We start from the raw sequence: 207,898 nt of genomic DNA, 5'->3' as shown, positions 1-207,898 counted from the left end.
AATTACTGGCATAGAGTGAATAACTTGTGAGTGATTTCATTTCCAAATGAAATCTTTCTACCCCGGTCTTCAGCCATAAAATAATATGCTGTGGCCATTTCCCAACATCCATGTTATGCTGCAGCTACTTTTTCATGTACCCTCCTTTGTACAAAGCACATTGAAATGAGAAGTGATGGGAAGGTCAGATTTGTTTTGGAAAAGTCCAAAAGCTCTTTTTGCAGCACAGTTATTAGGAGGACTGTGAGAAGGCCCAGTGGCAATGATATGTAGATAAACATCTGCATTCCTTACATACCACAATCATTTTTGCTTCAAGTAGAACTTCACGCTTCCAATGCTAAGCAGATTGTGTATGTGTCAATTGAACACCCAAATTCTCTCTCCCCATTTGGTGTTAGGTATCCATTTGATAATTTGCTTTTGCATTCTGAAGAGCCATGACTGACTCAGTGATCCTTTCTTTAGATTTGTCAAAGTTCTCTTGCACGCTGAGCAAATGCTTATTTCCCTTAAATACTGTATTAGCTGGCTCTTTAGTTAAAAAATATTCCACTACCTTAGAGCTGCACTGCAAAGATCCCCAACTATTTTATGCACTGTCTGCTTAAAAAATAAATAAAGATTGAATAACATTCCTGAGCTCAGGATCCTCTTGCACTATACAAATGTAAGTATTTAATTTGGCTCTCCCTGTTTATGTTAGTTTGTTTTAGTTGCTCTGTGTCTTACTCAACACAAGAATGCAGCATAATTGGACTTATTCAGTACTGTGTGTCTTTGGCTGCTTTTTGCTTCTCAGAAGAAGAAAAAAAAAAAGGTTTGTCTAAAAGTGTTTTTTGTTCTTTAGTTGTGAAACTAAAAACTAGACAAACAACCAAAAGAAATTTCATACCGAGAGCCTGCAAATAAAGGCATAGAGTTAAAAAATGAACTGATTGTAGTATTGGTGAAAGGAAGCAGATTTCCAGCCTGTAGAGACTGAAGTCTGCTGCTCACCCCTGCAGAAACATGTTGGAGATTAGAACTGTGCAGTACTCCCTGCAGAACTCTCTTGCCAGCTTAAGTTTGTTTGTGACAGGTACAGAAGAGGAAGAAACCACACAACAGACAGGGATGGGGGTGACCTTCCCTAGGAAAGTTTATCCTAGCCTTCAAGAACTGGGAGATATCAGAAACCTGCTTCAGCTCCCACTGAAAGAAACAGGACTCGTGTTAGCTGTAGGAGCCCAAGCAGATAACAGGAGAGGCTCAGGTGGTTGTCTCAGCACCACAGCAGCAGGACTGACAATAACAGTCTTCATGGCTCCTGCACTGAGACTGGCCACACTGGGTCTCAGTAGATTTAAATTCCAGTGGGTTTGTTGCAAAAGGCTAGCAGAAAAGCAGCCTTCCAGTACCCAAAGGGGGCCTACAAGAAAGCTGGGGAGGGACTTCTTATAAGGGCATGTAGCAATAGGGCAAGGGGTAATGGCTTTAAAACTGGAAGAGGGTAGATTTAGGTTAGACATTAGGAAGAAATTCTTCACTATGTGAGTGGTGAGACACAGGAACAGGTTGCTCAGCAAAGTTGTGGTGCCCCATCCCTGGAAGTGTTCAAGGCCAGGTTGGATGGTGCTTAGAGCAACCTGGTCTAGTGGGAAGTGTCCCTATCCATGGTGAGGGGGCGGAACTAGATGATATTTAAGATCTCTTCCAACTCAAACCAGTCTGTGATACTATGATTCTATGAAATGAAAGCCGGAGCTAAACCCTGACTTATTTTACACTCATGTCCAGTACAGCTTCATATGCTCAGTCACTAGGAACATCATCCTTAGACACCAGAGCCTGGCACATAGTCTGAATAGTGGCTCTCTCTGGTTGTAAAGGTTTATCTACATGGAATTTCTTGCAGAGTTAGAACCTAGTGATTTAGGCAGACTGTCCTCAGCATTTGGGAATTTGTGAATATACACAAAAGCAGGTATTTCAACTGTGTAGCTCAAGCAAACCAACTGTCAAAGCTTCAACACCTACTGAACTGACTTTCCATTCATTCCATCATTTCATTAAATACAGATTAATTCCTTAATTTAGTTTGGTTGTTTGGGTTTTTTGTGGTTTTTTTGGTTTTTTTTTTTAAGAGTTCAAATTACAGGACTGTATTTTTATTCACAGACATTACTGGCAAAACACAAGAGATCAGCAGGATCATATTTGTTGCTGGTGTAAGCCTTTCACCCCATTGGTTTTAGCAGCACTATGCTATTTTGCACTTCTCTAGAAGTTTGCCTTGTGTTTTTAACTTAATTTAAAATTGTTAAATACTTCTTTTTTTTTAATCTGAGTGAAAGAAATTTGCATCAGCATCAATATCTACTCCACCTAAGTAATGACATGAATTCAGTATCTACTGTGCCCATATAATGACAGTCCTTGCATCACAGAGGATCTCATGTGTCAGCTCTTCTCTGACAGATTTCTCCTTTTTGCAGGTTCAGGGGAGGATGAAAGCAACCAGGTAGGATGAGGGACCATCTGTGACTCTGCAGGAAAAAAATGCAACTTGAACATCAGACTCAGAGGAAATAGGGAATCCTGTAGGCCATCAAGCAGCAGAGGAATTTAAATAAATAACCCTGGCCTTGCAGATCTTGAAGGGCATCAACAGACTTTAAGAGCTGCATGGACAGCATCTGGGACAATATGGAAGAAACTTTGTGACTCCTGTTGCTTCTGGTATCTTCCCTTAGATTCACATTAGTTTACAAGTACATAGTTTCCCTAAAAAAACATTGAGGATTCTCCTTTGAAACATGGTTTGTCTGGCAAGACAAACTGCATAAGCAGTCACTCCCATCCAGATCCACATTGAACACACCGACAGCTTTTCTGTGCAAAGTGCACGGTCAGGGTTGGGGCTGGAATGTGCAGTCAAGCCCTTCAGAAACACAGGGACTGTGCCTGAGAGTCAGCCTAGCTGAGGAAAGCTTAGGGCAGCCCTGTAGATGCTTTTGTCTATTTCTATTAAATGTGTTAAATTAATAACTAAATGAATATCCACAAGAGGCTGAATGCTCAGTACTGAGAGCAACTACAGTAAAATATTCAGAAGTAGTTCACAATTTGGAGATGTTCTTAGGTTTCAGATGCCTGATAAAGATGACCCATCCAGAATCCCCAAATCAGCCACCACATTTTAAAAGTGATTTTCTTATGCTGCCTTCTATGGAGCAAAGAGCTGTAGCTATAAAAAGCTCAATAATTTTACTAAGACTGCAGGAAATTTGGATCTTTATGTTTTATAATTGTTTATACTTGAAAATTGGCTTGTACAAATATTTGAAATGAAAATTCATTGTAAGTATTGTTCTAGTGCATGGTTATGAGCACTGTGAACAAAACTTATTCTCTAGTCAGTTTTTAAATGCATGTACAGCACGCAAAATAAGGAATTAGCAAAATAAGGAGTAGCCAAAGAGGAACAACATAAAGGAGAGGCAGACCCTTCGGAGACAAAATGCAAAGCAACACCTCTAAGCAAGAAATAAATAATTGATCATAGGTTTTACACTTTACTGTTCTCTGTTTCAGAGGCAAATACATAAATATTTTGCAGATGCCATCTGCAAAAATCATAGTGGGGAAGCAGCAAAATAATTGCACACTATTTTCATACAGTAAATAAATTGGGAAACTAGTCCTAATATCTCATAACTTCTTTACTGATATTAGCTGTTGCAAGAAGAAAAACTACCATGGCAGCTGTCTCTTAAACATTTATGACAAGCCAAAAAGAAACCGAGGAAATGTAGATACATGAATGTTAACATCATGGAGCCAGCAATGAAAGTCGAAATAGCTTTTTTAATTAATATTTGATCATACAAGTGAGAAACCACTGATACCCTTGAGAAGTACCACGTTTAAACGCAGAGCAACTTAGATGCTTACAGACCTTAAGATGTCATACTCTCGTTGTTTATACACTGCTGCCCTCTAGCAACTGAAAACCACTGCACAAGATTAACGAAGGTTTTTTTCTCAGAACACAGGTTGGCTTTCCCTTTCAAAAAGCATTTGTTGTTTGCCACATCTGTGCTTTAAATTGCATTTTAAAGCTCTTCCTGGGTTAAATTTTCTACACTAGTTGTGTTTCTCTTGGCAAAAGAGTAACAGAAAAATTGGCTATTTACTTGCAATGGTGAAAGTTAAATATATTTGGAGACAGCTACTGCTTTGTAAAGATATATGAACCTGACTAATCTCTGCTCCATTAGACCACTTGATTCCCTGATATGTTAGCAGGGAACTTGGCTCCAGCTCTTTGCTTACTCAGTGCAAATTGCACTATAAGAAAAACAGTTTGATGCCAGTGAACTCAAGCAGTGGCTTTACACGCTTCCAAAGACCTACGTCGTATTTTGTCATTTTTCCTAGCACTACATGCACAGGGCACATCCTAGTTTAAAGATGGAACTATAAAACCCAAGGATACTAGACCACACTCACTGGGTCCAACACAACCTAACCCATTCTGCCTCTTCCACACGCCCCTCCATAATCTGTGATCACTCTGTGCTGCTAACTCCATCCACCTGGGAATTAAGATGCCGATAAAATACATATTCATTGAAATTAAAGATTAAATCAATAGTTTTTAAGGGCAGTTATACAACAAATCATTATCATTTTGGTTCTTCTTTGGCCTGTTAAAGCACATTAAAATTCCTAAGTCCTGTGTTGATAGCCAGGCCTGGGCTAGCAAGGAATTGAAGCACATGCTCAACTCTAAGGTACCCTGAACAGTACCACTGAGGCCAGTATGAGCTAAAGACAGACTTAACAGACTTTTTGAATGCCTCCCCTAAACAGAAGTTAAGAGTCTGATCTCTAATTGAGTTGAAAACCACTGAAAAAGGGCTTAATTTACAAAGTCTTGTTCCGATTAAAACAAACCCAAACTGGCTCCAGACCTAAACTAGAGAGAAACAGAATTAAATACTTGGCTTAAATGGCTTCCATGATTACAAAAAACAAAGCCATCTCAGGGAAAGCACCAGAACTGCTGACAAAACGAAGGTGAGCTGGCAGCCACTGGGCTAAGGGAAGCTCATCCAGTACCTGTAAGACCAAACTGTTCTTTGAAATGATGCATAAGTGGAAAGTCAGAGCAAAGGAAAGGTCAAGCATCAATAGAAACATACTTGAAAAGGCAAAAAAAAATAATTGTATTTTACAGAGTATGGTCCCTAAGGACCTAGCAAAACATCACTGCTGTCATATGAGTTCAGTTGAGCTGAGGAAGCACTGAGGGGAAGACATCAGGAAGATGCAATTGACTCCTGCCATTACCCCAGCCTGAATTGGACTGACACAGGCTATAGCATCCATAGGCTGGGTGACTCAAGATGGCCATACTGACCTACATGTCCTTCTTACCCTCTTTCTTTTCAACATCTTTTGTAGACAACCCAAGCAGAGGGGGTATGACTACCAGGAATAGCACATTTGCACCAGAAAATCTCAGCTGTGTATTTGAGGAGGCTTTTGTATTGCCTAAATAGGACAGCAAACTTGACCACTAAATATCAAACATTAAATAAACACGAAGGATACAGGCATGGTAATGTATCTGCCTTAGGGACACCAACATCTGCCGAGAACTTATTTCCCCATAAATCTAAACCTTGGGAGGGGTTTACAAGAGACACTACTGAAAAGTATGGTGCAGTAATGGAAAAATGTGTTATATGGAACAAATCAGTAGATTAAAATCTCCACCTCTCTTTATCCAAACTAATATTTTATTCCTTTAAACCTAACACAGGAATCTTGTACCACAGTCTTTGAGGCTGATTATGTGGAACTGCTTTGAAATATTACTTTTGGATTTCTCCTTTTAACTAACCAATGGGACATTCTTAAAATACCATCAAGTTACCTCCCTTGCTTAATATATTGTAACAACACTTTCTGAAATGTTCAGCTTCTTGTCCCCACCCAATTTGCTGAAAGGTCAGAATTGGATCCACTAGGGATTCATACTAGATAACTTTTCAGTGTGTTATAACCAATAATTATCAAATGGCACAGTTGAACTTGGGTGGGATTCTACAGGCTTCCGGCAAAATTCCTACTATAGTCATGAGAATTTTTCTGGAGAAGAGACCAAGGGACTGAACTATTGAAGGAAAAGAATAATTTTATGAAGCCCCGCTGGCCAGTTTACACATCAGATAACCTACTAAGCTACTTGGACAGGAATGGAAGAACTATCTTACCCACTCAGACCTCTGATATAAATACTGCAAAAACTTGTCTCAGGAAATCAAAAGTTTGTATATGTAGGTGGAGAGGAGAAAGCCCTAGTACTGCAGACACCTCAGAATAGTACTGAAGTACCTCAGATATGAAAATTACACTTAATCAAAATAATGGTTAAATGCAGTCCTATTATAGTTCTAAATATGGTCATACTGCAATGAAAACTTATCTTCAGGGACATGCTTCAGTGCTTTCCTGATTCAAGATCTTAATGAACACAGTATTTCCTACAGACAACACTATCTAAACTGAGAAACACAAAACTTCAGAGTTCATGTAGCCACAGAAGATGTTTGACATCTTCACTCAAAGGAAAAACACCATGAGCTGATAAAAATACCACTGACATGGAGAAATCAGATGCATAGCATAGCAAAGAGTTGTGAGGGACAGAAAAGGTAGCAACAAGCCTCTGAGGTGAAGAGAAATTTTGGAATGATTGTACACGCCATGAAACCCTACTGTCGCTGCTTTTTATTGCTCTTCATACCTTTTTGTTTGCATTTTTTGGGGTTTGGGGGTTTTTAGCTGTTTTTGGACACTACCAAATTTCCCAACTTTCAAAATGTACCACAAGTCAGCTACTGATCAAAAAAAAAAGCACATGCTTGGGCTCCAGTCTGCATCCTGACACATTCTTTCAGTGCAGCTTTTGACAAGTCTCTTAACTTCACTCTGTTTCTTCTTTTTTATGAAATTGCTACCTCACCTCAAACGACTACTGCAATACTATTTTGCTATGTATACTTTCCCAGGATATTTGGATATGCTGACTGCAGGCTGCAGGAATATAAAAAGTATGTTTAAAAAAGAGGAACCTCTAAGCCATCTTAGAACAGAATCACTGCACTGGAGACAGATAATGAGGATAAGAAAAGGAAAAAGCAATGCAGCAACTACAACAGGGAATTTTCCCCATAGTGGAATGGGGACAGAATGCCACTGATGGGCTTCAGGCTGACTTAATGGAACGTTTCCTGATTTGGACACTTCAGAGTAAAACCAAGTTCAATAGAAAAGCCCTAAATCTTTCACAGAAGTCTATGCATTTAGATACTGGGCTAACCACAACTAGGAGATAGAAACTATCTTTCCTTTTCATCACTGTGAAGCTCATCTAAAGAAAGGATATACCAATTATCTAACAACTTCTACACTGATCTGAACTGTGTAGGAAGAATTATTTTAATTTACAGCTGTACAATGGAGCAGAATTAAGACCATTTTGTTCTCTATTTTCACTTAACGTTCAGAATAAAACTTTTTATTTAGTATCCAGGAGTCAGTTGCTTTGGAGTATTCTGCTTTATACTATTGTATATATAAAACAGAACAAATATAGTAAGCCCAAATTGAATGCTTCATAGCACGGGGATAATTGTGGGTTCAGTGGTTGTTAATATCCATTTCTTATTATATTCTCTGACGTTGCTAAGGAAAACCTGCAATGCTCAGGCCAAGCAGATGCAGAATGTATCAAATTAGTACCTCAGGGCAAGGAACACAATGAGACTTTTCATTATAAACTCAGGGAAGCAAACTGTATCCTTGACATACTCTACTCCCAGACATTGCTGAGGCAATTGATTTCTTTAAGTCTCATGTGAGGATCACCAGAGAAAATCTCTGGAACTAGTCATTAATCAAACAAAGGGTTAGAATTTTTGAAATGGTGCCAAAAGCAGTTGTGGAAACTTGCAGTGACAACTGATGAGAAACTTAGTGTCCAGAGGGAGGGCAGGTTTGTGGCTTTCCTCTGGTTCCATTTTTTTTAATTTTTTTTTTTGGTAACAGAGTTCTCATTTACTACACTAGTCTGGTGACTCAGTTGCACTGGTAGAAATAGGACTTTGTTACTCCAAGTCAACACCTACAGGCAACAACTCTCAAATATTACTGGATGCTGAAATCCAAATCCAGGCTCAGTCAGTCCTGGTGGGATAGCACAAGTCTTGGTACTTCTCCCTTTCTTTCCGGGGAAATCAAAGATGAAAAAAAGCACTTAGCTTATAGTGAATGCTCAGGCAAAACTCAAGTCATATGATATGAAAGAAATTACTGAATTGGAGAAAAGAAGTACAAGAGTATTCAAGCATTTAGCTCTCAAAAGCGTGTTAGATAATTTAGAAGTATCATGACATAAAGCATCATGCTTACTGGAAGATGTACTTTCTCCATACATCTATTTGATAGGCACCATAAGCATCAGTGTTTCACTGCAAGAATGATGACTGTATGCTAACGTCTTTGTTTCCATGCCAAAGCACCCATCTGTTCTCTGCTCAGAATTCTGTCATGCTCTTTTCTTTTTACTTTTACCCTGTATTTAAGTTTTAAAATACAAAAATATGCATTATCTCATATATATAATTTATGATCTAGACTCTCGGTACTAATGAAATTCAACAAAGACAGAATGGAACAAAGAGAATGGTTCAGAATACGAAGTTTCCAGTTGTTCAAGATAAAGCACTACTTTGTTATGTTGCATTAGCGGCCTCTTCATAACAAGGAGAGACAAAAAAAGGGTTTGAACCTTTTTGTGAGGAAAAATACCTCATTTTTTAATGCACAGTTCATCTGCTAACACACAGACCCTAACCTCTAATGATAGTCTTATGCTGATGTATCACTAGCAGTGTACCACACACAATGAATTACCCACTAGCTGTCATTATTACTGGCTTTAGATTTTATTAATTTACTAACCTTAAAAAGGTGCTTACAAAGTGTTTTGCATTGTCACTTGCTGCTTCAAAGACAGGAACAGAGGTCTGCCTTAGGAGTATTTAGGAGATCAGTAATCAGACTTCTTGAGCTCACAATGAGTTTTATGAGATAAGATTACCATTACTAGACATGTACAAGTGCTTACTGCCTTTTTTGTCTGAGAGTGAATGCTACAACATGACTCATAATTATTTAGGCCATAATTATAATATACTGCATTTTCTTTTGGTCAGCAGAAGTACTTCAGAAAGTGCCTGCTGGGATATAACTACAAATAAAAAAACTCCTAGCTCCTATAACAACACTTATGATCAGAACAGTTAAATCTATAGATAGACCAAAAGACCTGATAATGGGCCTTTTTCTCCAAAACACTTACAAAAGGGAGGGTCAGAGCCAGACATTCTCAGCTGCCCTTGTACATGTGCAACTTAAAACACCTATTTACTTTCACAGGACAAATGCTTAACTCCTTAGCCCCACAGAATTTCACGGTGTAAAACTACAGCAGCTAGTATATATTAAATATATTCACATGCACACAGCATCTTCAAGATAAAACGCTCAGATACTCCTAAAGAAGCATGGATTCATCCCATAAAGCAGACAGTCCTATCAGAATGATTAAATGATCACACACCACTGTAGCTGAAGCCCATTAAAGTTTTTGTTCTTCCTATGATGCCATTATTGTTTGGCACATCTTGAAAAAATATTAAAACAAAAGAACATTCCGAAGTAAGGGCAATATTCAGCTCTTTTCTCAGATGCACAATTGCTTTCCAAAGCATCAGTTTCTCATAATCCAGTCCCAGGTGGCTGAAGTATAACCCAGTTATAGTACAGAAGCTTTCTCCTTTTCAGTTTCAGTACAAAGAAAACTGGGGACTAGCTCCTAGTCCATGCTCTGGCAGCTTTAATACTGTCCTAAATAGGTTACTGAGGATTACTTTTGGCACTACTTGGGAAACATAGCTGGTGTCAAGCCAATGTACCCAGCTTTGTGCCAACTGCTTCTTGTTCCCTTCTAAATCAGGGAAGTTGCATTAAAAAAGTGCCAGGGAGCAAGCTGAGGACTGAGGCTAAAGTGTGCTCTGCCCTAGTGATCTGTGTAAGCACAAGGAATCCATAGGGGACATTTACAGACCAGAACAACCTGGAGTAGTCCTTAAGCTACTGTAATTTCTTCTGGGCAGTATAGAAATAGCTGTGCCTCCTGCAAGGCTGTGCCAAATACTGTGGCAATTCTTGATGTTTTGTTCCTAAGTCAGTGTTTGCAGAAAACTTCCTGAACTGTTATGTTATCCTTCCTTTTGTCCTCAAAACTTTAACTGAAATCCCTGTCACTCTGTCGGACCACAAGCAGCTTAAAAGGGGTATTTAACATACATCTTACACAAAACTAAGCTTTCCCAAAGAAAACTTCTTTATTTTTTCTAAAGAAATCTCCTAAAAAGCTGCACAGTTTTTTAGAACTCTGCAGCTTCCAAGACCTCTGCAAAACACCAGCTTTCCTCATTGCTTTGCAAATTTCAAAGCAGGAACCAGGACACTGCTATAAAATACTGTCACAGCATCACAGATATTACAGTCGAAAAAACTTTTTTTGGTGACATTTCCTCTCCCATCTGCTATTGCAGAATTTTCTTCCATAATGAACTGTTAAGGGTTAACTGGCATTGGGTGGAGGAGGGGGAAATCAGAGGTCAGCTCTTGTTCTGGTACCAGTGAACTCAGAAGTTACTCCTTAAGCATGTGGTTTGATCCCAGGTTCTTCCTGCCAGCAATTTCTCACTTTAATCATACACCCACAGCAACCCAGATCTTTAAATTCAGCAATTCTTTCTCAGGTTTCAGCAAGTCATTGGCAGCCTGAGCTATTTTTGGGATATTTTCTCTACTGCAGATGCAGCTCAGGAAAACGCAGGGAGCATGCTAAAGACCTGCAGCTATTTGCCTTGTACAATTTGCTCATTTCTCTTTATTTCTCTGTTTTCCTGCACTGATCACTTAAAGGACAATCTCTCTTGCAAACAAAATCCCCGGAGCTTGATTAGAGGGACTGAAGGCTCCCAGACACGGATTGCCTGCCAGCCACAGCACGGTAAGGACATGGACACTTTTGGCTAGCCTTGCATTGCAGCTTTTTAAGCTTTGCTGAACGTTTATTTGTGTCCATCGCTTCCAAATCAACACTGCTGGCATGGCAGGCAGTCTCCAGCTCCTGGTCTCCATTTTCGTTCCCTAAAATCCTCAGCACTTGTAAGTAACACATTTATACTCACCGTCTCTTTGTGTGTTCTAGAATCAATGACTGACACTAATTTTGATCACTTCCAGGGGCTGGATTTTGTTCCTTACATTTTAGCATCTTTTGGAGATCTGTGATTTGTAACCCTGATTGAAACTGTGGATATTTCTAATGCCTGATCTTCCCTATTTTAGGTATATTGCTAGTCTTATTATTTAGCTCAGCAAATTATTCAGCCCGGAGAATGGTTTTATGTACAGTAGATGGAAACATTATAAAAAAGACCTGCTAATGCTGATTTACAGTTACATATATAGATTTCTTGTCTTGTGCACCAGCTCTGCTATAATACCTTTAAGCTGCCACATACCAGTGCGCTAACACTACAAAGACATATACAGCATAAAACCAATGCAGCAGACTGAGCTGTACTAAAAATGAATAGGTTTTATCATGCAGTTCTTTTTATATATGCTCACAGAAATGCATCAAGTGAGCTCTGCAAGAATGGTGAGATTTCAATTTTATAGGACATACTATTTTATTGAAATATTTGTCAAAATAGTTTAACATCCTCAGGGACATTTTACTTATACATACCACTGCAGGAAGATGAACACAATACATGTCTAATGAATGTACAAACTGAAATTTGGGAATCTCTGGTGACAGAAACTGGAAAAGGGATTCTTTTGGTCCTTTCCTGAACTTCAGGCTTTTTAGAAAAACTGGAATTGCTTTATGCTTTATCCTTTCATGTTCAGTAATACGATGACTGCAAATGGAGAATTCCCCTGAGGGCTTAATGTACATCATCCAAATATCTGGCTGCAACTCAGCATTGTCCTAATAAGAAAGGTTTCAGAAAGCCTGACTTTACACTAGAGGTAAGGAGGCCTTCAGATAGAATTAGCAATCAAAAGCTACCTGTGTCTGCTGCCATAACAGACAAGAGCATACTGTACCATTGTAGCCCCACAGGCAAAATGCTTAGACATTAGTCTGCAGCAGAAAGTTAGCAGAGCCTTTGAAACAGTATTTTAGGATCTTATCCAAACCTCATCTTTCACCTTTTTAGTATGGGAGATTTTTTTGTTCCTTTTCTAGCTTGTAAATGTTTCTTTAGTGATTTATAAAACTGACTGGAGGGATGGGGTAAATGCTGTATGCGTACATTAAGTGGACTGAAGGTCTTTAAGGCTTAATTTTCAGTATGGGAAAAGTTCTCGTGCTGATATGCAAAGAATTTTTTTTAAAGTCCAAAAAGCCATCCAGGGTATAATGACTTACAACTCAGAACACTACAAACAAAAAGTGAAAATTTATCAAGAGATTTAGGATCAATTTTTGAAAGTGGTATTTTGCTTCTGAAAGCTTCTCATCAATTTTGAGACAATTTGTATGACACTGTCTTTGTTGCTTCTGAACATGACACTGATCTCAGAGCCTGCCTCTTTCCTCCCACTGGTGAATCTCTGCCTCAGTTTCACTGAAGTCACTGATACTAAATTAGCTTAATGAGAAATATGAATCAAGCCCTTAGTCCTAAATTCCATTTTGTATTCAATCCCAAATGTTAGCACTTAGCTTGCTGAAATTCTCAATACATTTCCCAGAGACTGCAGGAAGAAAGAAATTATTATAGCTGGATGTGTTTTGCTAACAGTTAGCAAAGCTTTTGATTTTTTACTGTTAATAGAGGAACTGATACGTCATTAGACAAGTTACAAGACATGCATGTAAATCTAGATCCCTTATTTTTCTGTCTCTCAGGAAAAAGCCACCCTTAGCACCAACATAAGTAAGTTGAAGGAAATTCTACTGACAAGACAGGTCTTTGTAGAATTAAGTGTTTTGGGATTTTAGTGAAATAAAACTCAGTACAGTGATACACCTGTACAGATAAGCATTCAAGTGGTGTTTCTTTGGGCTTATTTTAGAAAATGTCATACTAAATTGTGCCATTGCTAAAAAGAATTATTAGAAAGACAATCTGAACAATGAAAAAGCAGATGCCATCTAGGATATAATAACTTTTTATTTTTAAACAAACTGTTGCATAAAGGAGCTCTCTGGAAGTTGAAAAGCCCCTATTTGTTAGAGAAGGAATAGAGACCACAGGGATTAGCAGCTCTCCAGGATACACTCATGCTATGTTAATACACTTACTTTGGCTTGCCACAGGCTCTTGCACAGCTTTTTTACAAAAAATCTGCAAGCTAGGACCAAGAATAGCACCCAGCTCTGCTATGTACAGAAGTCACTGCGGTTCCCAGTGTGTGATAGGGATCATACTTCTAGTATGCAGGCCCTGAAAACATCCACGTGGCTCCTCATAGATGTCCCTGCTCTAGAGGGGCCAGTGGAGCAGACGAGATAGTCAAAGACAGACATCACCTTCTGATCACCCACTGCTGCTGCTGTTCACATTCTGCCCGTAGCACCCATTCACTCCACAGCCCCTTCTACAGGTAACAGCATGTACCATCATTCTGTTCTGCTGCCTGGGGCCTGTCTCAAACCCTTAGCAGAGGAGCACTAGATGAACACTTCCCTTGCACTCTCTCCCGGGCTTTGTGAAAAAAATGAAAATGTAGGGGAAGAAAGCAATAGCTCTCCATGCTGGTCTTCCTGGTTTTCTTTTTTTTTCTTTTTCTTTTTTTTTTTCTTTTCTTTTTTTTTCTTTTAATATATATATTAAATCAGCCACACACAAGCTAGAAAAGATTAACTGACTCTATAAATGTACTAATTTATAATTCAGCAGCAGCTATAATGCCAGACACTCCATAACTCATACTTGATGGTCCTTGCCTAGAGACAAGTATATATATAAAGGGCTAATGGATATCAATAAGGGCAATGACTAAAGTGGAACCTATGATGACTTACAGTAGAACTTGTTCTAGAGGCAGAACATGAGACTAAACCACAATTGTTCCACTTGAACAATCCCAGAGGTGAGTCCCTCCAATTTTAATGACATTCTCAGACACACACTAAAGTTACAATAAGTAAGTTATTGTGCATGAGCACAGCCCTGGTAATTGGCTTGTTATACTCTCTTCACCTGACTTTTTTAAAAATTTATTTACTCTTTTGAATTTTAGTTTAAAAATCAGTTTAAAAAAAGGCTCAGTTGGTCCTGCACAAGTCTGTAAATGGCTAGACTAAAAGCACCTATAGCCTCAATAGCTCCATTGACCTGTAGTAACTTGCTACACTGCAAAAACCTGATGGCTGAGCCCTTCATTAAAATTGAAGGAAGTTTTATTTTTCCTGGCTGTCACTTTGTACCAGACTAATTCTATTAAATTCAGCTAAGGGATTGGGTTGAAAGAGGAATTGTCAAGAAAAACTGAATAGTACAAGAATTCTTTATGGACTGGGTCTGAATTTTAACAGGCACTAGCTTGGCTATACCAAGGAGCTCAGCTTTGTCTTCTCAGTAGCTGCTGACCCCTGACAGGGCCAGCAGTTTCCAGCCTTCTCCCAGGTGGCAGCAGAAGCATGAAGATGCTCTGCAGCCCATTTCTTCCTGAACCTCCCATCTCCATTTCTTCCCACATCATCCCACAGCAGGAGCAGGCTTTGGCTTGCTTCTGGGTCTCACCTCAAACTCAGCCTCTGCCTCTGGTAACAGTTAGAGATGCACAGGGAGGTACTAAGGGCTACCTGGGAAGGATGAGGGAGGGACTACAGGGCCTGGACACCAGGGTGGGAGTGACACAGGAATGGAGGTGTAACAGGACATCCTGGGAGGAGTGTGGGAAGACACGGGCAGACAAAGTTCAGCTGCTTCTACCCAACATTTCCCAATGTGATTCAGATGACAAAAAGAAAAATCCACTACTAAAGGTAAAGACACTAGAGACAGTACAGCACTAATGTCACCCTATAAGTACGGGTGAGTCCCTATATAGAATATGATATAGTTCTTGTCACAATAGAGAAAGATCAATACAGATCATAACAAGGAGCCAGGAATATGAGTGCTATTTGTAAAGATATAATCATAAGTCAGTTTCTATGTAGATTCTACAACTGCCAAGGTCTTTTCACAGGCTGCAGTGTCAAGAATGAGAGGGCTGTAAGAAGTCTTCAATATAGAAACATATCAGTTGCAATTAACCTTCAGAAATGTATGACTGTTCTTTTCAAATTAACTTTGAAAGATATCCTTGCAAATTTTATTATTTAAATTCCATCCCTAAAACTGGAATCCGTCACTGCAAATTCCATAATATTCAAGTATTTAAGTTACCTTGAGATTGTAAGGCAGTGCTCTCACAGCAGCAACAAGGAATATAATATATCAAAGAGTTAGGTTTAAAGGGGACGTGTCTGAGGGTACACAAAACAGTGGCTACAAGAAACAGTTCAAGTGCAGTCACTGGGTAATTTCACCACAACTGCACTGAAAAGAAATAAATGTATTGGATGTAAAGACTAGTTTTCTGGCATTTAAGTTATCTACTTTGTTGCCCAGAAATAAGTAAAATTCTTGAAACAGGTAAGATGTGTACTTCAAAATGCTACCTATGTAAAGAGTGACTTACTTGAGTCACTCAATAATTTTCCTTAAAACTAGTTGAGAAAACAAACCATTGTCATGAATGTTTCATTAATGTCAGTGATTATGCTTTGTAGTCTGCAAGATAGATAGATACGATCCCTGATATAAATTCTTGGCTTTCTAGACATTGGCTCCAGTTAAATACAGCTCCAATAGACTCCTTCAGCTTCCCCATCAAATCTGGCAAACTTTCTTTAGTCAGGTCTGGTGAGTATTTATCTAATCTTGCTGATTCTTCACCAGCTTTGGTTTCATTACTTATTATGATCAAGCCAGCAATCATCAGAAGGAAAACCACTAGCAAAGGCATCTAAAAATTATATTCATTCTTGAACGTCCAAGCCCAAGTCACTAAGGCAAATCACTGACAGATAGTACCCACATACAGCAGTCACTAACTTATCTAAAGCTACAGAAAGTATTCAAATTCAAAGAATATATCAATGCAGCAGTGATCTACTAAATGTAAATACTATTTTTAATGAGGATAACAAACAGGCAAAATTTGGCTTTTATTAACACTATCTCATTTATGCTGTGACTGTGTCTTTCCTGATGCCAGACAGTGTTAAGCTGTCAGTCCTCAAAATCTGAAGGTATAAAAGGGTTGAAACAAGTAATTTTCCTGTTTGAAAAGGAAAAACAAAGAGGCTTATCTGAGAAAGAGGAAAGAGATTACTAAGTACAAGAAGGCCTTCAGATAAGATACTAATCTAGTCCTATTTATGTCTAATAATTTAACCATTCTAGAGTTAGATGGAGACAAATGGTATTTCAGCCTTGCAGAGCATGCTGACATCACAGGGCCCCAGATTTAGTTATTTCATGTAGTTTGTCTGTGCTGGTGTTATTAATAGGCACAATTAAATGGGAACTTCACCCTGGCTCAGCTTTGACTCACTGAATGGCCTGGGGCATCACATAACCTCTGTCTCCAGTTCTCTATCTGCATAATGCATCTGTCTGTCTAGTGACTTTACAGAGTCATGGGGCAAATAAGTGAGCCACTTTACAGATAGATTACAAGAGACTGGCTTCCCTTATAAGCCCTGTAAACTTCTATAATACATTACCTGAATCTTAACATAAACTTGCCTTTTTCATGAAGGCAACCGAAGTGTTTAAACACAACTATTGAAAACTTACAAATTAAGCCTTCTAGGATTAGCACCTTGAAGTAAAAGAACAGAACCATAGCCACATAACAAAGCTTGTAGTCTCACAGCCCAAATTACCTTTATTTGGTGGTGTTTTTAAAAAGCTCTCCATTGTTCAGGGGAAAGGGAAGAAAGACGGAAGCTTAATTTCTCACCTTGCAAAGAAAGAATGGATAACATGGTTAGTAAAATCTGCACTGCCAAGTATGGTCAGGGCATACCAGATGGAAGAATCTGTCAACCAATCTCCATTATTACACTGGCAGGGAAAAGAGCCATATTATTTTGGAATCTGTACTGGATCTGAGAGCAGGACAGTCATATTCTTTTGACTGCACCAGAGGACATAAATCCTCGGTGCAGCTGATGAGACAATTCGCCCAAAAGGAATCAAGTTAGTTACATGCTTAGTTTTGTTTTTTTCCTATTGTCCATTGAAACTATTCAAATTTTCTAGTCTTCTGTTGATGATAACTTCTCTGGTCCAAGTCTGACCCTTCTGTCTTACCCAGAGAAAGACCCCCTCCTGTCAAGGAAGCCCCTCAGGGGATTTTTAAGACATTGACAAACAATACTCAAATCTTAATTTCTTTATAATGGGAGCCTCAGTAGATGCAAAAATAAATTATAAATTCATCTGACCCCAGTTAAAAATGCAAAGATGGACAAAGCAAGCACATAAATTATGAAATAGTTGAGTAGTTCAACTCTGATTATTGCATCAGTGAATGCCAGGAATAATCTCATGCTGCAGCTTTACAGAGTCCAGACCTCAGGCTAAGTTCAGATGCCTCATGAGATACAAGTGGGAGAACTGTTCAAGGTGGCATTTGTTGGATACTCAGTCATCCATGGTTTTCTTGTTTTTCCTTATGACTTGATTTACTCTTTGCTTGGATTAGGGTCTAGATTAAAAAATTAACAGACAGTAATGTAAAGGAATATTTCTAATCCTGGGATACATGAAAAATGTGTTGAACACTGTTGCCTTAACTGAGCAGTGAATTGCTCCCCAAAGGTAGGCTTTCTCAGCTACCCTAACCAGGAGCACACATCTCCAGATAGCACAGTTCCCAGAGAATAGTAAATGCTATGCCATTTCTACTTATATCACTAGAGAACAGTGAGAAAAGACATTGTGGTGCCCAAATAGGGCTGCATGTAAGTACAAATGAATGCATAACACATGCCTGGTGTGGAAAGTGCCTTGTCCATTCCACAAGAACAGAGCTCACATCTAACTCACAGCTTGTGTCCTCACAGAACGTGGCAACAAGACAAAAAAAAAAACAACCTCTAAAATGGATCTAGTCACAAATAATGACATAATTATTATGACATTACTACAAATTCATGATATATCTAGTCTGACAATGCTATTTTAGGACAATAGTTCAAAAGAGGATGCAAAAAACCCAAGGTCTAATTCCTTCCTAATGTAAACTGGCAGTATTCCTGTTGATTTCAATGGGAGATTTACTTGTTCAGCCCAGTTCTAATTTGGGGTCAGCTTCTTTCTAGCATTCAGGATTGAGTTGCACCAGCCTAAAGACTCTTAAACGCAAAGCAAGCATCTGCAGGGAGCTGGGAGAAAGGCATATTTTCGTGTAAGTATCTACGACAGAACATTTAGATTTACTGTTACTGGAGTAACCTACCCATTTAAAGAAAAAAGTTCTAAAAAAAATAAAATTAAACAGCTTCAGAGGTGGAGCAGCAAGAACCAGTCTAAAATGTCTGTGTGACTCTTTTATGTCCAGATAACCAGAAAGCAAGACCCAATAGTCACTCAGTGGCTGAGCACAATAAAGCTAATGTACAATTTGATAGCAATGGCTCTGAATGTCAGAGAGAAACAAAGTACAAATCTTAGCAAAAAGAGAATGAAAGAAAATGGGAAACTAGGGTACCTACAGCCCCCCACCATGATCCTGACTAGTGGACAGGTTTACCACAGAGGAAATCTGTGGTCATGTTAAGCTGAGGAAAGGAGTCCCTGCAGTAGAGAATAATGAGGAAGAAAGAACAGGCAGAGCTTTAGATACATGTAATCTGCCTGGCTTGTGTAAGCAACAATAATAAATTCAAACATTCCATCAGAATGAAATGTTTCTACTTCTTTTGCTTTGCAGGAAATGAGATTTTGTTTTCATTGTGGTGCAACCAAACGAGTTTCAAAACAGCCAGATTTCCTGAGGAAGGGAAATTTGGAGTTGTGCTGTGCAAAATACTTCAGTCATGTTAGCATGTGAATTGCAGTAAAACACAAAAACATACACCACCCTTCTGCTGCCCAAACTGTAACAGCAGTGAGGCTGCAGGATCAGTAGCAGCCCACAGCCAAACCAAAAGTTTCACAAGAGGAAGTTCTTGATCCTGAAGAAAACACTTCACTACAGGCTGGGCTCTCTTTACATTTGCTGTGATAATAAAGGCATATATTTAGATATCTTACTGATGGATTTTGCACCAGAATAGCTCTATAAAGGGAAAAATTAAAAGAGAACTGAGGCAGCCAAGTGGTCCATTATGTCTTCTCAGAAGAGAAAAAGATGAATCATTTATGATTTGTTCAATAAGCAAAACTACTGGTTTTAGAACTTAGCTATAAATATATATTTTTTAATGTGGTTATTGATTTACTATTTAATGATGGTTGGTTAAAAAATGAGGTTGCCCAAGATCTGTGTCCATTACCATTAAAGGGTAAGTGCCTAGGACTTGTGGATAGGTGCTGTTTATTGACTTTGATATATTGCATAAATACTGTGGCCATACCTCCATGACTCAGTCAGGTTGCTCAAAACTCTCTACAAATGTCAAGTAAAATCCCTGAATAACTGTTTCATATACTAAAACATAAAAAATAATGCAAGATTTATAAAAGCCCAGGACTTCGACAGTAGTTTCTGAACTGCTGAGTTGCTTTTAGTAATGATCTCCTAAATTTCCATCCCCTGTTGCTTCGCACCAAAAAGAAAAGAAATCGACTGGGACTCCATGGCCTCGATGGCACTGCAAGTTTCTGCCACTAGAGTGTGTCAAGGTATTTTGTGAGGACTAAACCTCTTCACAGTCCGTAACGTTGAGTTCAAACTACTACCACAGCATCGGACGAAGACAAGCAGCTTCAATGTAGCATTTTTCTGATTTCCTTCTCGACTGCTAGAACTTGTCTTAAAGGTTATTCTACTTAGAAAGGGTCTCACCCCACTACTCTGCTCGTGCTGGGAATCAGGATTTTCACATGAATACTGAACAACACAGGCATCCAGAACTAGTCCAGCCTATTTTAAGATCCATTATACTGTTACCTATGATTTCAGTTCAATGTCAATGAAATATCCTTTCCAGGCTAAGACTCTTACTTTGATGCAATATAATAACCCTGTTATTTTGTATTGAAAAGTCAGAGCATCCAGTCAATGTCTGTAAATCTGTCCCTCCCTGCTTCCGTCTGCTGGATGTGTGCAGCTGAATGGTTGCAGTAAAATTTGGGAAAAAACCCACATACCTATGCAGAAACTGAAAATCTGCTGCTGTCCTTAGAATGGAGATGCTCTGCTCTATTTAAAATATCAATTTGAAGAGAAACTATAAAAAACTCTGTTTAATAGTAAAAAAAAATCAGAACAGTTAAAATTAGAAATGCGTAGGCATGAGGCATTGCCAGTATCAAACAGAATATGTTGAAATGTACACATTTGGAAATGCTGAAAATCAGGTTCTGCCTCCATACTTTAGTGAATCAAGGCTTGGCCCCCTTCTCCATCTGTAAAACTGCACTGACAGTGCTCCCTTCCTCTCTCCTTTTGCTCATTTTTTTCTCTTCAGATTGCAAACTCTTGTTAGCTGTTTTGATTACAGGGGCTAGCTCTTAGAAATACCTTTTTACTGTCCATACTAGACCAACCTTATTAACTATTATTTTAATTAAAATATTAAAAATAAATTATTATTATTAATAATAATAATAATAATAATAATAATAATAATAATAATAATAATAATAATAAAAACCCACCCAGCACTCAACTACCATATGAGAGAGAGGAATCCTGCACACAAATCTGTAGTTACCTACATGCTCAGGTGGTGTTCTGAATGGAGCCAGGTAGCACTGGGTTTCATAATCTACTTTACTTCCCCTAGAAAAGCTCTGCTATGCCTTTCTTGGAAATTTTACCAGCTTCCTAAGCTTCCAAAGGTCCAGTGTTGTAGTGACAATGATGACACATGCCAGCCACATAGGGTCAATGCAAATAATGGGAGAAGAACCCCAGATCTGAAGATTCAGCCTTTGTGCTGTCCAGGTCAGCCTGAGAAAAAGAGTCTAACTGGGCACCTGGAGTTCTCATCTCCTGCTCTGTAACTTCACATGAAAATTTTAAATGTCATGTTTATTTGAAATGAACATGAAAGAGAATAATAGGAACCTGAAGTGTAAGTGAAAGATCTGTGTCCAATAAGGTCTCTTTTACTCAGTGTTTACTGAGGTAATGATACATTAGGTAACTTAACAATCATGTCAGAACTAAGAGATCCTTCTTTTCTCGTGAAATCACTGATCCTTGCACACTATGTTTTCATCCCAAAGAACTGGCATACAGAACAGGCAGAGTGACAAGGTTTAACACTGGTATTGCATGAGGGAGGAACAATTAACCTTACACACTAACAGAGGTGTAAGCAAATGCCTTTTCACAAGTCACCTGAAAATTAGCAGGACAGTGTCTCATGAAGGTTTCATAAATAGCGCTAAGTGATATCTTCTCCAGCTCAATAAAGAAACCAAAAAGTCAGAAAGAAGCAAGCAGAAATTTCAGTTAATATAGAGTTCCGACAGAATATTTTTCTTACAAAATAAAAAACTAGTAATTTTAATTTGAGGTAAACCTGAAATATTACATATATATTTTTTAAAAGTCTCATGTGCTTTTTCTAAAAAAAAAAAAAATACCTTTTTAAAATTTAGACTAATTTTTAACTAGAAAGTGGTATTTCAGTTTCAAAAGAGGAAAAAATTCATTTTACTTATGTTAAAATATTTCCTTTAAAAATAGATGAAATGTTTTCATATTTTTCCTATTATTTCACTTGCAAGTATTTGTCTAGTTAAACCTAGTCACAAAAATGGCCCCAGTCCTTTCAAACCTCTGTTATTCTAGAAATTGAAAAATAATTCAAAATTCTTGTCCTGCTCTATTATAAATTCAAGCAACATTTTGGCCATCCAATCTTAAAGACTGAAATATTCAAGACCATTTTAAAGTACCCTTGTGTTTCCTGCCACTGTGTCCCTATTGATATTGCTTGTGTCCCTGTGCAGCAGCAGCACTGCCTCTGCTGTGACAGAGTCCCTCATTAAACATTTGCTAGAATTAGAGTGTGAAGGCTAGAAAATGAACTTGCTGCTTTTATAAAGAGGGAAGAACACCCAGGAGAAGGTATTTAAATTATGTCCTGAGGCAGAATGAAGTTGATTTATGTCAGGGATTATTTTTATCTCTCCAGTCAACTAGAAGTTATGCAGGAAACTCCGCATAGGCACAGACATGCAAGCACTGTTTTGTCACAGACTTCGGCAGTGTTGGAAAAGAAAGGAAATTGAACAGCAGGCGGAGCTCTGCCCTTCTGCAGCCCTTCATGCAGGTCCCCCGGGAACGCTTTCCCAGGCCAAGCAGCCAGGAGCGGGCTCTCTGCTCAGGTAGGCACCAGGTCTACCCAGCTGCCGGCCCAGGCAGCACACCCCAGACTTTGCAGTCTGCCAGGGGAAGGATACTGCTGGGTTTCGCTCCTGCATCTACCACTCCACACGTGTCCCACCACAATGATGATGGAAAAATGGGATGATTACAGCAGAATCCCATGCCCCGTTCTTCACCAACATTCTGCCACTAAACATCTCTGATCTGTGCTGAGATCAGGAGAGTTGAACCATGAACACCTGGGATCTTCCTCCCTCCTTTTTGGGCTGGCTCTGATATAGGAAAGAATATATTCTTCCAACCCTGAGACCTCAATCTGAAGTACACAACATTTCCTTTGATTTAAAAAATCCTTGGACAAAACCCTAACCAATTATCTCTGAAGACTAACAACAGGAAAACAAAACCAAAGCCCCATAACTGTGAAATTACCTCTGGAAAAGGAATGGCTATTTCCTCAATATTTTTTTTCTTTGGAAAAAGGCAGTGTACTTACTGAGATTTTAAAACGTAGAGGCATGTGTTAGGTTCCTTGAAAGCACATGATCTAAAACATTAAACCTCTACATTTAATTTTCAAGGGTAGAGGAGCAAAGTCAGTTAAAAGCTGCTAAAATAATAAGAAGAGAACAAATGTTTCCAAGCAGCCAACTACAATAAAGAAATTACTTGGATTTTAAAAAGCTCTTGCAGGCTTTGACATACAGAACACTGCACCACATCTCCAGTGCTTGCATGCAAGAACAAATTCCTTATAAACTAATACAAAGCTACACTTTCCTGTACTGCTGGAGAACAAGGAGTGATGTGCAAGCACATGAACAAGAACATTTAAATCCATTTGTATGTTGATAAACATAATTATGTATATAGCTTAATTTTAATATTCTAGTGAATATAGCTCCTAAAGTACAGAGAGTGAGGAAATAAGTAGATTCCTTAGTTTGTCTGTTGGCTGTGAGCAACATCCTGTGCATTCCCTAGAACTTTGAAAAGACAAGACTGAAAATCGAAGGAATTACATGCAGAGGCCATCAAGTAGTTGAACTTCATGATGAGGAATATTTTATCTTATTTTAAATTTTCTATGTAAAAATACCACCAATTTGGAGAGACCCCTCATCCTTTGAAATGTACAATTGAAAATCAGTGAACTATGTCATAAAGATAATTATCAAAATAGTAGCTAAAAGGAATAGTTCTTAGAGCAACTCACTTCAGTTTCTTTGAAATTTCAGACAGCACATCTTCACAAGAGGTAAAAGGGATTTTACATTATTTAATACACATGTAGAGATGCAGTGGATATGTATGTTTTCCTAATGAACCTATCTCTCTGAGTTCTTAGTGTTTTGAATCAGAGCAGCAAAAATCACTGGGACTTAAGATGGTGTCATGCAAAAATAATAAAAAAAATTCTGTGCGTGTTTTCTGCTAAATACGTAGCATATACATACTACACTCACAAAATTTACTCCTTTCTTGGCATGAATTTTTATGGCAACATTACTTGGAAGCAGAATAGAAAGATTATAAACATATACTACAGATCTAACACGTACAAACAGTGTTCTGCCAACTAAAATAAAAAAAATGTATTTGCTTATCTTTTTTCCCGTTTTAACAGGAATTTCATGTCATTCCTATGAGATAATGACATCTAATAACAGCAGATGAAATTTGAACAGCAGTTTGCAAGAAAGATAACTATTTTTTAATCTCCATTTTACATAAACAAAGTTGGTAATAGCAAACCTTGTCGTGAATAAATTATTAGCAATTAGCCTTAATTTGGGTAGTGTATACTATTGGAGCATTTCAGTGGAAGATAAATGCAATTTGAGAGAGGTTTGTTCTCAAGCAGTAAAATAACAGGCTGAGGTCACTTTAAACAAATGTTTGAAATGCAGTGTATTATTAGGATTTCAATCACTGCCAATTGCCTTTACTTACTATAATTACTGTTTCATAAGATTTAGAACAAACATGTTTTGCTATCTGCTGCAAGACAACATATCGTGAATTGACGTGATTCAGATTGAGACTTGTCTTATTGTAAGCACATTCTGAAGCCAAGAATTTAATCCTAATTAATATAAATTATTCAAATCTCCTCACAACTGTACCTGTTTACTTTAAAAATAAAGTAAAACTTGCACGAATTTTGCCCTTCCTTCTCAGAGATGGCTGTTCCTCTGATTCTCTTAGTCAACACCTGCCCATTCCAAGTATTAATTCCTTTCTACCACTTGTCCTTTCCTAGCTTTCCAAAAGGAATCTTAGTGACCACAGTTGTCTGATTTTGTCAAAAGTATCTAATATACAGCTTTCTACAGGCTTGGTGGAGTGGATTCCCTTTCTCCACAGAAGGGTGATGCAACAGGCTTGTTTTAATTAGCAAATTAAAAGCAAACATTGGAATAAGTTACTTGCAATCTAACGTATTGGTAAGGATCAGAAAATTACCTGATAAGGTTTTTCTTTATAATTTTTTGCACATTGATGTTGGTGATGACCAGCAGTGGCCTTGCTGAGGGACCATATAGCTGGGACAGTGATGGCCAGAGATGATGTGACATTGACTGTAGTGATTTACCCAACATTTGAAAGGCAGACTGCCTTTTGATGCCCTAGCCTCTGAGTGGTTATAGTAAGATAATGCCATCAGATTTTCATAAATAAAAGGTACACACATTTTCCATTCTTACCAGCTGGAGAGCTATCACAGCATTTCTCTTCTTGTGCACTCATTTATAATAACAACTACCTCAAATACTGACAATCACAAATACATTGTAATGTTAAACACTATATGAACAAGCAACTATCTTTCCAACAGATGTTGAATGTCTTAAAATAGAAGCTTCAAAAGTTTTATAAGAAATGCATGCATAATCAGCTTTGCAAAAGAAACCCCAAACAAACCTGCAAACTTTTAATTTCTTTCAGGAGAAAAAGTGGTGTATGTAGTGATAGTTAACATGAACGGCTTCTTGAACAACAGTTCATACCACCCACTTCATACATCACAGATAGGACAGGTTTCCTGCATTGTCCTCATGGGGCCCATAAGAATTGAAACTCTGCATTAAGGCAATAATTGTAATCAAAGCACAAAGTTCAGCCAGCAATCCACAGGACTCAGGAAGGAGTTAGTTTCCCTGATGCACAGTTAGTTGTTATCTATTGGATTCCAGTTTGGGCATTTTTCACCTCGCCCTGGAGCATCAGTTCAGCCCTAGTTGTCTGACACACACCCAAAACTCTGTCCACCCAGATCAAGTCAGAGCTCAATCAGATAGTGCCAACAGGCTTTTAAAAGTAAAAGCAGGGTAATTCAGCAGTGTTTAAATCATATTCTTCTTCCGGCACCTATGCAACTTCTAAAGGTTATCAGGTGATTCTTGTTCCAAAGCAGAAAGAAATAATTTTATCTTCATGTAACAGTTCCTCAAACAATTCCACAAACTTTGTAAACTACAAGCAGCCTTTCTGATATTTTGATTTCTTTTTCCCTAGTAGTGACAACTATATAAGTAGGAGTAGAAAAGCATACTATTATGTTACAGAATTCTGTTTCAGTCAATATATTTCTAGACTTTATAGCCCTTTTCATGACTGTACAGCATGGCCCTCACCCTCCACAATCATGAAAGACCCTTCCCTCTCTTACTTCCTCCCTACTCTGCATTTTTATTTTTACAGCCCTTTTTCTCTAGCACATAGCCTAGGTCAGCTGTGGAGTTCACCTCATGATGGACTGCAGCTTCACCTCTGAGTGAACTACAAATATGATCACATTTGATACAGCATCTTTTCCTCCTGATATCAGCAGGACAATACAGTCAATGGCAACGTAGCTGTGTTAGAGACTGGACCGCTGCTAAGGAGAAGGGAACTTAGGAAAATACGATAGTGAATTTAAAATCTATATGCACACAAGTTCTTCTACATATCTCCTGACCTCTCTACTGGGAGGAGGAATACAGAAGTCACATATGGCATTATTTCTCTATTTCTTGGACAACAAAGAAGGGCTAGCCATCAGGTCAGAATTCATACAGAAAACCCCAGCCTTCTTTACTCCACCTTCACAATGGCTATCCAGATCACTTGTAAGATCAGGGGAGACAAGAACTCTGCATTTCTTTAGGTGCTGACAGCACTTAAAAAAAAAATCTTTATTTGATCTCCTTTTCTTTTCTTTATGTCCTTGGTGCAAGTAATTCAAAGAACAGGCTTTTCCTTGTCCCCCTTCTCCTCCTCTGCAAGTCCTCTGTGTCATTCTCTGAACTTTGTTCTTGGCATCTCTGACTTCCCTCTCTGCCTGGCAGACAAGGCAACCTTTGGGACCCTTGTGCTCTTAATGTCATCACAGGGCAGAGGTTACAAGTCACAGAAGTCTCCTGCCAGGCTGTGAGTGGTATGCCAATGTGACAGCTTGGCAAGTATTTGAGAATGTCACTTCCCGCAAAATAACTGTCCTGAATGGTATTTGTCAGATACAAAGCCACCTATCAACAAAAAGCCCCACAAAATTCATTTCTAATATATATTTCAAATGAGATGCCACTGGCACTTAAAACATGAGTGCATGTCAGTAGCCATATGTGCTGTAATCCTCCTCTTAGTAGTTATACCCAGCATAATCCTTTCATGCACCATGTATCTAATCTCTATTCTCTGCTTTGGAATCAAGGTTAAGCTAACAAATTCAGAAGTCATTCAAATGCATTAAAAAGAATATGAATCTTCACTACTTTGGCTACCAAGCAGCAAAAGAATGTGGCAAATGACCACATCATCAGTCTGCCAGTCAGTTTCAGCTACATGCTGTGCTACCACTTCATTTTCAAAGCCCTCCAGACGAACTTTAGCCAGGTTATTTAATGCAGAATTGTATCTTTTGGAGGAATATGTTATTTTTAAATGCTTAATAATTATTAATTCATTCACCATTCTTTTCATAAGCAGGAGATCTTAATGAACTCATCTGTTATTCATGTGAATGTCAAATGTGTTCCCACAGGAGTTTTATTCTAATTCACTATTAGTTAGTGGACTCATAAAATAAAATGCTATTCATTTTTCACTTTGAGCATGTAACGCTTGGTAATTGTTCATCAAAGGGCAAATGTAATATTTTTCTTTTATAACTTTCAGTTCTGATTTTACCAGGTAAAGAACTAGATTTAAAGTAAGGGTATCTGTAGAAACCATTAGAAGTAGATTTGAGAATCTGTGTCTTTCATTTAAAATGCAATGAATGAGATTATCATGAGCTAATATTTAAAAATGTGGATACACATAAATTCTTGAACTGCATGTATTTAAAATAACAAGACAAACTGTACCCCAATACATAATGCCTAATGAGAGTTCAATGGAAGACAGGTTTTCAGGAGTCATGAGGTGATCACAACAGTCCTCATGCAGCTGTTCTATCGCAAAAGAAAATGTAGAAGTGAGATACTTACAGGTCACTGCAGGATTTGATTGTGATGGCAGCGGACAGTGGGAGTTTGACCTGTGAAAACAAACACAAACTAAGCAAGAGAAAAACAAGAATTGAGACTTTGATTTATTTATTTTTTCCCCCCAGAGAGTGACATACATGAGTTTCTAAATTAAATAATTTTCAAATTTCTTCTAAATCTCTAATCTAAACTGAATGTTAGCTGTAAGGGCTTACCCCATGGAATGAGAGCCCAGAAAAATTTCAGCAACAGCTCTTTCGATATGACATGCTGTGCTAGGCTTCTCCTCAGGTATGTCACAGTGACTCTTTCCGTCTTGAAATGCTCTTTAGAAATGAATGCTAACCAAAATGAGTTAATTATTATTATAAAGAAGCATTTTAAAGGGAGATGGTAACAAATCCAGAATCTCATTTGTAATTGGAACCTCTAGATTAATATCTTTCTAGTTTTACATTAAAATACACAAGCATAGCAGTTATTTTTTTTTCCATTGAAGTAACAGAAGGATATGGTTTTAGTGTTAAGGATTATCTCAATTACTTTTTTCTGCATGGAAATGGTCATTTCCTCATATCAAATATTTGTACAGTGTTTAAAAGAAAGTCTGTCACCCCTGTGAAATCTCTGGCAGTCAGTGGGTTATTAGACTACTCACTATGAAGAAACCATTGAAAAAACAAGCAAGCAAACCAAAGCTCAGATGCAAGTCTTGATGATCACAGATATTTATAGATGTTAAAGATTGTAACTTCACATTTTATAACAGTTAGCAGAAAAACATAATAAGCAACAGTGCTCCCTGGAAGCTATGACTTTTTTCATAGTTGAAGCAACGTGATTTACTTTACTCTTTTAAAAAACTTTTTAGTTTGTTTAAATAATGATCATGTTAAAAACAAAAGGTCTGTTTTTAATTGCTATAATGTCAGACAGGAGGGACTGAGTTATATAGATGTGAAAATTAAAATATCAGCAATAGTGAATGAAAGGAGGAGTGCACATGAGGGCAGACACTTAGTAAGCCAAGAATTAGATGAAACTTCATTGAAGCTTGCATGTTTATCAGCTGCTTTTTATTCAAAATGAATGTAATGTATTTATTTAATATATTAAACAACTGTGACAAAAATTATCACCACCACCAGGCAGCCTAAAGGCTCTTCCCTAGAGTGAGAATAAAAATGTGGGAAATAAGATGAATTGTTTAATGGAATTTGTGTATGCATGGATGTGAATCTATATAAATACCAGTTTCCTTGAAAGCAGAGGATAGCTCAGGAGATGCAGGAACAGGCAAATAATTTGGGAACTTACAAGTGTAAAACGGGGAACTTATAAGTGTAAAAGGCCTGATTTTGAACTCGTCATTCTGTAACAGTGAAATTCTATTGACTTCCTTTCAGTAATTTGATTTATGCATGTCTGAAAGGAGAACTGACTTTTGCAATAGAAAGTACACTACAGCATATTAAACCAGAGAACAGGAGTTCTACAGAAAGGAAGCAATAAAACTAATCAATAACTAGTCATGAGTAAGTGCGGCACCACACGTTACTGGTTCCCACAGATTCAATTTTATTCAAATTTTGCAGGACTTAGGCTTCTAAAGCCTTAAGGATGTAGAAAGACTTAGGATGTGGGGCTCATGAGGTGTTTCGCTTTTGCTACCACACCCAAAAGAAAAAAAAACAGAAGAATCTGCAGGACTGAATATGTGAAAACAGATGCAGGTGAGGGTAAGAGGTGATTCCCAAGTGCTGTGAGGATCAGATTTACTGGGGCTGCACTCACAAATTGCAATGCTGAAAGTAACAACTGCAACAAGGAAGGTTTTGCTGAAGCTTTGCTTGCTTTTTTGACACAAAGGGTAACATCTGCTATTAATTAATATTATATTTCTATCTCTAGGCTCTTTTAAAACAATTACAATTAGCCCTTTTAGCAGTTACAGGTTGATAGCACTGGAGCACCAGCACCTTTATGGCAAAACACTAGCATTTGTCAGTTTTTTCTTTGTGCAAGTGAGAAACGTAAGTGCACCAAAGTGACATAAATGGTGATTTTATAAAATTAGCCACAGAAAGGAGGATTGGCAGGACATTCAGGGTGGTATGTTCAGATCAGAAGCACTGAAGGAGATAAGGTTTAGTAATTAAGGCATTGAGTATAAAGAAAGCTAATACTTCTATGGAAAAAAAGGGGGAAAATACATTCAGTAAGTAGTAATATATTACAGTATTGGAGAAAAAAGACTGACAGGCATGTTTTACAAGCTGCAATAGTCTAGTGCAGCTAATGAACACTATTTCAAGACAACAGCCAAAATACTTCATGAGGCATGACTAAAACCATAAAATGTAACGTGATTAGATATTCCCACCTGGAATAGTAGAAGTGGTTCTTGACCATTTTAAGATTAACAAGTTATTTTATAAAAGTGACGATGGTAAAGGGCAAGCAGAAGGATTCACTGACTTTCTGCTGCTCACAAAGATTTAAGAAAAAAGTTATTCATTCTTTGGAGAAAAGAACAGTATCTCCCATTTCTCTGAAAGGAACAGAGGGATGACAGCTTCCATGCCACCTGATCAGTGTAAAACACCAGAGCAAGGGAGCATAAACCTAAGCTAAGAACTGGCCATTACGAAGAATGAAGGTGGAATTCTTCACACCAAAAGCTAGATAACATGTGCAAAAAGATATCAAAAGCAGCAGCTGGTAAAAATGAAATAATTTCACAAGGAAAATAACATCAGTAAAAGGAAAGCTCAACGCAGTCAAAAAGCAGATCAAAATTTGTGCCCATTATCTTCCTTACATGGCAGCATTTCTGCCATCCTAATCCATTAACATTCCTAACACCCCCCTCTAACATGAAAGTTTCACTTTGGTGTTTTTTAGATGAGATAAAAAAATCAAGTGCTGACCACTTGGGATGGTTGAAGATGTTGTGCAATTCATAGAGACAAACCAGCATGTAATAGTAGTGTCTTGATCAGATTTAAGTCTCAGCAATTGCATTCTATCCTCCTAATTTACTCATTCATTTGAAAATTAATGATTACATTTTTTCCTAATACACCTCAGCTGTCGTGCCCCATTATGCTGTTGCCAAGTTTCATTAGGGGTGTCTGTAGGACTGCACTGGATAAACAGACACCTATACACTGTTCTACATTTACTAACTTAAAACATTTAAAACTAGCACTTTAAACTCTTCAGAAAGGAGCAATGCTATTAATAACTTTGGTTTCTTTACAGTAGTGAAAACATTTTGTGAAGGAGACCAACTATAAACAGCCATGTCAAAAATATGTCCTAAGGCTTATTATTAATGTATCAGCTAGCATAAATCACTGTAGCTCCACTGACCTCAATGAAACCATGGTGAATTTATACTGAGAATATAGCTACGTAAGCTACATCTTCTTTAATCTCTGTACAATGGAAAAATCCATTCAAAAAGGGTAGGACATTGCATTAACATAACATTTGAGGAACATTCCAACTGACAGAATTAAGTTAAAAGAATTATGTGAAAAAGCTACTACTAGTCTCACCTTTCATTTATTACATATGCTTTGATCTTTAGGCTTTTAATTAAATAACTTTTCTGACTCCATTGACTCATTCTGTGTTTTTATCTCCAGTTAGAAAACTGTCCAGTCCTAGATATTTAGTTTGACAAGATTTCTGAATACATGGTGGGTTGTTTTGTTTTGTTTGTTTGTTTGTTTTGGGGGGTTAATTTGAGGGGGACTTTTAAAATTTGTTTTTGGGTGTTCTGTTGGGGTTTTTTTAACAAACCCATGCCTAGTTTTGCAGTGCAAGCTCCATGCACAGATGGTTTAACAGGACCAAACCCTAAATTTGTGTAAGAGTGAAAAATGTCTGTAAAACAATGTTAATTTTAAAATAACACAGACGAATTTACAGTACAGTGAAATGATAAGAAAGCTCAAAATATGAAACAAGGCCAGGATTCCAGCAGCGCAACACATGAGGACCTTTTGTCTGCTGGCTGGTATCACATCCTGAGATGAATTTTTGTACAAGATTTTTTAGAAGAGACTTCAATAGGGGGTTGATACATGGAACAATAGCAGGATATGGCCTCTAACTGGTAGGAACAATTACTGTTCTCAGACATGTGCAAGCTAACTTTCATAAATGTTATTGGATTGTGTGCACACTTTATGGCCTAGATTCAGAGCTGCATCTAATTTCTCCTGGGGACAGCTGAGACAGGGAGAGTACTAAAGAACAGTAACTATTCTGTCTAAGCAGAATATACTGAGGAAAACTCACATGAGCCCCAAGGGTGTGATAAACTGGTTTGGGAATAATCTGAGAAAGTAAGATAGGCAAACCCACTTTCTTCCCTACTACACTCAGAATGCTTTGTAAGGCTGCAGGGCAAGGGAAGGGTTGTCGAGACTGTCTCCACAACGGGTGGAAACTCCTCAGACCAAAAAATTCTCAGCATGTAAATCTTCCAGTTTTATGGCACAGGCCATCCAAAAAAGATCAGTATGATGAGAAGATACAAAGATAAAGTTTAACCTTTGAATTGTAGGAGATGCAAGTACAGACTTTTCTCTAGAATAGAGGTGCTAGCTGTTTGTACTAATTTTTGGAGTTTTTTACAGAATTAACTGTGGTATAATGTTTCCTTTAGCTCTAACAAAGTAGAAGATTATGTATTTTGAGAAGAGGTTCCCTTTCTTTTAGTCCCTAGCCCTGACTTTTCTACAGTCTCAAGAATAAACTACTTTGAAAGGCTGTTTATCCACCTCTTATCTTTCCTGCCTTTCCTCATCTAGCTTTCTTCACCTGTTATTTAAAATTCAAACACTTCTGATTTCTGACAGTTTCCCCATCAATACATGCAATGCCACTTTAGGTTTCATCTTCTCATTTTTCACTAGTACTGCTGAAGCTGCCCAAGGCTCTTAATTCTTTATTTTCTATACCCACTCCAAGAGGCCAACACAGATTTTTGTGCAGCCTTCTGATAAACCAGACTGGAGAACAGATTTGGCTAAAAAAATAATCAAGGGAAAATAGTTATTGTTTTTCAACTTGATCTTCTGTTTCACATCTGCACAAACAGCTGCATGAACACAACAGAACGGGTGGGACAGGAAAGAGAACAATTAGCTGAGGTAGAGCTGCCTAAACCAACATTACTACTACTGCAGAAATGCACATGGAACCACAGCCTAAACATGCTATTTTAAGAACCCTTTTAAATCCCTCACCTGTCACAGTGCCTATTAAAAGAATTGATACTAATAAGGCAAGGATTATATCACTCCTGCTTACTGATGCAGTCCAATTTTGGCTGCTTGTTTCCTTGCTCTGGTTGTTCTTGTCTTTTAGTTAGATTGTAAGATACTGGGAACATACATAGATAAACTTTTGGCCTACTTGAGAATAATCTGACTTCCACTACAGTCAGTGCAAATTCTACCTCACATTCAAAAGGAAATGGATCATATCTCTTGGGATACATTTCCCCAGATACGAGCCATTAAGAGTTTTTTGTTTAATAAGGGCAATCATTCAGAGCAGCTTTAGATCTCTGAGAAATATATTTCTGCAAACAGTTCTACTTTTCTTATAATTTCTCTAATACCTCTTTTCAAGAATCATGGGTTGTGATTTTTAATTAAACAATTAATTTCAAGCTCTCACTTGCAACAAGTGGCAATTCCAAAATCGCTGGGGCTTTCGAACAGGAGGTGAAGAATAGTGCTAAACACCTGCAGTCAGAAAAGAGAGCTACATCACACCTAAGTTAAACTGATCTAATTGCACCACCATTCTGACTCTGCTCGTACTGCTTAAAGAGTTTCTTGTTTATACTGAGCTCACTCAGTACATCTCACTGCATATGAGCATAGACATCAACCAACAGGAGAAAATCTGCTAAAGTTAGAAAAATAGAGAAGCACATGAAGGAACTGAACACATTCAGAGTTCCTTGTCATAAGAAATGTAGAAGTCCATAAGATTTAAGTGAAGCAAAGGGCCAATGAAACAGATGTTGCAGTTAACTGAAGCATCTTATCCAAAAAATAAACTATTCTTCAAATATAAATTGAAATTTTCCATTGAGCTATGAAAAATATTTTGCCAACCTGCAGTTCTCTCCACTTCAAGATACAGACAAATATATTTGATAACACAATTGTGTCTTCCTGATTCCACTAAATAGTAATCTCCACAGTGGTGTTTGTGTATTTGCTGTTGTCTTTGCAACAGAGAGATTTTTGATACGTTATATTGCACTGAGGTAAAACAGGAGCACAACTGTAGGCAAAGACAGGAAAGAACATCTGCAAAAGTGTAAAACAGGTGTTTTAATGAATAAGTAATACTTCCTCCAGGGACCACTGAAATACCATATTAAATCAAAAAGTGATCCCCGTGCACTATCAGCAGTCTTGATACTGCATAAAGATACCAGTCCTAGCTCTGAGACTTACATGGAGCCTTACAAATCTGTCCCAGTGGAGTGAACAATTTGTGTTAGTGTCTGTATCGTAAGCTTTTGCAATTACTTGATATTTTTATAAATGTTTATGTTAAATAATGTGGAGTGGTAAAAAAAAAAAAAAATTAAAAAAATCAGAAAAAGGCAGAATTCAATACCTGGAGAAACTATTTTCCCAAAAGCAACAGAAGGTGTCACTACTAACTGACTTTAAACAAATGAATCCCATAAGTGGAGAACACTGCCTTTGTTTTGAAAGAAACTTGAAAGTTGTTTCCAAGACGGGAACTGGATTCCCTTCTCAAGTATTCTCCAGCTCCAAACATAAACATTACATTTAAAAATGGGCTTTACACTGCCTAATTCTTCTCCTTTTTGATTGCAATTATTCCCTGCAGCCGTTTCACCTCAGGCTATGATTCACAGTCAAAGCAAGAAAAGTTTAGGGCAGTATTTGGACAGAAACCCTCAAAGGGCTTTTTAACCCATTAATATTAGAGCTCAGGATTTTATCTTCAAATCCATTTTAATTTAGGATCCAGACAAAATTAAGACCACGAGGATGATGGAGAAACCATTTCCAGCAAGAAATGTAAAACTGAGTCTCTAAGCAGTTTGTGATTGTGAAATCTCTATCTACAGACTGCATTTTAGGCTGGATAATGACTGTCTGCCTAAACTTGCAGTATTATTTTAACTCTCTGGCAGTCCTCGCTCCCTTGTCTTCCTTGATATTGTAGTGTTGCTGTTCTATGTTAAGCAGCTGTTACATCCCATGCCAGAGATGGCTGCACAATACTGATGGGTGAGGTATTATTTTCTAAATATACCTACACACAGCTTTTGAAGTACTTCATGGCTGTTCGGAAGTCTCTCCATAAATTCATAGGTACTAGGCTAGTATAAAACAAATCTCCCCACCCAGTGTCTTGGTAAGTTGCATTTTAGGTGTCAGGAGCACTGCAGGAAACTCACATTCTTTTCCCTCTGAACTTCCCCTCCCTAGAGGTCTCGCCATGAGGAAGCCTGGCCGTGGTCTCACGGGGTCAGGGCCACTTGCCCTGTGGCTGAGGGCCTGCACTCTGAGCCGCTACTTACTGACAAGCCGAAGCTGCAATTAAAAAAATAATAAATAAAATTGTATATATGAAGCCCGTGGCTTTTAGCCATCACGACTGCACGTCTAATGGGTGCAACAGAGCAGTTTCTGCAGGCTCCCAGCCTGACTACAACACAGCCCCTCGCTTCTTTTTTTTTTACCCCCTCCCTCCCTTCTTTTTCCAAGATAAAGGCATCTCAGGTCACTTGAATTATTTAGCAGGGCGTTTTTAACCATCTCAAGGGCTTTGCTTCTGCCGTGCGGCTTCCGCGGAGCTCGGGTTTGCGGGTTTACTTTTATTTAATTTTATTATTTTTTTTTTTAGCACGCGAGGTGGAGTTGCTCCACTTCCCTGGCAGAAGGAGGAGAAAACGCACGGTGGGAGGGCGGGTGTGGGAAGGCGAGAGGGGTGGCTCGGTGCTGGAGGGGAGGGGAAAGGCCGCCAGGCCCCGCCGCGGCCGCCACACCTGCGGGCCGCGCTGCCCCTCAGCCCCGGCAGCCGAGGCCACTCACCGGGTCGCTCTAACGCAGCTCTCTCTGTCTCTCCCCCCCCTCCATCTTCCTTTCCCTTCTGCTCCTCATTCATTCTTCCCCCTTTCCCGCCGCCTCCCTCCCGCCCCCTCCCCGTTGCAGGCGGAGCGGGCCCGGCAGGAGGCGGAGCGGGCTGCCGCACGTCCCCCGGCCGGTCGGCCGGCCCCCCCGCCATGGGTCGGAAGCGCTGCGTGGGGGGAGACGGCTCCAAGATGGCGGCGGGTTGCTGCGGGGTGAAGAAGCAGAAACTCTCCAGTTCCCCTCCCTCGGGCTCGGCCGGCCCGGGAGGCGGCGGCAGCGGCTCCCACTGCGGCGGGGCGGCGGCGGCGGGGGGCGAGCCGGGGGCGCTGCCCCCGCCAGGGGGCCCCCGCCTCAACGGCCTCGGGGGGCTGGCGGGGGGCGCCGCCGGCTGCGCCCTCTCCCCGCCGCTGCCGCCCAGCTGCGGCGGGGGCCCCGCCGGCCTCTCCCCGCCGGCCGCCTCCCTGCTCTCCTCTCCCGGCGCCGGCTCCGGCGGGCCCGGCTGCAGGAAGATGGTGGTATCGGCCGAGATGTGCTGCTTCTGCTTCGATGTGCTCTACTGTCACCTGTACGGCTACCAGCCCCCGCGGAGCCCCCGCTTCACCAACGATCCCTAGTGAGTATCGCCGCCGCGCCCCGGCCCGAGCCCGCCCTCGTGGGCGCCTCGTGCGCGCCCGTCCCGCCTGGCTGCCCCGGCCGGGCTCCCGCCGGCACCCGCCTCCTCGCCCGGCACCTTCCCCGCCGCCGCCGCTGCCCGGCCCCTGTCCTCGCCTGGCCCCGTGCGGCCCGCCCGTCTCGGGGCCCGGCCCGCGGGCGCCCCCGCCCCGTGGCCGTGCGGGCGCCGGCCGGGGCTCCCCGGCGTTGCCTGGGGGCCGCGCTGCCCTCCCGCGCCGGGCTCGCCTCAGGGAGCTCCCCGCTCCGCTCTGCCCGGCGGTCGCCGGCTCCTGGCTCCCCGGCGGCCTGCCCCCAGTGGCCGGTCGCACTCTTAACCCCTGCCGGGCCCGTTCTGGCCCGGTCGTGGCCAGGACTCACAGCGGCATCTCCCCGCAGTTCCCAGACGCCCCGACAGCACCCAGCTCCGCGCCCCCCGCCTTTGTGCGAGCGCGTCGTGCCGGGCTCCGCGCCCCCATCGCCGGCTCCACGGGGTCCGGTTTCGCGGTGCGGTCCCGCTGGTCCGTGCCCTCTCCCCGCTCCTAGTTTGTGTTGAGCAGCGCCTTAGTAGACTGCTCTGCGCTCATTTCACCAGTGGTCCTTACTGGGACCCCTTCACTGGGCAGCCTCTCTCCGTCCATGTATTCTGCATGAGTACGGGCGTCTGCTTCACCAGTGTTGGATGGTGAGTACCCCACGTGAGAGACCTGTTGTGTGAATCCTGGATTTGTGAGCACTGGTGTATCAGTACGTTCCCTGTCCCAGGCACTCGTAAAGCTGCTTTGGTCTCAAACTGTGCAGAGTCATTGCTTTGTAACGACCCCTGGGGATCACCAATCTTAGATGTCCTGAGTCCCTGAGTAATCCACCACATCAAATTTGCAGAGTTTTGGACAGATCACATAAACACCTGTTACTCCTGTCTGCCTCCCAGGCCTCCTCACAAGCGTCCACCAAGGGCCTGCTTCGTTCCCATTCCTGGCTGCTCTTGTTCAGTATTTGTCCTGAACCCCAATGCCCTCCTGCCTTTGGAGGTGACCCACCAGGATGGGGTTGCCTGGCATGTCAGCACCTGCAGCCTGTGCTCGGGAACCAGTCGTGCTGTTGCTGTTGGGAGTTCAGACGCTTCAGGGAGTAACTTCTCTCTGACGGGAAGTTGCTTCCTCTCAGCTGGGATGAGTTACTGAGTCACTGCATGCTCCAAGTCTGAATGCAAAGTTAACATAAGGGGTTGCTGAAGTTAAATTTCCGCTGTTTTACTTTGCTTTTAAATGGGATGGAGCTCATGTGGTGAGTTTCCAAGCTTCAGCTGAGACTTGAGTGCCTTGGTCCACCAGAGTGCATGTCGCTTGTTTCCTCTTAGGTATTAGCATGACTGTTGAATCTGTGAGAACCCATACTGTATCAGTACTTAATGAACACAAATTTATTTTATGTTGTCCTAGATCCTTGTGCACCCTCACCAATGCAAATTATGATCATGCAGTCTGTGTTTCATTAATGAGATATAGTGTATGCTTCTCTGTTTAAAATAATGTAATGTATTAATGATCTTATTTGGAGTCCTTGCTGTTCTAACACCCAGGATCTATACATCTCTTGCATACTTTCAGCTGCTGTCATGACAACCCAGCTCTGTGGATTCCTACTTAACCTGCCACCCCAGCAAGTCTTCCCTATATGCTCTTCATAACTCCTATGTGATTACATCAGAGTACCAATAATGAAAGGAGGGCAGGGAGACTCCACTGTGAGTTTCTTTACCCAGGTCTTTTGTAACTCCATGTCTGTCTTTTTGTAGATACCAACTGTTTAGGAGCTGCTGCTCTGAGTAGCCATTTTGCTTTGCATTGTCCTGTATCTGTTCTCCATCCCAGACCTCTACAGGTTACAGCATCAGCTTTGTGCTGTTTCACTCTTCCATTGCTTTAAGAGAGTTGAATGCTGTTTGTGTCTCTCTGTAACAATATTACCTTGTTGTTGTTATGTTTTTAATTGCATTGCAGAATGTTTTGTTGATCAGATTAGTGCTACTGTCTCTGTTTTGTTAGTGGAGGAAACTGAGGCAGGGGTGAAGATCTTGCCGCTGAAAGGTTTTACAGTAAGCACTTTGATTCCTCTTAGTTTCTTACTTTAACAAGAACACAACAGCAAATTAAATAAAATTATTTGTATTGTTCTAAAATTCATGTGTGCTTAAGCATTCTGCAGATTTAGTTGCTAGACTGGTGAAAAGTTGCTGTGTCAATGGACTTCTGAAAGTGGCACTGCCATTACAATTAGTGACACCATTTCTGCTTATTTCCACGCTTGTGCCAGCATGCATGATTGTACAGATTGAGAAATGATCTAATAATAATTTTTGTTGTTGTTCTAGTTAGTTTTCAGAGATTGGTTCTCTCTGGATCATTGCATGGCTTCACAAACACTCGTGCTTGCACAAGTGTGAGGTGGGAATAAGCAGACAGATGGCAGAACTGCTGCTTTCAGCAGCCTTGTGAGCTGATTATGTTTGTTGGGGAAGTAACTTTGAAAAAGTTGTTTGGTATTAAATGTAACATTCTAGGTCAGTGGATAATTGCTCCTGCTAAGTGTTTAGAGGCAGCATGACTTCCAGCGTGTGAAAGATTTGCAGGCAGTCTCATCGATAACTGAGTAGCTCACAAAGATATGTTGTCTTTGAAGTTGAGCTTCCTCCTGCACAGCAAAAAAAACTGAATGAGAATTGGCATTTTTCAGTGAATGTATATTGCAGTTTCTGCCTGGGATCTTTTTGGAGGTTTTGTCTGTAGACTAAAACATCTGCTCTAAGAGTAGGAGTCTAAAATAAGAGTTTGTATGTGAATTCTAGAATATATATATATATTTAATTACATTAATTACAAAGTCGATGAAAGACCTGCAAGCAGGTATCCTCAAACAAGCATGACTCATACTCCTTGCAGGTCTTTGAACAAAGAGCAGGTGGCTGAATCACTTGGACAAGGGATTCAGCTGCATTGTCTTTTGAGCAAAACCTGCTTGTGACATCTTGTGATTTTTTGTAACTTTGATGCCAAGATGAGGACCAGGCAGGGCTCAAAGGGAAGGGAATTTGGAGCAGTTAGTAGGAGTGAGACAAAATGCCTGTTGTGAAAAGGTGCAGGTTTTGGACTCTAGCACAGCTTGTACATGGATGAATTGGTTGGCATGTTCATATCTCTGATTGTAGTTTCTGAAGCATAGGATATGGGGTGTCAGTCGAGGCTATTGCTAGCAAGCTGTTGGGTTCAAGAGAGTGACTCATGGAGTCAAAAGAAGATAGCTGGAAGATACTGAATCTCTCCAACTGTGTCTTGGTGAGAATAGGCTCAGCAAGTCCTTCCAGCCACAGGCTTACTCTTCTCTTTTAGGCTTCCATTGATCTGCCAGCATTTTATTCTATGACTGTCTCAACTGGAGAGCTTCTATCTTTACTTTGAGTTGCTCTCCAAGCCACTTTTTATGCAGTGTGTTCTGCAGAGCATGCCCTTTCCCCTTGCTTCTGCCATTGTGATGGCTGTCAAACGATAGGTGCTGAAGTAATTTAAAAATTTTCCTGGAGGTGTGGGAGCTAGTACAAAGTTTGAAAGTTGCTGTGACAGACAAAAATTGTCACTTACACAAAGGGTCATTCAGACACTTCTTCAAACTCAGCTTGATTAATAAATTTACAGCAATTGATTAAAAGCAGATTTTTTTAGAAGTGACAATTAGAAATACATTGTAAAGGGATGCAGGAAGAGTTGTAAAAACATTTTACCCCACATTTTAGGGAGAAGGAAAACTGAGTAGCCTTTTTTCTGTTTCTTACATTTCTGACTGAAAACTTGAATACTTTTATTTCCTTTCTCATTTGGTGTGCAACACACTCTGTGCCTCCATGATTCATAGAAACAATACCGTGTCCTGCCTTAGAATCATAGAATCATTAATGTTGAAAAAGACCTCAAAGATCATCAAGTCCAACTGTCAGCCCAACACCGCTATGCCCGCTAAACTATGTCCCAAAGTGCCACATCTGTATGTTTTTTGAAGACCTTCAGCGATGGTGACTCCATCACTTCCTTGGCAGCTCTTTCCAATGCTTGAATACTTCTCAGTAAAGAAATTTTTCCTAATACCTGCTCTAAACCTCCCCTGGTGCAACTTAAGGCCATTTCCTCTCATCCTATCACTGGTTACTTGGGAGAAGGGACCAACACTCCTCTCACTACAAACTCCTTTTAGGTAGTTGTAGAGAACTTTGAAAGCAGAAAAGGGCCACCCACTTTTGTGAAAGGGCTTAAGGTTCACACTATTCTTATATTTCTTCTAGTAGGGAGGTGTGTGAGCTGAAGTGCAAGCATGTCCAAGAAGGTTGTGACAGGATGGGAAGGGGAGTTCAGTTGAAGTTCTGCTGTGAGGAATGAGAAGGACTTTTTCTTAGAGATTCTTACATCTCAGCTCACTGTAAAGATTTCCTTTGGCACACAAAAAATCACCTTTCTGAGTTTTGATCCTGCAAGTTGTCTGCCTCAGGGTCTTCAACTTGCCTGCTTAATTTTAATGTTGAAGTCCGTGTGCGAAAGACATTGCATGGCAGTCCAGCAGGTTAACTCATTTGTCAGTTGTTTGCTTCTTATAGTCCCTTCCTGAGAGTCACTTGCTAGCAAACAGGATTATTTTAGTGGTGACCACCCATAGTCGACACAATTTGTAAGGGGAATTGTTTGCTCTGCCTCTGTCATCTGGTGCATAGTAACAAAGAATAAAATTTTGCAGCTGGAGTGGCTAATGCTGCCCATGCCCTTCTTCCTGTCTGACTGAGTAGCTCTTGGGAAAAGTTGTTTACCATGAGTGCCTTGGATCAAATGCTTATATGATGGCTTGCTCACATCCTTCTCCTCTGGCAGTGGGGGGATGTGTCTGAGGCATTAATCGGTGTGTGTAGCTCATCTCCATACCTGTGGTAGATCTGGTGCCTTAGGGCAACATCAGACCTGCCATGCCTGCTCCAGCCCTGTGCACACCTGGAGGCTCCAGCTCTCAGAAGGATTGCTGGCAACTGTGTTCTTTGCTACAGGAGTTTATCTGCATAGTTTGACCATCTCCTGTGATTGAAGACCTCTGGATTAAAATATTTTCTAGGCAATATCCAGTCTTGACCTAAAGACTTAGCTTGGAAATCCATCAGTTCCTTTCTTTGATGACTTGTAGTATTTTGCAGCAACTGTTCCATTTGGCTACAGGACAGAGATACAGATAAGCTGTGGTGTTGATGTGCCTGACCTTTGTATTATATTGTGTTTTCAGGTAGAAGATCTGCTGGAAGAGCAGGGGTAGCAATACTACAGTACCTTGATTCTTCTTTAGTGAGGTTTGGATACATTTGAATTCAACACTGTTGAAAAATGTGCAGCTAGCTAATCTTGTGCCCATTAGTTTTCACACTCTCAAAGAAAGTTGTGATTCTGCTCTGTGAGTGTAAATTACTCTGTAGTAAAGAAGTGATTCTAGGGTTTGTTACTGGCCGTCCAGTTTTTGGCCTGATACTGTGCTGGCACTAGTGGAAGTGATTGCTATTAATTTAGATTGAAATAATTTAAAATCTTTCTCTATAGTTCCAAACCAGATCTTTTTTCTGAAATGTTAAATTCCTAGATGATACTTTCTTTTAAGCCATTGAAGAAAGATTAGGCATGCCTGTAGATGTGTACATATGCTTACATATACATGTAAATAAAAATGTTATGGCTTGCAAGTTCATAGGATTACATGTTCTTTTCAAATTCTTCTATCTTGGCTGCAGCCCGCATTCCTGTTTTAGTCTCTCCAACTTAGTGTAATGTTTGAAGTCGGAGCCTTATGCTTGGCTCCTGGGTTGTCTTGGTATATATTTCTTTACAAGCATTTTTGTGAAACTTTGCCTAGAAACTTGCCAAAGTATGGATTTCATGTTGTCTTAAAAAAATGAAGTACTTCCTCCTCAACCCCTACTCAGAGTTGAGCTGTACCTATTGACATTGCTATTCTTGATGTCCAATTTGAAATTCTGTAGTTTTTTTGCAGGACTTAAGTTGTATTTGTATTGCAGGGCAGACTTGTGTGGCAGACTGTGGAATGATTAGTATTTATTGTCACACTCGGTAACATTACACAACAGCTATAATGATTGCTTGGTCATGGCTAAAGATCCACACCAGTCACAAAACAAAAAACACAGCAATGAACAATGCAGACAGGGAAGTGTTCTCTTGTGTCTGTATCTCAGACTTCATTCTGGTTTTCATGTGTAGGTTGTGGTTTTGTATAAGCTTCAGTATTTTCTTACTTAACGGTCTTTACAGTTGAATATTAAATGTTGGAATATGAAGTGGTAGTTCTTTCAGAGTGGCCTTCTGCAGTGTAGATGTTTTTAAAATACAGTGCAGTAGAAAATGTGTACTTTGGCTGGCATTGGCATTGCTCAGCAGGGAATTCCCAGCATATTTGAAAGCAGGATTGGTGAATGCCTCTTGGTAGAGCAGAGGATGGAAAGGGATAAAGCTGCATAGCTTCAGAAAGAAGTTACTTTTTCCATTAGGTTCATCTTCTGATACAACTGGTGAAGGGAGAAGATACTGCTATAATAAAATCTAAATTAGGTTAACTATCATTTGAGGGTTTTTTCCTTCATAAGCTCATTTTAGTGAGCTGTTAAGTCCAGATTAGGTAGTGTCTATTAGTATAGGAGATCACATCATAGACAGTCTTAGGGATGGACCCTGGTTTTGTTTCTTCAGCTAAAAGCAATCACCACGAAGTTAAAATAAACACTGATTCACTGCAATGCTAGTTTTACAGAAGTTAATTGTTACTTATACCCCTGGTAGGGTAAGGAGGAGTCAGCAATCACCTCTTCTGTGCTGTCAGTCCGGTCATTCTTTTTCATTTCCTCCTTTGTTTTAGTTACATTCATATCTTCTGCTGTGGTTTTGTTTACTCTTATCTTGTTCTGAATATAATGTCCTGATAAAGATTTCTGCAGATTTTGCAAATTCAAATTTTGACCTTGTTCTTGACATAATATATTCCTATTTAACGTGTCTGTGGGAAAAATTTATTTTGGGTCTATATTTTATTTACTTCATGGTACATCTGACTCTAATATTCTTTGCCATAAATTGTTGAGAACTTAATGATTTAAGACTGTAATTATTTTATTTGGAGTTACTAAAAGAGTGCAAATCTTGCCTCTTCAGTTTTGAGTTAAACATGTTGTTTCTAATGGCACCTTTATAACTGTAATGTTATCTAGCATTGAATGCTAAAACGAGAAATCTAACATTGGTGGATTTTTGTCGTATCTGTTAAGAAACAAGTAGATATCATCTAAGTGTATGGACAGTTGTCAAGCCCTAAACAACCTTTTAGCTGCTTATCTCCAGATAGAGTAGTTGCTGTTGTTGACAACTCAGGAAGACCAAGGTAGCTCAGTTCCCTTAGTTTACAGATCAAGGGTGTGACCAGTCAATTAATGAATATTTATTTAGTCCATAGTTTTTGCTTCTCTCAAGACTCATGCCATAATGGACAAACCCAGTATTGCAGGCTGTCTCTTTTTACATTAAGTATTTGTTTACAGTTAATCACAGGCTTTCCATAGCATCAAATTATTGTCTTCAGAAGTAGAAGTGCTAGTATGCAAACACAGAAGTTGTTTGAGCCATATATTGGTGGTTTCTGTGGTAAGAGTCTCTGTGGAAGGCAGGAAAGATGCAAATTATTTAAAAATAATAGTAGACTTGTCAGAGTTTGGCCAATACAGAAACTGTTGCTAGGCTGGAGGCCAAAACAAGTCCAGTCAGGCCCTGACCCTCATTAGTAAAGCATTATGAAAATGCTTGACCTTTTTTATGGTGTTTATGCTCCTGCAGAGTGGGGTATTATATTGGTATTTAGTTTAGCACTGCTAAGTTTGCATTTAAATAACAAGATGGGGCAGCTCTACTGCAGTTAATTCAGAAATTCTCAGAAACGTGTCCTTAGTAACAAGGAATGTTAGGGAGTACAGTAGCTGTAAAATGAAATGTACCTGGTAGTATCGTCCTAGTGCTGCATTCAGATAGCACACACTTAATAATTTGAACTTGGATTGATACATTATCAAGATTTCCATACTGTTTGTTAGCAATGACTGACCCAAACCTGTGTTGTCTGTCAACAGCCCTAAGTATCTTTCCTGGGCTACTTGTATGACCTTTTAAAAAATGCTTCATCTTCCTTACTGGGATCTTGACAAAAGGGCTTCATTTATTAAGTGGGATACTGCTCCATTGGCCATAAACATTTATTCTGTGAGGTATTTGTTGAATTTGTCACAACTCTTCACTCTTGCTGTCCCCCTTCCAGACTGCACATACATTTCTGTACCTTATGAGGTATGCCTTAAATTTTTGTGATCAACTGGGCTTTAACAGGTTCTTGGAAGGCAGTGCTTGTTCCAAGTACATGGATATTGCTTTGCCACACTGAGTAGTTGCAGCCAAGGTTATTAAAGTGCTAATTTCAAGAGAATGACATCTTATGGAATGCAGAACAGCTCTGCTGAGTTGTAGCAAGGTCACTGGGACAGCAGCCATATAGAAATGTGTATGTCTTCCCAGAGCACTCACACCTTTCTGTGTTACAGGGAGTGAGTTCTCACAATCCTTAATGCTGTCGAAAATCTCATTTTATGCTCTTCTTCCCATTAGCTTGAACTCTTGGCATTTTTGTCAAGATGTTGCATAAGGCTGTGGTGTTTGTAATATATGACCCACACACGTACTCCTGTAATTTATCCTTTGCTCCTCTGCCAGGAAAGATGTCTCCTCTCCAGGCCTCGCTGGCACATGATGGGTTCCAGCATGTGTGACACTGCCTGCTTTGCTGGATGGTACTTGGAGTCCATGTTTGAAACAGAAGAGAAAGGAGGGAAGGATCCTTGTCGTAATCCTCTTCTAATGAGCCTCAGAATTACTTCTGCTTCATACTTTTCAGAGAGTTAAATAATTTCCCTTGTTTTCCATGTGGCATTTTGCACAGATATAAGAATTGTGTGGGTGAAACTCTATAATAGAGTTCATTAGTTTTAGGTGTATTAGGAAAGGCAGAAAAAAGTCTGTGATCCTTCACTGACGGGCAGCAGTTCGGGCCAACTAAGTAAATCTGGACTCTTCCAATCCCTTTTCCAGGTGACTGTAAGAATATAAGGATTGGGTGCCACACCATTTTCTTTACGCAGTAAGTGACCACAAGGATAAGTTCAGCTGCTAGTGACAGACAAATTGCAAGGCAGATCTTTCCTGAATAATATCTAAATGCTAAAATAAGTGATTTTTTGGGACAATCGTGTGCTAGGTAGAGGTCTCTTGTAAGCTTTATAAGGATAAAAATATTCTCATCCTCAGTATTTTGACTGCCACAATAAGCAGGCAATGAATGCCAGTCAGAAAAGTGTTGCGTGAGCCTTCTTTAAGTAGTTGTTCTTCAGAGAGAATATTGGATGCTGAGGAAGTGGTTGAAGAACCCACAGAAAAGGTCTAGCTGTTGTGAGGAGAGAAGCCTTCTTCAAAGACTGCTATAGTGCCTGGAGGGGGGTGAGTAATTGCAAATTATGTTTCCCTTATGCATGAGGGCAACAAAGCTACAGCAAGGCACTGGCCCAGTGAAATACTGGAAGCCAAGTGATAGAAGGCAAGTTCTTTCAGTTCAGTGCTGTGCAAAGTTATCCAAACTCTGAAGAACCAAATGGAAATGTAATATTAACACTAATCCCTGTTAATGTGCTGATAGAGTGTGAAAGTCTAGTGATTAGACTTTTCCTTAAGAGATAGCAGCGTAATTCTGGCTCTGGTAGAGAAGAGGCAGGTGGTGAAAATCTCATGTAGGATACTCGCCACCATAATATCTGAATTCCTGTAAAATGACAGGCTGAGAGAGTTGGGGCTGTTCAGCCTAGAGACGAGAAGGCTCCAGGAAGACCTTATAGTGGCCTTCCAGTACTTGAAAGGGGCCTACAGGAAAGCTGGGGAGGGGCTTTTCATCAGAGAAGATAGTGATAGGGCAAGGGGTAATGGTTTTAAACTGAAAGAGGGGAGATTTAGGTTAGATATTAGGAAGAAATTCTTCACTAAAAGGGTGGTGAGGAACTGGAATGGGTTGTCCAGGGAGTTTGTTGATGCCCCATCCCTGGAGGTTTTTAAGGCCAGGTTGGATGAGGTTTTGTGCAACCTGATCTAGTGATAGGGTTCCCTGCTCATGGCAGGGAGGTTGAACTGGATGATCTTTGAGGTCCCAACCTTAATGATTCTATGATTCTATGAAAATCCTGGGAATGAAGTTGAAAGAAGATAAAGATTGGTGCTGTTCATATGGAAGAAATGCTGGATAAAACCATTAAAAATAGAGGGTTACAAAGTAGGAGAAATATAATACGAATTACCTTTCTCTTATTACACAGAAAAAGCTTCAAATAAGACAAGTACATGTACATTTACTATTAAGGTCTATTTACACCTCAAGAATGGATTATTGCTGTTTGCTGTGCTTGACTATATTTTAACATAGAAATAAAAGCCACTGCAAAAAGTAGCTCCCAGTTGTGCTTTTTGGGAGAATATGAAATCTGTGCTTCAGGTTATTTGCTGCCAGATGATTTTTCCCTTTTTTTTTTTCTTTTTTTTTTTTCATTTTAGAGGACTTACAGGTGTTAAGTTCTTTTTACATATGTAGTGTGAATGGATTGGAATAGCCTGCTTAAAGACTCTGCCTTGCTACTATGTTAAAAGTTAATATTCTAGATATCGAACAGTAGTCATCTCAAATGTATGGATCACAGACATGCATCCACAATTTAGGAAACATAAGCATAATTTGTTATCATTTAATGTAAAATACTTAATGGAAATAGCTGTGGAGGAGGAAACTAGAGAAGTCCAGAGTTTTGGAGACACCAGAAATTTCTTGGAAGAGGCCATTGCAGAGAGATCAGTAACCATCAGATGGTTCCACAGATAAGGTCTTGATTTTTTTGTTCTTAAGTGATTAGATTAATCTAAAAATAAAGATATAATCTTACATTAAAACATTCACTGGCCATGGGACCTCTGAGTATTTCTAGGGTTTTGCAGGCTCTGTCCAACTTCTTTGTGTGCAAGTTATTAAAGGAGGCAAGTATGACTTGAAGGATAAATCACTGCATTGAGGTTTGGGAAACTTGTGTTTTGCTCTTGACAGTGTCATTTTGGTAAACAAACCTGGATGAGACTCAATCTCTCTATCTTGTGTTCTTACCGAAAAAAATAAGGCACCTCCTCAACGTGCTTTTCTTTGTTAAGTTAGTAGAGAGAGGGACTTCAGAAATCAGCTATTGTTGCGATTGTTCTTTCCCGTGACTGGATTACCCTGAAAGGCATGCCAGGAAGCTCTCCAGACTCTGCTCAGGGTATTTTTGCCTAAATTGGCAATTTGGAGGCATACAGGCATATACTTTTGTTTTTTAATCCTGTTATCTAGTATATCTGAAGTAAATCATGGTTGTATTCATGTTAGCTTGAATCCTTCAAAGGCTGTTGCCATTTCTCAAGTCTTAGAACTTTCAATGAAATTTTTTTTAGGATAGTTTTCTCCATGTGGATGCTCTTAGTCACAGCATCCTCTTGTCTTTTTAGGCTGCTGTTCTACTGTTCAGTGAATCCATTCTCTGAGAATAGCTTAGACAGTTTTAAGTCTGCTAGTTGAAGACAAGACCTTCCGAAAATCATAATACCTAATTGTTTCTGCTGTAGATACCCTAATTGTCCTAGTGACATGAACATAATTTTTATGGACGTTTTAGGACTGAGAGGAGGGTATAGCTACCCATTTATTGTCCTGTAGAGCCAATAAACTCTGGTTCTGTAGTGATACAAGACTCTTTGATTTACTCAATGTTGAAAAATGGAGATGAGCAGAATGAGAAGGTAGGGTGGCAAGCAGTGACTCTGTAATGATATTTCCCTAGATATTTTTCTAGGTTTCAGCCAGAAGTGATGTCTTTTATCATTAATCCTCCCTGGCACCCCACCCACCTCACTCTCACAGCAATGGGTAGATTATAATGAAATTTTAATGAAACAAAGTTGATGAAGATCAGAACACTATACAGCAATGATTGAAATACTTTAGGAAAGGGATGAAATGCCAGTATTTTATAGGTCAGCCTCATGTACTTCAGGAGTTATTAAAAAATGCTTCTGTAAGTTAGGAGTTTGTTTCTCTCCTTAGTGGTTTCCAGTTTGTAGCAGCTGACTGTCAGTCTTTTAGCCTTCATTATGCTATAGATATGCAAAAAATGCAAGAGGCTATTTTAAAGATAAATTACCAGTAAAAACAGGAAGGTATTAAACATATTTGTACAAGAGAGTGGCTGAGAACTTATTTGTAAAACTTCATGGTTCTGCTCCTCTTAGGAGAAAGATGTTTTATGTCTGCAGAGAGGGGCAGCTACAGTGCCTGGAAGAAGCGTGAGATCAGCTTGCAGAGGAAGGTGAGAAGAGCTAGGATGCTTCAGAGGATCAGAACAAAAGCTGAGAGGTATAAATTTTTATATGGGGGCAGTATGCATATATGTGTATATGTACTGGTGTATGTAAATGTGTGTGTGTGTGTATGTGTATATAGGAAGAGAAAGACAAAAGGACACAAATTAACTGTTTAAATGCCAGTACTGCCATAAGAACAGAAGGATATAAAATGACTGAATAAGTTTTAGAGTGTAAGGTTTCTACTTAATGGAGCAGTTTGGTTTTATAGTAACCTTTAAAAGGATTAGTGGGGGCAAGCAATTCAAATAGTTTAGTTAGATCTTAATCACTTTATGATGAGAAATACATGATGCATTGCCTTTGGTAGTGATTGATCTGCTAGTTTAAAAGGTCCATCATTCTCCCTGAGTTTATCCAAGTGGATTTGGGCTTTTGGCATCAGTGTGGGTTTGTTTTTTTTCTTCTCCTGGTCCCTGCTATGGAAGGCAAACGTTGGTCAATAGCGGCTCTGTGGAGGTAATGAATTTAGAGAATGTTATGTGTATGAATAATTTTTCACTGAATTGGAACTGGAGCATTAACTCAGTCGTTGTTTCTGTTGAACAGGGAATAGGGATATTGCTTTTCTGAACACAGTATTTTAGCTGTTAATAGGAAAGGTTGCCAAAGCAAAACCCAAGGAAATGACAATTCAAATGGCAAATGAAGTATTTGTTAAGCGGTAGCTTTTTTGAATTAGTGGTACGGGAGACTTTACGACTTGGCTTCAGCCAACAAACAAAATGGATTTTGATTTGCACAGCAAGGAAATGGAGTGGTTTAGGAGGATACATTCTGTGAAAGGGAGGAGAAGGGAGCTGAAATGGCAATCTCACCTTGAGGTTTCTGGGGAAGTTGCAGCTCCCATATTTGCTTTGAGATGTGAGAATACTTCAAATTGCTAAGTTTTGAAATTGTGGTATGCAACTTTTTAAGCAAGGCTGGATTTTCATGGGTCTTTTGTTTGTTTAAAACAACCCCCAAAAACCAAAAACTAAACCAAACCAGCAAAGTGAGAGAATCAAAGATGATTATTACTCCCACAGCTGACAGCATGTTCATTGTTTATTGAGTGAGGTTTCCCCCCTCAGCTAAAGGATGGCCACTGCTACCTGTGTTTTGGGCTTGGATACAGTTGAGGAATTTGCAACCTCTAAGGAGATAAAGCTGGAAACAATGGTCAGAGGAAGAGTTTGGACTCACACCATGAGGTAAACTGCTGAGTTGGAACATGCCACCTCCTGTTCTTGTGCGTGGTCTGGGACAGCTGGGTGCTGTTGACTGAGTGGATGCTGTATCGGTGGCTGTACCTGAGCAAAGTCAAGTATATAAATCCATGCTTTAGTTTTCAGTAGAACTTGCCAATCACAGTGTAGACCCACCTGTCACAGGTTACCAAAAGTAAGATAGACACCATTGTCCAGCTGTTAGGTCTTGTGAATAAGAATTGCAGCCTGGAGTCTGGTCAACGAGTGAGATGATAGTTGAATTCTGCCTTGGAAATGGTGAAAATAGGAGGCTTGGCACCTTGAAGCATTGCATTGAGAAATACAAAAAGGAACAACTTAGAGGTCACTGTTGTTTTTCAAGGAATTGATCACTTTTTTCATAGTCCTTTAAAAACCATCTACCATTTTAAGTGTTTTGATTTTAAAAATAAATAAGCAGTAAGATAGTAGAATCTTTAGTTTTCTGGAAGAAACATACATCTTCAGTGGTTTGGCCTTTAGAAACTTAATTGACTAACCAATGTACAGTTTTTAATAACAACAAAATAATATTGCCCTGTAGGTCAGTGATTTAGTCCATGGCTGTTTTATTTTTTCAGTTAATTCCCAGAATAATTATTGAATAACAGTTGTGTGCCATCTGCTCATCAATAGTGAATTGCTAGGAGCTTTTTGGTAGTATACCAAATAACTATCTTTAGCAAAACTAGCAATTTTATACTAAATATTTTTGTGACAATTTTAGCATACAGTATTTTCAGAGAACTCTGGTACTTCTTTTGAAAGGCTTTATATATTTTGCTGGTGCACAATATAGTTGTAATTTCATGTTAGAGAGTTTCAGAAATGTTGCATAATTTTCAGTTAATTTGAAAATGTAGTTAGCTTTTTGCTTTCATAAGGTGGTATCTGGTGAGGAAAACAAAACCAAAACATGAATACACAGGTCTTAACGTGTCAGAATGAAAATGCACTGTGGTTATTTTCCAGTGTTTCTAGGCTGATGAGATGGATTTTGAAATTCAGTTTTGACATTTGAAGGGATCTTGCTGAAGGGGTTCTGAACTGTTCTGTACATAGTTATGAGAGACTGTTCGTATCTCCTGTGGTGTTTGAGGGAACACTTATTTTAGAAAGAAATGTTTAAGCTTTGTTGTGGAAACATTGTAGTCTTTTTGCTAGAGGTTAATTCTAGGTCTTCCAGAATTTTGCTTTCCTTTAGTATTGCAAAAGTTGAAGAACTGTCATATGCGGTGTATTTGTATCCTGCAAGCCAGTCCAATGACATTACAGCACTGGACTGTAGCTTCACAATCTGACTTCACGCACATACCAGATCTATTGTAGGCATAATTAATGGTGTGAACTGTAGTCTGGTGGTTTGGAGAACTAATGGGAGTTAAATACTACTTTTGGGTGTGACTGCATGTCCATGGTAAACAAAACATCCTCATGTAGGTGCCTCACACACTCCCTTGTACAACTTGCATAGATCAGTCTATGCTTGCTGTGCTGTTTCTTCTTGATAAGTCAGCAGCAGATACTCTGCTGTTTTTTGTTAGGCTTTTTTTTTTTTTTTTTTTTTTTTCTGAGTTGTAAGACTTTTTTTGCTGAGTCTTGAGCATGCTGAATGCCAGAGCTGGCTTAAGGGATTGGGTCTTCCCATGCAGTCTGGGAAGAGATGGCACCCTTGCAAACAGTCCTTATTAATTTTAGGCTGCTAAGAACTGCAGCATAAGTTGTTTTAACCTGGATTTCTTTTCTGCTCTGAGAATGGAACTGGTCTCATTGTTGAGACCAGTAGCCTGCTGTTGTCTCCAGCAGTGCTAAAGGTATAAGTGGAGAGAAATACTTGAGTTTCAGCCTGATTTTTTTTTTTTTTTTTTTGGTGCCTGTGAGTCCATCCAGAAGGTGTGGAAGAAAAAGCAATCACATACAACAAACTACATTTTGTGTATCTGCTGTTGGCAGTGTTGCCAGTTGTTTGCCCTACATCCAATTCCTCAGTCACAAAAACAAAGCTTCCAGGCTGGAATATAAGGCTAAACAAGGTTATGGAATTTTTTTTCTCCTGCTGAGTTCATCTGTGTGCATCGTGGTGCTTATAAGCACAGAGTTGCAAACATTGCAGTGTACAGCAAACCTTTGCATCATAGTTTTAAGATGGTGAAGTTTTCTGGGAGCCTTCAGTATGTAGCAGGGGAACATCTTGACCCCCTTTTGAGTGGCTGTAGATTACACTTAAAAGTTTTTGTGAAATAAACCTGATTGATCCATTCCATAAGACTTATCCAATGTTCAGCCCGTACATTCAGTGGATCCAACAGCTCTGTCTCCAAATGCAGAGGGCTATGTAAGCTGGCACCAGCCAGGGGGAAGAGTTGTGGTCTTGGTAGGTATTACTTTTACAGAAGCTGTGCACACTCTTTCCAGTGGACTGTGGTTGTCTCTGCACAGTGATCTGATCTGCTATTACTCTGCAGGGATGGAAGTGACATTTGCTTTTCTGTAGTGCCAGTCCCTCTAGGGTCTTTGTGTGCACTGGAATTGTACTGACAACCTGTTGCCTGGCGTTAGTTTCAGGTCTGGAACTGTCCTGGAGATGCCTGGTTTGGCTGAACTGTGTCTAACTTGTCTGCTCAGCCCAATGGCTCCTCTGTACTTAATTCAAATTGACCTGGTCCCTCTCAACTATATACTATACAGTTAGGTGTGAAAGTCTCCCCAGTTGCTTCACCAGTAAAGACAGGGAGCAGTTGGTGCTGCATTTGTGCCATCATCCTTGTATCCCTTTTTCAACTTCGTCTGCAAGAGATCCCACTGTTTTTTCTAATTGGTTTCCTGCTTTTGCCACAGTTGAGTAACTTTGCAAGGTGTTGCCCAAATATTTTCAGTTCTTTACCATTTACTTTTGACCTACCATGTGTTTTATTATCTCTTCTGTTCTCAATAGGCAATCTTTCTGTTTTTAAAAGCTCTGACACCCTCCTCAACTTCCTTGTTCAGTTATGCAGGGTGTAGGTTTGTGTTGCTGGGGCTGAGGTGTTCTTTTGATGGCTTTTGATTTCTCACCCTGGTAAATGTTTTACTTGGTCTCTTTAATACAGAATTTTGCCTGCTTTTGCCTTGTGGTTTGTTGATCAGGGTTTTTTTGTGAGGGTGGTGGTTTTGTTTCAATAGTCCCCAAGCTGTTGTAGCGTTACTGCTGTTTGGATTGCTCCTTTCAGGACTGTGTGTTTGGATTGGTTTGTTTGCTTGCTTGGGGTTTTTTTGAGGGGGAATGGGTTGGGTGGATTACTAATTACGATTTTTTTTTCACTGTTCCCTCTCTTGAAATTCATTGTCCACATGTCAAATATTTTTATTGTGTGCTGAATTCAACTACAATGTTGAAATATTAATTGCATTGCAGGCACAGTTACAGAGTAGGTTTCCTAATCATATCCTTTTTCTAGGTCCTGTGTACCACTGAAAACCAAACATAAATTTTCATGGATGTCCTAGCACTAATTTCAAAGGAAGCAGTCATTGCTTGGGGAAAAAAAAATAAAAAATCTCAATATTAAATTCTGATGAGGCACAGGGTCTTCTTTATATCAGGAGATTTCTGTTAATACCTTTTCTAAATTTGCAACTTTATCATCTTCCTGAACTGGTAGTACAGTTGATGATACAACTTTATTACTTGATTATGGGACTTCTAGCATCAGAAGTTTGGTTTCTCTTCTTCTATAATCCTTTATGCCATTAAATGTTTATATGCCTTTCACATACAGTACCATTCTCTGCCTGCCTGTTGTTTGTCATTCCTGTTGGAGTTGCTGAGTAACCTGGTAACCTCTCAGGGTTATATGGCATTGATTTGTCCTCCTTCCACCAAGTCTTGGAGATGCCTATTACTTCAGGAGTGTCAGGAGAGGCCAAGCTTTTGGGCTTTCCATGTGTTACTTCTGACGCTTCTAGCAGTCCTGTAGTTCCAAGACTCTTAGAAGCATACCAGTCCAATTGACTCTGGCATGACTGATGTGCATGCCTAACAAGTTCTTCCTGTTCCCATCATGCCTAGATCCTTTCCCTCTGATTCACTGACTTCCTAGCTCTTCCTCCCTCTCAGACCCTGCATGTGGAACTGGCAACATTTTAGAAAATAAAGCCATGAAAATACTGAATGTAAGTCTTCTGCTCAATGACCTGAGCTTACTCTCCTGAGCGTCTATCCTGTGTTTCCATGCTACTAGCATGGCTCCTGTGGAGTACTGTTTTCTTTGCTGAATCACCAAGTAGTCAATGTAGATGCCCTGTGAGGTTGCCACCTTTGCATCTGATGGGCCATGTGCCAGCCAATTGTCAGATGTCACAAATACAGCTAGCTGTGTGTCTAGTAAAGGCATCTGATCCCCCTGCTTGCTTCCTCCTAGCCTGTAAGTCTGTCTGCTACAAGGAGGATCCCTAGTTCAACAGGACACAGTAAAATCAACTGGAGGGTAGATTGTTTCTTAGGGATTAGCTCTGACCTAACACATGAATGCTTGGGATGACAAAAGACATGAAGAACAGAAAACAAGGTGACATGAGAGCACCTTTTTCAGTGGCATTGCTGTTTATAAATTATGAAACTGTAGTGAGGCTCATATGAGGGAGTGTTTTGTGGTTTGTGTTTTTTTAACCTTTTAGATTTGTTCCTTTGTAATGAAAGCATAACCCAAAACTTGCCAGTCTTCAAATATAAAAAGTGCATTTTTTAAAATTGAAATTACTGTGTCATAGACAGCATCTCTGTGTCTATCTGAACTTGTGTTTGATAAGAGATAGTGAGAGAACTGATGTCCCAGTTGAGGATCCGCTTAGCCTAGGAATGGCCAGTGCTAGATACTGCTGGAAGAATATAAGAACAGGAGAATCCTGTAAAGATACTGTACCTCCAGCAATTTCCTGTTCTAGAGCTGGTGTCTTTGTGTTTATTTGCTGTCTAATTGTATGGCTAGTGACAGCATGCAGTAACCAGTGAACTTGCTCATAAATGATGCTTTGTCTGTTACCTTGATGTCTGACAGTAACTAAGGCATGTCTGCTGCATACTAAAAACTGGGCCCTCAATTAGATATCCTGGCTCTGTGTTACTGCATCACTCTGTCACTAACTGCAGTTTATTCCTCTTCCAAAGGGACAAGTGACTGGTCATCTGGCCTGTTGCTAACCCACTTCTCCATTGCCTAAATGCCAAGTGCTTTTGTTGTTCAAGATCAGCATGGTTATGGTTAGATTATGAGCAGTTTTGTTCTTTCTTGTGCTTTGCCTAATCTGCTAAAGCAGCAACGTGTCTGAAAGCTCCTCTGCTTTTTCTAGCAATAAAACTCACTATCTTTCTTTTAATATCTTACTGCTATTCCTTATTGTTTAGGCTATACTGCTTGCTTTTCTGGTGGGGTGCATGTGTAAGCAGTCATCATCCTTGCCCTTTTTCACCCCCACTTTTGCTTCCTCCTCTCTTTTTTCAGCTGACATCCCTGCATGTGCTCCTGCACAGTGTATGAGAGCAGAGAAACAAGCTTAGTCTAAGTTAAACTGGCAAAAAGAAGAGAGATCTATTTTTAAACATATCAGTTCGCCAATCCCACACGTTTGTTCCAGACAAGAAAGGAGGCTATATATCTGGGGGTGGTAAGGTGGGGTGAGGCTGTTTTCATTTAAGCTCTAAACTTCACTGTTACTCAACCATCTATGCAGTCATTTGTGATTTGAAAGGTAGAAGGACACTGAAAGATCATCTAGTTAATCTCAAAGTGTGATATCTGTATTTTATACCTATGCTGACTGACAGATGGCTGTCTTAAAAACATCCAGTCTCCATAGCAGACAGTACTTTCAAACCAGTGAGAACTCCTGGATTTTGAATCATCTTTGTCAGTCTTAAAAGCATTGTCTTACAGTGTCTTTTTTATGACAAAATTATTACTGCTATGAAAAGTTCTGTATAGTTCCAGTTTTTTTCTTAGGTTTAGGTTTCTTTAACTATTTCTTGTTCCTTTGAACTAACTTCCACTTAAGCAGAAAAGTCTTGTGTGTTAATTTCTTAGAGGCTTGGCAAATTATCAGTTACTGGCATAAATTTTTTGTTCAGCTGTTTGTGTTGTGCCCCTAGGTGTTTATGTCTCAGTGTGCATTGTTGCATTTGGCAACTAACAGAGCATTTAAAGGTCCAAATGGATGCCTTATGTATGTCTAGTCTCGTATGTATGAAGAGTGTGAATTTAATTAACAAAGTTCTTTTCCAGAACAAACTGCATACGTTCTGGTTACTTCTACTAATTTTTTGAATATTGTGAAATAATATGTCTCACAGTTAGCTGAAATACATTAAAATATATGTTATGATTTGTCTGTAGCAGGAGAACAATACCAGTTCTAGCTTTAATAAATTTTTGTGTGACCTTTCAATACCTACAACTCCTCGATTTTACTGATGCTTTGACTAACTGCTTCAAGTAATATTTCAGCAGAACAAATTTATGAAAACCCAGCATCTCTGCTGCTGATGGTCACTGGCAGTTTGGGTAAAACTGTCAAGTAATCAGGAGGAAAAATTCGGTATCTTTGTTGGCAATGAGAACAAACTTTTTTTTAAGATAGTATGTGTAGACTCTAAATTGGGAGTTTTGTGTTAAGCTGCTGTCTGAAATCTATGCAAAACTGTATTTGCTGGCTCTAGCTTTATGGTTAATATGCAGCAACTACTTGTGAGCATGGAGTTGCTTTCTCTCTTATAAAAAGAATGGAAATATTGCTGTGGCACTTAAGCTCCAGAATTTTAGTGCCTAGGAAAAGCATTTTCTCTAACAACTTTGAAAAATTATTATATGCCTGAACCACATGCTAGTGACAGAGGGAGAGAGATTATATTAGCATTTCAAAACTAATGTTTTCTGCATTCTTGCTAGTGACTTCGAAGGAAAGAAAGAATCTAGGAGCTGGAGCTATTCTTATCCTACCTCTTTAGCAGTGGTCTACAGAGTAGAAGTTCATTGGACCTTACACAACTTTTTAAAAGATTTTGAATGTGATGTTCGTAAAACATTTGGTTTTGGATATATTTTACTTCATGAAATTTTAGGAAAGGGTTCTGCTGAATCTTTGCAAAGCATTAATTGCAAAAAAATTACTATTACAAGAAAAATGCTTTTGCTGGAAATATCTGTCTCAATTCCAATTTATAAGTAGAATGATCATAAACTATACATGAGCTCTTTGGTGGTACTCAAATTGTTTCGACTTTGACTTGAAAAGCTTCCATTTATATTTTTTTAGGGTGACTGTTGCATCTTTTAAAATATTTTTATATGACATTAGTATCTCTAATTCAGGACTACTTGCTTGTGCTGAAGAGCAGACTGCAGTGTTGCTGGGGAGGATAAGTGTTGCCAGTCCATCTAAGTGCTTTTTAATTTGAACACTTTGTAATTTGTTAAAATGTCTGTTAAAGTTGACTATACTTGAACATGGGGTGCAGGGGTTTTGAGCTCATTTTTAGATGTAGGAGCAGCATATAGTTTTAAGTTGCTCACTCACTTCGAAAATTGGGTGGGGAGATGAATTTGGCAGGGACCTATGTAGTTCAAAACACTTATCATGTTGCCAAAGTTACTTGATGCAAACTGCTTATTGGATCAAGTGTAGTATTGTCCTGGTTTGTCTTTCTGTTGCTACAAAAGGCAACATGGAGTGTCTTCTGCAATATGAGAAAGGTGGGAATAGCCAGGGAGAAAAGACCAGCTTTGCTTTTATAGTTTTTGTGAATAGTTCTTGTTAACAAACCAATAGTTTCAGTGTATAATCTGAAGTTAGTCTGAGTTGATTAAAATAAGTATAATGTATGATTAATAGTAAAGGTACCGGGAAACAAAATTACACTTCTGAAAAATATTTAAATATGCCCCATGGAAAGTCATAATCAGGTGAGTGCAGACTCTGAAGTAATAATGTTAATAAGTTGTAATGACACTGAATTGATTTATTAACTTCATAAAGTCTGGTTTTTCTGCTCTGGTTCATAATTGTGCAATTGAGGAAAAAACACTTGCTTAAGTAGGTCAGAGCATAAATGTGAACAGTTTTAAAATGTAAATATAATATTGTCATATAATTGCATTAAATACTACAAACAAGTAACCTAGAATACATAGCCACTTGTTCTTGGCTGCTTTTGACATTAGAGCAAAAGTTTATCTGAAGGTACAGTCCTTACTCTGGATGTGTTTTAATAAGCATGTGCACTGTCTTGAAAGATTAAGCACCAGTTTGATAAGAGGAGTTAAGTCATTGTGCATTCCAATATTCAAAATCCACTTTCTCTGCTTTTTACTGAGTTTTTGGGAACATGCTGAGTGCTCCAGATGTTTTAATCAAAATGAGGGGTTGCATTCCAATATTCAAAATCCACTTTCTCTACTTTTTACTGAGTTTTTGGGAACATGCTGAGTGCTCCAGATGTTTTAATCAAAATGAGGGGTCCAGAATTTATGAAAGCAAATAGTGAACCATTTAGGGAGAAAGGCCTCAAACCTCATTGTGATTTGCAGTAACTTGAGTATTCCTTTATTTTCTCTCTTTCCCTTTCAAGAGCTGGTCAAAAAGGGAGATAGGTTAAGTATGAAAAAGATGGGAGGGAGGGCAGAAATTGAGTAGAAGATGGGAGGGTGAAGGGAAATGAAGGATAAAAATATATGAAATACAGAGATGCGCACAGTGGGCAGAAGAATGAATTCTGAACGGTAATGAGTTCAGAGTCTGATGAAGGCAGGAATACACTTGAGCTGTTGGCTCCAAAATAAACACTTGTTTTTTAAAATTTGTGTATAGCAATGGTGCTTTGCATTGAGGATTCCTGAGTGCCCTACTTCCAGTAAGGGGCTGCGTAGAGATGGGTTTTTGTGGCTTCTATATCCTTGCTGTTCTGAGGCTGGGCTGCTGAAAAGGCTGGAAGGAATCCCATGGGTTGGAGAAGTCCCTGGCTTGGTGAGAGATGGGAGCTGGCAAGTCCAAACTCACTCCTGCCTTTCACACCTTTATCTTTTTTGTTGAATAAAGTGTGATTATTGGTTACTTATTCCCATTCTGTAATACCTTGTAACATCTCACATTGTGTGAAGCTGGCAGTGCTGATCAGAGGGGTGTTACGTGGTTATGGGTTTGTTATGAAAGTGTGCAGTTGGGCAGTTCCTGATGTAGTGCTTAATAAGAGCCAGAATCACCTATGTGAAGTTCAGAGCCATCCTATCTGCTTTCACATGTATGGCCTTGTTCTGCTCAGATAAGAATGTTCGCCTGCAGTAGCTGAGGAATGTCTGTCTTCAAGCTGCATTGCTCTCTCTAGACCTGTGTTGAGAGACTTGTAGGCTCCTCTAATGGAAAGAATATGTACGGAACAATAAGCTTTTTTTAAAAAGCAAAGCTGTTTATTCATTGTCCTTTGATTTTATTTTTTTTTTCAGTGTTTAAATAGAGATACTTGGTTGGTTGGTTTTGAGGAGCATGTTTCTATGTATACCTTGCTGGTCAGGACTTGGATAGGATTAGCAGAAGTTTACAAGATAAAGCCTAAACCGACTAGTCAGAGGTAAATATGGAAGAGCAGAGGATCATGGTGTGCATGATCACAGAAAGTACTGTGATAATACCCTGGTGAGGAGCCTTGGTGTCACAATTGCTGTGTTTTAAAGAGGACATAACCCCTTGTCCCATCTGGTAGTTCCTTTTTATGTCATTAGCTTTTGTTATTTAACCCTAGCAGACTCCTTCTACTCTGCATTCAGAGGAAGATAAAAAACTTTTCTCTTTCTCCACTGTTCCTTCACTTCCACAGTCTTCTGGAGGAGCTATGAATTTTCCATTCTACTACTTCTTGCTTTTTTTTTTTTCCCCCTCATATCTAGTCTCAAATCATGTCTTCCCCTCCCTCATTTGTGTGGGTAACAACTTCGTGCCACTGTTTTTCATCATTGCAAAGATGAAATGACTAATGGTTTCCCTACTGCCTGCATGATTCTGACAAGAAATAGTAAACATTAAGGCTGAGTTAACACTGCTGTTGCTAAGATGGGCGGCCAAGGTGCTGGAATAACCTTGTGATATTGCATTGGCTAATACTTGGATCATACTTGGAAAGTTGTCTTCACAGCTGTATGGGCTGATTTTTCTAAGTTCTGATTTTTGGTGCTTGTGGTAGGATTTGTTTTGTTTTAATTAAAAAAGAATTCTTAATTTAAAAACAGAGCCATGCCTATACCCTTTCTGGCCTAACTGCATAGGATTTGTGTTGGATCCTAACTTAAACTTGATCTTAAAGTCTTGGAAATACAAATGGTTTCAGTGGCTAAAATATAACTTTGGGATTGATGTTCTGAAGATAATAAACTCTAGATGACTTAATGATTTAGCAGCTATCCAGATATATAAACCTGATATCTGCTAAATGAAATATAAAACTGCTTTATGATCTTGGGTTTGTGGTAGACAAGAAGTGCAGTTGGAACATTAATGAAGCATTGTAATTTAAAGCAGTATGAGCTGATTAACCAGTATATCCTCTTGGTGAGTGTGTGCATACTCAGCCGTGTCTATGCGGATGCCAGGGCAGATCAGTCCCCCATACAAACTCAATCAATTAATGCCTAGTTGAGGTGGTTGTTACAGGGATTTGGGGAAGAAACATGGAATTTTAGAGGAAAATTCAGCTGTCTCACCCTAAAATAAGATATATAGACTTAAAGATTCATGAGTAACCCTGAGCAGTGGATCAAGTCATTAGTGACCTGTATGGAAGGTGCCACCCTGAGGGATTTCCAGGTGCCCTGTGCCACTGCAGGTGAACTGCTCTGACACTGCCACCCCCACTGCCCTGCAGAGTGCCTCTGCAGAGTGGAGGGTCTTATAGTTTTGAAGGTTGTTTCTTGAAAGTGCAGTTGTGTTGTGCTGCAAGTCCTTATGTTGAGTTTGAGACACACTTGGGGGCTGGCAACATTAAACTTAGTGTAGAGGTGGGTTAAACCAATTTTGTCCTGAGCCATGGTTCTCTGCTTGTGTGGAACCTAACTTTTACTGTTGATTTTGTTTCTCTGAGGCACTGTAAATACCCAGATCTTTTTTTAGCTATGCTAAATAAGCCTACATAACCAACTTGTGTGATTTCTGAGTAGTCCTTGATTTTGTTACATGTAAATATTTATTTTAGCAAAGTGAGCAGCAAACTTAGGAACATATGTCATAGAAACAGTTTGTTTCATGAAGTTGATGGATTGTCTTGTGAGAGTTGGAGGAAGAAGGTGGAAATTAACAACTTCATAAATACAGAAGATTGTCTGATTGAGCATCCAGTCTGGACAAACGTAAAAGTCACCATCATCCCTTCATAAATTATTAGTTTTACCTTTTCATTTCTGGAATGCTGCCCACATTTCCTCAGCTTGTCTAATACAGTATACAAGAGCAGCAGCACTGGTCTTGCAGCTGAATGGGCAGCCACATCACTTGGCCATATTTGTGAATTTATGTCCATTCTTAACATTTATTTTAATATATTGAATACAATCTTACAATCTTCATTAAGGTGTTGTAGGTTCACTTTAGGAAAGGTAAAGTACCTGTAAATAGTCCTCTTATTTTTAACCCCGATTATGCTGTTATTTAAACTAGATTTTCTTAAAATAGTAGCTGCTTTCTGACCTTCTGTAAGATTAGCTGCTTAGCTAAGCAGAACTTGCTAACAAATTCACACCTAGCAGATCAGGTTTTGATTGTGAGGGTGATCTCTCTAGGGCAGGTAATGATTTCAGGAAAACCACCAAATATTCTAAGTCTGTTACATGGATAAAGAAAGCAATCTCTAAATGTTTCTTTATGAAATACAGTAATTGAAAGAGTTGGTCATTTGATCATTTAGTCCTGAGGATGACTGAAATAATATGCTGTGCCCTCAGAAGTACTGAATAACTTTTTTTCAGTAAGTATATTGTATTTTAAATTTTACAAAAATTGCAGGTCTTGTTGCCAGCTTCTGAAGCCAGTAGATTGTGGTGATTTTCTTCAGATCATCATGTACTGGCAATAATGAACCTTCTTCACTGACTAGAAGCATTGAAGGAATAATGCAATAAAGACTGTTTTTAAGAATCTAAAATATTTCCCACAAGGAAGAATAATGTTGTCACAGAATAAATTGCCTCCTGATCAGGGAAATCTATGTTTTTTCAGACGTGCTCCAGTGTTTATGAATTTTGCTAGTAAGTTGGGGGGGGGGGGGGGGTGTGTGTAATTGGACACAGGCAGGGCAATGGATTTCAGTCACTTACTCTTTTTCCAATTGTGTAAAAGTAGTCAAGCAAGTAGTACTTTTTTAAACTCGTGTCAAAATCTGTGTTAAGGGCCACTGTAGTGGAAAAACTAGCTTTTTGTTTGCGTCTAGGCTGAAGGAGAAACTGAAGTTGGTAAGGTGAGTTCTAGAAAAAAAATACTCTTCCTCCACAATGCTCTTCATATTGGCTTTCAGAATAGGAAAAATATCCATGAACTTCTTCAAGTTTTCACTTTAGAGGCTGCTTAGAACTTGTAAATAAGTTGCTGAAGAAACTGGCTTCTGTTCTTGATAGAAAGTGCTTATGCACTCAAGCAGAAGTTGAATAGCACCTCGCTGAAGCTACTCAGTCTTACGTTCTTTGAAGCAATAAATAATGGTTTCCTATCTTCAGAATATGTTTAATGTTATATATCTTTCTCTACTCACTTCTGTAATATTGCTATATGGGAGGAAGCAAAGAAGTGTAAGATGAATGTGGTTTTTTTCTCAGATCTTTTTTTCCCAATCTTGGAGGCTTGTAATGACAGTTCCTTCTCCCACAATTTAACAGATAGTTTTGTGTGTGAATTTTCCTTTTGTTCTCTTGCATTGCAACATACAAAATCAGAAAATGAGTCTACAGTAAATATCAGGAGGCTGCCATTTGGTCTCTTGTTAAAGGATGCAATAAAATACATTTGCAATATTGCTGACACTGGTGTGGGGTTGGAGGCCTTTGAGCCACTGTTGATGGCAGCTGTATGTCCTCCCAGGCAGTCAGTCCCTGTGTTCATGTTTCTTACCATTAAATTTTTTTTAAACTTAACATTTTACAGTTTGGGTGTCGTAGCATCTTTTGTTGCCAGAGGTTCCCCATAGTCTCTGAGTTAAGTAGCTGGCCAACAATTTCCTTGTCTTTATTTTTATTCTCATAAATCATAGTTGCTTTTTGTTCATACTCATATGTCATGTTACAAATTATTTGTCTTCATTCTGACTCTTTTTCTTGTGCTTTGTTGTTTTTCTGTCTGTCTTTTCAATAACCTGATTCGTTTCCAACTTGCCCAAGCAGATCTATTACTGTGATCGTTGGTCTTTTTTGCACTTGTGCCCATTTCTTTTGAGGAAATTTGATTTCCTGTGAGGGGCTACTGACTTTTTTTTTTTTTCTTTTCTTGCTTCTCTTGTCTTCTAGAAAATCTTATTGTCTACATTTATCAAACTCTATCTTTATGAATTTGAGGTGGGGTAGGGTGTAGCCATTCTCCTTTATTCCCTTTTGGAGGTTCATGAACTCTTGTCTTGACTTTCTTTGTGTTTTACCAGATTTTTTTCTGGAATATATCTGGTAAGTGGAAATGTCTTGGCACCACGTTGTGTGCTTGTATGACTTTTGCAGAAAGGCACTCACCAGACTTCGTTGTTGTTGACCAGCTCCATGATATCATCCATCAAGTTGTCCCCTTTAATCACAAGCAAGATACTTTCAACATCTCTGCCTCCCTCCTGTGCCTCGGAGCATGTGTACAGATGCCTTTGATAAAGCTGTCACTGTCCACACTCCCACCTCCTTCATTACTAAGCTGTATTCTCTGATACTGACTAATGTGAATTAGCTCACTGAATTGTGACATCTGGAAATGCCCCAGCCTGGTGCGTAACAGAGTTCAGAGCGCATGGGTTAGCAGGGAGGCTGCTTTCTGTCTGTCTGAGTAAGACTGGCATTTCTTGTTCTAATGATAAATTTGATCTTCTCATTCTCTAGATGTCTCTAGTTTGAAACAGTATCATGTGAGGGCTTAGCATTATTTGAAGGTGTTGCACGATCCCAAATAAGAGTAAGCTTTAGGTTAAAATATTTACATGTTAAAATTTCTAGAATTTAGGAACCAAGCTTGTTCACTTGTGTAAAACAAAAAAAAACCAACACATTGCCATTGCAACTCTGCTTATTTAGAGTGCTTTCTAGGTGTGTTGTAGCTTGGAAATCCTCAGAGCTGAAGTGGAAGTACTCTGGGCTTACAAAGGGGTGAATGTGCTGACGTTTCAGTGTCTGATCCTACAGGTCTGGGTGTCAAAGAACATTAGGGCTGTAGAGACTTTCCTTCCTTCTCTGGTTATAAAAGATGGTAGGTTAAATAACTGTAATTTAAATGTCTGTCTAAATATCATTTTACCTCTCAGTTCATCAAGTTTAATCCTTTTATTTCAAAGTCCTACAAGTTTTTTTCTTACTTGGAAGTCTTCAAGTGAAACCAAAAAACTTCTCACTCATCTTCTATATAAGTAGAGAAATATTCTTGATCAGTTACCCTTCCTTTCTCCTATTCTTCCCACTTTCCTCCCCTTTTTGTCCTCCCTATCCATAAGAAGGATGAGAAATTGTCCATGCAATTTTCTGGTGGTACCAGAAAATGGCTGATGTATTCAGACTTCTTGCCTTCTTTCCCACACCCCAACTTAAAGAATCCAGTTAATTTTTTATTAAATATACTGGTAAATAAAAGGCAGCTTATATCCAGTGCTACTTTATATTAAAAGAGAATATTTTTATCAGTGCTTTCTATGTGGTGTCACTGCAAGTTCTTGACATGCTGGCTGGTTACTAAAATAGCTTGCATACATTTGCTTTCAGTCTAAACATTTTTGGTAACATATTGCAGGCAGGTGAATAATTGGTTTACATGATTTTGATTTTAAGATATTAAGAAGAAATATGCATAGGGCGCTGATAAGCATGGTGCGTAAGATACTTTTTTTCCCCAATGTTTATATAGGTTTATACCTTATAACCTTCATGTGAAGTGCTCTAGTTCTCCAGAAGTTTTAACAGATTAATACTCAAGTGCAGGTCTGTCCTAGTTTCTTCATTAATGAAAATGGTGTAATAGTAGCTGAAGTGACACATGGGGCAGAACTCTGATCGGGTGACCCATGCTCCTGTGCTTCAGCCACACATTTTCTGGCAAGCCTTTGAGGTCAGTGTTTAGGGTATTGGATACATGCATATATTTAAGTCTTCTGTAAAAAAAAAACAACCATGTATATATGCCTCTTTTGATGACAGCAGTTGTATATAAGGAAGCAACATTAGTTTAAACTCCTGTGTTGCAACTCCCTTTTCATTCAATTTTGCAACTAAAACTAGACAAAAACACTATATATGATCAGCTGGTTTTCATGGAATAGTGCCTGACAACCTCTGTAGCAAATAACTGAAACCATTGCTGGCTACTTAGATTACAGCTGAGCAAGACTTTTCAAGAAATATTAAATTAGACAATGGCTGGATGGAAAGTTTATAGTCCTCAGGTCACTTCTGAATTTGCTGTGGCACCTGTAAATAGTTTTAGATAGAAATGTTTTTTCAGTGTCTGGCTCACAAATTTATAAAGAAAAAAAATCACAAAATACAGACCCTTATGAAAGAAGAATGATTAAGATATTTACAGATAATTCTGAGGCCCTGGATTTGGTCCCTTCTGATTGTGTACAGTTTGAAGCATCTTCTACCAACTTTCAGCCACTGAGTATTTGGGGTGATCTGCATCACCCCTGTTGTTAACACTGTCAGCAGGTTATGTCAGAGGTTTCTGGCAATGTGATGAGAAGCTGGATAACCCATCAGACAAGTAAATTTCCAAGTCTTTTGGTTCAAGAGGGCTCACTCACAAGCTTGGAGGTGTTTTGCTTTTAGTAAGATGCTTTACCCTAAACTGAGTAAGAGAGCTACTTGAAGCTGATTGTTAGAGCTCTCCTGGGGAAGCAAAAGCATCTGGTTTCATAATTTATTTTTTTTTAAACAAACAGAAGACAACACCACCTCCCTCAGCTTTCCTACTAGATCGAGAGAGAGCAACAGTCAGAAGGGTGAGTGTACTCCACTGCAGTGTCCTCTCCACTCTTGTGGGATATGTGGGTTCAAACTTCTGTAAGCAAAAAAAGGACTCGGATCCTCAGCATGTAATGCGGGTCCTTGCTGTTCGTCACTGGGTAAAAGAGACTCTTGGCATCACATCTGCCTCCTCTTCTGCTTTTCACCAAAGATTTTATCTCTTATTGTTCTCTTCTGTATCCTTTGAAGTGCTTGGAGGTGCAAATTTTCATTGTAGGTCTTAACAATGTGTGCCCCAAAAAAGCACCTTTTTATTCTAAGAAGAACAGTTAACAGATTAATATATAGATTTCTTTTCAAATTGAAAATGTACATATTTACTTAGCTGTTCTTGACATGGATATCTGTGGAGTTTCACACTTCACTGCAAATCTGAGATCTGGGGCTATGTTAGATGGTGTGCTTATTTGTTGGATATTACTGGCTATAAAACAGAAGAAAAGCATTCTGCAGACTTGAAGAAAATAGGTGAACAGCTGCAATCAAGGATGACAATAAAAAGCAAAAGAATGTTACTAGAATGAAACAAATTCTTTTCTCTGCATAGCCTCTCTAGGTTTTGTGAGCAGGTTTTCTGTTATCTGTTTAGTGCAAGACTAGAAATGCTCTGTGAAGTTTTGAATGGCAGACATGGACTTCACGCTAGGCTGCGAGACTTAATTCTAAAATGTAGCAGTCATTGTTTCTTGTTCAGAGATGGAAGCATTAATGCAGGTGCGAGACCCTCTTCTGTAATTCTGCCTGCAGTTCTGGGCACTGATGTTCAAGAACATGCATTTAAACTGGAAAAGGGGGTAAGAGCTATGATGGTCAGAATGGAAAGATCCCTTTTGAGAGGAAGCTGAATGAACACAACCCATTTAGCTTAGTAAAGTGGAGTCTGAAGAGGCATACAATTTATAAATACTTCGGGGAATAATAACCCGGAAGGGAAGCGAACTGTTGTAACTAAAGGACAATGTTGGCACAAGAATAACTAGGTAAAAGCTGACTGGGAAAACATTTTGACAGGAAATCAGAATATTTCCAGAGGTTCTGTACTCCACTGGGGGTTTGAGGCAACCTTTTAATTTTTCATTTTGGGGGTTCTGCCCTCATTATTTTTAGTAATTTTTAAGATGGAGACTGTGGATCATTTATGAGCAGAATTATGTAATAAAATTATTCCTTATGATAGCAAGAGCCCTGAAGGTCCCTGTAAGCCTTATTTCTGAAATCTTAAGAGTTAGAATTCTCTTGGGTCATTGACTGCTCTGAACCTTTGGTCCATAGTGTACTCTGAAGACACGTGTGATGATAATTAAGAAAAGTAATTCTGTTGGGTAAGGCTTATATCTTCTTTGTAGACATGCTGATACCTTTAGTGGCTCAGGGAGGCAAGTGTATGGGAATACAGAAGTTGAGAGGTTGGAAAAACACTTTAGTCAGATTTTGTGATGTATAGCATGTATAGCAGCCAGTGATGGTTCATCTACCCTATGGACAGAGGTTTAAATTTAGTCTAATTAGTATGTTTACACTACTACTGCAACTCATACAAAAATGTATGTATATAACCTTTTTCTGTTGATACTCATTAATAAGGACCATCAATGTTTTGCAAATGTTTTAGTAATCTATTTGACATTTAGTGATGGTCTCTAGACATTTTCTTCTCTTTTTAAAGTACCAGTAATGATGCTTCCTAGAAGGAATTCTGTTCTTATAAGAAAGTAAATGCATTTATGTTTGTCTGAATTTTTAGCTCTCCACTAAGTGTATCACAGCTGATAAATCTCATAAATCAAAGATAAAGAGAATAATCTTAAAGTCCAGTTTGAATCTTTTTCATGCTTATTTCTGTGCAAGGGGAGGCAGTGTCTTCAGTACCATTGCAATCTAATGGTTTTGTTGGTACCATTTAGGGTTGCCTTTCTTGAAAATGTGACTTGTTGATCTCAGTGGAGTAACAACCTGTGTAACAATCTGCCTTCTACTAAATATTAGGTAACAGTCCCTTCTGGCTTTATGCTCTGCAGTTTTTATCAAACTTAAAAAAAAAAAAAGGTTGGAGGGGGGCAAAAAGAAATAAAAGGAAATCCAAATCCAAAAGAATTATGTGACTTAAGCTTCCTCTTCTGTTCATCATCGTTGAAAGAAGGGAAAATGTCCAGTTTAATCAGGGAGGAAGTTCCTCTAAAAGCAAGCAGTAACAGCAGGTTTTGGAATGTTCTGAGAGGACTGGTTGCTGCAGAGACTGAGGGGCACATCGCTTTCTGCCTTCTCCTCATGAATACCTTGTGACACAGCAGACAAAGTGGATGAGATGGAAGGAGAAAAGGAATATGGGCTATTCCTTGAGAGTCCAAACCCACACACATACCTACATATATACCCCCAGTACAGTTACATCTATCCCTGTTACACTGTGCAGGGATTCATGGGGTTGTGCAGTGACTGATCTGCTCATATAATAAAGCTCTTGACCTTAGTATATTTTAAGAATCTCAGCATAGCTAGATGGGAAGGTTTTGTTTCACAACATGCAGAGAATGGCCTATGAGTTTCCACAAAAATTAACACCAGATTTACTTCAGGATTTAAGGGGGAAGTGCTCTGCAGCTGGGGGGGGGTAGGGGGAATGGTGCTTGTTCTGCAGAAATATGAACCTGTTGGTGATCAAGGATACTCTGTGTCAAGTTGTTTAACTGAAATGACTTTTTAATTTATTGATTTAAAGCCTAACAGAAAGGGAAAGCACACTTGTTTATTTAATCCACTTTGATTCGTCTCCTTTCTGGAAAAAGACTAAACTTTATCCACTTTTCTTCTCTACACATCCCATTTCATCTCACAATTAGAAATCTTCATTACAGCTGGGAGGACTGGGTATCCAGGAGCCACGATGTGGGCTCCCTTCAGAAATTCAAGTTTATGTAGTTTTCTGCGGCTTGTGTGTTGGTGCAACACACTAAAAGTGCCAAGAAAATTTTGTTCCCAAAAAGTAATTTGGCTTGTCTCTTGCTTGTTAACTTATAGAATGGTACAAAGTTGTTTGACAGAAGTAGTATTTCTTTGTATCTGTCACACTCATATAATTGAGACATGTTCAACTTAATAGAGATGTTGCTCCATTCTTACTAGTGAGTTTGTGTTCAGGTGGAGGGTTGGTTAGTGTGATGGGTATTTTTCCCTTCTGTCAGGGGTTCCTTATGTACAGATGTCCAAGGCAAAGCTTTTCCTGTTCTTAGACTGAGCATTATCTTATCTGTTACCAAGCAGTTTCATTCTGTCCATTAACTATTCCAGTAATCTTATTTTCTCTTAAATCCCATGAGCAATGTTTCTAGAACAGTAAAAAAAAATTGCAAAGGACATTTATAAATATTATGGCCTGCTCAGATCCAGTTATTTTAAAGATTTGCACCCTCCCCTTGCCCAAAATGGAAGGGCACCAACTGTCAATATTGCTTCTGTGATCAAGTCTTTTTTTCTTCCCTACAACAGCCCACTGTTTGTAACGTGGAAGATTGGTCGAGATAAACGATTGCGTGGATGCATAGGTACTTTTTCCGCCATGAACCTGCATTCAGGACTCAGGGAGTACACACTTACTAGGTAAGATTTTGTTTTCTGTAGCCTTGACTTACATATTTAAATAGTCTGCTGAGGAGATGATAGGTGTGCTTTGTCTTGGTTTGGGTTTTTTGGCTGTGTCACTGTACTGATCAAGGAAAAATTGTATCTCCTTTTGATGATAAGTGTATTGCCTGGTCATTTGACTGCTAGTGTCATGAGGCTATGGTTTCAGTTAAAAACTGTAACATGAGCCTTTTTTCTGAAAAAAACTACTCTCCAGTAGCTTACTGTAACTAACTATTATAGTATTTTTTCCAGTGTTCAGACAAATTTTAACCTTAATAGTTAAAGTCAGGGCAGAAGACCAGAAAGTCAGATTTGGGGATTATCCTATTCACACTTCTAAAACAGCAGGTATTCTCACCTCTTCTCCATCAGGTGCTTCCAATCAGCTGCAGTTAATTTAATGCTACAAATTTCCATTACATGTTACTCTTCAGATACATCCCAGCCCCTGAGTGGGAAGCTTCTGGATGAGGGAGGTAAGTGATGATAATCCTTCACTCCCTGGCAGCATAATCCTTCATTTTTTGATCTACACCTAAATTCATTCACCTTAATATTGTTCCATTTCCTTTGCATAGAGTGAAAACTAATAAGTGTATCACTAGAGCTAGTAGCAAGCTTTCTACTTGTTTTTTCTAAGAGTTTTTTTAAGTTTATTTTCTAAAGAATCAATGGAATTTTATTCCATTCAGTTACAATAGAGTGTTTATAGTGCTTTAAAATAGAAACTACATACTGGCATGTGTAGACCTCTAAAATTGTCATCACTTAAAGTAATTGATGCCTCTAGATCACTTTAGATTTGAGGCTTTCCTCTGCTGCAGGATCCTCCTCTTTGCTGTTAAAAAGCCTTGTCAGTCCCAGTATTGATTAATACTTAAATGGGACGTGTTCTTTCTTACACATCTCACTAGTTGGTTGCAAGCTGAAGTTCATTTCATGCTTTTCTTTGCTCAGCTTGAAGAAATCAACTGCTTATCTCCTGGAGTCCTTACAGACTTCTGAAAGACCCAGTTACCTTTATTGTGTTCGTTTTATTTATTATGTGGTTTGTAATGTTTCTGATTGTGTCTTTTAAAAGCTTTCTCTGTTGAAGGTTAAGAGCCTTAAATTCTTAACCACTGGTGAGCCAGACTGAAGGAAAAATTACTTGCCCCCTGTACTGGAAACCATTTAATTTACAGTGCCTGATTGAGAACTGTGAGCTTGTACAGAAAGTTACCCTTTAAGACTAGGAAGAAGATGATAGCCTTAAAAGTAGTCTTCGTTACTTATAGATTTTTCTATTCTCACAAATCAAATAGCGCTGTACTCTTGCATACCTTTAAAAATGCTTGTAAGATTCCTGTCTCTGCATTCTAACTCTGAAAGCTAACGTCAAAATACATGAAAAGTTATGCAAATTAAAGGAAATAGAAATATTTTCAGTTCAGTATTTAAATGATGGCCATATGCTGTGGAAATTTATACTAGACTATTCAGTATATAAATTGTTCAGTAATTTTCAATATGAGAGAAATGAAAATATATACCAACCTGTTTTTCAGAAATATTTGTGAGATCATCAGTTGTTTAAAAAAATTCTATTTAGTGGCATATTGGATTTTGTTACCTTTTATGGGGAACCTTTTTCATGTCTTTAGTACAAAAAATCTTTTCTGTAGTTTAAGAAAACCCAAAAACTTCAGATATGAACACTGAAATACAAAGTTCATATCTGAATGTATTGAAAAGTTGCTCCTTTATATCAATCATTATTTTAAAAAAGAAAGAAAGGTTTACCTGTGAGCAGTTTCCTTCACGGTGTTAGTCTTTTCAACTACAGAGCTTCCAGTGGAGAGCATCTGAAGAATAAAAGAAGCACCTTTGAAATGCCTCTGAACTTCCAGAGTTTGAAGCTCCGCAGGCCTCCCTAGGAGGGATCAGAAACTAGGACATTGTAGCTTGATCCCGCAGTATGTGGGCAATAGGCTTCTGCAGAACACATGACAATTCCTGAAAGAGAAAAAAAGCAACAACTTCTTCAGGGAAGGCAGAAATTAATCAGCTAAATAGGTAGAATGAGAATGGGCTCTCCAGAAAATGCAACTTGACCAAAATTTTCAGTTGAGGATACAGGCAGGTATTTCCCTGACTTTATTTGACACTGAGAGGCACTTTTCTTCAGTTATTCTGAAGATCCAGTGTGGATAAACAGAACCAAGTTGTTTGTCTAGTTCATTCTTTTTCAGCACCTTCTGTGGAATTGTGACCCAACTTTCAGTGAGTAAAATGCTACAGAAGAACAGTTGTTCTTAAATGCCCTGGTGTTTAGTCATCAAAATATCCTCAGTTTTCTTCATGCATGATTTTATTACAAATACGCTGAGTAGTCCTTAGGATCATGATTAATCACATTTTCCATAATTCTAGTACTGATTTGTAATTGTTTATTGTATACAATATATAGTGTATACACCTCTATCTGCATGCAGTCGTGTAGATTCTGCAAAATAGCATAATGATACTTCATCTAGGAATCTGAAGCAAACTGTTTCTTTCTTGGGACTCCCATACCCCCCTACGTGAAAAACACCTTCTTGGGGTCTGTAAACAAAAATGGTGATGGTGTGTGACCAAGTGAGTTTCTCTTCCCCTTTTGAGCTCTGTAGGTTGTTATGCTGGTATTGCCAGTATATTTTAAACAGGAAATGTATGTAGACTGAATCATCATTAATTGGATGCATCTGTCTAAGTTGTGAGGAGGGATGAGAATACCCATAGTTAAAGATGCTAGTACTGTATTCTTAACAAAATCTTCATGTTAGAATTCAATTTTATCTGCAGTTACACTGGTGAAACACAGGGGGGAAAGGAGGTCTATTTTTAAAACCTTCTGCAGAACTTTATGAGAAGACAGATTCAGATTTAATGATTGTTAGATGATTTTACTAGGAGGTTAGTTGGATAAAAATCTATCCCTGTCCAAAACGTTGTACAGTATTGAATATTGCATATTAAGAATGCAAGAAGTTTATCAGGGGAAAAATAATCCTTTAGACCGAATGTGCTAATTTAATATCCCACCTGAATGCATAAAAATAAACCAATTCAGATTATGAAAAATACCTTGTGTTTTACAGCTCCTTCAAGAAAAAACACTGAACTTGGAAGCAGGTTCCCACAGAATTTCATAACAGGTTGATAAATTACTTTTTCATGTATTCTGTTTCAGCAGTAAGACTTAGATTTTGGCACTGAAGTTTTAAAGTCCTGCTCTCTTAATGAAATAGTACAATTTATTAATTTTAGGTTAGTTTTTCTATCCATTTAATGTAATTTCAAGTCATGTTTTATGCCTAGTGAATATAACAAGTATAGGTGTGTAAATTAAGTTTTAACTCTGCATTGGTTTATCCTATCAAGACTAGAATATGTATATGGGGAGGGAAGTAGTAGAGAAGAAGCAGATAAAGGGAGACATTGTATGATAAAGCCTTCTGCATAGAAGAAAACAGTGAAGAAAAACTGGAGGAATCCAAGCCTTAACTGGATTAGTATGTGGCTTAAAACTAGATTTAAATGCTCAAATAATATGTAACGAACCCTCCTTAACTAGCATAGGCCTGCCTCTCCTGACTAGATGATGTAATCAGTCTTTTTGTTGTGTGTTCTGCTCACCACTCCACCTGAGAGAAGTATGACTGCTGTCAGACGTGCAGCCTAGATGTGGTTGATGAAGAAATGAAAAAAGCTAAAGTGGGAAGCTGGGGTTGGAAAGCAGAAGATTTAAGGAAATTAAACCTGCAACACAACTTTCTCTGAACTGAATTGGGGTGTAGATTCCACATGAGGATTTGGCTACCAATGGCATCAACTACTGCTCTATATTTGTCAGCAATTTCAAGAGTCTTAGTCTTTGCTGCCATATCCCCTGCCTGCTCCCTGTGAAAAACACTGACCCTTTCTTTCCTCTTGTTCTTCACGGTAAAGTTGTGTCAAACTGCAAGAGTGCAGTATGGCAAACTTATTTAAGGGGTAAAATTGAAAAATAGTGAATGGTGGATCACATTAATATTGATGTTGGCCTTATTTGTTGAAGACTAGACGCAAATTTTTGCGCAGATGGGACAGCTTCCCTCTTGTGTTTAGGTGTAAAGTTACTACTCTGTTTAATTCCTGTTTCTTTTCACTAACCACAGACTCGTTCAGGCTTCCCTGTAATCAGCCCCTACAAGTCAGTGCTAACTTCCCAAAGCCTTTACTACCAGGCAGTGCTGTGATGGGTGCAGCCAGCTGTTGCTGCTGACGCAGGGCAAAGCATACTCATGTCTCTGACTGCAGTTTCTGAGCTGCAGAGTTGGGGGATAATATATGTTTTTGAAATTTCAGTTGTGACCTTTGCTGTTCACAGAAGCCGTATTCTGAATTAATTCCTGCAAATAGCATTTCATGTAATATTTCAGAGCACATTGTTGCTTCTTTGTTGCCCACTGGTAGTACTTTGCAGGCTGCCTTATTTTGTGGCTTTGATTTATAGTAGGCCACTGCTGAAAGTCAGCTTTTTCTATTCTATTTCTACTCTGTATCTGGTGGCTAGCAATGAAAAATGGCTGATAATTGTGAGATGAAGCTTACACTATCACTTGCAGAATGAAGCTCTGTAGGGAGCAATGTACACTCTCGAAAGTCTGAACTCACTTATTCTTGTATGTTTAACATAGTCTTTAAAGCCAGGAAGTATCATGTTGCTTCCTTTTCATTGGTGTGTTTCTGTGAAAAGCAGGCTTGATATTGGTATTTCCAGCATCTGCTGGTTGCCTCTGAGTCCTCAAGGGGAGAATAGTTGCTGAGGGAGATCTGTGGTAACATGGTTCTGTGTCTGATTGGGTGGATGGACAACCAGTGTGTCCCACTGAACATGTGAGAAGCCAGTGGCAATAGCCATCTGGAATGTGTAAGTCCTAACTCCCACTTATCCCTCATGACCCTAGTTAGTTGGTAAGTTTTTAGTGGGGGTTCAACTTAAAAAAACACAGAATCACAGACTCTTAGGCATTGGAAGGGACGTCGAAAGATCCTCTAGTCCAACCTCCCTGCCAGAGCAGGATCATTCTAGAGCACATCACACAGGAACGTGTCCAGGTGGGTTTTGAATGTCTCCAGCGAAGGAGACTCCACAACCTCTCTGGGCAGCCTGTTCCAGTGCTCTGTCACTCTCACAGGAAAGAAGTTTTTACACGGAACCTCCTACGTTCCAGTTTGTACCCATTGCCCCTAGTCCTATCACTAGACATCACTAAATCCTCTAAGCTTTAATAATAAAAGTGCCATACATGCTGTCAAAGCCTTTGGAACCAGTTAGACTGCAGGCCGCTGAGGCTCCTGAGGCAGTCACAGTGTGTCTCTCACTTATTCCATCATATACCTTTGCTGAGTGACAAGGTTCATTAATTTTTTTAATGATGACTAATTACCTTTAACAAAATTGAGACAAAATTATTTTTACATATACATAATTTGTACAGGTTTCTATGTTTTGGCTGCCATGTTACCTATATAGACATTAGACTTTACTGAAACTTGGAGCTGTTCATATTTCTAAATGTCATCTAGGCTGAAGAAAGCTTGTTGCCGAACAATTGTAGACATTAATTTTACAAATAAAACCTTTTTAATTTGGGTAAATCCTTAGATCTGTCACAGTGGAATATGTTTAGTTTTAAAATGGATTGTGATGTAAACTCACAGTACCAGAAACTCCAAATGAAGTATACAAATTTGAATTTATTGAGTGAGGCTTAGTTACTCTTTGTGAGTCGATTCAGTAAGTAGGTCTGTAGTTATTTGTTCACTCAGTGCCAGTTCATTATTCCAGGGAACTGTTGCTTAACAGAACTGTCTACTGCTTTTTCTCAAAGGGCAAAGCTAGATACAATGCTGGCTTTAGAAGCAGAAAACCCTCAAACTTTTGCTTTAATGATGGATTAAATGGTGCTGCTTCTTTCATTATGGAATGAAAATAATGTTGTTTAGGAGGGAGAAGGAGCATGCCCTAGTGACTATATGTTTCTTGCATATTACATGTGTTGGGGATGTAGTGATTCTGCCTTGATTTTTTTTTTTCTTAAGTAAAAAAAAAAAAAAGGTGCTGTAATTGTTGGTCTATTTTTCCTAAGAAAAACCTTGCTAGACCCTTGGACCTAACGGTAGATAATAGTCTGTTTCCTTAGCAACACTTCCTGAAAGAAAGCAATGGAAAACACTGCAAATGGAAGGACAGTCTTTAGATTATTATCTTTATGAAAGGAGGAACCCATAACGATGCCCTATCAAAGCTTTTTAAATAGATCCAGGGTTATCAGCTATTGATAACCATTTTACTGTTTTGCTGGGAAAACTGAATTCTAGAATATGAATTCTTTGGCACAGGGGAATGCATTACTGCATTTTTTGGAATAAACTTGCTCTGTGAATTGCCTGTTATAAAAACAAATCAAAGGTGTAGGAAAAAATGGTACTTTATAATTCAAAATGGTAACAAAATGGCTATATCTTTATAATGTGACTCAATGAAGCTTGAAGGGGTGTTGCTAAGACTGTCATGAATCCAAGGTCTTGGGGAAACTGTCCAGAATTAAAATACATATTTCGTCATGTTTTTTTCAAAGCATGCATTAAAAATTGGGAATTTCAAAAATACACTTATCATAAAATGCATGCTTTGAAAAAAACATAATCAAGCAAAATAACTTGCATTAGTTGATGTAATTTGTGGTATTCTGATAAATCAGATATTCCTGAAATTTGACTGAATGTGAATGAGTAACTGGGGACACCCAGCAGTTACTCAGAGTTTCCAGATGGGTTTCCAGGAGGAGCTGTGTCATGTGACTCTGGTCTTTCCCACGATGCTTTTGCATTTAATGTTCTTCCCACACAGTCTCCTTCTATTAAGCTAAGAAAACGGTGCACACCCTGTGAGTTCAAAGACAGAGTTCTAGTTGAGTTGAAACACTAGTTTGGTTGAAAGTCAGATTTGTATTTGTCTTTGAATATTACTTGACATCAGTATTTGGGAGGGAGGGTGGAGTCAGGGAAACTGGCCGCTCTGGTTTTCCTATGAAGGCTCTACTTTGCCATAACTCGTATTTTTCCATTACTAGTATGGATAGTTGTTGGTGCTCCATGGTTTTTGGTCAACTTTTTCATCTTTTTGTTTTATACTCTTAAAGGGAAAGTCTTTGAAACATTTCTTAAAAATCTTTGAGAAAAGAATTTGCTTTCAGTTGAGATTTTTGGTGGCTTTTTGTTTTCTTAAGTACTACAAAGACACACTGGGTTATGGGCCAGTGCTGAAGAGTACAGGACAGGACTGTGTGTTCAGGCAGCAGAGAGAGGCGTAGATGATGTGTCTCAGAGCTCTGGTGTATTAAAGGTTTTGTGTATGTGGAAACTCTTAGCTAGGACAGAGTAGAAGAAGTTGGCATAGAAGTTACCTGCTTCTGGACAAGCTTCTCTCTCTGGCTGTTCTCAGCCTAGCAGTAGATGTTTATTTTTAATATAGAGGAAGGGACATTTCCCACAACTTCTTTGCTAAGGAGTGGGGGGAGGGTGGTGGTGGAGGAAACTCCCCACTGCACATACTGGCCAGTGCTTAGATGTGCTAATTATAGGAAAGATGTTAACGTAGTTTCTCCCTCACTTCCTAAGATGCTGGAAATTGAGGTGAGGCAGTGGTGTGTATTAGATACCTCCTCCAGTAGAAGTGAACTTAAAGGCTTTCTTTGGCTCAAGGAGCTAATTTTTTGTGAAATCTACTGTTTTAATGTAAGTTATCAGGGTTTAAGTGAGGTCAAAGGAAAAAGAATTTTATCTATGCTTATAAGCTGTTAAAATCTTTTAACTCTGCAGTTTTGTGTGGGAGGTACTGTGGGAAAGGAGTCTCAGTTAAAGTTTTCAGTCTGTCAGCACCTCCTCCATTTAGGTGTTTCCTGATGCTTCTTTTCAAGACTGTAAAAAGAAGAAACAGCACAAACTGGGTGTGCATATCAGGCTCCAAAGCCCTCCTTTATCTCTGTTCACTTTAACACAAAGATGTTGAGGGTGTTGCAGCTGAAATTACCATTTCCATAGACCAGATTCATGAGAATTAAAATGCCCTTGTAAACTGTAACAGAATTTTCTGGTATTTTTAAATAGTATCAACAGACGGTTGTTTCTAAAATCATGCCTGTTGACACTAGGAAGAGAGAAGTTGTCCTTTACAGAGATGTATGGTTCAGATGGTAGAAAAGCTCTTGGAAGAAGAAATAGCATATCCACCTCTGGTGGGACATCAGCCATATAGAATGCTGAAGAATGTCTGAAGAAATCTAAGCATAGAGACACTCCAGATTCTGAGGTAGTCCAAAAGTCTTACAGGCCCCAGCACTCTGAACTATTTCAGCTGTGAGCATGTGATATTGGGAGAGGATGGGGGAAAGTTGACCAGTCTTGAACGTCATCATTTACAAATGACTGAAGTTTTACTATTCATTTTATGCATTGTAGAGGGAATATATATTTACTTGAAAAAAAGAACTGTTTTGGTTTGGTTTTTTTCTGACATGACTTAAAAATGCAATGTTACGGACAAAAGCACTTCAGGTTTGTCTCTTCCCTTTGAATTGTTGATGCTTTTTTCAAATTCTGCCATTTTCAGCTGTACTCCCTACAAGTATATTTTGGTGATAGCTTTTGAAACAGAAATTGAACATTCATTGGTTTCATAGCTATGTAAATGACAAGGCATTGATACAGTCTACAAAACATCTAGTGCTGTGAAAATACATAAATAAACAGTTCCTTAAACTATTTGATGCAGATCCAAAAAATATTTCTTATCTCACGATTCCTAATTTTATGTGAATTTTCAAAACTTTTTAATTAAAAAGTCTTCTAGATGTAGTAGTAATTAACACACAAATAATAGCTTTTTGACCAGAGTGGAGAATAGCTTTCTTTTGGCTATCAGTACCAATTATAGTAGGAGTGATAACACTCAATTCTTAAAGCAAGTCTTAAATATCATGTGCAGGCTACTAAGACTGTCTACTCACATCCTTAAATTTAGGCTTTCTGTTCCAATGCAATGGTATAATCTTTTTTTCTTAGTGCATATTGTTTGTAATAAAGGCTCAATAGTCAGGCAAGCAGTCTCTCAGGCCGGAGAAGTATATCAAGAACTCCCACAAGAACTTGGGAAACTTGTGCAGATGTTAAAAGAGTGTTGTGTTGGGGCTGAGCACAGCTGTTGGGAACATCCCTATCTGCCAGAAGCTGTGGCCTCAGCTTCATTGCAAAGGGCCCTTGTGATAATGGCAATTACTAATAGTTGTGTATGTCAATATATGAAATCGGGTATATCAAATTCCTGTCAGCAAGGAAATGTGACTTCGTTGATGTGAATCATTTTACATCTTTACTTAATTTTTCAGTGAATAGATTTGACAGGGGCAAATAAGAAAAGCTTTTCATTTTCTGAACAGTACAACTTCTTGGTACTTCAGGTTCAAGTAGTTTTAATGACTTAGAGTTCTGTAATACCACAAACTGAAATAGGTCCCAAGCTACCTGTAACATGCAAGGAATTCACCACTTCAGATACCAGCCTGATTGCAAGTAATGTTTTCAGTGTTTTATTCATTATAAAAAGTCTGGTTAGAAATAGATTCACACTGGTACCTTCAAACAATATTTCTTACTTAAGATGAACTAATAACTTTTTCTCTATGTGAGAAGTTGCTAATGCAAATTATTTAGAACAAAAATTTATTTAATATGTAATAAAAAACTTTAAGTACTTATTTTTCTTCACATATTGGCTTATATCCCATTCAACTGAAGGGTCATTGTAAAGCTAAAGCATAATCTGGCCCAACTGTATAAAGGTTTGAAAGAGAAAAAAAAAGTTCTGTGTGCATATGTATATTTTTAACAGCTTCGGTTCTTATGAAAGACAATTAAAAGAGCTGCTTCTGTTATCTCTAGGCCAGTTACTTCTAGGTGTTATTGTTCAAGCCCCACAGATACCATATTGGTTTTGCCTTGAAGAAAAAGGGAAAGGGGAAATGTGATTTTAAAATAACTGAAAGGTCATTGCAACCTCAGCCCTCTCCCAGGGCATCACTGCTATTCATCAGAAATATTTTTACATGTTCTGTCAAGAAAATTATGCTGGCTTTGTTTCTGTTGCCAGAAGCTTCTACACAATTTGCAAGCTGGTTAGATGGCCCTTTCTCCTCTGTGCTGAGGATGCATTCTGCAGTTTGCTCACTTAGCTACAGAGATGCTTTTTTTCCTTTGACCTAGACTGTTAATCCCTCATTGCAAAGAGCAGCAGCTGGGCTTTGTCTGTGGAGGTCCCTGCACCGCTTGCAGCCTCATTCCACAGAGCAACCCTGCTTTGTGTGTTCTGCTTTTTCAGTTACTGAAAGGGTGACTTTCTGTTTTCTTGCTTAGAAGACCCTCTTCAGCTTTTCAGAAGTCTACAATACATGATTTTTATTTATTTAATCTGCTGTCCTGCCCTTCCCCCCCTACAAAAACAACTACAAAAAAGTAGTTTTCCAAAAGCTGTTACATACAGTTTCACAAAACTGTGTTGGACTAAAATGTTTGTGATATTCTGGAAGTAAAACATTTCTGAGTTGCTTTTTACAAAAGTGATGAAACCTACTTCCACTTAAATATTAAACACTGTAGATAGATGTGTTGAATTGTAGCTCTAATGGATAGAATTATTAATAAACCTGTGGGGTTTATGTGTGTGTCCATGTTGTATTCTTATTTAATATTGAATAATCAGGCTTCAGTTGCTCTTGATGCAATTCGCTCAGTTAAACCTATGTAGCCATGTAGGATGTTAGTGGTAGTTGAAAGCTAAGTTAACACAAGAACAGAACAGAAAGTCATTTGGTGGTGTAGGCTTTACTGCAGTGAAAAAAAAAAAAACACAAACAAACTACTACTACCTTCAAAGGGAAGAGAATTTTGCCTATAGTTTCTCTAAGAAGACTATGTAAAATATTTAATTTGTAAGCATAAATTTACATTTCACTTAATCTCATAATCAAATGGTCGTGTTTATATTTTCATGTTTTGTAACAATCTTTATTCTGCAGCTGAGCAGAATTTTCAAATATATGTAATGCTGTCGAGTTAAATGCATTCCTTGAATACTTAAGTTATTGTTTTTGAGGCTATAGACCTCAAAAGCCTAACCTGAACCTTTTGCCTCTTCTTCATAACTTCCTTTTCATTCCACTTCAGCTATTTTTATTTGCTACTCAAAACCTGTTTTATAGCAGAAAACATATAAAGAGAGACAGCTGGCAGACGTGGAACTGAATGTACTGTTTAGCTGAGCTTACAAAGGTTCTGTTGCTTGGGCATCTTGGCCTTATATACAGAGATTTGTGAATGCCCCATCCAGTCACTTCTGTAAGCTGAGAAAGTTGCAGGTGGCACTGAATGTGCTCCTCCAAGCAGACAATTGTGATGGAAAACCAGGAGGAGTGAAGGGATGAAATGGTAACCTGTTCTCAGGAGAGACAGAAGTGGCAGAGTTGCCAAAAGAGGAATAAGAAGGTGGCTTACAGACAACTTGCTGCTGTGGGTAGGAAGATCAAGGACAGGCAGGAAGCAAAGCTTCCAGCTGTATATTACGTATCTAAAACCTACTCTATTTTTAATTGGTGGTTTGTAGAGGTGTTGAACAATCATGGCTCTAATCTGTTAATGAGATTAGCATATGAAGTAAAAACCTACACATGCACAAAATTAATAGGAAAAAAATTGTTGAGAACCATTGTCTGTTGCCTTAAATAAGTTTTGTCCTGGTGCAGCATTTCTCACACCTGCATTCTAGGATGGCTTAAAGATAGCAGAGGTGTCTAGAAACCAGAATTACTTCTTTTGTGCCTACAAATTCTCATTAAATAAGGAGTGGCTATTCCTTTCCCTGAGGTATGGTTACATACAATGTGCCACAAGGGATTAATCTTGTGCCTTCCTTTTTCACTCTATTTGTAAAAACACTGAGAATTAGTAAGAAGCTGTAAGCTCAGCTACCAGCCTTCACACTGACAGCACTCGGCTTTGTGCCTCTTTGTAGATACACTCACAGTGTAAAAGATTGCACTTAGATAAAACCAGCTGGTTTAACAGTCCAGCTCGAGTTGTGATACTGATGAAACACACATCTTAGGAGACAAGCCAGGATATTATTCAGTGCTCTGTACTAGGAGTGATCATATTCCAGTCTTACAGACTGTGGACTCTGAGTTATTCTCAATTTACGTACATGTTGAAGAATTTCAAGACTGGATTCTGTCACTTTTCATTTATCTGACTATAATATTCATCAATACATTCATATTTCAGTATATTTTTTAGTCTTAGTCTTTCTATGAAACATCTAATGCAACACCTCAAGGGAATATGATCTCTTTAATTCTGAACTCAGTTACTCATTGTTTCAAAGTCCTAACCATAAAACATAGTTTCTAATTTTGTGAAAAACAGTGTCAAAACCAAGCTTAATTGTAAAATTCCATCCCCTGCATTTACTGTCTTGTTTTTAAAGTGAATCATATGGACAACCAATAAAAATTAAACTACTTTTTTTTCTTATGTAAATATACAGTTTATGGTATTTCTGGTGGAAAAAATTAATACTGAGAAAATTAAGTACTCTTTTGTTCCAGACTTCAGTACTATAATAAAAATAAATGCTTTTTATAAGCTGCAGGAAATTGAAAGTATATTAATGTATCATTGCATTGCTGAGACATGTAGGAAAATATTTTTCCATACGTGCTTAGATGAAGCTTTCTGAAGCTGATAAAGAATTAAAAATATTTCATGTTAACTTTTTTTTTTAATTATGACTTAAATGCATCTTTAGAGGGTGGTGATATTTTGTGAATTGTTTAAATGAAGGTTGATTTCAGCAACAACATGACTTGATTTTTCTCTTCAGTGTCTGTTTCGGGATAAAGGGGTGATCTCAGGTCAATATTGAGAGGCTTGCTGGAGATGGAAAGAATTCTAGAGACTTCTTTTCATGCTCCTAGGGATTTGAGTGGTTAGCATTGCTCAAGCTGTACAGTTCTAAATGTAATTGAACGGTTCGTTTTTGTTAATTATCTAAACTTTGCCATCTGCTGGAGAGCTTTTTAGTGAAATTATAATTTAGTCCAGTTGGAGCTCAATTAGTTTTCTGACTAGTCTGTTATCATGTGTTCACCCAACAAAAACCTACGCTTCTAACCCTGGTCACTTCTGTTACTCAATTTTTAAATAAGCATCTGGAATGAGTGTGACAAGTTTACCGTGTTATGATGAGAGATTGTTTAAAGTGCTGTTGATTTGCTTTTTGTGTATCAAATGAGGACATTTCCATGGTAATTGGCACCTTGCAGCTTCCTAAATGTTTGCATGAGTATGACACAAAAACTGTCACGCCTTTTTGAATGCCTTTGTCCTCATTTATCCCAGCATGATGATAGACGCTTGGAGGCCTGAGAGACAATACAGGAAAAGTCAGAAAAGAAGCTGCCACCTACGAAGAAACTACTGCATACAGCTGCTTTACCTTATGTTCCCCTGTAGTCAGAAAATACTGTTCAAGGTCCATGCTGAGCAATTCAGAGTACAGAGAACTGTTTCGCATGGATATTCCGAACTGACTGCGTTCAGTTCTAGATGTATGGAGTCTGGCACGTGGCACTTGAAACTTTTTGATACACCCGCGTAATTGCCGCTCTGTGCTGTAATTTGCTGCCTCTCACTGACCTCTTATGTGAAGGCATTGGATTCAGCATACCGTTATGAAGGCATACCTCTGAATTGTTATTGAAGCTCTGCTACATCTTAAGATTAATACAAGATTATTTTTTTTTTCATTGTAATCGGGTATATCTTACAGTAATGTAAGATATGTAAAATGGTCCCCCCACACCCTGCAGGGTTAAAATAGTATGAGAAAAATCCAGTGTCTTCACCTTGTTTGCTCTTTCTTCACATTCCAGGAGAAAAGTAAGTTGTTTAGAACCACCAGAGCAATACAGTTGTCAGATTTCTGGCTTCAGGAAGCAGTAAGGAAGTTGAAGCCATAGAACTTTGACTCTTATTAATGTAATCAGGACACTACAATATTGCTTTGTGGATTTTTTTTTTTAAGTTTTCTTTTAGGTAAATGTTTTAAATAGAACACTGTAAACTTTTGTTACCTCTTTCCATTTCTGGGTCTAGTCTTAAAAGATATTACTTAATTTTTTAATCAGAGTATTATACTAATGTCTTCTACAGCATTGCTATGCCATCTGCAAGAAGTCTGAATATCCAATCCTACATAGTTGTTTAAAAAAAAAAAGCTGAATGACTCTTGGTAAATTCAAACCGACCAGATGTTTTTGCTGCCTCAGTGTATTGCATCCTGTAACTATTCTAGTCTTGCTGATATTAACTAATTAAGAATTTCCACATTTATTAGAGAGTTAAGTCATTTTGGAGGACATCCAGACAGTTTATTTTAGGCACCTGTAAAACTTAGGCCAACTAAAATAGAGACCTTAATTGTCTTACCTAGTCAATTAATGGAGGTTGTCTTTCTGATGAACCTTTCTAAAAAATTTCTATACATGCTCTGAATTGCCTTTTAGAGAAATGTTGTTCTTTTCAAAGCTGAAATAACTGTCTAAAATAGAGTATTAGAATATTCCTTCTTCCTATTAAAATACATATCTGAATCTAGACAGAGATCAGGAGAAAATCTTTCTGGTATACTTCAGTTAAAAAATAATTGACTGGGGAGCCACAATGCCAGACCAGTATTTTATTTCTCTCATCTGACACACTCTTGCTGTTACCTGCTGCACCATGCTAACAGGCTCAGAACTTCACAGAAATATTTCTATGCCAAATGTCAGCAAGTGTGTATTTCTTTTTTTGCCCTGTGACTGCCACTTAGCAACATAATGTGCAGGAAGTATAAATGTTATTCTTTCCCTTTCTGTCTCCCTAATGTAAGGGAGGGTTCAGGAAAAACACGTCATTCACAGTTGTTTTGTTTCCTGGAAATTTTTCCAGTCTGACAAAAAAACCAAACAAACCCAAAACCAGTATAAATAATTTTTTTTTCCTTGCATTCAAGTGATTTGATGATGCATGTAAATCACTCCTTGAAATATCCATTTAAGTAGACAAAACTCTGCTGGTCATAAATAGAAGTTGTTAGAAGGCTGTCACGTGGGTTGTGTTAGGCTGTCTGATCTCTTACGCTGAAAGCTTGGAGGATTCTATTCATAATGATTTCAGTTTCTGAAGAGGAGCACACTCTGCCCTGCCTTTCTGGCTCAAAAATTAATTGCAGATCGTGACTTGGAAGCTGCTAGGTTTTTTCTTGTCTGTGCCAAACTGAGCTGTGATAGCTGATTCTCATTAGGAAAATACTGGTGATCTGCTTAAGTGTGTGCCTTAATTTCTCCCCATTGAAGTTACTGAATGAAAACGTAAAAATCTTAATTAACTCCACTGATCAGTAACCCATCAGTAACCTAGCAGTAGGAAAATAAAAAATTATTGCCATATTTTTTTCTGAAACCCTGGCACCAAGTACTACCATCTCTTTGCTATTATCTAAAATCCAGTGACTTTGCCACTCAATTCCATGATGTTTAGAATTAATTGAAGAACAGTATCTAGGCCCTTTAGGCTCAGTTTATTGACAAAGGGCCATTTCTTTGTTAAATGCATTTTTAAGGTAATTCTGCTAAGCACATTTTCCTCAGTGAATCTCAGGGTTATACCTAATCTGAGGTTTTCAGAGCTGATAGAATTTAAGTTCTTTGCCTACCATCTAAAAGTAGTGCCCATGTGCTATTTATCAGAAGAGGTTTATCAGAAAAGGATAATAGTTTGTAAAATGAGATCTTTAGCCTATTTGTCATAGCTCTATTGATGATATTTGAATTGTATGATGTCAAAAAATTGTGGTTTGGTTTAGCTGTGTTCAATTTCAGAAACTGGTTAAGAGAAACTTAACTGTAGCAGAGTAAACTGAAAAAGTAATGGGAGAATTTTTTTTAATTGGATGAATTTTATTAAATTTATCAATTCTATTTCAATTAATACTCTGGGAACTGTTTCTGCATGGTGAGCAGATCGTGAAAGAGAGGCAGTCAGGAAGATTTTTAGGAGTCAGGGATCTTAGATTCTATTCTGGCTTCTGTCACTGACTCAGTGTGCAAGCCTCCAAAATTGCGTGAGCCACATCATGTCTCTGCCTCATTTACACTTCCTACAAAAGTGAGTGTTAATTTAATCATGCCCAGTGTTTGACCATTTCCTTTGCATCACCTTTCCCTATGTCATGTTTAAGCCCCCAAAGTAATTTCTAGTAAGGTACAAAATTGTATCCAATTTTGCCTAAACTCTCTATCAAGTTTAGGTCTGTAGATGAGACTGTCACCAAAAAAAGAGTTTTAAATGAAAAATTTCACTGTTAATAGTTGTCATTTAATAGCAAACAATAAAATATTAAGAATTGAATTAATGTAATACCTTCATTCATCTACACCTAAATCCTTTTTTACTATTTTTTATGCTTATATGCTACCAAACTTTATTAAAGGATCCTTTAAACACAATTACAAAGATTTTTCAGGCACTTTTAAACTAGTAAGGTAGCTCCGTTCCTATTTCTTATTTTCCCAATTTGTGTCCTACTGTTTGTTACCCATCTGCTGCCTAACGTTTAAAAGCCATAGATTCTTAAAGACTGAGTCTGACTTACTCCTTTTAAAGCATTTTGATAGCCTGCAAAAATCACAGATGGACAACACAATGGTGTATTGCATTTTGGTTCACCTGCTCATTATTATTTCAGATTATTCCAAGAGCTTATAGCCAAATAAACTTAATTTGAGGAGAAGCTGAGATTTGTATAGCATGACTCAGCTGAAGAAAGACGGAGAGCTGAGTAACACTTGGTTTTGTGTTTTTCTTGTCTGACAATTACTTGATCTTAGTAGGACACCCAAGATTGCATAAATAAAGTATATTTTACTAGAAAGACTATGCATGTGCTTCCATGCATTTTGTGTCTAAAAATAGTTCTCTTGGAACAGGATTCAATTTTGACTTTGCCTGGTTCACTTTTACCATGGAGCAAAAGTCCAATGTGGAAAAACTAACATACTTTTCTTGGGCAGCTAGAATTCCCCTTGCTTGGCACTGCTGCTTTTCACCTCTTCACTACCGTGTACTTCCATTTGGTCAGGGTCAATATATATAAATTAGTTTTAGGCATTAAGGAATAAAGAACAGATTGTTCAGAAAATGCTTTTAAAATCAGGGTTTTTTTTTTCTCTAAAAGTAGTTTTGAAGTCTGCCTAATTTTTCTAACTTGCTTTACTCTCCACTTACCCTTTCTTAATTCTAAATTTGACAGAAAAAATATGGACTTAATATTTTTTTAAACCTGGTATCTAATATGCCAGATTTAGTTCTGTAAAAATCCTTTTGACTTTCTAATGGAAGAATTAACAGAATAATATGGCATTGAATAGGATTGGAAAATAACATTCTAGTACTTCAGAAATAATCCTTCAATCAAATTAACAGAACAAAGTCTCCTGTACTAATCAGGAATGCCAGCACACAATTGTACAGTGACTTTTCATTCTGCCCAGCTCAGACCAGTAAAAAGATTTTGAGGAACACAAGCATATTTTACATTGCCTGTATTTTATGCTTTCTTTGAACTGGTCTCCCAAGAGGCACAGTAACATAGCAGGTGAGGCAAAAGTCTGAACGTACATATGGTCATCTTTGTAGAGTATATGAAGTGTATGATAAGTGGCAAACTGCTGCCTCTAGAAACTGATACTCTTTCTTCCCGGAATGGGAACAGCAACAGTAAAAGCTCATCCAAGCTTTTTTATCCTTGGTAAGTGGTGAACCGTACTGATGTTTCTGACGGTGATGCTAGTGTTGTAACCATTGAGAGCTCAGGACATGCACAATGGGGACAGCTGCCCATGAGGACTCTCCTGGATGCCACCCACTTGCTCTGTTGATACCATCAGTACAGTCAGTGGATGGGGATTTATTCACTACCCACAGAGATAATGTTTAGGCTTATGGATAATGGCTGAATTCTGTGTGCTTTTCAGCAGTGTATGCAAATAGACTGGTTATATGATGGAGGTACAAGATACCTCAGGGAAATGAGAAATAATAAGCAAGTAAGCATATAAGCAAGCTTGTAGTAGAAATGGATTTAAACAGTACTGGAGTTTCTGAACATAATTTTTTTGTGAAAGCTTTTAAGTGCAGAGATACAGCATCTGGCTCAAAATACCTAAACTATAAACAGCTGGATTCCTGGAGAGTATTCCAGGAAATACCAGTGCACGTATACAGTGTTCTTATATTGGTTATTACTTAATATTGTTGGTTATTATTTAATACTAAGCTAGATGGTCTTCTGGTTTGAGCTGTCCCTGTGTTCAGAGTATGCTCCCTTTTCATATATACATATATTCCCCCCTGCCATGTGGAGGGATATGAAGACTGAGTTAGCTGTTTGTGTTTTCCTATGTTGCTGTTACACTGTGGCTGTATGCATGAATTTGTGATGTTGCACTGAAACACCAGGCAAGGGAAGCTGGTAACTTTACCTGCTTCCCAGTAGCTACAAAACTAGCTTTGCAAATCCCATCAACAAAATCTCGGAGAATATAATGTTTTGATACAACTTCAGTGAAAGCCACTATCACAGGTGTAATGCTTTAAATCTCCTTAGTGTTCCCAGGTCTTCACAAGTCTATGTAGACCTGTCTGTACTACATAAATATCAAAAGATTTATCCTGGCTTGTAACTTACTGTCCCTGTATCTTCTCTTACATCTATGGCAACTTTACCTGGGATTGCCTATAATTACTCCTAAATAATGCATAGAATAGGTCCGCTGATAATTATATAATGAAATTGTCTTCATAATGAAAATCTAAATTTCTGACCTATTTCGTAAGGTAAAAATACCCAAGCTTGGAGAAAGGCTTCTAGTCTAAATTTCAATGCTATATTCTTTTTGTGCAATTGTAGCATATCTGGGAAAAAAGCCTACCTTCCCCCTGCCCCAGAAAAAGGTTTCCATTTTAACTATTCGGTGTATGGTACGAATTTGTGATGGGAAGCTGTTTCTGGTTATACATGATGATTTCTTTTAAATAAACTTTGTATTTTTTTTGCTTATGCATCCATATTGGGTCTGCTGCAATAAAGTTGCACTATTCTCTATATAAAATGATGGTATCTGGTGCAGAGACTTGAGACATATTCTAACCACCACAGCCATGGCAGTAATTTAATCAACTAATGGCAACCACTGGCTAAATGCCAAATAAAACAAGCAAGAATGATCTAATCGTTAGATGAAACAATGAGACAGGTGAAGAACTTGGTAGTACTTTAGTAAGTAAGTCTCTTAATCTTAAATTGTCTGTACTTGTCAAAAAGCTCAGTTAGCAGATCACTGGCTTTGTTGGGGATAAGCATGTTTGTATTTGTGTGATATTTCAAACCTTAAGAAAATTAAAAATTATGAGATACTGTGCTCACTTTAACCTCCCCTCTTCCAGATTAACTGGTTCTTATCCTAATTTATGCAAGTAGTTTTTTACAAATGTTCTTACTCCTGGTACTGCTTACTGTTAACTGCTTTGTTTTTCAAAGTGTGCTGGAATGTGCACAGATCAGCTCCTCTCTGCATTGAATTTTCCCCCATTAGGAGTATGTTTGTCTATAGACCGGTATGTTAGCCTGAGGATTAGTTTAGCTGTTTGCAAGCTCCCCTGTACTAATCATTACCTCTGCTTTGCAGAACATCTTCAAGTCCTGTAGGTTTACAGGTCTGTAGAGCTCTTGGATATTTTTACCTATTTATATTGACTTTTGCCTGTAAGCATGAATATTGTTATTATTATTTTTTTTTAAGAATATTCTCTTTCAGATTTTTTTCACTGAATAGTTAAGTTCTACAGTTTGATTACTCTATGACATGTTTGATTATTGCAGGCTATACAATCTCCCCCTCTACTTTATGCTGCATAGTTTAATCCTTTTTGAAAGGATTAACTAAACTGCAGGTAGAAGAGTTGCTGCTTTTGTAACTTTTTCAAAAAACTTTCTGCTACTTCATTAATACGATTGTCACAGTAGCAAAATCAGCTCAGGAATGACCCTGAGAGCACCACCTGACTGGCCAGCCAAGAACTGAAACAAATATCTGAGGAAAAAGTTGGTAATGTTGGTCAGTGTGTTACACTGGCAACTGGATTATCCAACTGGTCATCATTTCATCAGGATTTTTTTTGTCCTTTACACTTTTCAGTTGATTCATTAGATTTTGAACTTTAAAACAAACAAACAAACAAAAAAAATCCTTTGAAATTCTGTTTTGTCTTCAACAGTGCCCTTAAAGATAGTCGTTTCCCCCCAATGACGAGGGATGAGCTGCCACGGCTTTTCTGCTCAGTGTCTCTACTCACTAACTTTGAAGATGTATGTGACTACATGGACTGGGAGGTAAGGATGTCAGATATATTTTTAGAAACTTATTTTAATACCATGAATATCTATAGCAGAAGTCACACCATTTCAATTATCTGCAGAGGTTTTTTTGTGTAGTTGTCGCTGGTTTGCACTGTTTTGCATTGTTTTGTGCACAGTTTCAGACAATCCTTTTGGTAGAACTGTCATCTCCTTAAAAGTCTGAGCCATGAAAATGTAAAGTCATATTCTTGCCCACTTAGGCAATCGAAGTAAACAAGAACCGCAAAAACAAAAAAGCAATCGCAAAACAAGCTGCCTAATTTAGTCCATGAGAGTGGACATGTTATAATGCCAGAGAGAGCACAAAAATTACAGTATTTCCCTTTAATAATGACTTAGCTCTACTAAACATTTAAGATTTCGTAAGAGAAAAAGAGGCTTTTTACTGTATTTGCACATAACTAATGTATATTGAATAGAAATTTCTTTTTTTGTTAAAATGGTAAGAGGCCCTACTCTATCAGCATGGTGGTATCCAGCAGTAACCTCAGCATTCTTAATTTTACAGTAGCTGAAAAATCTAACAAAAATGCATTTTCTGTTCAACTCATAATGACAAGGGCTTTTTACCTTCTGATATGTAATTCTCAATAAGATGAATGTAAGTTCCCTTTGAGTTTATCAACATTTTCACCATAAACAGAATTATTAAGACCAAAAAGTAAATTTGAGATGAAGCTGTGTGTGCATTCTCAACGAGAAGCTTTTTTTCAGAGTAGTTTGTCTTGAGCCCTAAGAGTACTTCAAACAAAGTGTTCAAGTAATCAAAACTGTAGTGACTTTAAATACTAATGCAAGCTAGAAGTCAAAATTCAAACTGGTAGAATTTCTCTGCTTCACTAGGTCGACTTCTGGTAGTAATCATAATGATGTTTTCAATTTAATTTCATTTATTATAATTTATTAAAAATCAGACTATTAATACACTCAGAAAATGTCTCTTCAATTGAAATGCATAATGAAACAGCATTTAGCTCTTTCCATGTGGTAGTCTATAAATATTAGATGCTGTTTTATTCTCTTAATAACAAACTTCTAAGATGATGAAAATATGCATCATTATAGAGAAGCTGAAACCAAAGCCTGAGTTAAAAAATCCATTCTCCCTTGGAAAGACTGGTTTTAACTTTGTGCCTTGGGAGATTCCTGATTCGTAACTTCAATACTAGTGTGAAACAAAGGAGACTTTTACTTTCTGTGTCCTTTCTAGATCTTATTGCAGAATAGTTGAGACTTCAACAATGGTGTAAAGAAGCTTAATGCAGTTCTTGGTCAGTTCTGAGTGATTTTATGGATTCTCATGATTCTTCCTATTGAAAAGCCCTGACTTGGGAGGGAAGAATGGAGGGGTCAGAAATGTAATAGTCATGTATTATCCATTTGTGTAGTTGTTTTCTCCCCTGTTTAATTTAAGGTTCTTTAATGATAGTTTTTTAAAATCTCTAGCAAATTCCTAGGATTTCTAAGAAGTGGTCACAAAGTGGGTTCCATTATTTGTTTTGGGTTTTGTTTGTTGTTTTTTTTTCTTTTTTCGTAAAAGCTAAATGTGCTTCTCAAGTGATTGTGTCTTATGTAGTTGTAGATGATCCACAAGCTTTCCATGCAAAAGGGGCAGGGATGTGTGTATAAATATGAGAAAGACAGAATTTGTAATTGTTGTACCTTAAAAGAACGACTTATCACTGTTTGTGACTGTCAATAAGCTGATGTCATCCATGTTGCTTTTAAGGTAGCTGCAATTTTGCAATATGAATGGGAAAAAGACATTTCAGCATGTCTAGAGTATGATGATGTCAAGAGAGATTCTGCATTTTTCATATAATGCTAATTTTCAGGTCATCCTGAAAAACAGCCTGGTTAGGAGACCTTTCTTCTGTAGTTGTGCTGCTCATGGTCTCATGGGAGCCAGTTCAGCAGTTTGCTGACAGAGGTCACAATATGCTAAACATGCCCATTCGGACAACTTGCAGTGCTCTGGTGGCTTAGAGACAAGATCATTTGACGATACAGCTAAGGAATACCTCCTGTCTCCTGAAGCAGAGTGATAAATCTGCTTTCCTCTGATTTATGAGTTATATTCCCATATTATATATTTATATATTGCAGTTGTAAAAAGCAATGCAAGATCCTTTTGCAGCAGAAAATTCAATCAAGTGAACAGGAGATACTAGTGAATAGACCGCTCTTACCTTCCATATGATTTTTGAAATTGCTGCCATTTTCACCTTTTATAAAAGTAACTTGGAGAAAAGTACAAGCCTTTAAAGGACCACATCAGCACCATGGTTCAGGAGGAGGCTTCCTAAACTATAATTTAACATTCTTCCCTTACATGTGACTCTTATCTGAATTGCAGTGCACTTCAATAGTGGAACAGATAGAGGGCTTTGAAACAAACAACTGGGCATGTATGAACTGTATTATTTCTGCTGGACAGAACCCATGAAATGTTGCTGAGGTCCAGCTGCTGCTGGGGTTAAGTTTCACAGCCTTTCCATCTCACAGAAAGGGACAACATGAGAAAATCATAAGATATGGGGGTTTTTTTTATAGTACTGCTCCTTTATTAAACATCAGCTATCAAAGGACTACTTGGGAGAGAAGTCATAAAGACCAATCATTTAAAAACACATTTGATGTGTTTCCCTGCATAAAACTGGCTTTATCCGTATTTCTATTCTCCTTAAGCTCATCTTTTTGATCTGTCCTTCTACCAAGTCTTCCTGCACAAATTTGAATTTCTGCCTCTGGATGCCTTAATTTTGTTGTGGATTCTTGAAGTAGATATACTTGCATCTCATGTTGCACTGGGCACCGTGTATAGTTAGCAGCACCCCGAAAGAAGCAATGTAGAAGAGTTTTAATAGGTTGCTGTGAGGTATTGTGGCTTTTAGGTCCTTTAGAAAGAACTTCTCTTTGGCTTGTGAAGCTCCCACGTCTGCAATTTGGGCAAATAAGCCTACACTTGGGAGGCACTGAAGAGTGGATTCAGATCCCAGAAATGGCATATGTGTGATCATATTGTAGGTCTTGCAGTTTCAGCCTTGTTGCTAGGGGCTCTGCCTCTTGTACAGGGTATGGCTGCAAGGTGTGCTACAATAGCAAAAGTTTTAATGTAACTCCTGTGTCCTTTTTTTTTTTCTTTCTTTTTTCCTTTTTTTTTTTTTCTTCTAGAAATACAGAGGAAAAAAAGCCAAGTGTTGCTACTTCTCTTTTTATTTCATGTTACAGCAAATGAACTAATTTTAAATTTGTTTTTTCATTAATTTCATTAACAATCTGTGGGGATTTTTGCTAGAAGGTAAAAGCCAGTCTTGCTAATTCAGACTCTCTTCCCCCCTTCTTTTCATTAAAACATCGACTGTATGTAATTATAATAAGCAACTTACTGGAAAACAGTATTGTAATTTCCAACAGGGTAATAAATAACTAGAATTGACCTGCAGCTCTTCCTTAAAATACCTTGAAAGCGTTCTTTGCCCTGAAGTTGTTGTTTTTCAGTGAAGAAACATCTGGAGAATTGTACATGCTTGCTGTGTTGATACAAAAGTCTTTAGCCTGTGTGCACTGGTTTAAATATTAGCTCAAATAGTTCTGGACAATAATGTTGACTGAAAGGTGGCTTTTCATTGTTGACAAAGTTAGTACTTAGGAGGTGTGGAAATTCTTCCCTTCCCGCAAGTGCACTGGCACCCATGACCTCTTACAGCTTATATTCCTTAGAATAGTGTCTTGATCTCAGTATTTTATTCTCTTTGGATGATATTAAGTGATTCCATGTATATAAATTAATGATTCATTAAAAAAAGAATGCTTGTCATGAAGCAGAGAGCATATCTCGCTAAGTAGTCTTCAGCCTCCATTAAAACAGAAGGAATATTTGTTCAAGATCTTTATCAATGATCTGGATGAGGGAGGGGACTGAGCGCACCGTCAATAAGTTTGCAGATGACACCAAATTGGGTGGGTGTGTGGCTCTGCTTGAGGGTAGGAAGAGCTTGGCAAAACAATAAATGTAGTCTGTGCCTGTTCTTCCCCATCCTGAGATGTATGTAAAGAAATAATTAAAAAATAATGTGTAGAAATTAATATGAATGTGTATAAACACATAGTAAAGTCTTGAAATTTTGTCAGTCACTTCAGAAGTAAAAGAAAAATTGTATTTTAATGCAATTAGTTTTAGTGAAAGGTTGGTATTTTTTAATTATTATTGTCACTGGACCTGGTTCTAGGTAGCCTCTGGCCACTTAGCCAAAAAGTTTAGATCCCCAAGTATTGGATACATAGTATACAGTATACACAGCATAACCTGGAGGAGATTGGTTTGTTGCCTTTCGAAGTTGCTCCTCTAGCTTTCCCAACAGCAACAGTCTCAAAAAGATTCCTCTGCATTTGGGAGGCTGATAGGGCAATGGTGTGGTCTTTTTTCCAGCTCAGAGAGTACCTGTCCATAGTAAAGGGTAATAGGTGAGACAGAACTTAAATTCCATCTGCAGAAGATTGGTTTGTTTTCCTGAATTGCACAGATTATGTTCTTCAAAAACTTGCCTGTAGGCTATCAGTATTTTTCACCTGAGAAGCATGTCATAGGCTTTGCATTGAGTTCTATGCTGAGCCTGGTAGACAAGCCAGGTACAGTCCAGTTAGTGCCTTCGAAACATGTAGCTACCCATTACCTCCCATCTTACAAAGGATTATTTTGGAAAATTTCCCAGAAGTTTTCATCAATGCAGGAACATTGGTCTCCTGTGGAAGTAAAAATAAATTCCTAACTATGCCTGTGCCAATCTTAGCATGGAACATTCTTATTTTGCTGCATGTAGCTTCCATTTGTTTAACTCAGGCCTGGTTTAGATCAACTGGAGCTAAACAATGAGAAGCCGTTTGCACTGGACTAAGAGGACTGCTGAGCTACGCAGTTGGAATTCATGCTTCACAGAATGGTATGAAATTTTCCCAACCAGAGGAATTGTGGGTGCAATTGTGTTGCCTTATTCATTTTGCTCTACATCTTTTTCTTCTACAGACATAAGCCTAAAAGTCCATTAAGATGGTTAATGTAAACATCCAGTGCAATGCAATTAACCTACTGCTTGAATGTTGCATCATACTTAATACATCACTTGTGCTTCTGGTTGGTTTCTCATGAATACTACAGGACCACTATTACGCAAAACAGTTGTGTAGAATTTAGAATCTAATATTCTGCAGGATTTGAAGGTGTGCAAAACCTGAAAATATTTCATCTTAGTGCTTAGACAACTGAATACAGACAGTAAGCTTTTGCAGCTGGTAATTTGCTAACTGTTCTTGGAATAAACTTGGTAGGCTCATTTCAGCTTCTAACACTGTCTTGTTTTACTTACAGGTCCTTTGGGTTCATAATTACATCATCTCATTATACAGATTTTATCATTCTAGTGATTATATATCCATGTTATGAAAGTTAGGTTTAGAAGTGTTTGGTAATGAAGTATCACATTAAAATTTGCAGTGAACTAAATTTGTTAATCTCCAAGTAATTTTTCCAATTTAAGAAAGATTAGGTTTATGGGGGAAAATTGTTGAGACCATGGCCAGCCAGAAGACTCTTCCTCCCATTTCCCCATGATTATATCATATATAAGAATTTTAAAATAACATCTTAATATAAACAGATGTGTTAATTGAACTACTGCTAGGGCTTTTTAAATATTACTTAATTACTTTTTGACTGTCGTACAGTTACAGTAAAATAGGCTATCACTGGAAAAACTGTTACAGCATTTTTCAGTTAATTTTGTGTCCAAAAAGAAGTGCCATACCAAACAGCATGATATCCTTTTAAACATAAACTACTCATGCCCACATGCAATGTTAGGAACTTCAGATTTAAATGGAATTAACATTTTAGTTATGTGGGCATGAAAAAAAAAAGTCCATGTACTAATGCTTTGTGTTTATGCATAGAACTCAAAAGCAACTGCAAATTTGCTGGCAATGGGATATCTATTATGGCATGACTGATCTGAGTGCAGGTACTCCCAACACAATTATTGTACCTTGAAAACAGAGATGCTTAAACAATGCCTTGCAAAGGTGCCTAGCCTAATGTATTAGGATTTTAAACTTTTTTTTTTTTTTCCTGGCAGTTCAGCTTTATTTACATCTAACTCCTTAGTATTAGTAATTTTGGTTTCCATACTGGCATTTTGTCATATTAGAGTACTTAGTAGCATAGAAATAGGAGTTTGAAGCTGAATGCTTTGGACTATCTCCTTTTTCAGGTCATACATTTGCAGAAATTTTGAAGGCTCCAGGCACAAGTTTGTCATGTGACAAATATTTAATTGTTGTTACTTTGAGCAAAATTAATGTGCTTAATTGAAGCATCAATAGATTTGCTAGCTGCTTGGTTGCCTTCAGATTGTATTTGGTGACCAGGTGATTTCAGCAGCAGAAACACTGCAGATAGAAGGCTTAGAGACAGAAGGACTTTTGCATCTCAACTGTCTTTCCTTCAGACCAGAAATGAAGCTCTGAGGTGGGGAGCTGAGGACCATATGTGTGCTGCTATTGACCTTACAAGGCTGTAAGGTGAACACCTTTCGAAAAGATTACATTTGCTTCAGTACCAACTTTGAAACTCCTTGAAAAATGGTATTCACCACTGAAATGTTCACATTTCGGGTTTTATCATGTTAGAAATTTCTTCTGTCTTTTTTGCTTTTAATGTGCTAAAAAAGCTGCCCATTTCTTGCAGGTGGGTGTACATGGTATTAGAATAGAATTCATCAATGAAAAAGGATCAAAACGCACCGCCACCTACTTACCGGAGGTTGCAAAGGAGCAAGGTCATTGTTGCACTTTATTTCATATGATCTGGTGAAGAATTTAAACATGCATATAAAGCTAAAATGCAGTATTTGACCTTGCACTGATGTCAGATGATGGAGCAATATTTCATTGTAAGAAGACTCTTATATAAAATGCCAATTATACGCCTGTTTCAGTTCCCTTACAGGGATGCAGTAAACCATAGCTGTTTTTTAAACAAGTAATAAATGCTGTGTAGCTGGCAGGAAATACAGTATGGGGGGGTGGTACAGTGCTGTCAACCAACTTCACAGCTGTTGAAAGTTGCCAGTTTTCAGCATGCTGTGATATTAGAGACATGCAAAAACTCTGTTAAATGATGGGATGTCTGGTCATTACCTTAACAGCTGATTTATCCCTGAATCTGCATTGAGCAAGTTTGATTTTTTTTTTTTCAGTTAGGTACTTTCTGCTAGTACTTAATTCCTTTTATGAACACTGGCTGCCTGGCTGTTTGGATGGATGGAAGAAAATTACTTCCCATGTGAAAGTCCAAAATAATGTAACATTGTGACCAACGTAATTCCATCTTCTGGAAATAACATGTCTAGCAGCTACTTAAAATATTAGGCTTTTCAAAATGGATAAATAGGAGTTTTGAATAGCATGAAGATTTTACTGAGAACAATAATGAATCTGTATTTTTAATCCATCACTTGTTTTTATTACCCAGCCACCTATAGTATTGCGTAGTAGTTCTGAAATTAGAAATATCACTGTAAAGTTAAGTGATACTTATTCTCTACACATGTTCAACTAGTAATTCTTTTATTTTTTCATACGATCTTAGCCACTTACAATGTATAAAGTGATTGTGATATGTGATCATACTTAAACGCTTCAGGAAAATTTAGTTTTGTATCTTTCCCCCAATTTAGGACACCTGGATATAGTGGGTCCACTTTCAAAATATTTCAAGTATGGGATAAAAATGTTGTTTATGTAGCAAACTTTATGTGTAAAGAAATCATACGCATTTTATTTCCTTCAACTATTCTTAAGTAGGGAAGAATGATCTGTGTTCTGTAGAAAGCTTCAGCAGTGCACTGCCACTGTCAGTAACATAAATGTACTGTATTTTTGCAACATCTATTCTTTTTGCTATATATCTCACTAATCTTTACTATTGTGAAATTCAACAGGATGGGACCACATTCAAACCATAGATTCGTTATTGAGGAAAGGAGGCTACAAAGCTCCAATTACTAATGAATTCAGGAAAACAATAAAGCTAACCAGGTACGCATCATGGGATACTACAGTAAGTCCTTGCTTTCTAATGCTGTGATGTGTTCAGTCCTGGTAAGTGCTTATTTCAGATGTTAATAGTAAGGTTTCCTGTATATATTGTTAATTATTTCTTTCTTTGCACAGTAACAGTATAGATTTCTGAGAATATCTGTGCCTGGCATAGGGATTAGTAGCACTAAGCAAGAAAGAAAAGGCTGTTGTTAAATATCAGGCTACATATATACTGGAGACCTGCATATTCCTTTTCATAATTCTGCAAAATCTTTGTAGTGTATTGGTTCTTACTTTTTACAGCTTTTTCATTGGCTGTAAGAGATGTTCAGGAACTGTTGATAACAAGGACCTTTGCCTTGTCAGATGGTGTTGAGCAAATGCTGCACTATGGGTCTGCCCCTCAGTACTAGTGATTTGTTGGGTTCTCAGAGACAGCGCTGGGTTGATTTTCTCTCCTGTGGAGTAGAGGTGTCCCTTATCTTAATGGGTGTTAGGTATGCAAATCAGCTACTTGATTTGAGAGTCAGTGTAGTCATTAAAATATGGCAGGGTATTCTCAGGAGTGAAGACATGAATTTAATGTTTGTTTTCGTACTCTGTCGCTCTTGCACACTAGTGTATTTTGATTTTGCTAATTTAATAAAATGTGTTCTTGAGGGCTTCTTGGCTGGTGGGGCCTACAGTATTATAGAATTAGCAGCAGATACTCTGCCCATAATATTGCAGTTATATGGTGGACGAGTAAATGTCTGTAAGAATGCCTCTAAAATTAAGTCTTTTTTAAGCTTTCTGTATAAAATGACTGCTAAACTTTAGTTATCTATTCCATGCTTGGAGTGACAAGTTTTTTTAAATTTTACATCATAAGGAAGGTATTAATTGACTGTTCATCCTCTTCAGAGAGACCATACTACTAATACAAATAACAAAGTTAGAATCCTTTGTCCGAAACTGTTACCCTTCCTATCTTTTATACATGTTTAGGGACTCATAGGGTCACAAGGTAAGTTCTAAAAATGCTGTATATATTACTTTAGTTTCTGTGTCCTGATTTCTTTGGAAATTCCTTCCTTCTTAGTGCATCTAGGTGTAAGCCTGACTTAACTTCCCTGTTTGTAGTTAAAACCCAATGCTTCCACATTTGTCATCTTCATCTATGAATTTTGTTATTACTTAGTAGTAACAGCAAATACATTTAGACAATAAAATTTCTTAGAAAAAATAATATTTTAGAATTAGAGGAGTTGTTCAGTGATCTAGTAGATGAAGAACAAAGACATTGTGCCTCAATGACTGTTCAGAATTTCAGATTCTTGTAGGAACCTCATTTCTGTGGAGTAGCTGTGGTGTAGGAAAACATGCAGTTCTGAAGGTTAATTTAGGGAGGAAGGATTTACAGAATCCAGCTAAATTTCCAAATGCAGAACCCCAATCTGCATTTAATGTATTTAGCTAAACACCTTGTTTTCTTGTGTTCAGAAAGAATATCTGTAGATAGCTGGGGCACTAGTAACAGTGCTATAATTCTTAAATGACCAACCTCAGTAGGAATATATTTTTCCAAGAAACAAAAACTCCGTATAGCACACATTTTCTTCCAGTGACATGATTTTGTTTGAAACAATGGCTTGTGAGCACAGAACAAAACAGAACAAAAACCCACCCCACCAAAAACTCTTGTATTTAGTGTACCTGAGTCCACAACATCTAAACTACTACTGGCCTGTTAAGTGGAATACACAAGGCATAATTTTTAATGTTCAGAATAAATTAATTTTTTTTGGCTATTTTACTTGCTTAAAATCTCAGCTTCTCCTGAGTTTCAGAAACAGTAATATTAAAATAGTAACTATTTCCCAGCATCAGACAACCTTTTTTAGAGCCTCAATTTAATAATTTCTTGTCATACAGTAAAAGATCTATTGGAAGAGTGGAATAAGTGCTTTTTAAAATCTCTGAATTAAAGTAAGTGCCCTGTGTGTGAATAAAGCTTTAAGCTGATCCAAACTAGTCTATTGCTAACTATCTTCACTTCAAGTTAATACCCAGTAGTTCTGGCCATGTTTTGAAGGAGAGAACTAAAAAATAGTGGAGCTGAAATAAGTGTTCCAACTGCAGGGGTCTAGAATGTGTAAGGACAGTAACTGTATTTTCTCTTCCCTCTGTTTAAACAAGCAGATGCAATTCTAGTCAGGCTGCCTTTGGCTGCTTTGACCCACTTACAACCACCTTCAGCAACTGCCAAGCTTATGGTTTAGTTTCACAGTGGCAGGGGATTTCATTCACAGACCAGCTTACATGCCATTCACATCAATTCCAGAAGCGCTGCAGCTAATCTCTCCAGAAGGACCAGCAGCCATTTGTTAAATTGCTACATCATTAACAAATACTGTTGTGTCAAGTACGCATGGGCACTTTTGATGCTCCAAAACACATCCACTGAAGCAAAAAACTGCAAGTGGAAGGTGTTCTGCTCTTGTTCCTCTGGCACTCTCAATGTTTTTGGAAATGACCTGGACACAGGCGTCAAATATACTTTTGAGTTTGCTGATGATATTAAGCCAGGAGGAGCTGTGGACTCCCCTGAGGGTGTAGAGGTCATACAGAGAAATCTGGATAGACTAGAAAGCTGGGCAGTCACCGACCATATGAAATTTAACAAGAGTAAGTGCAGGACCTGGGACAAGTAATCTGTATAAACTGGGGGATGAGTGGCTGAAGAGCAGCCCTGCAGAAAGAGGCCTGGGGGTTTGGGTTGATGGCAAGTTGAATATGAGTCAGCAGTGCGTGCTGGCAGCCAAAACGGCCAACCATGTCCTGGGGTACATCAAGTACAGCGTGGGTATCTCGTCGGGGGAAGTGACTGTCCCACTTAACACTGCTGATGTAGCCTCACCTTGAGTCCTGTGTGCAGTTTTGGGTGCCTCAATATAAGGACATCAGACTATTAGTGTGCTCAGAGGAAGGCAACCATGATGGTGAAGGGCCTTTGGGCAGAACTTAAAGAGGAGTGGCTGAAGTCACTTAGCTTGTTCAACTCTAATTTAATGTAGCTGGGATTATTTTAAAAGCAGAATTTGGCAAACAGTTCATACTGACTGTTTTAAAATGGCCCAAAAATATGAGGTGCTTTTTTACAGTTTTTCTCCTAGGTTTTATGTAGAGAGTTCACTGAAAATACGGGACTTTCTCAATACATCATCATGAGTTTCTGTTGCCTCTACTTAAAGCAATCATTTTGTTAGCTTAAAATATTTTTCATAAGCATTTAAATTGTGATTTGTCATGTGATTAAAGAATGATCCTGACAACCACGGTGGTTCCCTCCCTGCCATTATGCAACTGAAATTAGTCTTATTCCTAACATCAGCAGTACAGAGCTGTTATCTTTAAGTATACCACTAGTGCAGAATTTTTAGTGCTACTTACAGCTTCCTGGTAACAGTTCTTGAATTTCCTTCTTTATTCTTTTCCTAGGTACCGTAGTGAGAAGATGACAATGAGCTACACAGAGTACCTTGCCCATCGTCAGCATCATCACTTCCAAAATGGTATTGGGCACCCCCTTCCACCATACAACCATTATTCCTGACACTGAGCCGCATGACCAGTCACTGGACCTCTCTGCAGACCTCTTCCCAGGAGACCCTGCCCCTTCTTGGTCTAGCTATCTCTATTACTGTACCATTTTATGATGATAGTTTCCGTTGCCATGTCGAGGCTTCTAAGTTGGTTAAGCTCATCATGGCAACGGGAGGGAAAACTGCATTGCTACAAAGATCCCATACTTTTTTTTATTATTGAGTCACTGCAGATTTTTTTGCAGCATATATAGCCCTTGGGCTTTTTATGAAATTTTAAATTTCTACTTCATTAACATTGAATTATATCAATCAAGGCTTTCTGTAACTGTGGATGGAAGGAAGAGTTTAGGGATTACAGTTAGGGATGCTTTGCATAGCAAAAAGGCATTAATGGCTTTTGCATTAGTAGGTGTGACAGGGAACGAAACATATCCAATTCAGGTATTATACTAGACAATTTATTGCATTTTCATAATGTTCTTAATAACGTTTGTACAATATCTCACCCCCACAGCACAGCTTTCATGTAGCTATATACATGATCTTCAGATCCAGCACACAGAGCCAAAATATCAAGGCTGATACACAAAATGCTTTTTTGGATGAAGAGAAGCAGTTACATGTACAATAAGAGGTGATGTTAACATGGCAGCATTTTCAGAATCAAGTGGTCTAATTGATAGGGTGTGACATAATCCGGTAGGCTACCAGGTACCCTTGTCTCCCATCCTGTGCTGGGAATTGAGGCCAATCCACCCCAGTCATAATAATGCATTTGGAATGAGACAATGCCTTTCTGATTATCTCAAATTAAGAGTGACATTTGTTTTTGAAACAGGTTGGTGAGTAGCAGATGTCATATTAGGAAGAAAATGGATTTAGATTTTAGTGCCTTTGACTATGACATAACTATATACTTATATATAAAACTCATAGAAAAAATATAGCAAATATGCCAGACATTCTAGCAAACGATACTGAGTCTGCTCTAGTGTCAGGTTTTTGGGGATTTTTTTTTAAGTGAGTTGTTGGGGTTTTTTTTAATAGCAAACCTATTTTGGAAAATAAAAATCCCTGTTTTGTTCTTCTGCTTTTGAACTTGTTGAATTTTATCAAGTCATGAATATTTAGATAAAGTTAACTATTGTCTAAAAAAGACAAAAGATTGTTGAGCACAGGACAAGTATGCCATAATTTTACATGTTTTCATCTATTACAGGAATAGTACTTGAGAGCTCTAAGCACTGTGTAATAATTCTGACACCCCTCCACACAGTAGAAGAAAGAAAACTGATTGGAACTCTTTCCTGCTGTAAAAATAGGATTTAGCAGAAGGTATGCGTGGTGTGTTTGCACGCCTAGGACATGGTAGGAGCTAGCTCCTTCCTTGTGTGCTTGCAGAACTCCCACGAATACTTGTTGTAGTTCAGTGCATATTCTGGGGACAACACATGCCATCAATTATAGAAAAGACCTTCCTAATATGAATGAACCACAGTAAGCAGAAATTCCAGTTATTTTGAATAATGAATGTCTGTAAATGTATATATAAAATATATATAAAAAATTCAAATAGATAAAATCAGTTAAAAAAAGATGAGACTAATTATAAAAATGTTTCAATAACGTTTCAAAAACAGATGCGGATAAATTATGCTCATCCCTTATGTGAGGTTAGCTTTGCCACGTAATTTCTATGGAGGTTCTTGTAGAAGGTCTTTGGTATTCCTTCATCCACAGCATTTGATGTCCAAATATTAACATTTTCAGTTGTGATGCCTTAATTTATAAGCAGAGGGCCTGAAATTTCAGGAGCCAAGAGATGCCAGCCAGAAGCTGCAAAATGGAATAGATGTTTATACAGAGGCTATTTTGGATGATACTGTTGTCTTGTTTCTACTTGGGGAACACTTTTAAACAGATTTGTCTTCAAGTGGAAATTGTGAACAAGTGGCTACCTGATAAGAATTTGTGTTGTTTCTTTTCTTGCCCTTATAGGGAAACTGAGCACAAACTGAATCATTCTGCTGCAAAAAAAAAAAAAAAAGTCATTCAACCCCATCTTTATCTGTCATCTCGTTACAGCATGCTCATGCTTCTGGATGAGCTCATTGTTAGAAGTTTTTTAAAAAGATCTATTATATATAAAAATATATATGTATTGAAAGGTGCTAATCAACCTCAAGCAGGTCACGTGACTGGTCATGCGGATCTAAAATCATATCAGATTTTTAAAAAAATCTTCGATATATGCAGATGTTATACAGAATTTCTTACCAGTGTAATAATGATATACTGATGAATAAACAATCCTGCAGGTTTTTAAGGACAAGGTCAGCAATACTTCCCACCATGGCTTGGGGGGGAAAAGGATAGTTTTGTCTCCTTTTTGTATACAGCATAATGCACAATGCATTTTTGTCTATCTCTCAGTAGCTGTTGCTTAAAAATATAGTTAAAAGGGTGTTATACAAACTGTAAAGGTGTGCTTTTGAAATGAGTTAATGCCAGACCCTTCTGGACCAGAGTTTTGTATCACTAATTAAAAAACTGTTACAGAGTCTGTGGTCAATCAGATTGTATGATTATTTTTTTTTTAAGATTGGAATAATCAGTCTATCGACAGTGTTTCTAGGGCACCTACCTCCTCAGCATGCAAGTGCTGAAAATGCTACAGATTGTTTCTGTGTAATTGTGGGTTTACTTGTACAAAATGTGCAGTTCACTGTGACATGCACTGGGACAGAATAGGTCTGTTTGCTTAAAGCTGATCAACAACTGCTTTCACAAATGTCGTTCCCTCAAAGTTATGTTTAGTGCCCTTTTAGATATATTGTGGGGTTTAGAACTTTTTCTTATTTTTTAAAATTTGGGGGACTTTATTAGAAGTTAAGGTACAACCAAGTAGCATATTTCATTGTTTTTTAAGTTGGAATGCTAATTTTTTTATAAGCACTACTCAGTTTGCCTTATTCCATTAAAGGGATTGTTGGGGTTTTTCTACATTATTTTGCTTAGATTCTAAAAACCCTGTTCAGTGAACTGAGTCAGACAGCAAAACCATAGACTTGATATGAAACTATTACTTAGTCATGCTTCTAGTGGCCTTCCTTCTGCTGCGACTGCTGTAGCACTGACTTTTCACTATCTCAACCCCAATGCTGACCATAGCAGGGGGAGGGCACACCTGAGTTCTGACCTCAGATACACTATGAAATCAAGGCAGCCAAATGCATTTGCACACCCTGGTGTTTGTATATGGACCTCTTTACTTGTCTTCAAATGTGCGGGTTTTTAAAATTGTTGTCTGGAGTAGGTTACATCTCTTATGTGTGTTAGAACAAACCAAAGAAGCCTCCAGCCATGCCCAAATGCTGCTCCTAAAGCCTGCCTTCCAGTCCTTACAAAATCCCTGCAGGATTAAATGTGTTAACTTTTTTATTTTTGTACAGTTTCTAACTGATTTTTGCTAGTGATGTTAATTGAATTAAGTTTATTTGGGGAGTCTGAATACCTCCTCCATTTAAATAAACTGGTGACTTTCCTTTATGTTTAAAAAATAAAAAGGTAAAAAAAAAAAGAAAAAAAAAAAGGGGGGGGAAACCCAAAGTGTGCCTCTCAGATTTAAGGGTTTCTGGTTACATTTATTCTTAAGACCAGCAATGATTCTTTATATACAAAGATATGTTTTTCCTTGTTTTTTATTACTATTAAAGAAAAAATAAAAACCTCTTTCTTTGCTCTGGACCCAGTAATTGCGCTGGTACATAAACGCACTGAGAAAACAAACTTTTGTTTGAAACTTTTGTAACAACTTATGACTGTTTTTGTATATCAAAGTTGATTCTTTTCAATATATTTGGATCTAGTTTCTAAGTTATTTTAGTGTTTTATATGTTACAAAAAATTAAATTTTTCACCAGCATCTTGAGTTATCTTTAATGCAGTGGTGACACACAATGGGCTTACAGCTACCTGGAGTAGCTTACAAGGCCTCTGTCTTTTCCTTCCTTCCTTAGTAACTTGACTGATTACAATAATATCACAGATTACCTGAACCCCCTTCCTTTATAACTAGATCCTCCTTCCTTCCACATTTAATTGCTATTAGTGTGAAGAAACTGTTGAAATGGGCATTTTAATATAAATACGGCTTTAATAAGAGAAAAATGAGGAAAAAGAAAAAAAATATAGAAGGTTATCTGTGGGTCTGTGAGATATGGCTGTGGAAAGATATTGTAGTAGTTTTAACACTATTGTTATTACCTTTTAAATCATTTACCCAATAAAATAAGGAAAAAGAATTGCCATTGCTTTTTATGTTTCTCTGCTTGATTGTGTGGCTTAGTAATTTTTTTTTAATTTCAGCATTTCCACTTAGTCTTAACGTTAAAGGCTAATAAGGTGTTAGAAATATTTCCTGTGATTACTGCTGTCTTTCCATTTTGCCTGCTGTAGGAACATTGTAAACAGGTGCACGCAGTTGTCAGTCTAATTCAGAAGTGATTCACTAAGCACTCCAAGTTAAATCAGCATTTATATCAGTTAGATCAATATTTATATCACTCTACTTATCAGTATTTGTATCAGTTAACATGTCAGTTGTGTAGTTTTTATGTCTAACTTTAAACATGTAATTTCATCCCAGCTTGGGCTCCTTACTCTCTGACAGGGGTAAGTGGTTTCAAACTTCTAAAAAAACCACAACTTTGTTGCAGAACCAGTTATACTGGTTCAACCAATACATTACTTACATTACTTATAGCAACGTTATTCAACAACTTAATCTGGCGAAATGTCTGTCAAAGTATGCCCTGAAGTGTCACCTAAAATAATTGTAATGCACTTTCTTCATATTAATCCTACAGTAGTAAGTGTGATTTTAAAGACTATCTAGGCTTGCTTTGCTAGGAGGGATTTATCTCTTGCATGTCATATCTAGCAAATGTCTAAACTATCAGGAAAAAAAAAAAATAGTGTAGAGTTTACAGTGACTTACAGAGTTTCTGCAACAAAGCCACAATCCAGCTCCTAACAAAAGAAAGTACCCAGACAAGTAAAGTGACTTTGAGAACTTTGTTCCCTGAGCCAAACTCTTGGTGCACAGAGAAGCATTTTCTACTGACAAAGCAAGAAATTTCTAATATATCCCTGGAATTCCCAGATTATTTTACAAGTGAGGTTTATTTGCCTTTGCATCTACAAACAGGAGATCTAGTAATACTGAATTAGTCAAAGTCTCTGAAAACAAACCAATACAATCCATGTAACCTTTAGATGTTGAAGATTGATGCAGCCATTACTCCACTTGCTTTGAAGTTTTGATTTAGAAGAATTAAAACAAACAAACAACAACAAACACCTCCCTCCTTAAAAAAAACCAAAATGAACAAAAAACCAACTAAACATGCCTCTGAAGGGAAAACCTGCTTGAGTAAATAGCTGATTTTAGCATCTCTCAGATTTGGTATCAATAGCCTGAATTGGGTAAAACCTACCCAAAACTCACAGTCCATTGAGAGTGACTAGCTAAAACTTCATACCGAAAGTTTCCCACTAGATGTTTCAGAGGTGAAAACTTGCTTATTCTTACATGTCTCTTGATATTAAACAATTAGATACGCAGAGAATTATCCATGCCTGAAAAAAGGAAATTGCTTGCTTAGTTCATCTCAGGTTTCCATAAGACACTTCCTACTAGATTCCTATTTCAGCTGTTGTATCAGTCTTAATACTGTTCAAGAAAAATTAACCTGGAGAATTGGTTCAATTTCCTAACTGCATGAAAACTTCAAACATCAATAATGCATATATAATAATACAGGTGGACATATCCAGTATGTTCCTTTTCCAGAAATAGCACTTGCCAGGAATGTTACACAATTCAATGCCTGCTTGTCTGAGATGTACTGGGCCACAACATTATTGCAGTCTTATTTAAGTTTATTTTTAATTACAGCTAGAAACATTTCTGAAGTGCATTAAAACTACCATGAGATCATCCATGCACCTTAATTACAGTTTTTGGGCTGAAAACTGTACGTATTCTACAATCTTCTACTAAAGTGATACAGAACAGGAAATAAAAGACTCCACTAAAGTTGCAAGAAGCATAGAGAAACTTCCTAATACTGTAACACTGTTTCCTGAGGTCCTTACCTGAAAGACAGGGAATATTTAGTGATTAAAGGATTTATGTCCTACAGTGAAGTCTGCCAGTAACCTCAGGTTTGGCCTGTGTTGATTGATAGGTAACAGGGTCAGGTCCTACTTAAATGCTTAAACTTCAAGAAATCCCAGTAATCATTGTTCTTGCTAACAGAAACTGCTACATGCAAGATAGACTACAGCACAGCCTGCCTGAGACAACAGAATCCATGTTCTTATCTCATTTGATGATTAGCTATCTAATATTAGTCCCTCTGTGACTGTTAATATTACAAATTGAAGTGGAAAGTGAATTTTGGTTCTCTTATATAGCTCTATAGGTCTTAAGCAAGACAGACTCGGTGCCTGGCACACTTAGAATAACAAAACCAAACAGAATCCATTAAAATGCATTTATTTGTTTTAATTCAAAGGTTTAACAACTATTTGCCCAGTGATCTAGACTTAGGGCACAACAATGAAAAAATCATGAGACCAAAATACAAAAACAAGTACACAAATTACCCCTTATTTGTAAATATTACTTCGTAACCAAGTTTTAGCACATTAAAAAGTTTACAAAATTTTTAACACACTTAGAAATTATTCAGAACTAACAGCATATGTGGCAGTTGAACCTCTCTACATCCATCCTTACCCTTTCCATACCATTCTGCACCTGGATAAAACCATGCTTGAACTAGAGTGTTGGGAAACTGCAACTGCAGGTTTCCAAAGACTGCTTTGTGCTCAGACCAGTGCCTGAGCAGCTCCAACTCCCTGGCACAGTTTGGTTGGTGAGTGAGGTGGATATGCTCACTGTTCTGCCTGCTGCCTCCTCTGCACCATTGAGATGACAACTCAGTAAAAGCAGAAATAATTTTTTTAAAAGTACAAAATTGACCCTGAAAAAAATAAAATCATATAAAAAAACAGCTTGCCTTTGAATAAGTTCCACAAAAAGCTGCAAGACAGATTTACAGCAATACCACTTTGAGTACAAGATCACAAAAATCAACACATTGGTTATGAGTCTTGTCATTGTAAAAATGAAAACATCAAAGTTAACCTGTCTGCCTGTAGAAAGCTTTCACCTCCTAACAGAAGGGCTGACAGACGCCATCTTCCTGGTTTTTAGCCTCTTCAGAACTTTGTAACTATTAGGACCAATTTAATTCCTAAGAATCTGCCTCTAGTAAAAAACTGCAACAGTAAGAAGAGCAACACATCTCTGTATTCCATTAGCTACAGACACATAAAAAACAAATGCCTGTGGTTTAGATGCAAGATTAGGGATATAAAAGTAAAGTACAGTAATTTAGTGGTTGCAAACAGCCGTTTCCAAAAGGAAAATACAATGGGGCTTTACAAGATTATATAAAATATACAGAAATATCAAAACCCTGATTGTGGCCAGAAAAAGATGGATAAATCTACAATGAGGTACTCTAGAATCTTAAGGTATGCAAATGGACTGACTTTTCATGTCTCCCAACTTTTCATTTTAATCAATTTATATAATCATCATCAAGAGCTGGTAGTTTATACCCTTTGAAAGAAACAAGATGTAAATTCTTCTTTGATGCTTAAATAGGAGGAAGTGAAACAGATACAGCTCAAACACTGCATACAGTGTCGGAATCTTTGAAAAATAGCACTGCATGTGTCCTGGACAGCTAAAGCCTTGGCACAATAATCTCAATATTCACAGGCAGAATTGCCAGATGTTTCGGTGGGTGCAGAAATTTTACTACCTCCCTTTTCTGTTTTGGAGGGCTACATACTCTAAGGCTGCATAAACAAACCAATCAGCAAACAAGTTTATTGTAGTTAATAATGCTTCATTTAAGTGCACATTTGGAGGCAAGTTTAGACAGTTGTTCACTAGCAGTAAGAATAATAAATTCCATCACTCCTTGTTTCTTTTGTTTGAAGAGCCTACTGTGCTAAAAATCAGGACAGTAGAGGACTCTGTTCAGTCACCTTAATACTTACCAACTTCACTCTATGAAGTCTAGGCATTGGCACGGCACAGGACTTCTTTTGTCTGCATTGCTAGTGGACAGCAAATCAATCCACTTCGGGGTGGGATTTTAGAGTCAACTTAAGCTGCTGCTGAAAGGAATTCCCAGTCTGGCTATATGGTTCACCTACTGCTCTGCCCCATAGCTATTGCCAATGTTTTCATAACTGTGACAAAAAATTTCATAATATTTTACTAGGGAGGACTAGGACTACCTTTCAACTGTACACTGCACTGCTGCAATGTAAAGTCTAATCACCAGGTACGGTGATCATAACGGCTTCAAGTTATCCTGACGTTAGACTGTGTGCATAGTACCACAGGAGAGAATGCCAGTTAGCTTTCAACAGCAGCTGTATAGTTTTGCTCTTTAATTTCCAGCATAAATAAGCATAAAAGCAACCAGAGAAATCATCCATATAGCATAACAGCCTACAAAATAAACAATTCAAAGAAAACAAAAATCAGCCTCTGCCAGGGAAGAGAATAAATAACAACCCCTATGGAGATTAAGTATTCTGCTTTCCCTTTCAAACCAATATCCTGCACATTGAGCAAGATGTGTCTGATGCATATTCCAAACAGATATTTGACACATCTGAGAAAAAAAGAATATTAAGTTCCATAACATTAGCCTCATAAGTTTGTTCTCTTTCTGCTGTTTTTGACCTCTTCTTCACCTTCTGTGAAGCTTGCAACTCAGCTATTCTGATACAGTTTCTTCTAGTGCCACACCATAAAACAAAATATACTAAGTTTACAAAATCTTCAAAAAGTGGTGGAGAGAGGGAGGAAGTATTTTAACTTTTGGGCCCCTCACTATAGGAAAGACATTGAGGTGGTGGCAAAGGTCCAAAGAGTAACAAAGCTGATGAAGGGTCTGGAGCACAAGTCCTGTGAGGAGTAGCTGAGGGAACTGGGTTTGTTTAACCTGGAGAAAAGGAGGCTGAGGGGAGACCTTCTTGCTCTCTACAACTACCTGAAAGGACGCTGGAGCTAGGGGGGGATTGGTCTCTTCTCCCAAGTTACAAGTGATAGAACAAGAAGAAACAGCCTCAAATTATGCCAGGGGAGGTTTAGATTGGATATTACAAAAAATTTCTTCCCCAAAAGTGTTCTTAGGCACTGGAACAAACTGCCTAGGGCAGTGGTTGAGTCACCATCCCTGGAGGTTTTTAAAAGACATGTAGATGTGGCACTTAAGGACATGGTTTAGTGGTGGCCTTGGCAGTGTTAGGTTTACAGTTGGACTCGATCTTAAGGGTTTTTTCCAACCTAAATTACTCTATTCTAACTCAGCCAGCTTCGCTAATATTATACAAGCAAAGAAGCAACAGGTTACCATCAGAAAGGTTCCAGTGCCTTTTCTCCTGCCTGACTCCAGTTGCACCATTCAACTTTTACAGCAGCTCCAATACTTGTAAAATCCTTACTGAGTTTAGTGGTTAGTTTACCTCTCTACTTTCTTGCTGTATTACCAGTTAGCCATTTTAGCAACATAAATTGGTATAGAAGAGTTTGACAAACTCCAGAACCTGCACTGGTAAAGCCTGGGAGGGAAATACAAGTGTTCCACTGGCTTTGACAAGCAGTTCTGTCAGAATACTCCATGTTGTGACATTATACCTGAAAATTCTAGTGGGACTCAAAACAACAGGACCAGCATAACAGAGAAAAGCAGCATGGGGCTGGGGAAAGGCAGGAGCAATCACTGACAGTGGATCTGCTATCAAAATCAATGGTGCAAGAATCATTCCAACCAAATTACCCCAGGCGGTTTCCTTGTGTTAGCTATATTTAACACTGCCATTCCTGCCACTGAATTTTAGGTCAGTCAGAAAGGCTCACAAATTTTGCATTCCAAGCGAACAGCTTGCACTGAGCAAGACACCTGAGCTTATTTAAAAGCTTCTGCAGTCTTAATTGACCAGAGGCAGTAAATGGTGGCAAACAGCAGCTGGTTTATACTTGTATGGAATGCCCTGAAGCTTATGACTATGGATAGGAAATGTTGTAATTAAAAAAAAAAAAAAAGGCAACTATTACTTTTACATAACTCAGAATTTTTTCCAGTAGCTACAATATTCTAAAGAAAAATAAAGCAACAGGATACATACTTTAAAAAAAACCACAAAAAAACCAACCAACAACTAAGTTTAGCAAGTAATAATACTAAATAACATCTGCATTAGCTAAATTAATACCATTGTAATACCAAACATTTATTCTAAATAGGATCTAAATCCAACATAAGGCATTTTGCCAAATTCTTAAGTAAATAAATAAACCATGATACACTTGACAGTAACTATGGGGAGGGAAGAATCACTGTGTATTTCATTCAGCTATTCATAGTAGATTAAGTATATTAACATCCAGTACTGTGCCTCTTAGCATCTCCCAGCAACATCCTGTATTTCATCATGAAATACTGAATCTGCCAAACTAAACAGCAAGAACTTCTACCACTTCAGCAGGTAATTAAGTGTTCTTCCACAGATGGGTTCGGTTTAAGCAAAATATGCTCAGCTTTAGTAAGGCAGCAGTGAGACTACTCCATGAAATTCATTATGTACTTGGACATTGCAGAATCAACAACTGACAGTTTACTCTGTATGCCAGTCATTCTTATTATCAGGTGTTCAGCTTTCTTGAGTTGAATTCTGATAAAAACACAAGCAGCCTTACAGTCTGTATAACTAAGACTAGCTACATGCTTGGTGGATAGTTTATGTATATGCCACAAGTACAGTATATTTATTATGTATATATATACACACACAGAGCAAGCCATGGAAGAATGCCAGAAACCAGTTTGTAATTTAGAATGTGAGACAACATATTTCTGATTGAGGTGTATTTTTCTTTTATCGTACGGAGTAAAATATTTGAAGTAGCCATTTGTTCTCTCTCCAATTAAAAGTTAAAAAAAAAAAAATTCTTTAAAAAAGAAGTCTACCATTTCTCAATCTTACTTTTCCTTCTTGAGGTATAAACAACTGTACCTTAACTTCAGGATGTATCTTCAGGTGATCCAGCTGGAAGAGGTATGATGGTTTGGGTTTATCTTACAAGTCACAGCTTTGACGACGCAATGTATCTTATAAATTGCAATAAACTTTTGTACAAAAAATTCTTGCAGCCCTGAAACACGGCAGTCTCCACAACAGACTCACAATTAACTACCTGGAGGAACACACTCAAGATTTCCAGTCCTTCTGCCCAACAGTTTCTCCTCTAGCCTTGGAAAATTTGAACAGGTACAAACAGTTTACTACTTATCATTCTGCCTATCTAATATATCCTGTTCTCCAAAAGACATGTTGACAGGAAGATTTAGCTACACTAGTAAACTGGAACATATTCTTTTCAGTAGAGGCCTGCACTGATTTGATGTTTTTTATCATTTAAAATCCATATACAGAATATATTAGAGCTGTAGAGAGAGAACACAGTTTCATTTTGTTTCTTCACTAATCGCTCTACTGAGTGAGAATCAGTGTAGAACACAGAAGAGGAATGTTTCAAAACCTATTAAGTAAAAAAAGAAAACTGATGTTTACATTGGATGTTGTATCTCCACTCCCTCTCCAGTCTAAGCTAAGTGAAAAAAAACATTTTGTTCAAAGTCAGGTCAGAACAGTGGATGAAAAATTTTATCATAGCTTACACTGATATGGGCTTTAGAAATTATTTCAACGGGGTGTTTTTCCACTCACTCCAATAAAAGCATCTCCAAAAAGCATCAAGATCTAATGGGACTTATGCAGGTAGATACTAATCCACAGCAGAAACTAAGTAGTCAATTTAAAAAAAAACAACCAAACCAAACCAACCAACCAAACAAAAAAAACAAACAAAAAAACACCACCAAAACATTTATGAATTGTTGTTCCCCAATATTTTCAACCAGCTTAAAGAAAATACAGTAGAGCCTCACTGTTTTGCATTTACATCTGGGAAATTACGTGTATGTCTTTTCACTAGGACCATTTTGCAACATTCAAGGGCTAAGAGTTAAGCCAGGACAATGCAATTCAAGATGTGTTCTGTTCCTGTCAGTGGTGTGTAGTAATTCAGCTTTATTTCCTAGCCTGTGATATAAATGTACTTACATTTAATGGAAAATAAGTCAAAATGAGGTAGCACTGCCACTCTGCTGAAACCTGGACAGATCCTGGCCTAATTTTAAATGGTGGCTTAGCAAGATCCTACTGTAATCTACATGAAATGTATAAAACACAAGCCTTTTCCAGAATAAGGCCACTAATTTTGCCATTGGCAATAGGCAGTGAGAAACAGCAGTTAAAAAAACAAAAAACAAAAATAAAACCCTCGCTTGATTAGAGAGGTGTTTCTGAGGCAATAAACTGTGGGGAGAAGTATAAACGCCCTGTTCTTTCATCCCTTCTCTTTGTTTTCCAGTATGAGTATCTCTGCTTCCTGTATGTACTAGTCCCTGGGGAGAAATTTCAGTCTATTTTCTTAGCTGGGAGCCTAAGCAAATCCACACTACATTTAAAGATGGGGACAGCACTGTAAAACAGTAGGATTACAAGCTTCCCATGAGCCATGGTCATGACAGTCTGATGTCCAGATGCCCAGATTCGATACCAACGCCCATAAAAAGGATCTGAGACGGCTGGACACAACATGTTGTTCAAATTCACCTCCGTAACCTGAGAAAGTGACAACAAATTTAGAAATTAACAACATTTTTGTGTTGCACCGATTCAGACACCTAAAATGGTAATTTTGAAATTACCTTAATAATAAAAAATGTTTAGGTGACAATCCTTTGTTCAACAAAGTAGGGCAGCTTTCAGAAAGAAAGCAGATCCAAATCCAGTTGTGCATTTAATAGATGGATTTATGCAGGTACATAACCAATTTATGAAATACTTTACCGATACTGGCAAGATACAAGATACAAATGTCCATTAGAACATGCGATTACAAATTTGCATGCAAGTAGACTTATCCAATATGTATCTGGACACTTTGAAACATTGGTCAGTGTTTTTACTTCGAATGTACTTGCAAACTATCCATTTATTAATTTGTAATTACTTACCAGTCCCAGAATCTGCAAGATGCTAAAATGATACACAAACATAAACCCCGTGGATAAAAGAGCCCACCAGAAATTGCAGAGTGGTTCTGGAGTGTAGATACCTTTAAAAGAAAGGAATACATTAATATCCAGCTGAATTGCTGTGTCCATCAAACACGCAAGAATAATCCTCCCTCTTCTCTGTGGATGTTAGTGCAGCTGGCTTTAGCTGATAACCTACTCAATACCATGATGTAATTAATATTTATTTCTTACATGGAGCATGCTGATCAGTTTCTTCCCTCCTTCTGGTCCAGCAGTAAAACAAACAATATGTTACCTTATTAAGCTTCCCTATTTTTCACCAACACCAGTGATTTTAACTTCATTCTTCCTTCTACCACAGAAGTACTAAGTGATTTTACAATACAGCAATGGTATACAATGAATCTTCAAAAATCAAGATATTTCTATACAAAACACCAGTTTCTTACGGGGGCTATGACTTCAGTATGCACAAAATTATCCTAGGTAGTAGCAGTTTCTGTACAGCACTCTGTTAGGACATACCCTAGTTGCCTTTTCCTCATTTTATGGTTGTTTAACAACTATTAAAAAGCAGCTTGCACCAATAATGCCTAGGAACCGAAAAGCTGGATGAAGCAGTTAATTCATTAATGACAGACTGTGCTTTTAAATGAATATGTGGAGATGGTTTCAGATATACACTAAAACAGTTTTATAATCAGTAGATATCACAGTAAAATATTTTTTTCCCTTCAAATGAAGCAGCAGATATCACATTATTCCTGAGTTCACCTTTCTCTCTCCTCCTGAAACTAGGTTTTGTCAATTTATTGACAAGAAACCATGTCACCTGATCTAAAATGTACCAAGTAAATCAGATGCAATAGAAGTACCCCTTGATACAAGACTATTTTTGGAATTAAATATTCAGACATCATACAGTTAGAACAAGAACAGTTTACAGAGTTGTCAAGATTCTTACTAATGGACATGAAAATTCCATTGTAACATAGGGGGAAATACTATTTCCCTTATGATTTTAATAACTTAGCCTAAAAATGCAAAATTGTAAGATGCACAATGTCATACTGCTCAGTTGTAGAGCTTCAGATTATTATAAAAATTCACTGGCATTTTTTATCTTCCTTTATCTGCCGTCTGATCCATTATATATTATTAAATATTGCAATGCATATTCAGTACTCAAATGACAGCTTACAGTACAGAGTGCTACATTCACATTAGCCTTTGCTAGCTAGCAGATTCAGAAATGATCAGGAAGATTCAACAGACTGCAGCATATATTATACAAGGCTACTGGGAACTCCAATAACTATATATGTATAGCTAGCTATGACAGAACTCACCAGACTGGTATGGGTATGCCTATGTATGGTATTGTATGTAGATAAAAGCAAATAACAACTGGTACTTGCTTTATCACACCACCATATAATGATGCATCCTGTCTTGGGTTTAAAATCCCTACAGGACTGTGTTCTCAAACTCTGTTGCCCTTTTTCTCCGTAGTTTTCTTCCATAGTTTGTACCCATCATGCCAGTTCAGACTGATTCTGTAGTAAATATGTGAAATCTAATTTAAATATTTTATGTATGTTACAAATTCAACAGTAGCAACCCCTTATTGCCTAAAACTGTACATCTATTCATTGTCCTCTCAAAATAACATAGCTTCTCTATTGCTAGTCAGCAGAGAGTAAGGACCTGATTGTATGCTTGAATGACCATAGCACATATGCACCCCATATATCACTCACTGACTTTAATGAGCAACTGTATTAGCATAATTACCCAAGATACAACTAACTGCACATCATGTTTTAGTAAACAAGCTGTGACTTGGTGCAACCATGCTAAGTATGAGCAGAGAAGCTACTTTGAAAGCATAAGGCAGCTTATAAGATTTCTTATCCGGTAGGTAAGGTCAAGGTCAGAAGAAGTGTCTGAACTATAAGCAAAATCCAAAGGTAAAGTTATTAATGTGGAGTTCACTTAAGTGGAGTGCTCTGGAGTTAAAGGAAAAAAATTCACAGCAGTCTAAGTCTTCAAACTTACTTAGCAAGCATGATTTAAGCTAGTATCCTATTTAGAAAATGGTTCAGGAGACTTTACTTAAATAGCAGTAATATTCATTAAACTCCACTACCTGAAAACATCAGATACGTGATACTACCCTGAATATGTTTTTTCATTACAGAGGGCAAGAGAAGCAACTGGCCTTGATGTCAAAGTTTAGGAGACCATGGCTCTATTTTTGGCGGCACCAACTTCAAGTGAACTGGTCAAACTATACAGAAACTCTTTGTGCTCCCTTGTCAGCTGCAGAGTAAAGAAAACATTGTTTGACTTGCAAAAATTTTTTTCTTGTCTTTCCAGTTTTAGGTGTACATTTATCCTAGATGCAAAACACCAAATAAAACTTAAACAAGGTATCTAGAACAGCTCCCAGGAGCTGGCAGAGTACCAAATCTGGTTTCACATGAACTTGCCTGGTTGGCAGTTGCCTGTGTTATTTCAGAAGTATTTTACAAAGCCTAAGAACAGATGGTAGTATAAAGAAGTAAACACTCAGAAAAACTGGAATCCAGAGACCCTGATATTTGTGGGACTTACAGTGTAGGTAGTATACAAATACTAAAATAGACAAGTGAATCTAGCTATGAAACAAGATTGGAGAGGGAAAGCAGTCATTAAAAGAGTAAGGAAATTGAACAAGATGACAAAACACATCAGTGGCATAATTTGGCTCTGAACCCAAGCCTCTGATGTCCAGCTCAATCTAGTCAGGAATCACGTTTCAAAAGCCACCCACTTAGGAGTGCTGTTAAGGCTCCTCCAGCAAAGAATTTCACACTGCTACATCCTCTCTCTGTTGCAAAACTTAAAAAAAAATACATTTGCAATGCTCACCATCTACAGATTTTTCCTCTTGCTATATAATAAAAAAATATCACCTTATTAGACTTTGCAATCCTGAAAATAACAATGTGATTTTCAGCAGTATCATTATTTAGACATCAATAGACAAAAAGGAAACAATGACCTCCACATGAAAACATTTCAGTGAGCTCTGGATTCCCAAGTGTGCTTTGGGAAACTATTTTTAAATTCATACATGGGATATTTTCTATACATTTCTCATTAGATAAATAGTCACTATAGATTTTATTACTCAACAGATGACTGTTTAGTGGAGAAGTGTGGTCTATTTTCTGTAGTCCCCAGTCTATTAACAGAAACATACAAACAGGAAAATCGAGACCCAGCTGAGTAGATGTTTGAATGGCCTGTGCTGGCTCTGGCAAAAGCTACCTGCTGATTACATAGGACATCAATTTCAAAAGGAAGCAGTGAGTTTCGTTCTCTATTCACAAAAGATCGTAAGCAATTCTTTTAAGTTAAACACCTTCAAAAATTTAATCCAAATGCCAGTCTGGCACAAATCTCATTCTCAAAAATGCACACACCCCAGCCAGTTGAGATCGTTCCAAATCAGGGTCATCCAAGTAGTCTGTATTTTTGCTCTTGTGTTGAATCATAGAATCAGAGAATCATAGAATGTCTGAGGTTGGAAGGGACCTCTAAAGGTCATCTAGTCCAACCCCCCTACAATAAGCAGGGACATCTCACACTAGAACAGATTGCTCAGAGCCCCATCAAGCCTGACCTTGAATGTCTCCAGGGATGGAGCCTCCACCACCTCTCTACGCAACCTGTTCCAGTGATCCACGACCCTCAAATTAAGTAACTTTTTCCTAATGTCCAACCTAAATCCACCCTTCTCAAGCTTAAAACCATTACGCCTTGTCCTATCATTACGTGCCCTAGTGAACAGGTCTTCTCCAGTCTTTTTACAGGCCCTTGGGAAGGTCACTATAAGGTCCCCCCGGAGTCTTCTCTTCTTCATGCTGAACAACCCCAACTCCCTCAGCCTGTCTTCATAAGAGGGGTGCTCCAGCCCTCTAACCCTTTTCAATGCCCTCCCCTGGACTCGCTTCAACAGGTCCATGTCTTTCTTGCATTGGGGTACATACCCTTCTAAATTTCTCCATTTCCTAGAGAAAGAGAAGTCTGCAACACACCTTGGGCCCACTCAGTGAATGTCTCATCAACTTTCATACTTAGTTTGAAGTGTTTTGTAACAGGCCACCATAGTTTCAGAGAACCAGTAACTGCACAGTGTATAAAGCTCAGAGGGTCACGTAACAAAAACACATCCCCTACTCTTCCTCTCCATTTCTCCTAAATCAAACAAGATTATCCTGAAACAGGCTACATGACAGCCTGCAGAATGAGCCTGCAGCCGGAGCAATAGCACACACCTCCAGCTGCCGAACAGTACCACAGCCACCCTGCTGCTCCAGGTGTTGTAGTACAGGCACAACTGGACAGTGAACCAGGTGTTTATGTCTAATTCTTGGGATTCCGGAGGCAGAGGAAAGCTAAAAGAGCAACATGGAAGCTGCCATCAGGAGAGTAGGAGAATAATATACAAGAATTGACAGCTCACCAAGAAATAAAGAGTTCCAGTGAAAGAGCTGTACCACACATTACTGAGTATTTCAACGAGGAGAGAGATAATTACCTAACTATATTCAAATACATAGAGATTTTGTTCCTGTATTTCCACTGCTTTATAACTGTATTTAAAAGCTATGGAAAGATATACAGCTAAGTGTCACAAGTGGGGAAGTGGCTGAGAAAGGGTACAACAGCTAGAAATGTCTTTAAATATGGTAATCTCTCACTCTTGGCAGCAAGTTGTAACAGCCAATGGAAAGCGTGAGTTTAGATCACCAATAGCTTTAATTGCACTTTCCTAGTTTACAGCCACAGGAAAAATGATCCTTTCATCTGTTCTTGATATCTGTGTTCTACATCTTGCATATCAGCCCAGCTCCTCATTAGGTAAGAAACACTGCACTGCCCTTAAGAAACCTGGCTGTACAGAGCTGTTATGACCATCTTCTGAAGTGCAACAGAGGCATTCTCCATGAGAGAGGAAAAAAGAATAAAAGAAAATCATCAACTACTAGATTTTCTGACAATGCCACAGAACTTCATCTCTTCTGATGCCACTTTTGAAGACACTTAAATAAAAAAGGGGCTTTATGACTTGAGTCAGAGGGACAGTTTCTTTATTGCTTATAAAGATATAACACTTGCCTTCTAAGCTGAAAATTCTGACTCTACTCCAGCAAACAACTTGCCTACTTAATTATTTAGGGTCTGTAAATCTGTCCACTTGTGTACAGCTGTACAACAGTTAATCAGCTCTTAACATACACTGGGCTGGACCACAAGACTGTCCAGAATTTGCAAAGCCATTACTGTAAATTTTGGCTCCTGAAGATCACCCCCCGCAAAAAAACAACACCCAAACCAAAGAAAAACCAACCAACAAACCAACCCCACAAAACAAAAACAAAACAAAACAACCAAAAAACCCAAACCAAAACAACCAAATCCATTAATTCTCTCCACAATGTGGACAACCTGCATTTGAACTGTGAATTCTGAGCATTTGCATAGCCACTTGACTGAGTGGATGCTGGAGACTATCTCCCCCTGCAGGCTAAAGGGTCAGAACCACACAACCAGACAGTGACACTGATTAAGCATACATGATATCCTAGAACTTCAGGTACAGCTGTTCCTACATCAGATTGCTCCTTAAGGTGACAAAATCCAAAAAAACCTTCAACACCAACATCCTTTTCTACTTTATTAAGTTATTAAGTCAACTAAATAATGCTGCAGATCGCAAAACACAAGAAAGATTATCTCCTCAACTACAGGACTGCAAGGGAGGTACCATAAACTAACCCTTATTTCAAACGTTGTGTAATTATATCATTTGCTTACAGCACTCAGGAAGTAAGAGTTCCACTGTGATTAAATTTCAATATGATTTGAAGCCCCAAAATAAGATGCACACCCTAATCTTGTCAAATCCATCAAAAAATATAACTAGCTTAAGGACAAAGACAGTCAAGAACTGGGAGTCTTTAAGGCTGATACAGTGCAAACTAGATGTTTTCCCATTGTGTTAAGAGCACACAATTAAAAACCCCTAAGTTTTCCTGAACACCATTTAGGATCTCTAATACCTTGATCTTAGAAGGTCATATTAATGCACTGTTGAAATAGTTGTGGCAGTTTGAGACATTACACTGCCTCAGCTGCCACTTCCCTAAGCCTTCTACCAGCAGTCTGTATCCCAGTAGCGTAATTATCTGAGCATATGCATATGCTTCAAAAGAACAGCTTAGTTGTAATGAAAGTGGTTTGAGTTTTTCAATTGAGATGTTGGTTCCATGGTTTAAATCTGAACTGCTGTGGTTCCCATCTTCTTCCTTTCATCTTGACAATGCATTTGTTGAACTTTTTGCCAACTCTAGCACTCAGATGATGCAACAATCCAGAAGCTGTGAGAGCATTTACACTTTTTTTGACAGGGAAGCAAGGGTCTCACCTCTTAAGAACAAGACAAAACTGACTTACAGCTCTGGTTCAGCCTATCCAGATATTTCAGGAATGCTGTGTCCTGCCCATATGTATACTGTAATTTTTGTCAGGGTTCACAGGTGATAAAAGGTGAGATTCATTCAGCAATAAAGTTGCCAACTGCAGATATACTCAATGTAAGAACTGTCTTGAGTCAGGAATCTTCTACACTGGCGTGTTATATCTGCTTTCCACCTATTTTGCATGAGCGCCTTCTATTGCAGTCAAAATAGATCTGAGCTATAGTGCAGAAGCATTTATTTTGTCCGGCCTGACACACACGTGTATGTATACATACACATGTGCACTTGGATAGAAAGTATGTTAAGAGGAAGTACAGAAATTTATATTCACTCAGCACAAAAGGGAGGGAGAGGGAAGAAGGGAGAAATAGGCCTTAATCCCCAAGAGGAAATACATCCTTGAGCTTCAGTGAGTTCACTGCACAACACTGAAGGCTGAGCTCCAAATGCCTCTCTCATCAATTTGATCCTAACCATGGTAAAGCCACCACATTCACATTATGGGGGACATGAAAGTGATGCTGCCAGTGCAACATGACCTGTCTTCACCACTGTAATGAACAGCAGGGAGAGAGAGAAAATAGCCCTTGCTTACTGTCACCCAGTTTCCTTTCAAAAAGGAAACAGGTAATTTAATGTGTGTGCATGACTGGTATGATACTTGATTAGCCTAACAACAAACTTGGACATCCAGTTCTGTACAGAGTAAGCCTCAAATCAACTCTGCTTCAGGTGTTCTGCTCAACCTTCCTTTGAGAAATGTTAATATTATGATTGAGATTCTATTAAGGCCATCAATAATATTGGTAGATTCCCAATAAAACTGAAGTTATGTATTTTTCCATATACAATTAATTCCTTTTCATTTTTCCAATTTCATTACTTCAGTTACTTCTCCCAACCTGAATCTATAGATTCACTGATGGAAATTTATATTTAAAATATAGAAAGAAAGCTGCATGCTGATCAACAGTGACAAAACCCACAATTTTCACAAGATATACTTAAGATTAAGAGTGTGATCAACTCAGAGTACTCAAAGTACTTTAAACCAAGGTGCTAGTGAAATTACAAAATATTAACAAATGTTTTCAGGCTGAGTAATTTTCCGATCAAGAATCAGACATTAGGTCTCCTGTGGCACTGGCCATAACTACTACAAAAGTCCATGAGTGTTTTGATAATGAGGTATTAGTCAGACAGGTGATAAGGAGCCAACCACAGTTATTAGTCACACAGCCTAGGGCAATCAATCTATACATTTAGCCAATTCTGTTCTTTTAGAATTTCACTGCTATCATGTCAACATTAGATGGCAGCAAATACCTGTAAATTAATTAAGGGCAAAAATTTAGAAAACTGCACTAAAATGCACAACTACACAACACAGAGCCTTTCAAACCACAGATATAGTCCTGTCAGCCCCGGAAAACAAGTGCTGAAGAACCCAGACAACCTTGACGTTAAAACATCACAAGAGCTTGCCTACAGTATACTATGTGGCTGTTAAGACTTTCTCTCCCCTTTCTTTCTGCAACGATTAGGAGTTTGTGTAACTTCTACAACTATACTGCACTCTAGCATTATTTGCCAGAATTTTAAGATATCAAAGATGTATTAAAATTAAGTGTAGCCACATGTTTCTCTGATAAGAGAAAGAAACCAAATTATTTTTTTATTTGGATCATTTTTACTTAGTTTCACTGAGCAGTGAAAAACAAAAAGGTTATGAACCTACAGTGAAGTGTGAAGGCTAGTAAATGACTGCTGGTATAAAACACAAAAGATTCACCAGAATGAAGTGGCCAACCTACCTGCTTGTCTGCTCAGAATAAATGCTTGTTTTGAGCATTTGCTAAATTGTATCCCATTGCTCGACATCACGTTCTCAGTGTTTTAATTAAAGGCTACTGAACATCTGGAACATAAATTACGATCTTTCATTCCCTGTATGAAACAATATAGCTATGCCAGGAAATGCAGCTGGAGGCATGTCAACACTAGAGGGGGGCAGAGCATCACACCAGATTTATACATACTGCATTCCTTTCTAAGGACAATTAGAAAAATCACTGGCCAGTGGAAATTTTGAGATTCCCAAACTTACTGAACTATTATGGTATAAGTGAATGCAACACAGTAATATTAGAAGAGATAACAAGCAAGCTAGTTCACTTCACTACTATGTATCACTACATTTCATTTAAGCTTCAGAATTTTAGGAATTTATCTAACTAGTCAACTAATATTTATGAGGGGTTATAGTATTTTTTTCAGCTCATTTTAAGTTGCAGTACTTCTCAAGAGACATCCAAGAAGGCAAAAGTCTTAAAAGTTGATCTAACCAACAACTTAGAATGTTGCAAGATGGCAGAGATGCTACTCAAGAAGACAAGCACGCATTACATCAATGCATTTGTGATATCCCTTTCGGCAAAAGACCATTTTTTTACTCCCATTTCAGTGCCTCACAAGTCTTATTAGTAAGCACAGGTCTTTCATTGCATGGGACCAATACAATACATATAAATTGCCAACCTACCTCCTTTCCGCAGCAGATAGATGGGCACAATGTAAAGCATCACATGCTGAATATAATATATTTCCATTTCAAATGGAAGCTGTGGAATAAGAAAAATATTTGTAAATGTTTTTTCACCACTAACAACTGAGTTACAAGGAATCATTCTCCTTATCACCCATGACAATCCTTTTAGTGCAGTGTTTTTATCACCTATGTATATTAACAGAGAGATTACATTAATGGTCAGTGTTTTGAAAGTGCAGCTAATTAGACCCATTCCATTCCCCTTGCCATAAATACAGTGCAGCACTTCAAGCAGACAATTCTGAGTAAGAAGCACAACAAAGAACATAAGATTGCTCTTTTCCCTTTCTTAGCATAAATTACCAATAACAATGCAAAATCCTAAAGTAACCAAACCAGAAATAATAAACAGACTATATGAGAGCAGTCTATTTAGAAAGAAAAGAGAATCACTACCTTGTGAGTGACAAAATTCTATAAATGAGGTCTTTAATATATGTAAGTATATAAATAAATATATAAGCATAATTACTGGAGGCCTGTGCAAAAAACAAAAATACTTGATTTATAGCAATCTGCATGCATGCGTGAAACTGCTAAGCTCCACCAAATATAAAATTAAAATAACCAATATGTTATTGGTTTTAAAGAGAAGCTGCAGAAGGATATATGTAAACAAGTTACCAGTCAGCAGTAAGTCAGGTACTGGAGAAAAAGCTGTACCTCTCCCACTTGGAACAGGCACACTTCAGAAACAATAGCTTCCGATATGAACAACACAATGTGAGGCACTCACTCCTGCCAAGGAGCATTCTCTATTTAGTATCTGTGGTTTCAAAAGGGCTTCTACACTTGCCGAGTTGTGAGGGTCAGTTACACAAACACTATGCTCAGGACACTTCTGAGAACAGAGTAACAGTTGTTTTTCTGCAGTAGTGTTGACAGTACTTTCTTTTGTGTAAAACAAAACATCTTTTTTTCACTATAAAAGATTGCTTGTTCTGAAGCCTGGCTAATTGTGCACGTGCATTTCCTCATCTAGAGCTGCAAAAGCTGAATTTCTGCACAAGCAAGCACTCAAGTTGTACAGCCAGGCTACAATAAACAGAAAAAGAAGAAACTCTTAAGTTGTACTGAGCAACTGACACACCTTGCTCTAAAGGTCTTGTCTATAACTTGTTTTATCAATAAAAGACCCACACACAGACAGCAGGTAAGTTTGATAAGCAAAGAGAAACCTAATCGAAGATAAAATAGAAAGGATAATCCATCAAAGACTTAAAGAACCCCTTAGTGAAAACAAATAAGAGCTTCAGCAAGTGGTAAAATTTGAGAAAAAAGAATACCAAAATTATACTTGCAGAACAAAGTAAGTCAAAATATCGATTTGGTCGCTCAAATAATATTTGACCATAGGCACCCATAAAGGCCACATGTATTTAAACCCAGACTCCAAAACGGATGCCCTTCACAGGCTTCAAGAGACTTGTCCTTTCCTGTCAGATGCCACTGTGGAAACTCTGCCACCATTCTGAAGAGCAGTATTTCCCTAGTAGCAAAACAATGATGTTCATGGTACATTTCTTCAACCACATCTGTCCCCAGAAAGCATAAAGATTCACAATAACTGGATATTTGATACCAAGATAGACTCATCTGAACTCTATATATTAATTGTCAATTTATTGACTAGCTGGGATTGCTTTTTTTTTGTTAAACTCCTCCCTCTCTTACCAGCTGCCAGCATCACTCTTCCTGCATTTAAACTTCTTTCCCGTGCTCAGAATCTTAAAACAACTAATGATACAAGTCAAAACCACAAACTAGCTATTTCTTCTACTCACTTATATTCTAGGCTCCCTTAACAGTGTAAATGAATACAGAAGACAGGCCACTCCGTTACTCAAGACAATAAGGAAGTTGTTCTCCTTTAAAGATTCTTATTTGTGACAAAACAAATCTGTTTCACTGATTCATAGGTTATTAACACTGGTATAATATCATATATGTTTCAAAACACACTAATACTGACATACACAATTCCTCTAACATTCAGGATCAAAACATACTAACAAACTACTCTGGAATTAAATATTCTGACTATTCACTTCTTATATTTTGTAATGAAGTTTCTGATAGAAAATAAATGGTGTTTTGCTCCTCCAGGAAGAGTTTGGCTCAAAGCAGCTACATGTGCTTTTATCCCTGATATCAGCCTGGTATGCTGCAGATTCGAAATGCCACATTCCCTGGACGCATGCTACAGGCCTTTGGGAAAGTACCAAAATAGTGAGCAGCTTGACATGAGCTGCCAGCATGTGCTGGAGCCCAGAGGGCCAACGGCATCCTGGGCTGCATCAAAAGAAGTGTGGCCAGCAGGGCCAGGGAGGTGATTCTGCCCCCCTACTCTTCACTAGTGAGACCCCTCCTGGAATGCTGCATACAGCTCTGGAGCCCTCAGCACAGGAAGGACATGGAGCTGTTGGAGCAGGTCCACAGAAGGGCCACGAAGATGATTAGAGGGCTTGAACACCTTTGCTATGAAGACAGGCTGAGAGAGTTGGGGCTGTTCAGCCTGGAGAAAAGAAGGCTCCAGAGAGACCTTATAGTGACCTTCCAATACCTAATCTGAGCCTATAGAAAAGATGGGGAGAGACTTTTCACCAGAAAGTGTAGTGATAGGACATGGCATAATGGTTTTATTAACTGAAAGAGGGCAGATGTACCTTAGGACATTTAATTAGGAAGAAATTATTAACCGTGAGAATAGTAAAGCACTAGAATAGGTTGCCCAGGGAGGTTGTGGATGCCCCCACCCTGCAGGTGTTCAAGGCCAGGTTGGATGAGGCCTTGCGCAGCCTGCTCTAGTGTGAGGTGTGCCTGCTCATAGCGGGGAGGTTGGAACCTGGTGATGTTTAAGGTCGCTTCCAAACATAACCATTCTACGATTCTGTTATTTTAATTTCAGAAACAGTATTTTTCCAGTGCCTCTACAGATAGTAGAACTGCTTATCACCACCAGCAGAAGGTACATTCACATTTCCAAATAGAAATGTAATTGTAGACTTCACTTACGTATCCATGCCATTTTAATGCACACAGCATAGATAACTGGCAAAAGATGAAGAAACCTTGGCTTTAGCATCTACCAGCAACTGAAGCACAATCTCTCAACAGCCCCAAACGTGCAACTGTTCCATTATTTTCTCCTTGTGCCAGACCGATTAAGCCAGTTTAGATATGACAATGTACTACCATGACCTATTCCATTTTGCTGTGTAGGCCCAAGCATTTCAGGCAAACTATTTAGTACAGTGAATTATTACTATAACAGTCAACAGAAATGCAGTAGGCAATGAGCAGAGGCACCACACAGAGTGCACTGTTAAGTACTGCTCAGAGTATGATTCTGCTCCTAAAACAAATTTAGAATGCATACCTCTCGAGCCAAATAGTCCTAATAATAGAACATAGCAGCTTCTGGAAACATTAAAAGTGCACCATCTCAGCTGTGCAAGCAGAGACAGCAAGTCCAACACCTCTGGGACATGCCCTGTTTTTTACTTTATCTACATCAACATTTTCAAGACATCAGCTTGCAAAACAAACAACTAACCAATAAAAAAAACCAAAACACCACTTCAAAACCAGTGACGAGTTTCCTTTAAAATTTGACTAATGCAATATGAAAGTTCAAACAAAAATAATTACTCCCCAAATACATGGAGTCTTTGAAGCAGTTAAATCAACGTACTCGCATAGCTAGGTTATCAGGACCTACAATGCATTCCATATAATACACATACAGAGTAAGAAGAAATCTTTCTACTTTTGTATATCTTCTAACATCTTAACATCCAGGCTCCCACTTGGGAACCTGACAATCTTATTCCTTTAGCATCTTCTTCTCTACTTAAAGGTCATAAAAGATTAGCCTGTGTTCCATGTGAATTATTAATGCTGACCAAGAATTATTTGCATCATAAGAAATTACAAGAGAAAATTAAAATATCCTTTATTTCTGAAAGGATAATAGGAACTCACAAATATTAACTGGTAAGAAATCATTTGTTACTCAAGACTGGTTCATTGTTGGCACCTCAACATCATGCCCAAGCAGGAAAATAATTTCTTGGACAGAATATACTGACCTCATCCTGCATTTTTTGGAACACTATCCCAGTACCCATTACAGTCCAACATGATTTTTAATGAATATATTGTCACTGAATGGTTAAAACAACAGAAGGTAGAAACTTTCTACTGTAGTTTCAATTAATATTGCAACTCTCCACTTCCACTGGCAATGGCCAAATATGTAAGAATGGTTTCAAAATAACTGAGGTTCTTAAAAAATTATAACAAGAAAATGGAAAATGTCTGTTTATGCTAAGTCTCAAACTTTCTTTTTCAGGATAATTTAGCATCGAATCATATACACAAGAAAAATTCCTACAATGTATTAAGCAACATTAATTGGTAGCAAAAATATGTGCAACAAATGGACTGCGCCATGAAATGTTGTAAGAAGTGTTCTGAAAATCACTTTGAACACACGTTAGAACCAAAATCCTGTTACCTGCCTACTAGTTCCTAAACAAACATCCATCAGCAAGTGAAGTAATGATTGTCTTTTATTCTGTCTCCTGCCTCTTGCCCCTTTCAGATTATTGATATATACAAATAAAACCGTATATTTAATATTTTCTCCTACATCTCACTGCCTTCATCTCTGTAATGATACACAATTTGCTAGCTTGCACATACGTGCCTACTGCTGAACTTGGTAAATTAGCAGGCTTCTCCAAAGAGACACTGCAGCTCAATAGTAGCCACATGCTGCCTGGAAGGTAACTACTAGGCAATCTACATGAGAGAGAGGTTTAAGATGTCAGCTGAAGACAATGAAAACCACCTCCAAGGCAAAATCCAGCTACATAAACTCATAGGGATAAAATACATTTCATACTATGAAAGGTAACAGTAAGGCATCTTGCTGTTGACAGCAGTATACCCCTTTGGTACAATCTCTCAAAGTGATGGGAGGCAATACTCTCCTGCTTTCCACTTCCCACTGACCTCAGAGCTCTCCACCCCAGACAACATCTCCCTCTTCACTTCTGAGTTAATGGTTGGGTTACGTGGCCAGTTTTTCATGTTTTTTGTGCCACGTGCAGTATATTACAACTGTTTACAGACAGTAAGTGTAAAAAAAGCATGTACACACTAAAATACATGTCTTAAAAAAACATAAAACCGAAATTAAGAAGCTGACGCATAAAGACACAACAACTCTTGACCAAATCAAAGGTTTTCACTTAGATACTACAAACCAGGGCAGACAGCATGGACAATATTATTATGCTTCCCTGGACTTCCTACCAAGTTTGAAGAGATATTTATTGCTTTCAGGACAATGTCAGTGAAAACAACTTCAATGACAGTTACAGTCCAGAATGTCTACCATTAGTGAATCTGGGTCAAAGCAGCAGTGCTATAAAACATCACCCACATTATCCTGTGCCACAAGAAACACTGAAAAAAAAAAGAGACTAGCAAGCAGCTGTTAGACAAAAAATATCCTAAATTGTACATATTCCAAAAATATTTGCTCTTGGACATTAACTCTAATTAAGGAGATAATTTTATAAGTAGTCTGTATTTTTCCTGTTTAATCACCACTGCCCTAACATAAATGAGATCTATGATAATGTCAGAGAAAATACAAGCTAATGATTTATCAAGTATTTTATCTTTAAAAGGTTACCAATAAAAACATTTTTTTAATGCTAGTTTTTTATTTATTTAAAAAACTAGTTAGTTTGAAATACAAAGTAAAGAGTTCTTCTTATGAGGAAACAACACTTGTTTTATTCATTTGATATCCCTTCAGCAGTATCATATTTGCACATAATTACAAACTGCACATAAGCTGTTATAATATAGAAAAGAATAGATGTAGTTCCAGATTAGGAAGGGCAACAAAAGCCTTGAAAGATCTCTAGTGTTCATATGCTACTAAATCCACTGAAATCTGAAAAATATTATTCAACTTCCTGTGCATCTGTGTGTTATGCTTTATAGAAGGTTATTTTTAACATGCAAAAGCCTATGGATGCATGATCCTCTCTTTAGTAACTAAACTGTGCCTCAGTGCAAATTTTTATACACTTAGAGGAGAAAAAAACCCCAAAACATTTACAAGCTGGCAATAGAATTGTCAGTTTTCAGGTTTCCTAGCTACCAGTGTGACCAATCAACATAGCATATCACTCATTAAGTTCAATACAGATGCAGAATTTTACACATAAATTTCATTGAGACAGTCAAGATTTCCAAAAGGACAATCACTAGCAAGACTTGTTATGGAGTCTGAAGTCCACAGCAATTGTGTTAATAATATCCTTAATTCATGTGCTGTATGGGTATAGATATGAGTACTTTATCTAGACACCATAAACATATTTAAGTTATTTAATTTAAGCTATTTCATTAATTTAAGTTATCTCTACCTTAAAACAGATTTTTAAATAACTGGAACAACAGACTTTTGCAGGTAAGTCACCTGACAAAAAATTAACAAGCACATGGCCACCTTTTAGAAATAAATAAAAAAGGAGGAGGAAATGTACAGTACACTTACCAGGCGTGTATTTACTACAGGAAACAGCAATGCCAAGAGGGCCCCATTCAGCATATGCATCTGCAACCTTAGAAAAGAAACGTGATGTTATTTTTCACAAATGGAAATAAAATGCAATGCTTTCACACACTTTATGTAGTATCACTTCAATAAAAGACAGCAAGAGATTTAAGAAAATTCTTTTGGCTTGAATTTGAATACACCCATTGTAAAATGCAATAACCAGATACCGTTAAATGCAATAATGCGGACAAAAACCTCTTTTTAAAAACACAAAGAATTTCCTAAAAGTAGGACTGCTTTCTACAATGAGCTTTGAATTCCTAAAAAGCCTGGACTGCCTGTTGGTGTTTATTCTGTTCATGATGCAAGCTGCTAAAAGTAGTTGGAATTCTGTTGTTCATTTGTCTTGCAGAGCTTAAAATAGTGTATTTGATAAAGAATTTTACTCCTGTCTATAAATATACAGCTTCAAAGAAAAATTTCAGGAATTTGGAAGAATTCCCTTCAATAAAAGAAGAATTACATTTTTCAAAATGCAACAGCAAGCCCTAAGCAAAGAATAAGGTAGGAAAGTAGTATTATAATACTGTATTTTATATAGCTTTCAGCCATCTTTTTCTGAACCACTCTTGCATCACAAGAACTAAAAAATAGTACCAGTATTGTTTCTGTCTAGTTTACATAAAACACAAAAAAAGAGTAAGCTCTCCGCGCCCAATGCCTGTCACAAACTATTAGGAATTTAAAAGTAATTTAAGGGGGTGAGGCATTACAATTTCAAAACAGTTTTTCAAATGTAATTTATATGCTGTCAGGGTGTTAGAAAACAGAAAGGCTCATTCTGAAAAACAACAAATATTGTTGGCTCCTCTCTGCATCCAGCCTTTTGAACATGCATGGTAAATACAGGATTTCCTGGACACACTTTTCAAACTCCCCGAGACAGGGATGCTAACAGGCTGCATTCAGCCTACTCCCTGCCAAATAAGGAACATCAGGAAAAAGCTGCAGGCAGACAGTAGCAGTTAAAAAATAATTAATGAGGCTTGTTCTCAGCATCACTCTTCCAGCCACTGCCTAGATTATGGCAAATGAGAGCTGCATTAACTGTGCCGGTGGCAACCATAGCCATTTCTGACGACCACCCGCCTGGGAAGCCCTGTGACCCTCCCTACAAAATAGACTCATAGAAACATTAAGGTTGGAAAAGACCTTCAAGACCATATGACTAGTTACACCCCTTAGCTGCTTACTGGACTCAACTGCACTGGTCCAAGAGATCACCCTGCATATTAGAAACTCTTGTGGTTCCTAAGATAGTAACAATATGCAGTATTTTAGAACAGACTGCATACTCTGAGAAATGCCCAACTCAGCAAGAATTTGCTCTCACTATTTAAGATATGGCCAAAATTTTAAAATTAGACCCTACTACATGTGTGGCCTGCAATGAAGCCCAGTTACTAATTCAAAAGGCACCAGGCCATGACATAAATTACACAAACCCATACGTTAACCTGTAGAAAAATGCCTGCATTCTGTTACTGAGCTAATTCATGCTGCTAAGCGAGATCAAAACCACCAGTACAAAAGAACCAAACGAATGCGGCTCAACACCCATGATTTAAGCCCCTGACCCTTTTCAAGGTGTCATTTTTCAATCCAACCAAGATGCCTTTCCAACTGGATATATACCTTAATATTTTATCACTAAGCTCTGATTAACTTCTAAAATACAGTATGCAAGTAGACAGAAATATATTAAGGAACAGACATTACCTGAAGAGAATCATTGCAACCCGACACGGAGGACAGGCAAGAAGAAAAATCTGAAATGTTAGAAACAAATTTAAGTTAATGATATAATCTCTTTTGGACTCAAATTTCTTTATCTTTCTTTCCCAGTTCTGTATGTCAGAAATAGTTTCTAACCAGAACTATTTTACGTCAGGTGTAGAAAAGACTAAAAATCTTGAACAAATTAAAAGGTCTCACAGTACCTACATACAAAAGGATTTAAGCAGCATGAGCAGCATCTAGGATTAGCTTCTGCCAGTGCCTGAGAAACAAGTAAAACTGTAGCCTGTTTGATACTGTCATTATAAAAGGTCACTCATAAAGCAGATTACTGTATTAACTATTATTTTACCAGAGTGACTCTCTCAGCCTTCAGTCAAGATCCTTGCTGTGCTAAAAACCAACCACTGACAATGGCAATACCTTCACTTTAGAAGTGCAGGACCCAGCTCTAAAAGCTCTTGATGGCCATGCAAGAAGGCCATCACTAAAAGACTCTTAATACTTCCCAAAATAAGGCTAACCCAGTATCTGCTCTATGCATAAGCTCAGCGGTCATATTTATTAGGTGTGGCAATGAATGTATCTAAAGTATTTTTAAAGTACTGTTAAAATTTCATCAATTATTAGCTAGCTGTTTCACATAATCAAAAGTAACTAAAAACAACTGGAGCAACATCTGTGTTTTTCTTTACAGGCCATACATACTCCTACCATAAATAGAATCCAATTTAAATTTTTATATACTAAAGTATTGTTGATTTGCAACAATGCCCCATCTAAATTTGGAGGATAATCATAATATTTTGCTACTGCTGTCCAAAATCTCTCACAGCAACTTAAAATACTTTGTGTCAGCAAGTGCTAATCTAGATACAAAGAAATTACTACATAAGTGTTCAGTGATAAAAATCCTAGTTTTTTATATTGCCCACAACTGCAAAGAAGATACCTTGGCCTAATATCTGGTAAATATTAGAGAAAAAAAATGGATTGTGCTTTTGACTGCTCTTTTTAAAATAAACTCACAATAGATTATTCCACTGCCAACCTACAAAACAAATCATCACTAAATCAAGTGAGAACATTTGCAAAGTATGTCTGCTTTGTGGACAAGTCATATTAGACAATTCTCAAACATGTTTCTTTAAAGTGCTGCAGGGATGAGAAGAAGCCTCTGATGTATATTCAAATCAATTACTACCAGATTGTGTACTTGCTGCAGCAACAGTAGAACTGTTGAAGCCTGGATCGTACTACTAAGCCATTCTGTATAAGGCCTTGATGTTGTTACCATACGAATAAATGTACAAATTCCAAATATTTTATTTCCACTTCAAATTCTTAACACACAGCCATTTATTTCTCTGATCCACCTACTTGTATGTTTAATTCAAGTCCGTCTCAGTAAGTTTAGAACATGAAAACACACACAAATAGCTTTTCTTAAGTCATACAGAACACTACTAAAGGCACAGCAAGAAAGAGGCAGCAATTAAATTTAACCAAATGTACCCCAAGACATTTTCTTAGTGAATACTGTTAAAAACCAGAGTTTCTCTGAAGTGATGTATTTAAAAAGCAAGTAATCTCAATTCATCAGGGCAGGTGAGACAATAACAGATGCATGATGACAACCCACTAATTCATGCTTCTTTATGCTAAGAAAAACAGTGTATGCCAAAAAAATCCTTCTGAGAGGTCTATGTATCATGTGGCTAACACTTCATGCTTCACTGTTACATCATATTCTTGCAATAAACTTTGTTTACTAATGAAAGTTCCTTGAATTGTGGACTACATTTTACCTTCTTTGGAGACCATAAATACCTTCTACAGGTGTCTCATAACTTTTCCCCCATGCTACTTCCATACATTAGAAAAACTGTTTAAACTTTCCATATTGTACATTAGCAAAAGGAGGTATGATAGTTAGAGTCTCACTAGTTCATCCAGAGTTTTAAATTCAGATTATTTTATTATTTCTTGAAATTCAGAAATCTGACAGAATTTATATGTTACTTTTGAGGCATATCTTCCAATATAGAACGTTTTTCTTTTTCTTAAACAGATTGACATTTTATCTTTATATTGCACAAAATAACCAACCCAGAAATATGTCTAAATCACACCAGTACTTTCTTTTTCTGACACTGCAGAGTGCTCCAACTACCACACAGTAGAGCAAAAACTACAATACACATCTACACTGTCTGAATCTCACCATTGAGGATAAAAAAATCACTAGTATTTTTAAAGGATAGCATTGTTACAAAGACTGAGGTACACATACCAATCTAAAATACTTCACTACCATGGAGATTGGCAGAGAACAAGATTCACAGCTTCTTCTGTCAACTCTACTGCAAGAAACAGCTTCAGGAACAGATGAGGCAAAACTAAATATTTAATATTTGTACCATGCAAGTCCTTCTGTTATGAGGGATCTTTCAGAAAATAAGCCTGACTTCCATTTTGTGTAACAGCAGAGAAATAATAACTAGAATGTTTATGTTAAAATTTTAGAATAATGGAAGAGATCTTAAGATGTTTCAGCTTAAGCACTTTAACAGCAAGCACTTTCTCTCTAAATATGTATATACTTTCTGTGGTAAATAAACTTCAGCTTCTTAAAAGGGATGTTTTACAAGACACCTTGTATCTAATTTCCAGAGAGCTACACCACAGAGTAGATTCAAAGGTTATAAAAAGTGTCATCATTCAGCTCAGAGTAATTAGCAGCCTTAAAATATCTAGTTCACAGACATTCACAGTACACAAGCTCACAAGCTCTAACACAAGTGTCCATATACTTATCCCAGAATCACATTACATTTCACTGTCATACTGGAAATAAAATCCCTTGCCTTGCAGGAGGAAACAGCTATAAACCAAACAATGTCATATTAAATTAGCGGCATGGCTGTGAAGAGTTCTCAGCTTCTATTTTCCTGCTGGAACTCCCAGGGTTTTACGCACTCAGGCTAGCACAAATGTTTGCCTGCCTTCACACACCGTGAGCTCTAGAGTAAACAGTGCAGAACACATTTTAAAGTCCAGTGAAGCAGGCTTCTCCTTGTTCCAGGCAGAAAAGCTGAACTTCTATTTGGAAGGAATACTAAAAAATTACTTCAACGTTCCTCTTTATTCTGTCAGATCTGTTCCCTGTTACATTTTCACATTACAAATTAAAAAAAAAAAGGACTAAAGAATTAAATGGAAATCTAAACCATACAAGAGTAACTATTTCAGGAGGAAAAACTAAGTTATAAAGTATACACTGTCTGATAGATTGAATTCTAGGCACAGTTCTGATAATTCTCTTCCCCTTTAAACTCTCTCTCCCCCAAAAAAAAAGATTTAGAAAAAGGTTACAGAAGTCACTAAGAATGATCATAAAGTGCAGAACTTGGATTGATTTAACACATTAAACTCTTCAAACTGTAAAAGACTACAGGTTAGTAAGAGTGACAGAAAGAGAGGGTAAAAATCATGAAAGGCCTTGAGGAAATGTATAGATAACAAGTCCTAGTTGGGGACATTATTGTGACTCAAGACGTCTGAGTCACCTTTGCCAGCACAGGACCAGAAGACTCTAGAGTTGTTCTCAGGCAATAAATTGCAAAGAAACTCAGAACACCAGTCAATGTTCAAACTGAAGTTCATTTCAACCTTGAGGACCCAGATGAAAGCAAAAGTCAGAAGTTCTGTCAATATACTCCATGATTGCTCTTCATGACCATAAATACCATTGCCCACTCCCATGAGAAATACTTCTGTCATGAATAATTGCATGGCCAGCACTCCTCTGCGTAAGCCCAAATACAAAGGTCACACCACAACATGTGATGGATCAGCAGGGCTGTTATAATTTGGAGACTGTAGTTTACAGGATTGCACTGCTTAACTATTCCTTCAGTGAGAAAAGATCTTAAAGAGAATGAACTCATGGTTGCTCTGAACTAACACAGGACTGTGCTGCAAATCACTCTCTTTTACATTTACTTCTTCCAACCAAGCAACAATAAGAAGAGAAAGCGACAAATTATATTTACAGGTCTGGGACAGACTGAAAGGCAGAAGGAAAGGGAGGGTATTTTTCCCACCTGTAGTAATGAGTTTTTTAAAATTTTCTAAGAAATGAGTGCAACCCTGTCAATTCAGTATGTGATGGAGTTCCTGAGAAATACCTTTCAAGTTCAGTAAACTTTAGAGATCATTATTTTCTTAAATCTGATTGTGTTACTCATTTGTGTCAACGCAGGAGGTAGAAGAGACTGTATGTAAAAGGACTATTTGGAAGACAGTCAGAAGGCAACACGGCATTAGTTTATTCAGAAAATGTCTTTGGTAGACAGCAAGAGGTAGGTACACACAGTGTTACACTGGCTATCCTCAAATCTCTGTTAAGTTCCCTCACTCTTCAATCACTAAATGAAAGTAGAGCCAAACAAGCAAAATGTGACAATTAAAAAGTAGCTTGGTAGTTGGGAAAAAAACCAGATTATTTCTCATAAATTCAGTTTTAGAATCAGAATTTACAAAAAACATTACTCCTTGACATTTTAATAATGTCTCTAATTAAAAGCCAAACTATACGCATGAAAAAAGGCTAAATATCAGCTGAAAAAGGCTAAATATCTGCCAAAATCAGCTGACATTTTGAAGCGAGTTAGGTTTTTGATTGATTATATCTGTTTTCCTAGTGCCAAAATATGACAGAATAGGTACCCAAATTTTCAGAAGAGTGGAGAAAAAACCCAGTTCTGAAACAAACACTCCAAAATCCACAAAAGAAAGCAACGTCATAAAAAAGAGATATTCACTTTAATCTGACTTGTCTTTAATACAATCAAATTACCTAATCTCTATACACTGTATTAATCCAAATAATATTCTCACTTCTTGCATTTCAAGCATGACGTGCTGCAATTATCACAATAATCTGGAGATGTCAGAGGTTTCCATTATTCGATCGTTTTAAGTTCATATGGAAAGGATTTTATTCAAATAACCTCTTTAAGAGTTTGCACATCTAGACCAGCACTGGATATATGCATCAATATGAAGAGGTGGAAAAAAAGAGCACAGACCATCAAACATATCTGGTTTCCTATTTTCTGTTTAACTGTATTGCTAGATTGAAAACTGTAAAAAAGGAAAATGTTTTTGGTGGTGTTGTATAATTATGGGGTTTTTAACCCAGCAGTGCCTTACAGTACAATTGTTATGGATTACTTTTTTGAAGGCGGGGTGGAGAAGTCTGTTGATGCAAAGCATTCTAAACCTCAAACAAAAATTAGACCTAAGAGCTCCCTACAGAAGTATTTTACTGATGCCATTTTTCAGTGAGCACACTGAGAGAGAGAGTGGAGTCAAAATTTGTCAAGAAAGGTTTTTCTTATACCAGTCTTAGTCCTGCTGAGACAGAAACAAGCATAACACAAAGATCAGCATGTTTGATCAGAAACAAACCAAAAAGACAAAAGAAGGCAATTCAAAAGGTAGAAAGAGAAGAAAAGAACAAGTCTAACAATTCCAGATTAAACTTAACACAGGCAGCACTTATAGCATCAATGGGAACACTTACAGATGCATGAGAAGAGATGTTTCTGGCAGGACACAGCTAAGCACACAACAAATAAAACCCTGCATCTCACATATTCTGCACAGATTTCTTTTACCTTTCAAAACAGCAGCTTGCCTATCCCTGAGCTGCCTGTTCGATTTAGTATCTCATTGCAGCAGACTGGAAACAAATCTTTCTTTCCAAACATTCCAGTCATGATCACTTAACCATATCATAAATGGATTGTTCTAATATACTATTTCAAAATTAAAACTTCAAGAGCTTAGATTTTAATTTCTATTTTAAATACTCAGAACAATGTGAAAATATAATGGAAACTGGATTCACCCAAAGTTGGAAGGAGCTTAAAAAAAAAAAAGAACAAAAAAAAAGGAGAAAAAAGAAAAAAAATAAAAAAGAAGAAAAGAAGAAAAAGAAGAGTTGAATATACGTAAAATTTTCGCTTAAAAATCACAGCTGCTTTAGCTCAGCTGTCAGACAGGTTCAGAGGTTAATTAACATGTCCTGTGGAACTGTTAATCTAGAATATGCATAATTCGAAGCAATATTGCTGGCAGAGTACTAAGTAGTACTACAGGAAACGGAACATAAGCTGCCAGGCCCTCCTTCTAACCTTCCAGTCTCCCTGATCTACCTGGGGGTTAAAGAAGTGTAGCAAGTTGAACCATTTCTATCCTGTACAATCTAATGTCTTGTAAATAATCTAGAGTGTCCAAATGAATATGTGTGTCCCCTTTCACAGGCTTAGTTTGTTTACTGAACAAATCTGTACTCACCTGCTTCCCTTTTATGGTCTAAGGTGAAAGATTTCTAGATTTCTCTTGTTTTAGGATTAATTATTAACACAAGAGTCAGGTCCTTCTATGTGTGCAGTAGCATTAGTTATCACATCTTAGGAATTAGTATTTCAGAAAAAAGTGTTACTGAGGTTATTTTTCTTCCTTTTTCTCTAATCACTATCTGCACCAGCCCTTCACTAGTAGCAGGTTACTTCCTTCCCCATTCCAAGCTTACTGCTTTAGCAAACCCTGATGATCAAAAACTTACCTGGGGGTAAAAGAACAAAAAAGGCTGAATAAAATAGAATGCAGAAGTCCTATTTTCAAAGAAAATTTACACTGAATTCAGATTAGCTCGCATTTCTATCTGTCAGTCGCACTGTGGGAGTTGGCATGAGTTCATAATAGGACCCTCATGTGCATATGCATACCATTCATTTTTATTACTTTTTTCCCCCAAGCTTTAAGTTTCATATCAGTTTCCTACAGAAGCAAAACCATCGCAGAGGAGTCCTGGTCTACTCTGCCTGAAGTAACCAATACCTTTTTCTTGTCAAGTTCACAATTCTTCAACTTACAGGATTTTACAAAAGAAATTTGTAATCTTTAAAATCCACAGGACAATAAATACCAAACAGCTTATTATTATAATTTTTGTCAAAGAAACAAAAACATTAACACTATCCACAAAAAACCTAAGGCATAAAACTTCATAATCCGGATAATTTAAGCTGACAATTCAATAAATACCTAAGTATTAAAATATAAATAATTTACTTCACTTGACACTAATTACTTTGCAATCTGAATAAACGTAAAGCCTTACTAGATCTATCTACAGCCCTGAGGAAGTGACGTGGGAAACATGAGTCCCATTACACTCCCCACAGGTTTCAAGTTCATCGTACAGGACTTGTTCTCAGTGAACATCAATGCTTCAAATTGCTACAGTTCACCTGGCTGATCATCATCTGTGACCAGGAGTGTAAACATTTACAGCAGAACAAGGGAGACAACACAGAAGGGTCTTTTAGAACAAATCATTAAATGAAAGTTATGTCAGCTCCTGGAATGTGTAAGGTGCTCAATTTGGTTACTGCTATTTGATTTAGTCCACTACTCCACAAATTCCTAAAGGCTTCAGGTAAGCTATTCCTGAAACATCAGTTTAAGCTGCTAGTAAAGAACCTACATGGAATTCTGTGTAAAACTGCTAAATAGGTTAAAAAATCCATTATAAAAATATATTACAGCCAACACTGATAGATTACAATGCTGGAAAGTACACTGAAACAACAGATCCATTCTCAAAAAAAATAAAACACAAAAACAAAACCAACACAACACCCACTAAAGAGAAAAGAAAAACAAAACTAAAAAAGAGCTGTCTCCCCATAACATGTTCCTCAAATTATTTATGTTACATTTTGATGTATATTTGCTTTAAATCTATTATGATCTCATCAAAACCAACCAATAGCTAATTACCTATTTATTTCTCTAATAGCCTTTAGATAAATACTCCTTAGTGTACATACTTAAGAGAAAGTTAACCTTTTTCATCTAGAACTTACAATCCTGCAACTCTTACTCCTTTTTAGAAAATAAGATTCCTTGTCAGTTCTCCACTTTTTATATTCTTTACTCCTAAGAACATACAGAATAAAGGAAAGAATTACCAAAGTATGCATTCTATCCTGAAGCACAGTAGGTATTTCCAAATTCTAGCAACTTCAAAACACAGGTTTAGCTTAGACCTTTAAACTCCAACTCCTCATCTAGAACATTCATTGGTAGCAGGACATATTACTGTGATCCCTATCACCTTAACTGAAGCATGCACATGCTCAGCTTGAGAAAAAGCAGGCACTGGCCAACCCTCCTCTAAATTTAAGGGGCGGAACACTAATCTCTTCAAGGAAAACTGTGGTTCACACCCTTAAGACACATTTGCTTTTCTTTTTTTTATACTAAATTAAAAATTGCTGTTATTTCTGAATAAGAATCCTTGCATTGCCTCACACTAATATTTCTCAATTTCTCATCTAGATGTGTTTATTTTTAGTAAATTCAAGCAGTTATGAAATGACAGCGTTAAAATTGTCCCAGAAAAGCTTTTTGTCAATTCAATAAATAATTATGACATTAATTATAGTATCAGTTAAAGCCTCTAAACTTAAATTGACAGTGTTTTTTAAACACAACAAAATAATTGCTTAAAAATGAATTATAATAATTAAGAAAAAAATTGCTGGGTTTTGGAACCAAAGGCAGCTTAAACTATGTAAGACAGTCATGGTTTTTTTGAAAGGCAAACTAATAGCTCTGGAGCATCCCAGGCCCAGTGTAAAGAACTGATGACCTCTCAAGAGCTTTCACTTTGTATTTACGCCCCTTGAGCTGCTATCATCTTCCTAGCCATAAAACGCACTCTTCTGCAAGAAATAAGGCTTGGTACCAAGAAATACTGGTGCTTTCAGTGCTTTAATGGCCCTTTTGACATTATGACGAATTTCCTCCTTAGCACTCAGTTTTAAGAGGAAGTATCACAAGTTATTTTGCAGTTGAAAAAAGAAAGACTTGTATTATGCAGATCTAAAAATCAAGCGGCATACTTGATAATCAAATATGTTTCTGAGCTGTGATTACACACATCTTCCATTTAAGTGATTAATTTTATGTCCACCAGATAGCATTTAGGAGTACCGAAAGGACTGTTGACCTTCCCACAACAGTCTCACACACCTTCTAAATGTACCAATTTGGGAATAAATCGTACTATATTCCAAATATATAGCCTTGCTTTTCTCAAATATTTTTGTACAATCCTTAACGTATCAAATTCTATTAAATTGCAGTTTTATCATATCTCCTAAATCTGAGTCTTCTGAAGTGCTTTAAAAATCACAAGATATGCAGGAAGTAAGGTTTTGGAATGTAGGAGATAGACACAAAAATTATGTAGATAAGAGAAAGATGCACACAGAAGCGTAAATTTAAATACTTACATTTTTTAAAATGTATATATATTTATAGGAAATTTTGCCTTCACTGCTGTACATGTTGCCCAACAAAATACATTAAACAGTGAACAAGATTATTGAAAAACATCTTAGGTTTAGAATACTGCTACCTGTTAAAAACAGAATAACTCATTAAACTTCTACTTTACTTATGTAACCCAATATCATTATCTTCTGTCATTCCTATAAAATTTTACTGAATTTCTGTAATCAAAGGTTCTTCATACTCACTCCTAAATGACGAAGATGAATGTCCCTTTAACTCAAGGTTTGGAAGAGACAGAATATAGAAAACCATACACAATTTAACTGGAATTTAACTGAAAAGTTTAAAAATGTATACTTTAAAGAGTATGGAAGAGAAAAACAAATTGGTTTCAATACAATTGCTTTTGACATTGCAAGGCATGATTTTTTCCTTTCACATCACTAAAGCAATGCTGCAAGTATTTTCATGCTCTTACACAGGGAGACAACATTTACACATTAGCTTCTCAACAACCATGCTCTGGATACTGTTCAAAGTCTCCTTCACAAAACTTTTAAAGAAATCAGGAGTAGTGTTGTAATTGGCTACTGAGTGAATCCTCCCTCTTACACTGCTGAATCAGAAACTTTAGATGATTTCCTTTACATTTACAATACCATCAATGTGGGTGCTAAAATACTTAAAAGGATTAATGTCTTGAAAATATAATGCTTGGTCCCCTAAATTGAATGTTGAATTTTTTTCCTGCTGTGCAAGCAAGAATAGGTTTGCAACACTCTCATAGACTTCATGTTCCCCTTTTAGGATACCGTTTACACCACACTTAGAGCAGTATTATTGGTCCAATCATATCCTCAGTCCTAAAAAGATGTGGTTTGTTTTGTTGGTTTTTTTTTAATAGAAGTTTTCAAGTAATTTTCAATAAGCTCACTCTTTATGTGAAGAAAGAGCTTAGCATTAATTTCTTCATAGATTTCCCCCTCCACTGCACCACACACTAAGTTAATATTGTACTGCACATAAAAACACCCCTATCCCCACTGGATATTTGTCAAAGAAACTACAAACGTTTCCACTGTACCTTTGGTTTAAAATATACTTTTTTTTTTTTTTTTTAATTAAAATTGAAATACTTATCTCTCAATGACGCTGCACTTTCATCACTGGGGAAGAAAGAATATTGCCCTTCTTCCTCCAGAAGTTATGCAAGAAGCCAAAACCAAGTCTGGCTGAAAATGAGTAGCACTGGTTCTAGATTATTCAACTCCATGGCAGGATGGCAACAAATTCTCTGAATCTCATCAACCACAAAAACTGTTTAGGCAGTTAAATAGCTCATTTGATCGACACTTCATCCCTGCAATGATACATCTAAACTAGTTCTTCCCACTCATTAAAAATATTTTATTTTAACATGGGTTGGCATGACAGGCAGAAATTAGACACCTCATCAAAACAGACTCATTTGTAGAACTCAGTATCCTTTATATTACCCAGCTTTGTCTGCCCAAGTGCACCATGGATGTAATTCCCCTTTTATTTTGCGATTTCATTTCAGTCTTAGGTCATTTAAAAGCAGGACTTTTGCTTTTATGCAAAGAAAATCTGCAGGATAATTTCCAGTTCCAAATATTTTTTGGCTCAGAGCCCAGAGCCTTTATTGTTCTGAGGTGAAACAGTCTCAGCTGAAGAAAAAGAAAACAGAAATTGAGTAGAAGAAACCTTTACCAACAGCTACTGTTGGCTTCCCTTTGAAGCGATCTTGATTGTTGTAGCATGTTTCATCTCTTCACCTCCTACTTTGTGCATCCTAATGTTCAGGCACAACACTAGTACTATGTACAAACTACTGTAAGAACAGAAGTGATGGATATATTATATTTTCATATAATTCATCTTGCTGACCTCTTGGCCTCAGAAAATTAAGGGCAGAAAAACAACGCTTGAAAGATTTAACAACTAAATAAGACTTTGCTGATGGAGGTAATGAACTATCTTTGTATCTAACCTGTTTTCTATGCTGAAATCTTTTGGTTTTGCAGCTATTTTCATTTTCTACATTAAGCCCAGGCCTATTTCTAATACCTCTTTGAGGATTAAGAGGCATGAATTCTGAATTTTGCTGACATATTCATCTTCTCAATTTCACAAGTTCTGGAACACCATTTCTAATGAGTTGTTAGCATAAGATTATTTAAAAAAAAAAAAAAAAATGCTTCACAACTGGTCTGAAAGAGATTAAGAACTGCCCATGCCTGACAACAGAATTTGAATCCCTGTCTTCCTGGAGAAGAGCATTAATGAATGAGATAAACAATACCAGCTCCTTCGTTTATGTATAAACACTTACTTTTGCTGAATACTTACTATAACATCATATTATGATACCATATCAAGACAAGTACATTTTCAAATCATAATGGTAACCTATCCTCACCTTCTTCTCAGACAATAATAGGAAAATATTCCAGTAAACATTAAGTATTGCCAAGAAATGGTGTGTGGCTATATTATTTTATTTTAATTATTTATTTTTCTAATTCTTTCATACCTTCCTCTTTCCCCTTCATTACCAATACTGACTAATTGATTGCACATCAATTGTTACAACTTCACAGGAAGTAAGTGTCCTCTGGTATAAAATACTGAGCTAACATTGCATCACTGCTCAGAAATTTACATAACCTCCTAATTAAGTTGAGGAACTGTAAGTTAATTGCTGTAAAGTTCTTGAATATTGCTGCGAGCGCTTGCTTTCCCCCCTCTTGAAATAATACCCACTTCTCTCAAACCTCTGGTACAACCAGAAAAGATGTCTCCAATCCTGTTCAGAAACACTCTCCAGGAGTGAAACTAACAATAGGCTCAATCTGATACAGCCCAGATGACTCTGTATCGTGCAAAGGGAGATTAACAGATTTTCATCTGTTACTGATCTCAGACAGATGTCATCACAGCAACTTTCATCAAAGCCTTCTCAACATTCTTCTATTAATTTTTGAGGTCGTATTTTGCAACTTATCCAGTGTTGAGGGCATAATATTAACAAAATTAAACAAAATAATAATAATTGTTGACATCTCACACACTACCAACGCCAGTGAAAGTGATAGGGAAGTAAACACACAGGACTATTGACAAACGTAGCTTGTAAGCTTTAGATATCACAGTTCTGTAACTGGTAATTAATGTTTTCATTATTTTGGAAGCTACATAAATTATATGTTATCATGCACTAACAACCAAGCCATAAGTCATTAAAGAACACAGTTTATCCATAGGTATTACACCAGATCAGCTTGTCCAACCCATGTACAAGACATGGATAACACTTGCTTCCTTACTCTTCAGCTCCTAAAACTACAAAGGTAAACCAACGTTGTCTGCACAAAACAAAGAGCAATTTGTTCTTCAACACCTTCACAAAATACATTCACACCCCTAAAAGTCACTTGCTTGGAAAAGCTGCATGTAAATTACATAGCTGCTTCAGCAATAATCTTGTTTTTCAATAAATTTTGTGCAAATTTTACCACTGCTGTCAGGAGAAACCACATTTCCTATTCCTGAAATAAGGATAAGGTGAAAGCAAGTGGTGAGACTGCCTTCATTTTTTGCACTTTCAACCAGAGATTTGGACATTACTCAAAACTACAATTTCACCTATTTGAATCGGTTTTTTCACACAACTCAATTCAGTTGATAAAAACGTTCATAACAATTCTTGGCATTTGTACTTTTGCAACACACTTTTGGTCCACAAACCGACTATGGGAAAAATACTGCTTTACAAGCATAAAACTAAAGCAAACTTCCTTACCTGCATCATAGTGACCACGTGACAGGGATTCAGGAGGTAAATAACAGTTCTGGTGGCAAACTTGAATCCCAATTCTAGCCCAAAGATGAGACAAAGTAGCACCAGCAGCAGGTTTTTGCCCAAGCTCTCCTGCTTAGTCTGGGGCTGCTGCAGCAGATGGCCCTCCGGCTCCCTGAAATGCAGCTGCCTGAGCTTCCACAGGGACAGAAGGATCTCTACGATGCCCACGCTGAGGAAGACCAAACTCTCCAGAAGGCGCTGCTGCCCAGAGAGAAAGGCCGCACATTCCGGCCCTCCGTTGCCAGCAAAGCTGGGGTCCACACCCCCATACATCCAGTCCAGGAGGTTATGGAGACTGTAACGAGACATGGTGGGACGGTGCCTTTTAGCCTCCCCGCCACTGTCCAGGAACAGGTAGAAGCAAGACGGAATCAAGGCCAAAATGCTGTCGGACTGACGAAACATGAAACGCCAGGACGGCCCCTCTGTAGTCCCCTTCCTTCCTAAGCTTCAGAAGCAAGCAGCCCAGCTGGGGGCGAGGCTCATTTTTGGCTTTTCCTTTGGATGCCAGGACGAGACCCTCAAGCAGCAGCCTACGAGAAGGGAGGAGCCACAGATGAATGGAGCCTGTGAGCAGTGGCGAAAGCACCTTGCCTCAGGACCCCTCCCGTTCCTCGCCTGGCACTGTCCATCCGCTCCCGCCGACACTTCTCTCCCCGCTTCCTAACCGTGGCGCGGCTGCCCCTCTCCGCCGAGCAGCGCCGCGACCTGCCCCCGCTCCGCCGCCGCCTCTCCCCCATCCCGCCGCCCCGCCCGCAGCCGGCCCTTCCCGCTCCGCCTGCGCCCCTCACAGCCCAACGGCCGCGCCTCGCGCCCCAACGGCCGCGCCTCGCGCCCCAACGGCGGCGGCTCGCGCGCCCTCTCCTTCCCGCCGCCCGGCGATGGCCCCGGTACCTCCGTCGGCGGGGGCGGCGGCCGCTCCGTTAGAGAGCGCGGCGCGGCCGGGCGGCGGCAGGCCCAGCGCCCCGAGCCATGGGGCCGGCCTCGGCCAGGGAGGGGAAGGAGGAAGCGGCGCTCCCTTCAGCGGAGGCGCGGGCACAGCCAACAGGACGGCCCCGAACGGGCGGACCGCTCCCCGCTGCCGCCGCGCCCCGCGGCTCTCCCGGACCCTTCCCAGTGCCGTAGCATCACCCCACCGACGTGCCTGCCTCACATCGAAAAATGGACGAGCCCCCCGGATTGGCTGCGGCCGCTCGCCCGCCCGCTCCTCCCTCCGCCCCGGCTGCTCCCGCCTCCCGTCGCTGCCTCCGTTCCCCGCCGCCTCCTTTCGCCGCCGCGGCTGCCGCTCGCTCGGCGGGCTGCGCTCGCCTCTCCCCCGCGCTCCTCGGCTTCCCCCCTGCCCGGAGCCTCTGCCTTCGCTCGGCTGCTCCCCTTCCTCCTACCCCTGGCAGCCGCCCGCCGTTCGTCCCGGCCTGCTTTCCCGGCCCCCCTCCGTGCCACCAGCAGAGAGGAAGTAAAGAGGCAGAAACAGCTCAGTGGCCGTGCTGTTTGCCGGCCTGATCCAGCAAGCGGCCTGCCCTCGATCAGCCAGCTCCGGACGTGCCCTGGCAGCAGGCATGAGGCAGCCTCCACATGGCACTGGCCTGCGCCTCCACGGCCAGACCCGAGAGGAGCTTCAATGCAGCCCAGGCCGCACAGCGGGCCGGAGCCTGCAGCGAGCGCTCCCCTCTCTCACAGCTGTCCCCCTGTGCCAGACATGCAGAGCAGACGCCCTTTCTGTGCTGGTGTGAGTCACTTGCAGAGCTCCAAAACTGAGCCCCTGCAGAGGAGGCCAGGCCTGGCTCCCAGAGGCAACTGGTGCATGGCTTTGTGACGAAGTTCTACTGCAAGTATGTGATGGTTTCTATCAGAAAGACAAAGGCAGGTAGAGACCTAGGTAGATCTAGGCAGTGGGTTAACACGATGTTGTCATACTACACGCTTTATTTCACATACCCTGCCAATAGCACATCACCCTCCCTGAGGATTATGGGGCTACCCTTCTCTGCAAGACAGCACTACCAGCCAAACTGGCAAGCCTGCTTAGTTGAAAATAAAAGCTCAGTTCCACAAATAAGTTTGAAAAGCCTAGGGAGATATCTCTACTGGCTGAGTCAAAGTGATTTCTATATAGACAGAGAGGCAGCAACACCTGGTCTGTAAAGCTGGACAGAGTATGCACATACTATTCAGCTGTGAAATAAATTACTCCTTTTTAGGGAAAGAAGGAGGACCCACCAACTAGGCTTTTCCAAGATCTTCAAGGGCTTCTTTCCACAGTTAGATCCATAAAGCCATACCACTGAGATAAGTTCTAATCTGACTGAAGGAAAAAAACCCAACATTTCTCCCCAGGACTATGTTGATACCTTAGGTTGGAGAACTAACCATTGGACATATGGAGGAGCATCTTGTCTAGAAAATCAAATCTATCAATCATGGGTGGCACCTGGATTGACTCAAGCAATATTACAGATCACTGCCTTAAATAATTCAGAGTAATTCTGTGTACTGTATGGGCCAGATATAATGAAAGTTGCAATTACATGTTTTATAGGTATGAGCACACCCCTGTCATTAATACATAATTATTTAAACTTGCCCAACTTTAAGGTGAACCTAGGCAACAGTCAACATCCCAATACAGGGAAAGTCTCAACACCAGCAACATGGTCAAACCAGCATGCTATGTGATTCCAGCTTCTTAAAGTAACTCCCACTTGTATATACATGGTTAATGCTACTGCACCAGCCGTAAATCTGAAGAACAGTGATTTAATCCATAATACAACAACAAAGGTTTCCTGTTACTCTGCTGATATCTCTCTTCCAAAAGGATGGTTTCTATTTTGTAGACTCCACACCTATAATTATATACCTAAAAATGCAGCCAGAGGTCTGTGCATACTTGTAAGAATCAAAGTTACCCTACTAAAAAGAAAACTCTCAACCATGACACAAAAAGAAGTAGGAGGAACCTGTCTCAGGCCCTCAGCAAATCGTGACTCCAATGCAAACCTGCTGAGCAAAGCAGAAGCAGTAGCATTAAGCACACCCTTACTGGAAGCCCCTGCACTAGTGCTAGGTGCCAACCTCCAACTGACAGAGTGGCCTGTGAGCTAGAAAAAATTCTGGATGCCACCTCCACTTTGATTCCTTTACTGCAACATGTGAACAAGGAAGCAATCTTAGAAAACACGGCAGCTGTAGGTTACTTGTTGCTGAGGGCCAACCACGGTGTGAAGATTTTGAAGGACATTGCTGTTTCAGTCTCACAGATAACAACAAACCAATAGAAGCTCAGCTGAAAAACTTAGAGTACAAAATCTAAGACACGAACTTAAAGGAATGGTGGAACTGGTTGTCACATTTATTTGCTCCTATTACTGAAACAATTAATCAGTTTGGCATTAACAATATTGGGAGTTTTCCTTGTTTTAGGGATCACATTCTGCTGTTTTGCTTGAGTATACTCAACGTGTCTTGCCCAGATTGGTGGGTAAAAATACTGTTCTGCTCCCATCTAAAGTGTGCACAAAACATTCCCATTCAGAAATAGGTTTCTTTTCCAGTTTTTGAATATAACTTATAAAAGATCATGTTCAGAATAACTATTGATGGTTCATTCTCAAGTTTTAGCAAAAAAAAAAATCAGCACTGTCCCTCCTAGGGCACAAGAAGATGCCTCCCAGCAAATCAGTGAAGTCATGTCTTCTTGCAGGCTGACAGCAGCAAGTGAAATAATGAAGATCTATATTCTATTGTCATCAATCCCTAGAATAAATATCCTCCCTCCCCAAAAGAAAAAAAGAAAAAAAAAGCTTATAGATATTATACATTTTCCCATTGAATTATCTACAGTTCACATTGTGAAAATGACATTTGCAACCAGAAGTGCCTACAGGACAACCACCTGGAAAAATTCAATCCCACAAGCCCCTCAATACCCGGTGGCTGGTTTTGTAGCTATTTTGTTATTTTTTTGGGTTTTTTTCTTGCTACAAATCTATGTCTATGGAGATTCTTCCATCAGTTATTCTGACTTCGTTCTGTTTAGTCAGTTGCTCACATGTATTTTTTATTAATTTAAAGGAACACTTGTGGTAGTGTAATTGCTAATTTCCTCTCAAGGAATTTTCTTCAGAGAAAGATGAAAGGCTGTTGCATATATCCTATCTCTCCCTGTCAGCTAATTTAGCTAGAACATATTCTAGACAATACAAAAAAAAATAGTAAATGTCAACTTGAAACATTCAAAACTGAAGCTTAAAAAGCTTATCACATGTTCATGTTTTTTAATGTGATGGACTGGCAAGAATTATACAAAGCACCAACAGAAACTTGTTAGATGACAACTTTGTGAACCAGGTTTTCATTATATCCCACTTCTGTCATGTTTGCAATATGTCACTTCTCTTTTCCATTACATAAAAGCTGCAATATTAATAGACACCAAAACAGCTGGATGTAAAACAGGGAAGTATAAATAAATAATTGGTGTGTGAGGTTTGGCTTGGGAGAAAGAATATCACAGTTAACAGTTGATCTGCATAATAATTGATCCATGTTGAAGTGAAAAGGTCAAACAATATTGTCAGTAACTGTGATACAGGTTGAGGAGGCATCTGAGAAATGGTAATACATTTCCGTGTAGATTCTTATGATAAATAAGTAAGGGCATTCTCTGAAGTTGTTTGGAGCTTGGGGAAAATATATCTGTTTAAGTGTGAAACAAAAGGATTTGCTGTAAAACATATAAAATGTGTTCTTGAGAAAATTAAAGTTTGCATCCCGATGTTATTTATGTGTTCTTCTTAACCTTGCAGTATCTTGAGAACTAACAGAAAGATTACTGCTCTTTTCACACATCAGTAACTAAACATTTTATGCCTTGAAGTCTTGAAGTGCTCAATGACATTCACTCCCTTTTGTTTTTGTGTCCTCTATTTTTTAGCCCTTTTTCAGTTTTCAAAGCATTTGGTTTATTTCATGCCCATGCTAGCACCGTAATATTGCTAGGCATAATAAAAGGCATTTCACGAAGAACCACCCAAACTCTTGGAAGCTCTGCCTTAACAGCACTTTTCTCACTGTTGTCTTCAAGTAAAAACATTCCATTAATATGAAAAATATGCACACTTAAAGATACTTATATCTACAACAATTCAATAAATTTCCTTACAACACTTGGCTGGTCTTTCAGTGAACCGGATTCAGATGTAAGGTGATCTCTGAAATATCTCTAGGTAGACTACAAGATACTTTTCATGCTGTTGTCTCAGACAAATAAGTGAAGTCAAGGAATTAATTTTAGTTAAGACTGAATTCAGTCTTAAAAACTGAAATCTCCCTTCTGATTATGAGACACTGTCACTACTTATGAATCTCAGCCTGAGAGATTTGAACACTCGTGGCTTCCCTAAACTTCTGTGTAGAATTTGCCTTTATTACTAATATCACAATGATGTTTGGTATTCCAGATCAGGGAACTGCTACATTTAACATAATGTAAAACAAAGGTAATTCCAGTCTCAGAAACAAAACAAAAGGGAGGAAGGAGAACCATTGCATAATTAACCTGTGGTTAATTAAGTTGTACACAATTTGTACTATTCCATTCGATCACATTTGTGATCAGGTCTATTATGTCATGTTGTTGTATTATAACTGTGTATTTTTATGTCTGATGATATTTAGGGAAGGATACTTAAATACCTGAACTTTTATAATGATGTGTCAGGCAATGGACATTTTTTGCAAAGATCTCTGAGGCATATGTGGGTTCTTTTAGATCCTCCTATCATTTGTTGGCATACACAGATCTCAGTTACACATTTTAACATTTCTGTTGAATATAATCCATGAAAACAGAGGATGTAAAATACCAAAAGGCTGCTCTTGTACCCTTGCATTGGATTTGTGTGGGAAGGTAGCAGGGGGGCTGCAGGGTTGTCTTCTGTGAGAAGATACCAGAAGCTTCTCCCATGTCTGACAGAGGCAGTGCCAGCCTGCTCAAAGACTGACCCACTGCTGGCCAAGGCTGAGCCCATCATCAATGGTGGTAGCACCTCTGGGATAATGTATTTAAGAAGAGGCAAACAATCTGCCATGGAACAGGAGCAAAGAGAGAGCATTGAGAATATGTGAGAGGAGCAACTCTGCAAACACCAAAGCTAGTGAAGAAGGAGGGGAAGAGGTGCCCCAGGGACCTAAGCAGAGATTCCTCTGCAGCTTGTGGTGAAGACCATGGTAAAGCATGTCCTTAGAGTCTGTTTAAATAAGTTATTGGGGAAAAAAGGGTATACTCACATTTTCTGTGCAAGTTTATGCATTTCATAAAGTGTAGCAGTCTCAGGACAGAGGTCACATTTAAGTTCTTTATTACTGAAAGTTTTTTTAACCATGTTGTCAAAAAGACATTATGGAATCATGAGCCCTCTAGTGGTTATTCTACCTCTTAAATTCTCATGATCATGATCTATTAACTAATAATCTATAACTAGTAATAACTTCTGGGAAGACTTTTTTCACAATCTCAACCTTGACACAGTATTTTCCTGCCCATCAGGGGCCCAGGGCAATAGTGGTCAGTACAGGTATTTTACCCAACAGATCATGTTGGACTCAATAACAGATTTTTCTCATTAGAAACTCTGACTAATGGTGAAGAAAGGTACCTAGATTATGTCCTTAAAGTCTTCTTTACGAGAAACAGAGAAAAAGGGATAAGCAGAAAATGTTTTGGTGCATAGCTCTAAGGAGTGGGCAGACCTCTAAAAACACATAATTGAAAATTTAATTCACTAAAGACAGAGAGAAGTAACAGAAATATTTATATCCCAGCCTGAAACATTTCAAGTTATTCAAGTTTTTCAGATCCATTTGCTGATGTTGGTAAAGTCCAAAGAGCACGAATGTCAGCTAGATAAGCAAAGAAAACTCTAGAACTTCAGTCACACAAGCAGAACGAGGCACAGCTTTCTCATAAAATGATTCTTTAAAACCTTCACTGTAATACTAGTCCATGCCCTCTCCTATTTGTGTAATTCCATGAGGCATCTGTGAACTATGTACATGAAACAAGGTATATTTAAAATACACTTCGTATCTCTATAATTGGTATCTTCACCTGATAAGGTATTTTCACTGGTATCTTGTTAACAAAGAATAACCCCTGCTATTACTTGAGAGGGAGGTGGTTTTAATGCGGAAGAAAGTGCAGCATAATCAGTACCTGTCTAATTTGTATTATCAAAATAATTCCTTGTATTCTGAGAACTATGGAATCTGCCCTGACGGAGGTGAACAAATTATTTGAGTAGTGCAAGATCAAGTTCAAAGCATTCTACTGATACAGAGTAAATTCTAACAACAATGCAACATTCTACCAAAGCACTGATTTCTGTGTTGAAATTCTAATGTCTTCCCAATTTCTTCAATATTTTTTTAGTTGGACTGGACCTAGCTGACAGGTCTGCTCCAGCTCCCATGAAAATATGAAGTAAAAAGTGCATCATGACTTAAATCAGTCACTTGAAACATGTAGCCATGTTTGAGCTTGTGAACTTAGTTGGAAGAAGATTCTGAAAACAGACTCAGGGTTAGGCAGTTCTATATGCATATTATCTCAGGAGGTAAGTGGGGAAAAGGTTTAGGAAGGGAGTATATGCCCTATATTTAATGGTACTGCATATGTAAATGCATACGTACATTTAGTATAGAGCTTATAATGTTACTTGACATTAGTGTTCTAAATTTTCTCATCATGTGACCTCTTGCAGAGTTGTTTATTTTCCTGTAAAAGAGGTCTATACAAGCCTGGAGAAGAAGTCATCTGGAAATAGGAAACCCTATTTGTGAGACCATCTAGGACAAGAGCATTTTGCAAGACAGAGTACTTGAAAAGGCATCTAGGCAGAGCTACCATCTTAGCCCTGAGATATAAAACAAATACCAACATTTGGACTACTTAGTTTATGCATGCAGAAAATACAGTTTGGAACTCTGGAAGAAAAGAACTGAAGAGGAATTGAGATATGATATTCAGCAGTAGTGTTGAGTATGAAAAAGCCTTTTTTGCTATGAAATGTTGTGAGCAACACTGATCACTCAAAGGATCTCATTAAACTTGTCTTGGGTAGAGGGGCGAGTTCTGAAAAGGGCTTCAAGTCTTCCAGTGATGTTAGGGGAGAAACCCCCAGTCAGTGGGGCCTTGTGAATAACAAGATACCTTCTGCAGACATGTATGATTATAAACACACTGATTACTTTTTTTTTCTGTTCAAAAGGTCTTGCAAATGTTTCCCAAGTACCTACTTCATAGTTTTAGTTAGCATTCATCAGTATTTTAGTTATCTCAACATCTTTTCCCCTAAAGTTTTCATAATAGTTGTAGAGGACATAGGGGCCTTAGTGATCAAATAGAGAGAATTGTTCAATCTATGTAATTAATTCAATGTACATCTCAACAGATTAATCTTTACTAGTCTGCTTTATTTTCAACAATTTCTGTTTGCCTCCACCTCAAGACAGTATTTAATAAATTGCACCTATCTAGAATAACTCACATAAGGAATTCAAAGAGCTTTTAAAGTGACACAAGTTAGTATTCCTCTTATTCATTATGTATCTTTGTAGTTCAGTAACAGATGGGTGAGAAAGTTCTGAAAGACAAACATTTCTGTTTCATAGTGGGCTACTTACCTATTAACAGACGTAAGACAGGTGGGAAACCTTATACAGCTGATGGGAAAATTTCTTACCTGAGGCAACTTCCCTGCTCTGTGAATAAAGAAAACCCACAAATCTTCTGCTTTTCTTTAAAAAACAGGTGGGAAAACCCTTCAGTCAAGCAGATAAGTTCAGTTTGGTATGATTAACACTTAGCCAAAGGTTGCTGTTATCTGTAGGGTTAAAGATAGTTCTTATGCACTCATCCACATACTTTCTAGACCAGTTTAAATGTCACCAGCAGTTGGTATTTGGAGACTATTTATTTTGTAGAGGTTGAAGTATTTTGGATTGTAAACAGGCAGATAGTACACACGCATACTGATGTCACAGAGCAGATGTGTACAGCCTTCTCAGCCAGGGCACCTACCTGTTTGATTTTGTATGAAAACACTGTAAGTGCCCTGTAAATACACCTATGCTTCAAGACGTGGTTTTTTCCACTTCTGGAAGTGTCTAACTCCTCCCCTCTAGAGGTTTTTTTCAAAGATTAGGCTAGATTTTTCAAAATTGGGCTAGACATCTGCATTCTGCTTTTTTTTTTTTTTTTTTTTTTTCAAAATTGCTTGCATTTTTAATTGAGAATAAAAAGTAAAATTGCACAGCAGGCGGCAGCACCAGTCCTGCTTGATTGTAACCTGGTTTGCACCTCTGAGAAAAAAAGTCAGGTTTCCATGTTACTGCTATTAAAGCAATGTCCTTTCCTTTCTTTAAGGGGTGATTTTTAGCAAAGGCATGGCCACTGGTCGCTGCCACACTACAAAGTCAGAGTGGTTTTGGGGAAGATAAAAAGAAAATCAGTAAAGGATGCAAGCAGCACAACTCACTAGCAATCTGGGATAAAGCTTGCAGCATAGATATGAGTTGTGTCAATAGAATGCCAAAGTAAACAGTAAAGCTAACTCTTGATAATCCCACTTGAGTACTGCTATAGTCACCTAGATTCATCTGCCTATTAGCAGAAGCAAGAGGTTTCCCCAGTATAATTATGGATGGTGAATGGTCTGAATAATCTGAAATATTTTGGCTCAACTGTAAGGAGCAGAGTCCAATAGTCTAAACCTTGTAGAACTGAGAATTTTAAAATTCTCAATTAGATTCCAAAATGTAATTCCCAGCTGCTTCTTCTCTCTCCTCTCTTCTCTGATCCTTAAAATGGGTGGATGTTAGGGAAAGGGTGAGGGGAGGGTTCATACGGAATATCTTGAACCAGAATTCTCAGAAAGTCCACTCATCAGCTGCAGCATTTGCACCCATTCTGTCTCCAGCAGGCCTAAAAAACATTATGTTGCCATTGAATATTATACATTCTTTGTCAATTTCCTCATCTAGCCTACTGGAAAAAAGCAGCAATCCTTCTGGGAAGATGTTGGTCATTAGATATAAACTTGACAGCATTTATTTATTATTATTTTGGGTAGATGGCAGCATTTTAATCTTGCTCTGCTAAAACTGTTTATTTGCCTGAATCACGCATTTCAGTATTTGACTAAAGTATCACCTAATACCCAGGGGAATGTCTTAGAGCTACAGACTTATGAGATTATTAGGCTTAATTGGTATTATTATTGTAGACCTCCTCTGGTATTGAATATGGCTTGCTTATTTTAAACTTTTTAATCCAGAATTAAGAGGAATTGCTGTTAAATTACACCACAGCAATTAAGTCTTGGGTGGCTGGTTTAAAACTGTTAAAGCCTCCTGTTCTTCACAAATCCTCTACCATTTTTCCTTACAACACTTCCTATAGCACACAGGCCAGACTTGTGCCCAGCATAGCACCAGAGAAGTCAGTGGGGTCATCCTGGAGATTAATGCTTCTATTCTGGCATTCATCGAGAAACAAACAAACAAACAAACATACATCTTAAGGTGTTTTAACACTTCTATAACATTTAAAATCAACTGTTTTCACACCAGTTGCACAAAAAGCATTGCAAAGCTTGTGGGATGTCTGGGGGTTAGTCTGCTCCCTCCTCCCAGCCAGGTCTGCTTTGGTGAACATGACACAAAACATGTTCCCTGTGATGGGACTGCAAGTCTGCAGTTAAGTTCACTGGAAGCAGGTGGCAGGCCAGAGTAATAAAGAAACAGAAATAGTCAAAGTAAATTATTTTATATGGATGTGTGTTCATATCTAACACAAACTTTGATAGCAGAAATCAAAAAGGGGAAAGAGTGAAATTATGTTCTGTCATGCGCTTTGTAAGTCTCCAAATAGAATTATAGAATTTACCTTTTAGTATGAGAAATCTGAACTTAGGAATGAACTTAATACACCAGCCCAAGACAGATGTAGCTGGTATTTTGGGAGTTCAGAGCTTACCACAACACATCTAAATCCAGTGTGAAAATGTCTTCTAAATATATCTGCTTTGTTTTAAGCAACCCTTTAAATTCTGATAACTAGCATGTAGTCCTCCTTTACATACTCTGCACTTGGGATTTTCAGAACAACCTCTGCAGGCAGAACTAACTGATACGTACACTGTGAAGGTGTTGCCACCATTGTCCTAAACTAAGACTTAAGCTACTCTTGAATTTTCTTCTGAAGGGTGTTCCTGTATATATTGATCAATAATGCTTAAAGAAGAAATAGCCATAGTGCTGTTTATAGCCTCAATGATCAAGAGATAAGCAAGGCAAAGTTTTTGAAGTTTCTATTGCTAGGTCCAGTGATATAGATGAAAGAAGTCACAAGAACAATATTTAAAAACTTGGTAAGAGATGGAATTGGCTCAGGCTGCTTGTCTAGTGAGTATAATGTGCCTTTTGTTACCCTGCCTATTTTTGCTCTACCTTCTAATTTTCTTTTATTTGAAGATGCTTCTATTGTATATTAATGATGAAGTTAATTTATCTAGGCAACATGGGCTAAAGCTGAAACTCCCCCAGCATCATCTTTCTTACCTATCATTGTCCAGTAAGAAAATAGGTCTGTAAGTGATACTACTCATCTGAACAAAAAGAAGCCATTGCTGTGGTGTTTGTCAGCTGTGTGCAATACTGATACCTGAGCTGGCCTTTGGAGACAGGTATTGTTACAGATAATGTGACGGTGTCTACTTTCAGGCAGAGAACACCTCAGAATGCAGCCAATCTCCACCCCCAACTCCAGTGTCTGCAGATATTCAGAACTAAGTTTCATTCACAAGCATTTACTTCTTCTATAACTACTACAACATTAATGACTATTTCTGAAAAAAAAAAAATAAAAAAAATTTGCATGTATAGTGTCACATAAATAAATAATTGCCTCCAGGAACCAACTTCTGACATAACTTCTGAGAGAATGAAAGAAGGTTTGCTAACTTTACCACAGTGTTAAAGATCAGTGTTCATCTGGACGTTTCATTAAAAGTGCTTTTACCATCCAGATCTGAGTGCTGAGTCAAGGCCTTGATCTCATGGAAAGAACTTCTTAAGGTAAGAATTAAAATATCTTTTTGACACTGTGTTAAAGTGTACTTCTCATCTTTCTATGCAATTTCTGTTTTTTAATGGATAGGCATTTTTTGTACCAAAAATGTATATGAATGGAAACAGATCAAGTTAGACCCAAAGATGTTTACAGTTAAGTTACTACACAAAGGAAATGTTGACTTGTTGACTGAAAAAATGCTACTAAGAATGTAGGAACTTGTTACTCTGGCATCTGTGTCCACATAAGCAAGAGGCTGCATAGGCATATGTGGAAGGGAGAGAGAAAAGTGGATGTGGGAAATGTTTTGTGGGTAACTCCCAAAGAGTGAAAAAGGTCACCAAGAATAAAAAAACAGGCACAATTAGTATACTGTTCAGTGTAATATGTGAAATTGCTGAGGTCTGTACCTCTACTGCAAACTGTCCATAAATACAATTTTAGAAGGCTTTTATCCTGGAATTTGTGTTCCTTTTTTCAATGGTCCACAGTCCTATGGAGACAGTTCTATTGGACTGATGGGAAACAATGCAGTGACCAATCAGCCTCTGAAGAAGGAGGCTGTGGTAGAAAAAAAAGACACAATTTAAAGTTTTGCTGCAAAGGCCAAATGAAAACAATATAATTGGAATCCCTGCAAAATCCTGATATTTTGACAAGCTGGGAAAATTAGATTCTTATAGGTGCTCCACCTTGTAAGTCATGGTGTGAGGTATGGAAGCTGCAAGACTGTTTTGTAAGGACTCCCTGACAAGGTGAGGAACAAGCTGGAGCAGGACTGCTGGAGCATGTCAGGGCAGACTGGCAGCTTGCTGTAATTTAGACAGGATGAGTAGAATATTTGAAGACTAGCTAGACCTATATTGAAGACCTAGCTGCTTTAAAGCATATACAATACTTCTGTCCTGGGGCTGGAGTTTTGTGTTGTGACTTCATAATGACTCCATAATTTTACCTTCTGGGCACAATGACCTCTGAAAGAAAAGGAAGTGTATCTGATGGAAGCAAGATCAGGTTGTACTGATTCTTACAGGGATATATAGTCATAGAAGCAGATGTTCCAAGAACCATTTATAGTTTGTTTAAAAAAATCACACAAGAGTGTTCACAATAACAGGTAGATTCTTAAAGACTTGCACAAGTAGATGGCAAATTTATCATCAAATAATTTTCAGAAACTACTCTTAGATGTGATATTACATTATTAAGTATAGAAAAGAGCTTACAGTCTGTCAGTGTCGAGGACTATGAGTTGATCCATTTTTTGCTTTAAGAAATGAAACATCAATAAACAAAGATGCAATTTAATCTTTGTGTAATAGTTTAATTGTTACATAGGAAGCCAGTGATTCTAAAATAAGTATTCTTTCCTTCACTAAAACATGTTTTGGATGTAAGATTATGTCTGTCCTTCACGTCTTTCATGTCCTTCAAAATTTACAGGAATGACTACAAACAGATAAGCAGTAAGTTGAGTCATTCTAATCTTACCAACGTTACTCCTCACATTACAAATTTGGAGGAATACGTGCACATGCAACTGCTCCCTGTGAGAGCAATCTGTATGGAAGTACAACAGAGGGTATTGTTTGCACTTCCCTGTTACATATTCCTTGGAAACATACTTGAAGTGGCAGCCAGCCCACTGACACACATGATCAGGATGTGTGCTATTTTTCTAAGTGAGTATCATATTTTTATAAAAACTGAGTTCAGATGACAAATCGGAACAAAGCTAAGGTGAACAGGTAATTATTTTTGCTACCTAGGTTCTAAATTAAAAATAATTGTGGGAAAAAAGTATTTATTAGGTTGGCCTTGCTGTTTCTGTCAAGACAAACTTCTGCCATGGCAAATAGAGAAAAACTATTGAGGTCAGGGTCCTCACTGAATTTTAGTCTTTGCTCTAATGAATTCCCTAGATGGGTCCATACTAAATTAGGGCACTGTAGTGTTTAAAATGTCATGCTTCTTTTAAAGGAAATTGTAAGGCTCAAAAGATCCTGATGAGAAGTGTGTGGAATAGACTAAAACAAGACAATTATTTACCCGTATTTCTAGCTATAATCCATCCTAATCTAACTGGCTCTTCACAGTAAGCCTGTCCTGTTGTACGATTGCCAACTGTAGCAGTGCACTTCAGACTGAATTTTATGAAAAACATTTCATTTTTATAGAATTTTCTTTTTTTTTTTTTTTTTTTTTAGCGTCTCTAGGCAACACTAGAACATAGATCAGTATGTGAGAACTTTTCAGTCTTCCTTGTAATGACTGTTTAAAGTTCCCTCTAATGTCCAGAAAGTTCATTTTTATGAACTTTGTTTTATGTGGTGACCTAATGATTGTACAGATGCATATGACATGTAACTTTTTGCACCAACAAAATTAGTGTCAAATCTTCCCCTACATTTATTGTACAGATCAGAAACATCTCTGTCAATGCTGCTTTCCTTCTTAAAATGTACACTCCATGTCCATATAGTGTCCTGCTTAGGATCTACTACTCTACAGGTCTGCTCCTGATGGGGCTTTTCAGTTTTGTCATAAACTGTACAGTAGGACAACATAGAAACTGCATTATGCATTGACTTTATGTAGTGTGCAAACCTACCCAGATAAATGGTACTGGCTAGGAAGTGCTGTTTTGACCCAAGATTGTTAAATAACCAGGTGCCCACTTGGATGAAAGAATCAAAATCCAAGCACAAAAAGGTGAAGGCATGTGCTCTCATGGCCATGGTATCTTGATGCCTACTGGGCTGTGCATATTGATATGCAGCACAGCCCCCTACGTCTGATGAATTAATCGAGTATATCACGGTCTCTGAAATGCTGCAGATGTTCAGGTGCTGTGGGGCATAATAAGAATCTGGGTAATGCAATAAGTTGTTTCTCTTACTGCCTAGGCAGGCAGAAAGTTTCTGTTGGGCTTTACCTCTGGAAAAGAAAGTAGCTCTGAATTCAGCATGAGTGTGAGCAGGTAATGAATGGGATGTTTTATGGAGTACAAATGTTAAGTCTGCAAGCAGGGACGTGTTTCTGTTTCATGCATGGATTATGGCTTAAAACAAAAATTATGTAATGCAGGTCTATGTTCAATGTTTGCAAGTTGCTGTCATGTTCCACATAGTGACTCAGAATGAGAAGCCCTATCTATGTAGATCAGGGTAGCAAAGTTGATGAAAAGTTTTTAGTCCAGAAAACCTGCCAAATTTTGTCTCTTTCCCCCCTGCTCCTTCCCCAAGGGGCCCAGTACATTGGCTGTAGACACTAAGTGTAATAAATAATTTTTTTTTATTATTCTTTAGGTAAAATATAGAATCTAGTTATTTTATGGCAAATGTTATAAACAGATTTGCAGATAATATTCCAACCTGTTTTCATGTGTAAGAGTAAGAGCAGAATGGAACTGGCTTGAACAAAAGCATCAAAGAACAAAACAATTCATACATTTGGAAGTAGGCCCCTTCTCTTAAAGCACTGCCCTTTATCCAATAGGCCATCCCTCAATTCCCTCCTACCTGAAATTCCTCCTTGAAATGTAATTCTTTGAAGAGATCAAGAATGCTTTGTGTCACCAAATGTGTATGACTGGCTGCTATGCTGGGTTTGTTGTGTTTTCTTTTAAAACCCAAAAGTCAATTAAAAAAGATCTAGAGTGAACAAAAATATGGTGCTCCTGATGAGCAGAGTTAAAGTGGAGGTTTAAGTACATACTTCAGTGTTGTTGTTTTCTTATTATGTGCTCTAAGTTTATTCAAAAGTAGCAGAAATACAATTTTAAAACAAAACAAAAAACAACCAACCAAAAACCCCCCACACATTAAAACTTTACCAGCCTGAGACAAAACAGAAGCAACTTTTTTTTGAGAGGGCTTGCTACAAAAGAACAAAGCTTGTATACAAAATTAGTTTTCTGTTGTTTTGATTCTAACTGTACATCCTGTGAAGAAACGGGATTATAAAGAAAAAACTGATTAGACCAGTCACTGCTCCTAACACAAGTAAACCGCCCACAAGGTTCCAAATATTGATTTACTACTTAGATTAAAAGTGTTAACGTTATGCAATCCGTTTGCTGGAATGAGGTGAGAAGCTAGTGACTATTTCCAAGCTGAATCATAGGGGAAAAACAGAGACCTTCTAGACTGGCTTTGATCTCTCCTCAACATACTTTTCTCTTGTTTCTTCTAGACCTCTGTGATAAGAATGAAAATTTGAGTTGGTGCAGAACAGTTGCACTGTCTGGGAAGTTCTGTCACACTCCAAAGAGTTCACAGCTGGGTTTTTTTAATGGAAAGAGACAAAGCAGTTGCAACACAAGAGAAAATGAGAAACCTTTGTTAGATTTGGCTTTAAGGATATGTGACATTTTGCTATGTAAAGGCAGTTTTAATTTTTGTTTGTGGATCTCGACAAGGTTTGTAAAGGCATTTCTGGTTTCTGGTAGTGAATGTAAGCTTCCTGACAATAGTCTTGCTTTTATTAGCTACTTGTTCTGAAGCCTTTGGAAGTATTCCACTTATCCTCAAGGTATTGCTAGTTGACCATAGCTTTATTTGTAGAGAGCAAATAAATCTGTTTCTGCTTTGCTTTCAAAAAAGAATGTTTGAAAGTTTTCACAGAACTAGTTTAAACATAACTATTTCTTATGAAAAATAAAAGAGCACCTGCTATAGCAGTAAATTCAGCTAGGCATTTGCATACATGTAGCTACAGGAAAGGTTTCCCATAGAGCTGTTTCTAAAGCCTCCACAGTACAAGGTATATTTGACTCTTCACTTGGATACCCTCTTTGTAATAAGTTTAATTTTAGGATTCATAATTTTAAGTAAAACCCAAGAGGTTATATTTTTTTCCTTATATTGTAATTAACCAAAATTTGTTTCCAACTTTGCTGAAATCCTTACTTTGACTAGGATGCTCATCCTTCTGAAACAAACAAAGCATTTTGTTGAGCACCCCCAACAATGTCACTGACCCTGGATGTAATTGAGTGGGGACAGGAACAGACAAGCCCCACAGGCACCAGGATTTCCCCATCAAGCTTCTTAGTATGACATGCAAGCCCAGCCTGTCCAGAGCCAGGAAGAGGTTGATGAGGAGGTTTCCAATAGGGAAGGCATAAAGGAAGAGGTGAGGGAAGATTTGTGCTCAGCAGGAGTACACAACCTGGAGTACTTGAAATCCATGTGAGAGCAAGAACATGCTATCAAAGATGGAAGGTCCAGCTTAAATTTGAGGTACTATGAAACCACACCTGGAGAACACTAGACTTGTCAGCCTAGAAGAGAGATGAATGAGATGGTAGTGCAAGGAATCTGTGATACAAACCTAAAAAACCAGGAGTGGCATGGAGACAGTGAAGACAGAATGGTTACTCGCGGTTAATTAACATGAAAGTCAAGGGACATGAAATGGAAATACTAGACAGAAGGCTCAAAACACATACAATCACACTAAATGCACACTCAATTAAAACCTTAAGACTGTATGAAGTATAAAATAGTTGGAAAAAATTTAAATATTTTCTTACCTATTTACTGTTTATGAAGAAGATTTATAATATAGGCTAATATGTCAGTATTTTAGTTGGAAAAAAAATGTAGCAAGTCTGTTTGCCTAACCTTTCCTAAGTACAGGGAGGTTTAGATTAAAAAAAAATATTTAGTCTGCATAAAACAGATGTGCCTTTGGGCATCTTGCACAATCCAGGCCCTCTCATTACTGATGGTTTGACATTGAGCAAAACAATGGGGTTTGAAATAAATTAGAACAAAACTAGAGTAATAACGGACTGCCCTAAAATTCATATAGCCCAAACAAAGCAAAAATCACAGTGATTCCATTGGAAGTGATGTGCTTTTTGCTTCTCTAAGAATATAAAATATTAAATATAACATCCACACCGCATATTGAGTTGTTCCCAGAAAAATGTAGCCTCCTGAAAGGTGTTACTTTTTATAGGAACAAACTGTTGTTACTGATTATAACTGTGACTTGTTTTTTAATTTTGCTTTTTTTACACTCCGTCCCACTCCATATGGGGTGGGGGAGGATTGTGCTGGACCTCTGCTGGGCATAGATAGAGGGTGAAATGTTCCCTGGGCACGTTGTTAAGAAGTGGCTATGTGTCTTTTTAGTTGTTTTGTTCTAGTTCTCTTCTGAAAAAGCCTCAGACTCAAAAACATGTAAAACCATCTGGCAAAGTCTTGCATCAATCATAGGGGTTATTTGTGGCCTCTGGCTTTTTGAACCGCACTCTGAGTGATCCCAGTTGCGCTCGTCAGTGCTTCTGATGAAACCCCTTTCTTGTGTTCTGAGTAAAGACCACAGGGGCCTCTGACTCAGCTGGGTGGTCTCCAGATGGTCAGGAGGCAAAACTGGGTAACAAACCTCCCTACTGCCTAGCGGCATCACTGCTTTCAGTTGGAGCCTGCTGACCAGAGCAGGGACGGCCTGAAGCTGAGGCTTTAAGCGCTTTTTTGCGGGTCTGACTGTCCCACAGCTCTTCTCAGCCTCCCCGGAACACGAACTAAACAAACAGGATGGCCGTACGGCACAGCCGGGGAGCAGAGCCCTGCCTACACCACGTCTGCAGCCCGCTTGCCCGTGCCATCCCCCTCCTCCGCCAGGCTGCCGCGGGGACAGGGGACATCTCCGGCTGGGTGAGCTGGGCCGAGCACCTCGGCCGAGCCCCGGCACGGGGGAGGACCCGTCCCCGCTGCCCGCCCGGGTCTCGCCGGGGACCCTGCTCCCCCCGCTCCCCGCCCGCCCCCGCACCGCGTCACGGAGGCGGGAGAAGGCTCGGCGGCGGGGCCGGCACCGCGGGGGCTCGCTCCTCCCCGCCGCCCCCCCGCTCTCTCAGCCATTTTATCAGCCGTTAACGCGGCGGGCCCCGCTCTCCGCCGGTCGCGCCGGGACGAGGCGGCCGGGCGAGGTGAGTGCGGGCTCTGCGCGGAATAACGCCCGGGGTAGGGCGCCGGGAGGGGAGCGGAGGGGCGGGCACATCCCTTCGTTGCCCCTCGGCGGCATCTGGGAGCCGGTGAGGAGCAGGAGGGTCGCCCGGCGGAGCGAGCGGGGCTGGCGCTGCCCTCCGGAGCGTCCGTCAGCTCCGGGATGGTGACCACTGCCGGGTCAGCTTAGGGGAGGAGCGGGGCTTAGGTGAGGCCAGGTTCCCTCCAGCCTCCCGGGAGCCTGCGCTCGGGTTGGACGCCCCGGGGCAGGAGGGGCAGCGCGGTAGGCCTTGGGCAGCAGCCGGCACCGGCCTGCCGGGAGCAGGTGGCGGGCGCTGGAAAGGCTGCCGCGAAGGGCAGCGCGGGGGGCCCGGGCTGGCTCCGGGGGAGAAACCCGGTCAGGAGCGCCCCTTCTCCGCAGCCCGCTCCCCACCGCCGGAGCATCCGTCCCTCCCCGATGGCTGCTCTCGGGGCGCTGCCGCCTCCTCCCGCTCTTCCCCCTCCTTTTCGCAGCCCAGCGGGGCTGAGGCCGAGCGCGGTCGCCCCGGCCAGCAGCAGGAGCCCCGCTCGCTGGGAGCCCTCCTGCCCCCCTCGCTGCTGGCGGAGGCGGCTCCCGCCCCAGCAGCATCCCTGGCTGCTCCCCGGAGCTTTCCCGGGAGCCCCGCGGCTCGGTGGGCCCTGCCCGGCACATCCACGGCGCTACCTCCTCCCTCCGAGCCCCGCCGCCCCCTCCTGCGAGATGCAGGAAAGGAGGCTGGGCTCAGGATATGGTCTGATGCTGATGTAGCACACGCAGAAGCGCAGGGAAGTGTGATTCACTGCTCAAGGCGACGCGCGGGGCATGCTTTTCTATTTCACGTCACAACAGCACCTGTTAAAGCGACGCACAAACGGGTTGAACGTTTGTGTTGCCTTGTTTCCCCTGAGATAAGTTTTGCAGTATGGTGTGCTGAAATACCTTCGCAAGCTCTGTGGGTTTTGGAAGCCCCTTTACAAAGCAACTGTGTGTGCCCTGACCCCCAGGAGGACCCGGGGACACCTCATGGGCCAAGGACGGCGGGCTGGGCAGACCTGCACTTGCTTTTATGCATTAATTATAGCAACCCTTCAACTATTTTGCACTATAACCCCTTTTTTTCTTAACATTTCACATTTGATTATTTTTTTTTTTTTTCAATGAGGATGCTCAATATATAGAGATAGAGGTTAAAGAGAAATCTGGCATAAATTAAGGATTGTTTCATCTAAAGTAAATTGACAGCTGAAGTCCCTGCTGGTTGTGCATTATGATTGCCAGGTTAAGGATAATAGCTGCCCCTAACTTGTTTGCTCTTTTCATTTTGGACTGTTGTAGCATGAAAATGGCAATATGACATGCTTTGTCATTTGCTATTATAGACAAACTTGCTTTTATAGCCTTGCTGATCTGAACTGCAAAAATTAGCAAATAAAGCTACAAATAGCAATTAGAAACATACAGTCTTTCATCCTGTAAGTGCTGTGTTTTGAATCTTTCAGATCTGTCATCTCAGACTAAATGCAGTGATTAAATACATATTTTTTTTCATAAGATATTAAAATCTTACATTTTAAAGGAATACATCTCCAGCCAGTCTTTTCTCCCAAATGAGGCAAAATTAGCAATGTTCCACAGTATCAGAAAGATTGTTTGGTTTCATTTTTTTTTTCATACTCTTCATGCATGGATACAAAGTTTGCATTTTAACACAGTTGTACAGAATCTTTAAATATTTCCACATAAAACTTATTTTACAAAATAATATTTACTGCATTTTAACTTCCTTCTTATTTCTTTGTGTTTGCCAGTCCTACTTAATTTGTGGTCTTATAAACTACAGAATTGTAGTTTAACTTGAAACAGGCAACACAACCTTCCCACTCAAGAGTCCCAATGTGGTAAGGTTTTCATGATATGTTAATTACTCAGATATTTGTATCTCATGCAAACTTTACTCTCATATTATTTTTTTAACACTATCTGTCACATAAACAGTGCAAGCAAGAGGCAGGGTTGCCCATTGTTTGCTGAGTAACATTTATCAGCAGCTACAAATTTTCAGCCTAATAAATTACCAGTGTTCATTGGATGCCGCCACCTCCTTACATGCAGCCCTTTTATAAAACTAGAGAAACCACTTTTGAATAAACCACTAAGGCAAGGCATTGAATACAAATATATTCCAAGTGATGTTAAGATGTGTATCTAGTAAAATAGATGCAGCCTATTGCACTTTTAAAAATGAACCAAGTAAACATGCAAAATCTACTGAAGTTAATGATTAATAGAGTGAGGTAGTTAACATGACAAATGAATGAGTGCTTGTTTATAAGAAAACTGTTCTTAATTAGGAATTACTTAAGCTAAAAAATAACTGGAGTTAATAATTAAGGGAAATCTTCATTGTATACGCAACTAAGCACGTGGTCACTGTGCTTTGGGGTATTTATTTTCTCAAGAGAGAAGGAATTTTCATGGAAGGAGGGAAGCAGTTTCCTGAGAAACAAAATTTACAGGTTTGTTGCATTTGTTTGTGTATTGGATTGTTTAAATAGTGCAACGTCTTCCACCGTCTTCCATTTGGTGGTAGGCACATCTGAAAAGCTGGTCACACTGTTTAATCTTTCCGCATTCTATGGCAGCCAGTGTGACTACTTTGGTCTTCATCTTCGTTTCAAAGTTACCTCCTTTTCTCTCTGTTACTGGGATTACTTCCTGTCACCTTTCCCTCTGGAAGGTGCTCAGTGGAATAGGCTAGCCATACAGAAGAGCTCAAGGGAAAGCTTAAGAGATTATTTCTCCTCTGCTAGTAGAACTGTGCTTTACAGTGGATAGGAATTATTAATACTTGGCTACTGCTTTTCTTTTGTTTCCTAGTTTTTTTGGTTGGAGGTGGGGGAGGGAAATTGGGATTGCCCATAAGCTGTTGACACTCTCAGTAACTCCATGCTTCCTCAAAATCCTGAAATGGGTAAACAGGCACATAAAAATGAAAGCTGAACACAGCACTAGTTATTTTGCTGCGCACTCAGAGAAACTTGTATTGCACTGAAAGTAAAGCACAGGCTGGGGGTGGCGTGACAGGTTTCTGTAATGATCTGTGGTGGACATGAAGCCTGCCTGTGCCAAGGCCTGTCCTCACAGACTGTTTGTGGTCAGTGGTGGATGGAGAGAGCCCAGCCTTAATCCTGGGTGTGAGAGAACTGTGAGAAGTCTTGTTTTATATGCATGTAAACTAGAAGACGCTGTACAGAATCAGACTAGTGCTTGCGAAGAGGGAGGCTTCTGGCCAGTTGCCAGAGTTGCTTGGGAGATGTGGTTTCAGTTTTCTTTTCTGCAGTAGGTTCCTAGCATGATCTGTGTTGAGCCAGTTGGCCGAGAACCACAAAAACAACTGGACAGAACTGAAATAAACTACAGCAGATCTACTTTCCCTGCTCCTCTTCTTAGGACTGTCAGTTCCTACTGAAGTGTACTTGTAATCAAGGTACAGCTTTAATCGTGTGCCAGATGTGCATAACATGATTTACCTGACCAAGTGCATGATACAGAGGTTAGGAATGTGTGGTGGGAGTGGAAATTCCTTCTGCTGTTGTTGTTGCTCTAGATAGGAAGCCTTTTACCATCCAGGCTGCTGGGCTACTTTTGACCTATGCTGCCATAGCTCATGGCAGCTTTTGAGTCAGGACTGAACTTAGTGCTGGCTTCAACTTCATATTCTGCAGAGGTTAGATACAAGGACTGGGTGTGGGTGAGGCATGTTGGAGAGTTATTTTACATTTTGAGGTGATCCCCAATATAGCAGAAAACACAGAAGGCATATTGAACCTTTCAATATTTCAGTACGGAAATAAGTAGCACAGGCAGTCTTTGGAAATGGAACAAGTTCTTGGGAGCAGAACAAGTAAGGAAAGGTGGTAGTGGGCATGGGGCTGGGAGGGACAGGAAATGTTTTCCTTTAGGCAACATGTTGCCAGAATGTCAATTTGTATAATGGATGATTTTTAAAGTTCATATATGTGACTTGATTATGATGGAGGGTCAGGTTGGAGCTAGTACTACTGCATCAAAAAGTCAGCATGCATTTTATTTGCTTTGCTTTTGGGTTAATAGCTGTGTAATATGAAGGATGGGAGGAACTGTTTCCCTCTTTCTTTGCTTCAGATAGAGCTAAGCATTTGGACTTCCCACTGAAATCTAAGTGTACTTTTCACCTCAGTAAAGTGTTTTGTTAAGGAATCCTGGGTATTGAGAAAGTTTGTTGTTTGTTTTTTTTTTTCCCCCCTGTATTTAAATTTTTCATGTGTTTTGTAGTACAGTTAATGCCAAATTGGTGGGTATTGTGCAGCTGAGAGTTCACTGGGCTTCAAAGTGAGACACCTTTATCTCCAAGGTAGAGATAAAGTGATCCACCAATTATCACAGATTTAAGAGTCACGGAATTAAAGTGATCTGAGGTGGATCCTTGGTTATCACTTTAAATCCATGACTCTTAAATCTGTTAAACTTGAATACCACTGTTCTTCGGTGAGGACAAAACTAATGACCTAGGATTTCCTTCAATGAATATCGATGTGACCATTGATGACATGGGTATGTTACTGATTCATCATTTGAGCATCTTTTTCTAAAAGCATACTTGTAACTTGCCTATTAGGCAATAGATTTATATTTATTTTCTAATTCTTACTAGCAATTCTTTGGTCGGTCAATAGCAGCTGTTAAGTGTCATGAACCAGAACAGAACACCTGTGTGCACATCTGTTTTACTTTAAACTGTGTGATGATGCTGCAGCTCATCTCATGATTTTTGTTCATCACGTTTTTCAGTGTGCAGAGAAAAAGCCTCTTTCTCCATACACTGATAATTTGGAATGTTTTATAGCACAGGAATAATGGCAGTTAGAATATTAATGTATATATCAATTTAAAAATACCTGAAAGGCTATGAAATTAGAAGCAAGTTGACATGACAAGGGCAGACTTAAAATAGTACATTACATCACAGTACTTCTACTCTTAAAATTTGTACTAATTAGAGAGACTTTTAAATTATTATTTTAACAACTCTGAAGTGATGTTCTGTTTTAGCTCTCCTTACTATAGAAAATAAGTTTGTAAGTAGTACCACACAGTTACAGAAATGCTTGTGTTCAGAAAATTTCTTTGAAAAATCATTTAAATTTATACTAAATGTATAAATTAAAAATATGTGTTAATGACAAATTTAGCCTGCCCCATTGTGCTTTTGTTCTAGTATAACCACAGACAACAGGTACAAAATTTTTCTTAACATCTAGCTAAGGGTTATGTTTTGCAAAATTACTTGTTAAATCTGTACAGCAGACCTGGTTTTGTTGGGTTTTTTTTTAAGCTATTTTATGATACTGTGCAACCCATTTTAAAGTGAAAATAGTATCAGTGTACTCTGATCCTTGTTCTACTTAGCTAGGTGCTTTACCTGTGTAGTGTTTTACATTTAAATAATGCTTAAACGTGACTGCCATTATAGAAGACACAGCAGTAGATACAAGTAACATGAAAGGATGGCTACTGGGTTTTTTCTAAGCCACTGCTCTGCATGTTGCAAGACACAAGGCGTGCATTCTGAACCCTATCTTAACTGAGGTTTTCCTCTGTGCAGTTACTCAGTTTCAACTTCAGTTATTGCAGTCCTATGTCCAATTTATAAAACTCCTCGCTTGTGTTGACTGTGTATCTTTAGAAAAGTAACTTGAGTAGCAACAGCCCCAGTAGCTAAGATTGTTAATGAACATCGTTCTTCCATGGCAGTCCACAAGCACACTGTGCCCAAGGCTGGACTCTGAGCAGTAGTGCCCGTTTGTGCGCCAGCGACATCTGGGCTAGCGTGGCTGGGGTGAGCGGGACTGAGCCCTCCAAAATACCTCCAGTACCACACTGGAATGAGTGTTTGACCCGTAAACAACACAACTTGGAACAAATGTCAAGTGTGGAAGACCTGCTGCTTACTTCTTAACGTATTTCCTCCTGTTTCCCAAATAGTTGTATTTTTAGCCATGCCTCTGCCCACTAGACCCTTTGTAATTCTGTTACATCCCTTAGATGCCATCTACTCTGCGCCATTGGTCAGAAATGGAGAGTAGCCCATACAATAAATGAATAACTGTCCTCTTAGGTAAGTGACCCCTAAGCCCTTTAAGAGCCTTGTTTGCACAAATCCTTCTTATAGGAGTAGAAAAATACTAGCATAGACAGGAACGTAATGAATTAGTATATGTGCCACAAAGAGAAATTCTGTTCAGTGACAGTAGTTGTTATAAGTGTGTTTGCTTTGCATTTCCCAATTCAGTCTCTTGGAAAATAAATATAAAACAAATAAATGGTTTCTGCCAAGCACATGCATGCCCTAAGGCTCTTCTTTCATGGCTGCCAGAAAATCTTTGTAAGGTATCACAGTAAGAAAAGACTTAACACCTGTGTTTAGTTTTCTTTAACAGTCTGCTAGTGCAAGTGAATTTTTCTTATTGCCCCTCAGCTGCACAGATGTTTTCACTAAGAGAAACACTGCCACACTGATCTATCCAACAGCTTTTCCTGCGATTATATACCAACTTGCCTATTTCTTGCTGTGGAGGTCAGAGGCCCGCAGCTATGTAGAGCCTTCTGGCTGGTGGGTGTTGACCCTATGCCTTGTCCATTGCAATTCTCAAGTCTGCACGTATTTATGGCAGGTGGCACATACAGCTGAGTGAGTCTTTTCACATTTAACTGAGTGCTGCCATCAGTGTCCTGTTGAGTTTGTGGAGTGAAGGTTGCAAGAAGCCTGCATTGTGATAATTGCTGATAAGAGGGTGCAAATATCCTGCTGAAAAAAAATGGCCAATTGCTGTAACTGGTCAGATTCTGAAACGCTTCATATTGCCTAAGAAATCTGTTGGGTATGTTGTTTTTTTCTCTCTAGCAGTTACACTGGCAATCATTTTTGAAAATATCTCATTATGTTCAGTTTGCCTAAAGTATATGATAAGTAGAACACACAGTGAGTAATTTCCAACAAATGTTTTGTTTTGGAAGCTAGAGGAGCTGAGCAGCCTATGAAATGTCACTACTTCAAATATGCTAGTTAAGTTTGAGTAGCTGGAAACTGCCTATCACTGTACACTGAATGTAGCAAAACCCCCAAACTTTATGAATTAGTATATTCATTTCATAGCTTAAAGTGTCCACTCAGTAGTCAGCTGCTGTTTCCTGTATCATACAGCCACTTTGTATTAGCAAGATCATGAACTCCTGACCTTCAATAAATAACAAATTATACAAGTTAAAGTATTTTGGAATATATACAAGTAATCTGTAATAAGACACTTAAGTGTTTGGAAATGTGCTTTATGTTTTGGGTGTTTTTTTGCTTTCAATAAGGATAAAAGTAGGTTAATTATCATGGCATAGCTTCTGGTTGCTTTTATTTTTCAATACTGCACTTCCATGAACACAGTAAGCTTGCAGAAGCTGCAGCCAGTACTCACTGGCTCCTGGCAGAAGAGAAGGGAGAGAGTGGGACAGCAAAAAATGGTTGGAGGGTATTTCTTTCAGCAGTAGCTCCATTTTATGCTTGTAGCTCTGTTTCATGTTTCTTCAAAGTGGCTACACAGCTGCATTATAAAGGTGCAAGTAATGCAGGTCAGCTGGGCTAAACTGAGTTTCCTGCTTCCTCCCTCGCACTGGCACTTGTGTGACTGAACAGGGAGCTATGCCAGACAACTGGCTCGACTTAAAAGTTGTGTGTAATTGGCTGCCGGCAAAATTTGCAGCCCAAGGGAACAGTCAAAGGGGGATCACCACAGTCCAGATCTGGATTGAGTTGGCTGCCATAATCCTAAACTTGAAGACTCTAACAGAGAACCAGCAGGCTCATTACACTGTTTTCGCTTCTTTGTTAGAGTCTCTGTTGCACTAAGGTCACCTTTTTTTGCCATTTCAATAAAGTAATTTGCTCAAGTTGTGTTGTATCTTAAAATTTGCTTTAAGTTCTAACCTTTCTAAGCTCTTTTCTGTTCTTAGTATGGCACTCCTTGGCTTTGTTTTGGGTTTTTTTTGCACAATGCAAACATACATATGGGAAAAAACCGCAACACTGTATAGGTGAGGTGTCATTTTGCAAGAATCTTTTCCATAGCTTTGAACGTTAGATAGAGGAGTTGAGATCTACAGCTAGTGGTAATGACAAGTAACAGCAAAGTGTTATAGCAACAGAAAGGAAAAATGAAAAAGAAACAAGAGATCTTGGTTTGTGGTGCCTGTGGTCTTTTTGCACCAGATGCAAAGCGAGTAGGAAGCGAGGATGGAGTAGTTTCTGTCTCTGCATAGTAGCCCATTAGTTTGTCATTTTGCCCGTTACTTCCTGTAATTCATACTCTGTATTTACATAGTATAGTTTAATACTTAATTTAAGATAACCTTGATTTTGTGCCTTTGTTAGATAGATGTCCTTAATTTTCATATGCAAAGGGATTCGCTGTTATTTCATCAGGATGCAAACTGTTTTGCATTTTGATGAGCTCCTCTGTTCAGTCAACTTGGTCAAAGTGCATTCATTATGAAATGTATTACCACAGGGAAGAGGAACAACTGGAAGGTGAAATTAAGCTTCCCGTTCTTCAATAAAAAGCAGGGTGAGGAAGTGGAAGTTGGCACAGGGATCAGAGCAAGGCTATGTCTTAGAAAACCATGGAGAGCATCCTGCTTGTATGAATATCCTACTTCTTGCCATTCTGGGATTGTCAGTACTCAGTTGGGTTTGTTCATGGATTATACATTATTCTTGTTGTTCAAGTTCCTATGAGAGAAGCTGTATCTTTCAGTATTTCACTGAAGCTTGGTCTTTCACGCATGTTTTTCTTGCATGCCTTTAAATACCAATACCTATGAAGTGTACATTACAGATCCATAAAGTTTGACTGAAAAAACCAGCATGCTAAAGAGTCCAGCCAGTGTAGTCTAATGTAACTGAAGAAAAATTTGTTCTAGCCATTAGCTAAGTTCAGGTTATTTGAATGCTCAAAGATGGTTTGATGAATGGTAATCACCAAACAGTCAGAAATGAGCATTAGACACTTTGCAGATGTCATGGAAAATTATCAGATGGTGATCAGCCTTATAGTCTCCCCTCTGCCCCAGTTCCCAATGTAAGAGAGATGAGAGAGATGAGCAGTGGCAGTCAGCAGAGGCAGGAGGAGGAGCAGGGCTTTGGGGAAACCTTCTCTGTGTTACCTGAATATGAAGGCTGCTTTCACTGTGGATGGATCATAACTTCTGGAATATATGCATGAAACTAAGATACAAACATAGCTTGTGTGTATGCTAATCACACAGAATCACAGAATGGTAGGGGTTGGAAGGGACCTCTGGAGATCATCAAGACCAACCCCCCCCCCCGACAGAGCAGGACCGCCACAGAATCTAGGGCAGGTCACACAGAAACACATCTAGATAGGTCTTGAAAGACTCCAGACAAGGAGACTCCACAACCTCTCAGGGCAGCCTGTTCCAGTGCTCCATCACCCTTACAGTAAAGAAGTTTTTCCTCACATTGAGGGGGAACTTCCTGTGTTCTGGTTTGCATCCATTGACCCTTGTCCTATCACAGGGCATGACTGAAAAGAGATTGGCCCTTCCTTCTTGACACCCACCCTTCAGATATTTATAAACATTAATAAGATCCCCTTCTCAGTCTTATCTAGACTAAACAGCCCCAGATCTCTCAGCCTTTTCTTATCAGACAGGTGTTCCAGTACCTCGCAGGCCATAGTTGGACTCTGTCAAGTAAATCCATGTCTTTCTTGAACTGGGGAGCCCAGAACTGAACACAATACTCCAGTTGGGGTCTCACTAAGGCAGAGTAGAGGGGGAAAGAGAACCTCCCTCATCCTGCTGGCCACACAATGCACCCCAGGATACCACTGGCCTTCCTGGCCACAAGGGCACATTGGTGTCCCATGAGTAACCTGTTGTCCACCAGGACTCTGAGGTCCTTCTTCATATAGCTGCCTTCTAGCAGGTCAGCTCCTAGCTTGTACTGGTGCATGTTGTTGCTCCTTCACCAGGTGTGGGACTCTACACTTATTCTTGTTGAACCTCATTAGCTTTGAATACTGGGCTGCTGAAGCTTTGCTGCTGAAGCTTTTAAAAGCAGACTAATGTCATAATGCTGGTTTTAATCAAGAGTAGATTTTAAAACTTTCTGTCAGGCTCAGTGTTTTCCAGCATGTTGGATTGGTCAAACTTCTGAAGACACTTGGAGCACAGAATTTAGCACTCGAGGATGATAAAGTAGGTGGACACCTGGTGGTGTCCCCTGACCTAAAGTAACGTACAAGTACCAGGTGGTATTTTGCAGTTGTACAAACAGTATTGGTAGCAAACAGCTCACAAAGCTCATATTACTAAACGAGGAAAACAGTCTGGTTAGATATGTTTATAACCTAAGAGATGCCAAGATTTTTCACTTTTTAATTTTATTCTTTTTTAGATTTTTTCATGAATATTGACCTACTTACCTAGAAACGTTTGAATTGAAGTTGCATTATAGGTAAGGAGTGACTTGGTTGTTTGTATGCTACTGAGCAGTAAGACTGACAAAAACTAGGGATTGGGCTCTTCATAATCCTTACTTTGTCCTACCAAATACTGACAGAGTTGGAGCAGGGTCTGTGTATTTTTATGTTGAAAGTGCAGACATTTTCTGACAATGTTACTTTTTTTAGTATTGTTGCATTTGTTAAACTAAATGATATCTTCTTTTTACTACTAACCATAAACTGCTGTTTGATACACATTATCATACTAAGGATTTTTCTGCGCCTTTAAAAAAAAAGTTCCTAAAAATAAGTTGGAAGAATGGCCAACAGCGTCAGTTTCCTCTCCAAGCTTCCTTCAAATTTTGTTAAGTCAAAGACCACTTTACTGTCTGTTTAGTGCTGTACAGTTTCTTCTGCAATTCCTACTGTGACTTCTGCTTTACTCATATTAAAGGTGATGTAGTTACCTAATCAAGTTGTGCCATCAAGCCACCTGAATTTTAGCTGTGGGGTTTGCTACAGATAGCCATGTACATTTTTTTTTATGTCCTCTGAGCTGGTAAGCCTCAAACAAATGCCTTTCAGGAAGCTCCATGTCTGTTCTCATATGTTTTGCTGAGGGGTTGGACATATTAGCCCAGAAACCATCATGTGATAATATGGTTATGCACCTCTGTGGTAAGAGCCTTCTTGCTCTGTGCTGGTCTCTGCGTCCAGCTCAGCTCTGAGCACATGATACTGTGACCCAATCCTGTAAGTATGTCCTCTGCTGATTTTGCAGCTCTGTTTTGCACAAGCTACTTGGCTATTTAGGTTAAGAACATCAAAAGCTGCCTGCCTCTGAAATTGAACCACTTAAACAGGCACGTTGGGGTCTGTAAAATAAGAAGTGTGATAAATGTGCATGCATGTGTAATAGCAGTAAAGTTCAAAACTTAGCTGTTTAAAGCTGTCTCAGAGGTATTTTTTTCCCCATTTTTTTAAACTTCATTTCTCCAAGAATTGTGCTAGTTTCTACCTTGTTATCCTGTCTTAGTATGAATATTTATGTTGGAGCAACTTTTGCATTGTTTTCCTGTTTTGATGGTGCTACACTGCTCAGAATATTGAACAGAATAGTTTTTAAAGCTATTAAATTTAACTTGAATCTGCACATTGCCTTGTAGGAGAAAAGGTACTGAAATTTGTTTGGTCATCTCCCTTCCTCTTTGAAGTGCAGATAAAATCAAAGAGCTATTATGACACAGTAAGTCAGTAAGATTACCTTCCTTCGTAGAAAATGCTATCACCAGTGTTGCCTCCCTTCCTGATGGGTAAAATCCCCAGCTTCTCTCACCTTAATTGGTATATGCTGCATTGAGTTGTTTATCTGTGTACAAGTCATCCCCAGTCTATACCTCCAGGTTTTCCTTAGAAAAATTAATACTTGAGTTGCCAAATACTGTTATTAAAAGAAGTGTACCCTAAAGATATCTCTTGTCTCTCACAAAGTACATGAAGCTAGCAGAAAGCAAGTCCAGTCACAAAAAGTTTAGAGTAAAGCGAGCAAAAAGTTGCAATATGAAGTCCTGTCTTAGGTAAATCTTTACTTATCTGAGAATGCCAGATGTTGATCTAGAGATGACAGGTATCTAGAGATGAATCTATGTATGTCTGGCTAGAAAGTGATGGGTTAGCTTTACCATGAACCAAGCAACACTGCTAAAATTTTGCATTAAGACAACAATAACATTCATGTCCTTAAACATACAAAAGACATAACTTTTTTTCACTGGAGAACACCGTGTTTCTGCAAAAGATTAAAATATGCTTGCTTCCAGTGCTCTCAAACCATTTTCCTCTGTGGCTTAACTAGTTACACAATTTAAATGAAAAATAAGAGATGACTCATGCTTCAAATCTCAGAGGCCACCATCTCAAGTGACCGTGGGTGGGAACAGTTTTCTTAAACTTGTATTTTTTAATTGCACACTCTGCCTGTCAGAACATCTGCAAGGAAATAATTTCTTCAAATTGCAAATAAGAAAGCCTAATCCTTTTTGCTTAGTCACATAAAAGGGAGGAATTTGCATTTGGGTGTGAGCTTCTAAAAGAAAAGGGAAAGTGTATTTCCCAAGTTTGGAGCTCCTCTTGTTGACTGTCCCCACAGAACATTGAAAAAACCCCTTAGAACTTTAGAGAAATCTTGCCCCAGCCCGCAGCACAGTTTTAGGTAGGGAAAAGGCTGCTAATGCAGTACAGTACACAAGGAAGAACATTTGCTTCTCTTCCCACCTCCTCCCCCCACCTTTTTTTTTTTTTTTAAGTATATAATTAATTTCACTACCTAAATTATGACCAGCGTCTGAGAAGAAAGCAACCTAATGCTGCCACTGATGACAGATGCTGGAGTTGTTGAAAAGCAATAAAGGTAAATATAAAATTGGTGGCAGAATTCCTTGTCAAAATGGAAGCTGAAGAGAGACAGGTTTTGTGAAGTAATACAGAATTAAATTTAGAACGTTAGTCTGTTAATTTCACAACAGTTGCTGTTGGCAAGATATTTAAAAAGACATATATAATCTGCCAGGATAACTACAGGAGAAGCTGTTATAGTCTCTTATTGTGCCTGGATTTCAATGGAATCCAGAAGGTTAATATTCCTGGACTCTCTCCATAGAGCATTAAAAGGGATTATGATGATCTCTGTCATTACATTGCATGTTTGGCTTCCAGACTCAACTTGTGTTCATGCTCTTTAACATTTTACTCCGAGTTGCTCCTTTCACGAGAAGGTTATTACAGAGCAACACGGCTGGATTTCAGGAAGCTTATAAATAAAGGAAGTAGCTAGTAGTGACTGACTCTCCTCTGGTCATGTTACTAAGCTGTGATCAGACAAATCTATTAGTTAAGTCCTATCTAAAAAGAATTACTCTTTCTCAACTTTCGTTCTTATGTAGTAATAGCTTCATGTTGTTATTCTATTTTATATTGGGAAATGCCATGTTAGTTTTAAGTATTTCTAATACGTCACCACAAGAGTATGTACAATTCCTCCTAGGTCATGCTGTACAGATGTTTGGTAACATACTGGATTTGAGGCCAGGAAATAAGTGTTAATATTTAATCTATGCAGCTGGGGTAATGTAATTCGTGAATTATTTTGCCTTGTTGAGTAAAATGTCATTAACATTTATTGAAATCTAATACCAAGACTTGATCAGAGTCTGAACTTGAGTGCATGTTACTCCAGGAGTCGGTGAAGCATAACCATGATACATCAATTATTTACTTTTATTGTGCCCTGAAAAGGCAGGGAAAGCTGAGTTCTTAACTTCTCTGTTAAGAGAATACCTTCTGTTAAAAAACAACCTCAGCTTTGAGTAAATTCCTGCTTTATGTCTGGTCTATTCCTGCATCCATTCCTTGCTGGGTAAGATGAAATGATGGCCTAGTTTACAAAGTCACCTGGTCCCTTTCAATGCAAAGTAAAACTGCTTGACTTAAACTACCACAGAACATTAGACCAGTTTTCAGATGCCTGAATTCCACATAGAAAAAATTGAGGGAATATCTTCAAATTCAGTGTGGTCTCACTTGTGCTTTTGCATTGTTTTGCTTCTCCCTTTTCTAGATAAAACTGCCTTTTTTTGGCCTATAATCAGTATCCTTGATCACATCTTATGTTAGAATTGCCCAAAAATGAAAATGTTACACAGAATGTTTATAAAAATGAGGTTTGAATGCTTCCTTCTCATCACATATTATGCTAGAGAATGCACAAACAGTCCATGATACAGACCTATGCAGAACAGTAATACATTTTGTTTTGTTTTTAAATTTTTTGTTTTGTTGTTTTCATTTAACCTGCTTCATTTGGAATGCTTAAAAATAAAACAAAGATAAAAGAGGGGAAAACATGTCCAGTCTCTACTTTCAAACTGATACCATGTAAGTGAATGTAAAGATCTTCTGTTGTAATATCCTCCAAAACAATAGGTGCAATAACAGGCTTTGAAATTTATCTGAAGTTACCTGATATAAGAGAATAGCTTGAAAAGCATGAACTTACCAAGACTGTACTGAAAGGAGGCATGATTTTTATAGGGGGAAGCAAGCCACAAAACTTATTTTCTGTAATATATGAAGCTGACTCTAGTATAAATTGTGTATGTTTTAGGGTACTATTTGATTTGGGGTATCCAATTTATCAGGGACAGTGTTTGCAGGCAAGAAAAACGTTTTGGAAGATGAGGCAAACAGGGCTTTATAATTGTAGGTCTTACAGGAATTTGATCTTCTAGACTGTATAATTCAGCCGTCTTAGGAGAGGCCACTACTTTTGTATTTTTGCAAAGCAGTTTACTACTGAGAAAGAAGCAGAAAATGGAAAGATGATGGTAGCTTAAGTCTCACTGGTTGGATCATCAGAGCCATGCGAGTCACAACCTTTCCATTGCAAAATGATTGCATAGCTAAACACAGAACTTGTCAGTCTGTCCATTTTGTATTATATGAGGGAAGAAGGAGATTATCAATTCTTATTTGACTGTTTACATAGCTTTTTCTGGAGAAGTTTCATGGCCACCTGTCATCTAAAATTTGTCCTTGATCATGCTGCTTGTCTTTTCATATGCTTGTTTGAAAAAGTGGAAACAGTATGATTGCCTATGTTTGCTGTTGAAGCACCAAAGTGTAATATTTGCTATAATCCCCAATGAGATTGGGGTATATGTTGAGGGGATCAGGCCTGAATTAAATATTTCTTTGTAAGTACAGATTATGCATTTTCTTTTTTAATTTTTGTGCCCATTAGTCCAAGTCTATTTTGTAGATGCTGAGGGAGTTTTAGGTAATATCAGGATTTTTCATTTGCAGACTTTCTCCTATTCCACCCTCTTCTGAAATACTGTCTGTCCAAGCCACCAGTCCTTACCATGTTCATTGACTAAAATGACAGTGAAACTTAAGGATGCCTCTCACTAAACTTCCCTTACCACAAACATGTGTTGAAACAGCAGAGTTAGTATGAGTTACAGTGACTGCTCTCATTCATAATGTTGCAGCCTAAATTGGACTGACTTGAAAACTAGTCTGTCCCAGGCTTCTGATCCAATCACATCAAAACCAGTTCAGGTGGATATGTGCTTGTGAGAGAGGAAGCATTGGAGTGAATGAGCCTCAAGTATTTACAGTGCAGATTCTGGGTAGAATTTAACAAGGCAAAAGTAAAAGAGGTGGGTCTAGAGAAGTACTTTCCCAGTTCAGTGTATTCTCAATGGACGATTTTCAGTTGTGGAATCTTGCTTTGGCCTTTTATCTCTTCTGCCTTTGGGGCACACAAACAACTCTTACCCTTTCACCAAATATTTGCCCTTCCATTACAAGATTAGGGGAGAGAGTTTCACACCAGTCTGTTAGATAATTGAGAAATACTGGGTAAGCATGGCTGGTCTGGTTTCCATTATAATAGTTGTTGCAGCAACAGATGTCTGATACTTGATGCTTACAAATTGCCTTTCTTTTTTGTTGTTCTGAATGACAAAGTGCTTACCGGTTCTGAGGTAGTAAAACAGAGTAGGGAATATAAAGGACAACAAAATTTTTCCTGAAACAAAATAGAAATCTTGTGTTTGTTTAGTAGCTAGGTCATATTAACTACTTTTTAAGCAGTAGAAACAAGAGTTCCTTGTACTACTTGTGTTTTTGCTAAGCCAAATAGAACGTACATGCTTAAGCAGGGACCCTCAACTCTTATCAGGATCTACTATAATGGACTTCCCCTCTCCCTGTTTTTTGGGACATAGGTACTGGTATTTATGCTGCAGAGACTCAGTTCACAGGCTTTGAGCTACTATTGCACTGAGAGAGCACAGAAGTACTTCTGAAACCTGCTGGTGTTTGATTAGATTGCCTCCGGATTTTTCATTGCCCCTTGACGTAGAGAATTGTGTAAGAGGAAAATATGTAGAAATCTTCCTGTGAGAAGGGAACAAATGGGACCTTGTGTACTTTCTTTTCTACCATGAAAAACTTGCATTAATAATGGCAGAATTTGTTTTCATAAGAACACTTAGGATTATGTAAAAACCTGCATAATTTTCCTTAGTTTTTCTTCTTTTGATCTTTCTAATGCCTGAAAAGTTGTAACGAGCTACAAGTCTTCTAACTCCCTATTGCTATTTAATCACAGCCATCTCATCTGTAGAAGTGCTCTCCAATTCTTGTGTGCAATGTGTATAAACCTGGAAAATAAAAATTTGTAGAGGGTCTGGTAGTATGTACTCATTTGTTTTTTGTGTTTAAGCTTGTTGTATCTTCCTGGCAATGTGATATTTTTGTCTTTTTGTAATTTCTTTTTTAAATTCTAGCCTCTTTCAGGTCTAGTACTGGGAAAAAAAATCTAGGAAAGCTAGATATTTATTACATTTCCTTCTAAAATCTGACTCCCAACTAATAACCCATATACTTGCTCAGGTCAACTCACTTTTTTTTTTTTTTCCTACTGTGTAAAACCACCTCTCCCCTTACAAATTATGAATGGTTACTGTGCTTTCCAGACTCTTTAGATTTGCCTGGATGCTAGAGAAATTCCAGAAATAGGTCTTACTTATTTATAGTGGATAGTTTGGGAAGATTTCAGGACTTCCTGGAAGGAGTCAACCTCGAGTACTTATGCTAAAGCCAGAATTGTGTCTCCATTTGAGGTTGGCAAGAGCTCGACTGCAAGGAAACCAGGACTTCCTCAAGAGTTGTTTTTAAACTAAACTTCTGGCTTTGCAGATTCCAGGTTTTCTTCACAAACTAGAATATAGAATACTACCCTTCTCCTGTCTAGTATAATATTTTGTACTAGAAGATTTTTCTAAAACAATGAAAAAAAAGCATTTTAAAAGTTGCAGTTGATGTTTGAAGTAGATTGAAAAAGACATTATTTTCTTCTAATCATGCTATTACAGAGTAAATTGGATCCCTGGCAAGGCTTTTAATACAACAGGAAGGACAACAGACACTGTTACTCATATACTTTCATTATTAAACCTTGACAGTGTTTTGGACTTGGGCTAATTAAAGACTTTCCTAGCAAAGATAATAATTGCTGTCTTATTAAATTTAGGATACATTTTCTAGCCATGGGTACTTCTGTATGTTTTGAGTTACACTTAGAAATTCTAGTTATGCTGGGCAAGTTTCTGGGTAAGAGTCTGTTCTACTTGAATAGTTAAATGGAGAGAAGTTTAGGGTATTTCCATCTCTGTGAATAGTTGTTTCTAGAAGTAGAAAGCCTCTCTCTGTTCCACACACACTCTGGCTCTTAAGTAGTCTCATAAGCTTTTGTGACGATTGAAATATATTTTTCTATATAAAAAAAAAAAATAGTTGTCACTTGTTTCTTATAGATTTTTAGTTAAATGAATGAAAAGTTTCAGAGAGTGGAATGTCTCTTCTGTGCTCTGATTTCAGACTTTGTTGTGTGGCCCTGGCTGCAGGTCAAGAATATAATGTTTAATATGGTCTGTATCTGCAACTTTAATTGGGGATATCGAGATCAGATTATAGTCAAAGAATATCTCTTCCACCTGTGGCAGTCTGTAAAATACAGTGTCAGCACTTGTGTAAGTGTTCACATCAGTTGTTTTCTGTAATAAGCTTGGACTCTAGAAGTTTTGTAAACACCCATCATGTAATAGAGTAAACCTCATGGGTGACATTTCTAATACAAACACTAACATATCATTGTAGATGATTACTGAACTCTAGTGAGTTACCATTTAAAAATTGCTGAGGAAAATCCATGGGAGATACTGAAGACACCGCTATCTAGGAGAGAAACTACATCTGTTTTGGTTTGGTTCTTTTCTTAGCCTGTAGTCATGCCAGACATGCACCAATTGCTGTTGCTGGGAAGGTGCATTTCCTATATCAAGCACTGGAAGCTCTGCCTTTTCCAAAATAGATAGATAAGTATCTAGTGTAGACTTGTTACATTGCACAATTAAGATAAATAATGAACTTTGCAAGTAAATATAAAATATTACATACTCTAAATATTCGAGTATTGCATCACTGCATTATTTTGATAGAGTGAAATTTGTCATAAGTGTTGCATTTTCTTTTATTTGTGAGGAAAGAGGAAGTTTACTGAGAATGTAACAGTTACACTTGATGAACAGGTAAGCTGGCTTGCCTTGAAGGTATCCTTCATAGTGCATTGATGTCAGTATTGCACCTCATCCTTTCTTTTAAAACCTAATTAAACTTAAATTAGAAATTAAAGGTATGAGGTGTAATCTGAATAGCTAAGTTTGGCTTCTAACCAAATGGTTAAGGAGATGCTTTCCCAAGTTCAGTATGTCAGTCTGTTATGCATTATCTTTTAAATACTATAAATATTTATTCATACAAATATTTATTTGGCATGAGTTTGGGATGGTCCTATTATGGATCAAAATCTCCTACAGCCACATGCAAGTGCCTGTAACACTTAAAAGCATTATTGCACCTCTTATTCTTTTTTCATATTACAAGAAAAAAAATGTTTAGGATAATTTAATAAGGGATGTTTAGCACAATTTTGGTCTGTAAAAACTGGTACCTTGATTGAAATCTTAGGTTTATGGGGAAGGCTAATAAAATGTGACTGTCAAACAGCAGTTAAAAGTTTTCAGTGTATAACACCAAGTGGTCCAAGAGAACAATTATGCAGGAGACTTTTGGAAACAGAGTCTGGCTAATTACACATAGGCATCTTTTTCCCCCCTCTGGTCATAGGACCAATGAAACATCACTGCCTGCCTAATCATGCTTTTGTTCTGTAAACTTTCCTTTTACCTCAGTACCCAAACTCTATTCCATGTTCCTGACTATTTTGGGCAATGTATGCTACAGATACTTCTGAGGTAAATGTTTTTGTTGATACTCACCCATCAAGAATGATACTTCTGCCCTGAAACAGAAGAACAGACCCCAGGGAATCTGAAAGTCTTTCTTGCCTTTTTAAAAAAAATTAATTTAATTTCACTTCTGTTCATACCTTATTCAGAACATGTTTAAACAGGGAAGGTTCCCATAAAAATCAAACTAATTTTGGGTAGCTTCATCTTTATATGTACACTAGTTTGCAGACAATCTTTTCCAATATAATTGCTCTCCTCTTGTACAGGTAGTGTGTACCACCTTTGCCTGAATTCACAAGCTAGTCTTGAGGAGCATTAGGGTAGAAATTTTAAAGATTCTTCCTTTCTGCAAGGCAAAAAAATTCCCAGCCTCTAATACTACTTTTTGTTTGTTTGTTTTCTGTTTTAATATAGGTCTAATAGACACTGAAAAAAACCCTAGTCACCAGTGTCAGAGACCTTGTAAGTATACCTGAGTGTGTGTCAGTGTCAGTTTGTACATGAAAAGAAAAAAGCCAAGTTTGTCTTTTTGGGATTTATTAAGTTTTTCCAGCTGATGTCTATTAATAATTGGAACTGATTTTTTTCAAGACATTTTAAAATGACCACAAATGTGTACAAATTAGCTATGTTTTTGTAAACACTTTAAAAAGTATTTCAAATTAATCTGAAATTTCAAACTAGAAGAAATGCAGTCTTTAACTTCTGATAATGTGAATGTTAACATATCTGGCTACAAATATACAAAAAGTGTTTGTACATGCACTTAAAATTCAAATGTTATTTCAATTGGATGCCACTTCTAGGAGAAAACATTTTCCCATTAAGACCTTTTTGGCTCTACTTCATTATTTCAGGCGATATTTTGAACATTTTTATATTTTAGCATGTTAGAAAAGTCATTCCAGTAAACTGCAAAAGTTCTTAAATTAGCTTTTAACAATAGATTGAGTTTTGTTGCTTAGTCAGCTTGTAGAGCTACTTATGAAAAAGCTACTACTCAGCCTGAATAAAAGCTATAGTACTGTATCATTAGATTAAATTGGTCACCTTAGTCCAACAAATCTGCTTTTTATCCAAGGCATTGTCTCTGGTCATATGCTTTTTCTTGGAAGGTAGAGAGCAGTGAGTTCTCCATGGGGTTTATTTTCATGTGTAGCTTTGTGTCTAATTATGGGCATGGACTGAAGTTTTCTTAATGTAGTCTGAGCACTTGTGGCTGGCTTTTGTTTTAAATACATGCTCAACTGCTGCTTTTGGAGCACTGAATTAACTGGTATGAAAATATCATGCAAGATTTGTAATATAAACCAGTAAACCTTCATTTTAGAGAACTGGAGCTTAGGGAAGTAAAATTATATCTCTTCTGCTGAGGTTTGCCTGTTTCATGATGATAAGGTTAACTGGAGCAGAATAAGCATATACATTTTTAAAAGTATCAAGTATTCTATTTTTATAAAAAGAAATATTCAGAATACTCTTTTTTCTGAACAAGTCTGAGCTTAATTTAGTACATTATAGAATAAAATTACTACTGAATGTATAGATTTAACTAAAAACACTAACATGGTGATCATGTTATTTTAAGTATCTGTAGATCTCTTACACTATGTTAAGTGGTTGATATGGCCTACAACACAACTGTAGATTTTAAAATTCCTATTAAAAAGCCCAACAACCTACTAATAGATGTAATAATAGATTTCTGTTATGCTGTTAGTAACAGTTGTGTTGTTTAACCTGAAATGTTAATCGTAGTCTCCCTCATAACCTGAGGGTGGCAAATATATTAATAAAGGTACATTTTGAGGTGTGTCCACGTTTTTCTAATTCTTGGTGGAGCCATGAAAATTTCCCTATTCTCATCCATTAAGATTCCCTCCACAGAAGGCTGGGTTTTGCAGTAAGCCAGTCAGTGTTACTGGCTCCCCTCTGTCTCTGAGGTGCTGCTTTTCTGTTGGTGTGCCTTGGCCTTTCATTTTTCCTGTTCATGATTTGTTTGCATGCCATGTTTACATCCCATCCAGACAGATGGCATTCTCAAGATAAAAACCTACGCTTTACGTGCCAGTGCAGACTAGTTACAGACCAGCTGGTTAGCCACAACTGTGGTCTGCTGGGATGCACCTTCAGGCTTTATTCAGGCCCAGTTCTCTTTAATGGGAAAGGATTTCTGACACGCAGACAAAATTCTGCCAAATTGTGCTTTATTTTAGATTGGATTAAATTGGTCCCATTGGATTCCATTTTCCATACCTGGAGTTCTGAAATGCTTATATTGAACTAGTTTTTCAAGGGGGAAAAGCAAGTTTGTAAAATCCCTTTCCAAGGGTCTGACATTCATAGTTGAGAAACAATAGATTAAAACTTTGCTTGCTGGGCAAAATTAATAAAGCAATTTGGAATATTACATATAGTCTTTTGAGGACTCTGTATCAAGATACTTCTTAATCTGAATATAAGTTGGTATAACATTCTGAAAAGCAGTAAAGAAATTAGTGTATCTTTGTAGTACAAATATTTAAGGGGAAAACAACTGTTGACCTTTCTGGTAATTACGCAATTGGAGCATTACACAAGTGGCTTAAACACAGTATTATGATGTGAAGGACAGACTTCTCCTCCACAGCCCTGAACTGCTCAAAAAGAGATAGGGAGGAAAAGTCTGTGAAAAGTAAATATTTGTGGATGGAACAAACAAGTATGGAAAAGATTCATCCTCTTTTGCCTCCAGAGCAGTACTCTGCTGTATCACGCCATGTACGTGCCTCTTAAAACAGTTACTTCAGTCTCCTTTGTCTTGATGCATTTGAAGTGAACTCTTTGAAGAAATAAAACTAACAGACTGACTGTAATATTACTAATTTAATTCTTTTTTTTTTTTTTCCCCTGCTCTCTGCTTGGCTCTGGTCTTCACCCACAGGTGTCCACTGTTGGCTCTCAAAGGTTACTAAAATTTTAGCAGCTGCTCTGAAACAGAACTACCTAAGCTTCACTTACTTGCTTCTCCCCACACCATTCTGCACTGCTGCTCTGCTCTTGCCTGCTTCAGAATATAATAAGATTTTCTTTTTTAAATACCTGCCATGAAACTTAGGCTAGAAGTTCGTGCCATTCTCTTGCTGCCTGTGTACTTGTTAATATCTGTATACAGTGTGCTTGTATTTATTCCATGGTATTTTCTTACCAATGCTAAGAAGAAAAAGGCTATGGCAAAACGTTTAAAAGCTAAACCCATCTCGGACAAACCTGGAAGCCCCTACCGTGCTGTCAGTCATCTTGACTCACTAGCAAACATAAACATTCCTGGAGCAGACACGCTGGACAAACTGTTTGACCATGCTTTAGCCAAGTTTGGGAAGAAGGACTGTCTTGGGACCAGAGAAATACTGAGTGAAGAAAATGAAATGCAACCAAATGGAAAAGTGTTCAAAAAGGTAAAACTTAACAATTTTGTACTTAATTCTGATTTGGTTTAGAGCTGCTTTGCATCTTGCTTCAACAATGGAGGTCTCCTTAAAGCTCTTTCATAATCATCATCTTATGATATAAACCATCCATTTTATAGTAGTTAAAGAATAGCAGCATGCAGGATGCACTATTTATTCTACTTAAAGAAAAACCTAACTTCTTTTTTCTTTTAATAAGTGGCAGTGTGTGTGCCTATGGTGTGATGCACCAACTCACATAAGCTTGTAGAGCTGTACCAGCAGCTTCTTGGCATCACAATGTATTTATTTTGCTCACCAGTTAATTTTAGGAACTTACAGATGGTTATCCTATGAAGAAGTAAATGAGAAAGTGAATCGTTTGGGGAGTGGACTGACTGCCCTGGGACTCACCCCAAAGAGTACTGTTGTCATATTCTGCGAGACCCGAGCAGAATGGATCATTGCAGCTTTAACCTGCTTCAAGTACAACTTCCCTCGTGAGTGCTCAATTTGTTTGCTTCCAGTGTATTTTACACCCATTTCTTGGCACTGGTTTAGCTTTTAAGTATTTTGAATTTGCCAGTCCTGTCATTGATGGCATAGTATTTCATAAACTTACTCTGCCTGTGGTCTGATTCTTAGAAGTTTTCAGTCTATTTCATGCATTGTAGAGAGCCCTAAAATTAACTCACCTGTGCTTACGAGACTGTTTTTTCTGATTTTACTATAGTAATCTTCTAGATGTTAGAATGACAGTACAGTTACTATAATTTTTTTTTAATACTCCGAAGATTTCAGTAGTTGTTTCTTCCCCTCAAAATGTAGAATGTTTTTATAGTATTTTCTGTCTGTATCCCGACTTATGAATCCAGAACATGGAATGGTTATTAGGTGCAAGAAGAATGGCAGAATAATCAAAAATAATATGCTAGTCTGAGGTGGGTTTTACTGGGTGTTTTTTCTGGGGCTTTTTTTCATTGTTGTTGTGGGGCTTTTTGTTTGTTGTGGGTTTTGTTTTTAAACAGGGTTTTTAAGCTGCTTGAGTTCATTACAATTAGGTGTGTGGGGTTTTTCTTTTTTAAAAAAAATTATTTAAGCTGTCAGTCTCTAATCTGACTTAATGCATACAGACTTCTTGGTGAAGTGGCAAGACTGAGAAGGTCACAGAGTATGCAGAAAGGCTGTTAAGAGGCAATAATGGAAGAGCTGACATTGCTATTGAAGTAGAAGAGGACAGTTAATTGGGTCTTGATCCTCATGCTTTGAGAGGCAGGAAGAATCGGCTATATAACAATACTCTTTTTGTCCCTTTCACATGAACCCTATTTCACAGGAATATTAAATTCCTTTGACAGTCTTTGAAGATTAGAGTTTGAGATAATGGACACTAAAGGAAGACTTTTTTTTCAACAGAGATGATGGGAAGGGGTGAACTCCTTGGTGTCTGCAAGACCCTTAATGGCATCACTGTAGCCATTCAGGGTTAAAAATAATCTTGCAACATGAAAAGCAACCTGATTGCTAAGTCTGATACTCTGCCTTGCCCCCATCAGTAACTTCATGGGAACAAGCAAGTAGCTGACACTGCTGAAAGAGCTGCTTGTGCAAGTGCAGAGCTGTGACTGGTGCCCTGCCATGTCTGAGTGTCACCTCTCCCCGTGTTCTGGTTGCAAAAAGCTCAGGGAGACATGCATTCTCGGTCACTTACTGGACGATTGTTAGGGTTTGGAGGATCTCTTTAATTTCTCCTGTAGAATAGACTAGACTATTTCAGTTGGAAGGGACCTACAATTACTACCTAGTCCAACTGCCTGACCACTCCAGGGCTGACCAAAAGTTAAAGCACGCTATGTTAAGGGCATTGTACAAATACCTCTTGAACAGCATGAGGCTTACGGCATCAACCACCTCTACAGGAAGCTGGTTCCAGGGTCTGACCACCTTCTCAGTAAAGAAATGCTTCCTATACAACTGTCCTCATTCCAGAGGTCTCTTGTGGCATAAAAATTTGATGTAGAAAAATGAAAAGCTGTTTTGTCTTCTAATTATAAAATTCCCTACTGAGCTAATTTAACCTCCCCCCCAATGCTTGCTGGTGAGCTAGAGCAAAAGCTTTTACATTTAGTATTACTTTAACATTTCTTTCATGTTCTCCCTCTCCTGACTGTAACAGTTGTTACGTTGTATGCCACCCTGGGTGAAGAGGCAGTTACCTATGGTCTCAATGAGTGTGGAGCATCGTATCTGGTCACTAGTGTAGAACTTCTGGAGAGCAAGCTTAAGGTAATTTGGTACCAGCTTCACCTGTTTATAACCCCCCCCTTTTATTACAGTGCAGTTGGTGCTAAACATTTCATTTCTCTTCTATAGACTGCACTGCCACAGGTCTCCTGTCTTAAACATATAATTTATGTGGACAAGAAGACTATCAATAAATCAGAATACCCTGAAAATATAGAGATTCATAGTATGCAGACAGTAGAAGAGCTGGGAGCCAAACCAGAAAACTGTAAGTTAATCACTTCAGAGAACTAATCAAGCAATGTTAACAGTGAAATCAGACCTAGGTTAAGAGGGATGTGTCACAGAAAAAAAACAAACCCATGCAGGTCTCTAACACAAAGGCAGTGGCAGATTGCCAGTTCATCCTCTGGCTTCCTTTAAATAAATGGAAAATTTGTTTAATCTCTATTTATTGTCCTTCACCTTTGTTCAAGTGTTAGGTATTTCAGAATAAAACTATTTTTAACTTCTAAACCACCACCAGAATAATTTAAGAGTCTACCTTTGTTTTAGAAAGTGAAATAGAATCTGGTGCAGTGTTCCATTATCTGCTTTTACCTTTATTAATTTTCACTATTTTTTCTTAAGAGGAGAAAGCATTCAAGGCTGCTATTTTTTTTTTCTTGTTGGTTTGGAAGTGTCTTTTTTCTTAGCCAATCTATAGCTAAAAAGCACGTTGACCAGAGGAACTTTCTCTAGAGCTTTCCCTCACTTCCTCTTAACATCTGCATCCACCACTGACTACTTGGCAGCACACTGTGCTTTGCCTGTCCTGAGGCACCTGTTCCACAGTGGTTCATGAGAAACATTTTCACATTGATTAATTACAGAAATAACAATTTATAAAGTAGATAAAAATCAATAACAATTTCTCTCCTACATTTTGTAGCAAGCATTCTGCCAAGCAGACCTGTTCCTACAGACTTGGCTTTAGTAATGTACACCAGTGGCTCTACTGGGAGACCTAAAGGAGTGATGATGATGCATAAAAACTTAATAGCTGGAATGACAGGACAGTGTGAGAGAATACCTGGACTGGGGTAAGAAGTACTCAGTTGTCACGTGTATGGAGAGGTGAAACAGAACCTCCAAAATTTTACAGAAAGTCTGTTGCTGGCATCAGGTGTTACTAAATTTATTTGTTTTATTGGTAGCCCACTAATCTTTTATTTATGAGAAATACATACTGTGTTTGAGACCTTACCCAGTTGTTTGAAAATTATGCCCTTCTAGCTCTTCTCACAAGCTGTTTCTGCTTTTTTATTATTATTACCCTTAGCTTTAGGTCTGTGATGGACTTTTGCACTCTTGTGCATCAGAAGATGCCACCAGATAAAGAGATTCATCAGCTAATCAAACTTTAGATGTTTTCTGGCAGCTAGAATCACTTTAGGAAATCTGTCAGAGCCTACCATGACCATTAATCTAGAGATGCTACTGTTGGATAATGCATATACTGTAGAATCTGCTCAAGTGTACTTCACTGAAATGAGCAGAAGAGTAATAAATTGTGCACTGGCAACAGCAAAACCAACTGCAGACTCCCTCACACTAATATTTTGAGGACATTTTTCAGGAATGTGGGTGTGTTTGTCACTGCATTCACTAAGGGTTATAACAGCTGAAATAAGCTATGTTGCTAAACTGCTTTGGTGATGGGATATAAAACCAGTTCTGACTTGATGCTGAAAGCTTCTGTTAAAGGGAAAGATCTAAGTTCTTCTTGAGAAATCTCTGAGAAATTATTTCCTGAAATAAACCTCTACTTCAGTGATCAGCTCTCTTTCTACTAATATATTTTAGAAGGAGATGCTGTTAAGGATTTGTAAATAATTGGTGATTATTTTAAAACAAGTGATTTCATCTTCTTTTGTGGTACCTGGGATGAAATCTCCCCCAAGGAGCAGAGACAGCAGTGCAACATTAAGGAATCTGATTTTTTCCTAGAAAACAAGACAAATCCTGTAATTCATACTGATTCCAGTAAAGCAGAGTTTTCCCCATTTTGTTTCTGAACTGTGGGTTTGAAATTTGTGATCTGAGTCTATCGAAAAGTAATAATTAAGCACACAATAAAACTGTTAACCAGTATTTTCAGTCCAGTTGTGCATCATCGTTAATTAGATAATCCTTTCCTTTCCTAGACCCAAGGATACTTATATTGGTTATTTGCCTCTGGCCCACGTATTAGAATTGACAGCAGAAATTTCTTGCATCACTTATGGCTGCAGAATTGGCTACTCCTCTCCACTCACGCTATCGGATCAGGTGAGGGAGGAGGGGGAAGACTAAATTTGCTTTTGCAGTCTGCATTCTTCTCTCCCAGCTATCCTCTTTCATTAAAGAAATGCTGATGTATACGATACATGTCAGAAATCTAATGTAATTTTTTTCCAGAAAATGAATTTTCCAAATTAGCATTCCTGGTGCACTGTAGCAGTGGGTCGTACCATATACATTGCATTACAAACTTTACTTTTATGATACTTGGGAAATCCAAAAGGAAACCTAGGAACTGCTTATAGTATTACCCACTGGATAGCAGGATAAAAAACTATTAATAGATTAGCTGAATGTAAGGCTGTTGTTTAAAGTGATAGTAAAGTTCTGGTCTCACTTTATCAGTTCTTTATCCAGATGTTGTATATCTTCAGTTTAGCCTTTTGCTTTTTCCCATTTAACCATTAAGATAAGTAGGAGTAAATTAAGCTGGAAAATAATGTTTCTGTATGTTTTGCTGGTAGAGATTGCACCAGGCAAAAGAAACTCCTGGAGGAAGATGGAGGAGAAAGCAAGTGCTAGAGGGAGGAAATAAGAGAGAGATATACAAAGTGGACTTAGCCAGGTTGGGCTTGTAAAGCATCTGGTATTTTGGTTGAAATTCTTACTAATAATTACTTTTTCCATCATAGTGTGTGTGTGGGAAAAACAAAACCCAAAACAAAACCAAACATGCAGGAAATATTTTTTGGAGGGACAGAAGATAATTAAACAGATTACATGCTAATATGTATCTCCTCTTTTTTTTTTTTTAGTAGTTTTCTATAGAGCTAATTTATTTTTCAACTTCATAAATTGACTTCTTTCCTTATTACAGTCAAGTAAAATTAAGAAGGGAAGCAAAGGAGACTGTACTGTACTGAAGCCTACACTGATGGCAGCTGTGCCTGTGAGTATGCAGAAGCAGATGTTTAGAAAAAAAAAAAGCTATCTTCTTCATGCTAGCAAAACCTATTTACTAACCTTTGTTTCTCTTTATGTGTAAGTAGCTGTCACTAAGAGGAGAAAAGCAGAAGACAGAAATTCCAATTGTCATTGCCTGAACCAAGTACTGATGCTGCAGATGAGCACAAAAAATATATATATATGCGCTAAAGCCAGGACCCTCTTCTATCCTAAACTGTAACTGTGTTTTAACAGTTACAAGTAATGTTGTACTGGGCTGCTGATACAACAATAGGATACAGAAAGTCTTTTGACATTCACAGTCTGAAACTCCTCTTTGCCCAGGAAGAAAGCCAGAGTAGCTTTGGCTCAGATAGACACAAAAGCTACAGTTAATTCCGCTTTAAAATATTTGTCTAGCTGTTGGAAATGTTAGATGATACTCTGCAGGTAAACTGGGCTGAAAAGAGTGTACAGTTTTCCTGAAATTTTAGTTTGTTTTAATCCAAATCATGACGACTTGAAGGAACTAATCAAAAGCTCTAATGAAAGGGGTTTCTAATAAGATCTTAATATTTTGATCTCTGATACTTCAAAGTCCATGATTTTTATAGCTTTCTTATAAATTTTAATTTGACTTATGTTAGAAAGCACATAAATACTTCAAAGCTTTGTGCTCTGTAACAAACTTGAAAGAGCCAATCCTTAGACTTCTGTTAAATACATTACCCATCTGAACACTAAGTTCTGTGTATTTTAGTGATCATAAGCTTATTATTTTAATAAAAATGAATTTTTTGTCTGACAGAATCATGGTTTTTCTGTCGTGTAACTAGAATTACTGCAACCACATTGTTTTGAAAGCTGAAAAATCTTCTCCTGGAAAAGGAAGTGGTGAAATGAAATCTCTTGGTTCATTCTTTTGTACTTGTCAGTTGCCTTGGATAACATACAGCATCAAAACTCATAAGGATGATAAATTTTGCATGGCATATTCCAGCCTTTAGCAAAGAGCTTTAACTAAACTTGAATTAGAAGTACTTTCTAAACCAGTTTGTCACACTTTAAGTACAGGTTAAGGTGCTACCAGTAATGAAAGCAATGTAACATAGCAAGTTTTACTATGCTGTGGTGCGTTGACCAAGGTTTGTAGTGGTGGTTGACAGAGAAGGTATCTTCAGAATGAGGGGTGGAAAGTATTTTTGAAACCAAATCCAAGGTTTAGAAAGATGTTTGTAGAAATGAAAGGGGTACCATGAATTAACTGCAATTTGTCTGAAGATCCACGATGGTTACTCAGTTACTTGCCCTTGACTTACCTGTTTGCCTAATTGAAGGCACGTTTTCTCATATAAGGTTATAGTGCAGCATGAGGTTCTTCCTCTCTAGTGATAGTGGTGTGAGGAGAGAAGAGTGAATAGAGAAAAGTGAGGCCAAGTCACTTGTTTTTTACTGCATTTTTGATACTTCATTCCACTCATTTCAAATTGCTCCAAGCTTCAATGGTCTATAAATTGTCTAATTAATCACACATTAAAAGCATTACAGTTAAGCATTGCCTAACCAATGATACCGACATTTTCACTCTTACTGTAATATCCATTTTAAAGGAAGATGAATAGGGTTTTAAAAATGTTTAACATGGAATTTAATTTACACGTGGTAGTCTATCCTATGTGGTAATCTTCCCTGCTTTTTTTAACACTTTGTAGGAAATAATGGACAGAATTTATAAAAATGTTATGAGTAAAGTTCAAGAGATGAACTATATTCAGAGAACTCTGTTCAAGATAGGCTATGACTACAAATTGGAACAAATCAAGAGGGGATATGATGCACCTCTATGTAATGTGTAAGTACAATTCATGGTTCAAGTGTACCTATTTTTTTGTGATTAGTTGAGACAGTCTGAAAGAAAAATCACGTAAGCTATCCAACATCAGACAGTTCTCATCCAAGACGCAAATATGATCTAATGACTAACTGAAATAATCCACATTCTTACTGGAAATAGGCAAGATATTTAATGGTAGGAATGACTAATCTTCAGAACAAATGACTACTTAGTTTTCATTGGACTGCTTTTTTTAGTAATAAAAACTGGAATGTTTGTTTAGTTGAGTTACAGGAATTCTGCCATCTTTAAGCGTTACGCAAGATGTAACATTTTTAATTATCCCTGCTCTCCACTAAAATCTGAATGATTAACTTAATTTTTAAGGTGCTCCAAATAGGAAGGAAGGAGAAGGGTTTAGGTATTTTATAAAAAAGTGAGATGAGTGAATGATTTTTAATGCTTTTTTCCTTCTTTCAAGATTATTGTTTAAAAAAGTAAAGGCACTACTGGGAGGCAATATCCGTATGATGCTTTCTGGAGGAGCACCACTCTCACCTCAAACACAAAGGTTCATGAACATCTGTTTTTGTTGTCCTGTTGGTCAAGGCTATGGACTAACAGAAACTTGTGGAGCAGGAACAATTACAGAAGGTAGATAAAAGCTTCTGGAAATACATAATTTAAGATACAGATATGTATGAGGGCTTGGTGGGTTTGCTTTTTTGTTAAGTCAAAATAGCTGTAGTTCTTATCTGTAATAAAATAACTTGAGATAAGCTACCACCTTACTTATGTTTGAGTTTATATTCAAATGACCAAAATCTTTGTATTCTCCTTGTTCTCTCCCTAAGTTGCTGATTACAGCACTGGCAGAGTTGGAGCTCCCCTTATTTGCTGTGAAATAAAACTGAGAGACTGGCAAGAAGGTGAGAGTATTCAGTATTTTGATTTCATAGTCACTTAATTTAACCACTGTTTAGCTCATTTCTTTGCCTATCTGGTTCACTAGGTGTAAAATAGGAAATAATTTTATAACAGTCATCAATTTGTGTGCATTACCTTCAAGCTGAAGTTTCAAAATACTATCTTGGCAGAACATACAAGTTACAAATAATCATGTGGGGATTTTCTTCTTTTCAGGGGGCTATACTAATAAAGACAAGCCTAATCCTAGAGGAGAAATTGTAATTGGTGGACCTAATGTCTCAATGGGATATTTTAAAAATGAAGAGAAGACAACAGAAGAGTTCTCCATTGATGAGAATGGTCAGAGATGGTTCTGTACAGGAGATATAGGGGAGTTTCATCCAGATGGGTGTCTGCAGATCATAGGTTGGTCTCAGTTTTTTATATCTTAATATATTACAAGATCTTGACTAAATATAATTATAAGCATGCTATTAATCTTGTTGGCTTTGCTACTAGCTGGCTAATCTACTTAAGGTTACCTGCTTGCAGAATCAGTGTAAAACACATTCCCAGAAGTCCTCACAGCTGTAGAAAAATTTTGGAAGTGATGCCATTTCCCATGACACTATCACTATCTAAATTTAGCACATGGACTTTAAAGAATTTTTTAAAGAATTTTTAAAGAATTTTTTGCATTAATTGCAAAGTTTGAAAATCAGAGTCCCCATAGCTTTCATAAAAATGGTGTGACAAGAAACATAGTGCTATATAAACTTTTTTACAGAGCCTTTATAAAGTTGGCAGAATATGTATATGCCATTAGTGGCTTTGAAACATTAGTAAGATACTTTAATGTTTAGTAAGAATCTTGCATAGCATTGCACAAAATATATATAATAGTGGCTTTGCAAATGAGTCTGTGGAAATGCAAAAATTTAAATGGAACAAGTTGGTTTTTTTCTCCTTCACACTTGACTTCTAGATCGTAAGAAAGACTTGGTAAAACTACAAGCAGGAGAATACGTATCTCTGGGCAAAGTAGAGGCAGCACTGAAGAACTGTTCATTGATTGACAATATCTGTGCTTATGCCAAAAGGTAAGAGCAGTATTAACTTAGAAACTCCATTTAGAGTAAAGATGAAATATAGGCTCACTTCTGATGTACTGTAGTTTTCTAAAGTTTCCATTGAACAAGTCCCCCTTACCAGAGTACAAGTTACAAACAGCATCTCTGAAGTAGCACAGATGCCCAGATTCCCTGAAACATGAAGAAATTGCCCGTTTTTCTGTGGGCATTTCTCTTATTCTAATACGCTCCAGTTTCATCCCATCCCTTCCCCAAACAAGTATTATTATATTTCACATGTATTTTGTCTTTCTGTCAGAATAGCAGAGAAAAGTTAATCTGGACACTTTGTGCCTGATCCAAAGCTTTCCACTGAGTTTTGGAAACAGTCCTGGTCTCTCCTCTTTGTCCCCTCAACTTAACTGCACTACATGAAGGGAAACTGAAAAGAACCAACCAAACACAGCTGGGAAGCTAAACTGAGATATGCACTTGTGAAATGACAGCAGGGCATGGTACCAGTTGAACCTAACATTGTAAAACCACTTTGAATACCTTTAAGCCATCAGTTTTGAAGACTTAATGTACAAGAAGAATTCTGTATACAGGAAAAAGTACAGTTCACAAAGCACTGTGGATCTGTGTATCTAACATCAAGTAAGCATTTTACACCCTAAAATGAAAATCTCAACTGTTTGGATCTTTTTTCTTCCTTCTCTTGCCATCCTGTGGTAGTGACCAGTCTTACGTGATCAGTTTTGTGGTTCCTAACCAGAAGAAGCTGATGGCATTAGCTGAGCAGAAAGGCATCAGTGGAACTTGGGTAGATATTTGTAACAATCCTATGATGGAAGCTGAAATACTGCGAGAGATTAAAGAAGTGGCAAACAAGAGTAAGTAAAGCAGAATATTGTGCTAGCCACAGTGCTTATCCAATAACATTCTTCAGCTATTCTCACTAACTGCTTTTCCTTCTTCCTCTTGCCTCTGTATCTGCCAAAATTTAATAATTTAATCAGAGGCAAAGACGACATGAAATTGTTGCCTATTATCCCAGGAATTCACATACTTTTTGGTCAGACTGACTACTTTGCTATTTTAATTTTTCTAAAAAAAGTGAGATTTAAAAAAAAATATCTAGAATTTAGGGACAGGTTGCTTGTCTAATATGTTTAAAAATAAGGTCCAAAAGATCTGACAAATTAGAAGGAAAGTTTCTGGACGTTTGCTGCTAAGAAAGCTAGTTAAGCAAGATATTTCAAAGCTTTTTTTCCCCCATGTAATTTTGTCCCCTACAGCTTTAAACAACCACAGTCCTTGTGGTTTTAATGGATTAAAAGCCTTCTGTGGCACTGAATGATCAAAAGCCTCATCATTCCTAAAAGGGACTAAAAATTAACAAACTGACTGGGGAAAAAAAGTCTCTAAACCACTTGGCACACCACAGAAGGAAGTAAACTGGACTTCAAGCACTGCCTCTTCAACTTCAGAGAGGAGAATCTGCCTTTTGAAATGCAGAAAATAAGAATGAAAACCACTACTAAGTCTTGCCTTTAAAAAATAATTAAGAAGAATATCAATCTGTAGGTCTCAGACTTGTTTAAAAAATTTAATCCATGTTTTTCTATCATGAACTGGACAAATTACTATCCATATAGCTTTGTTTATTAAAAAAAAAGTCTTTGCTTATACATTCTACCTACCTTCTTGATACTAAGCTACCATTGCAAAACAACTAGTTTGAAACTTTTCAAAAACTATTTTGAAGAGATCATTTTCATTTCTAGTGGAACATAATGCACCTTCCTCACGAGCAGGTGCGTATCTAAATAAGATGGAACAGTACATTACAAAACCAGTTTGATGTTAGAGACAGAAGGGCTCCTAGGGACAGACTTGGAGCCAAAAAGCCCAACTGTCTGACCTCTGCTGCCACCCAGAGGTCACGCTGCCTCGAGATGTCCTAGAAACTCAGCTACAAGTCTATACACGTGGCATCCTCTTACAAGTCTAGATGCACGTGCTGACAGCCAAGTCCATCAAGTATTGCACACATATGGCAACTCCCTGTCATGTTCCTGACGTCCCTGCCCTTTTCCCTGAAGCAGTTATCTACCTCCCTTGCTTACCCCTCTTTGGCCTAATGCCTGGGCAAGACACAGAAGCAGGTTGGTTGCAATGAGGTTGAGCATGTGCCAAGCCACTGCTTCCAGCTGAAGATAAGGGACTAAGGTAACAAAAAATACAGAGAAATCCTTTATTTTGAACTCTAAACAAACTCTTAAGAAGGAAAAATTTGAGTAAGAATCATTCAAGCATAGAAAGTATAGAAGTACTTCATCATAATTAAAAAATTTAAGCACATCTGTCTAGTTTGAGTTCACTGAGTTATTACTACATTCCTTAAATAAAGATAAAACTCTAGATTTCAGTGCATCCTCCTATGACAGTAGTCTCAGATCTTCAGGCTACACATTCATTTGTTGCAAGCTTCAGATTTTGTACCATCACACACGATATAAGCTGTAAGTAGAGTGTGTTATTAGAATATCTGCACACTGACCAGCACTCAGCATTGGTGCAAGATTAAATTCACTTACAGCCCTTCTGTAAGGTTGCTTCATTAAGTAGGACACCATGTTATACAAGCTACAGGATGCTGCTCATTCAAGATTTTTAGGTAGCCATGAATTCATATTTAATTTGGCTCTGTGATCATAGTCATGCTTTTGTTTCTTCTTGTCCCTGCAGTGAAATTAGAAAGGTTTGAAATACCCATCAAAGTACGATTAAGCCCTGAACCATGGACCCCAGAGACTGGGTTAGTAACCGATGCTTTCAAGCTGAAAAGGAAAGAACTGAAAAACCATTACCTCAACGACATCGAAAGAATGTACGGGGGCAAATAAACAATTTACGCTGACCAGACAGTTGTGCAGATGGTTCCTTCTCATGCCTCAATCTTGTATGTCTCTGTATACTGTAGATATCACATATTCAGAAAATAACACCAAATGGATGAAGGTTTCTATAATCTCTATCAAGTACAACAGAAAACATCTTAAGACTCCAAATTCTTAATTACTAGCAGATTAGACATTGATGGTGTTCATAGAGTTTCATGTGATCATCTACAGTTTTGAGACAGACATCATTATGTGAAGCAGTATGACCTGGTAATTTTCTTGTTTCTCTAGCATATTCAGACTGCTAGCAACATCTCTCAACTAATTCTGAAGTCTGGCCTATATTTCAAAGATTAAATTTAATGTAAATGTGATGATTCTTCTGTCATAATAAGATACCTAGCAGGGGAAGGGAAAAAAGAAAGTATTTAAAGTCTACCCTGCCCTATTTAAAAACAAAAACAGGACAACATTAGTCAAGAACTTGCTAGAGATCACTAATAACACACTGCTTGAGAATGGATTAATTATTCTGCACATCAGTTTGTATCTTGAATATTTACAGTGCCTAAAAAAGAATATAAAGTACACTTACTGAAATGAAGGTGAACTGAAAAGCTTTCTAAAAACAAGTTTCATTCAAGAGTGCTGGATTAACTATTTCAACTTCCAGCTCACCAAATACGTTTTTACTTGCCACTGTATTTTAATGAAAGCAGAGCATTCCACTAGGGGACACAGCATGAAAGAAAACAAAGACTTGCACTCCTACAGGAGGTACTGATGAGGAATGATCACCTGAATGCAGAATGCAAAACTTGCCTCTTGACTGGCAAACAGTGAAATTGATGGCAATCGTCTCTAAGCAGATTCAAAATTCAAGTGAATTTTGTCATTTAGTTTGTTGGCTTCTTTGAGGATTGGTTGGTGGTTGTTTTTAAGGTGCTGATCCTCTAGATCTTCACATACATTGCAGTAATAGTACAGGTTACCTGTATGTAATTTAGAGGATCAGGATCTAAATGTCTGTATTCACTTTATGAAGGAGTATTTCCGTTCACCTTTTTAATATGGTAAGCATAAGAAGGCAACCAGAAACCTACAGTAGTTTCATATAGTCTTGTTTTACTTACAGAAAAGTAGTCTGTGACCAGGGCATCTTTGTTTTATGGAACTCATGAAAAGGGACAAATCACTCTTTACCGAAATTAATTATAAAAATGTTATCTTATTAACTGGAAGTCATAGATGTGAAGAAGTGAGAAGATACAATTTAATAATAGTTCATCATTTTGTGTGCAGAATCCTGAACTGTGTCTTCTTTTGAACTGTAACTGAGCTCCTGCATCCCTGCTGGCTCTTCACACTTGAACTATAAATGCTGTAAAAAGTGGAGGCTCTTGATACTGTTCTACTTTGCACTTTCTTAATCGTTTTATATATGTTGCTTACATTTTGTACAGCTGTGGCCCTCGACTGCTATACATTACAAATTGATTTTAAAAGTATTTATAGATTTCTATTCATAATATTTGTGTTGTGTATATGATGGTTAAGAAGAAATTATTTGGTATTGTCACTGTACAGAAAGTAAAATTTTTTTACAATGCTTCTCTTCAACATACTAGCTTGCAATTTCAGGGCAAGGTTCTTCTTTATGGCATGTATGTGTGTATTTCTTTTTTGCAGTTCAAACAGATTTTGGCAAAAATAAATCATGGTTATTTACTCATTAACTAAACCATCCTTTCTCCTTGGGACCAACTTCAGTCTCCCCACATGTAACTTTCTCTGGCCAGTCCAGAACACTGCCAGCTCATCTTCCAAGAACACCGTGGGGAAAGGGAAAATCTAGTGTATAAAGCTGACTGTACCTAGTTGTGCGTGGAACTAAAACAGTTACTAAAAGGAATGAGGAAACAACTTTTCTAAAACAGAAAATTATTTTTTTAAAGACACATACAGTTGGTTTATGACAACAGAAACAACTTCTCATATAATATTTTTCAATTACTCTGTCCTAGAACCACATTACTGATTTTTCAGTGTTTAAAGTTGATCACTATTAGATAGCCTTTAGTCAGCCCATCAGCATCACAAAAGTTAAATACATGTGAGAAAGTTATTTGCACTTGAGTCTGTCAGGAGGTTGTACAATTTTTTTTTTTTTAGAAACCATGAATGTATTTATATGAAATGTATTTTATCTAGAGTGCAGGTATCTTCTGTGTCTTGGTTGACTAAGGACTGCTATTTTCAATATATGTATACACACATAAACAATGTTAACATTTCAAAAGTGGAATACAGTTTAAATGGTTCAACAAGTTTGTGTTCTGAAATATCTTAATATATTGCACAAGTTGTCTCTAGTTATTGTTCCGTGCCTCCCATGTTCTCTGAGCATACCTTAGAAGGACTTCTTAAAAGGACATGCTACAGATACTGAAATCAAAGCCTAGAGTGGGCCTAGTTTTCCTTTTAAGAAATCAACCAAATGTGGATGTGCTGCAAAAGATAATTTGATACACATCAGATTTTCAAGCATTTTTGAAGAAGGGAAGGGATTACATCAGACTGCCTTCAAAGATGGGGATTATTTGCAAATAAAATACTTGCAGTTTGGTAAGAACTTTATTTGTATTTTTAATGAATGCTAAGTCTTTTTTGTGACAGCTTGTAGAGAACTGGGATGAGCAAGAATGTCATTCTTGCTGTTAAAAATTAGGAAGTAGGATGCAGCTGAAGTGATAGCACATGGCTTCACAACCGTTATGTGATAGTTACAGATGATATCCTGTGCTTGACTGAAAGGACATACAATACTGGACTGAAGTGTGACGGAGCAGTGCTCAAAGTAGCTTCAAATTATTCAGAAAGTAGGTTGAGAATCTAACCTCCTAAGTCTAAGAAACAAGTGCAAAGAGAGAGAAAAAAAAAATGCAGTTTAGGCATGCCTAATAAAAGATTCTATTTCAGCCCTCTACCTCAAAAAAAGATAAGGTATCTAGAGAAAGACATTATAGCTTTAACAAGAGTGGGGCTGGCAAGCTTGATCTGTGAAGATTATAATTGAGTTTAGTTGGCACCTTAAACTACATACAACATTACTGTAACAGGCACAGAAGAGCTGTCACTAGTGCAAGAGAAGGAACAGAGCAGAAGTTTACAGTTATATTTATGATCAGATATTTTTAAAAGAAACATGGAACTTAAAAACAATTCCTTATTAAATACTGAACTAGTCACTCAAGATCTCCGCCACCAAAAATCTTTAAAGCCTCAGAGTCAATGAAGGTTAAACAAACACCCTTCAGGCACCGCTTTGACACAGAACCTTGAATAAGGGATAGAAGAGGAGACCTGGTTCCTGTACATAATGTCATGGTAATGCTGCATGTAAACAGTAAGATGTCATCAAATGACTTGCAAAAGAGAAAAAAAAGTATATATAGAAAAAGTAGTTATTCCCTTAAGAGTAGGTGAGGTGATGGTTAACCAACCCCGAGCAATTTTAGTGCTTGATAGAACATCAGAGACCTTTGAGCATAACACAATGTAGAGAGCTGCCTGCTGGATAAGCCAGTAGGTTGAACTGCAGTTCCCACCAAACACTTTATGGCAAACAAAGAGGACATGAGTTGAGAACACGGGTCACTGATTTTCAGTTAGGTAAAAAAAAAAAAAGCCCAAATCTACCACATCCCAGAATAATAATTTCTAACAACTATATTGTATTCTAATGATAAATTAGTGATGTTCTGCAATTACATACAACACAAGAAATAAATTCTCATTATGTATTTGGTTTTGGTGTGGCTTTTTTTTTTTTTTACTGAGCCTAACAGATGAGAACTATTTACATGAGAGTAAATCAATTTCCCTTTTGAAGGATAAAATTTAAACATTATAAGCTGAAAAATAACAAATCTTGTGCTTCTTCTGCATAAAATGCTACAAAGACAATCAACAAAATACAGTCAGTAAAGTTTGCAGTCACTGCTTACATGGAATTCTGAATAATGCACATAAGGTAAACTCAGATATTCTACAGTAGTGTGAGATTACCTGGATGAATAAACAAAACACGCTTCCAGTTAACTTGGTACTGCTGGAAAGTAGGTCGATTGCTTTTTAAACACAATGTATTACATCAGCCATGGAGGAACAGGGCTGACTATACTAAATACAAATTTGCTGTTGGCTTATTATTTTCCCATAAATTAATGTGAATGAGCTCTGACAGAAATGAGGTGTCAGTTGCACTACTGCGTTGCTACAAGGAACTGCAGTACCTAGAATCTTGCTACACCTTTACTGAGGAGAGCCATGTTTGAAGAAAATCAGATCCCTTTCATATTAACAAGTTTTAACAAAGCTGATTTTAAGAGGTAATTTGTCCAAAACTACCTTCAATTGGAAGTAAGTCTTGACATTAGACCAATGCTAATCAAATTCAACCAACAGAGCTCTAGGCACAGTGTATGATCCTCAAAGTCCTACCTACACTTTTAAAGAAAAAACAACAAACCAAAACCTGTTGCATTTGTCACTTGGTCTCCTATTTTGAAGCACCAATAAACTGGTTAATGATGAACATTATCAGACACACAAAGCCTCTATGTTCCACATGCTTACTTCTCAATTTACCTCCCCTGTCTTCTATTACAGAATTGGGACCACCACATCTACACTATCCCCATTATTTCTGAAAATTCATACCCTGAGCATGAATACCTGTCATTCTAGGACATTATCTCATCATTCAAGCAAAAAGGCATCATATGATAGAATAGATTTGAAAGGACCTTAAAGACCATCTAGTTCCAACCCCCCTCCATGGGCAGGGACACCCCCCATTAAGAACAGGTTGATCCAAACCCCATCCAAGCTGGCCTTGAACACTTCTAGGGAAGGGGCATCCACAGCTTCTCTGTGCAACCTGGACCAATGTCTCACCACCCTCACATAAGCTTTACTTTTTTAAAAGATAAGTAAGAAGCAGAGGAAGTAATTTAGCACTTCTTGATTTCAAACAGTGTTGGACTACTACTAACAGGCTTCTCTTGAGCCTGTTTAAGAATAAGACTAGCCCAACCACAACATCAAGTGCCAAGTCCAGATACTGTTCCAGCACTTAAAAGCCCCAGCCCTGGAGAGGTTGCTGGGGTTTTTATTTGTTTTAAACAATGCAGTATCTAACCCAAGCCTTTCCTGTTGGATATAGATCAGCTTATTACTTATGGTGCTCACCTAGGGAGAGAACATGAAGAATGGATCACTGTTCTCTATGGCTGCCTACCCTAATTTTTAACTTTTTGTCTTTCAGGTCTAAGCAAACCCAACGTCTCCTAATCAGCCTCGTTTCACAAAATTTAATCAGGGTCATTTAACTAAGGCCACTCTGTCCCCATGTTCAAAGTACGATACCTGCTCTATACAACTTAGGGTAATTACCTCCCAAAGCCTGTAACTTCATTCTAGAATGTATTTGCCCTTTACATAACAGTCTAACTCTCACCTTGTGACTTCTTTTTCCGGTTATTTTTAAACCTGGATCTCTGCTCTGAAAACTTGCAGTAGCACAATAATGACATTGCTGTGATGGGTAGAAATGCACAGGTGGGGACAGTGACTTCTTAAGAAGTTCTGCAAACAAATGCTACACTACAACCCAAACTGAATTTCTAGTAAGTCAGTCTAACTCAGTTTTAACCTACATACAGCCCACTATAATAGTTTACTACAAGCAGAGTCCTTACTTTCAGAGGAAAGATGCCAAGAAAATTGTTCACACCAACAAAAAACATACTGTAGAAAAGCAAATTAAAATCTGGCACTGTGTGAAGAAAAAATCCATCAAACTGGTTTTTGGTTCTCTTGAGGTTCTAAATGGGACATTCACCCCTTCCAACTGCAGGAAAAGCTTTGATCTATTGTATTTCCTATTTTGCTGCTATGTTTAGCCACCAATGTGCTTTCAATAGGTCACCTGTAAATAATGAAAAAGCAAGATGCCTGCAACATATCTTAAACATATGTTTAAAAGAGATGTGATTAAAGAACACATCTGAGAAAAACAAAAAAGAACACCCACATGCTCAACAGAAACATGACTTACTGACTAGGCAGCACTCTCTAACTCATACCCTCCTATAGTTTATAAATTCCCCTAGTACTGTGGTTTCTCAGTTTTATTTTACTGATAGAGAAGCAAAAAATAGTGAATTGCAACTCTAAGGAGGAAAAAAAAAAAAAAGAGAATATATAATGTTGCAGATTGCAGAAACATCCCATTTTACTAGTATTTCTTCTGGAGCACCTTAAAGACTAAAAGAGAAGCATTATGGAAAACCAGCTGCTATTCTTTCAAACCCTAACCCAGCAGAACTGCACTTTTGTGAAAAGCCCGAGTCATTACCACACAAATGTGCCCTTCCAGATAGGCACGCACCCTCATCTGCTGTTAAAATACATCCTTTTCCCCAAAAGCACCGAGAGGAAAATGGGACAGAACACAACAATCAGCCCTAGCCACATCCTGGAAACAGACAAAGAAACTACACAACATACAAATTACTCTAAATACTTGAGAGATCATGAATCTGTAACATAGAGAACTGTCACGCTCACCTACAAGCATGATGACAACCGAATTTAAAAGTTACCAGATAAACAACCTGGGAGCAGTGAAAATGTGAGGC

The 207,898-nt window shown here is 38.3% G+C and overlaps 3 protein-coding genes across 9 annotated transcripts; 2 read left to right on the top strand and 1 right to left on the bottom strand.

The window, feature by feature from the left end:
* Positions 1 to 10,864: 10,864 nt before the first annotated feature.
* On the top strand, positions 10,865 to 130,062 carry AMMECR1 (AMMECR nuclear protein 1). 3 transcript variants are annotated; one of them, XM_051630658.1, is made up of 9 exons: positions 10,865 to 11,143; positions 36,443 to 36,974; positions 70,535 to 70,645; positions 91,175 to 91,289; positions 98,059 to 98,149; positions 99,314 to 99,410; positions 102,894 to 102,967; positions 114,313 to 114,430; positions 129,764 to 130,062. In XM_051630658.1, the coding sequence occupies exons 1-9, from the start codon at positions 10,972 to 10,974 to the stop codon at positions 129,771 to 129,773; spliced, it is 1,320 nt and encodes a 439-aa protein (XP_051486618.1). In that variant the 5' UTR covers positions 10,865 to 10,971; the 3' UTR covers positions 129,774 to 130,062. The 3 variants fall into 3 exon arrangements, with proteins under 3 accessions (XP_051486618.1, XP_051486617.1, XP_051486619.1); XM_051630657.1 differs by lacking the exon at positions 129,764 to 130,062 and having other exon boundaries at positions 114,313 to 114,497; XM_051630659.1 differs by lacking the exons at positions 114,313 to 114,430; positions 129,764 to 130,062 and having other exon boundaries at positions 102,894 to 107,304.
* Positions 114,661 to 148,476, bottom strand: TMEM164 (transmembrane protein 164). Of its 2 annotated transcripts, none has more exons than XM_051630665.1 (7): positions 148,436 to 148,476; positions 146,994 to 147,586; positions 133,775 to 133,824; positions 131,993 to 132,059; positions 125,344 to 125,422; positions 116,245 to 116,345; positions 114,661 to 115,849 (listed from the first exon to the last, which is right to left on the bottom strand). In XM_051630665.1, exons 2-7 carry the CDS (start codon positions 147,456 to 147,458, stop codon positions 115,643 to 115,645), a joined length of 969 nt encoding a protein of 322 aa, XP_051486625.1. In that variant the 5' UTR covers positions 147,459 to 147,586; positions 148,436 to 148,476; the 3' UTR covers positions 114,661 to 115,642. The 2 variants fall into 2 exon arrangements, with proteins under 2 accessions (XP_051486625.1, XP_051486624.1); XM_051630664.1 differs by lacking the exon at positions 148,436 to 148,476 and adding an exon at positions 147,948 to 148,188.
* A 17,567-nt stretch (positions 148,477 to 166,043) lies between these two features.
* Positions 166,044 to 203,544, top strand: ACSL4 (acyl-CoA synthetase long chain family member 4). 4 transcript variants are annotated; one of them, XM_051630355.1, is made up of 17 exons: positions 166,044 to 166,123; positions 176,669 to 176,728; positions 186,011 to 186,058; positions 188,794 to 189,033; positions 189,347 to 189,524; positions 191,201 to 191,310; positions 191,398 to 191,536; positions 192,200 to 192,350; positions 193,455 to 193,578; positions 194,408 to 194,479; positions 196,188 to 196,327; positions 196,791 to 196,963; positions 197,164 to 197,238; positions 197,453 to 197,644; positions 198,204 to 198,318; positions 199,024 to 199,181; positions 201,040 to 203,544. In XM_051630355.1, the coding sequence occupies exons 4-17, from the start codon at positions 188,806 to 188,808 to the stop codon at positions 201,195 to 201,197; spliced, it is 2,013 nt and encodes a 670-aa protein (XP_051486315.1). In that variant the 5' UTR covers positions 166,044 to 166,123; positions 176,669 to 176,728; positions 186,011 to 186,058; positions 188,794 to 188,805; the 3' UTR covers positions 201,198 to 203,544. The 4 variants fall into 4 exon arrangements, with proteins under 4 accessions (XP_051486315.1, XP_051486316.1, XP_051486313.1 ...); XM_051630356.1 differs by lacking the exon at positions 176,669 to 176,728 and having other exon boundaries at positions 188,797 to 189,033; XM_051630353.1 differs by lacking the exon at positions 176,669 to 176,728.
* Positions 203,545 to 207,898: the final 4,354 nt, after the last annotated feature.

Source organism: Apus apus, chromosome 12, assembly GCF_020740795.1.
Source record: "Apus apus isolate bApuApu2 chromosome 12, bApuApu2.pri.cur, whole genome shotgun sequence".
NCBI classification, from domain to species: domain Eukaryota; kingdom Metazoa; phylum Chordata; class Aves; order Apodiformes; family Apodidae; genus Apus; species Apus apus.
This window is presented reverse-complemented; position numbering and strand designations above follow the sequence as displayed.

Bases quoted from the DNA above. Each gene is read 5' to 3' on its own strand.
- AMMECR1 (XM_051630657.1), top strand. From the start codon at position 10,972: ATGCTAAAGACCTGCAGCTATTTGCCTTGTACAATTTGCTCATTTCTC. The intron at 36,975-70,534 runs GTGAGTATCGCC...TCCCTACAACAG, and splicing joins CGCTTCACCAACGATCCCTA to CCCACTGTTTGTAACGTGGA. The intron at 102,968-114,312 runs GTATTGGGCACC...AAATTCTTGCAG, and splicing joins GCATCATCACTTCCAAAATG to CCCTGAAACACGGCAGTCTC.
- TMEM164 (XM_051630665.1), bottom strand. From the start codon at position 147,458: ATGTTTCGTCAGTCCGACAGCATTTTGGCCTTGATTCCGTCTTGCTTC. The intron at 133,825-146,993 runs GTAAGGAAGTTT...CTAACATTTCAG, and splicing joins ACGTGGTCACTATGATGCAG to ATTTTTCTTCTTGCCTGTCC. The intron at 125,423-131,992 runs GTAAGTGTACTG...CTTATTCCACAG, and splicing joins CTGTAGTAAATACACGCCTG to CTTCCATTTGAAATGGAAAT.
- ACSL4 (XM_051630352.1), top strand. From the start codon at position 188,683: ATGAAACTTAGGCTAGAAGTTCGTGCCATTCTCTTGCTGCCTGTGTAC. The intron at 197,645-198,203 runs GTTGGTCTCAGT...CTTGACTTCTAG, and splicing joins TGGGTGTCTGCAGATCATAG to ATCGTAAGAAAGACTTGGTA. The intron at 198,319-199,023 runs GTAAGAGCAGTA...ATCCTGTGGTAG, and splicing joins ATCTGTGCTTATGCCAAAAG to TGACCAGTCTTACGTGATCA.